Here is a 221882-nt window from a genome sequence, read left to right as displayed (position 1 = left end):
CAATAACCTTGTTAGCAGGAGCTGGTGGCTGTCAGCCGCTGTTAGTCACTGACACCCTGGGGTGTTTCTTTGTGCCACAGGAAATCTGGCTCCCAGAGCAACTGGGGCTGCTTTCAGGAGAGGGACGTCCCGGCCCTACGGGTGGGCACACATCCCTGAGCTGGGACCGGAGGGGACAAAGGACTCAGCCAGAGCAGCAGCAGGAGTCCTGCGAGCCAGGCACCAGGGATTCATAAAGGCCTGTTGCAAGCATCTGCCAGGACTTTGGTGGGGGCAGGTCTGGAGACATGGGTGGTAATGGGGACCTGGATCTGATCAGCCACCAGCTTCCCTGCCTGCGTCCAGCTCCAACAGCTGCATGGGGAGGAAGAAGAGCCAGATGCCAAGGTGTTGACTCCCAGCTTCCTTGGCTTATTGGCCAAGCTTCGGTTCAGGGTGAGACCTGCCATGGCCTCTCCCAGGACAGGGTCTCCTGCCCCAGCAGTGCATGGGGCTGGCTCACGTGTCTCCCCAGTTTGGAGTGCCCTGCTGTTAAGGAAAGACTCCCTCCTCCTGTGCGAGGAGTCTGGCTGGCTCTGCAGGGGGCATGCAGGGCTCTCTGCCCCCCCTCCTGGAAAATCCTTTTAGGCCCCGCAAAGTCTGGGCTTGCACGTGGATCCCGGCCTCCCCCTGGGGAGAGTGCAGGGACACGGAGCGGAGAAGCTCTCCCAGCACAAGCCTGCACTGGCCCTTCGCTGCAGAGAGACGCCTAGTGCCCCAACTCCTCAGCAAGCAGCAGGTTCCTCCCCAGGGGAAACAAGTTCCCACGAGACGCTTCTCCCCACTCAGCAGGTACTCGGCAGTAGGGCGCACCAGGCACAGCGCAGCCCAGAAACAGGCCTCTCTGCTGCTGGTGCCTTCCTAGAGCACAGCTCCCCATGACTGAGTGAACGGGCCAAGTGCGTCCTGGGCACGTATACTGTGATGGGAGCTGTGCTCTGCCGCAGCGCCCGTGTTCCCAGGGTCGGTTGTGGGCAGTGGGTTGTGGGCAGCCCAATGGGCAGATTCAGTCTCAGCCAGGGAGCTCACCCGGCCAGCCAGCCTGAGACCCGGGGGAACACAGCACACCGCCGGGCCTGGGAGGAAACGTACTGTGCCATGGGGTGTGCCCAGGGGATGGCTCTAGACCTGTCACTACATGCTGATGAATGGCCAACTTGGGACACCCCTTCCTTTTTATTTCAAATTTAAATTAGTGGTGAATTGACAGAGCTCATGAAAGTGATGGACGGTTAGCGAGAGGGAAAGCAGGGCAGGGAGAATGCAGAGACATCATGGGGACGGGTGCCATACAAGCTTCCTCGAGCCAGCTCTGCCAGCGCACCTAAACCCTGCCTACAGCCCCTGCAGCTCTGCCAGTGCACCTGCCTGCAGCCCCCTTCTCTTGATGTTCTGGCTCACATCATCCTCACCTCACTCCCAAGGCACTTCCCTCCTGCTCTGGCGCACGCTCAGCTCCCCTAGCCCTGAGGCCAGGGCGGGATGTGTCCAATTCCATCCAGCCCATGTTCACTCGACCCCAGTCTCCAGAAATCAAAGGCTACTGCCTTAGCCTGACTTCTCCTTGTACAGCGGGTTAAATCCTTGATGCTGGGAGCTGAATTTCTTCTTGGACATTGCAGGGATCTGGGTGCTGAGGTGAGAGCACCCTAGGAGACCACAGGCCTGGGGGAGATCAGCTCCCAGCTACCTGACTATGGGCCAGATCCCAAGCTGGGGTAACACCCCCACAGTAGTCTTTAACTTCAAAAAGGGGAATCACACACAAACGAGGAGGCTAGTTACACGGAAATTAAAAGGAAAGGTCACAAAGGTGAAATGCCGACCAGCTGCTTAGAAACTGTTGAAAAGTCACCATAACAGAGGCTCAAACTATATATATTATCTGACAACCCCCCCCCCGCCCAAATGTCACCAGAGCTAAACAACCGAGTAAAAGAGGTGGCTAAGGGGAAAAGGCATCTTCTGAAAACAGGAAGTCAAATCCTAGTGAGGAAAATGGAAGGAGGGTAAATGCAGGTGTAAAAGTCTAATAAGGGAGGTCAAGAAAGAATTTGAAGAGCAACTAGCTAAAGATGCAAATATGAAAAGAAGTTTAAGTGCATGAGAAGCAGGAAGCCTGCCAGACAATCCATGGGGGTACTGGACAGTCAAGGTGCAAAAGGAGCACTCCAGGTCACTGGCGAGGAGCAAAATGAATTCTTTGCACTAGTGTTCACGGCAGAGGCTGTGAGGGAGATCCCCACAACTGAGCCATTCTTTTTAGGTGACACATCTGAAGAACTGTCCCAGACTGAGGTATCAGGCGAGTGGGTTTTAGAACAAGTTGATCATTTTAACAGTAACAAGTCACCAGGACCAGACGGTATTCACCCCTGGGTTCTCAAGGAACTCAGATGTGAAATTGCACAGCTACTAACTGTGGTATGTAACATAAGACTTAAATCAGCTTCTGCACCAGATGACTGGAGGGTTGCTAATGTAACACCAATTTTTTTTAAAAAGCTCCAGAGATGATCCAGGCCAGGGCCATCCCTACCCATATGCAAAGTATGCAGCTGCGTAGGGCACCAGGAAACGTGAGGCACCAAATTTCCTGGTGCCCTGCGCAGCTGTGTGCTGCTCCCTGCCCCGCCTCTTCCCCATGGCCCTTGCCCCTGCTCCGCCCCAGTCCCGCCTCTTCCCACCCCTGCTCCACTCCCACCTCACACCCGTCCACTCTTTCTCCAAAGCCCCTGCCCTGCTCTGCCCCTGCCCCAGCCCCACCTCTTCCCACCCCCTGCTCTGCCCCAGCCCAGCCCCCACTCCCCTGAGGACTGCAGCAAGGCTGGGCCTGCACTCACCGGCAGCGGGAAGTGCAGCAACCCAGCCCCAGAGGCGCCGCCGGTGCCTGCTGGGGAGGTGGTTTCCCCCTGTCCCCCAAACGAGCCCTGCGCCCCCCCCACGGAGGCCTGGGAACCCACACACTCCCCCCACAGCGGGGCTGCATAGGGCCCCGGAATAGCTAGGGATGGGCCTGATCCTGCCAATTACAACTCAGTAAGCCTAACTTCAGCACCAGGCAAATTGGTTGAAACTATAGTAAAGAACAGAATTATCAGACACATAGATGAACACGATACATTGGGGAAGAGTCAACATGGCTTTTGGAACGGGAAACCATCCCACACCAATCTATTAGAATTCTCTGAGGGGGTCAACAAGCATGTGGACAAGGGGTTCCAGTGGATACAGTGTATTTGGATTTTCAGAAAGCCTTTGACAAGGTCCCTCACCAAAGGCTCTTAAGCAAACTAAGTAGTCATGGGATAAGAGGGAAGGTCCTGTCGCATCAGTGACTGGTTAAAAGATAGGAAACAAAGGGTAGGAATAAATAGTCAGTTTTCACAGCAGAAGGAGGTAAATAGTGGGATCTACCAAGGATTTGTACTGAGATCAATGCTGTTCAATAAATGATCTGGAAAAGAAGGTGTATGGTGAGATGGCAAAATTTGCCGATACAATATTACTCAAGATAGATAAGTCCAAAGCTGACTGTGAAGAGTTACAAAGGGATCGCACAAAACTGGGTGACGGGGCAAGAAAATGGCAGATAAAATTCAATCTTGATAAGTGAGGAGCAATGCACATTGGAAAACAATCCCAACTACCCATACAATATAATGAGGTATAAATTAGCTGTTACCACTCAAGAAAGATCTTGGAGTCACAATGAATAGTCTCTGAAAACATCCACTCAATGTGCAGCGGCAGTCAAAGAAGCTAACAGTGTTAGGAACCATTAGGGAAGGGATTGATAAAACAGAAATATCATAATGCCACTATATAAATGGTTCAACACCTTGCACACTGTGTGCAGTTCCGGTCACCCTATTTCAAAAAAGATATATTAGAATTGGAAAAAGTACAGAGAAGGCCAACAATAATGATTAGGAGCATGGAACAGCTTCCATATGAGAAGACTGGGACTGTTTATTTTAGAAAAGAGATGCCCAAGGGGCATGTGCTAGAGGTCTATAAAATCATGAATGGTGGGGAGAAAGTGAATAGGGAAGTGTTATTTACCCCTTCACATAACACAAGAACCGGGGTCACCCCATGAAATTAATAGACAGCAGGTTTAAAACAAAGATAAGGAAGTATTTCTTCACACAATGCAGAGTGAACCTGTGGAACTCATTGCCAGAGGATGTTGTGAAGGTCAAAAGTATAACTATAACTATAGGTTTGAAAAAGAACTAGATATGTTCATAGAGGACAGGTCTGTCAGTGGCTATTAGCCATGATGGTTAGGGATGCAACACCTTGCTCTGGGTGTCCCTAAGTCTGACTGCCAGATGGTAGGAGTGGGCGACAGGGGATGGATCACTTGATAAATTACCTGTTCTGTTCATTCCCTCTGGGGCACCTGGCATTGGCCGCTGCTGGAAGACAGGATAGTGACTAGATGGACCTAGAATAGCCATTCTTATAACTCCAGTGAGGCCAAGGAGCTGACCCCATTTGTGCTGTGGGGACAATACATGAGAGCTACCAGGCCTGCTGAGGAGCCTGCAGCTGCTGGGGAGCGGGATGAGCTCTGTTTAGTGAACAGCTGAGTTAAACTCACACCATCACCCACCACCAGGAGGCATACACATCTTCCTTACAAACCATGGCTCCAGGACACCCCACGCCCTCTGCCCCAGCCAGGAGAGCTGTCTGGCCACACCTCTGCCCAGACCCTTCCCCATTTATCCCCCCCTCTGCTCCACTCATTTGTCCACACTCCATCCCTTCTCATGCTGCCAGCAAAGGCATCCTGCAGCATCGCCTTTGCCATACCCTTGGTGCTCCCCATCCCCTGCCCATCTTTGTCATGGCAGCCACACGGCTCTGAACCCTGGCCAGGGAACACTCCTGCTATGCCCTTTCCTTAATGTTTTTTAAGAGCAGGCGGGAGGCATTGCCTGCACCCTTCACTGGCTTCTAGCAGCCAGGACTTCAAAAAGGTTCACGCAACTCCCACTATGAAATCCCGCACACTGCACCTTCACTCTCTCCCGACTCCCCTTTCTGTTCACCCAGTAGTGACAACACAGCTAGAGCTCAACACCTGTTGTGCTTAGTACCCTTATTGCTATTGCACACATAAGGAAACTGAGGCAAGGAGCAGTGACGTGACTGGCCCAGGGACACCCAGCTGTCTGGTGGCAGAGCCAGGACCAGAAACCAGCTTTCGTGACTCCCAGCGGAGAGGTCTGTCCCCTCAGCTACACAAGCTGGGCTAATCTCTTTGGGTGACACCACTGATGAGCAGCCATCCACCCGAGTAGCATCGTTGGAGTCACGGGTGATTCACCTCAGTAGCTGCTCGCAGAGAGGAGCTACTGGGCCCTTTAAAATCAGCTGCAATGCCTTGAAAGAGCTGGAAAATTAATGGGTAGTAGGCCTTGGGCTGGGTCTCTTTCGACTTGCCTGGACCAGCTCTGTCAAAAGCCATGCGCCTGCACACAAATATCCCAGGATACAGGCACGGGAGGTGGCAATAGCCCTTGCCTTAGGGAGTCAGCTGCTTTGACACCCTCCCTCACCCCCATCACCTCTGCTCCAGTCACCCATCACCTGCAGGACCGCTCTGGTGCCTGCGCCAAAGCCCATGGCCTGTTCTACTTCTGCCTGGGCTGGGGCTCATCAGTGCCAGCCCACGGCCACTGCAAGGGGGTCGGGAGGCCAACATACCTTGCAGGTTCCACCCCAGGAGATGCACTCAGACCCTGCCCACCCCTGTGGACATTACTACACTGGCTGCAGGTGCCCCTGACAGCACCCCCGACCCACATGGGCTCAGAGCAGCCCAGCATCCCCCTGACTGAGTCGGAAAATCCTGCAGCCTTATTAACCAAGGGAGCTGAGAGAGAAAGAATAGACGTGGAGACATACGGTGCCCGCCGCCCTGGAGTGCATGGTGCTCTGCAGCATTCTCCTGACGACGGATGGAGGCAAACTGCCACACGCCATGGCCCAGCGCCACCGAGGTCCCAGGGAGATCTCCCCTTCCACAGCCAGATGGGCCAACGAAACTAACTGTGCAGTAACTGTGTCTGCGGTCTGGGTGTGGGTGACACCCACTGAGGTGATCCAACCGGTTGCTGTGCCTTTGTTGTGTGTGTGTGGTTTAAATGTAATTGCCTCAGAGACAAGTTTGTACTTTCTGGGATTGTGGTGGAGCCTGGCTTATACAGCTGCGAGAGGAGCTGCTCAGCGAGCACCTTGGCAAGGGCTGGAGACCAAGCTGGCAAGCCAGGCCCTGGGGAGGTGCCAGGCCTCTCTCAGAGCTTCGCTTGCTCTGAACTGCCCTGACGTGCTATCCCAACCCTCCGTGGCTACACCCACATGTGTGCTGGGCCTGTGGGCTGGGCCAGCTACAGAGAAACCTGTGAGCAGGCTGGGCCATTGCTTCAGGCGATGGCCATGGGGGCTTTAAAAGAGACAATACCGCGCCATCAGAACTGACTCCTCTCCTGCTCAGCTCCCTTCTGGCCTATGCATCTCCGTGTCAGCCCTCAGGCCTTCCCTGTCTCTTCCTCCTTTTTCCTTTCTCTCCCCTACTTCCATCTTCGGAGGTTGGGCTGGCTTTGGCCCACTATTAATACAGGAGGCTGGCAGGGAGCGCAGTTCTGTATAACGGGGAACTGGGCCAAACAAGACCATGTCCCTGCCTTGGAGGGCCAGCAGCCTGCAGCCACAGGCTGACACGATACGATAAGCAGACGCACACAGGGTAGGCTTTGCATGGGACCCAGAGTGGGTCAGAGTCCCAAGAAGGAGAGGCCGGGGGCTCAGCCTGGATTGCTTGGGTGGCCATTCTGGCTGGAAGGGGTGGTGGAGGTGGAGTCACCTGTCAGGAGTGGGTGAAGGAGACGGGTGCCAGGAGGGAAGCTTGCGGGGAACCCAAGGAGTGTAGAGGGCACAGGAGAGGAAGGCCCAGATACAGGCAAGGCAGCCCAGGAAGGGATCCAGGAAGTGGCAAGACAGTGCGATGATCTCGGTAGCAGAGCCATGGGAGCACCAAAAAGCTCAGGAGCTCTTGGGTCTGAACCTCTTAGGCTGGAAATCTCTCCGAGAGCAGCTTGCAGTGGAAATCCCCCCAGAACAGACTGCCTGTCATGGGGCAGCCCCTGGGCTCAGCCGGCCCCTGGGAGTGCAGAGAGAGGTGTGGAGACAGAGGATGCTAGAGGGAGGGGAAGGGGATTGAGCATGTGTGAACCTCCCAAGAGCTTGGATCAGAGTTTGGGGCAAAGCACTGGGGAGGCACCACTCTTCTCCAGACGGGTTGGCTGGGAATAAAGCCACTGAGACAGCTGGGCTTTGCGGAGGAAGGAGTGTAGACAGGAGAACGTCAGCTCCTGCTGGATCCTTCGGGTTAGCTTTGATGCCCCGAAGCCAGGCTGTACCGGTCATGGGGACAAATGCATCCTGGGTCTGGAGAATCTTGTAAGCCGCAGCCTTGAGTGAAAAGCCACATCAGTTTAGAGAGACAGAGACAAAGACCAGGGCAAAGCTGGAAGCAAGGGCCTGATCCTGGCACACCCACAACACTCCATGACTCTAGCAAGCAATGCAGGATCAGGCCCCAGGTGCCCCTTTAGCAGCTGAGAGATCAAGCCCCATGGGGCATTTCGGGGTGCTATTCTGCACTGACCCTTGAGAGTTTAGTGGCTCAAACTCTCTTGCAGCCAGCAGAATCACACCTGTCCCGAACCCAGGAAGGGAGCTGCAATTGGAAGTGTCTTGCTTTGGCGGGGCGGAAGAAGGTGGGAGGAAGAATCTCCTATGCAATGGTCCCCTTGATGCATAGACTAATTATTCATAGAAGCATATTTGCATGTATGGGATTAATTGGGAGCTGTTTGAAGATACCTAAGCATGTTTAAACATGCCAAACCAGTTTGGGGCATTCACCTAGCCAGCCCTCTGAATTGTTCATACCTGCTCTTTTGGAGCTGGCGTTAGCTTCTGGAGGAACCAAACCATCCCCAAGATGAATGAGCATGGTTATTGCTACCAATGTCTTTGGATAGCAGCCCCTGACCCCACCCAGGTGCTTGGGGTGCACAACGCTACAGAATAATAACCCCTTGAGCATTTCCACCCTCCTAATGCTCAAACGGAGGGGGCTGATGCCGGGCCATGGGAATGGAGGGGAAAGGTAAATACACACTGCACAATGTGCTGGAGGGAACCACCAGGCAACGGAGCCAGCCAGACGGGCTTGCTGATCCCCCAGGGACCAGAGCCAATTTACTGGGTGTAACCCATTGTTCGCTGCGTTGTGAATCCCTCTCTGTGCCCCCAGCCACAGCAGACTGCAGTCTCGTTGCTCCCAGCTAGAAAGGTTAGTCCCTTAGCTCAAGCTGTAGCCGTCCATGTCCTTGGCTCAGTTCAGTCCCTGCTGGTGACCAAGAGGACAGCTGTTTCCCTGGGAAGTGCTTGGAGGCTGCAGTGATGGCCCAGCCCAACAACAGAGAAGCTCCTGCCAGCGGGAGGGGTGATGCTGGAACCCCAAGGGGATGGTAGGTGAGTGCAGCGCCCTGTTATGCCACCGCTTACGGAGGAGGCATCAGGTATTGCCAGGGCCTGTGGTGCTGAGGGCTTTCCAAGAGAAGCCACCTTTGAAACTCAAGAGAAGCCACCTTTGAAACGAGTCCAAGTTGTGGCATGCCCCCAAAAGGGCCTGCTTGAAAGAGACACTCAGCTTCGTAACCCTGACTGGGCCCCCTCTGTCGGCAGAGACACGAAGGAGGAACCAGCCTTCTCATATCAATGCCCTCTGCCAGGCAGCAGGGCTCCTCTTGGCTGGGGTTCAGAAGGAGGTAGTTTAGACGCAACTGTGACCCACACACCTCCTGGGTGTGGTGTTTTGTCCCATCTAGTGGCACTGAGACCACTTAAAAAAGAGATAAAATGAATCTGCTCTACAGCCTTAGCTAACAGTTGGCTTTTAGCTCATGCAGTAGGGGCTCATGCACTAAGGTCCCAGGTTTGATCCCGCCCACCGCCGACTGGGATCTGTCAGCGTTATACATGCAGCTTGTGAGATTGTCCCAATATTCTTGCAGAGGAGGGACTGGAGAGATCCCAAGGGAGGAGTATTCCCATGTGCCCATGACCGGGGCTTGGCTTACACTAGAAACATTACCTCATGCTAAGAGCAGGGGTCAGGAATGGTGCAGCGCATGTGCAGACTGGGCCTGGCCGCACCTTGCTCAGTGACTTAGCCAAAGAGTTTAGACTACAATCCACACCTGCCAAACCTGACACTGAGGCCAAGCCAGGCCACCCCAGCAGGCAGCCAGGTTAGCCAACTCCACTGGGCGATGTGCACCCATTGGGATTCTGGTGTGTTTGGCAGCCGCAAGAATTCACCGAAATGACCTCCCGCCAGGTTTGGTTTTAGCTCATCCCCACTCCTCCACCTGCCTGCCCTTTTCAGATCCTAACCCCCCTTGGGCAGGGGATTGTCTGTCAGGGTTTGTGCAGCACCCAGCGCAAGGCCTGGGGGCTACCAGAGTATCAGTGATTACTATTGACAGTAGCTGTGCTCCTGCCCAAGGGCCGTACGGCGTCACTGACTGCTGCCTGGGGGCCCGGCGAGAAGGTTCTGAGTATGAAGTGGCGATTGGAACTGTCAGACTATGACGGACACTAAAATAAGCCTTCCCTGCCCTCTCCCCTTGCACTGCCCTCTTCCCTTCTCACTCCCTGTCCCTCTGCCCCTCCGGGGGGAGCTCTGCTAAGCAGAGGGACCAAAGGGCAGGGCGCTGTGCTGAGGAAGGCCATGCTTAGGGCAAGGGCTCCAGATTCACATTGCACAGGGGAGTGCTGGGCTATGGGGCCTTTCGCCACTAGGTCCATGGTCCAAGTTCAGCTCAGCCTGGGCATGAGGAATGATTTTACCATCCGTCGGCTGGTTCTTTGCTGGTCTGTGTGATGGGACCGCAGTCCAGTGCCTGGCGTCCTGGTGGCCTCGTCACAGAACACACCCCATCTTGTCAGAACAAGCCTAAGCTCCTTCCCATGCTGCCCCTGCAGGTCTGGGTGGAGGCCAGGCAGCGTGGGGGAAGCCAGCACTCCCTGGCTGGACCTGGCCTACAGAAAAATAGGGAGGCTCAGTCTCAGGGCTGTCAGTCTGGCACCCGTCGCTCATGTTAAAGTCTAAGGAGAGGAAACACGGCACCTCCGAGTCTACACACATTCGGGTAAGGTGATCTATACAAATATCCTGTCACTGGGGCTGGAACAGCCTGGCAAAGCACCAGCAGTGAGTCAATAGCAAGAGGGTTTCATAAGCTGCGGGTAAACGACTCTGGAGTAGTCTCCCATGCAGAACCCCATCATCTCTTGCAAATCCAAGGCAGACTTTTCACCGCTAATGAGCCGGGAACAAACAACCCTACTGAGCGGCAGGCTTTGCGGCCCCTTTGAACTGCTGTGTTCTGTTTGGGATCCCAAACACTAGGCTGAGCCCTGGAACCTTTTCTTCCTGCAACTTAAACTCCACTGGAGACTTGTTTGAGAAACAAACTCCTGACTGGGGTCAGATCCTCAGCTGGGGCAAAGCGGTGCAGCCTCACGGAAGTCCAGGCTGGTTATTTAAGCCCATGGAGTGCCCAGTTTGCACTCCAGGGGCTAGTCATGGGGATAGTGATACTCACCCACTTGGGTGAGATGCTTGAAGACCCTCACATCTACACTCTCATTTTTACATGGTCTATACCCCAGACCTTTCTCTCTCTCCCCCTTTTCCCTGCAGGGCCTCCTAGGTGGAAGCAATAACGCTCACATTCCAGCTCACCTTCCCAATCCAGTGACTTCTGAGTGGCCTTGAAATTAGGCAAAATGGGTTTCCCCTCCCTGGCCAATTACAGCTTCTCTTCTGACATTTCCCACTCTGACACCTTTGTTACACCGACTACTTCCTCATGGGATCATTACCAGCCTTCCTGGCACCATTTATTCCCCAGTGCTAGGAGTGGGCTGGGTCCCAAATGACACCCCATCATTAGCCTTTGTTATACAAGGGAGCCTCCTTCCCTCTCAGTTCCCTGGTGATCACTTGGTCCTGTGATGTGCTGCTCTGTGGAAGAGCAGGCTGTGATGAAACCATCTGGTCCCTAATAGGTGAGTGTCTAGCCTATGCTTAATTAACTTTTTGATGGCAACTATGCAACCTCCCTTATAATACAGCTGTCGTCATTTTTCTAATAGCATTTTAAAGATAATATACAAAATGGAATTTAAAGATAAGTTTTTACAAAAATGTTTAGATTTTCTTGGAATTTTCCATTTTTCAAGAATTTAGTTTCGTTTCATCATTTGCCGTTTTGACTGGTCACCTTAGTCACATGGTGCTTTTTAAAAAAATATTATTTTTGGATGAGGCCATTTTGATTATGAAGAGTTGAAAATGTGTTTTAGAAAATTCTAATTTTAAAAGTGAAAAAATGTCAATGAGAAAAGTCTGAGGAAATTTAGAAAAAGCCAATTTCAAAAACCACAGGAACAAAACCATCTTCAACATTTTCCCCAACTTTTACAAACAATTTTTATTTTGCCCAGGTCTGTCCCTTTGTAGCTTGTCTAGTTATTACTTTCCTCTGAGAAGAAGAAAGCTCTTCCTGAGTTTGAATCCAAAAGATCTCAGCCAAGATTTTCAAAAATGGGGGCTAACATCCAGCTCCTAAATCCTTCGGCACCTAAATAAGTGACAGGGTTGCAAATTGGGCCAAACCCCCATGGCTTCCAGTGTAGACAATCTCAGAAACGTATGCCTGGAAGGGACCTTGAGAGAGGTCATCAAGACCAGCTCCCTGTGGTGAGGCAGGACAGAGCAAACCTAGACAAGGGGAGCTGTTGACTGCTCGGAAGTTTTGAAAATCAGGTCACTTATGTTGGTGGCTATGGCTGGATTTTGGCGCACCCATGTTTGAAAGCTTTGGCCTCAGAAACATGGGTTCTGGTCACAGCTCTGTAAAATGTGGCTCACAACATTTGCCTGCCTTTGTGAAGCCTCTGGATGCAGTGTGTCTAAAAAATCAAAGGCTGGCAGTTCAGTGGGGCACTTACACATTTATGGAACTTCAAGCACACGAGTAGCACCACTGAAGTCAGAGAGTCACGGGCTTACATTTAGACAGGCTTAAATATCTTGAATGAGATGAAAGCTTTGTGGCTCATCAAAAGATGGCACTTTCACCAGCCCAGTGCCCCCTGGCACCATGCTAGGGCATAGAGTCCGGAGTAACTTGTACAGAAGACAGTGGCCCACCAAACCACTTCCAGCCATGCTCTAAGGTTTCCCCAGAGCTCTGCCAGTCACCTACTAACCAGGTGACCATCACCCAGGCAGGCTACGGAGAGGCTGTGTAGTGTCAGCACCAACATCAGGGCAGAGCTGACCTTCTGAGCACTTGCAGTGGGCAGCCATGGGGTGACGGGAGGGCTGTGGCAGAAGGGAGACTAAAGGATGCCATAAGCCCTGGGAGCCTCCGTGTCCCCTGGGTGTCCCTTTGAAGGGGGTGCTGGCCAAGGGCCAGTTTGTTTAAAGCACCCCCAGAGGATAGTAGGAGGAAGGGGGGAATCCTCCTCGCCTCTTTCCCTGGGACAAAGCTAGTGACCTGTCACCCAGCCCCAGCTAGCAGAACACCCATGGGGCAGTTCTTAGAGGCTGTGACAGACATAAAGGAAATGGACTGGTGTCTCTTTGTCCTTGTTACATGATCCCCAGACATGCTCAGGACATAAGGGCTGGGACAAATTGCCCCATCCCTCCTCGTCCATGCAGCACTGCAGGCCCCTAGCCTCTCCGTGAGGCGGCTCCCGAACACAAGCTCTACAGTGCAGGGAGCCTGGCGTGTGGCTGCTGAGGGAACAGAACCGTCCCCAGGTGCAGTGGACAGCCATGCCAGGGCAGAGCTGGGGGAGGGGCTGGGGGTAAGATGCAAAGGGGGAACGCTTGGAAAGGGAGTTTGCTGAGCAGGGTGGAAGGGGCTCATCACACCTGGTGGATGGCAGTTTGCCAAGGGGAGCTAAGCCTGGCTATGAACTGTAGCTAGTAGGAGAAAGTGAGGAATGTGCTGGAATGAGGTGACTAGCAGACCCCTTGCAATATAAGTGCAGAGGCAGCCTGCTCCGGTGGACTTCTAATCCTGGCTCTGACACTGAGGTCTTGGGCGAGTGACTCAGTTCCCCCAGCCCATGTATTCTTTGCCTACCTTTATGATGATACCCCCAGCCCGTTAAGAGCCCAGGCACCTGCTCCTTGACCCTATAGAAGAGTCTCTCCAAGACCTGACAGTGCGAGCACCCAGAAGGCTGGCTTTGTCCCCCACACCGCATAGGGTGGGAGGGAAAGAAATGTCCCCTTTGTCTGTGCCCTGCAGTTCTACCTTCACTCCCCAGGACAAGCCTCTGGTCCTTGGCCAAGCACCTGCTGACTCCTGTCCATAGCTGCTAGCAGCCACTTACTCGCTGCCTGAGCCCTGGCCTTTTAGCCCAGCTGTTGCCAGACCGCCACTGGGGAAATAACTGGTCCATCCATTAACCCCTTTGTGGCTGCTACATTGTGAGGTAAAACATCACAAAGGGCCATTGTCACCCTTCCAGAAAAAGGCCAGAACACACACACACCCCCCTCCCACCACTGGAGAGATTCCCTCCCTGCTGCAGGGGGCGGGGGGGAGCAGGAATTCCCATTGGGCTGAACTGGGGCTGCGAGTGGGGGGTGTAGGGTCTAACAGCCTGGGAGGTGCAGTGGGGAGAGTCCCTGTCTCCTACAGTGGGCAGTACACTGGGGGACTCCGGTCATGCTGGGCCGGGAAGCCACAGGAACAAATACCTGCTTTGTGAGGCCATGTGGTACAGTGCGTGTTGTGTCACGTGGTGAGCCCACATTACTCTGTGATGTGACTCCCTCTTTGATGAGGCCACGTCTGCCCTCCCCATGCAGCCCATGGAGGACTGTCCCCATTATTGAGGGCACGGACAAAGCATCTCTCTCTGAACCAGTCCATCCTCCCACTTCCACCCCCACCCTCACCTGGAACGTGGTGCATTCAGGTTCCTAGCCATGGCAAGTGATATGCTTCACCATGGACAGGTATCTACCAAGGTCCCCCAGCGGTCTGTCCTGAGTGTGGTACTAGTCAATCTTTTCATTAATGACTTGAATACTGGAGTGGAGAGGATGCTTATAAAATTTGCGGATGACACCAAGCTGGCAGGGATTGCTACCACTTTGGAGGAGTGGTTTCAAATTCAAAAGGACTAAGGACAAATTGGAGAAATTTTGTGAAAACAGCAAGATGAGATTCACCAAGGACAAATGTAAAGTACTGGACGTAGGACAGCAAAAACAAGTGCACAACTACAAGGTAGGGAATAACTGGCTAGGTAGTAGTACTGCAGAAACAGATCTGGGGGTTACAATGGATGACAAGTTAAATATGAATCAACAACACGATGCAGTTGTGAATCTGAGGTGTGTTTACAGGGGTGTGTTTACAGGGGTGTCATATGGAAGACGTGGGAGGTAATTGCCCTGCTGTACTTGGCATTGGTGGGGCCTCAGCTGGAGTACTGTATCCAGTGCTGTGCACCACACTTAAGGAAAGGTTTGGATAAACTGGAGAGAGTCCTGAGGAGAGCAACAAAAATGATAAAAGGTTTAGAAAACCTGAGCTATGAGGAAAGTTAAAAAACCTGGGAGTATTTTGCCTTGAGAAAGAAGACTGAGTAAGGCCCGGCTAACAGCCTGCAGTTGTGTTAAAGGCGGTTATAAAGAGGGTGAGGATCAATTGATCTCCCTGTCCACTGAAGGTAGGATGACAAGTAATAGGCTCAATCTTCAGTAAGGGAGACTTGGGTTAGATATTAGGAAAAGCTTTGTAACGATCAGGGTAGTTGAGTTCTGGAATAGGCTTCCAAGGGAGGCTGTGGACTCCCCATCACTGGGGTTTTAAACAAGAAGTTAGACAAACACCTGTCCAGGATGGGCTAGGTTTATTTGGTCCTGCCTCAGTGTGGGGGGCTGGATCTGATATCCTCTCGAGGGCCCTTCCAACCCTGCATTTCTGTGATTAACCCCCAAGCTGTTCCAACTTCGCTGGCAAGTGAGAGACAGATGTGGTGGGTGTGGCTGGTTGGCTGGGTGGAGTCCCTGGCCTCAGGGGGAGGCTCCAATTCCACTCATCAAGTCTGGACCTGTGTCTAGGTGTCACAGGCAGAGAGGTATCCTCACTTCCCTTCTCCCACATCAGGCAGAAACAGAGGAGCAATGGGTGTGGATGGGCCCTGCAAACCACTTCACCTGCTACACCCAGCAATGCTACATTCCCCCTTCTCCTGACACCCATCAATTCAATTCCATATTCTCTCCGCTCAGACACCAGTCTGCCCCCTTCCCCCAACTCTCATCAATTCATTCGTCTCCTCTCTACCCCTGCCCATCAATCCACTACTCTCTCCACCCCCATCTGCATTCTCCATCCCCACCCAAGCCCCAGGTGGGGGCTTGTCAAGTCCTCATCAGCTGGCTCAGCTCTGCCCTGGGTCTGGGCTTTCCAGGCCGGCCTCTTCATTTCCAGCTGGGGAACTACAGTGTGGCAGTCCCCCAAGGACTGCGGGGATGGGATCCATGCCCTTGAAAGGTCATTCGATATTTATAATGCAGCAGAGCCCCCTCGGCCTTAGGCCCCGTACAAAGGTGCAGTAAGATACTCCAGGAGCTGGCACCCTACGGCGCGCTGGAGCCTCTCTCTGTGGGTTAGTTTCCCTGCACCACAGGCAATGGTGGGATCCACACAGGGAGTCAGATGTGGCAACACGGAGCCCTTTGCTCCACATGACAAACTGACGTGGGCATAGCTACACCACTGGGGGCGGGAGGGATCCATCCCCGTGAGCAACGCCAGGAGCAACGGACACTCTCTAAGATTGGGGGGGCCGTGGGTGCCCGAACTGTGGCCCCACCCCCGCACTGCCCCTTCTCCCCAAGCCACTGCCCTCATGCCACCCATTCCCCCTGAGGCCCCATCCTCACAGGGCCCCTTTTCTCTGAGCCCCCCCCCCCCCCGGCACCGCTTCTTCTCCCGCAGAAGGAAACCCATTGGCGAAGCATCTTTCCCTGCGCCAGGAAGGGGAATTTGCTGGCGCTGCTTCTCCTTTGCTTTGCTAAACACAGCAGCTCAAAGCAGCTGGAGAGGGCCCCCGTCAAGCTGTGTTTGTACCCTTTTGGCCTTCTTGCTGATGAATAAAAAAGGCGGAAGAGTGAATCATTTCTGCCTGGTTGGGTTCGTACATTAGAAGCATCAAGGTTTGTATCTTCTGGTGTTGGGGAAGGACCTCTGGGAGGTCTCAGGGCTGTCGAGAAGAGGGCATTGAAACTTTACCACAGAGGCTTTGTCCCAAGAGGCTGACAGAGCGTTGGAATGACGCGGGTGGTAACACAAACAAGGTAAACACAGAAAAGTTTTAAACAGTTCGATAATTCCTCTCGGTTGCTCAACTTGCCCTCTCCCAGCTCTTGTAATGTCACCAGAGAGACGGGGCTTGACTTTTCCCATGTATTTCCCTCCCCCGCCTTTTTAGGCCTTCTCCATATAACAAAGCAGCCAAAGAGGGACACGAGCCCAGTTTTTTGTTTCCCTTTGCAGGTCACTTTTACCAGCGGACACAGACATGCCTTGTTAAATGGTGATCTTGGTAGTTAACACTTAGGGTTCCGGCTACAGGATTAGAGCTCGGTTCCCCAGCACATTGGGCTGAGCTGCAGCAAGGCCTCCCCTCCCTTGGCTCGCCCTGGCAGCTCAGAGGGGCTGGGAGAAGAGCACAGAGGCTTCCCAGACTCGTTCTGCAATGAATAAGGAGGGAAGAAGATGCGGGTCAGTGGGAGTCCCTCCTGCTTGACTCCCCAAAGTCAGGGTCTCTTGCCTACTCTCAGCAGCAGCTACACATTGTTGTCACTGGTACTGGTTTGGGTTAGCCCCTAATTTACAGCCTGGGAGGAGCACCAGGATCTGGGGAAATGCCATGGATGTAACACCACATTAAACGCTTGTCTAATAGCACAGTTCCACAAAAGCACTTTGTGCGATTGCCTGTGGGACAGCGAATGGGAGGTGGCCTATGTGCAACTGAGAAGGAGAGAGGAGGTGTCCCTGAGACAACTTCTCAGGTAAAAACCACAGCTAGTGCTTAATGTGTGCCAGGACTTGCCAGGGCTGAGCCCTGGCATCTCTAGGCTTGGCAGTTCAAAGCCCTGGCACCTCTGGGCTTGCCACATCAGTTATAAAAGTAAAAAAATTGCTTAAGCCCCAGCACCTTTTTCATTACAGAATAAGTAGTGACCCCAGCCCACTCTGGAAAAACTCTGAGCAGCCCCTGTTCTGCTGCACTGGGTGGGGTGCGGGTGAAGTAGCTAAGCTCTCTGAGGGAGGGACTGTCTTTCTGTGCAGCACCAAGCACCACGGAGCCTTGATCCATGACTAAGGCCCCTAGGCACTACCACAATACAAACACACAACATTTGTGCAGTGCTTTGAACACGTGAAACTGTGTAACCACCAACCAGAGCTGCTTGACACGTTTAGTTCCAAAACTTTTTTCCATCCGTTAATGGCCTTTCCCCCCCAAACTAGAAAAGATTCTACTTGTTAGAAATATTTCATTTTTGATTATAATCAAATTTTGAAACATCTGTTTTCTCCCCCTGTCCCTTGTTGCCAATAAATGCAACAGAATGAATAACGGCCATTGCAGAGGGGGGGGGGATAGGGAAGTACTGCCTCTCTTCCCCAATTTTCCCTTTTCCCATCCTCTAAAACTTTTCCAAAGAGGAGAGATTTCAGAGTAGCAGCTGTGTTAGTCTGTATTCACAAAAAGAAAAGGAGTACTTGTGGCACCTTAGAGACTAACAAATTTATTTGAGCATAAGCTTTCGTGAGCTACAGCTCACTTCATCGGATGCATCCTTTTCTTTTTAAAGAGGAGAGAGTTTGCCAAAGCAACAGAGGGGCAAAAGGGGAAAATGAAAAAGCAAAGGAAAATGCAATGGGCGTGATTCCTTCTACTGCAGTCAGTGGCAAAATGGGTGTGGGTGTATGAAATCAATATAGAAATTTCAAAAAAATTCCATTCAAAAAAGCCAAACGATATTTCTGTTGGTGGTGGAACCAAGCTTTCGAGCTTCCTGGGGCTCTTCTTCAGGTCTGGGAAAGGAACTCAGAGTGCGTCAGCTTTTTCCAGACCCGAAGAAGAACTCTCAAAAGCTTGTCTCACCAACAGTCTGATAACAGATATGAGCCCACCAATCTTATCTGTCTCATCTCCTGTGACCAACACGGCTACAGCAACACTTCAAAACAGCAATTGTTTAGTAAAAGATGTCCAAAAAAAAATTGGCTCAATTTTGGAAGAAAAAAACGTGGACATTTCAAAGTTTGTCCCAAAGTGGCTTCCCCATTGTCCGACCTGCCCTGGTGCTCAGTGTTACGTGGTGGTACCACTGGCCCCTGCAGGAAACTCAGCAGCTGGAGGGAAGGAGGAGGAGCCCACCAGTACTGCGGGGAGCACAGCTGGTGGCCCCCAGTGACAGAAAGCGATAGCAGCAGGACACGTTCGGATCACTTGAACTGCTAGGTTGAATCAGACCATCAGCCCAATATCCTGTCTCTGACACTGACCAGCTTCTTCAGAGCAACGTGCAAGGAACTGCAACAGATGGTTCTGGATTCACCTGCCTGTAGGCGAACTTTCTTCCTCATCCTCGCCAGTCTGAGGCCAAGCCCTGCAGCCTGCAGGTTCTACCCTCGCCCTCAGTAAGTGAGGGAGCTCTCACCCCAGCCCCGGGCCACAGGATGGAACCTCTCGCCAGCAGCAGCTGGAGCTAACAGATAAGGAAACTCACAAGGAAGTAAAGGAGGACTTTGTGGCACCTTAGAGACTAACACATTTATTTGAGCATAAGCTTTCGTGAGCTACAGCTCACTTCATCAGATGCATTCGAAAGCTTATGCTCAAATAAATTTGTTAGTCTCTAAGGTGCCACAAGTCCTCCTTTTCTTTTTGCGAATACAGACTAACACGGCTGCTACTCTGGAACCTCACAAGGAAGTGGTTGCCTTTGAACCTGCTGCCCAATGGAGTCTGGAGCCTGTGCACCGTGCCTCCTGCTCCACCCAGCAGCCTGTGCAGAGCTGTTGGGGTGCTAAGGGCAGTCAGCATGGTTAGTAGAACAAGCCTGTCTTCTCTGAAGCGCTGGAGTCACTCTCATCATACCCCTGGGAATCAGGGTACCACCCACCTTGGTCCTGGAGCAGGGGGTTGGGAGTCAGGGCCCGTGGTGCTGTTCTCAGAGCTATCAGTGACTTGCTGGGGGGCCTTGACAGTGGCTCTTGCCTTCTCTGTGCATCTGGTTATGGGGACAGTAATCCTGAGCTGGCTTCCGGGGAGGCTCAGGCTGCTGCTTATAAATCACTGCGGGGCCATGGCTCAGAGATGCTGTGTGAGCAATTTCCAGGGCTGAAACAATATATGACCCAGTTTAAGCCAGGATCTGCCCCGGCAGGCAGTCATGTTCCAGGGGCATGTCGGACCCTACCGAAATCAAAAGCTGGAGGCACAAGGTACTGGCTGCCCTTTGGGGGGCCTGGGATTTATCCACTGGAGCACGGCTTTGCCTTATGCCCATGGGCCCCCCGCATTCAGAGAAGTCTCAGGGCAATGCGTGGGCGTGGAAGATGCTCACCCACCGCTCTGCACAGCGGGGGGTCAGAGGAGATGAAGCAGGACTCACACCCACTGTGAGCAAAGGCAGCCCTGGTACAGCACACGGTCTGGTGTGGTCCGGTGTGGCCCGGCAGGGATGTGCGCTCTGATCCACATGCCCACATTGGACCTGCTCCTCCACTCACACCAGGCTAACCCCAGCACTGCTGCTCTGCCAGCCCTGGAGCCCAGCCCGTCTCCGCTCGGCCTCAGGGGCCTGCCCAGGGTTGCAGGGTGTTGCAGACGTTGCGGCCTGGGACAGGTTTAGTCAGCGCTCCCATTCCCCGCTGCCCCCAGGGTGAGGTGGAGCACGAGCAGGCGAGGCTGTGCAAGGGGTGGCTCCCCTGCCAGCCCACATGGGCTGACTCAGCATGGGGAACCCGTTGCCCCGCCCGCTGCAGGATTCATGTTTAAAGGGCCATTGGGGCCACTCTGAAGCATGGCAGGATTTTAACGGCCACCTCCCAAGCTGCTCAGGCTCCCATGGGTAGGGGGAAAAGGGGATGGGGAGACACTGTCGCTTGCAGTCCCAGCACCTCTCCCCCCAAATGCACATTGACCTCTAGGCTCCTCTCTCTAGCTAGGCAGACCTGAGCAGAGCGGGAGAGGCAGGGCAGGAGCTAGGAACTGCAGGGTTCTGCTCCTGGCTCTGTTCCTGGCTCCTGTCCTTTGTTGCCAATAAATGCAACAGAATGAGCAGCCACCATTGCGGAGGGGGATAACCTTAGTCAAGTCAATGCATCCATCAGTTACATGGAGATGATCAGAGTAACTTCCTTACCTCCCGGGAGTTGCTAAAGCTTCCTTAAGCCCTGTGAAGCTGAAAAGCCCCGAGTGAAACTGTCACTGATGGGGGTGGGGTTATAATTAATCTACAAACAGAAAAGGAGTACTTGTGGCACCTTAGAGACTAACAAATCTATTTGAGCATAAGCTTTCGTGAGCTACAGCTCACTTCATCGGATGCATTCAGTGGAAAGTACAGTGGGGAGATTTACATACACAGAGAACATGAAGCAATCGATGTTACCATACACATTGTAAAGAGAGTGATCACTTAAGGTGAGCTATTATCAGCAGGAGAGTGGGGTGGGTGGTGGTGGGGAGCTTTTTGTAGTGATAATCAAGGTGGGCCATTTCCAGCAGTCATGCACACTCCCCCCCCTCAAGAACAGCTGCGCATTCCCCACCTTTTGCCTCCTCCAAACCCCTCCTTTAGGCTCCCTGGGGCCGTGCTGCCTGCAGAACGGTGCCAGCAGAGCCACATTCTGGGCTAGTCCATGGGGAGGCAGGTCCGTGTTAGTAACCTTGGCATCTCTCCCCCCCCACAGCCACTGGTTGTTTGTTTCAGCCACTCGTCGGGTCTGGGCATTAACTAGGCCTGCAAACACTTCTGGGCGAGCGCTGCCTTTGTCCTGTGTGCACGCTGCGCCCGGCCCACAGGGGCCCCAGATCTTGATGGGGCTTCTCACGCTACTCCAGTGGTTTTCAACCTGTGGTCTGTGGATCCCGGGACGGAGCTTCAGATTATGTGCAAGGTTTCCAAAGGGGTCTGCACCTCCATTCAAAAGTTTTGAGGGGTCCACACATGAAAAAAGATTGAAAACGATTGGGCTACTCTAATACAAATGAGAACACCACATTCTGTCTAGCCCTACAAATAGCAACACTACATTCTAGCCAGCCAGTCCAATGGAGCAGTGTTTGCAATGCGCCCAGCCCCCTGGTGTCGGAGTGCAAACTATCTGCTGCACCATAGCTCAGCACCATGTTCTCAATGGCTGCCCAGCGCCTGAGAAATCACACAGAGATCCCTGGACCTGCGGGCCATGGCTGCCTCTGGTTTCTGGCTTGCGGTCACACGGCTGTAAATTGTGTACCGTCTTGTGACATGGCTGAGGACAACTGCCTGCTACTGCTGCCGGTGCCAGGGCTTCTCCTGTTAGATCAGCACACAGAGTCCTGCTGCTGGGCGTTTAAGGTCCAGGCTTCAAGCCCTGCTAACTGCCCACGCCGCAGGTTACGCATGCTGGTATTTGCACTATGGCTGGCTGCGACAAGCTGGGGAGAGTGGCTGCCGCCCCCTGGTCCGTTTGCAAAGGAAGGAAGCAGAGACGGAGGGGAAATCCCAACCAAGACATTCCTTTTATTTTTTAATAATAAAAAACAAAACAGACATAACCTCCTGAAAACAGCTTCCTACCTCATAATTTCACAGAAATTAGCTTGGAAACATTGCTCGCCCTCCCTGCTCCGATTCCTGCCTTGGGCCCTCCCCAAGGGGGACGTCTCAGCCCCCGGGGCAGCGAGACCAGCCCTCCCCAGGGGCTGCACCAGGAATGTCAACAACACGTGAGCCTCCTGCAGGCGTCACCCGGCCAGCCCCACCCTGCCACAACCGGGAGCCTGTGCTGGGCAGCTGGCTGCTCCCCACAGCCCCACACCGGGGCTGGGATTGGGACATTAGCCTTTGTTCAGGTTCACCAAGCAGCAGAGTGTTCAGCCTCTCGGGGGCTGCACTTCATCCCTGTGTCCTTCCCCCGCCCCCCACCTCCTTCGCCCATAGCAGGGCTCCCCGCCACCCGTCCCCTCCTCCCTTCCCCCCGCGGAGGGGCCAGCAGCAACGGGGTTCACGCTGCACCAGCAGGGACCTGGAGCAGGAGGGAGGGAGGTTGAAGGCAGTGGATGGCTTGGCAAAGAATCTCTCCGGGGCACCCGCATTTACCAGCCCATTCCCTCCCCCCCGCAAGCGCTGCCAGGCCCAGGAAGCAGTGCCCCGAGCCTGAGCTGCTGTCTGGTTCACCTCCAGGCACCGCAGCATCTCACTGTGCTCGAGAAGGGCTGAGCTGTGGGACATGAGCCCTTTGGACGTGGATGAACAAGAAGGGGACAGAGGGGGGTTTGTAGCTCATCCCCCACACTGCCCCTGGGGGTGTGCTGAGGACACCCCTCCCAGCCGGATTCATGAGGAGATGCCTGTTGAGCGATGGGATGGGACAGCTCCCAACTGCTGGGCAGCTGGGCACAGTGAGCCTGGATCAGCCGCTCCGCCTGGCTCTGCCTCGGGCCCGCCTCACCAACGGCTTCAGGAGCCGCCTGGGTTGTCACATCCCACCTGTGTGCTGACTGCAGATCTGAGGCCGGGGGATTTACTGACCGGAGAGCTTGGGGCCCATAGGGCACAGCACCCGCCTCTGAAGGTTACGGGGCAGCAAGCCATGAGGCACCGGCATCATACTAACCCCATCGCTCACTCCTCCCCTTCCAAGTGCGACAGGGCATGGGGCTGGCGAGCTGCAAGGCCCAGCTCACTGATCCGCCCCTCGCCTGCCAAAGCAGTATGTTCGTCCAACGAGCCACTGCGGAGGCACGTCCTCCAGTACCCAGCGAGGTTCCCGTCTCCCTAGGGAGCCCTGCATGGACAGTACGTGCCGTGTATTTGCGACCCGGCCCTGCTACGGAACAGGGAGCTCTGCCTCTCCCGGCCACACCAAAGAGGGGTGCATGGAAGCTCGCTGCGATTCATGCTGCCCACAAGGGGTGCAGCAGTGGTACAGGCACAGCAAAGTGTGGCCCTGTGAACCTGGGCACCTCCCCAGTGTTGCTTACCAGGGCTGGCCCCAGGAAGCCTGGCCCAGGAGGGAAACCTGGCTGCCAGGCTGATAAGCACCGTCTCCATCTCCTCTCCAGGGGCTGGATCCTGGGTCAGTTCCCAGGGCAGCCGGACTGGGGCTGCTGCCTCCTCCCCTCCCGCCCCAGCACTGCAGCTGAACGGTATGGTTTGCTCCAGGCCTTGTTTTACTGTCCCGCTCCCTGAGGGGCTGGTTGGCTCCCTCCCTCTGACAGGATCCCTGACCCTCAGTCCTAATGAGTTAATAAACTGGTTTCTCACTAAGAAATTAGAAGCCTTAAGAAAAATCACAATCTCCCCCCGCCCCCCTCCTCCCAAAGTAACCGTGGTTTGTTTAGAGAGCTCTGGAGAAATCCCCAGCTCCGAGGGCCTCTCGCTCCAGCGCGGTGTCTAGAGGCACCACCAGCGGCTTGGAGACGACTCCCACGACTGTGCGGGCTCCAGGTGGCAGAGCCAAGGCAGCTGGCTTTGCTGAATAGCCTCCTCCCGCCCCGGCATGCAGAGGAGCCTTGGGCGTGGCTGGCAGCAGGCCGAGGTCCTAGTCCTTGGGTGCCTTCTTGCTGCGGGAGTTCCACATGCCACGTTTGGAGTGGTAGTAATGGTAAAAGTTCCTGAGGCGCAAGCGTTCCACCTCCAGCCCGCTCTGCAGCACCCTGCGCAAGGAGAGGGAGACAAAGCTTAGGAGAGAGGTGAAGAGGGCATAGCCACAGCAAAGCCTCTGGGTTTTTTCCCCCCTTCCTCAAAGGCACATGAAACCTGATTCCGAGAGAGGAAGAGGCTTTCATTCAGCCTCACAAGCGCACGGCCTTGGGGCTGTTTGCTAACACCCATTGAGCTCAAACCTCAGGAACACGTCGGAGGAAAGTTCTCTTTGATACACTCAGCGCTCCCCCCTCAGCCCAATGTCCATCTCTGAGACCTCTAAGGAGTCCTCTGACAAAGCCAGGGACGCCCCAACTTGGCCTTTCCAAAGTCTCCAGCCGCAGTGCCCTCCCCACCACTGTCGGAGTAATTTATATGTCAGCATGGAGGGAAAAAAGGGGAGAGCACAAATCCATTTCCCCCCCCTTTAAAGGAAAAATGTACTGGAGATGTTTCAAGCAGATTTGTTCCACACAAGTCCCGTCTCTCCTGCTAGTGCGCCTGCTGCTCCTGGCTGCCCATGCCAAGCTCTATACCGAGGCACAAGAAACACCCTGCAGCCCCTCTCCATTGTGTGGTATCACCAAAAAGCCCCTCAGAGTCATAGGGCCTCGGAGGGGTCAATCCCCCCGCCCCCTCAGCATCTTCTCTCCCAAGTCCCCGAATCAGCCAAGTGTCTGGAGGGCATTAGGCCAGTCTCCATGCCCAGCCAGCATGCAGCTCCCCCTGGCAGGGAAGAGGCACTGGGCGGGAGGCCCCACCAGCCGTACCTGTCCAGCAGCTCCCAGTCCTCCCCGCCCCAGCGGTCTCGGAACTCCTCCGTGTTCATGCCCCCGACGCGGTCAAAGTCCGACTTGTAGATCCCAAAGAGGCCGAACCCATTCACCTCCCAGTAGCCTGAGGAAGGAGGGAAGAGAGCTGACTCGCTAAGTCTCAGGTGGGAAGGGGGCTCCCTGCAAGAGGGGAAGGCAGGGCAAGGAGCGGGGCTGCTCCAGAGCCCAGCCAGGCAGTTGCACTGAGATTCCTCTGGGCTCTGCCATCCTTTGAAGCCACGCTGCCCTCTGCTGGAAACCAACAGCAGCACGCAAGCACAAAGAGGCCTCCAATCCCGGCCCCATAGAGGGAACCGGTCTCCTCAAAAGTTGGGCGGCAGCCCCATCCTTGCACACGAGCTCCTGAGTCCGCGGGTACTGGCATTCGGCTAACTGCTCACTCCAGGGCTGCTGCACCTTCCTCTGAAGCAGCAGGTGCTGAGCCCTGTCAGAGGCAGGACGCTGACATGGATGGGCCGCGGATCGGATCCAGCCTGGCACTGCTACATGCATGCAACCCCCGTGGAAGGAGAAAGGCTAAGCTGGCCATGCACTAAACACCCAGCCGGCCCTCTCCCAGTGCGGGCAACTCGCCTGAGAGTGCAGCCGCCGAAAGCCAGAGGGATCCAGTTTAAAGGAGCCGTCTCACACTCAGCCAAACGTATGGCATGGGACCAAACTAGCCCACCAGTTCCCAGCCAGCGTGCAGGGGCAGGCGTGCTGCGGGGACAGAGGAGGGAGAGCGCTGCTCCAGCTAGCTTCCCAGGGGAGGCTCCGGAGGAAACCACCGCCAGTCAGACCCTGAGCAGCTGGGGTGGTCAGCACCGCGCGGGAAGGAGACAGGTAGACCTCAAGGAGCTGGGATTTTTACTGGTGACGAGCCCTGCCCCCTAGGCAGCTCCCTGGGAACGTATCGGCAAAATAGGCTGACAAAACTTGTGCGCGGGCAGGGCTGCTGTGTGGCTCCAGCCTGCTTGTCAGCTGACCCGCTGCTCCCTACGTTGGGATCCAGTGCCAGGCTCCCTGCACACACAGGCTGCCTTCCATCCTGCAGGCTTCTCAATCCCCCACCCCGCAGTCCGGTCAAGGCAGCTTCTTATCTGCCCAGCGTTGCTTCCATTCCTCTCCCCGCTCATCCCCCCCCTGCGCTCAGCCCCAACCCCTCTCCAGACTGTCCCTGTTGTCTCCTCTGCTCACTCCACGGCTCCCACCAAGGTGCCCCCTTTGCTCAGGAACAGCTCCCCTCCAACAACATACTCCCAGCCCCGCTGTCTCCCCCAGATCGCCGCTAAGAACACCTCCGATCGGAGAGTCTCTGTGCACGAGTGACCATGCCCAGTGCCCGGGCTGGGCCTGCTTGTGCATTTAGGCCAGGAATTTCAGAAGGGGCTAGTAACTTGGGGTGCCCAATGGGAGACACTTTAAAGGGGCCTGATTTGCAGACAGTCTGAAGTCAAACAGAGGCTCTTGACTCTGAGCTCTTTGGGACCGGGATTCATTTTTCTGTTCCGTGAGAGGCTTCAACCTCCATTTAAAAGCACAACACTGTGGCCCCCAGTCAGCACGGGGCTGATGCACGGGCCTAACTAAACACATGAATAGTGCAACTGATATCCGTAAGCACTCGGGTCCTTAAAGCTCCTGCACTGGGGTCTTGCTGAAGCGGAGCCTAAATAAATAATTCCAGCATCGGAACGTGCTAGCACGCTAGAACTATGCCCTGAAAGCCAGCAAGTGGCACGGCTATGATCCCCAAAGCAAATCACCACACCCTGGTGTGCCTCAGTTTCCCCATCTGTCAAAGGAGAGCTGATCCCTTCCTCTGGAGAGGATGGTGAGATCTAAGGGGATCCAGTGCTGATAAAAGACAAAGATCCAGATAAGACAAAGATTATTAGTCCTTGTGGCAGAGTTCTGGCAGAGCACTCTGGTCACTGTTTAACCAGTTAGACTCCTGGGGACAGCCTGAGTGAGAAGAGGAGTTGCTGATTACCAGATCAGATTGGGACCCAGCAGGTAACGAGCTAATTTGCCCATTAACAAGGAGAGTGGATAAAAGAGCCCAGGAAGGCAGGGCAGGGCAAGGCAAGGCAGAGCAAGGCAAGCTGGGTCTGACAAAGGGAACTCTCTGAGTGGGTAAACCTTTTCCCACCCCCACCCCTGGGAAGACTGGCTCTGTACACAGTACGGCTGCATGAGGATGTAGAAGGTGGTGAGGGGAGGCTCTGTAAATAAATGACATGATGGTCTCTCCGAAGGGAAGGTCTTGAACTGACTGTGTGAGAGCAAAGACGATGGGGGTGGAGGGTGCCCCGTCACAGTGCTGCCCAGCCTCTATGTGCCTCTCACAACACAACATGCTGGATTAAGCTACACAGTGGACAAGGGGAAAAGCAACAGCAAATCCTACTGGTGAAAGCTGCATCTGAACAAACCAGCAGCCTCCCCCCTCCACATTCATTGGGCGACTGCACAATCCAGTGCTGGGGAGGTCGGAGTCAGTTAAAGAGGCAGGGCTGGGTGGATTTACAGCAGGAGTCAGGACTCCTGGGTTCAATTCCTGCCTCGTTGAAAGGCCTTGAGCAGATCACTCCCCGTAACTGGAAGGGGAGACACTACAGTCTCCCTGCAGGGGCTGTGTGAGGCTTAGTTAATGCTCCAGGAGTAGTCCGCCATCCTCCCTTAAGAAGCACCCAGCATTATTATTCCTGCTCATGCCCCCGCCCCCAGCCTTGGGATGCAGCAGTAATCACAGAGGGGAAGGACGTGCAGGTTTAAGGAGGAGCAGGGAAGATGCTGAGTTCCTAACACCAGCGTAGCCCGGCTCCTTAAAGCAACCGGCCTGGACCTGGAACAGACTTTAGGTAGCAGCAGGCTGCTCAGATAATAGGTTTCAGGAGCACAGGACAGAGTGGCTGCGTCAGGAGCCCTGCCACGCTGCCTGCACCGCTAGCTGCCTCAGTCCATCAGCGGCTCCCTTCCTGGGGCGCTGGCTCCCTACATTCAAAAGCCCAGTGTGTTTCCCGCTGCGAGAGCACCCGTGCGCGGGGCGCGTTACCGTTGGGGTCCCGCGGAGAGCTCCCGCAGCCCAGCCTCATGACGATGGGTGCATAGGCCAGCTTGCCCTCCACACAGTGCTTGCGGATGCTGTCCAGGATGTTGAGGGGGAAGTGGATGTGCAGGTCGCACAGGAACACGATGCTGCGCCCATCCTGAGGGAACCAAGCGCGGAGAGGCCGTGACCAGGTGGCACAGCCCACGGCAAGCCCCTGGGGGCAGGACAGGACAAGGACAGCGGCTCTGGAGAGCCAGAGCCCTCCCGCCGTCTCTCACCTCGATGAAGTCCACCCCAGCCTGCAGCCCCGCCGAGCGCTCGAAGTTCCCCGCGCGCTTCAAGTACTGGTACCTGAGAACAACGCGGACAGTCAGCGGCAGCAGGGAGAGGAGAGCCGAGCTGGGGGCTGTGTCGGGACAGAGCTCAGTGGGCACTGCCGGGCCAAGCGACCGCGGGGAGTCTCCATGTGGGGAATTATCTGGAGGGTACCAGGGGCCACTGAGCCAAGGGAACCCAGCTGAGCTCCAGGAAGCCTTTCGCAGGCTGACATAGTGTGACTCTCTGTCCCCCTCTAGTGGGTAGCCCATGGTTGAGTGTCCATTACAGCCTTGTGGTTCTTTAGCTCAGGGAGCAAAGGCTCTTGCTTTTAGATCAAAAGGTCCCGGGTTAACCCCCTCCCCGTGTCATCCCCCACCTTGGGGCGCTGTGTTACACTCTAGTCAGGTGGGCTCACAACCCCGACCACTGCTGGGGACACTCGTGTAGCAGGGGCTTTCCAAAGAGGGAAAGCACAGGGAGCACTGCTGCCCAGAGATGGGCTGGGGGATGTGGGGAGCCAGGCAGGGCAGCCAGGGGGTTCTGTGCACAGACTATTAGCAGCTACACGGCTCTCTTCCTCCACCCAGCACGAAGGCCCCACTTGCCCGCTGAGCAAGCTGGTTTTGGGGACAGCAGCTAGCCCCTTTGCAGCCTGCCTGGCTCCGAGATCACCTGCAGCATCTGCTGCGCACTGACGCAGTATCAGTCAGCGGGGCAGATCCCCCCGGATCAACCAGACCCTCAACACCCAGAGAGGTTCAGGGGTGTTCCCTCCCACGTCCTTTGGGTAATCACGGTCATGGCTCATCTCAGTGCCAGTCAGCAGGGGACACACTCCACCTATGGGATGCTGTCTCCAGAAAAAAAGCCAGATTGCTGTGCCAGGTCTGCGGATGGCAATATGCTGGGGGCTAAAGGCATAGGAGAAGGGAGGGCAGTGGGGTTGGAGTCAGGTGTGACATTATAGATGAGTACAGCCGCAAGCAGCCAGCCTGCAGACTCACTGGGGCAGGGACGGTGTCTATCTGCCTGTTTGGATGGCACCTAGAATCACAGAATATCAGGGTTGGAAGGGACCTCAGGCAATCATCTAGTCCAACCCCCTGCTCAAAGCAGGACCAATCCCCAATTTTTGCCCCAGATCCCTATACGGCCCCCTCAAGGATTGAACTCACAACCCTGGGTTCAGCAGACCAATGGTCAAATCACTGAGCTATCCCTGCCCCCCGACAGAATGTGACCCTGATCTTCAGGGGGGCCTCTGGTCACCCCTGCGACACAAATAACAGCAGCAGTGAGAGAGAGTGAGTGAGAGAGAGAGAGTGAGAGTGTGTGTGTGAGTGAGAGAGCGTGAGCAGCAGCCTCACAGCCAAGGCCAGGGATGCTAGAGACCAGACCCAGTTGGCTGGGTGGAACAAGAAGGCTCATTGCGAGGAGGGCACTCGGCGATAGCCCCCCAGAGCAGGCGTGCTGCTGGAACAGCTTTGCCGCACCATGGGGTGCGGTTCCACACACAGAGTCTGGGCCTCAGGCTTCCACAAGTGCCAGGGAAACCAGGAACAAAGCTGCTGCTCTGTGCTCAGCTCCTCGGGCCGTCCAAGGACTCTGGGAGGGAGGAGAGACGTCACCTCCGTGCTGCCTGGGACTCTCTTGCCCAGCTGCTGGAGGACTTTGCTGTGTGTGTCTGCCACAGATGAGGCCAGGAGTGGTGGGGGGCACTTTGGGCCCAGGCTCCCATTCCTGTCGGGCTGGGGGTGCGGCAAGGAGAAGGTGCTGGGCTTGGCACTGGTGGGGAGGGACAGCGGCAAGGATGGGCTCTGGGGCTCCCTGCTCCGTTACCGAGGCAGCCGGGCTTCCTGCAGCGCCTTCTCCACATCCATGTCCTCACTCTCAAAGTCCACCAGGATGACATTGAAGTTGGCATCCTTGGTGTCCCAGTAGAGGCCGGCCATGTCCGCGATGAACTGCTGAACCCAGCGCGCCTGGTTCTTCACTGCCACACAAGCAGACACCCCCCGGGTCAGCCCTTCCTCAGGGATCCACGCCCCACCTCGGGACTGAGAGCTAGACCCCCCACCCCTTCCTCAGGGATCCATGCCCCGCCCCAGGGCTGAGAGCCAGACCCACCCTCCCAGGGATCTACTCCCCATCCCCTGGGCTGAGAGCCAGACCCCCAGCCACTCCCCAGGGATCCACTCTCCATCCCCATGGTAAAGAGCTAGACCCCCAGTCACCCTCCAGGGATCGACTCCCTGCCCCCAGGGCCAAGAACCAGACTCCCCAGCCGGACCCCAGGGATCCACTCCCCATTCCCAGGGCCAAGAGCCAGACCACCGCCTCCCCCCCACACCAAGTACCAGGTGGATTTAATTGGGTTGCTTGGGGGCTGGGTTTTTGTCCCCCCGAGTGGTGTCATTATATTGACCTAATTTCCTAGCATAGACGAGGCCTGAGTCTCTGCTGCTGGGCAGCCCTGGAGGAGCAGATGTGGCCTGTGTGCACAAGGAGACCAGGCCTCCCAGATGACCCCATGAGCCACCACAGCCTGTGTGCTCCACGCAGCCAACCGCCACCCACTGGGGCCTGGGCTTTGGGCCCATCTAATGCTCTGAATGACCCCAGAGGTCCTGGTGCAGATGGAAGCTTGGGGGGGACCTTTGGTCCCTGGGAGGAGGGTGCAGATAACACCCCTTTCCCTCACCTGGTACCACGAAGTGCACCATGACGTCCTGCCTCCAGCTGAGCCGCAGGGGTTGGCACAGGATGGGCTTCCCGTAGAGCAGGCTCCAGGGGCTGGGCTGGGGCTCTGTGGCCAGGGGCACGGGCCCCTCGGGGTTGGCCTTGGTGCTGTCGTCCAGCCTGCCCTGGTGCAGCAGGACGTAGATGTACTCCGAGAGCCGCACGGTCCTCTGGCCCCGCTCCAGCAGCTCCAGCTCCAGCAGGTAGCGGTTCCCCCGTGCTGTGTCTCGCCGCTTCTCCACGTTGACTATGCGCAGCAGGGTGTAGATCCTGGGGGAAGGGCAACGCCCATGCTGTCACCTTCCCAGGCGAGGCCCAGGCCCCCACCCCACACCAGAGACCCCTCCATAGCCTGGCTAGCTGAAGGACAACAGGCAGTCCCGCTCCCACCCTTCCAGTAGGGGGTGTCATCCAGGCCAGGAGATCACCCCCACCTCCCAGAGGGGAGGCTCTGTGGTGTGGGAGAGCAGGGTGGGGAAGCTCGTGGCTGCGTGCCCCCTCTCCCCAGGAGGTGCAGGGCTGAGGACCTATTGAGGGAGTAGAGTGTGTGTAGTCAGGGCTGGATGACCAGGGAGACCATCCTGCTCTCTTGCCTGCCCAGGCTGGGGCAAGACTGGGCAGAGCTTAGCCCCACTGGTCGTCTTGGCCCTGGTGGCAGCCCTGGGTCTAGCTCCATGTGGCATGCCCTGCAGAAGTGCAGGACCCCCCCCCCGACCCTGATTTCTCTCCCTACCCCCGATTCTTCTCGTTGAGTTTCTCCATGTACTGGGCCACCACGTCCACCACCTCGCTCTCGCTCAGCTGCAGGTTGCCCGAGACGTTACAGTGCAGGTCATTCCAGTCGGAGCGCAGGAGCTCAAAGTCCACCGAGCTGACACTGAACGTCCTCTGCCAGTTGATGGAGTCCTCCAGCCAGCTCGGCTGCAGCTCCGAGTTCTCGTAGCTGTAGTCCGACAGCTCCTCCTCCACCTCCTCCTCCATGGCCTTGCCCGGGCCCTCCTGCTGCGACGCCGTCACCTCCGACATCCTCAGGAAGGGTGTCACCCGCACCCCGGCTGACAGGGCTGCCTCCGAGGAGTTGTAATCCAGGGCAGCCGCTGCCGCAGTCCTGACTGGGGTGGCGGTGGGGACCTCCAGGGCCTCCTTGCCGAACAGCCCCTCGGCTGGTGGCGGCTGTATGCTGGGCCATGTCCTCCACTCGCCCACAGCCTCGGGGTCCTCGTGCCTGTACAGCTGCTCCCACTTCCTGCTGCTGGCCCTGGGGCTCTTCCTCTTGGAGGGGGAATACGTCTCCCTGGAGCCGTTGCCTGGGAGCCAGGGCACCCTGTGGCCGGGGACGGTGCGGAGCTTGGTGGAGGGGGCGGAGTGCCTCTGGGGGGCCCTCGAGTTCAGGTGCACCCTCCTGAGTGGCTTAGGGTAGAGGAAGACACTGGGGAAGGTGGCCTCCTGCACTGGGGTCTTGCGCTTGCCAGGCTGCAGCCGGGTCACATACACCTTCTCATGGGGCTTCTTGGCCTCCTTCTTAGCCTTCTTCTCCTCCATGGGCACCAGGAGCCTGCTTGGGCCCTGTGGCTTCGCTTTGCCCCCAAAGATGGGCATGGAGAGGTGGGGTTGGTGGTTTAGGACACTGCCCCTCTTTGACAGTGCCAGCAGCCCCAGCTCATCTTCCTCCCCGGCGTTCGCTTGTTCCAGCTCCTTGAGCGCCCAGCTGAGGGAGCGCCCCCGTACCAGGGCCTGCTCTCGTAAAGGGGGAGTGTTCTCATAGCCCTGGGAATCCCTGGCTGTGGCCACAGAGCTGTGGCTGGCCCAGTTGTGTACGTCCTGGGTTTGTGGCTGCCCTGGCGCAGCACCCTCATCACGAACTGGCTGTTCCTGGTGGTGGAAAGTGTAGTAGTCTATGTCGCCCCCGTAATGTCTTGCAGCGAGAGGGATCTCTTTGCCTTTGGTCCCAGTGCCTTGGGGTGGGCTCGGCCCCCTGGGGCTCTTCTCCTTGGCGTCAGGAGGCGGGTCTGTGGGCTCAGGACTATCTGCTCCTTCCTCCTCCTCTTCCAGGAAATCTGCAAAGCAAACACACCTTGGGTAGGCCAGCAAAACACACGAGATCCCTGCAGTGTAATAACCCCCAGCAGTGGGTCACAGCCAGAGCATTTCAGGACAAAAGGGACCACCAGGCCCTCTAGTCTGAGCCAATGCGCATCGCAGGCCATCAAACCCCACCCAGCTACCGAAGCAGACAAATTATTACTGCATCTTAAAAGGTGGAGCCCGTGCAGGGAGGCACTTATCCTGGCAGCCAGTGTCCAACAATCAGGTTGCTGTGGGGGCTCTGCAAGAACATGATCAGGGGGAAGGGGGTGACTGCCTAGCTACCCGCACAGGCGGGACTGTGATCTCACGTTCCACCAAGCCCTGCAGTCCCTGGGCTTCAGACGGCTGACAAAGGAGCTCAGGATCCGGCCCCTTCTTGGGACAGCAAGGAAGGACATTCCAGTGGCTGCAGCGCTATCCTCGAGCTTGGGAGGCCCGCGTGCAATTCCCTGCTCCAGCACAGACTCCTGGCGTGACCGTGGGCACGTTACTTAGCCTCCGTTCCTCAACAATAGCACTGCCCCGTTGCACAGAGATGAAAACATTACAGAACGGGAAGCACTTTGAGATCTCCTGCTGAACAGGGCTAGAGAAGAGCAAGGTGTTATTCATTTGTTGGCATTACTCAGGTATGTTTTATTGGCCACAGAAGTGAACCTCGGATGTCCAAATCGGCCAGGAATATGGGATTGGACTCTTGATTGGTCTGCTTACAGTAAGTTCACTGGGGCAGGGACTGTCTCGCTAGGTGTACTGACGGCACCCAGCACACCCTGAACGTAGGTGGGGCCTCCCCTAAGACAAGTAATAAATCATAACAACAACTAATACTGTGTCCATTTGTCAGCGGTATCAATCTCTGGTTCTTGGATTGACTGGCAGCAACTCTGATCTGTTGGCTCCGTTCCCTTGTTTCAACCCCATCACCAAGGGAGAGAGTCTTGATTTTTCGCTACTGCACTAAATAACTGCAATGGTGTTTCAGTCTTTCCAGCAGACGATCTGAAAGACGTTTCCACATGCTAATGAACTAGCCTTCGCGCCCCCCATGGGCACACGTGATAGGTTAGATGGGGAGGGCTCTGAGTTACCACAGGGAATTCTTTCCCAGGTGTCTGGCTGGTGGGTCTCACATGCTCTGGGTCTAACTGATCGCCATATTTGGGGTCAGGAAGGAATTTTCCCTCAGGTCAGATTGGCAGAAACACGGGGAGCAGGGTTTAACCTTCCTCTGCAGCCTGAGGCACGGGTCACTTGCTGGTTTGAACTAGAGTAAATGGTGGATTGTCAGTAACTTGAAAGCTTTAAATCAAGATTTGAGGACTTCTGGATCTCAGCTAGGGGCTATCGCAGGAGTGGGTGGGTGAGGTTCCGTGGCCTGCGCTCTGCAGGAGATCAGACTAGACGATCAGGATGGTCCCTTCTGACATTAAAGTCGACGAGTCTATTAGCGACGTGCTATAAATGGGGAGCGCGAGGTGCACAGGTGCCTCGGGGGTTCATTTTCTCCAAGTTGGACAGACAAACAAAGGCATCAAACAGCAACAGGGGGACAATACACTCAAAGCAGAACAAAGCAAAGGATAAAACTATGCAATTCACAGGTATTGATTTACACCAGCGATTACATGGTTAAGACAAGCATGCGGGACCGAATTCATCCCTGGCGGAAGACCCACTATGATCTACACAGCATGTGCTTGCATGACGGCTGGATTTGCCTTTCCATCCCCAGCTTCGATAACACAATGCTACTACCACCACCCAAGGTTTTTATGATGCTCATTTATGATTTGCATGATGGTAGCAGCTAGACACTGCAGTTGAGATCAGGGACCCACTGTGTTGGGCACTGTTCAGCCCTACAATAGAGACACCCCCTTTGAGGCCAGGACTGTCTACACAGCAAAAAACCCCAGCAGCGAGTCTCAGAGCCTGGGTCTACAACCTTGGGCTTGCAAGGCCCCCGTGTGGTGCTACAAACTGCTGTGTAGATATCCCGGCTCGGGCTCTGAAACCCATCCCTCTCTCCGGGCATCAGAGCCTGGGCTCCAGTCCAAGCCTGAACATCTACCCTGCTATTTTTAGTGTTGCAGTGGTAAAGTCTGTAGAGTCGGGCTTGGAGACTCGCTGTCATGTGAACACACCCAAAGAGTTCTACAGACATGAACAAATTAGCCCTTACAACAGCCCCGGGGATACGGATTATTATCTCCATTTTACAGTAGGCAAACTGAGCCTGAAAGGTGCAATGACTGGCCCAAAAGCAGACAGCAAATGGGCGGCAGAAGTTGGATGACATCCTCCCTCCCATCCAACCCTGTGCCCATTTCTCAGACCGTCCTGCCTTCATTCAGAACAGGAGCAGTTCCTCCTTGGGGAGAGCTCATGGTCGATTGCTGCTCATGAGGCAGGTGAGTGGGAGGGCCCTGGCACCCCTGGCTATAAATCCTACCTCGGCACAGCCCACTGAAAGTTGGACAGGAGAATTCATGCTGCTCCCAGCCACGGAATTCTTCAGTGAACTCACTTGGAGAAGCCAGTGCTCCAGGTCAAAGGGGCAGCGAAGCTCTGAGCTACTCTGATTAACACCCTGCACTCACAAAGGGACTTGGAGGGGAAAGAAATGACTGATGCTGTTTTAAAGCAATTAAGTCTCAGCAGAAATTAGCTTTGGCCTGGTGCTGATTTTCCCTTCTGGATGCCGAGGACGCATGTGTGGGTGAGACGAGGGAGAGCTCTATGGAACACACAGCACAGCTCAGGAGGGATTGTGCGCATTCATGGGTGGAGATCGGCGTGGCGCTGCCAGCGCAACTTCCCCCACAATGAGATGGGAACCCAATACCAGCCCAGCCAGGCCGCTGAGACCGAGCGAAAGGCCCTTGGTGCAGCCAAGGGGAGGAGACCCAGAGGCATGTGCAGGAAACCCTTTTTTCCAGCTGCACTGATTGATTCCAGTGGACTGATGGAAACAGCTCTACATAGGGGTTCACCGCCAGCTCAAGGAGCATGATGGGAAAGTCAGCCGCAACGTGATCATGCTCAGAGGTGCAAGTCTGAGCGCCCCGAGGGGGCAGGGAGGGGGAATGCTGCTAGGGGTGTGTTGAGGGCACAGGTCTGAGAGCCCCGAGGGGGGAGGAATCCTGCCAGGCGTGTGTTGGGGGCGCAGGTCCGAATGCCCCGAGGCAGCAGGGAGGGGGAATCCTGCCACTGGTGCGTTGGGGGAGCAAGTCCAAGCGCCTGGAGAGAGCAGGGTGAGGGAATCCTGCAAGGGGCGTAGGTCCGAGCGCCACGAGGCGGCAGGGGGCCGGAATCCTTGCCCTAGCGTACAGGGTAAGCTGCACTTGGAGGCTGGCAAGCCGAAGCCGTGAATCCGAGGGGATTCAGTGGCGTGGCAATCAGTAAATGGGAACACAGATTCAGTCACCAGTGTCCAGAATTGCTGGGAGAGAGGCAGGAAGTCTCCATTCCCACACGGACTTGCCCCAGGGACACTGACTGTCTAAGTGGGCTCACTCCTTCCTTTCAGTGTTGTGATCCTCCCGCGTCCTGCCTGACTTAGCAACTTCCTCCCCACCACCCATCTAGTGCCAAATTCAGCAACCAGGGCTCCAGCGCTGAAGCACCAGAGCCTGGGCGCACCAGGCCGTGAAGCACCATCCCTGCTAGCGGGTGGCAGGACAGACTAGCATGGCGGAACCCCTGCACCGGAGCAAGCGGCGTTGGCTGGGCGTGCGAGGGCTGCTTACTGTCCGAGTTCAGGAAGAGAAAGGCTCTCCGGCGAGGATCCTCCTCTTCCTCATCCATCTTCATGTACTTGTAGAAGCCAAACCTGGGGGGCGGGGAAAGAAGCAAAGGACAACGTCGCTGAGACATGCGCACACAGCTGCACTGACACCGGCCCAGCCTCTGGCAAACCAAACCAAACCAGGTCACCTCTTTAGCTCCATATCGTCTCACCTGGCAGGACCAGAGCTGAGATCCCCAGACTCGTTTTACTCTGGGGCTCGGGGGTGAGGCCTGATCTGCCCACCCACCGCTGCGAGCCCAGAGCGATGGGCTGCTCAGACACTGGGTGGCCCCCACATTTCTCCTCTCAGTCTCTCGCTGTGACTAGGTAGGTAGAGGAAACATGCTTCCCTGCTCCTGGCGAGGCACCCAGTGGGGATGCGGGGGAGGGAGGGGCAGAGCTGATGAAAAGTGGGCATCTGCCCCTGGTCTGGCATTTCCCGAGCTGGCTCACGGGGCGGGAAGGCTTCTGGCTGGAAAGGGGCCTGGCACGGGATGCAGAGCCTGAGGAATGGGCTTGGTGGGTACAGTCTGGTTCCCTAAGAAACGGGGTCCGTGTCTCAACCACCCTGTGGGAAGGCCCAGGCCCCCGCAGCACCCTGACCGGGCCCCTGGCAGAGCAGGGCCAAGGCTCAGTGTGTGGTTCCTCCCTGCCAGCACCTGGGCTGGGGACAGAGATTCTATGGGGCTGTCCCTGCCCTGGCACTAAGAAGCCCTATGCCCAGGAGCTCTCTCTGTCCTTAGCAGCAGTGCCAGCAGAGGGCCCCCGCTGAACCTCCCTGCCCACCCCCCCACTCACTTCTCCAGGTAGAGGGGGGACTCTCTGTAGAAGCACTTGTTCTCCGTCTCCATGTGGGTGAGGCGGGTGAAGTCGTTGGGGTACACGAACGAGAGGTAGACCTGGGGAACCGAGCAGAGGAATCACCGAGAGAGTGTGCACTCCAGGGGCCTGGCGAGGTACGTGCATGACCAGCGTCCCCCGGGGGTGGCAGGAGAGAGGGAGGGGTCCAGGCGTGGGCGCGCCTGGTGAGGGCTCTGAGGACGCAAGGCCGTTGGCGCAAGCTCCTTGGACTGTGGCGTCTCCTGGCAGAGAAGCCTGATGCTCATCAGCCCATGGCCTGAGCCGCCTCCATGGCGTCTGACAGGCCAGCACTCAGCCGGCTCCACTGAGGGGTCCTAGAGCCAGCTTGGGGCAGGGGAGGGGACTGGAAGGAAAGGGCCCATTTCAGGGTTGGTGTCATGGCTCCCCGGCACTGCAGCCACCTGTGCCAGACAGGAACAGGGCCTGGATTGGCTCTGCCTCAGAGGAGTGGCAGGCACCTGGAGCCAGCTGGTGCGTGCATTGGGAGGACTGGCAGGGGCCTGGCACCTCTGGAACAGGTGAGAGATGGGGGACTTAATGGGCAGGGCTGGAGGGCCGTAAAGAGGTCTTTATAAAGGGACCCTATTGGACGGTGCCCTCCCCTGTGTATCAGCCTATCTCCTTTCAGTCCCCAGAAGCACCGACAGATTCAACAGAGAGAGAGCAAAGACCCCTTTTCTACCAGCCGCCTTGGCAGCAGAGCAAGCCCATCAGATGCTGCGTGGGTGAGGAGACGGCGACCAGACGGCAAGGGGCGCCAGGGGTCGAGTCACAGCCGGTCAGTGGGCGAGCTGAGGGAGGGGTGCTCCCCATGGAGCGCTCTGCTGGCGCAGAGAGCCTCCCACACCACAGCAGAGCACTGGGAGCCTATAGTGACTGCAGAGCCGGCACGATACAGAACAGGGCCGCAGGGGCCCTCGTGACATGGCTGCACCATGCACCCCCGACCCCCTGTTCTGCAACTCTGCCAACCTGTGCCTGGCCACGGCTGCCTTAGTCAGGGCTGAGTGGCGAAGGCCGGAGGAGTTGTGTCCATGGGCCTGGTCCAGAGCCCCAGAACCAATGGGAGGTTTTCCACTGCCTCGGGCAGGCCCTGCAGCCCGTCCTGGGGGCACAGACACATGGGTCTCCCGGTGACCCCCACAGGGCGAGGGGCAGGAAGGGGAGCGGAGACATGGCTGAGCTGTACACTTACGAACTGCAGGCCCTGATAGCGGGCGATAGGGAAGTCCTTCACCACGTAGGTGGGGCTATAGGCACAGGGCACCAGCACATTCTCCACGCGGGACGCCTCGATCTGGGGAGCTGGGTGAGAGGAAGTCAGGGCTTCGTCTGTGTCACGTGGGGGGCCCTCAGCCACCCCCATATGCAGAGAAAACCCACATGGCCCTCTAGAGCCCAGCCCAACCTGGACAACTGACCCCACCCACACTGTCCCCTATAGACCAGCCCAACTCCTATAGGCCAGCCCAGCCCAGACTATCCCCTATAGCCCATTGCAGCCTGGGCAACCACCCATCCCATCCCCTATAGTCCAACCCAACCTGGGCAACCGCCCAGCCCGGCCTAACCTTTATAGCCCAGCCCAGACTATCCCCTATAGCCCATCACAGTCTGGGCAACTGCCCATCCTATCCCCTATAGCCCAACACAACCTGGGAGACCACCCAGTCAAGCCCCTACAGGCCAGCCCAGACTAACCCCTATAGCCCACACCAGCCCCTATAGCCCATCCCATCCTGTATAGCCCATCCCAGGTCTTTGAGTGGCTCCTCACCAGGGCATGGAGCTGGAGGGGCACAGGGGGTCCCTGGGTACCTGATCCTATCCAGCCTCATTTCCTCGCCTTCTCTGCATAGACCAACAGTCCCTCTCCCAGCTTAAATCCCTGCCCCCTCCTGTCCCGATCTCCTCACACTCCCCTGCCCCACTTACTGAGGAAGAATGTGTCTCTGGGGTCAGGTTTGAGCATGTCGGCCCCACGCTCGTCCCTCTGTGCCTCCCACAGGTAGCTCCCGGCGTGGCTGGCAAGGGACTGGGGGATGTGAGCCACGTGGTTCATCTTCAGAGGGGACTCGTCTGAAGGGGAGAACAAGGAAAAAGACCACAGTGACCCCGGACCTTGACTCAGCTCCCAACGAGCCAGGCCCAGGGGTTCCAGGCCAGCTGGTCATGCTCTGGGGGTGAGAGCACCTAATGATCCCAAGTCCACTCCTGGGTGACGGGGCCAGACAGAGATGTTCCATATGAACCCACCCTAACCACAGCTTTAGCACCAACCCCAAACCTCCTCACCCCACCCTAATCCCTCAACCCCAAACTAGATAGGCCTCATGCCAATCCCCCATGATCTGCAGCTTTATCGCTGCCCTCAAACCGCATCCCCCGCACCCTAAACCCTGCCACACACCCCTGCCCTGACCCCACCCCAATCCCCCGCCCCATCCTGATCCCCTCCGACCTGCAGCTTTAGCACTGATCCTCTCACCCCACCCCATCCCGATCCCTTCACCTCGAACTCACCCCATCCCGATATCCCCGCCCCGAACCTCACCGCATCCCGATCCCCCTGCCCGGAACCCCACCCCATCCCCTCCGACCTGCAGCTTTAGCACCGATCCTCAAACCCCAACCCATCCCGATCCCTTCACCTTGAAGCCATCCCAATCCCCCCACCCTGCCCCACCCCATCCCGGTCCCCCCCTGATCTGCAGCTTTAGCATTGATCCTCAAACTCCATCCCATCCCATCCTGATCCCACCGGCCCCAAACTATGCCCCATGCTAATCCCACCTGACCTGCAGTTTTAGCACTGTCCCTCAAACCCCACTCCATCCCCCCGCCCCAACCCTGCCCCTTGGTCCAGAGGCTTCCACTGGCGGCGTCACCCGGGCCTCTGCCGTCTCGCACTCTTTCCTGCAGGCGGTCGAGATGTCTGGAGCAATGCAATTCCACAGGGTAGGCCCCAGGCATAACACTCCTGCTGGCCACCTTACAAATGTCCAGCATAGGCGCTTCTTGAGGAGATGCTACTGATCTCTAGTGGACCGGGCCCTCGCCTTGTCTGCGGGGGAGGGAGATGTGCCACCTGATAGCAAAGGAGGATACAGGCAGAAATCCACATAGAGAGTCTCTTAGCAGGCATCATTTGTCCCCAGGCTCACTCTGCTAGAGCGACAGATAGTCTAGCTGATTTTCTAACAGGAGTCATTCTTTGCGGGTAGTATGCCCGTGCTCGCCTGACATGGAGGGGGCGGAGTCTCCTCTCCTTGGAGGTTCAGGAAGAATACTGGTAAGTGAATCAATTGGCTTATGTGGAACTCGGAAATTATCTCCAGGATGAATTTCAGATGGAGGTGAAGGGATACCTTCTCTTGACGAATATTAGCATATGGAGGGTCAGCCATGAGGGGCCCCAGCTCACCCACTCTCCTGGCCAATGTCATGGCGACCTTCAGAGACAGGTGGGTCATTGAGCACGTGGCCAACAGTTCCAAAGGTGGCTTCGTAAGCATTGAAAGTAAGAGACTGAGGTCCCACTGAAGCGTTGGCTCCCCTACCAGTGGGAAGGTCCCAGGCCGACCCTTTAGGGACCTGGTTGTTACTGGGTGAGTAAGAACAGAGTAGCCATCTACTGGAGGATGGAATGCACTGATTGCTGCTAGGTGGATCTGCAGCGAGGTTACAGAAAAACTCAATGTCTTGAGAGGACATAGCAGGACTACCTGCTGCCTCTGATAGCTGATTCCGTTGCACCCAGGTACAGAAACATCTCCATTTGGCTAGGTAACATTTTCTGGTACACTCTTCCCTGCTGTGATTAAGAATAGTTTAAATGGCCTGTGAACATGAATATTGTAGGTCTGATAACCATCCAAATGGTGAGGAGAAGAGAGTTCGGGCTGGCATGTCTGATCCTGCCGTTCTCCTGAGTTAGCAGCCAGGAAGGGCTGAATACTGATGGGTTGACTTTTGTAGGAAGTCCAGAAAGCAAAACTGTCTGGGCCAATTGGTTGCAAAGAGGATGACTCATGCTTTGTCATGACAAATCTTCCCTAGACCCTGGGGGAGTAGTGGGATGGAAGGGAAGGCTCATCCAGGTCAGTAGGAGGGCACTGCCCCAGGAGTCCTGGTTTTGTGTGGCTCTGGAATAATACATGTTGAACTTCTTGTTCATCTGAGAGGCAAACAGATCCCACAGTGACGTCCCCCACTGAGTGCAGATGCTGTTCACTTGCGACCGGTGTTGAAATACCCGCTGAGGCTGTCTGCCAGTGAGTGCTAGGCACCACTGGGGTATGTCACAGAAACTGTACCATAGGATGATGCCTCGATGCACGCTAGCAGGGATTTTGCCCCTCCTTGTCAGTGGGAGGAATCTGGTATAGGCCTGACTGGCTGCTCTTAGTTCCAAGAGACTGATAGGCATCTCAGCTCCCCCAGGAGTGGCTGCGGCAGGTGACCCTGCTTTCTCCGGTGGAGCGTGTCTGTTACTGACTGGACTGGCCTGAGGCGTCCATATTTTATCGGCACAAATGGCCCCGCAGCTCCTGCGGTCAGTGGATCTGGACCCCAGCCACATGACAGAGGTGTAAACTTCTGCTGTGCCGTATGGCCGGGGGCGAGTACACCTGCCTGCCACGCATTTAACTACAGGAGCCAGAAAGAGCCAGGGTGCCCTAGGTAATGCGAGGTCAGAGCTGCAGTGAAAACGCTGCAGACAAGCTGAGCCCTGTGTGCTGGAGTGGGGATTTTTCAGAATATTTTGGATGACTAGTGCGTGGGCCCCAGTTTTCCCTATGTAGGGCTTGGCTAACTAGGTGGTGGGAAAGGGTTGTTTACTTCTTGCAGAGACCCAGAGATACAGGCGTGACTGACGCCTAGCTGCCTGGGTCACCATGCCCATGGAGAGTCCCAGAAGACAATGGCCACTCCAATCATCCAGACATTTGGCACTTAGCTACAAGAGACTATGAATGGCCCACCCTCCTTAGGAACCCAGCTGGGTGTGACCAGCTGGAGAACAAAGGACTGAGGAGGGGCCAGGTGAGGTTGTTAAGTGTGGGTTGTTAAGTGTGGCAGGGGACACTTCTGGACTGGGACTAAGGAGGGGTCAGAGGGCTCTGGTCTGACCCAGATGGGCTAGGCTGTAACTTTCTGTTCTCCAGGTTAACAAAGGACTTTCTATGCTGTGTTCCAGACATCTAAGAAACCCTGCTGCTTTTACAGCGCTGGCTGAGAGTCACTCCAGAGTAAGGAAGCTGGGGGTGCATTGCTACCTTTGGGGGTGCAAGTCTCCGGCAGGTGTCCCAGATCGCTGCAGATCGGTCCCAGGTGGCGTTGAAGCCAAGTGGCTTGCCCCAGTGAAAGAATGTGACCCTAAGAAGGGGTCTTACAAGGGACTGTTCCAGGGCTGTACAACAGCACCGGACCTGTAGATCCGTGGCACCCTGTTTGTTGCACTAGGAGACTGTCCTAGCCTTCATACCCAGGGAGGAAGGGCTGGTTTGCTACTCTGCAATCAGTCATTTCCCTTCGATAACTCCCCCGCTTTCGCAACTCTGCCCCCTTCTCCCACCTTGCATTCTGAGCCCTGGTTGGCTGCAGTCCCAAACTGTGGGGGAGGGAGGGAGCACGGGGGCAGGAGACACCCACATGGTGACTGATAGTGTGCAGGAGGAAATACATGCGTGCACCATCTGTCTCGCCGGCACCTGTGTCGATATCCCAATTGCTCCACCATCCCTCTTCTCCACATGAATCCTAGGTGTATCTGTGCCTCCTGCCTTACCAACCCCTTCCAGGGGACACTTAATTACCAGCCCCTTATGTAAGGAGAGCTGGGCCAGGAGCTATTCATCAAGAGGCTCCTGCTGCCGGGCTGGGTTGTGGGGGGAGCAGAATATTTATAGATTTAAGTAAACTCCACACCGTCCATCCCTGCTTACAAGACAGGTCATCAGTGTTGTTGTAGCCATGTCGGTCCCAGAATATTAGAGACAAGGCGGAGGAGGTAATAGCTTTTACTGGACCAGCATCTGTGGGTGAGAGAGAGACGCTTCCGAGCTACACCGAGCTCTTCTTTAGGTCTGGCCAGGGCCTGGGCCAGGAGCTGCTTGGCTCCCCTTTGTCTCCCTAGGAAGCCAGGAGAAGTGAGGGCAGGAGCCCTAGGGAAGGCACCTTTCCCCAGGCAAGGAGCTCTGGGATGGGCTTTCCTGTCCAGGGACAGGGCCCTCTTGCTGAGAACCAGCAGTGGGAAAGAGAGCACAGATCCTGACTGGCTGAGAAGCAATGGCTGCCTGGCAATAGAAACTTTCCTCGTCCCCAGGGTGGGGGTGAGTCTGGAGGGGAGACTAAACTGCTCCCAGTAGGGGTCCCACCATGGCTGCCAATGGAATCCACCTGGCGGCTGGTGTCAGAGGGTGGGGCAGGCACTGCATCTCCTCCCTTCCTGAGCTCAGCTCTTCAGCTGGCCCACGGAGGTGGCTCCTGGCTCAGCTCTCTGTAGTGGAGGGTGGGGTGCGCTGGAGCCAGCACTGCAGGACACTGTCGCTGTGCTGGCATCTGTCCTGTGACAGAGCCAGCCAGCCGGGCGCCACTAACTCCGGGTTGCCTGCAGAGTTTGCTGCACTGCAGCATTGGGGGAAGATGAGGGGAAAAGTCCCGACAGCTGGAATTCCTTCCAATTCAGCCCTCTGTGGGAAGCACATACGGACACATGCTCCCATCTCACCATGGCCACACGCCACTCCCCAGACACGTGCCACTCTGCCCTAGCACATCCCGCTGCATCAGCCTGATCCGCCCCATAGCCCCATGCCTGCCTTGCCACACCCCACTCCCCCTGCCCTGATCTGTCCCATAGCTCTGTGCCTGCCCCATTACACCCTCGTGTACCTGCCCTGATCTGCCCCACAGCACCATGCCTGCCCTGCCACACCCCACTGCCCCAGCCCTGATCGACCCCATAGCGCCACGCCTGCCTGCCACACCCCACTGCCCCAGCCCTGATCCACCCCATAGCACCACGCCTGCCCTGAACCACCCCACAACTCTACACCTACAATGATTTAGACAAAATGCCAGCGTTGCAGAAAGCATCATGGAAAACAGAACATTTTTGGGGCAATTTTTTGAGGGAAGTTTTGGGAAAAAGGCCATTTGTTGACGAGAAAACCATTTTGTGTAGAAAATTCCCACCGGCTCCCAAGCTCTGGCGTGCATGCAGCCGTACCCAGCCATGCGGGCACAGACACACTAACACCTGTACACGTGTGCTCCCACTGCCAGGCCTATGCCGGCACACCCACATGCACACGCCCAATCTCACGTGCTCCCACGGCCATCCCTATCCCATTGCTCCCACTCCTACGTGCTCTCCCCCACATGCACACATGCATGAGTACATGGTTCGATGAGGGATCACGCCTGTTACACGCACAGCCTGTCGTTCCCATGGCACACGCACTTCTGGGCACATGCTACCCCCAAATGCCCAGCAGAGGAAGGATAAGCAGATCTGGGGGAGGGCAGCATGCTGGGGAATGGCTTCACCTGTGTAGAGAGAGATGAAGGGGGAGTCGATCACCTCAAACTTCAGGCTGGGAAGGAACACTCGCCACTGAAAGAGAGAGAAGGAGAATCAGAGCTGGGGCTGTGGGATGTCATGCTGGCCCCCCTGCCGAAGAGGGGTCTGGTGTACAAGCAGGAAGCAAGAGGCTGCCCCGGTGCCCGCTCAATGCTTCTTCCCTCTGTGTCTCCTCTCCTGGCTGCCAGGGATTGTCAGGGAGAAGAGGCTGTCCAAGGGGAGCCGAGTCTGCAACGTGCTGCCCGTGCCTATCTGATCCTTCCCATCTCTGGATAGCAGGAAGTCGCCACTCTCAGGTAGCATGCCTCTAGGCCCCAGACCTGTCCATGTGGGGAGCAGGGAGGTGCCGTTCCAAGGCGGCTGCGCCAGATTGTGCAGCACTGATGCCCTGGAACTCAGATTGTGTCCTGGGACATACCAGTGTAAATCCAGAGTGACTCCAGACTGGCGCGCTGGCCTTGTCTGTACAGGGGCAGGTGGGGTGCTTGCACTGCTGTAGCCATACATGCATTGCCCCAAGATTGGGCTTGTACAGGTAGGACTTACGGTAATTCACCAACGCATCTGTGCACACACCCCTGCTTTGCACAAGCACAGTGCATCTGCACTAGCGCTTTGCACCAATGCAGCCAAACCAATGCAGTTGCATTAGTGCTAGCCTCTGTAGTCTAGAGAAGCCCTTATACACCACAATGGCAGGAGCCTCCGACTGAAGCCAACAGGAACATCTCCGGATTGACTCTGGTGAAAATGAGGGCAGTTTTTAGTGACTAGGAAATTGCGGTCTCCCGTTGTGGGATTGTGACTCAGAACCAGGATTTCAGATGTGCAGAACCCAGCAAGCCAGAGACACCTCTGTGATCACAGTTCCGACTGAACAGGCTTGCCAATCAGTCGCTTATTGTGTTGCCTGACAAAGGCAGTTTTAATCCATATACTGTACTGTGTGCGTGTGCATCTCTAGAACATACATACTCTTCCCCGTGCTGCTAATCGAGCCAGGCTAAGTGGCAGCTGAGCAGAGAGACCCACCTTGCGTGGGCCTCTCTGCCCCTCAGGGGAGCTGGGCTGGTCCATCTCACACCCAAAGAGGAGGCAGCGCCCCATGTGAAGTGAACTTATTTTCACATTCCGTGTAAGTGTCTTCAGGAGTGCAAGCCTGCAGATTTTGCCAGGGACTTCACAGCAGCTCCAGCTAGCTGAGCAAGGAGGGGAGGGGGCAAGGGAGTGTTTGCCATGAATGGCTCACCTCCTTTCCAGTTCAGAAAGGGATGAATTGGGCCTCTTTAAAAAGGCTAATAATATTTCACCTCCAGCGGCCCACAGAGCTGGAACGGCCTCCATGAAAGGAGCAAGGCTCTGCAGAGAGGGATCAAAACGAGATTGTTCAGAGTCTCTAGGAGACAAGGAACATTTTATCTCGAGGAGAAAGAGTTTTAGACGCCCTCCTGAAATAAGCACCCAACCCTATTTGAGGGGATGGTTTTCTCAAGCACAGAGAGTTAGCTCTTCATTATTGCCTTTTCCCTCTTGGTATTTTTTGCAATACTACCCAAGAAAATAGAAAACAACTTTTCTCAGGGCCCCCTGCCAACCTCTACTGTTTGCCAAGCATGGATAACCCAAACTGGGTTGATACCAGGACTTTTTAATTAACAGACCTTGAGCTACAGATGTCAGCGTAACTGTGCGACGATGGTGAACTGTGCCGCAGCACCAGCAGGGGGAGCACAAGACATTAGTGCAGGGGTGGGCAAACTTTTTGGCCTGAGGGCCACTCTGGGTATGGAAATTGTATGGCGGGCCATGAATGCTCACAAAATTGGGGTTGGGGTGCAGGAGGAGGTGAGGGTTCTGGCAGGGATGCAGGCTCTGGGGTGGAGCTGGGGATGAGGAGTTTGGGGTGCAGAAGGGTGCTCCGGGCTGGGATTGAGGGGTTCGGAAGGCAGAAGGGGGATCAGGGCTGGAACAGGGGGTTGGGAGGGGCTCAGGGGTACAGCCTCTGGGTGGTGCTTACCTCAAGCAGCTCCTGGAAGCAGCGGCATGTCCCATCTCCGGCTCCTATACGGAGGCATGGCCAGGTGGATCTGCACCTGCAGATAGAGCAATGCATGGAGCCCCCTGGCTGTCCCTAAACATAGGAGCTGGAGGGAGACATGTCTCTGCTTCCAGGAGCTGTGGCATGTGCACACTGAGCGGTCCCCGACCCCACTCCCCAGTGGGAGCTCGAGGGCCGGATGAAATCAGCTGGTGGGCCGGATGTGGCCTGCCAGCCATAGTTTGCATGGAGGTGCTACCTGAATGGAGCTAGTTTCTTGTGTCATTGCTCAGCTTTTTAAGGAGCGCGGTGGATCTGAGACCAACAGCACTGAGTCATTGCTGGGGCACCCCTCACAACATTAAACGTCAGTTTTGAAGTCAGCCGCACAGTATTTTGTGCTTAAACTACTGAAATCAAAACGAGACAGAAACCCCACTGAGCAGCTGGGCACGTTTCCTTTACTGAAGACAGCGGTGCATAGACAATCCAGGAAGTTTTTGGAAAGCGTAGGGGACAATTTCCTGGTGCAAGTGCTAGGGGAGCCAACTAGGGGGAGCGCTTTTCTTGACCTGCTGCTCACAAACCGGGTAGAATTAGTGGGGGAAGCAAAAGTGGATGGGAATCTGGGAGGCAGTGACCATGAGTTGGTTGAGTTCAGGATCCTGACGCAGGGAAGAAAGGTAAGCAGCAGGATACGGACCCTGGACTTCAGGAAAGCAGACTTTGACTCCCTCAGGGAATAGATGGCCAGGATCCCCTGGGGGACTAACATGAAAGGGAAGGGAGTCCAGGAGAGCTGGCTGTATTTCAAGGAATCCCTGTTGAGGTTACAGGGACAAACCATCCCGATGAGTCGAAAGAATAGTAAATATGGCAGGCGACCAGCTTGGCTTAATGGTGAAATCCTAGCGGATCTTAAACATAAAAAAGAAGCTTACAAGAAGTGGAAGGTTGGACATATGACCAGGGAAGAGTATAAAAATATTGCTCGGGCATGTAGGAAAGATATCAGGAGGGCCAAATCGCACCTGGAGCTGCAGCTAGCAAGAGATGTCAAGAGTAACAAGAAGGGTTTCTTCAGGTATGTTGGCAACAAGAAGAAAGCCAAGGAAAGTGTGGGCCCCTTACTGAATGAGGGAGGCAAGCTAGTGACAGAGGATGTGGAAAAAGCTAATGTACTCAATGCTTTTTTTGCCTCTGTTTTCACTAACAAGGTCAGCTCCCAGACTGCTGTGCTGGGCATCACAAAATGGGGAAGAGATGGCCAGCCCTCTGTAGAGATAGAGGTGGTTAGGGACTATTTAGAAAAGCTGGACGTGCACAAGTCCATGGGGCCGGACGAATTGCATCCGAGAGTGCTGAGGGAATTGGCGGCTGTGATTGCAGAGCCCTTGGCCATTATCTTTGAAAACTCGTGGCGAACGGGGGAAGTCCCGGATGACTGGAAAAAGGCTAATGTAGTGCCCATCTTTAAAAAAGGGAAGAAGGAGGATCCTGGGAACTACAGGCCGGTCAGCCTCACCTCAGTCCCTGGAAAAATCATGGAGCAGGTCCTCAAAGAATCAATCCTGAAGCACTTAGAGGAGAGGAAAGTGATCAGGAACAGTCAGCATGGATTCACCAAGGGAAGGTCATGCCTGACTAATCTAATCGCCTTTTATGATGAGATTACTGGTTCTGTGGATGAAGGGAAAGCAGTGGATGTATTGTTTCTTGACTTTAGCAAAGCTTTTGACACGGTCTCCCACAGCATTCTTGTCAGCAAGTTAAGGAAGTATGGGCTGGATGAATGCACTATAAGGTGGGTAGAAAGCTGGCTAGATTGTCGGGCTCAACGGGTAGTGATCAATGGCTCCATGTCTAGTTGGCAGCCGGTGTCAAGTGGAGTGCCCCAGGGGTCGGTCCTGGGGCCCGTTTTGTTCAATATCTTCATAAATGATCTGGAGGATGGTGTGGATTGGATACTCTCAGCAAATTTGCGGATGATACTAAACTGGGAGGAGTGGTAGATACGCTGGAGAGGAGGGATAGGATACAGAAGGACCTAGACAAATTGGAAGATTGGGCCAAAAGAAATCTAATGAGGTTCAATAAGGATAAGTGCAGGGTCCTGCACTTAGGATGGAAGAATCCAATGCACCGCTACAGACTAGGGACCGAATGGATCGGCAGCAGTTCTGCGGAAAAGGACCTAGGGGTGACAGTGGACGAGAAGCTGGATATGAGTCAGCAGTGTGCCCTTGTTGCCAAGAAGGCCAATGGCATTTTGGGATGTATAAGTAGGGGCATAGCGAGCAGATCGAGGGACGTGATCGTTCCCCTCTATTCGACACTGGTGAGGCCTCATCTGGAGTACTGTGTCCAGTTTTGGGCCCCACACTACAAGAAGGATGTGGATAAATTGGAAAGAGTACAGCGAAGGGCAACAAAAATGATTAGGGGTCTAGAGCACATGACTTATGAGGAGAGGCTGAGGGAGCTGGGATTGTTTAGTCTGCAGAAGAGAAGAATGAGGGGGGATTTGATAGCTGCTTTCAACTACCTGAAAGGGGGTTTCAAAGAGGATGGCTCTAGACTGTTCTCAATGGTAGCAGATGACAGAACAAGGAGTAATGGTCTCAAGTTGCAATGGGGGAGGTTTAGATTGGATATTAGGAAAAACTTTTTCACTAAGAGGGTGGTGAAACACTGGAATGCGTTACCTAGGGAGGTGGTAGAATCTCCTTCCTTAGAGGTTTTTAAGGTCAGGCTTGACAAAGCCCTGGCTAGGATGATTTAACTGGGACTTGGTCCTGCTTTGAGCAGGGGGTTGGACTAGATGACCTTCTGGGGTCCCTTCCAACCCTGATATTCTATGATTCTATGATTCTTACTGAAGTTGCCATCTCGGGACCTGATCCAAAGCCAACGGAAGTCAGCAAGCTTTGGCTCAGGCCCTAAAACAGCACTCTCTTCCCCAGCCTCTCTTCAAGCCTGGTCTATGCACAGAAACAGCACTGCGTCAACTTACATGGGTGATTATACCAAGGCTGTTATGTTGACTCAAAGCCCTGGGTCAATGCTTCTATTGCTGTCTGAGAGTGGCTCGTTTCAGTTGAATTTAAACTCCTTTCTAATCGACTTAAGTTTTATATCAGTTTGCATGCAGGCAGCCTTGGGCATTGGTTTAACTAAAGCCACTTTAAATGATCACACCTGTAGCTAAATGGGTGCAACTTTGTGTATGGACCAGCGCCTAAATTCACAGTGGTACAGTGGGGAACTGCCAAGGGGAAGATACCCCGGGGTTCCTCCCTTCTTTACGATCCCTTTTAAAGGGATCTCCCTCCCCAAAAGGCTTTCTCCTGCCCACCCAGCTTGCTTTTTCCCCTTTGAAATTCAAAGTCTTGCCTGTGCTGAAGGCAATGGGAGACTTAGGGAGATGGTGCCCTCAAAAGTGTCAAAGCTGAGCCGCTAGGAGGGGGAAGGGAGGGGGGATTATCAGACTGTCTAGAACTTTGTGGTGTTTCGTCTGCACGTATTTAACTTCAGTGCTAATAATGGGGGGAGGGATAGCTCAGTGGTTTGAGCATTGGCCTGCTAAACCCAGGGTTGTGAGTTCAATCCTTTAGGGGGCCATTTAGGGATCTGGGGGAAAAACTGGGGATTGGTCCTGCTTTGAGCAGGGGGTTGGACTAGATGACCTCCTGAGGTCCCTTCCAACCTTGATATTCTGTGATTAAGCACTGTGGAGAAAAGAAGTCTTTGCTGAAGACCCAACATCCAACCGCGCCCGTTAAGGCGCCCGTGCTCCCAATGCACACACTCCGAGTTGCCCAAGAGGTCATCCAGCAAAGACAGGAGATCGGATTTGACACTCCTGACATTCCTCAGTGCACAACAAGCAGGGAAAAGTGCCCTTCTCAGACATCCGACGAAGGTTTTTAAACCATCAGAGGAGTGAAGTTTTGGAATAGTCTTCCAAGGGAAGCAGTGGGGGCAAAAGATTCAGGGTAAATAGGACTAATCCCCTGAGATGGGTATTAGATGGATGGGATCTGAGTTACCCAGGAAAGAATTTTCTGTAGTATCTGGCTGGTGAATCTTGCCCATATGCTCAGGGTTTAGCTGATCACCATATTTGGGGTCAGGAAGGAATTTTCCTCCAGGGCAGATTGGAAGAGGCCCTGGAGGTTTTTCGCCTTTCTCTGTAGCATGGGGCATGGTTGACTTGAGGGAGGCTTCTCTGCTCCTTGAAGTCTTTAAACCATGATTTAAGGACTTCAATAGCTCAGACATAGGTGAGGTTTTTCATAGGAGTGGGTGGGTGAGATTCTGTGGCCTGTGCTGTGCAGGAGGTCGGACTAGATGATCAGAATGGTCCCTTCTGACCTTAGTATCTATGAATCTATGAATCTTCACATGCCTCAGAGATGTGGAAAAGGGCACCCACCCTGTTTTAAAAATCCCTTGGCAGGTCGCCTTTAATGCTCCTCCTCTGCTAGGCAGCCACCTGTTCTCTCCTGCCCCTGCAGAGCAGCCTTGTGTGAGCTGGGCAAAGGCCATGCTCCAGGGGAAATGGATGGGCCCACATGTCCAGGCGGCAGGTGCTAGGGGAGACTGTCAGTAGCTGTCAGTGCTGCCATCAGGCCCTGTATCCCCTCACAAATACCAGGTGCTGAGGGTGGCAGAAGGGAGCCCTGAGGCTGAGGGAGGCAGGTTCGAGGCACAGTCCCAGAGCTGAATGAGGGCGGGGAAGGAGAATCCAGGCTCCACAGGAGGGTCACTAGGTTCCTGTACGCCCAGCTGAGAGGGTTATTCAGCTTCCCAGAGACGCACCCAAAGCTTCCGTCTGTCCCTGCTTGCTGGGACCCTGCTCAGGCCAGACCTTGCGAAGCGATGGGGCAGGAGAGGCTTTCGGGAGACTGCACTGTGGGTAACGCTCTGCAGGTCACTCGAAGGCACAGGCACCACTCGGTGGTTCTGCAGGCAGCGCTGCTTCGTGCCGCGCTGGCTTCCCATGGCAGGACAGGGGGGAAGGGATGCTGGCTGGCTGGGCGCCTGTCTGTCCGGGCACCTGTCTGTCCGTCCGTCCGTCCCCACCTTTCTGGGCAACTCATAGCAGACCAAGATCTCAACTGTATCAGCCGCTTTCCACAGTCTCCCACTGACAGGTACGGCCCCTAGCCCCCGGCATGGCTCCGGCTCCTGCACACCGCCGTCTCCCACAAGCAGCCCAAGCACCATGATGGCCTGGAGAACGCCCAACGGAATGTGGGGAAGCGCCCCCTGCAGAGGCTCACGGGTAAGGCAAGGACAGGAAGCCCAAAGCAGCACCCAGGGCTGGATGCACCAAGACCAGCAGGTGTGTGTGCACCAGAGCCTGGCAACCTGAGGGGCACAGGCTGAGCACAGAGCAGCCCTCACACCTAGGGAAGTGCCTGCCTGCCTTGATCCCAGCCCCAGCGCATGTCACTGCCTAGCTAACGCCCGGCCTTCCCCAAAAGCTCTGAGGGCCTCAGGAGAGCACGTGGCTCTACAGAGCCAGCACAAAAGATGGCTGTGCCTAGAGGTGGGTTCGCCCCTCCTCCACCGGCCGCAGGGAGGTGCCCAGCTGGCAGGGAATGCCTGCTCTAGGGATGACGGATGGTCTCCAGGAGAGGAGAGAGGCGGTCCGGGCCAGGGATGGCTGGCAGATTCATTGCCGAGTCCTGGAGCCAGGACTCCTCTCAACGCTCAATTAGCATTCGCTATGAGAGAAGCATTGAGGCCAGAGCAAGGCCGTTAGCACTGACAAGCCATTGGACGCCCAGCGCGTGAAGAAACCGCCCAGCGCCAGGCTGGGAAGACGCACTACGCTGACCCGCGCTCTGCCAGCTCATAGCATGGGCAGAGGGAGCAGACACCCCTTTGGGGCTGGCCCTTCAACGCACCCAGGGAGGCTAGAATCACAGGCTCAACTGGTGCCACTCCACTGGGGTGTCTCTGAATGACACCCGCTGAGGTCTGGCTCTAGGAGGCTAGAGATGGGCGAGACCTATTAGAGCACATCCTCCCATCCCCTCCAGCCAAGGGAAGATTATCCCCCTCCAGCAGTGCTTCGTTCACGCTCAGCTGGATGGTCTCAAGAGGAGGAGTCCCACCCTGTCCCACAGGGACCACGCCACAGGCAAACAGGGTGCCTGCACTAGCCATCCCTTGGGCCCTTTTGCCTTTTGCTGAGGGGCTGGCAAGAGACAGCTTTACTCACTTCCCTGCCGAAGGCCTGAGATGCCCCCCTCTGACTGACCCGGGCAGCAGGCAGCACACACAGCTCATGGTGGCACCCTCCTGTCGAGGCAGCAAAGCTGGCTAGGCAGCTTCTTTATCGAAAGAGGAGGATGGGCTCTGTAGACTAAGTGACTCCCCCTCGGGCAGGGCCAGGCCAGCCTCCCATGTGTTCCAGCAAAGCCCCTCTGCAGCCATCGGGATTTGAACTGGATGAGGTGGGAGTTGGAAATTTGGAGGAGAGATTGGGGCAGGGACGGGAGGGCCCCGAAGATACACTGGGCTCCAGAAGTCCCCTCCCTGCTCCACCCCGAGCCTGCAGAGACTTCGGGCTAACTCGAGATACAGAGAACCTGATCATCAGCGGTGCTGAGCAGCTGCCGATCCCACTGGCGTCAGCTGGAGACATGGGTGCTCAGTGCTTCTGAGAACCAGGCTCTGGGCCTCTGAATCGGGGGCCACCGCTGGAAGATTTGACCCTGATGCCCTGTAGTGTCTCATCCCAGGAGAAGGCTGGGGCATTACAGTGCAATGCTATGAAGAGACTACCAGCCACGCACGATGTCCAAGGAGGATGCCCTGCCCAGAACACACTAAGTGCGCAAACAACAGGGAAGGATCATCTCTAGGGAAAGCTCCAGGGAGAGATGGGAGCCACAGGGTGCCCGGGAGGGTAGATGAGGGGGGAGGTCAGGGATCTGCCCGGGGGAATCTACAGGGTTCAGATACAAGTAAGCGGGCAGGGGATGTACTCCAGGGCTGCAGGGAAGAGATGGTGGGAGCTGGGGCTCAGGCCTCCCACAGGTTTTCTCTGGGCTGAAGTTGGGGTGCGGGGTGTGGTGGGGAATGGGGAATTCAACTGCAGGTTTCCCACTGTCCTCTGACAAACCTTCACCCTTGGAACAGATCCAAGTTGAGGCTTTGGCAAAGGAAGTAGCAGAGCCCAGCGAGGGGATGGAGGCCACCCAGGGACACGCTCTTGACTCTCAGAGCGTTTCTCCGAAGGTAAGCGGTCGTGCGAGCCGGGGCCTGGCTAAGCCAGCACCACAGAGCAAGCCTGGGAGGCCCAACCAGAGGTTACTCACGCCTACTTCCACGTGGTCCGACCCGCGGTCATCCTGCTTGTGGAGGAGCTCGAAGTAATAGCGTCTGGAGGACATGAGGCTGTATGAGAGGGAGAGAGGCTGGTTAGGAACCAGTGACCCTGACAAGGGTCTTCTAGCCCTCCTTCCGGGGGAGAGCCTGCAGCCCTCTAGCCCCAGAAGGTCGGCTCCGGAAGCAGGGGAGCACTTGGAGGCGGTGGCAGCAGCCGTGTGTCGAGGGGTTTTATGGCCGGCTGGGAGATCAGCGTGTAGGGCAGTTCCCTCACCCTCACAGCAAGAGCCCACTGCACTGGTGTGGGAGCAGCTCTCCCATCACCCAGGCAGAGGAGACCTCTCCTGCACGGGACATGCCGACAGGTCCTGAGGGGATTTCACAGAGGGCATGAAGGAGCTGTGCCCCCTTCCCAGCTCTCCTTCCCACCTCCCAGGATGGCCCCCACAGAGCCCGTCCCAGACATGCACTGTCCCTCCCAAGCAAGCCGTTGGCCGAGGGATCTTCCCAGCTCGCTCTCCGCCTGAGGCTGGGCCGTGTGGAGCAGCTGACAGAGCTCCACGGCTGTGAGAGATGCCTAGGTTCCTCCGGCTGCCGCTGGGCATGGAGCAGGACACTCGCTCTGATAGGTGCTCACAAACCCCCTCTGCTATTTTGCCCTTCTGCTCTCCCCGACACCTCCTGGCTCACCATGGGGCAGCGTAGAGAAGGCTTCCCCGACACATGATACCCCCCCCAGCAGGGAGACCCTCACTAGCCTGTGTGGTGGGGATCCAGCTGCTGCTATGGGTTACAGTGACTGATTCTGCTGCCTCTCTCGCATATGCCCAGGGCCTGTGCCTGGTTTCTGCCTCTGCTGCTCCTGGAGCGGGAGCGCGAGATTGACATGGTGTTTCCTCTCCGGGCTCGGAGATACGGTGAATGGAAACATGAAGTGATGCTGTCAAGCTGCAGCCATTCTGCAAACAACCTTTCTGGGGGAGCGGGCGTTGTGGGAAGGAAGGGTACGAGGACACAGGAGGGGGATGGGGAAGAGAGTGCTGCTGACAGCTCCACTCAGGAAACAGCAAACCCTGCGCCGAGCCTGCTGCTCTCTCTGTGCTGCCTGTCAGTCCCCGGTATTGAGCTGAACCCTCCCTCCCCACTTCCTGGGGGGCTGCGTGACACACTGCCATGGGAACCCCGCCCAGCACCCGGAGCGCTGTCTGCCCGGATGGCATGAGTCAGGGCCAGGGCCCGGCTCGCATTGCAAATGCCCTGCCTCAGGAGAGACACGGTGCTTCTGGGACACTCAGCTTTGAGATGTGCTGGGAGGGAAGCCAGGTTGTTAACCCCTTCGGCTGGCATCTCCTAGCCCACCCACAGCCCCGGAGACACCCCAGGACAGGAGAGGGGGCTGTTGGCCCCAACCCCTCAGCATTCATTGTGATGACACTGGGAGCACTGACCCCGGCTACTAGTGTTCAAATGCAAGGGTGGGAAGAGACCACCCGGAGACCTGCCCCCACCCTCAGCAGCATCCGACTGAGCGGGAAACAGACGGACAGACAGCCCCACCACAGCAGCCTCCAATGTGCATTCGGTGACCCCGTCATGTAACACCTCTGAGGGCCTGAGCTTCAGCAGCTCCAAGGCCAGGCTGGGGAGGGGGATTAGAGGGCACTGGGCAGGGCCGTGGCCCCCAGAAGGTCCCTCTGAGGAACTAAGGGACCCCAATGCTGGTGCTTTCTGGCTAGGATGATACAGGGGCAGTTCCCTGCAGCTGCTTGTGCAGGGCAGGGACCCTGCACACTGCCTGGGAGAGACTGCAGTGGCGGACAAGGATTGCAGGACAGGGCGAGGCACATGGAGGTGCAGTGGCTGTTGGCCAGTTCTCTCGGTTCTAGGGATACACAGTTCCTCTGGATGATGCCAAGCACGCACTGGGGCCCAGGCATTTCAGAAAGTGAGGCTGCCAAGCTAGCAACCTCCGCGAAGGGGGGTTCCTGGACTGGAGTAACAGGGGACGCTGCAGCTAGGAGATGGAGTACATTGGCAGAGCTGCGTGGGGCCCAGAGTGGAGATAGCAGGGGGGCTGAGATGTCCTGAATAGGGGTAGCTAGCAGAAGCCAGCGTTACCTAACTCTGCCCCTGGGTGACTGCGATACCCAGGAAGAGTCAGCACTGGGCCTGGTGCGGTCCCTGTGAGAACAGCACATTACCGTGCATCGCCAGCTAACTCAGCACAGGAGTATCTGACCCACCCCCCAGCTTTGTCTGAGTGCAACATGCTGCTCTGGTTCCCCCTGAAGCTCCGGGAGATCTTGCTCTCATGGCTCCAGGCTGGCCGGCCGCCCATCGGCTGGGTGTAACCGAGTGTGGCTTGTGCGCCCGAATGCCCCTGCCACCAATGCTCCCCTCCCCCCTTCTTTCACTGCCACCCTAATTAGAATAAGAGGATCATGTTGCCCCCTCCTCATCATCTGCAAGGGCAGCTGCAGGCACGCGAAGCCTTCGGGGTGAAGGGACGCGGGCTGGGACTCCAGGCTAGCCCCAGGGCGGATGGGGGTGGCGAGCGGCAGGGTGCAACTGTTCCTGGGGAGGGGCACACGTGAGTCCCCTCCCACTGCACAGTCACTGGGAAAGCCCAGGGTTGGGAACGGCCCCCCACAGGAGTGAGGTCAATAACATCTGGTGTAAAGAAACCTGGCAGATCTCCTGTCTGGGGGAAGCGGGGTATACACTCCTAAGCCCTTAGGTTTATTACCTCAGCAGTGATACAGTTTCTGTGGCCACAGACCATGCTCTATAAACTACTACAAAGGGGCAGGCCTGTCACCACTCAGTTAAACCAGAGGAGCTCTTCCCTTTCTCCCCTCCTTCAGGAAAAATGAGACTGACAATGTGCCTTTGGACTGTGGAACTCATTGCCACCAGCTGTCACTGAGCCTAAACACTTAGCAAGACAGAGACTGGACCTTTATGTGGATCACAGGATATCCAGAGCTTTAATACTAAGAGAGGAATCGGGAAAGGAGGTGAAGCATCATGCTTCAGGGCTTACACCAACCTCTAGTTATTAGGGGTTAGGATTAGACATTCATAGGGGGCAGATTAGCCCACATCTGCCTACTGTGGGGTTTCCTGCACCTTCTTCTGCAGCATCTAGTGCTGGTCACAGGACGGTGAACTAGAATGGCCTGGGTCCGCCCCTGTCTGGCAATCCCTGCATTGCTGTCAGTACTGTCAGAGAGCAGAGTTAACAGCAGGGAGATCTATTCAGGTGAAATTAAAAGAGCGGAGAAGAGCCAAATACCTGATGCTACAAATCAAGCATTCCCAGGCTAGGAAGGACGGTCTTGTGGTTAGAGAACAGACTGGGAGCCGGGACTCCTGGGTTCTATTTCTGGCTCATCTTCCCTTCCCTGTGGCTCAGGTCTCCCATTTGCAGAGATAATACCTCCAGGGGCACTGAGAGGCTCAGTTCCTTAGCATCCCCACTGTGCTGGCAGATTCCCCAGCCGGAGGGAGTGCAGATGCAGTACTGTTATTGCTCACACAGGGGCCATGAGAAACAGAAGGGCTGGAAGGAACTCACAGCTGGCTGCTAGCAACGTGTCAGCAGAGAGGCTTGTCATGCCAGTGAAGGGGACAGTCAGAGCAAGGGGTGTGGTTGGATCTGTTGCCTCTAGTGCAGGGGTACCAGTCTGTGAAGCCCATTTATCTACACACAATCTCTTGAACATGGAGACATGCTGAAATTAAAAGAGGCCACTGGCCCTTCTGAGCACTTGCTGAACTCAGCAGGGCCTGCGGGGGCCCAGCACCTCCACAAACAGGGCTACCTGTGCCCTAGCACATGCTGCTACGTTGGATCCTGGAAACCTTCCCTACTGGCTCCACCAACAGCTAATGAGGGAGGCTGCTTAGGCTGCACCCCCCCACAAGCAGAGGAGCAGTGCTGGCCAGCTGCCTGCCTGGCTCATGGCCAGCCCTGGTTTGGGGGGCTCTGCCCTGCACGCAGGGTCCCTGCAATTCAGATTCCTTCCTGCATTTGGACGGATTCCCTCTTGCTTTTGCTTGGCTCTCTTCTCCTGCCTCCTTGCCCGAGGGGGATGCTATAAGCAAGCCGAATGCACCTCTGAGCATCCTGCACTGGCCATTAGTGCTATTGGCGGAGCAAGCTCAGAGACCAGAGTCCTGCAGGAGAACTCCGCGCGCTCAGAGCCGCTGTCCGTACCTGTCTCTCCCAGCACCCCCCAGAGAGCCAGGACAAGGGCGAGGGTTAGGGACAGTGCTGGGACAGGGACAGGCCTCTAACCCAGGACAGACCCTCCTAACTAGCACAGCTCCCCAGTCGCTGAGTTCTAGCTGTGCAGCACCAGCACCCCCTGATGCTGCTGGAGAGGGGTTGGGGCTGACCCATGAAAGCCGGCAGCTCTGGGAGCCCTGGTGAGGAACAGAGCGAGCGAGGCTGTGACACGGAGCTGGAGGAAAGGACCCCCCCAGCCCAGGCATTAACATGCTGCCTGACAGCGAGCTGATGGAGCAGGCAGAGACGAGCCAGAATAGAGCTGTCAGCTCCAGCTCAAGCCATGTCGACAAGCAACGCGCTTGGGTGGTGGGAGGGGAACCCCTCACTGACACAGCAGGATGTGGGTTGGTGGGCGGGTGTGGGGATACGGACACAAGGGGAGGGGAAGCAGGGCCAGATGGGAGGGGGAGGAAGGGAGCGAAGGGGAAAAGCTGATGGGGAAAACAAAGGAGTGGGGCTGGAGGTGGGGTTTGCTTGCAGTACACTGCCCCGTTCCCCCATTCCCCCGTGACCCTGCTGGGGCTGAAGCTGGGCAAGGAAAGGACCGAGCGGGCGCAGGGAGGGTCCCGCCTACCGGATAGGTTTGGAGACTTGAGAGCTGAACTTGGTGAATTCCCCTGGAGCCGTCCACTCGGAGCCCAGCTGGTGAGGGAGAGAGAGTGCATGAGAGTTAGTTCTAACCAGCTGATGGGCAAGCACCAAGGTGGGGCCAGGGGGCTGAGAGACCCCTCTAGCCCCAAAGGCAGCACCCAGGGGACTTCGTGTTCCGCGTGCCCCTTCCCCAGCTGCTTTATCATCACCACCATCTAGCTGTGTTCAGGCAGGGCCTGGAAACCCAGCCAGGGATCAAGGCCCCTCCATGCTCAGTGCTGCATCAGACAGGATGTTACCCACCAGCTCTCCCTTGCCACGGCTCCGTGCGGAACAAGCGCCACGGACAGGGGCTCCACACAGGCTCCGGCAGCTTTCGCTCCCTTGAGAGCTAGCAGAGACCATTCCAGGCTCCCAACGTCACAGCGGGCAGCACCACACCTGTCCTGCTGAGAGGGACAGCAGAATGCCCCTGCTTCGCCGAGGCATAGGGCTGAGCATTGGCTACGCACACGCACAAGGGCTTCAGGCCATACACTAATGACCCACTGGGAGAAATTAGGACAACAGCTATGGCTGGGGAGGGAGATGGTCCCACATCTCCCATGGAAGGTGCAAGAATCCCACAGTAGGAAGCAGCTGGCGCTGGCCACTGCTGGAGAGCGGACATGGGACTGGATGGACCCTTGATCTAAAACAGGGGTTCTCAAACTTTTGTACTGGTGACCCCTTTCACATAGGAAGCCTCTGAGTGCGACCCGCCTTATAAATTAAAAGCACTTTTTTATCTATTTAACATCATTATAAATGCTGGAGGCAAAGCGGGGTTTGGGGTGGAGGCTGACAGCTCGTGACCTCCCCCCCTAATAACCTCGCGACCCCCTGAGGGGTCCCGACCCCCAGTTTGAGAACCCCTGGTCTAAAACAATCCGGCTGTTCCTGTGTTCCTAAGACACCAGCGAAGCCCTCACAGCTAGTATAATCGGCAGGGGTCCTTGCACACCCATTGTTGGCTGCTGTGGAGCCATTACGGCTCAGGTGCGTTTTAAAGAGATTTGAAAAACAAAGTTGCCTGTGCATCTGACAGCCATTTCCACGAGTGCCGAACAGCGCTCCTTACCCTGTGCATCTTCCCAGGGCAGCAACGCAAAGCCTGAGCCGAGCGAGAGCATGGTTTCCAATCCACGCCCATCGGACAGTTATTAAAGGGCAGACCCCCCAAAGCTTTCCAGGAAGGGGAAGAAAAGCCCCCTATTCCCAGAGTTTCCCTATTCGCCTAAACAGCTGGCCAGACTCTCTCGCCAGGCTTGGTGCCCAAGAACAGATTCACTCTCCAGGATCAGAGCAAGGCAGAGACATTTCAATCCCAGAGTTTGCGGGACATTTCTAAGGTGAAGAGCACAAGCATTTGGTGTGAGAGTGCTGCTCAGGCCCTATTGCAGCGCTGTGGCCATGACGCAGAGCCTGAACACCCATGCATGATGGCGTTTGGTATCCCAGGTTCCAGTCGTGACAGCGTGGTCTCCAGATGTGATGGTCACAGCTGGATTCGCTCAAGTTTTCTATGGATCCCACTAGCAATTGTCCCGGCTCCATTTGCACTTTAGCATCCCAGCACGGGCTCCTCCTCTCCCAGCAGATGGCATTAGTTGCGGGGAAATAATAAAGAGCGTTGCTACTCAGAGGGACGAGCCCAGGGGCGGTCACTGCATAGGCTGAGGGCTGCCAGGGGGTAGAGGAGTAGTTTAGAGGAGATCGGTACCTTGCCCACAAATGCCACCAGCCGGGTATTGGCTGGGATCTCATCAGAACTGAGCCAGAACTCTGAGTTGTCGTCCGACGCTACGGAAAATTGGAAGTCCCCTGTGGAGCAAGGAAGAACGTAGTCGTTAATATAAGCCCATAAGAATGGCCATACTGGGTCAGGCCAACGGTTCCTCTAGCCCAGTACCCTGTCTACCAGCTGTGGCCAATGCCAGGTGCTTCAGTGGGAATTAACAGAACAGGGCAATTATTGAGTAATCCATCCCTTGTTATCCAGGCCCAGCTTCTGGCAGTCAGAGGCTTAGGAACACCCGAATGTGGGGTTGCGTCCCTGACCATCTTGGCTAATATTCATTGATGGACCTATCCTCCAGGAACTTCAGTGATTTTTTCTGAACGCAGTTATACTTTCATAAGGCCTTCACAAAATCTCCTGGCAGTGAGTTGCCCAGTTAGACTGTGGGTCGTGTGAAGAACTACTTCCTCTATGTTTGTTTTCAGGCTATTAATTTCATTGGGTGACACTTCAATCTCGTGTTATGGGAAGGAGTAAATAATTCCTTATTCACTTTTCACACACCAGTCACGATTTTATAGACCACTAGCATATCCCTCTCTTAATTATCTTTTTTCCAAGATGAACAGTCCCTGCCTTTTTAATCTCTCCTCATACAGAAGCTGTTCCAAAAGCTAACCACTTTTGTTGCCCTTCTCTGTATTTTTTCCAATCCTAATATATCTTTTTTGAGATGGGGCAACCAGAACAGCAATGGAGCAAAGTAGCAGCAGCTGCCCCTGACGAGAATCCCCAAGACCCACAGTGTGGAACGGTGGTAGGCGAGCAGGGGTGACGGACGTTCGCTGCACTGCGGGACAACGGGGAGGTGGGGTGGTGATGGTGGCTGGGTCAGCAACATCTGTGTAACTTGCTAAATTAGGGGTCCCTGCCGGGTTCACTCTGAAGCTATGCTGCTGTCCTGGGAGGGATCTGAGGTTGCTCTCTGTACCTCAGAGCCATCTGGGCTGGTGTGGGAGAGTGGTATGGGATCCCTGAAGCTACATAGCTGCTCCTGCCTTGTGCCTGCGAGTGAGAAGGGGGCGTAGCTTTACGGAGCTCCCTGAAGCTGCATGAATCATCTCAGGCTCTCTTCTGGCCTTCAAGTCTAGGAGTCTCTGAACACCCCTGCCTGAGAGGTGGGCAAGGGCGAAAGGTAAGAGGCAGCCCCCAAGCCCAGCCCAGTCCTGATAGGTGGGGGGCAGGGGAGATGCTCACCATCCTTGAAGGGGTGGATGTACCCAAAGATCCGCAGCCCGTAGTTCTTCCACTTGGGCGACACAGCCAGCTTCTTCACTGTGGTGCGGGTCTGCATATGCCGGGATGAGGGAGAAAGAGAGGGACACATCACACCCAGGCCTCGCTATGGGCCGTGTCACACTAGCACCCACACTTCCTGGGGGAGGCAGGGGAGTGTGCCCCACAGCCCCGCTGGGTCCCTAGAGAGGGTAAAATTCCACAACCAGGGCAGGGGCCTCAGGCCCACTTCAGTCCCACACCTTTGACACCCCACATGGGGCTTGAGCAGGCCTCCTAATGGATGGAAATTCCCCCCAGAGGTCCCACGGATCCCACAGGAGTTATCTGTCCAGGATCAGTCCCTAGGGGATCCCCGACTCACAGGCTCCCCGCACGGCAATGGGCTTTGGGTCAGGCACTCAGGAAGCCAAACACTCTGGCAAATAAAGGTACCGGCCAGAGCAGATCAGCCAGCGACCCCCAGTCAAGCTGAGCCGAGGGGAGGGACGGTGTGGCTGTGACCCAGCGAGGGGCCTGTACTCACATGGGGAAAGAGCGGGAAGTGCAGGTTCTTCCTCAGGTGCCTCACGGCCCCTCCGCACCAGTCCTCAAAGACGTGAAGGTTCGCCTTCCCCTTGTACTGCAGAATGAACAGCCCCCACGGGGGTGTGAGAGCGTGTCCTGGGCCGGGCCCCCACCGGCTCACGTGCACCTCCCCATCGCTGACCAAAGGCCACGCCCAAATCCCATCGGAGGCCGTGGAGAGATCCCCACGAGCGCTGGATCAGACCCCACTACACCAGGGCTCAGAGAGCCGCACAACACCAGACCAAGGCTGGGACCAGCACACTGGGAGGGGAACAGCTCAGGGGGCCGTGGAAGGGAAGGGGGCACGCAGCCTAGCAGCACATGCCCCCGCCTGCGCTGGGTGGCGCTCCAGGGGAAATGTGGGTGCAGGTTGCTGTTTTTCTGGGGCGCTGCGTTTTTAACACGCGTTACCTGCCCACCCAGCCAGGCTGCACCAGGGGTCAGAGCAGCCCCAGGTTCCTCAGCCAGCCCTTGTTACTGCCAGCTCAAAGGAAGATCAGTTTCAGTTCAAGCCACGCCAGCTCCCCAGCCCTGGCGCTGTCTTCAGCCACTCCTGAGCTCTCCCCAAGGTGCTACACAGCCACAGCAGGGCACAAATGCACTGGTGGCTCATCCCCAGTTTACAACAGGTCTTAGAAGCCTGCTCCCCGCGGATACAGCCAATCCCTGGCTGACGGGAAAGCCAGCTGCCAGCAACGGGCCTAGCACCATGTCCTAAATGCCCTAGACACAGCTCAAGTTCCAGAGATCAGACCCTGACCAGCCGCCCCACTCCTACTGCTCCTTCCTGGGCCGGCTGGGCCCCATGGGTAGGGACCCAGAGATTATTCCACCATTGACCCTCATTTATTTCCCCTCTGGCTTTGTATTTTTGGCCACCCCCCTCCTGTGAAATGGGATGGCTGACGTCTTGGCCAACCCATCAAGGACTCAACTGGGGACCCCCAGAGCTAAAAGTACGAGCCTGAGCGGCAGCTCCCCCCCCTCCCCCAGGGCCGTAACAGACTCATCACCCAAGGAATAGGCACCTGTAAAGCAGACACCGGAGAGTTCCTGTTTACACCTCCAGGCCCAGGCCGAGCAGAGTAGAGGAGCGAGCAAAGCAGAGTTCTCAGCTCCTGGTGGGCCTCCCATCAGAGGCCATCACTAGCATGTGCCAGGCTGGCTGAAATCAGGCACGTGCGGGGGGATCCTAGGCAGGGGTTCGAAAGGCCAGGATCCCTGCGTGGTGGCCATGCTCAGGAGGGCAGGATACACAGGGAAGTGGCTGGGAAGCCGGGTGCTGTTATTCCCTTTCCAAAGGCTCTGAGGAGAACCCAGTCGTTCCCTAGGGTGGATGCTGGCAGGGAGCAGAGGAGAGATCTGGGGCTGGTGCTGCCCACGCACCAAGAGACCACCCTGCCCATCTCCCCCATGCCGTGGCCTGGAAAGGCCTGTGGGTGGCAGAGCTCTAGAGCTGTGACTGATGGACATGGCTGATGGCGGGATGGCTCATGTCACTGGGGTGACTCTGAGGCAGAAGAGGGATCTCAGTGTCTGCTGTGGGTTTACTGAGATGGTTGGTCAAATCCCCCAGCATCCCTTCATCCCCAACGTGCTGCTATGGGGCCCCCTCCTAGCCGGTGCCCCGGCCCCAACGTGCCAGCTGCCTGCAGTGACCGCGCTCCACACCTGCTCGTGGACACCGGCCAGGCCCCGCAGCTGGGGAGGAAGGAGAGAGGGTGGGGACAAGGGCAGCTGTAGAGGCAGGAAGGCAGCGATAGGCTTGGAGCGGGCCTGTGGGCGACAGGGCTAAGACGCTTCCCGGGGTGGCGGGGCACAGGGGAGGGGCAGGGGGCAGTGTCTCTGGGGAACAGTCCCAGCAGCCTCCAGTCACTCCGCACGGGCACACAGTGCCCTGGCCATGCACATCCCCCAGCCCTGGGCGCCTGGGGAGGTCTCGGCACTTGGCAGCACAATGAGACTGGGAATGGTGGGTGGGGAGACAGGGACCCCTGATCCCTGCCCTGGAGATCAAAGGGAGCCAGCTAACCACGAGAACCGGCACAGCCAAGGGTTCCCTCCCCGCTCTGGTCGGCTGTGCAGTGCCCCCCTCCCCAAGGGCTCGCAGCTCTCCTCCCTGCTGCTGGCTTTCACGTCAGGGCTGCGGTCGGGGTCAAAGCAGCTAAGAATTGAGTGCCGGGTCCCCGGCTCCTAGAGCTGCCCCCACTTGCAATCACTAGAGAAGCTGAATCTCCAGGCTGTCTGTGCGGCAGGGACGCAGCGGCATGATGGACTCCAAGGTCCCAGCTCCCATTAACACAAGCAGGGTTATTAATGCCTCCCCTCCAGCTCAGGCGTAGCCAGGGGTTCGCTCGCTGCACAGCCCCCCCACCGGGGAAGCGTGACCGCTATCTGCTCCACCATCATCTGCCGTATCGATCACTGCCATGGCTCGCTGCCACCACCAGCTCCCCCGCCTGTCTGCTCAGCGGCCTCAGAAGAGCACCAGCAGGGAAAAATTCCCTGTCAAGAGCCACGTCTGCTCTGCCAACCCCACCACGCCGTCCCACCAGCCGCGCCAACCCCGCCATGCCCTGCTTCCTCTGCCAACTGCCATGCCCTGCCACCAGCTGTGCCCACCCTGCCATGCCCTGCCACCAGCTGTGCCCACCACCACAGCCTCCCAGCAGCTGTGCCAACCGCCCTGACCTGCCAATAGCCACACCCCGCCAATTCTAACAACCACATCTTGTGCCTTGTCCCTAGAACTCCACCAACAGCCATGCCACACCTACTCTACCATGGCCACCCCCCGCCAGCTGTGCCAACTCCCACACCCTGCCAGCAGCCACCCCCCGCCAGCTGTAACAACCACTTCACGTGCCACGCCCCCACATCTTCACCAACCACACCCCACCAGCAGCCACCCCCCACCAGCTGTAACAACCACACCATGTGCCATGCCCCTACAGCTTCACCAACTATGCCCTGCCAAGAGCCACGCCAGGTCCACTCTGCCCACCACCACATCGCACCAGCTCCGCCAACAACCATGACGCCCCAACAGCCACCCCACTGCAGCGGTGCCGATCACGCTGGGCCTTCGACACCCACTGAACCGAAGCTGCGGTACAGAAGGGGGCTTTTCACCACGTGTCAACAAACAATAACCCCCAAAACGGGGAGCTCTCGCCGTCTGGGAACCGTCAGGGGAGGTGCCCATTTGGTTTGCTTGGGGAAGCAGGAGTTAGACTGCAGCGTCGGGCGTGGGGACGCTCCCACCCCCCAGGCAATGGCTGCCCTCGCCTGCAGGGCTGCCGTCCCAGAGGGTTTACTGCCCCTTACAGCCCTCTGGACCGGATGGAACTAGAGCCTAGTCCACTTTGGCCTGTCCGCCTTTGGGGTTATTGCCACGCTTGCAATCCAGGGCCAGTCCTCGATCGGGGTAGCCCGGCTGGATGGGAATCTGACCCACGATATCGGGGAGCAGCAGAGACCGGCAAGGTGAGACCCACTCCCCTCTCAGTGGGGTGTCTGCGCGGATGCCAGCCACCGCACCCCACCAGGTCACAGCGTGCTGATCTGCAGCCCCAGTCGCTCTCTCCAAGTTCTAGGAGCAACCAGCAGAGGCCTTGCCTCCCCCTCCCCCCGCCGCAGGGTGTCGTTACATCCACCAAACACATTGCAGGACGGGGGACTAACCTCCCGGGGCGTCTAATAAGTCATTGGATCTGGTCCTGGAGCAGAGCCCATCATGTGGCACAGCAGCCTGGGCTCCCTGCATTGCCGGTGCTCACTCCCCTGAGAGGTGCAGTCATTTGGGAGGCAGCTTCCCGGCCTCGGAGCAGCTCTCAGCATCCCCACCTCCTGAGCACACTGGGCTAATGAGCCCCTACCACAGCCCCGGGTCTCACAGAGATTCCCCCGCCCCGGGGGGGGCAGAGGCAGAGGAGACACCGCTGGCATACGGCATGAGCTCGTTAGGCAGAGAGATGCCCGGCACAGGTTTCAGATGATCCGGCCCCGCTGTGGAGCTCTGACCCGAGCCCTGCTCTTAGTCCTGCTCTGCTGGAGGGCAGCGCACAGGGGGCCTGGGCCAAGCTTTCTGCTGGCCGCGTTCCTACCCTGAGCCATGATGGATGAAGAACTCCAGGGCTTCTGCTCTCCCCCAGCTGGGTGGCTGACGCTGTCACAATGCCAGCCTGCCAGGCCGGGAGCTCGCACGGAGGGAGACCTTGACCCCATGGAAAACGAGAGCTGCCACCAGCTGTGCCCGCCGTTCCATTAACCCAGCACTGCTCCGGCAGAATCAGTCAGAGAGGAAAAGCTGTTGATGATCCCGCAAGTTCTCCCGTGCCTGTCCCCCTGCCCCAGCGCAGTCTCCACGGCTCCTGCACAATCAGTGAGGATGGCTCCCCGCACCCAGTGACTTGCCCTAAAGACGTGCCCTGCCCAGCTCACCTGCTCGTTCCACGGCAGAACATGCTTGGTCACGTTCAGCCTGGGGGGCCTCCCGGCTCCATACGCCCCTGGGCCTCTGGAGAGCCAGCCATCAAAGCCCTGACCTTCGCCCTGCTGGGGAAACCGAGGAGAAGGTGAGAGAGCAGCATCCCGGGAAGGGGTCAGGGCAAGAGGAGGGAAAATGGGTGACACGGACACCTAACACACCAACAGGCTTTTAGATTCATAGATACTACGGTCAGAAGGGACCATTCTGATCATCTGGTCTGACCTCCTGCACAACGCAGGCCACAGAATCTCACCCACCCACTCCTATGAAAAACCTCACCTATGTCTGAGCTGTTGAAGTCCTAAAATTGTGGTTTAAAGACTTCAAGGAGCAGAGAATCCTCCCTCAAGTGACCCGTGCCCCATGCTACAGAGGAAGGCAAAAAACCCCCAGGGCCTCTTCCAATCTGCCCTGGAGGAAAAATTCCTTCCCAACCCCAAATATGGCGATCAGCTGAACCCTGAGCATATGGGCAAGATTCACCAGCCAGATACTACAGAAAATTCTTTCCTGGGTAACTCAGATCCCACCCATCTAATATCCCATCTCAGGGGATTAGTCCTATTTACCCTGAATATTTAAAGATCAATTAATTACCAACATCACCCGGCCCAATTCTCCACGGGTGTCCAGGAGCAGCGGTGCCGCGATGAGTGGAGTGGGACCACTTTCCCCCAGCAGAGCTTTTGGGCCAATGGAGCACTTCCCCGCCCAGAAACGCAGCCTTCTCCTGAGGCTGAAGGCCGCTCGGCTCAGTGCCCCACCGCGATGCCGCAGGACGGCTCAGGGCAGGCAGTGAAGACGAATCCTATCTCCAGGGGGGAATTTCAGTCTGGTTAATTGGAACGACCCCAACAGGGAGGCTGGCAGGGCTGACTCATTTGCAAGAAGGGCCGGGGGATCTAAACATCTCTTGTGAGTGGCCAACACCCAGGTTACGGGTCCGGGGGCCCTGTGTGTGTGGGAGAGCACAGAACTTTCCTGTCTAACCTAAAGATGGCTTCGGGCACCTCCCCAGCACCCCGAAACACAAACAACGGCATAGGACTGTTCTTGGGGATCATTTGTATTGCAGTAGCACAGAGGGGCCCGACTAAGGGATCCGGGCCCCACTGAGCAAGGTGCAATGTATCCCCAACAGAGACAGCCCCCACCCCACAGAGCTTACAGCCCAAGCATGAGACAGGAGACAATAATGTAACTCGACAGGGTGATAACAGCAATGGTGATCGCCATCACTTCCTGCTCAGCCAAGGGGTGGGGAAGGGAAGGGGTTACATGCATCCATTAAAGGAAAGGAAGCCAGAGGAGGGAGTTGTGCACGCTCTGTACTAGCCAGAGCCATCTCCCGGCATGCGGCTTTGCTCCTAGCGGCAGGGAAGTTGAGGGAGCAAGGGTAGCTACCCATAAAGAGGGAGGAGCCGCCCAGGGATGGGAAACTGGCTAAGAGCAAATGGTGTGTGCTCAGCGAAATAGGGGATGGGCCAATGGGACCAGGCGCCATGAGGCCTGCCAATTCAAAGTCTGGTGCCAATGACCGTCCCAAGGCTGTGCCAGCAGAGGTGGATTTCAAAGTAGGGGCAGATCAAAGCAGGTGGACGGAGAAGAGGGTGCATGGGGAAGATGAATGCAGATGGGGATGCCCTCTGCTGCCCACTTTCCTGGCATACACAGGGATGAGGCAGAGGGAGGTAGGCAATAAACCAAGCCTGCCCCAATCCGCTTGTGCCATCCGCTCCTCATTACATGGAGACAAATTACCATGGCGACCAGGGTACTCGAGAAGGAAACAAAGCGCCTCAGCCCATGATAAACGACTCCTTGTCAAACTCCCCGTCTGGTGGAATTAATTCCCAGCCAGCTGCGCCCAGCGCGGGGAAGGAAGCAGGGACGGAGCCTGGAGCTGCAGACACTGCAGCGCGGCTGCCCAGCCAGCCCCAGAGCAGCGTTGCTTGGGTCCATGGCAGCTGGGGAAGGAATCTGGCTGGTGGCGTGCATGGCACAAGCTCGGGCTGCTGCAGGGGACACACGGTGCTTGAACAGGAGGTCTGTGGGGGGAGCTGCAAGCCTGGGAGCACAGCGAACACTGTACCAATGTGCAGATGAAACGTGCATGCAGGAGGGCGGGGAGATGGGGCCCTATGGCCCAGGAAGATCTTTACAGGCTCTGAAAAAAAGAGGCTCCATTTGTGGTGTGTTGCAGAGGCGAGACTAGCACAGGGCGTCATGACAGGGGGTCCCAGCCCTGATTCACAGTAACCCACTGTGCAAACTCGGAAAACTCACTTAACCACTCGGTGCCTCGGTTTCCCCAAGACACAATCCCGACCCCTGCTATCCAGCACTGGGTGAGAGCCCCTCTGATGAGAGGTGCTCTCTTTGTGTCGCTATATCCACTGGCGCAGCCTGACACTGGCGGATAGCTGCTATTTGATAGGTCTCAGGATGGGCTCACAGTCTTTGCTGTCCGTGACCTTTCCCCAGACACTGCTCTGGATTCCATCCCCCTCTCCAGAGGTGATCTGTCTGCCAGCAGCAGCACCGGTGAGCTTAATCCAGATACTGGGTGTGGAGGAAGAATAAAAGCGGAGGTCAACCCCAGCTAATCGCAGTTACTCTGAGCTGATCCCCATCCAATCCCAGCGTCTCCCAGCAGCGAGTGAAATAAGGGGTGGTCTTGTGTCTTGGAGGCCACAGGAAACCCACGCAGGATGTGGGATAAGATGAATGGGCTCAGTGAGTGTGAGGGGGAAAAGCTCAGAAAAGTGGGGGGACAGAATACTGGTTTATGAGAGCTACTCTCAAGGCATTAAATGTGAAGGGGGAAAGCAGGCTGTGAGTGGCTGCTCTGGTGCATTCCCTGGAAGCAGAGCCCGGGAGACACCAGCCTGGTCACTATCCACGTTCTGTAGTTCACTAGTGTAACACCTGTGCAAGGGCATGAGTATGGGGCCATCAGGGCTCCCATGTTCCTAGTCGAGCTGTGTGTACAAACTCTAACTGGCTTTGGTGAGTGGCACGGGTCCTGCCCTGCAGCACCAGGTGCGGGGGAGGAGAAAGCGTTTCCATCTGCTCCACATCTCTCTTTTCTCCGGATACGTCATGTCAGTTTCACAGCACGGCAAGAAATGGACATGGGCCAGCAGAGCACGGGATCCCAGGGCAGCAGGGAACAGAGCGCTGCGGCCTTCGGAAACGGACGTCCCCTGCGGGACCGCTGGCGTTTGGGGCTGTAACAGGTAATGTACACCTGGGTCACAGAGACACAGATGCAGTCATTGATGGAGCACACAAGCTGCTATTCACGGACTTTTCCTTGAGCAGCTTGGCAGACACGGAGCTCAAACCCCGGGGCTGTCACTGGACTCCACTGAACATCTTTCCCAAGGCCAAAGGAGCACAAGGAGCCACCTGGACAAAAATACACAACCCAGCTGAGGATTTTTGTGCACAGAGCTATTGATCTCCAGCTCGGAGGGTTGGCTACAGTCACTCCCTGTTCACAGAGGGTGACAACAATCCCTCGTATACAGCTGCAGAGCTGGAGAATTGGGAGTTGGTTCGTATATCCCAGACACCTCCAGTCTGTCTCTCAGGGCAGTACGCTGTTTCACTAGGGTGGGTCTAACAGCTACTTGTGATGCCATCCCCACACCTGCGCCATAGCCAAGGCTAGCATCACATCACTACAAAGGCACTACTCCTCTGGGAGGGTGACCTCCAGGGCCAGGCTCAGCTGCTTCCAACCTCAGCTGTTTTCCCTGCTGCCTTGTTCAAAACAATGGCTGGTTAGATTTTTGTTTTACTTTAAACAAACATGCAGATGCACCCCCCGCCCCCAATCTTCCCTTTCTCATCACTAGAAGGGATTCCACTCAATAATTCCCTGTCAGACAGAGAACCGGCTCTTCCACCATCAAGGTGAATGCTTGGAAAAGCTGAAAAACAGGCTGGTCTATTGGAAACTGAGAAGGGGCAGGTGATCAGAAAAAGAATAAGAACGAGAACGAGGAGCAATGATCTTAAGTTGCAGTGGGGGAGGTCTAGGTTGGCTATTAGGAAACATTATTTCACTGGGGGGGTGTGAAGCACTGGAATGGGTTACCTAGGGAGGTGGTGGTATCTCCATCCTTAGTGGTCTTTAAGGCCTGGCTTGACAAAGCCCTGGCTGGGATGATTTAGTTGGTGTTGGTCCTGCTTTGAGCAAGAGGTTGGACTAGATGACCTCCTGAGGTCCCTTCCAACCCTGAGATTCTAGGATTCTATGATCAGCATACTCTGGCTGACGCTAATTCCAGCCAAAGAGATAGACAGGGGCTCTGATGTAACATCCTGGGCTAACTGGGGGGCTGGAAATCCCAGATGGGAATGTCTCTTTGCCAATCACCAAGTTAGATGGAAAGAAAAGGAGTACTTGTGGCACCTTAGAGACTAATAAATTTATTTGAGCATAAGCTTTCATGAGGTACAGCTCACTGCATCGGATGCAAGTTAGGTGGGGGTCTTTGCTGGCTGGTGACAGCAGCTGCCTGTGGGCGAAGGGTTAACAAGGAGCTGGTTTGTGCAGCCAGGAGAAGCAGCGGGAAACTATTCCCTGTGTAAAGGTTAAGGCAGCTGGAGAAGGGGATGTGATTATTATTGATAGTTTCTCTGGCACCGGGAGTGTGAGGTGCTTGCTGGAGCTGGGCAGAGACACAGATTTGTTTTATTCCCCTAGGGCAGCTGACGTGGATTTGCCGGCCAGCGTTACCCATAGGGCAGCCACTGCCCTGCAATGGGGAGCTCAGCCCCCTCTGCCACAGCTACCCCCATTAAAGAGCCTCAGTGGCAATGAGAGGGTTTGAGTCATCATTACCGCAGCGGAGGGTTTGCGCTGCACCAGCCCAGGGCGCATCACCGACTCTCCCTGGCTGTGGGCCCAGCTTTAAGAACCCAGCATGGAGCTGGTTTGGGGGCATTCCGCATTCCCACCCCGGCTCTCCCTTTCTGCTCCGTCTAAGCACTGATTCGCTCGATGAGCGTCTGGCTCTGAGGTGGGACTTATCGATCAGGATCTGGCTAATTGATAGTGGGCAGTAAGTGGTATTGGTAATCCATCCATCCACTATTTCCTCTCGCTGGCTGCTCAGCTGCGATCCCATCACAACCAATGTTCACCTTGGTGCATCATTGCTGTCCCAGGCCCTGGGGCTGCTCCCCGCACCAGCCATTCCCAGCATCACGGCTTGGCTTGTATCTACTTCTTGGCCTCCCTACGCTCCCTCGGAGGCTGGGCTCTCATTAGCCTCATTCTCCATATGAGGCAACTAGGGCCCAAAGAGGTCAAGTGACTTGCCCAAGGTCACACAGGAAGCAGGTGGCAGTCAGAAATTGAACCCTGATCTCCTGACTCCCACTCCAGTGCCTTAATAACAAGCCCACCCTTCTTCCCCCCTTCCCCCCGGGCTGGCATTGCCAGTGAATGCCCCACTGGGCTCAGCAAAGGCAGAGATACAGTCTGCCTAGCAGAACTTGGGGCGGGAGAAAGTTGCCAGCTCCTGGTGCTGTATGAGGAGCTGCTTGTAGAGAGAAGGGGCAGAAAGTCTGAACGGCTGCTCCTGCTTGACGAGCCATGGGCTCTCTCAAGGAGACTACCCTTTCCTTGGCACGTAAGGTCTCTGGGCCCTGCCTGTGGTGCTGTTAGCTCTGCAGTGAACACAGCTGGCGGAGGAGTCTACCGGGACTGGAGATCTCGCCTGATACGGCTCACGCTGCCCCCATACCGGGGGTGACGCAGCAGTGCTTCTGGAGGGCTCTGTCATCCCCAAGGGACTGATGCCCAGTGCTGGGAACAAGAGAAGCCCAGCCCACCCTCCATTGCCATGGAGACCTTGGCAGAGCAGAGCCAGGGCGCCCAGCGGCTGGAGCAGAAGGGAGGCACCTGGGTGACATTTGCCCACTGGCTGAAACAGGGCACGCCCCCTGCCCAGTCACCCCCGCCCCGGTGAGTCGCTGGGCTATGGAACAGGCCACCCGGAGGTGGGATTCCTTTCGGGTTCTCCTCTTCCTTTTAAAGGGATCAGGCTAATTCAATTGCAGGTGTGTGTCTCCCAATTCAGAGGGATTAGGCTGGCGCTCGCCTTCATGGCACAACTCGGGATTGATTCAATTGTGCTGATTGGCATGGACAGTGCAGTAATTCCTATGCCTCTCTCTGGGCCCATCACACTGCGCCAGAAGTCTGTTATTAACCAGGACAGCTTGTACTGGGGATGTCACCCCACTTCTCTTCCAAGAGGGGCCCTCTGCAGCATCTCGCTCAGCCCTTTAAGCACTGGGCCATGCACGGCTTTTACTGCAGGCTGATCTCTCAAGAGGTATTCATTTCAGCAGAGCTGGGAGCTCCCCCCTCAGCAGCGCTAGCTCCCAACCTCATCCTTTCACCGCAGCTTCTTCCAGCTCCTAGCCTCCAGTGGTTGGACCTCGTCAAGGTACATCCACCCAAGCAGGGCCCACAGAGCCATGCTGGCCAAGCGGAGCAGCATTTGGTAGAGCTTTATGAACGGGTGCTTGTCATTAACCATGCCCTGTTGGTACACAGCACTGCCTGCTAGTGCACAGAAGCAGTCCCACTCCTGTGGGGGCAATTCTCTTGCTCTCTCATGGCTGACGGGAGCGCTAGTGCCGCTAATTAGAGTGTGCAGGAAAGTGGACAAAACATCCCACACATTTCTTTGTTTCCATTTGCTCCTTGATGTTTTCCATCTGCTGCCAGCAGAGGGAGATTCATCGGGTCTCTCTGAGCAGGGAACCAGAGTTCAACTCATGGGCCTGGAGCTTGGGTTGGAGTTCAGCTTGCAGCTGGGACATCTGCAGACGAGACCCCTTGTGGCTCAGTCATGCTCCCATTCTCCCCGGCTGGAGACAGAGGTGGCAGGTGCATACAGACACCTGCATGCCTGGCCATTCCCCATGCACCATCTCCAAAGACACCTTGCAAAAATTAAAGCCCCATCCATGGTAACACCCCCAGGAGAGACAGCGCCACTGAAGGGACATCGCCCACCAGAAACCTCTCTGGCACCAAACCCTCTGCCTGGTGCACGTTCAGCGAGCTGCACTACGAAAAGATACCAGAAGGTTTGCTATGGACTGGGGACTCTCTTCTGCACAGATGGACGCCAGGGATGGGTGAATCCAGCAGCCAGACTGCTTCCCACACAGGAGATTGCTGAAGTGAAGGCGGAGAGCGGGGCAGGTTTTTGAAGCCAGTTTCGTTCATATTACCCACTCCCGTCTGGCTCTGCAGTGATTTAGAAGCAAGCAGTGGAGCAGGGGATCCAAAGGCAGCACGGCTCAGGGCATCAGAGACACTGGGTTTTGGAGGGAACTAATGATGGGAGAAGGGGAAGTCTAAAATTCTCTGAGCCCTTCCCCTTGGATACCAGTGGTTTCTTTTTTCATCCTCTCTAAGGCCTATTAATCGCCTCTCACTTGGCATTCTCGGGGCTTTTGGGAGACCTCAGCAGATTAATAGATTCTAAGGCCAGAAAGGCCCACTACGATCATCTGGGCTGAGCTCCTGCAGGTCACAGACCAATGCACTGCCCTAGAATAATTCCTAGAGCAGAGCTTTCAGGATAACCTCCAACCTAGATTTTAAATGGCCAGTGCTGGAGAATCCACCACAAGCCTCTGTACATTGTTCCAGGGGCTAATTACCCTTGCTGGTAAAAACAGATGCCTTATTGCCAGTCTGAATTGTCTAGCTTTGGCTCCCAGTCAAGCCACAGCCCCTCGTAACGATGGCCCGGGAGGAAGTCTGTCTAGACTTGCCCCCACAGTGGCCCTTCTGTTGCTGATACTGGCCCCTAGCAGGCTCCATGCTGTGGGTCTGAATTAATTACCTGGGCACCTGCGGTTCTAAGATGGCAAAGAAAAATGGACAGGAGAGAAAAAACAGCATCCCACTCTTGAGTGCGACAGGGAAGAGGAAAGCTCCAATGAGTCCCTCTCCAGAGCTCGCCCTGCTCCTGACACAACCCACCTTGGGGGAGACTAGGAACACTCGGGCCATCCACGGGCAGCACAAAGATGGGCATGGAGGGGGAGAAGCGACTTGCCCAAGGTCACTGAGCGAGTCCCTGGCTGCATCCAACTGAAAGCCTGCATCTCCCAGCTCCTAGCCCTGCGTGCCAGGTCCTAGCCCATGCTAGGCGCCCTGCCCTGTTTACAGAGATACACCCAAGCAGGTGCTGGGCATTTCACAGCTGGGGATGTGAGGTGCGGTGGTGGTGACCTGGCACGGGGACTCAGACGCAGGAAGTTAGCGAGAGCAGGGACATGAGGGAAGTAGGGAGGAGGAGAAAAGATGGAGAGAGGAGAGGAAAAGGAAGTAGTGTGTGTGGGGTCCTAGTATTTTAATCTGTGTCTGTGCAGTGCCTGGCACAGCTGGACCCTGATCTTGATCGGGGCCTCTGTGTGCTACTGGAATTAACAATGCTGAGCTATTCATTATTTGTAGGCAAGCCAAGAGTCCAGGCTGCCCTGGGAGCCCCATCAGGGCAGACCCCGTACACAGCACAGTAAGGGCCAGACAGACACTACAAACCATCCCCGTTTTACAGATGGGGACCCGAGGCACAGGGACACTCAGGGAGTCTGTGGCAGAGGTGAGTCAAACCCAGACCTCCCAAGGCCAGCCTTCCTCTCCAGCTCCGGCTTCTCCAGAGACCCCTGCTGCTGGGGGACAGTGAGCAAAGATTCCCTGAGTGCACTGGGCTGCAAAGGCTGAAGGGACCAAGCAAGAGGGTAGCCCCTGGAGACTCCAGGGAGGGCCACTGCTGTGGCCAGCTGGGAAGGTAACAAGTACATCACACGCCGAAGCGGAGACAGATAAATGCTGTAAACAAAGAGAAGCCCATTAGGATGCATGGCACTACGGAAGTAATTAGCAAACTTTGTCTAAACGAACTAATTAAATCCCCAGATGAGGGGAACAATGCCCTCTGAAAATGCGATTAGACAGGCGGCATAATTAGGCTTTGATTGTTTGAAAGGAAGAATTCCTTCCGCTCCCTTGGAAAATTTAGCCCGAATTCCGGAGTGGCCTTTGGAAGATGTGCTGCTGCGGGTGGGGGACGGGGGTGGGGTGGGGGGGAGGCCTGAAGGTGTCAGCGCAGGGCAGCGGAGGGGGCAGCTGGTATGAGCGCCATCCAAGTCCCTCCCACACACTGGTTCCAAAACTCGGTGGCACTTCAGTGCCGATTTCTGGAGGATTTGCTGGGGTCCCTGGGGACAGTGAGAGGTTCGCGGTGCCACAGGCTCTGTACCCCCCGCCCCCGTGGCGTGGGCCGTGGGGGAGGGAGGGAGGGAGATGATGAGTGGTATCCATCCAGGTGGCACCGGTGCTGGATTGATACACACCAAAGGGGGGAAGCTGCATCAACTGCGGCCCACGTCGAATGAGCCTATTTCTCGCCATCTCATCGCTGCCTAGCATTCAGCTGGCTCTCATTAGCAGCACACGCTCGGGAAACCCAAATAAATGGCTCTCTCTCCACTCCGGGGCGGCTGAGCTGTAGCAGATAAAAGCTTCTCTGTTCCCTGGCACAGCGGGGCTGCGGTGGCGCTGTGCCACGGCTAGGGAGAGTGAGGGGCTCTGCTGGAGGAGGGGCTGGGCACTGCCTTGCCCTAGCTATAAGGAGCTGCCTGTGGACGGCAGCCTCTGTAATTAACACACTGCCAAGTTTCAACCGCTCTGGGCTCCAGTTTTCCATCTCTGGGTGTTTTTAGCCCGATTGGTTTGCTTTGGGTCCAGGGAGCTATTCCAGCCATGGCTATTTGTCTTTCCAACCAGTGAACTTTCCCCCTCCCTGCAGCGATAGAGGCAGCAATTCACAGCCTGGCTCCCCTGAGTTGGCAGCCTCCGGGGGGAAAACTCTCCTGTTTGCTTACAGTGCTGGCGGGAAGACGGGGCGTGTTATGTTCAGATGGGGCCAAGGCTACGGTAATCTGTGAAATGCCCCTCCCGGCCTCGCTCAGGGGGCCAGCACTACTGAACTGATGGGACGACGGAGAACAGGCAATGGGGCTTTGCTTTGAGGCAGCCTCCCCCACCCCCCGGCACAGGCAGGATCCACCATTACAGCGAATCTCCACTTCAAGCAAGCCTTAGCTCCACCAGCATGAACAGCCACTCGGCCTGGCTGCGCGAGCGGGGGCATCAGTGCAGGTAGCCAATGGCTGGAACGGGGCAAATCCCTACGGTCAGCCTGGCTTTGCTTTTCAAAGGGGCGTGTCAGGTTCAGATCAAAGCAGGGAGAACCTCTGGCTGTCTGGAAGAGCTGCACCCCCCACATTCCCACCTGCCTCCCACAGGTCAGCAGGGCCTGCAAAGCGGTTTGAGACTGTCAGGTGACAGGGCAGGAGACGCTCAGGGTTTCTGCTCAGGAACGCCCTGCGGGAGCACCCTATGACTGCACCACTTCCACTCTGGAGCCCGGCTAGCACTGTCGGATGGGCCGCAGCTCTCGGGAAAGCACTGGCAACCTTGCTGCCAAAACGGGGGCTGCGCTCTCCCTGGCGGCCCTGTCTCCGCACCCAGCTCAGGAACTATTTCAGTTCCCTCGGTAACCCCTGCGGGAGCCAGGCACCGGATTTTCAGCCAAACCTCCTTGTTCTCACACAGCCAGGTAGGACGTGCACCAAGAGATCACCCTGGCTGCCTCTGCTCAGCAGAGAGAGCTGGGGCAGGAAGGGGTCCATGCACAGCACCCACTCTATGCTCTGTAGTTCAATGCGTGTGGCTGGGGAAGGGCAGCACCACCCAGACCCCCATGCCAGAGGCTGCGGCATGGCGTGTAGAGCCCGGGCCGCACTGGAGGAGGCACGCAGACAGGGACGAGAAGCAGCCGCCCAGGGCCACTGGCTGGGTCCCGCTTAACAGCCACCTGTGCTCCAGTGATGTCCCCGAGATGAGATAGGGGCCAAAGCCACAGAGAAGCTAAGGTTTCAGAGTAGCAGACGTGTTAGTCTGTATTCGCAAAAAGAAAAGGAGTACTTGTGGCACCTTAGAGACTAACAAATTTATTAGAGCATAAGCTTTCGTGAGCTACAGCTCACTTCATCGGATGCATTTGGTGGAAAAAACAGAGGAGAGATTTATATACACACACACAGAGAACATGAAACAATGGGTTTATCATACACACTGTAAGGAGAGTGATCACTTAAGATAAGCCATCACCAACAACGGGGGGGGGGGGGGGGGGGGGGGGGGGGAAGGAGGAAAACCTTTCATGGTGACAAGCAGGTAGGCTAATTCCAGCAGTTAACAAGAATATCAGAGGAACAGTGGGGGGTGGGGTGGGAGGGAGAAATACCATGGGGAAATAGTTTTACTTTGTGTAATGACTCATCCATTCCCAGTCTCTATTCAAGCCTAAGTTAATTGTATCCAGTTTGCAAATTAATTCCAATTCAGCAGTCTCTCGTTGGAGTCTGTTTTTGAAGCTTTTTTGTTGAAGTATAGCCACTCTTAGGTCTGTGATCGAGTGACCAGAGAGATTGAAGTGTTCTCCAACTGGTTTTTGAATGTTATAATTCTTGACGTCTGATTTTACGTAGAGACTGTCCAGTTTGGCCAATGTACATGGCAGAGGGGCATTGCTGGCACATGATGGCATATATCACATTGGTAGATGCGCAGGTGAACGAGCCTCTGATAGTGTGGCTGATGTGATTAGGCCCTATGATGGTATCCCCTGAATAGATATGTGGACAGAGTTGGCAACGGGCTTTGTTGCAAGGATAGGTTCCTGGGTTAGTGGTTCTGTTGTGTGGTGTGTGGTTGCTGGTGAGTATTTGCTTCAGATTGGGGGGCTGTCTGTAAGCAAGGACTGGTCTGTCTCCCAAGATCTGAGAGAGCGATGGCTCGTCCTTCAGGATAGGTTGTAGATCCTTGATGATGCGTTGGAGAGGTTTTAGTTGGGGGCTGAAGGTGATGGCTAGTGGCGTTCTGTTGTTTTCTTTGTTGGGCCTGTCCTGTAGTAGGTGACTTCTGGGTACTCTTCTGGCTCTGTCAATCTGTTTCTTCACTTCAGCAGGTGGGTATTGTAGTTGTAGGAATGCATGATAGAGATCTTGTAGGTGTTTGTCTCTGTCTGAGGGGTTGGAGCAAATGCGGTTATATCGTAGCGCTTGGCTGTAGACAATGGATCGAGTGGTATGATCTGGATGAAAGCTAGAGGCATGTAGGTAGGAATAGCGGTCAGTAGGTTTCCGATATAGGGTGGTGTTTATGTGACCATCGCTTATTAGCACCGTAGTGTCCAGGAAGTGGATCTCTTGTGTGGACTGGTCTAGGCTGAGGTTGATGGTGGGATGGAAATTGTTGAAATCATGGTGGAATTCCTCAAGAGCTTCTTTTCCATGGGTCCAGATGATGAAGATGTCATCAATGTAGCGCAAGTAGAGTAGGGGCATTAGGGGACGAGAGCTGAGGAAGCGTTGTTCTAAGTCAGCCATAAAAATTTTGGCATACTGTGGGGCCATGCGGGTACCCATCGCAGTGCCGCTGATTTGAAGGTATACATTGTCACCAAATGTGAAATAGTTATGGGTCAGGACAAAGTCACAAAGTTCTGCCACCAGGTTAGCCGTGACAGTATCGGGGATACTAAGGGTTCAGCTTTGGCCTCTCTCCATCCCCCCAGGGAAGAACAACCATTAGTGCCCCAGGGGTGCGCCCCTCGCCAGCAAGCACAGGACAGAGAAGGGCACCGAAGCTGCTTCCATGGCCTGAGGCAACGTGATGTCCGCACCTTGCCCAGTGCCGTCAGGGCTGGTCCTTCCGCCCCAACCGGGAAAACCGATAAGTCTGCTGCTTGCCAGCAGCTAGGATTCATGATGTGACGGAGAGACTGCCGAGACTCATCCAGCTCTTGGATCGCTACCCCTTCCTGCTTCTCCATGTGGGCACCAATGATACTGCCAAGAATGACCTTGAGCGGATCGCTGCGGACTACGTGGCTGTGGGAGGAAGGATAAAGGAGTTGGAGGCGCAAGTGGTGTTCTCGTCCATCCTCCCCGTGGAAGGAAAAGGCCTGGGTAGAGACCGTCAAATCGTGGAAGTCAGCGAATGGCTATGCAGGTGGTGTTGGAGAGAAGGTTTTGGCTTCTTTGACCATGGGATGGTGTTCCAAGAAGGAGGGCTCCTGCCTCATACTGAGAAAGAGGTACGAACAGTGAGTTATCTCAAGTGCCTATACTCAAATGCAAGAAGCCTGGGAAACAAGCAGGGAGAACTGGAAGTCCTGGCACAGTCAAGGAATTATGATGCAATTGGAACAACAGACTTGGTGGGATAACTCACATGACTGGAGTACTGTCATGGATGGATATAAACTGTTCAGGAAGCACAGGCAGGGCAGAAAAGGTGGGGGAGTTGCATTGTACGTAAAAGAGCAGGATGATTGCTCAGAGCTCCGGTATAAAACTGCAGAAAAACCTGAGTGTCTCTGGAATAAGTTTAGAAGCGCGAGCAACAAGGTTGATGTCGTGGTCGGAGTCTGCTATAGACCACCGGATCAGGGGGATGAGGTGGACAAGGCTTTCTTCCGGCAACTAACGGAAGTTACTAGATCGCAGGCCCTGGTTCTCATGGGAGACTTCAATCACCCTGATATCTGCTGGGAGAGCAATACAGCAGTGCACAGACAATCCAGGAAGTTTTTGGAAAGTGTAGGGGACAATTTCCTGGTGCAAGTTCTGGAGGAACCAACTAGGGGCAGAGCTCTTCTTGACCTGCTGCTCACAAACTGGGAAGAATTAGTAGGGGAAGCAAAAGTGGATGGGAACCTGGGAGGCAGTGATCATGAGATGGTTGAGTTCAGGATCCTGACACAGGGAAGAAAGGAGAGCAGCAGAATACGGACCCTGGACTTCAGAAAAGCAGACTTTGACTCCCTCAGGGATCTGACGGGCAGGATCCCCTGGGAGAACAACATGAGGGGGAAAGGAGTCCAGGAGAGCTGGCTGTATTTTAAAGAATCCTTATTGAGGTTACAGGGACAAACCATCCTGATGTGTAGAAAGAATAGTAAATATGGCAGGTGACAAGCTTGGCTTCACAGTGAAATCCTTGCTGATCTTAAACACAAAAAAGAAGCTTACAAGAAGTGGAAGATTGGACAAATGACCAGGAAAGAGTATAAAAATATTGCTCGGGCATGCAGGAGTGAAATCAGGAAGGCCAAATCACACCTGGAGTTGCAGCTAGCAAGAGATGTTAAGAGTAACAAGAAGGGTTTCTTCAGGTATGTTAGCAACAAGAAGAAAGTCAAGGAAAGTGTGGGCACCTTACTGAATGAGGAAATGGTGGAAAGTTTTTTTTCCACCAAATGCATCCGATGAAGTGAGCTGTAGCTCACGAAAGCTTATGCTCTAATAAATTTGTTAGTCTCTAAGGTGCCACAAGTACTCCTTTTCTTTTTACTGAATGAGGGAGGCAACTTAGTGACAGAGGATGTGGAAAAAGCTAATGTACTCAATGCTTTTTTTGCCTCTGTCTTCACGAACAAGATCAGCTCCCAGACTGCTGCACTGGGCAGTACAGCATGGGGAGGAGGTGACCAGCCGTCTGTGGAGAAAGAAGTGGTTCGGGACTATTTAGAAAAGCTGAATGAGCACAAGTCCATGGGGCTGGATGCGCTGCATCCGAGAGTGCTAAAGGAGTTGGCGGATGTGATTGCAGAGCCATTGGCCATTATCTTTGAAAACTCATGGCGATCGGGGGAAGTCCCGGACGACTGGAAAAAGGCTAATGTAGTGCCCACCTTTAAAAAAGGGAAGAAGGAGGATTCTGGGAACTACAGACCAGTCAGCCTCACCTCAGTCCCTAGAAAAATCATGGAGCAGGTCCTCAAGGAATCAATTCTGAAGCATTTAGAGAAGAGGAAAGTGATCAGGAACAGTCAGCATGGATTCACCAAGGGCAAGTCATGCCTGACTAATCTAACTGCCTTCTATGATGAGATAACTAGCTCTGTGGATGAGGGGAAAGCAATAGACGTGTTGTTCCTTGACTTTAGCAAAGCTTTTGACACAGTCTCCCACAGTATTCTTGCCAGCAACTTAAAGTAGTATGGGCTGGATGAATGACTATAAGGTGGATAGAAAGCTGGCTAGAATGTCTGGCTCAACGGGTAGCGATCAATGGCTCCATGTCTAGTTGGCAGCCGGTATCAAGCGGAGTGCCCCAAGGACCGGTCCTCGGGCCCGTTTTGTTCAATATCTTCATAAAAGATCTGGAGGATGGCATGGATTGCACCCTCAGCAAGTTTGCAGATGACACTAAACTGGGAGGAGAGGTAGATATGCTGGAGGGTAGGGATAGGATACAGAGGGACCTAGACAAATTAGAGGATTGGGCCAAAAGAAATCTGATGAGGTTCAACAAGGACAAGTGCAGAGTCCTGCTCTTAGGACGGAAGAATCCCATGCACCGCTACGGACTAGGGACCGAATGGCTCGGCAGCAGTTCTGCAGAAAAGGACCTAGGGGTTACAGTGGAGGAGAAGCTGGATATGAGTCAACAGTGTGCCATTGTTACCAAGAAGGCAATGGCATTTTGGGATGTATAAGTAGGGGCATTGCCAGCAGATCGAGGGACGTGATCATTCCCCTCTATTCGACATTGGTGAGGCCTCATCTGGAGTACTGTGTCCAGTTTTGGGCCCCACACTATAAGAAGGATGTGGAAAAATTGGAAAACATCCAGCGGAGGGCAACAAAAATGATTAGGGGACTGGAATACATGACTTATGAGAAGAGGCTGAGGGAACTGAGCTCTAAACAGGGGAGTTTGAGTGGGAGTTTGCAAGGGGAGTTTGGATTGTGGTGCTTGTTTGGGGTTTGCTTTTGCTGGGGGGTTGTGGTCTTTTTGGTGTGGCTTGTGTTTCCCAGATTAACAGGATTTAGGTGGGAAGGAGATGACAGATACAGAGGCAGCTGTGGGAGTGACTCCTGCAGTGAAAGACACATTGAGGATGACTGGATGTGGAAGCTGTGGTATGTACATGATCCTGGAGGGGGGAACCGGTAAGAGTTTTTTCTGCATGAAATGCCGTCTGATAGAGCTGATGGAGGAAAAGATCCGAGGTTTGGAGATGCAGGTGGAAAGTCTGGTTGAGTTTAGGAAGGGGTTTGAGCAGATGATGGAGCAAAGATATGAGGTATCTGAAGGGAAAAGCTCAGACTCACAGATGGAACCAGGGCTGGGGAATTTTGAGGAGAGACTGGATGAGGAAAGTGGTCAGTGGAAACATGTGACTCAAAGAACCAGGCAGAGAAAAAGACGGGCTAGTGAAGGAGAAATAGAGCTTAGGAACAGGTTTGCAGAGTTGGAAAATGAAGAAGGGGCTCAGCAGGTACTTGTTGAAGGTGGAAGGGTAAGGAAGAGAAGAGAGGCTAGCCCTATAGAAAAAGGGGAAGAGTCAAGGGAGACTACACCAAATATGAGCCCCAGGAGGATACAGGATGGGTTGAAGAAGATTGTAAGGGAAAATAGGAATGGAAAGAACTTGCAGCCAGAGAGAACAGGGGAGACACTGGAGAATAGCACTGTCACCAGGAAAAGGCAGGTCTATGTGATCAGGGACTCTTTATTGAGAAGAATAGACAGGCCTGTAACTAGAGCTGATCCTGAGAATAGAAGGGTGTGCTGTCTTCCGGGTGCTAAGATACGGGATGTAGACCTGAGGTTGAAAAGGATCCTAAAGGGAGCGGGAAAGAATCCCCTAATTATCCTTCATGTGGGAACAAATGATACGGCTAGATTCTCGCTGGAAAGTATTAAGGGAGACTATGCTAGGCTGGGGAAGACGCTTAAGGAAATTGAGGCTCAGGTGATCTTTAGCGGGATCCTTCCTGTTCCTAGAGAAGGGCAACAAAGGTCTGACAAGATTATGACTGTCAACAAATGGCTTAGGCAGTGGTGCTATAAGGAGGGCTTTGGGATGTATGGCCACTGGGAGGCATTCACGGACAGAGGTCAGTTCTCTCGGGATAGACTTCATCTCAGTAGGGAAGGAAATAGACTTCTAGGATCGAGGCTGGCACAACTGATAAAGAGAGCTTTAAACTAGGAATTGGGGGGAGATGGATGGGAGATGTCCAGAAAATCTCCACGCCAGATTTTAGCATTGAGAGGGAAGAAGATGAAGTAAGAATAGATACAGCCGTGGGTAGGAGAATGTATATAAGGAGTGAGGGTGGTGTGGATACTAGTCTAATAGGTTATACTGGATGTAGAATGACTGTGCCTAATAGGGTACAAAATGTGAGCGAGGCCAAACAGCAAAAATTAAGATGTTTGTACACCAATGCGAGGAGTCTAGGTAACAAAATGGAGGAACTAGAGCTACTGGTGCAGGAAGTGAAACCAGATATCATAGGGATAACAGAAACATGGTGGAATAGTAGTCATGACTGGACTACAGGTATTGAAGGGTATGTGCTCTTTAGGAAAGACAGAAACAAAGGTAAAGGGCGTGGAGTAGCATTGTATATCAATGATGAGGTAGAATGTAAAGAAATAAGAAGCGATGCAATGGATAAGACAGAGTCTGTCTGGGCAAAAATTACATTGGGGAAGAAAACTAGTAAAGCCTCTCCTACGACAGTGCTTGGGGTGTGCTATAGACCTCCAGGATCTAATTTGGATATGGATAGAGCCCTTTTTAATGTCTTTATTAAAGTAAATACTAATGGAAACTGCGTGATCATGGGAGACTTTAACTTCCCAGATATAGACTGGAGGACCAGTGCTAGTAATAATAATAGGGCTCAGATTTTCCTAGATGCGATAGCTGATGGATTCCTTCATCAAGTAGTTGCTGAACCGACTAGAGGGGATGCCATTTTAGATTTAATTTTGGTGAGTAGCGAGGACCTCATAGAAGAAATGGTTGTAGGGGACAATCTTGGCTCAAGTGATCATGAGCTAATTCAGTTCAAACTAAATGGAAGGATTAACAAAAATAAATCTGCAACTAGGGTTTTTGATTTCAAAAGGGCTGACTTTCAAAAATTAAGGAAATTAGTTAGGGAAGTGGATTGGACTGAAGAACTTATGGATCTAAAGGTAGAGGAGGCCTGGGATTACTTTAAATCAAAACCGCAGAAGCTATCGGAAGCCTGTATCCCAAGAAAGGGGAAAAAATTCATAGGAAGGAGTTGTAGACCAAGCTGGACGAGCAAGCATCTTAGAGAGGTGATTAAGAAGAAGCAGAAAGCATACAGGGAGTGGAAGATGGGAGGGATCAGCAAGGAAAGCTACCTAATTGAGGTCAGAACATGTAGGGATCAAGTGAGACAGGCTAAAAGTCGAGTAGAGTTGGACCTTGCAAAGGGAATTAAAACCAATAGTAAAAGGTTCTATAGCCATATAAATAAGAAGAAAACTAAGAAGGAAGAAGTGGGGCCGCTTAACACTGAGGATGGAGTGGAGGTTAAAGATAATCTAGGCATGGCCCAATATCTAAACAAATACTTTGCCTCAGTCTTTAATAAGGCTAAAGAGGATCTTGGGGATAATGGTAGCATGACAAATGGGAAGGAGGATATAGAGGTAGATATTACCATATCAGAGGTAGAAGCGAAACTGAAACAGCTTAATGGGACTAAATCGGGGGGCCCAGATAATCTTCATCCAAGAATATTAAAGGAATTGGCACCTGAAATTGCAAGCCCATTAGCAAGAATTTTTAATGAATCTGTAAACTCAGGAATAGTACCGAATGATTGGAGAATTGCTAATATAGTTCCTATTTTTAAGAAAGGAAAAAAAAGTGATCCGGGTAACTACAGGCCAGTTAGTTTGACATCTGTATTATGCAAGGTCCTGGAAAAAATTTTGAAGGAGAAATTAGTTAAGGATATTGAAGTCAATGGTAAATGGGACAAAATACAACATGGTTTTACAAAAGGTAGATCGTGCCAAACCAACCTAATCTCCTTTTTTGAAAAAGTAACAGATTTTTTAGATAAAGGAAATGCAGTGGATCTAATTTACCTAGATTTCAGTAAGGCATTTGATACCGTGCCACATGGGGAATTATTAGTTAAATTGGAGAAGATGGGGATCAATATGAACATCAAAAGGTGGATAAGGAATTGGCTAAAGGGGAGACTGCAACGGGTCCTACTGAAAGGCGAACTGTCAGGTTGGAGGGAGGTTACCAGTGGAGTTCCTCAGGGATCGGTTTTGGGACCAATCTTATTTAATCTTTTTATTACTGACCTTGGCAGAAAAAGTGGGAGTGTGCTAATAAAGTTTGCAGATGATACAAAGCTGGGAGGTATTGCCAATTCGGAGAAGGATCGGGATATTATACAGGAGGATCTGGATGACCTTGTAAACTGGAGTAATAGTAATAGGATGAAATTTAATAGTGAGAAGTGTAAGGTTATGCATTTAGGGATTAATAACAAGAATTTTAGCTATAAGTTGGGGACGCATCAATTAGAAGTAACGGAAGAGGAGAAGGACCTTGGAGTATTGGTTGATCATAGGATGACTATGAGCTGCCAATGTGATATGGCTGTGAAAAAAGCTAATGCGGTTTTGGGATGCATCAGGAGAGGCATTTCCAGTAGGGATAAGGAGGTTTTAGTACCGTTATACAAGGCACTGGTGAGACCTCACCTAGAATACTGTGTGCAGTTCTGGTCTCCCATGTTTAAAAAGGATGAATTCAAACTGGAGCAGGTACAGAGAAGGGCTACTAGGATGATCCGAGGAATGGAAAACTTGTCTTATGAAAGGAGACTTAAGGAGCTTGGCTTGTTTAGCCTAACTAAAAGAAGGTTGAGGGGAGATATGATTGCTCTCTATAAATATATCAGAGGGATAAATACAGGAGAGGGAGAGGAATTATTTCAGCTCAGCACCAATGTGGACACAAGAACAAATGGGTATAAACTGGCCACCAGGAAGTTTAGACTTGAAATCAGATGAAGGTTTTTAACCATCAGAGGAATGAAGTTTTGGAATAGCCTTCCAAGGGAAGCAGTGGGGGCAAAAGATCTATCTGGCTTTAAGATTCTACTCGATAAGTTTATGGAGGAGATGGTATGATGGGATAATGGGATTTTGGTAAGTAATTGATCTTTAAATATTCAGGGTAAATAGGCCAAATCCCCTGAGATGGGATATTAGATGGATGGGATCTGAGTTACTATAGAAAATTCTTTCCTGGGTATCTGGCTGGTGAATCTTGCCCATATGCTCAGGGTTTAGCTGATTGCCATATTTGGGGTCGGGAAGGAATTTTCCTCCAGGGCAGATTGGAGAGGCCCTGGAAGTTTTTCGCCTTCCTCTGTAGCATGGGGCATGGTTGACTTGAGGGAGGCTTCTCTGCTCCTTGAAGTCTTTGAACCATGATTTAAGGACTTCAATAGCTCAGACATGGGTGAGGTTTTTCATAGGATTGGGTGGGTGAGATTATGTGGCCTGCGCTGTGCAGGAGGTCGGACTAGATGATCAGAATGGTCCCTTCTGACCTTAGTATCTATGAATCTATAACTGGGATTGTTTAGACTGTGGAAGAGAAGAATGAGGGGGGATTTGATAGCTGCTTTCAACTACCTGAAAGGGGGTTCCAAAGAGGATGGATCTAGACTGTTCTCAGTGGTAGCAGATGACAGAACAAGGAGTAATGGACTCAAGTGGCAGTGGGGGAGGTTTAGGTTGGATATTAGGAAAAACTTTTTCACTAGGAGGGTGCTGAAACACTGGAATGCGTTACCTAGGGAGGTGGTGGAATCTCTTTCCTTAGAAGTTTTTAAGGTCAGGCTTGAAAAAACCCTGGCTGGGATGATTTAGCTGGGGATTGGTCCTGCTTTGAGCAGGGGGTTGGACTAGATGACCTCCTGAGGTCCCTTCCAACCCTGATATTCTATTCTATGATTCCATAATTCTTGATTCTTCTCCGAACAGCACAGAAGGGGAACAGATGCAGGCAGAGTCTCAGAGGTAAGGGGAGGGGTCAGGCAGGAGGCGAGGGAGACAGCAGGGCTGGTCAGGGTGCAAAGGATGAGGGGAAATAGCTGGGATAGACCACGCCAAGCAGGCTTTCCTGCAGCCCTGACTCTAGAACACAAAGGGGGCTCTGATTCAGCAGAGGCAATACGTGAAATGTGGCTAAAAGAAAATATCTCTGTTGTGCCATTATAAGAAACCTGTGGGATTCCCTGCAGCAGGGCAAGGCTGATGGCTTGAAAACCACGTAGGAACATCTGACAGAGGTTTACTCTGTCTAGTGGATACAGCAGGGAACTGGGTGTCTGGACACCTGGGTTCTACTCCTGTTCCCTGGTTGACCTGTAAGTCGTGCTGATCTCTCACTGTCTCCACTTCTCTGGGTGTGTCAGAGAGGATGCTACAGACCCACTTTAATCCGATGCTTTGGCAGCCTCATGTCAAGGGTGTGCAAAGGGCAGAAGAGCAGGCTGGATTTTTGCACCAGGATCAGCATTTCAAGAGCTCTCAGTTCTCATGCTTCAGGGCAGCAGCTTGCCCAGGAAGAAATGGCCCCGGCCTGATTTGTCCAGATTAGCTGCATTCTGGAGGGAGGTGGGGTTGGCCCTGATATCTAAACCACCTGGAAGTGGCCTTGGCTATAGACAATCCATTGCTCTGTCCTGTACAGAGTCTGCAGTTATCTGGGGCCAGCACAGGGCTCCATTAACGCAGGTCTCTGCGCATAGCATGCCAGTCTTTCCACACCCTGAGCTAATTGCGGGCATATGATAGCCATGCCAGTGCTGTTGCTGTTTCCCTTGCATCCTGTGGCTGCCAACGCCTCAGGAAAGGGGCAGTGATCGGTCAACGTCACAGTTATCGCAGTGAGGGGAAATGAAGTATCACTGTCAGGTGGTGAAATATGAGCTTTCCCTCCGCCGGGCTTGCGTGCTGCCAGGCCTGGCTCGGAGCCTGCCCGAGCCCTGATGGCACAGTCCTGGAGGAGCAAGCCAGCCCCAACGTGCTTCTCGCACTGCCCTTGGCGAGGGGTGCTGCATGGCGCAAGGCAGGCCCCGGGAAGGGCTGGTGCAGCAGCAGTGCCCAGGTACCCGCCAGCCCCAGAGGCGCTATAATGTCAGGAGCAGCTCACTGTGCTCAGACGACAGCCGGACTCTTGGCCCCGGAGATTCCAGCGGGAGCAGGGCCACATCCAGTTCAACCACCCCCAGCCCCGGGCTCCATCCAATGGGCCGGCCCCCACGGCCTTCCAACGGGGCAAGGCCACCTGGAGACCCAACCCCACTGCCACAGCATCCTCCTTACTCCCCACCTTGTGTTATCTCCCAGGGTAGGCTGAGCGGAGCCCTACCCCTACTCTGTGCTTCCCAACAGGGCAATGCCAAGTGGGGGCTGCCCCACACCTCCTTCCATGTGCTTGCCAAGAGGGCTCCTCATGGGGACACCCAGACAGCGTGGTGGGCGTTCCGACCCAGGGATCCCGTCAGAGATCCCCACACACATCACCAGGGGGATGGATCCATACAAACCAACACACACATGCCTACATGGCTTCCAAGAGCACAGTCCCCTAAGGACTCCTGTTTTTACTTCCCATCAGGGCCATCCTATACCCCCCTGCCCGCACAGGTTTCCCACCAGGGCAATCCCCCCTCCCTTCACAGGGCCCCTGCCTCCCTCAGGGCACCCTCTGGGTCTGGACAGCATCAATGGGGAGACCCCTTTGCCACCTCAGCTCCAGGGGCAGCAGGAAGCCATGCAGGGCGATCCCAAGGTGCATCAGCCCCCTCCCCTGGCATGCACACGACTCCAGCCTCTAGGTGCCTCCAGCCCAGAACCGGAGCTGCTAGGAACTCATTTCCCATTTAACAGAGAGAGAGAGAGAGAGAGAGAGAGAGAGAGAGAGAAGACAGGCCAGCCTGTGATTACCATCTGCTCATCCTCCTGGCTCTCGTTGGAGTCCTCGGCCTTTCTCTGCTGAGCCACCGCCTGGGCCCCGGCCACACGCCTGCCAGCATCTGTCACCTCACCCAGCCTCTCGCCATCTGCAAACAACAAACAGACGCAGCGGGGGCACATGAGACTGCAGCACCCACCCACCGCAGCCCTGGGGAGACGGGAAGGGGACTCTGCCCCACAGCGCAGTGCCAAGAAGTGCCCAGGTCTGAGCTACCAGCACCACCACCTGTGTCTGTCGTGGGCTCAGTCCACAGCCCCGTCCATAGCCAGGGCCAGTCTGTTCCTCCTGCAGCTGCCACCTTCCTCCCAGCACCACAGAAAAGCCCTGGCTGACATTTTCAGACTTGGGTGCCACATGGGGGATGCCCAAATCAATGACCTAATTATCAGAGGCACTAGCACCTGGGGGTCCCACTGGCCGCAGGGGCCCATGGAAGGGGCCCCTCGCTGTGTATCCGGCAGGCACCAGGATGCCGGATGGGACACTCTCCCAAACCAGAGTCTAACAGGGCAGGGACCATCCTTCCATTGTGGGTCTGTACAGCGCCTTGCACAACAGGGTTCTGGCCCAGGACTGGGTTCCCGCAATACAAACAGCTGGATCCCATTTCACCCCCCGTGGTGCTCCGCTCCTTGCACCCCCAGGGGGTAGGGCCTGGCATAGGCAGTTGTCAAACGGCTAAGAGAATCCAAGGCTGCCAGTTAGGAGTGGGGGTCTGAAGGAACTGGAGTCTCCTTAGGATAAGAGGGAAGGTCCTCTCATGGATCGGTAACTGGTTAAAAGATAGGAAACAAAGGGTAGGAATCGATGGTCAGTTTTCAGAATGGAGAGAGATAAATAGTGGTGTCCCCCAGAAGTCTGTCCTGGGACCAGGACACCATATTCATAAATGATCTGGAAAAGGGGGTAAACAACGAGGTGGCAAAATTTGCAGATGATACAGATTACTCAAGATAGTGAAGTCCAAAGCAGACTGCAGAGTGTTACAAAGGGATCTCACTAAACTGGGTGACTGGGCAACAACATGGCAGATGAAATTCAGTGTTGAGCAATGTAAAGTAACGGAAAACATACTCCCAGCTCTACACCAACTGATGGGATCTATCTTAGTTGTGGATCTCTCCTCACAGGGAAGCTGTTCCAGACCCCTCAGCATTTCGGTTGCCCTTCTCTGTACCTTTAACAATTCCGCTCTTTGGAGCTGGAGCGACCAGAACTGCACACAGGAGAGTTACGCAGCTCACGCCCTCTCTGAGCACCCAGGGGCACCAGTGGAAACGCTGCACAGTGGGACCCGCACCAGAATCTATTGCCACAGCCTTCACCATCCACCAGCAGCCTCCCGAAACACTCTCCCCCACCCGCTCGGCAAGATGCACCGGCACCAGAGATGCCCCCCAGCACCCATCCACCCCAGCTCCCTTGTGTGACTGGCAGATAAAATCAAATCACACTTACCTGGGTGACCAGAAGGACCCCATGAGGGGGCACTAGCTAGAACCAGAAGCAGCTGAGGGAAGTGCTGTGACACCCTCAGGGCTGCTTCATCCATGACCTGCTGCATCACCTGGGTGCTCAACTCAGCTCTGCTCATGAACCCCAGTGCTAACCTGCAGCCCCCCCGTATCCCAGCCCTAGGCCCCACCCAGCTCTGCCCATGTACCCCAGTGCTGACTTGCAGTGCCCCCACCCTCAGCTATCCCAGCCCCGAGCCCCACCCAGCTCTGCCCATGAACCCCAGCTGTAGCCTGCTACCTCCCAACCCCACAGCTTTGCCAGTGGCCCCAAAGTGCTCCCAGGCTCCCCTGCTATTTCAGTGGTGGCCCCTCCTGAACGCAAGCTGCCAATTAACTTAAATGGGACCAGGACACACGTCAGGCTGGGCCGGGCCAGGATGTGGTCTTGGGGCCCTGGGAACTTTTGCCAAGTTCTGAGATTATTTTTGGTGCAGAGCTGCTGTGTCCCGGCTGCTCTCTGCAGACGAGGTCTGAGCTCAGCAGCCACCACAAATGCCTCCTCAGACCACCAGCCGTGCTTGGGCCACCAACTTAACCCAGCTGCCCTGGGCTCTCTCAGCCTTTGGGCTGGACACACAGGGGGCACCAAGAGAAGCAGAATCTGGGACAGGTGGCAATACCCAGGCCCCACTGAATAACTTTCAATGCCCCGCCCGGAGCAGCTGCTGTCACCTGCTGGCCCTGCCACCGCCTTGAAGGGGGAGCCCCCTGCACCTGAGACGTCCTGCCTCACAGCAGACACTGCTGGGGTAGTATCAGGACCAGGTGAGGGCACGGAGCATGCAGCCAGGGTAGGGCTAGAGCAGCTGATGGAGAGAGGGGGCCTCCCCAGGACCCAGACAGTGTGGGGCAGATGGCATGTGTCTCTGGGGGCTGAGCACTCGCCTGGAGAGGGGCTGCAGGGGAAGGGGTTGCCCTGGTCCCGGGAGGCATGTGCCTTGCAGACAGTGGGGCTGGCCCTGGTGCTCGGGGGAGGAGGCAGGGAAGCAAAGGGCACTGCTCTTGGCCAGGGCTCCTTCACCACATCTGCGCAGAGCGGCTTGCAGCGGCTCATCAGTGTCAGGTTTAATTACACCTACGGCAGCCCAGCCTGCAGCCCTGATGTAAGAGCAGGGATGAGCTGCAGGCTCCTGGCTCCATGGCTGAGCATCCAGCCCCAGAGATGGGCAGCGGGGCCCCCGTGCACCCAGCTGGCCAACCCCTGCCTGTCCCACAGCACTGCAGCACTGAGGAGGCAGCACTTCTTCTAACACTCCTGTTTCTCCCCCAGCTATCCCCAGCAAGGCACACAGTGGATTCCCCGGGCCCGACGGCCCCTGGGTTCGCAGCATCCATCACCCCCCACGCCCACAACCAGATCCCCCAGCCCTGACAGCCCTGGGGGCGGCAGGAGCGCAGGGCTCGGGCTGCGTTGCTTACACAGCCCTCAACCGACACTCCTGTCCCCTGGGGGCAGGAAACATCCTGCATGGGCGACTGCCGCGGCTGACCCCGCACCCAGGCTCTGATCGCTGAGGCCGAGTGGGACAATCCCAGCCCTGCCCCTAACCCCCTTCTCAGTGCCCTGGGCTGGGAAGTTCGCCCCACCCTGGGGACGGTGAGAGGGGAAGGCCACAGCAGGTTTCTCTCTCTGTCCCTTACGTCGCATCCTGAACCTGAGAGGGGTGCGGAACAGGGGCTCCTTCCCAGTGCAGGCTTCTCTGGCCTTTGGGGCGGCAGGCGGCCAATCCAACTGCAGCAAGAGCATCCATTTTGGGTTTCGGATGACCCCGCCTGCCTGCGGCAGGCTTCCAGGGAGAAGGGACAGCAGGAGTGGCACATCAAACCCGCCATGGCAGCCACCGCACTAAGCACACTGGAATCTAGAGAGGCAGGTACAGCCCAGGGCTTGAAATTCCCCCTCCCCCTTTAGTAACGAGCCAAACAAAGAGGAAACCGGCTTGGGGCTAGAGGGGCCTGGACCTATGGGATCCTACAGGGCTCCAGTCCTTTCTGATCCGCTTCCTTCCCATCCAGAGGGGGCCTCCTAAAATGGCTCCCATGCCCAGTGTCAAGACAGGGCCCCAAACTCCATCCAGGGCCACACCTTGGGCACCCGCCCTGACCCTTAAACCCCAACAGGCGCAGCCCACGGAAGCAACGCTTGCTTTCCCAGCATGCCACACTCCACTGGGACACCAAGCAATCTGCTGCAGGAGGCTGAGCATGGCCGGGCGGGGCCTGTGGTCTCCCTGGGTCCCAATCTGCAGTAGAGATGGGACTGAACCAGAACCCTGGATCCTATGGGGACGTTTGGATCCGATGCAGACGGGGCTCAGGCCCTTCCCAGTTCCGTGGGGCTCTCTAGGCAGCACTCACTAGGCAACATGAGTAGCACTGAGGAGGGGGGGCAGTCACCCCAGCCAGGGTCTGGAGAGCATTTCTCAGCCTGCCGGGGGAGGCTTGGCCTCAGCAGCCGGCCCGGCTCTGCAATTACATATTGGCAGGAGAGAGCTCTCCTGCAGGAGCCGAGTCTCTTTGCCGGAGAGCCCCCATCGTTCAAGCTCACATTTACCACACCTTAGGGAAGGAAGGACTCAATCAATTGCTCCTGGGAGGATGACTCTGCAAACACAGCTCTCACTCAGGCTAAGTGGCCTGGAAAGGGCTGCCCTCTCTGGGCATCAATCCTGGTCTCAACCCCGGCCTTGGAGGTGCTGGGGGAACAGCAGAGACTCTCTCTGAGCTGGGGATCCATGGGGGGCTGCCACCCCCGCCCCATTCACACCCAAAAACCAGACAAGCCCCCAAACTCTCTCTGAAGCGTCAAGGCTCAGGCTTCACACAGGAAAGCACAAGCTGCCCCCCGTGTCTCCTCTCACCAGCCCAGGTGGGCCTTGAGCTCCATCCCACTAGATGGGGAGAACCCCTGTCCGGATGTGTGTCTAGCGGTCAGACCAGGGGCAGGATTCTGGGGTTCCAGGCCCACCTCTGCCAGTGCTTCCGCTTGAGTGGCAAAACAACCCTTGACGCTGGTTGGAGTGGAGAGCTTCGAAGCAGGCTCTCAAAGGAGCCCAGAGCCAAGTGTCCAGTTCCCAGGGCATCCTTGACAGCAGAGCTCTCAAACCGCTCCGTGACAGCGTGGCACAATAATTATTTCCAAGCTAAAAATTTCCCTCCAGAGTTTTTCTTATACTGATCCTTCTGCTCTGCTGAGCAAAGGGAGGTTTATACAAAAGTCTCTACTTACAGCATTAAAATAATCTGCTTCCCAAGAACAACATAGCAGGGATTTTGAAAATGGATTAGCTGTTCACTAATGCACCCTCCACCCCTCCGACCTGAGTAACTGACACCTCAGAGCCTTTCCAATGAACAGGAAGATTTGGAACCCAACCAGGGTTGCTAGGAGGGGGAAGTGAGGATCACAGTGGGCAGAAGGCAGGAGAGTGAGGAGTTTGTTTTCATATAGCAGAGTGGGCAGAGCCAATTGCGGAGCTGCCTGGGTGTTTTTGCGTAGAGGAACCATATGAGGCGGGTGCTTAGAACCCGTGATCGCCAGCATAAAGCTGAGTTTGATGCTCTGCTCCACGAATGCGCCTGATGTAGAGAGAGCTAAATGGCCATAAACTAGAGAGAAAGAGGCAGGTCATTGGAAACCAGCGGGAGGCACCACGTTCCCACACGTCACTTTCTCGCTCAGAGGTTCAGCTCCCCCGCCACCCTCAGAGTCACATTGGCCGGCTCTACCGGCTGCAGCTAGACCTCACTGCTTTCCACACCCCTTGCCCTTGCGGAAAGCGCTGGACCCTCTAACCTTCTTTTAAAGTCAATTTAATACAAGTGCCAACCCAGCACCCATCAGGGCTCCCCGCTCTCCTGCACCTCTCACAGCCCGTCAGCTGCCCCAGTGAGCAAAATGCCGCCACTTGCCCTGGAACAAAGGGCAACACCGGGCGCCCAGGAATGAGGGATCAAGCCCAACGGGTGTCACGGACGCCGTAGCTAGGCCTTGCAGAGCCTTTAGCACTGGGGAGGATGCCCTTGAGGATCCTGCCTGGCAAAAGTATGGCGATAGAGAAGTGCAGCTGAACGGGGCTGACCCTCGCTGGGGGTCCAGTTCAAGGGCCAGGCAGAGGTTCAGGCAGGCCCGTATCCTGGCAGCACTGGTCCTGGCAGGCCTGCTCTGCTCCAGGAGAGGAGTGACGGGGGGATGGATGGGCAGGGACTCCTTGGCTGCTGTAGGTTCCTAGCCCCCACCCCGCACTCCTGAGAGAGAGACACACGCACGTGCAGCCTTGCTGAAACACAAGTTGAGTTGCCCAGGGCAGGATGTGTGCACTGCTCCAGCATCCCACCTCCAGGGTTAGCTGAGCATCAGTTTTTTGGGTGAGAGAGAGTCTGGGTGGTAGGATCTCCTCCTGGATTGTACAGCATGCAGCAGAACAAGCCTGCCTTCCCCACATCTATGCCAGGCCCCCTATGGGCACACCTACACTGCAAAAAAAGAAAAAAAAAAAGACTTGTGGTGCCGAGTCTCAGAGCCTGGGTCAACTGACTCGTGCTACAGGGCTAAAAACAGCAGTGTAGATATGGGGCTCGGGCTGGAGCCTGGGCTCTGAAATCCCATCGGGGGAAGTGTCTCCGAGTCTGAGCAGGGACGCCCACATTGCTATTTTTAGCTCCATAGCACCAGCCCCGCAAGCCCGAATCAGCTGACCCAGCCTTCCGAGACTTGCTGCAACGTGATGATGGAGTCTCCTGTCGAGTTTGACAGATGAGCTACAGTCAGTTATTGCGGGTCCTGAGATGAGACACCGAAGACCAATTTCAGACCTGCAGCCCCCATCTGCAAGTGCCACAGGCAAAAACAATTGTCAATGAATATGCACCTCGCACATCTTTCCTTGATTGCAGCAATGCACTAGCTCTCGAAGCTTTCAGTCCAAGGTGGCAGAGTGGCTGCCATTGGGTCTTGGCGTGGGCTGAGGGCTCCCAGGTGTTGAGGCCAATGCTGCAAGGCTGGAGGTTGTCCTTGAAAGCGTCTTTGTAACAGTTTCTTGTTCTATTCTGCAATTCTCCATAAAAGATGGCCTTCGGCATTCTGCCATCACTCATACAACCCACAGGAGCGCACGTCTCAGCTGGGCGCTCGCCATAAAAGCTTCTATGCCAGCGATGCGACAGCACTCAGGAACCTCAGTGTTTGGAACCAAAACTTGCCATTCAATTCCCATTATCCGCCACATACATCATAGGTGGAATTGGGCCAAGCATTCCATGTGGCGTTGATAAGCAGTCCACGTATCACAGCCGGAGAGGAGTGCGGTGACAACAATGGTGTGGTAAACATCTATTTTTTTGCATTCTGACACCACGTTCGTTCCAGAGACAACCCAGACGTATTCCAAAGGCTCCAATGGCTGCCCCAGTGAGCTTCATAATGTTGCCAGCAATCCCTGCATTTTATGAAACGACACTGCCTCAGCAGCACAACTGGTCAATTAGCTCGAGTGGTACCTCGTCGATGGATACAACTGGAGGAGTTGCAATACTTCCAGGTCAAGGCTAGACCATGGCTTCTGTCTTCTGCAGGCTGAACAGTTTGCTGCATGCACAAAGCAGTCAGGAAGGAAAAAACGTCCCTGAGGTTATTGGCCAGTACAGCACAATCAGCAGCAAGCAGTAATTCCTGAATAATTATCTTCATAACCTTTGTCTTCACACACAGGCAATGCAGATTCTAGTCACCTCCATTCATACAGTACTGCATATAAATGCCACAATCAATGTCTCTGAATGCATGTATTAGAACAGCTGCAAACACGATACTAAATAATGTCCGCGCAAGAACACAGTCTTGTTTTCCTCCATTGGTAACAACAAAGGGAGCTGAGAAGCAGAGTGGGTGAAGGACAAGAACCTGCACTCCTGCATGAACAGATTTAACAATGCTGACAAACTCATTGTTGGAACCGAACTTGGAGGACAGTCCACAGGCCATCTCGAGTTACACAATCAAAGGGCTTAGTAAGAGCGACAAAAAAGGTATATAGCTCTTGATTCTGCTCATGACATTTCCCCTGAATTTGGAGGAGTGCGAAAATCATGCCTGAAGTACCGCACCCGGTGCAGAAGTCACACTGGCTTTAGGCAGCATCTTCTCCACGAGTTGATCAATTAACATGACTCCGGCGAGTATCTTTCCTGCATTGGCAAGGAGCGAGAGGCCTTGATGGCTACTGCAAGAAGTCTGATTGCCTTTCCTTTTGTCCAAGTGAACAGTGTTTGTTCCTGGGGCACAGCCTCCAGTCCCCAAAACTTAAGTAGAGGCCAGTGAAGTCCCTGATTAGCTTGTGGCCCCCACATTTGAAGATCTCCCCAGGAACACCCCCTGAACCTGCTGCGTTGCCGTTTGGCATTTGCTTGACAGCTGTCCATATTTCAGAGACGTTTGACAGGATTGAGAATTGGCCTGGAATTAGAAGTTGTTCAAGACCACCAGGTGCTGATGCTAAGGTGGTGGCCAGTGACCACTTCTAAACCTTGTTGAAGTGCTCAGCCCACCTTTTCAGAATTTGCCCGCGACTGGTCAGTTGCAGTGATGCATCTGCACTCCAGACAGGGCTGATACCACTAGATGGTGGGCCACACGTGGTCTTCAGCTCAGCAAAAACCTGATTGGAGTCTTTTTGGTCTGCTGCTTATGGAAGTATTTTCCACCAGCTCCCCTTCCCATGGCGAAGCTTAGCTCGCACACTGCACTCTGTATGGGAATAAGCCATCTTTTTAAGAGATGAGTTTTTATTGTTTATCTAACAATGAGTGAAGAGCAGGCAGGGAGGTCAGCAGTTGCTTTATCTCATCAGATCAGTTCCGATTAGATCCTCTTCACAAAGCCGAGGACATCTTTAGACACACTGAACACCATTTCCTTAAAAGACGACCAGGCAGAGTCAGTGTTTATTGTATCAGATTGAGAAAGTGCGTTGAGAACTTCAAGTTTTTTAACAAGCCCTGCACGCTCAAACTTGGCTACTGGAGATTGAGGATACCGTCACTGTTTTAATTGGAAGCTCAGTGTCATTTTACATCTCACAAGTTGACGATCAGACCACACGGACGCTCCCGGCATTGCATGGGTGGTCCTGATGGGGGTGTTGGTGTGCAAAGACAGTCAGTTAAACGCCAATGACCAGAGCAGGGATGCATCCATGTTGCATGGTGCTCTGTTGTTGTTTTGTGCTTTGTTGCAGTGTAGATGTACCCCGTATGACAAACACCACACCCTGGCCACTCCTCATTTCCCAGCCTGCTCTGCAGTCACAGGAAGGAGCTAGTAGGCAGCCTATCCTGGGCGAGACCCCCTGCTGTCTGATGTGTGCACTGCACCCAACTCACATAGCGGGATTAGAAGACTCCTAGACAGTAATACTGAGCACCAGTGTGGTGGCACTTGGCAGGTTCAAAGCATTGTACAAACGCCAGTGGATCCTTGGGAGGAAGGCAGCCTCCCCCCACCTCACAGATGGAGAAGCAGACCCAGGAAGGGTGAAGTGATGGGTCCCAGCCACACAGCAAGGCAGGCTCAATGTTGGGATTAGACTTCGCCACTTGCTGGCTCCCAGCTTGAGTTCAGACTGCCAGGGCCCACACAGCCTCCCAGGGGTGATGCCAACACCTTGGTGCAATTCGCTTCCTTCTTCCCATATGGCTGCTGTATGCTCGTCTTTTGCAAGCCTGATGCAACACACATTCCCCCTCGTAGAAAGCCCCCCCTCACCTCTCTCCCCCCTGCCACTGCCTGCCCCAGTAGGAGACTCCCGGGTCTGTCTGAAGAGAGATTCTCTTTCTTCTCCCCTAGCAAATACAGCTGCAGCCTGTGCTGTGATTCTGTTGCAGTGGGGGAGATGTGCTGGTGTCCTTGGCCATTGTTCCTTGGCAGGGAAGGAGGGTGGGAGAGAGATCTCCCATGCCAGCTTCTCTTCCCACCAAGATACCACGCCGAGGAGATGCTGAGGGAGCCCGGGCCTGCTCTGGATCTCTGCATCAGAGTGTGCTAGCCCCATTGGATCATCTCCCCACACAGAACTCCATGCCCCAACCCGACCCCCCCAGCCTCAAGGGAGACGGTTTCATTTGAACATAACTGAAAACCCCAGGCCCTTCCCAATGGTAGGGGAGGAGGCACGTAGCCTCTCCCCCTGAGATCATGAATGGCTCAACCAGAGCCTCGGTGAGCACCCAGGTACCACATGCAGCCATAGCAATCTAGGATACGGTGTTTTCATGGCACGTCAACAGCACTTGAAATGTGACCCCTCCCCAAACATTAGATCCTGGTTGCTCCCAGCTGCCACCAGCTACCAAGGAGGAAATCAAGAGAGGACAGACCATGCTTGGCAGCCATACTGAGATCGCTGGGCTTTGCTGCTGGTACAGCCAAAGTCAGGAGGCAGGCGCTCGGAGGGGCTGGTTGGGGTGAAGGGACAGATGCTGTCCCATGCTGGTGTTCACTGGCCCCTCAGAGGCACCAAGCCCCCCAGCTCATTCCAAAGCTTCCCTGCTGTTCTCGGCAGCCCCTGCCTCCCCCGCCCAGCTTCCTAGTGCACGGCCCTGCTCCCATTAGTATTCCAGAGGCAGCGCAGCCCTTGTGTCTCCTAGGAGATGGAAGCAGAAATACCATCCACACCACATCTCAGGAACAGGAAATTAACTTCTAAAGTCCCCTTATCCTGCTCGCTGTCATTAGCCAGCCCTGACAATCCCATTTCTTTTCTTGCTTGGCAGCTCACCCCACCTCCCCCCCTCCCGCTCGCCGCCCAGCCGCTCCCCCTTCCTTTTACATGGACGCCGTGCGTCCTTTCACTTGGCAGGGGTGGGCGAGGGACGATCAATGGACCCACAGAGCCAGGGAGGAGGCGCGAGGGGCACAGCGCACAGGCAGTCATTCAGAGCTGTCTGGCATTAGCTGCCCTTCAGAGGGAAGCCCAGAGAGCACAATGAGCCTTCTCAACTGGAGCCGCTAGCCAGTCAGTCCCAGAGTCCCCTCCCCTCCTTCCTTTCACTGGCTCCGTAATGCCCACCCTCTGCTCCCCATGCGGCACTGACGTTCCTCCGCACCCCCCGACTTCCATCCAGAGAGTAATTAGCCACGGGGCAGGGGTTGCTGCTGGCTCAGAGCTCAGCTAAAGGGCCCCCGGAGCAGAGGATGCTCTTGCAATCCCTGGGGATGGGGATAGCTCATGGAAGGCCAGTTTGCACTAAGCCCAGTTCCAGAGGCAGTGAGAACAATCACGGTGGGTTAGTGCCAAAGCCACAGGCTCTCCGCTGCCCAGACTGCCTGCGAGCCATTAGGTCGTTGCTCAGCTCCCAGCCCTGGGGCAGTCTGGTTTCTCTCAGTGTCAGTTTTATTAATTAATAATGGCGCCTAAAGCCCGTGAGTCCTGTTCAGGAAGTTTAAAAGAGCATGTGACATTCCTAAGAGTAATGCCCTTAGCTGAACACAACCAATTGGTCTTGCGAGGGACAAGGGCTCATCCGCCCAGGACACACCTGGGACGCCCTCTGTGAATGCAGATACCTCACTAGAGAGAGATCAAGTGCTCTCTGAAGGCACAGGTCCAGGGTCCCACTCATGCAACGGCATGCCAGCGCCTCTCGGCACATGCAGCGCTAGCCTGCAATTACTTCCAAGGCAGCTAGCCGCTCTCCTCCAAGCAAACCCAGGGTGGGGCGAAGAGGCCAAGTTAGACTAGCTCCTGAGCTTTCTCCTGGATCTCACACACACAGAGCTGTTTTCCTGTCCTGTTAACATCCCTCATCCCTGGTTTCAGGCAGGGGAAATGAGGCACAGAGGCTGAGTGACTTGCCCAAGGTCCGGAGGAGAATCAGTACCAGAGGGGGAATTAGAACTCCCGGGTCCTGGTGACACCACCCTACCTCCGACATGGAGAGCATTGGAGCTGTGCTTTCCTGGGTGGGCTTTTTCTGCGCCAGGCTACCGTTTAGCCAGGGGTGAAAGTAACATTGAAAACTTACTGGTACAGGGGCTGGCTACACATGCCCTCCTCCAGCCCCCTCGCCAGAAGGGGCGGGGCCTCAAATGAAGGGGGGAGGGCGGGGGGAGGAAGGGGGTCAGCGTCCCAGCCAGCCCTTTCACACTGCCTGGCCCATGCTGCCTGGGGCAGCAATGGCAATTTAAAGGGCCCGGGGCTCCGGCCGCTGCTGCTACTACCGCAGCAGTGGCTGGAGCCCCAGGCCCTTTTAAATCGCTGGCCCTGGGGCAGCTGCTCCTTTTGCCCCCAACCCCCGTTGTCAGCTAGGGGGGCGGGGGCAAAAAGAGCAACGACAAAGTGCTGCCGGGGAAGTGCTTTACGCAGGGTCCTTTGCCACGGCAGCGCTTTAACATCACTGCCCCTTTCGTGCTCCCCCGGTGGCAGCCCTGCCGCCAGGGACCCGGCAGAGCCGCCAACGGCGGTGTGTGTGCAAAAGCAGCAGCGACGTTAAAGTAAGGCGGTAGGGGCTGGTACTGGCCCGTAAGGCCTCACTTTCTCCCCTGCGTTTAGCCCAGCAGAGGAGAGTGCATTCGCTCTCTCTCTCAGCAGGGCTGCTTGAGTCGCAAAGACAGAGCCAGTTCCCCTGAGGCCGGGCGGGCCTGTTGCTCCGTGGCAGTAACTGTCTCGCCCGTGCAGCTCCCCGGGACTCCCACGCACGCGGCAGCCCTGCCACCGCGTCCCAGTGACTGGCGGCTTCAGCAGCTCCTTTCCCCAGGTTAGGCACCGCCACTAATGTAATGAAGCAGGCAGGGAGCACCTGCGGGAGAAACAAACCTGTCTCTGACCCAGGGCCCCAGCTGGATTTTCCAGCTCAGCCACCATTAGAAACGTTAACTACAGCTCATAGAGCTGTGTAGCCCACCTGCCTGCTTCCCAGGCAGGGCAGTGCTGGGGGTAAACCAGACCTCACCCTGACCGATAGCCCCTGATCTCCCCACAGCAGAGTGCATGGCAGCACCCTGTGCTCCTCAAAGGCTTCTGAAACATGGGCATACAGTGGGGGATAACTCACGTAAGGAAACAATGCAGCTGTGCTAAAGTGTCCGGGTGCCACGCAGCAGGGTGTGAGATCAAACCCCAAACAGAACAGGACACCCCCATGGCTGCTGCTGACCAACTGCCCCCTCTGCTCCTCACCTCTGCCAACCCCACTGGGGGCCTGGTTCCCCACCACGAGCCAGGCACACTGGCCTCCTTCATGTGGCCATGCACCCTGCCCTGTCTGGGCCTCACCAATGGCTAAACTCTGCCGCCATAGTTGCAGGCCCCTTGGCCTTTCCCTCGGCCACCCTTGTGGGACCCCACTGGCCGTGTCATGTGGCTGGCTGACTGGACCCCCCCACCCACCCACGGCTCACTCTCCTTGGGGGCTCTCGCTACATTGCATAAGTGCTTTTCAGGCAGCCGAGGGGGGAGGGACCGAGTTCTGGAACTCCCGGTATTGTTTTCTCGTCCATCCCTTTCTCTCCCCCGACATCCCTCTGCAAGAGCAGCATCTTCCCGCCTCCCTCTCCCTTAGGACCCTTCCGCAGAGGCAGGACCTTCTTATGAACAGCAGCCCCTCTCCCTCTCCCCCACAGGAGCTTCCACCTCCCCATGAGTCACACCCCCGCCCAGCCAGAGCAGGCCCCAGAGCAGGAACAATCTCTTGGGGAATTATTCAAAACTTCTGTGCCCTGGAGCTTTCAGAAAGGAGCCACATTCTGTGTGCTCAGAATTCCTTCATTAATGGAACTGTTCCTTTCCCTCCCCTCCCCTCGTCCCCCCCTTTCCCATTTTGCTACTTGAAAACAAAAGGAGGTGGGAGGGGAGGGGGCCAAAGTAGAAACCAAAATCACGCCTGCTGCTTTCCCTCCAGCCAACTAAATAAGCGCCAAGACAAAGCGCTCCCCAGGAGCCTGGTGGGACTTCATCCTCATCAGCACCGGGCGCTGGACATTGGCCATGGTTACACAGACATGTCCCCTTCCACACCACGCCTGGGGCTGCTGCACGCTCCACCGATTCACAGATCCCAAGGCCGGAAGGGTCCGTTGTGATCATTTAGTCTGACCTCCTGTCCAGCTCAGGACAGAGAACTTGCCCAGATTCCCCAGGATTGTGAGGGACACAGAACTCGTAAGTTACCTGGGAAAAATCTCATTTCACCAGTTGGAGGCACACAGAAAAAAAATTCAGAGACAGAGGAAAAAAACCCGCCTTTGATGGGAGTGTAAAATCCTTTTGAATGTGGGTCTTGGTCTGCAGGGTTATTCCAGCTGCCTTCTCATGCCTGTAAAGTGTGGGGACTTGGGAGTTGAGAACCTCAAAGGTATTTAGGCCCCTAACTCCCACTGACTTCAATGGGAGCATCTGAGCTGGAGTGCCCTGAATTTCACAGCAGGGAGAAACAGGGCTTATGTGGAAGGATCACTTCTCCACCCCACACAGGAGAGGATACCATCTGTCCAGGGTCAAGCTTAGGGAAGTGGAGAGGCACCACCAGACTGACCCCCGTGTCTTGTTGGAGCCCTACAAACTTCCCTCTCCAGCGTGAGCCAGGGTCTCTGTTTCTGGCCCATGCAGGGAGGATGCGGGCAGCACAGAGCGAAGAGCCTTGGGGAGATGGAGTTCGATATCTTAATCCCCGGGCTACCCTACACAGAATGAGCCCTTCCTGGCTCATTCCCTCTCCTGGAACCCGCTTCCTGCAGGGCAACGCGCCCCTCCCACCCACGCTGCCCCTATCCGTCAGCGGAGAAGAGAGTTGGCTCCTCGCTCACTGGAACAGAAGGTGCCTTCAGACCCCTTTGGATGCCTGCATCCCCACCTGTGAAGCACTCAGCCGGCTGGTGGCTACCCGGGAGGGAGACGGAGGCTGCTGGAGGGGACAGCCACTCTGCAGGCTAGCAGGACACTGATGAAGCCATCGTTAGCAGAGCAGGACAGCTGCTATGCTATTGGAGGCCGAGAGTAGGGAGTGCACCCTTAAGCCACGCCCATGGGAACAGGGTCCCAGGTTGTGGGGTGAATGATGGACAGTCTGGGGATGCTCATCCACTGGCCAAAGAGCTTCACTAAAAGAGCTGGCGTTGGCTCCATGCTGCCTTGCCCCACATCCTCTGCAGCTCAGAGTGTGGCTGCTACAAAGCTAGTCAGGCAGGGTTAATGGCGCAGCTCAGCACTTCAATTTACACCTGCCGTGGCATTTCAGTCACACTGAGGCCATGACACCGATCAAATTAAAGCCCCGTCCCTCCAGAATCAGGGAGCCCCCAGAGAGGGGTGCTCAGAGGTGACCTTGTTCTGGGAGAGGACAGAGTGCCACCACCGGAAGGAAAAGCCGTTTACTCTGTGCCACTGCCATGATATTTGTTCTTAATCAGTACAATATTAGCCAAAAATCAAACATTAATAGACACAGCTGCGACGTTTTAGAACTGAAAATTAACACCCCCTTCTGAGCGCAGGACAGATACCATTGAATAGCCACTGAAAACATGCAGCAGTCTGGGGGAGAAACAACCAGAACCAGAAGGTATCTGCGAAATCCTGACACCCTCCCCCACTCGCCCCAAGTCTGAGCCTCACATGCTCCGGAGAGAAGCCTCCACTCAGCCCACCAGCTCCAGGAGGAGCAGAGAACCGACATCCTGCACATTGCAGCAGGGACAGAACAGTTGCACCATTCTGTCCGTCTGCAGCCCTGTCACAGTGCAGGAGACAGACCCCCCCAAAGATCGGGAGACTGGCATAATAAAAATCAGATTTTTTAAATATAATATATTGGGAGGTGGGGCGGATCTGTTTTCTAGGGTTCTAATCTTGAGCATTCACCTTGTGAAGCTTTTCTCCACAATCAGGAGGGCTAGAAACTTCATTTAAAGTAAAAAGGTGCGAATCTCACATAATTCCCGGACTCCAGGAGCTGGATCTTTAAACACCAAATATCACCAGACTCATGATAATATCACGAGAGTGGGCAACACTGCAGCTTGCTGAAGGACTGTGTGCTTTTGGAAACACCCTCCATTTCCACAGTGGGACGATCCCATGCTCTCACAGATCTCACTGTTAAGACAAACTGGTGTTAAGCCTTCATTTTCTTTTGCTTGTTTCCACCTTACGGCTCCTAATCACACCCGCATGGATCATCCTGGACAGTTCCTCTCTACACAATTTATAAAGGGACAGGATCCACAACACAAAGCAGCATGGGGAGTCCCAGGGCTGGGATAACTGGGGATGCAGGGCATGATCACGGTGCCTTGGCAGAGCTGGGTGGGAGCTGGGCCCTGGGATAGCAGAGGGGAGCTAGAGGCAGGATCACGGTGCATTGGCAAAGCTGGGTGGAGAATCAGAAGCATGTGCGTGTGCATACACGTGTGAGACAGCCTGCTCCCGATTCCCTCATCTGTCCTGCCAATCTCGGGCAGTAGGGGCCAGGATGTCCTTGAAGCCAGCAGGATGCTGAAGGAGAAACCACTGAGCTAGAGGTGAGTCAGCGGGTGAGTGGCTCACGCTGCCTAGGAAGATAATAAATCCACACCACCAATCCGACCCAATTCCATTTAATACAGGGCCTCGCTCTAGCACTTGGATGGAGCTGCGCCACTTCCCCCACGAGCTGTAGGCAAGCTGGAGGACAGGGCCAGGGGTTAATGGAGAGAAGGGAGAATTCATGATGACAAAGTTAACTTGCCGGGTAATTATCTGCGAAGCCAAGGAGACAGCAGGGAGATGGTTCTCTTTAACTCCACAGCTGCTGACACACACACACACACACGCCCCTGCACACAGCCCCCCCAACAGGGCCCCCGCGGCATCTCACATGCCAGCGCTGCCCTGACACCACATGCCATCTCACGCCGCAGCTCTGCCTGGCTTCCCCTCCCAGGCCTCCACGATTCAAGGTCTGTCCCCCCCGCCCCCCGTGCACCTTAGCTGCAGCCCTTCCCCTCTGGCCGGCCGAGCGTGCGTGGGGGGGGGGGGGGAAGAAGAGAAGATCTAGTGAGAAGGCCCACATTGCGAACGCCTCTGAAAGCCGACAGCACAGGGCAGAGGCACCGATATACCAAGGGATGAGTGCAGAACAGAGACGGCAGGTTGGAGCAGGTGGTTGGGAAGAGCTCAAAGAGACCGGGGAGGGATAGTTTCATTCATCCGCTCCTCCCCTTCCCCAGGTTTCTATCTGACAAGCAGCAAGGGTCCCATCACTACAATGCTCTGCCCCAGCAAGGGCGCCGTGAATGACTACCCCGTCCACATGCCTGAGGGTCAACTCTGAAACTAATCTCCGCTGTCCCAGCAACCCCAATTCATAGCCATCAGGGACAGGCTAAGCAGGGGGCTGAGAAGCAGTTCAGGGGGACATGAGCTGGAGGTGTTGCACAGTCCTGCCCTTGCACTGATTCCCTGCCACTCTCCACCCCTAGCGTCCCATCAGACATTAGCGCATGGCTCTGGAAGATCCCTACCCAGCACAGACTGCCCTCGAGAGCTGGCAATTATCCAAACACAACCAAGGCAGTGCCCCAGGAAATCAGCATCTCAGCTCATGGATCCATGCAGCAAAGGGAAGGCCAGGGACTGCCATGATGGCAGGCCAGCAGGGTCAAAATTCCTAACCAATTTTATTAATCACCTGCCCCTTTGCTGGAGACGGAAGGAGATTTTGAACGCAGTGACCACTCCTGGCTTTAAATCTTTCACTGTGAAATGCACCCAGGCCAATGGCTAGCACCCTGCTGTAGAGTGGGACAGGCCGGCTGCAGCTCCTGTCTGCCACCCTTTATGCTCCAGCACTAGGCAAACGCCTAACCCATCCCGTAATCCTCCCACAGAGGTACCATCAGCTTCACTGAGCACTGTCAGCACTTCCTACCCACCTCAGAGGAATGGAGTTACCATTGTGATGCTGGCAGACCAGGTGCCAGCTCACGCCAAGGTCCCCATGTCTCAGCTGAACACTTCAGAGACAAGGTGGGGGAGGTAATATCTTTTACTGGACCAACCTCTGCTGGTGAAAGAGACAAGCTTTCTAGCTACAAAGAGCTCTTCTTCAGGTCTGGGAAAAATACTCCAAGTGACACTGCTAACTACAAGATGGAACAGATAGTTTAGCATAAGTAATTAGTGTGACGGGTTTCCCCCCGGGGTGCCAGCTGGAACTGGGATACCACTGAGCCCTCTGACCCACCAGCCTGGGCTCCCTCTCACACTGTGCTGCTGTGACAAGCTGCAAAGACCTCCAAGCTTGCACTTTCACCAGCATTTACACAGGTAGGGACTCACCCAGCTGCAATTACACGCAGGCTCTCTAACCACCAGCCTCCCAACCTAGGACCCCAGAGCTGTACTGTCCTGCCCTGGCCAAATCTGGCCAGTATATGGGTTTAATACCCAGTCCACCTCTCCCTCAATGTGAGGAGGACCATGCACAATTGTAGTAACCAAGCTGAGATTTTGCCCAGACACCGTAGTCAAATGCATACTGGTTTGCATTTGAAACATAAAATAAGTTTATTAGCTACAAAAAGATAGATAGATTTTAAGTGATAGCAAACAGATCAAAATAGATTACCTAGTAAATGAACAAAGCTGAGCTCAACATACTAGATAATTTGCTAATTCATATCCAACCTCTCACCTTGAGTGATAAACAGGCTGGCAGATTCTTAAAGCACAAGCTGCTTTTGATTTGCAAGCTTGGGTTTCCCAGGCTAGAAATCCCTTAACCTGGGATCTTCACTTCCCCCAGTTCAGTCTTTGTTCCTCAGGTATTTACTGATTTGTAATTGTAGGGAGAATGAGGTACCATCATGATGTCATTTCCCCCTTTTATATCTTCTTCCCACTTGCTGGAAAGCTTTTTTGCTGTGACCTGGGTCAAACAGTTCCCATTGCGTAGGGCTATCTCTGAGAGGTTTCTATTGTACACAGTTCCTGGAGTAATCCTTATGCTTGTGTGCATTTCCTCAATAAGCCATTAACATTGTTTGGCCTTTTTACTGTTGTACCTGAAAGGCTGCTTGTGGGTGTTTTCAACCTTACAACATGGTTCAGTAACACATACATGGACAAACGTTATAACGTCACATACAACGATAGCACATATAATCCAACAAGATGTTAATGTATAGCAAATCAAGACTTTTAAAATGATACCTCACAAGACATATAAAACATATCCTAATTATATGACAGGTGAATAAAGGGGTACCCGGGTGTCACAGTTAGCACATATTCTAAGGGACCATTTAAGGTGAAGTGACCCTTTAACACCCCTGTAGTCATAGGAAGAAAAGGGGGGTTAGTGGGTTGCAGATTGTTGCAATAGGCCACAAATCCAGTGTCTCTATTCAGTCCATGATTTTTAGTGTCTAGCAACGTTAGGAATTTAAGCTCCCAGGCTCATCTTTTGAAAAAGTGTTGTTCACATTTCCTTTAGGATGAGGACTGAGATGTCAGCTATGGAGTGATCACTTTGTGAAAAAAGTGTTCACCCAGTGGTGATAGGGTGCTTTTGTCTTTGATAATTTTTCTGTGCGAGTTCATTCCAGACTGTAATGATTAGTACCTTTCCCAGACATGAAGAGCTCTGTGTAGCTTGAAAGCTGGTCTCTTGCACCAACAGAAGCTGCTCCAATAAAAGATATCACCTCACCCACCTTGTCTTGCTAATATCCTGGGACCGACACAGTTACAACAACACTGCAATCAATCAACTGAACACTGACAAATACATAGCTGGATCAGTCTGGCTCACTTGTATGGCGGTACTGTCAAAACAGGTATTAGAATTCTAAGAGTCTTTAGTGTTTTTTTAATGCATGGAGCAACTCAGAGGCATTCAATAATCTCACTTAGAGCATCTGTATCCTATATTGTAAGGTAATATTTAAGCATTTTTATCAAAAGCTTCTGTGACTTTGTAAATCACCAGATTGGAGAGAGACTACTGCGAAGTGCTGGTGTCCAACAGAACGTGTTATGGCCTGATCAAAAAGGAAGGCCCATCAACACCAAACCAACTATTGTGAGAAATTAAAGAGGGCAAAAGATTTTGTTACTTTGCTCTTCCCCCACATAAAGAGGAGTTATGCAAGTGGATTCCTCTCATCAGCTGAGGTCACAGCTCAGAGCACATGGGAGGAAGGGAATAAAAACATGTAACAAGAAGGAATTGGATCTCTATAATGTTTGGACCCTGGGGGGCAAGGTTTTCTAGGCATAAGAAAGAGAACCCCATTGCTTAGCCTGGGTGAGCCCTAAAGGACACATAGAGCTTGCTTATTATAGCAACTTTTATTACTTTTTGAAACTTAAGATTGGAACTCATTTATGTACGTTTACCTGCTTTAACCTTGTAAATAACTCTCGTTTCCTTTTCCTATTTAATATATCTTCAGATAGCACTGTCTCTGGGATGAGATCTAAGGTGCAATTGACCTGGGGTAAGTGACTGGTTTTTTGGCACTGTGAGTAACCTGAATATTGCTGTGATCCTTGGTGTAAGAGACCATCTATCACAAAGACAGGCTCTCCTGAGATAGACTGGAGAAGCCAACTGGACTGTCTGTCACTCCATGTTAAGGCTGTTACAGTGCCTGAGGCGTTTACACTTGACAATTGGTTGGTGAAATCTACCTCACACCCCATTTGGGGTTTGTGCCCTACTTCCTGACAGCCTGCCCTGACACTGGTACTCCCACTCTCGAGCCACGGATGGCTTGACTACTGTATTTCCCGGCTCCGCTCACCCACTGTATTGCGCTGCTCACGCCTACCTCCCACTCCCACATTGGCCACCAGAGAGTCCTGTTGGCTCTGAGCACAGAGCTGTGAACAAGAAGCCTCTGGGTTGTAATCCCAACTATGCCTATAACTTGGTGAGCTTGGGCAAGTCACATCACCTCTCTGAGCACTGCCCCCCTTTCCCCCCCCATAGAACAGGTGTAAAAACCCTGCCCTGCAACTCTGTTACAGCACATCTGCAAAGCGCTGGGGCAGCACTAAACCCTACCGAAGAGCGCAGGACTATTACAATGCAACACCACAATCCCGAGGAACTCCTGGCTGGAGGACATCCAGCCAGACCAGTGGGAGCATCCAGGAGAGCCTGCTCTGACTCGTATGCCTTTGCCACCAGCAGGCCGTGGTGGGAAGTCAGAGGCTCCTGCCTGTTTACTGCAGGTCAGGACTCCAGGGTGAAGCAATGCTGCTTGGGAGCCAAGGCACTGGATGCCCTTTAACCCTGCTGGAGGGGGAGTGGGTATCTGAATGGCCCACGGCACCTGCTCTAGCCCATGGGCTTCCTGCAACATCTCGCCAGGCACAGCAAGTGCAGGGCACCCAGTCCAAAGCCCAGTGCTGAGCTAAGTAGCTTTTGTGGCGAGCTTCCTTTCCCACCCCAGGCTGGCCGTCTCTCTGCTGGTTTCATTGTCTAGCCGGCTGCTAGCTCATAGCTGGGGCTACGCAGGCTCTTAGTGGTTTGTGTGATGCGTACACCACCTTTGTGGCTTTTGCTTCTGCTGCCTGAAAAGACTAGAACAGACACACCAGACACACAAACAGAGAATCACTTGTGGTCAGGCCAAAGCACAGCAGGCCAAGTGGGAGGCACTGGGGGAGGGACTCGCCTATCCCAGCTGTTCAGCCTCCCTTGGGAGTTTACTAGCTGGGGATTCCAGCAAAGCTGCTCTATGCAGAGAGTGTAACAGTGAAGCTAACTCATCCACGGAGCAGTAGCTGGGGTTTGCTCCTTGTCTATGCACAAGCTCTGCAAAGCGTGGCATGCACTGTGGCACAAGGGAATGGGCCCAGCCAGCCTTAAAAACATAACCTGGCTGAGAAATAGAGAACCCAGTTCCCAGCAAGAAACAGAACTCAGGGAACATCAAACAGGCTGGAAAAGTTTCAGGGGGGCATGAGTACAATGGGGTTGGAAATGGCCAGTGGATGGTCTCTGGATGGTTAAAGCACAGAGCTAAGAGAAAGGAGATCTAGATTCTGTACCAGCTCTGCCACACACTGCTGGGGCCCTGACCGTGGTTCTCCTTGAGCGGGAGTGCCAGGGGCAGTCATGGCAGGTCACTTAATTGCCTTCTGTCTCAGTTTCCCCATCTGTCCACTAGGGACAATGCATCCCTATCCCACAGAAGTGCTGTAATTTATCGAGGTATGTAAAATATTTTGAGATCCTGGAACAGAAGTCACTACAGAAGCATCATTAGTAAGACACAGTATTTTAGGGTCTTTATTTGGATCTGTTCTTAGACACAAAATGTGAACCTGAAGGGTTGAAAAGGCTCATCATACCTCTCATAAAAATGGTCATATTCTCTGCCTAATGGGGATCTTCTGCTGGAAAAAAAAATCCAGAAGAAATCCAGTTCCCTTCGCTATCTTAGGGTGGAGGGGGAAAAGAGATCAAGATCTGAACCAAGTGATAATTTAAAAATCCTCCAACCATGTTCCTTTTGATGAAAGGATCTACATGATCCAGAATCTCTCAGGGCAAATGTGAGGGAGAACGGGAGATATTGAAACTGGATGTTCTGTGAGCTGGCACCAAGGCTGGGGCATCTCCAGCCAAATGAGGAACTAGCAGGAGAGCAATACATTAGATAATTTTGTATTACTACTACGATGCAGACCTGAAGTCAGAAATCACACATATGCATGCACACACTGAACAGCGATCAGAGTTTCCTTCAAGAAGTGAAATCATATCTACACTCCCTCCTTTATCTTTTCTTTCTGCTTTGCTAGATCAGGCTGCATACATTTGTCTTTAATACAGTCTCTCTTTGACCGGATTTTTGAGGGTGAAATTTCCCCTGCAGTTGCTGGATTCTTTCCACACTTGTCGATTTGTTTATTGACACTACTTGATTACGTTTTCTTCTTTGTTTTCTAATTGTTCTTAATGCAATTAAGTGGTAGCTTGTTACATCTTCTCCCCCTCCCACAAGGTATAAATTGCATGTATCACACCTCCTAGGAATAGAGATAGAGAAGTGCAAATCCTATTACATTAAAAAAAAAAAACCCAAGGCCCCGATCCTGCCCACACGGACACATGCTTAATTGTCCCCATGCGAGTAATTCCACTGAAGCCACACACACAAAGTTAAGCATGTGGTAAAGCATCTACAGCAGGATCTAGGCCTTGACTGGCATATCAGCTAACACAGCCCAGTGGGCAACTAGACTCCCCGTGCACATCTAATGCCGAACACCCATTACTGAGAGCTGGATCCAATGTCCAGACTCGCACTGACTTCAGTAAGCAGTGGCTCAGCCCCTAAATCAGACTGTTCCTCCAGGTTATTAAGGATGCATGGACACTGGTGCTCAGCCTCTGTTGAGATGGTTCAGATGCCCAATAGCCAAATGCTGGGATTTTCAAAGGGCCTAGGACAAGCACCCAACTCCCAGCAGAATTCAAATGGAGTTGGGTGCTTACCTGCTTCTGGTGCCTTTGACACTCTTGCCACTGAAGAAGCGGATGGCTCAGGTGATGAGCAGCAGGCTACAGAGCCTTCGGCCTCCAGCTAAGGTCTGGCACAGGCCAAGGGTGCTCCAGAGTCATCACCAGCGGATGGCTGTTCAGTGGCCTACAAGCGTGGAGTGAGTGGGATTTCCCAACCCACCTCCCAGTCAGCGAACGTCCCCATCACTAGAAGCCACCCTCACACATGGCGTTAGCCAGCCCCCTGCTGCCAGCCTCTGCTTCAATGAAGGAGGCTAAGCCCACCTATGGCCACTCCTGGCCAAGCCTCGCAGGGGGGACTGTGTCCCACCTCTCCCATGGCTGTCAGGAACTCAGGCCACCATGACCAGTCCCCTCCTTAGGCTCCCCCCACAGGTCCCACTGATGGAATGACCCATGGATCTACCCTTGCTGGGATGGGCCAGAAGCCAGGGAGGTCACTGCATTCCCACCCCAGCTGGGAGCGGGGGGCCTGGGGCAGGATCTCATTGGGATTCGGTCCCACGTCTGAGCACAGTGAGCAAATGCAGCATCCCCCCGCCCCTCCCCACAAGCGCCCCGAGCTCTCCGGCTCCACCACAGCTGCAGTGGCTGCTCCTGCTCAAAGCTTCGAGCCCTTCCCCACTAGGTGGCAGTGGGTCCACGCCCCACACTCCTGGAGCTCCGACAGCCCCTCTCCCGCAGGTACGCAGGATCCCTGGGGAGGGGGCCCACCTATGACTCTGTATGGCTGCTGCTGGAGGACCGGCTGTGGCTATGAGCCTCCCTCATTCTGGGCTAACCCTGCTCCCCCCCAGCAGAGCCCGCTGGGGCAGGAAGCTGTCACACAGTCAGGTAGGAGCACTCAGCCTCTCTCCTTCTCAGAGGTCACAGCTGGGTCACTCTAATCTTTCCTACTGCTTCAGGCAGCACAGACCTTGGCAGCCCTGGTGCCAGGGGGATTGAAAACTAACGCAAGGCAGGTAAAGGACATTCACGCTCCCTTCTGCTAGCGAGGAGAGGGCTGAGGTCACAGGCTGGATGCATTCAGGCAAGGCCCATTGGGGGTCTCCAAGACCCACTCTCTCCTCCAGCTCATCTGGGTCTCTGCGGCAAGTGACAGGCTCCCTGCGGCGTTCTCATCGAGCCTGCATCTTCCCTCTCCTCCTCCCGACAGGGAATCCGCTGCACTGCGAAAGTGGTGCCCCCCTGCAGCCTACTTGGCACTCATCCACAGCATCCTCCTGCCCCTAGCTCACCAGCGGCCTCTAGTCTTTCGTCCCCTCGGGCCCAGAGCTTTGTTCGGCTCACAGCTGCTCTCGGCACAGAATCCCCAGGTCGGCAGGCTCCCAGAACCACCTCTCCAAGTGCGATGCACTGGGTGGCAGAGTCCAGGCCTCTGCCCACAAGCCTGCTGGCACGAGGACAGCCAGAGCAGAGGTAGTTATAAAGGGAGGAAGCAGGGAGCTGATCCAGGTGAATGGGGTGGAATGAGGGTGACTTGTGTTGGTTATAGAGAGAGGCAGAAGGGATGAAAGAACTCAGTGTGACACTCTATAACCCAGGGGAGTGCCCCAGACCACCATACTCCTCGTTTATATATAATCGTGATATTGCATATAAAGCAGGCCATGGGATCATGGTAACAGGGGAAAGGTCATGATCTGCTGAAAGTCATTTTTCTATCTAAAAATGTGTATGATTAATGCATATGAAGTTATGAGAACGTATTGTATGGTTGTCACTAAAATATGCTGTGGGTTTGGGAGGCGCTCAGATATTTGGTCTCCAGAGACAATGACAAGGAAGGTAACCAACATGCGGGTGGGTGCTGAACAGACATCACCAGCCATCATCCAGCAGAGGAGTTAGACACACCGGGTTATCCCTTCACCTTGGGACTCAGCAGTGCCCACCAGACATGCTTGGACTTGTGTTCTCCACGCATGTGGACTAAGAGTATAAAGCAGAACACAAGGGGCCCCCGGCTTGGCCATTTCTCCTCCCTTCACCTATGCTGCAAGCAACAAGGACACTCAGAAGACTGCAAAAAGAAAAGGAGTACTTGTGGCACCTTCTGAAGACTCCAGCAGAGGGGACTGGCTCAGGTTTCAATGGTGAAACCTGTGAACTATGAACTGCAATATCCAATGCGGTGAGAAAAACTGCTTAATCTAGATGTTGCCCAGTCTAATAGGGTTGAGAATTTAGACTGCGTGATTTTATTTTATTTTGGTAACTCTGACTTTTTGACTGTCATAGAATCATACAACTGGAAAGAACCTCGAGAGGCCGTCTAGTCCAGTCCCCTGCACTCATGGCAGGACTAATTATCTAGGCCATCTCTGACAGGTGTTTGTCTAACCTGCTCTTAAAAATCTCTAATGATGGAGATTCCACAACCTCCCTAGTGCTTAACCACCCTGACAGTTTGGAAGTTTTTCCTAATGTCCAACCTAAACCTCCCTTGCTGCAATTTAAGCCCATTGCTTCTTGTCCGATCCTCAGAGGTTAAGAAAAAACATTTTTCTTTCTTTCTCCTTCTTGTAACAACGTTTTACATACTTGAAAATTGTTATGTTCCCACTCAGTCTTCTCTTTTCCAGATTAAACAAACCCATTTTTTTTTCCAGTCTTCCCCTATAGGTCATGTTTTCTAGACCTTTAATTATTTTTTATTGTTCTTCTCTGGACTTTCTCCAATTTGTCCACATCTTTCCTGAAATGTGGTGCCCAGAACTGGACACAATACTCCAGTTAAGGCCTAACCAGAGCAGAGCAGAGCAGAAGAATTACTTCTCATGTCTTGCTTACAACACTCCTGTTAACACATCCCAGAATGATGTTCGCTTTTTTTGCAACAGCGTTACACTGTTGATTCATATTTAGCTTGTGGTCCACTATCACTTAATCTATCTTTTGTAGTCAATAAATTTTGTAGTCAATAAATTACCAGTGAGTTTGCCTGAAGTGTGTAAATCTGCTCAGGTTTTGCAAAGGCTGGTGTATATCCACTTTCCATTGATGAAGTGCTGAACTAATTAATAAATTTTCACTGCTCGTCTTGAGCAGTGCAAGAGGGTATATTCCTGAGGATCAAGGCTGGGAGCTGGGGGGATTTGGCTGGTGCCATTCTCTGTGTGATTCGTGAGTGGCTCTGGGAGCATTCACGCAATCTAGCTGGGTGTGGGGCTCCACATGCGGTTGTGCTGAGTGATCACAGTGCCTGGAGGGTTTGCTGCTGGTCACTAACAAAGCGCTGTGAGAGGCAGACCAGGCTGGAGAGAGCTAAGGGGGCACAGCAGCCCCACAGTCCCAGATTGCAACCCGGGGATCCCGTCACACTCAGGACTTCAGATACCTGGTCACTCCTGGAGCACATTGCCCCCGCTTCCTTCCTGAGGACACTGGCCTCTGCCAGTTGGACAACTGCATAGGAGATGTAGCCAGCCACCGAAGAGTTAAATCCCACTTAGTAGACTCTGGGCAGCTCCTACCACCAGCATCCACCCTTCTAACCAGTTCTGCAGGGCCTCCATCTAGAGGTTTGCAACACCTGGCTCTGGAAGCAAGCAGCGCTGCATGGCAGTCATAGAAGGTTCTTCAACATGTCAGGGAGGACTTGTTTTCATGCTTTGTCCAGGAAGGGCAGCTCTGAGGGCTACCATCCCATGCTCCCTTCCCTCCCCAACCAGCCTGCCATGTGCCTTCTCAACAGGGCAGGATCAACCCATTCAGAGAGCTTTGCACACAGCCCTGAAAACAGCGCCCCGGACAGCGCTCACCCCAGAAGAGCAGGGCTTTGCAAGCAGGGTGTTATTTTAAGCAGTGAATTGTTTGGGAAGCAAACCTGCTGCCAGGAGCCAGCTGGCGCACTGTATAGAGGGACGAGCGACACGCCGGAATCCAGGGTCTGCAGTGACCTTGTCATGCATGTGGGCATCGCTGCTCTCCCCCTCTGGAGGGAAACTTTCTGCTGCCCTGGGCCACACCAGGGCACAGCTCTGGACTAAGAGGGGGAGTCCTGCTCCTCTGAAGCACACTCAGCCCACAGCAATCCACATGGGGACACGGGATAAAACCCTGTGGATATGCGCGAGGCCAGCAGGTCATTTCTCTCTGGGCTCAGAAGAGGAGGGCAGCGCAGGTTCGGGGCGCTGGCACATGGCTCGGACCCCCGAGGGGGTCATCGATTACAAACGCACCAACCCACCGGAACGCAGCCACCTCTGAGGTGGAGGGCAGCAGCTGTCACGTAGCCGGGCATGACCCGCTGCTGCGGGTGTTGTGTACCTGCCTTAGCTCCCTACCTCGCATGATGGGCATGATAGGGTTCAGTCCCCGCCTGCCTCTTGCGCATCACAGAACAAGGCAAAGGTCATCAGGAAAGGCCAGTCGGGGATTCCCCCAGCAGCCTGGCCCACAGAGCAGGGGGCCTCCATCTTGTGTACTGGCCTGGCAAATGGTTAGAATCCAGCACAGCACTTTTGTGGCTGCAGGGAGATGAAGTGAAGCACTGCAGGCCCATCAGGGTACCCAGCCTTCCCTGCCCTCTCACCTAGCTTTGACCCAGAGAGCAGAGGGAACACATACCACGGGCCCTGCTAAAAGACGCCGAGATCGACAGCCTGGTGGGCCCTATCCTCGGTAGGGTACCAATCTGCCAGCAAACTGCACACCTGCTGATGCTGCCTTTGCTAGTCAATACTTCTTGAGGAGGCACATGGCAGAGCATGTGTGTGTCTGTACGAAAGTAAGTGTTCCTGTACAATCTCAGTTTTCATTAAAAGGAAAAAAAACCCAAAAATTTCTAGACCTCCTGGCTGGGGGAAAAAATCCTTCCCAACGGGAATCCTGCATAACCGATGCCGTATTCACTGCCTGAGTCTGCAGAGCCTGGAACAGCACCTCAGACAACTCCTCTGCATCCCCCATCACCCCCGTTCATCTAGCTGAGATGCTGACACTCAAAAATGATGACTGCATCAATGGCCAACATAACACTCTTCCAGTGTTCATCGCTTGGGAAGTGGATAAGCTGGAGAACGGGCAGGGAGTTAAGCCAGCCCAGGTGGACTGGTGCTGCTGCAGGGAAGGGAGGAGGAGACGACAGGGAACAGGGAGAGAAACAGAGGAAGGCGGATGGGGAAGGAAGAGTAAGAAGCGTCAGAAATAGCCGTGGTCTAACGGTGCAGTATATTTCCCCATTGAGTGATGCTGAATGTGATTATAACAATGATTATAACCAAGGCTGGAACTTTCCTAAGTGCTGGAGGGAGCCAGGCAAATTCCAATGGGGTCTGGTGCCTAACTCTCTTGGGCTCCTTTTATGAACCCAACCTAGGAACAGTGTTTATCCACAAAGCCCGTGTTTTAGCCTCAATCTTTGCACAGATTCTCCTCCCCCATTGCTTGCAGGGGGAAGCTCTGCTATGGATCGGGACAGAGCATGAGCACAGAGCCCATGATGCATCCCGCAGATCACTGTGAGGAATGAGGGCCAGCCAACTGCGCAGAGTGCGCCTCACACCTCCAGCCTAGATGGGCCTCAAAGGGCAAGGGAGAGGCTGGCTTTGTTTGGGGACAGAGCAGCAGGGAAGCAAGCTACCTACTCCAGATCCCAGGCAGGACATCAATCTACATTTACAAAATGAGAAAGAAACAAGTAAACTCCATTAACAATATAATTAGAGTAATAAAACTGTGCAATCAAACAGTGAGCAATGGGCCGATGAAGGGCCATAAAATTAAACTCATTAGTGAGCTGTGGGTGGCTCCATTCCGCAGAAAGCCGAGCCCCAGTGGCACAGACCTGTGTGGGGAAGGGAGTCCCTGCCCAGAGGGAGACCCTCTGAGTCCCAGCAAGCAAGGCGGGCACCAGCACTCACTATGGAACATGCCGTGGCAAAGAACCCAGAGGCCAGCAGCAAGGAGCAGACACAGCAGGCCTGACAAGTGAGATGGAGATGAGCCATGGACAGCTGGATTTACAGTCTATTCCACAGGGCTGGATGCATTCGCATGGTTTAAATCAAGACCAGAGCGGTCCTAGGGCTCCACGCTAAAGCTGCAGTTGCACACCCCACCCCAGGAGATACTGGCTTGAGAGGCTCTCAGAGGGACCCTACTTTGACTTGCCGCTTCTGCTGAGGTGCTGGGGCCCAGTCCAGCTAATCCAACCCTGCTTATGATCTGTCCCGGTCTAGTTACATCCTCACAGCTGCTCCCTTCCCTGCCCCACATGGGGCACAGACCCCTCAGTGCTGGACCACGCAGCACCCAGGCTGGTGTGGGCAAAGACGTTGCACGTTGCAGAGAAGGAATGGAGGATATGGCACGTGAGCCAAGCCCTCCTCTGCCTCCGTTTCCTTTTACAAACCCCTTGAGCGTATGTAGCATTCCACGTTGTGTGCCAGCTGTGATTTCCACCCTGCCCTCTTGTACGAGCGAGATCAGCCAGGGGACCTGAGGGCAGCCACTCATGCCAATAAGTCAGGATTTAGTAACCCAGACAGGTACCATATTGTTCCCATAGCTCGTGCCGCATCTCAGGGGCATAATAACCCAGCCTACAGGGCAGGGGGAAATCCACACACCCAGAATGCCTGTGTCATAACCATAAGGGTAGCCTAAAATTCCTCCTTACCTGCTGTATGGGGTTAAGAAGCTCAAACCACCTGGTTGGCACCTGACCAAAGGAACCAATGGGGACAAAAGATACTTTCAAATGGGGGTGGGGGAGAGAGAAGAGGAGAGAGAGGCTTTGTTTTGGGTTCTTTGTTTCTGTGTTTGTTCACTCTTGGGGCTAAGAGGGACTGGACATTAATCCATGTCCTCCAAACCATTCTGAACCAGTCTCTCATATTATAGAAATTGTAAGTACAGCCAGGCAAGGCGTGTTAGTTTATCTTTGTTTTCTCAACTTGTGAATTTTCCCTTTGCTGAAGGAAGGTTTATCCCTGTTTTGTTGTAACTTTGAAACTAAGGTTAGAGGGGGTTCCTGTGTTTTGTGCATCTTTTGTTACCCTGTAAAGTTATGTTCCAACCTGATTTTACAGAGGGAATTTTTACTTTTTTTTTTTTAAATAAATTTCTTTTTAAGAACTGATTGATTTTTTTTTTCCAGTGTCCAGAGATCCAGGGATTTGGGTCTGTGTTCACTTTGTAACCAATTGGTTAGGATATTATTCTCAAGCCTCCCCAGGAAAAGGGGTATAAGGGCTAGGAGTTCCTGTTCCCCCAAAATATCCCCCAAGTGGCCCTTCCCCTGATTCTTTGTCTAAATCACTTGGTGGTGGCAGCATATTGTTCAAGGACAAGTGGAATTTGTGCTTTAGGAAAGTTTTTAACCTAAGCTGGTAAAAATTAGGGAGTCTTGCATCTGTACCCCAGAGTTCAGAGTGGGGAAGGAACCCTGACACCCTGTGACCAAGAAATGCAGCCACCGAACCATCTCAACCCCATGAAGCGCTCTGAAGTGGAGAGCTCAGGTGTGGGCTTCGGCTTTCACCTCCCATCGCTGGGAGGAACAATCTGGCCACCAGGCCATGATCCCTAAAAGCACCCTCTGACTGGAGCCGCCATTTCAGAGCCCCCCGTGTCAGCGCACGGCCCGTGTTGGATTGCTGCTCCAAGCTCCCTTGGAACGGTCCAGTGCCTAATCCCCACCACCCCCATTCCCGCCCAAGCAAAGGCCAAGATGCGAAGCCTATTTATAGAACGGCCGGCGGGCCTCACCTCAGAATTTCAGGCTGTTAAAAGCAGAATCCCGCCTGAAACAGGCTTGAGCCTGAACAGGGAGACAAAAGCAGCCTGTGGGGGTATTGTTCAGTCCAGGCCTGGAGCTCCAGCTCCACAATGGCGAAGCAGGCAGGGCTATTGAAAGGCCAGGTCCAAAGGACTTCAACCGAGAGAGAGACACAAAGCAGATAATGCAGTAGAGTGCAGAGAGAGATGAAAGGGGGATGCGGAGAACTCAGCAAGGCCCAAGGGAGCAGCCAGATAAAGAGCAGGAGAAAATAAATGACTCAAAGGGCTGGTCGCCCTAACATCCCAGAATGCTAGGCCTCTGGATTTGGGATTGAAGGGGAGAAGGGGAATAACTCCTCTTTCTCCCAGAGCCGACATCTCCCACAGCCCGGCACAACGTCCTGATATGCATAAAGTTCTCCCAGCTTTGGGCGCATGGAGGTGAGGATGGATCCATCTCTCATCGGGCCACTGTGTCCTTCTCAAGGCCAGATTCAACTGCACAACTCTCCAATTCGATTAGACCCGCTGGTGCGTTACAGCTTCACTGCACCTTCCCTGACCAGCAGCATCACCCACCTCCCCGCATGCTCTGGTGGGGAAGAGGAGCCAACCACCTGCCCCTCTCCCCCGCACCACGGCGCAAATGCTAATAAATCTACTTACCACCAGCAAACAGCAAAGCAGAGTTAAATGGCACCCAGAGGGTTAAGCAAGTGACCGCACAACTTACAAGTCACACACCCACTCCTGGAAGAAACTCGTAGCCAAGGCTAAAATACCAAAAACCATAAGAGAGACTCTGCTCTCAGTGAAAAACCAAACCAGCCTGTAACTCCTAACCCAGACAGACAGAATTGTTTCATCCCAGCCCCTTGTTAACCAATTTCTCAATCTAAAGCTCAGCAGTTCCTGGAGAAACTGGGGGTGTGTATCAAGGAGCAAATACAACAAGCGTTTCAAAACACAACGAAGTCAGGCTACTCTCCTGATGCGTTTACTAGCCCATTGTTCAGCTACCACAGCAGCTTCGCTTTGCTGTTCTGTACCTTGTACAAAGCAGGAATGCCTTCCCCATCAGGAAGGCCACCTGTTCTCTAAAGGGCACGGAGTCTCCGGGTAAGCCCTCTGCTGGTGGTGGTTTGTAGACACGTATCCATGCATCTATATATATATGGCCATCCTGAGCTAGCGTAAGGCTGCTTAGTACCCACGGGGTCAATGACGCAGTGCAGATTTACACAAGCCAAGGGTACGGCCCAGGACACACATGGCTGAGTCTGGACTAGAGCGGACCAGAAAATGGTTTTTATTTTCCATGGAAAATGTTGAGTTTTCAACAAAAAACAAAAAACCTGAAGCTTTCTGGCTGAAAATGGAAGTGTCAATTAGGAATAACACCATAGAACCTCCTGGGAGTTGTAGTTCTGATACCTCGGGCCCCTATTTTTCCCTATGGGCTGGACTCCCTGGCTAGACTACATCTCCCATGATGCACTGTAGTTGCTCACCAAGAGGTGAGACATTATTGCATCATGGGAGATATCGTCTGGCCAGAAGCTCAGTCCATAGGGGAAAATGGGGGGCATGACGCATCCAAACTACAACTCCCAGGAGGAACCATGCTAGCATTTCCAAGTTGGAATTTTGGATTATTGGTGGAAATTTTTCAGGGTTTGATTGAAAACTTGTTGGTTTTCAGGTGTTTTGAGGTTTTTTAAATGAATAAATGGGAAACATTTTTGATAGGAAACAGACTCTATGCAGTGCCTCAGAACACTTTGAACTGACCCTGCTCTGGACAGGCCATTTCTTCCCATGAACCACTGCAACTTCGTAACCCACACTCTAAAGCCAGTAGCAGCAGGTGTGATAGGAGTTCCAGGTACAGCCTATTTGCACAGACCAGGATTTCATTCTGCGTGCGCCAGCCTGGTGAAGAGGAGGTGTCAGCGAGCTCAGCAGATTGGCACTGGGCACTGCAGAGATCTCCACAGCTAGATCTCCAGTTCCAATCCAGCACAGGCCAGCAGTGACCAGAGGGCTGACACCTGTTATGTAGCTTGCAATATGTGGGGGAGGGAGGGAGAGAAGAGAGAGCAGCTGTGTGTGTTCACTGAAGCCAAGCCCCCTTGAAGCAGGGAACGCATTTCCGACAAGGAAACAACGAACCCCAAAGAAGTGAGAGAGTCCTCAAGGAAACAGTAGCACTAGGCCTGAAGCCCTGCAAGTCATGCCTGAGCCCTGGTTTAGGGTCAGAAGGGTGAGGCCCCCCCCGGGGGGCAGACTCCGGTGCACTGGCAGGGGAGCTGACCCCTAGACATGTGGGTCGGGACAGCTAGGAGGGAGCCCATGCCTGGGTGCCATCACATGAGTGGCTCCTGAACAAGGAGGCAGCTGTAGTGAAGCGAGCAGTGACCTTTCCCTGCAGTAAATAACAGCAGAACTGGGCATATGGCGGCCAGCGTGCACAGACAGTGATTATTTCCCAACAGAGGTTCCTTGTGAATGCAGCACCATCACACCAATGGGAGGCAGTGTCAGCCCATCCCGAACTTCTCTGCCAGGACAAGAGAGCCCAGCACAGCCTGCCCAGCCCACTGGGCAAGACCGGAGGGGGGATGGGGGGAAAAACGACAACACAGCCCCAGGGATTACTGCTCTTTCTTGTGCTAGGAGAGGCCTCCTCGGAAGATGCTCTGAAGATGCTGTAATTACGGGGCCTGAGCTCTCCCAAGCTTGGATATAGGCCTTGGCCGACACAGGAGGGCCACTCTCTGCAGCAAAGGCAGTGGAAGTTGGCGATCACCTGCCACCTCCACTAATCCCAGTCGGGCTCTGGTCCTATCTACCTGGGGAGTGGGGGACCCTACCAGCTCATCCCTAACAAGAGGTTAGTTGCTATCGATCCCGCTGCCATGAACCCAGTACCTTTGGGCAGGCAAACAGCTCAGGCTTCAGAATCAATCGAGAACCAGGAGGAGGAAAACAGTCCCCATGCAACTCCTCCTCCATGCATACATCAGGCCAATTACCTCTGGCTGGCGCACAGGGCCTCCAATGCGCTGGGGGAAGCGCGACCAAACAAAAGTTAATACCCTTGGCAAACTCACTTGATACCATGCAGGGGGAGCGGCTTTAATACAGCATTTGCACGCCACATCAATTTCATTTGCTGCACGCTCACCTCCTCACGCCATTGACACCAGCTCTCCAGGGCTTTCATCAAAACGTCTCCGTCAGGAAGAGGTGGGGGAGGCAGAGAAAAGGAGAGATCCGAAGCTGGTGTTTCATGTTTCCCCACTGTCAGGATCTCAAATGCTCTCAGACACATACAGAACTGCTGAATATTCATCGGATCTGCTGACAAAGCACTTCCCACAGACTCAGGCTGGGCCAGGCGCAGGAGTGCAACATCTCATGGTCCCGCTGCTTTTTGCTGAGGCCTCCCCACCAGCCCTCCCTCCCCAAAACAAAGCAGGCGCCTTTGCTCCTTTCCAGGAGACAGGATTGTTCGGTGGAGATGGCAAAACTCCCACTGGCTTCAATGGAGCCAGGGTGTGACCCACTACCCCGAGACAAACACCACCACCCCAGTAATGCTCTGGCCTTGTGCTTGCTCAGAGAACTCAGCCTCTCTCAGGTGGGAGAGTGGTGGCAAAGAGAGGGTACGTGACTTGCCCAAGGTCACTGGCAGAGTTAGTAGCGGAGCAGGGAGTAGCATCCAGGATCTCCCAGCTGCTACACCTGGGCATTGCAAAGAGCAGAGACAGGGTTCCCAAGGGGTCAGGGAGCACAATCCCAGCGGCCAGGTGTCATTCCAAAGTGCAAGATTCAAACACGTGTGCTACAGCTTCACACCACAAAGGAAGGGCTGAGCTACCCACAGGAATAAGGCCAATGAAGAACCTGGGTACAGGCTTTTCCCAGTACTCTCCCACTAGTGAGTGCACCACTGTAAACAGGCAGTAAGAGGGTCACCCAGGCCTTCTCTAAGCAGAATCGATGACATGGGGGCAAAGAGGCCGGCGGGTGGCCTGCACCACTGCGAGCATCAGGGCTAGCCAGAGTGGGGAACATTTACAGAACTATCTCACATAGACCCAGGCAAAGAGAGTGGTTCCAGGGTACCTGCTTTCTCGCAGCTAGGTATCAGAAGGCATGCCCCCCCTCCCCGGCACATCCCTGTTTTACCATGCCCACCTCAGCTCAGGCATTGAATTGCCCAGAGAAAGCTGCTTCTCACGCGTGACCGCAGCAGCGCTAGGTTTGCTGTTCCTCCAGACTGCACCATTTGTCATAGCGCGGTGCTACAGGTCACCGGCCACTCTCAGCTAGGGTGGGACAGTTTACAATCCCCACACTTGCTCCATTGTCTGGTTGAGGTTTGCCGGTCACCCTACCCATAACACTTCCAGGTGTGCCACCACAGCGAGCAGAGGGCAAGGAGGGTCAGTGCTCCTCCCTGCTGCACACAGGAGCTTTTATTGCAACACCCAACACCCAAGCAAACAAGCCGAAGTCACAGCGATGCAAACAAGGTGGCTCTGGACAGATTTAGATCCATCCTCCTGCCACAAAGAACCCGAAGGGCTTCGCCATCTGCTCCTCAATACAGCCTCCGACCTAAGCCCTGTGCGGCAAGGCATGTTCCAATCCCTCCAGCGAAGCCCCTAACGAATTGGTAAGGCCAAAGAAAAATAAGCTACACTCACAGCTGGCCGCTAATAGCCCATCTACATCCCCCTACGTGCCAGGGGATCAGATCAGAGCCAGGACCAAACCTTGTTATCCCATTATAGAACGGCATAATGGCCCTGCTTTGTACAGCAAGGCCCGTTCCACCGAGGAACGCTGGCTAGGTGCCGCTGTGTTACAATACAGCAACGCATGGGGCAGCCAGCCCCACACACGCAGCACCTGCCTCAGACCCAGTTCTAGATCTGAAGGCTGCCACCAGCCAGAGGCCCAAGGTCCAAAGAGGTCAGAGACTGGCACATTCAGGGGACCTGGGGACTTTGTGAATTTTCTGCTTGCAGAAATAGAAGCCTTTGCCTTGCCTTGCTCTCTACTGTGTGCAAATCAACCCTTGGTGTGGTACATGTCAGCCAGTGACATCTGATTAGCACAGGCCATCAGGGCTGGGGAAGGAATTACACCATCAGTCTCGCCTGCCGGCAGATGACATACACTACTACAACGCGCAGGCACCAATTAATCCCAGACTTTATTGGCCTCCAATGCTTGATAGCCGTGTCAAAGCCAGTGCCGCAGCCTGGCAATGGAGCAAGCCCGTCACTCCCAGAGCTGGGTGCGAGTACCCAACACAAGTTCTGCCTCTCCTCACCAGGCAGGGACCCACCACTCTCACACATTGTCAGAGCGCCTGTCTGTCTGCCATAAGCACCCTCTGTTAGTCCAGTCACCCTGACCACCAGCACAGTGGGTCTGCCCCCCTCCAGTCCTGGTCCCGGTGTGAGGTACAGAAGCTGTCACAGCTGCCTAGTAGGGGAGAAGAGTTGAGTCTCAACTGGAAGTGGGAGTTGCCAAATTCAATCGCTGCTGAAGTCCCCTGATGGCCCTTCATCACGCTTCCTCCCCCTGCACTTCACTGGCCCTCTTCTGGCCGCGACCCGGTCCCCCCACCCACCCCAGTTCCCGTAAGGGAAGGTGTCCATTCTAGTTGCACCATAGGCCTTCTTCATCTCTGCTCCGAGAGAGGGGGCCGGTCAGGAAGGCTCTAGGCTTGGAAATGGGGCTGGGTACTTTCATTACATTGCTGGGGATTGAGGGGGGTGGCTAGATTATTGCTACGGCTCTCGCTCAAATTCCTCCTCCTACATTTCACTGCAACACAAGAGGCATTCCAGAGCCCGGGTGTGTGGGCCAGGGGCGATCCAGAGCAGAGGGACCCAGATAAACCTGAGGCCCAGGTAAACAAACGGGCTTGTGCTTGGGTCCCTCCACTGCCTCGGATTCCAGTTTACGGTCTTGGTCCTAATTTTCTAAGCAATCAATGGATCAAGCCCCGCCTACATCAAAGACCAACTTTCCATCTCTGAACCACCATGACGGCTGCATTCCTCCGGCACAAGGCAGATCACTAGGCGTGTGGGAGCTGGAGCCGACAGGACCTGGCTATGGAAAAATCCTCCAGAGGCGACCAGGCAAATTTGGAGTCTGGTTATTTATTGGAAATGCTGCAAAAACCTGCTGTGCAAAAACCCTTCCCACAGGCAAATGACATGGACAACATTGACACCCCTTCCACCAACCAACCAACAATATGGGGGGGAGGCGAAGAATTAATCATACCTAAAAACTCAACACCAAAATACCCATCTCAAGCAGAGTTTTCCCTGTGCCCTCCGTGCACCAGCTCCTTCACACCCATTCTGCAGGCCATAGGTCATCCAGGAGGGCCACCCGAGCCATTGCCCAACCACTTTGAACAGGTACATGGGAAACTGTTTACACTGGGGCAGGGGCATAGGCACCAGCTTCTGCTGGTGCCAGTGGGTGCTCGATCCGCCCCGACTCCACCCACATTCCAACCCCTTCCCCCAAATCCTCACCCCAACCCCACGCCCTCCCTGCCCCTATTGGACTCCTACCCCAAATCCCCGCCCCGCCTCTTCCCCGAGTACGCTGTGTTCCCGCTCCCGCCCCCCGGACCTTGTTACTCTGCAAAACAGCTGTTTCATGGCAGCAAGCGCTGGGAGGGAGGCGGAGGAGCTGGGATGCAGCACACTCAGGGGAGGAGGCGGAGGTGAGATGAGGTGGGGAGGGGAGCTTGGCTGCCAGTGGGTGCAGAGCACCCACTAATTTTTCCTCGTGAGTGCTCCAGCCCTGGAGCACCCACGGAGTCGGCGCCTATGAGAAGGGGTGCTGAGAGACATTGAACCAAACTGTAAACCCCATATATGATGGGAAGCACTTCAAGCCAGGGGGTGCGGCAGTCCCCTTAGTTCCAGCACCCATGCACTGGAGGGCATCCATTGGGGTGTCGGGGTTTGGGCTGAGCTATGCATGCCTGGCCAGTGCTGGTGTCAGCCCGGCTGCCCCTGCCCACACCAAGTCCAGCCCATAAGCTGCCAGGGAGTTGCAGGGTAGGAGGACGTGGCACCACAGCCAGGGGCTCACACTGCACAGCCCATAGCCAGCAGCTGCTGCCAGCAGGAGCAGCACCCACAGAGGGGGCAAGTTGAGGCAGGAGGCAGAGTGAGTGTCCCCAACGGACCCCATCCACCCTACATGTGTCCCCTCCCCACCTACAACCATCTGTGTGTGGGGCCCCCACCTTTACTCCCTCCCCTAGATCCTACGCCTGCTCCCCCCTTTCCTTCCTCCTTGGTCCCTGCCCCCTTTTCTCTCCCCCCCCAGAGTGTACAGTATGGAGCATACCTAGGTGTCCCCCACCCCGCTTTAAATGGCTCACGGCAGCCCCTGCTGCACATAAGAGCAGGAAAAAGGCAACCAGGGCGATGCACTTCATGAATGTGTAAAATAAGCCAGCTCCTTAACCAATGTAAGTTTCACTGAGGTCAATGGAGCCACATCGATTTAGACTAGCTGAGGAGCTGACCTCATCTTTCTACTGCCTCTGGGTTACCTTGTTTGGGTAGTTTTGCAGGCCTGCCAGCTAGTTTGCACATAATACAGTAGCTCTTTGTGTAACTCTGCACATCAAGCACCCTGTTCTTTAACAGCTACAGATCAATTCACTCCCACACCCAGCATCACAGCCCAAACCATTAATGGAGCTTGGGAATAGCAAATGGACAAAACCCTGAAATGTCTCCTCTCACTCCACCTCAAAACTCAGACAGGCACCTCTCAGCAGTGACCACCCATAACTCCTGCCCCCTTGATAAAACACAAATCAAACCCGCCCTCATCAAGTGAGGCAGGAGATCTGGGTAATTAATAGTGGTTACAAAGCAATACGGTAGGAGAATGCCTCCTCATAAAGAATGCAGGGTCATACTGAGTTCACATATCCATCCCCAGCTCCCACCCATCTGTGGGCACGTGTGCACAGAGCACTTTAATTTAGGTAGCATGTTGAACTAACAGGCAGCAGCCCCAGTTGCAACAGAGCTCTTTGCTATGTATCTGTACAGCTCCTAGCACAATGGGTCACTGGTACACGACTGGGACTCCTGTTTGCTACCAAAAAACAACAACAGTGTCCCTCTGGCTATGCACCAGCTGCTCCACGTCCTGGCACCTTCCCCCTGGACTGTTCATTAAGAATCATCTTTGCATTAAACAAAAACCAAACACCAGCAGGGCAGACACTATGATCTATCTGTTACTGAACTGTTACTGCAGGTCAACAGACAGCTGCGTCTTGTGTTCTGTCGCCCTAAAGCATGCTGCAGCGCTACCTTCTACCTGCATGGGGACAAGCAGAGTCAGGGTAGGTCTACCCTGCCCATGTTACAGCGAGGCCGCAGCAGTGCTGTGATGTGGGCAGTGTAGCCACGCTTTATCGCCACGGGAGAGCTTTCCCAGCAATGAAAAATAGCCACTCCGTGCGGTAGCTCACTCCCGGCGATAAAGCACTGTCTATATTGGTGTTTTTCAGCACTAGAACTTTTGTCTCTCAGGGGATTGTTTTATCACACCCCTGCATGACTAGTTTTATCACACTCCTGAACGACTAAAGTTTTAGCGCTAAAAGTGGCCATGTCAACCCAGTCTCAGCCTCTCTGTGCTTGTCTCATCTGGAGGATGGTTTCGTCTGGGAGGGTCCCTCCAAAGTGACAGCGGGGACAGAGGCACCGTTTCATGGCAGGTTTTCCCTGTGGGAAGAGTCCCCCTCTGACCAGTCATGAAAAGTCTCGAGTTTTTGAATGTCCTTTTGTCATACACTTTGCCTGGCCTTGAACCTGCCAGCTTCCCCCACTCACACCTGCAGCAACATTAAGCAGGTCCCCTCTTGGTTAATAACGCCCTCCGGGGCTTGCTGGGGAGCACAACATGGACACACAGCTTCCATCCACGATTGCTGATCTCCTGCGTGGAGCATAGACGCATCCATAGGCGCCGACTCCGTGGGTGCTCTAGGGCTGGCGCATCCACAGGGAAACATTGGTGGGTGCTCTGCACCCACCGGCAGCTCCCTGCCCCGCCCCAGCTTACCTCCGCCTCCTCCCCTGAGCGTGCCATGTGCCCACTTTTTCCCCTAGCTCCCAGCACTTGCCACCCCGAAACAGCGGTTTTGCATGGCAAGCCTGGGAGGGAGGGGGGAGGAGGGGGAACACAGCACGCTCAGGGAAGGAGACGGAGGCGAGCTGGGGCGGGGGGGAGGGGGGGCGGGGCAGGGCAGGGCAGGGCAGGGCAGGGAGCTGCCGGTGCGTGCAGAGCACCCACCAATGTTTCCCTGTGGATGCTCCAGCCCTGGGAGGAGGCAGGGACGGGGTGGAGATTTGGGGAGGGGTCCAATAGGGGTGGGGAGGGGGCAGAGACTTTAGGGAAGGGGTTGGAATGGGGGCGGGGGTGGCACGAGCCCCCACTGGCACCATGAGAAATTGGCGTCTATGGATGCATCAGCCACTTTGGTCACAAACCCAGATACACCTGGCCCACCTCTGCAACAACAAAACCCACCATGGCCTTCCCAACCCCAAACTGGTGCCTGAGCCATTCTGGGTAGTCAGCTTCCACAGGGTGATCACTGCTCTCAGCCTGCACTCCCCCCCAACAGGGTGCCACAATGGCTCCTTCCTGCTACTGAAGTTCTGCAGCCACTGCTGTTCACCCTAGGTCTGAAGGAAGACCCAGCTCCACAGGCCTGGGGTCATGGAGCAGACACCGGAACCAGCACTTCCACCAGGGAACTTCCAGCTCAATTTGTGCATGGGATCTGGCTAGCCCAGGGGTATGGGGGGCATTGCACCCACTGCTGGGCTCCGACTCTGGCTCCCGGCAAGTCCTGCTCAAATGCCCTGCTGCTCAAAAGCCCCAGTGTAAACCTCTCGTGCTAAGCAAGGAGCCATGGCGGAGCATAGCCTCCATTTAGAGAAAAGGCCAAGGAGGTGGCCCCTGGACTTGGGGTGTATGGGAGGTTCCCAGGGGAATCTGGGAGTGTGACTTCTACAGTTCCTGTGGCATCCCCGAGGCCTTTCAAAATCTCCCAGAAGCCTTTGCTTCAGGGAACGGTCTCAGGCCCCATGGCATAAGCTTGACTGTGTCTCCCTCTAGCTCAAAAGTTTGCTTCTACTTTAAACTTTCCATATAGTAAAATCTCCTTGAAAGATTGTGTGCTGGCTGTACTTGAAGAAAATGGCTTGTAACTAAGCAAAGTTACTGATATTTGAATAATTTTAGGAGCCCAATCCCGCTCCCTTGGATTTCACTAGGAGTCTTGCCGCTGGCTTCATTAAGAAGAGGATTAGGCCCTGTTTCTGTGAGCACGTTGCCCTCTATGGTTGGTTAAAGCAAAGAAAGTACATAAATGTTCTTGTGTCGTTAGAAGCTAACATTGTGGGATTGGAGCCTAACTCTTATGCACATGCTTGACTTTAAGCTTGTGAGTAGTCTCGTTGACTTCAGTGGAACTACTTACATGATTAAAGTTAAGCATATGTGATTAAGGCTTGGTGCCTGAGAGTTTCCTTTACTTCAAGGAAAACAAAGCTTGTGATTCTTGGATCTGCAGAACAAGGGTTCGAGTCCTAATTCTTCAGGAAAAGAGACATAGTAGCGTCTCCTTCGTCAAAACTGTAACAACTTTATAAAGCTAGTTTTACTCTCCCTTGAAATGACCAATAGTAAGACAACCCTAAAAACTTGAAGACCTATTTTTTTGGTTGTTCTAACTTTGAATAAATGTAGCTACTACCTTTATAGAGATAAGATTTAGAAATGGTTTTTTGAAGCATTTCCTGTTTGATGCCCTCCTCCTCCAAATCAGCCCAATGAAATCTTTTTACATCACAAACGTTATTTTTTAGTGTTCCCAGGCAATCTCACTTTTTAAAAAAATTCACGAACAGCACTTGTATACCACAGTAGTAAGTGATCTGTAAATACAGATGGTTAGGTACATTTTTTTATTGGCTCATCAAAGTTTTCAGGGGCAGAAATATTAATATTAAACATAGTCCAGCAGAAGCGAGATGAGGGATGAAATTTATACCCAGACACGAGAGCTAACGAGTTGGTATTTACATCCCTGCTATCCCACTGGTTTAATTACCAAAACAGCTAGGCTCTGCAGCGCCAACATACAGCTTGAGTCAGCAGCCAGACAAGACCAAGACAACAGCACTCAGAGAAGTGCGAACGTCCTCCATTCATCTTAATGGGCTGTTAAGTGATTATAATTAGGCTTTAAGATTAAGTGTCAATATTATAAAAGCTTTTCACTGCTGACGGTTGCGCTAGAAACAACCTGCTGAATTCGAGTATAGCTGGGAAATCTCCATCACGCCTCAGGAATCTTCATCATCCTCCTCATTTAATAAGTGCATTATGGGGGAACCAAGAGGCTCTGTCTGAGAGCAGGGCCCCATTGTGCAAGATGCTGTTTATATACATGCACGGCAATGGACGGTCCCTGCCCCAGAGAGCTTACAATGGTCACAGACAAGACAGCGGGGGGGAGGGAAAACAAGCACAGGGACTTGCCCAGGGCAGTCGGGAAGGTCAGCGGCAGAGCCCAGGACTCCTGAGTCCCAGTCGATTAGGAGTCAGTGCCCACTAGACCACACTGCCTCTGGTATTAAAACGAGAGTGGGGCCAATCAGAATGGACGGACGACTCCCCAGTGATTCCTGGGGGCAGGTGGGGGGTTGGGATTCTCTCTGTGGGCCGACAGCCAGAGAGCTCTACGATGCCAAGAAGGCAACCGCGCACTCAGCCCTGCCACGTCTCTCTCGCTCCCCAGCCTGGGAGACATTCAAAGACCGTGGCCGAGGTCTGAGGAGAGGCTTGTCTGGGTCTGGCAAGGAAACGGTTCCAGTCTGCCTCATTCCCACTGCCTCAGCAGGACAGCCTGGGCAGCCCAGACCGGCATCCCGTTAGTGCCTCCGGGGACCAGTTAAACAGGGGACGGGGCTGACGTGAATGGGGTCCCTGCACGTGCTGGAGGGAGGGGGACACATCATCATTTGCCAGGCTGATCTTGCAGCAGGCACCCTAAGTGGCAAATATCCGCGCAGATCCAGAGAGCTGGGCGGAGTCCCCGGCAGGGCTAGGTAGGGTCTGCAGGTCAGTCACTGCTGTCTGTCTGGATGGCACATCAACCGGCACAGGATGTTTAGCTCCCAAGCAGCCCCCCAGCTGGGAGGGAACCCCCTCCAGAGGGAGGAGACGGCACAACTGAAAGTCCAAACTGGGACTCTCCAGGGGAGGAATGGAGAGAGCAGGTTCAGTTCAGATGCTCCCCCCGGGCAAGGCAGTGTCTATGCGGCCTTTACTGCCTATTCCCTGCAAGCCTCTGCTCCAAGCACAGACAGCTAGTGCAGGGGAGGTTGGCCCCTAGCCAACAGCATGAGAGAAGTCACCAAGGCCGGAAGCAACACCTTGAAACATGCATGCCGTCTGACTCACATCCTCCCATGCTGCTAGCACAACAGGTACAAGCAGTGAGCCCTACTCCTCTGACGTGAGCCCCGTGAGCACACTGCCAGTCCCAGCCTATACCCATCCCAGACTTGTACCCATCCCAGGGGAGAGGCAGAGTCCCGGTGCGCTTTATAACCCAGCAGCCAGAGTTAAGTCACCACTCCTAGCTATGGTTTCAGAGTAGCAGCCGTGTTAGTCTGTATTCGCAAAAAGAAAAGGAGTACTTGTGGCACCTTAGAGACTAACAAATTTATTAGAGCATAAGCTTTCGTGAGCTACAGCTCAAGTGAGCTGTAGCTCACGAAAGCTTATGCTCTAATAAATTTGTTAGTCTCTAAGGTGCCACAAGTACTCCTTTTCTTTTTACTCCTAGCTATGTTCATTTACGCTCTCCCCACCGATTTCTCTTTACCTACTAACTCCTGTATAATAAGCCAAGTACAGAGAATGTGTTCTCTTTTCAAGAAAGAAAGGTCAGCCAGCCATGCTCCTGGGCTGATCGCAGCCCTGGGAACCAGGAACACCGCCCCGTTTCAATCCCAGTGCTGACACCAACTCCCTCTGGTCTCATCTACCCGTGGAGCCCGATGCTCAGGGGGGCTAAGCCACCATAATCCCAACTGAAGGCAGTGGGAGCTACAGGCCCTCAACTCCTCTGAAAGCCTTGGCCTTTCTATACCCTTTGGCCAGCTTCACCTACACTAGCGACGGTGCAACGCTGATGGGCCTTTTCACTAGTGCATTGTCTAGACCTGCTCAGATCAGATTCTCTGCCTCACTGGACCTTTGAATGTCCCGTCAGAGTGGGGTTGGACACCAGCGTGGCGAAGATGTCCAAGCCTTGTCTGCATTGCAGGTTCTACCACAGCTCCCATGGGCGGAGCTGCAGCAGTGGGTCCCAGGGATGCAGTGGGCCCCAGGGAATTTTTGCCAGTGCCGACGCAGCCCTGGCACAGTCACGCTGAGTGGGCTTGGGCAAGTTACATTGGGCCTACTTTTCAGAGATCCCACACGGCGTCCCCAGCCAATGGGAGTGCTGCATGCTCAGCACCTTCGAAGACCAGGCCCTTATTGCCCTGTGCCTAGTTCACCAGCCAAAAGGTGCTCCCTCCTTGCACGGTCCTCATAGTGCATTATCAAAACCATCGCTGACACAAGAACTGGAGGAGGTGGTAAAATCCAATTCCCTTTTCACGATTTCTGCTGTTAACTCACTTCTGCCGTTTCTCTCAGCTGGAATGATGCCAATCAACCAAGTCCATGTCAGGGTTGGCTCTGGAGCTGCCATGTGAAAATCTTAGAGTTTAGAACATACATACATACAGGAAAAGCCACAAAAAGCTGAGCTAAGGTTGCGCTTCTCAAACAAGGCACCCAAAGCCCTCTTCATTCTGCTCTGTGAAGATGCCTGCCTGCCATTCTCCCTCCTAGGCACTGAAAATGCACCCCACGCAAACTCACTCCATACTTCTGCATCTGTTACCTCAGTATCCATTTCTCTGGTCAGGTCTGTGCTCTCGGTTCATAATCAGGGCGTAAAACTTGCATGGGGACCCCATCCTAACTGCTGCTGGTAGCAGCATCCTTGATTGGACCAGAGCTATGCTGATTTACCCCAGCTGAGGATTTGGCCCTTCACATTAGAGACTTAGTTCTGGGGTTTATGATTCCCACGTGGTAGCTTGTAAAGGACCACGTGCTACCTGTAAGGGACAGTGAGCCTTCAGTGCTTTGCAAAATGAGGAGTGGTTTGGCAAGTCTGGAATTTGTGAGATATTTTCTGTGTATAAAGCAGCCCAGTTGTTACAGGCCTACTGAGGTCATCGGAGATCTTTCTTTCCATTGCCTCAGGTCCTAACAGATTATGGCAGCGGCATTCTGATTTGTGGGTCACTGATGAGGTAGGTCTCCTATTTTCTCAGGGCTTAGCAGCAGGGGCAGAGTTAAGGCGATTAAATGCTTTGTTTGAGAAGTGCCACCTTAACTCTGCCTTTCATGGATTTTTGATTTTTTTTTTTAAAGCCTCAAAGGTTCTTGAAAGAGAACGTGCACTCAAGCCCCTGATCGGCACCTACAACCTCCACTGCCCTCTGAAGCATCTTGTGTCGGAGTTCACAATTTTACGTCCCAGTTTTCAGCACTGCAACGTTCAGGTTTCAAATGCTGCAGGAAACTGGCTGAAAAAATATAACTGTTTCTACTTGCTTTTATTTTTAAGTTCCTAGAACCACTTCTGTTGGCCTTGGGTTTGTAAAAGCTTCTTTAAAAAAAAAAAAATTTGAATTTTGGGGTAAATTCCAGTTGACGTTTTCTCTTTAAGAAGAATGCCAAAGACACAAAACATCCGCTTCCATTCCTCTCACTGTAAAACCCTTAACATTCCCCAGCACTGACTTTTCTTGTGCATCCCATGCACACATGTCCATCCGTCAGCACCTGGCCCCCATCATGGTCAATCTCATCACACATCCAGTCAAATATCCTTCTGCATCGCCATCGCGTAGGTAACCAGCACACAAACAGGGACGGCATATCGCAGAGGCAATCCACTGAAATCTCACAGGCAGCAGCTAATTTCCCTTCAACCCTTGCAAGGAGCAGTCAGAGAGAGCCTGGCCTGGACAGACATGGGGGAAGCGTAGCTGTTTGCACAGAATTATGGTAGTTTAAGGCTGGAAGGTTGGGTGTATCATCTCTCTAGAATGTATGGGTGCCACAGATTCCTTTCCCCTCCCTTCCACCACCATGCTCAACTTCAATGCAAAGGCTGTCAGTACGCTGGAATGCACTGTACGGTATGTTCTGGAAAAACGTCCCCCCGCCCCCCAAGCACTTCCAGATGTATGGAGACTATGCCTTATAAGTAGATTCTTCACTAATGAAAAACAACATTCCTTCCTCTCTCCTCACATCTGCCATCACCTACCCTAACAACTGCATCACACCAGCAAGAGACATGGGCTGCACACACAAGTTCCCTGGTTCTCATCCCAGCTCGGGCATTGCCTCGTGTCAACTTTCTGTGCTTGAGTTTCCCTAGCTCTAAAATGGAGATAAGCACGTCTCAACCTCGCAGGCATGCAGAGAGGAGGGTCGGGGAGTGTAAAGAGCTCTGACAGGACAGGTGCTGCTGAATGCCAAGCATTAATAGGACTGCAGAAGATAAGCAGCAATTATCACAATTAAATATATTTGTGCACACACACTATACATACCCATCTGCAATTATCACAATTAAACATATACATACATATGCATGACATATATACACAGACGTGAATGTATACTGTATATTTATTCATATAGATGATATGATAGAGTATGCATATACGTTTAATTGTGATAACTGCAGCTTATCCTGATGTTATACACACACACACACACACGCCTTCAAACATCACACCCAGCGTTTGCCCAAAGCCACCATCCCCTCCCAGAAAACCTCAGGAATGTTCCTGCTTTTGAGTCACATTCCCTGGATTCCTCATTCTTTTAGAAGCAAGGAGCCTCCATAATAATAGAGTCCACCTGACATCTGAACCAGTTGTTTGTGACATCAAAGCTATCTGCTGTGGAAATGGTCTGCATGGCACAGAGAAGACTGACTACACAGACCCTGCTTTCACGCTGAGAGAGAGAGAGAGTGTACACACAATCCTCTCTGTGGACACACGCAGGGAAGAGATAGGGATCTGTGTGAAAGAAACAGAATGTACACTGGGGAAGCAGGATCGAGTCTGGTTCTAAAGTTTGCTGACAAGTGGCAGCTGCTCTGATTTTAAACTATGATTAAGCCCCTTCGTTTTCAGTTTAAAGTGATTTTTACTGAAAAAAATCCCAGGTTTTACAAAAAGCATTAATCTTTCCCCCCCCCGATTTTCACCCTAATTTTGTAATCATTCAAATACATAAAAAATAATTTGTTTTATTAGGAAAATACATACATCTCATGCCATGTATTGCATTATGATAATACATTTAATCTGTGTGTATATGCAAAGCTGCCTGTTGAAGTAAGGCTATGCATGAGTCTAGAAGATACACACTACAAACAATCAGGCACGCACACAAGCTCTGAAGTACGTGCGCATCTGAATGTACTGATGAATCTCACGCCCACCACGTACACATTTCAAGCTGTTAGCAGATAACGGTTTAAAGATTTGACACACTAAAATGGGAAGAAAACAAAAATCTGTATCAGAATAAGTTTCAGAACATAAGGAAATATTTGAAAGTTTAAAAAAACAGGAGAAAAGTATGAAGTTGAATGTATGTGCTGCAAATGCTGTGGCATCGAAGTTCTAGGCTAATAGTTCTAAGTCTACATCAGTAAACTGTTTATTCAAATGAAAAGCTTTATTTGGGGATTAGAGATCTATTGTTTTCTTAAACTCAGAGGTCACATTTTGTTTTGAGTTCTGTTTTAGTTCTGCAGCAAGCCACACTGAATTCCGTTCTTCAAAGCATTAATCTACTGAATACTTTTTCCCCGTCCTTCCATCCACCAAAATAACCCCCGATATTTACCCAGACAAATTATGAACAATTTTTGCACCAATTTTCATCTGTTTTTGTTGCTGTGGTAACACACACTGATACATTCCTGGGAAAAATTAAAATAAAACCCCAAAAAGAAAGGCCCTAACTATGATGGAAGTTGTGAAGAAACAGAGCCGCTGGCAGAAACTGTCGGATGTACAAAGTGAAGGGTGAGGCTTTCATCCTGGCCCTTTCATGCCTATGGGGCGCGGCTATAAAGCTCACTCCAGACCAAGGGCCTTATCCACGCTCAACTGGTTTCCTCCTCCGTTTCCCCTGTGTTACTATAGCGGGTGAGGCTGTTCAGGTGTGAAATTTGAGGACGACGTGTGTGGGGAGTGGCCACCTCTTCTGACACCTTGCCTAGACTGGGGTTCCCCCCTGATTCTAGCCGTCAGGGAAGCCCCAACACAGACAAGCAAACCTACCATTTGCAATAGTGCCACCGCCCCCTGCTTATACCCAGGGCACGTTCCGTCAATGCAGACGGCAGCTTTGCCGGCCTACAATAGGGGTTTGCACTGGGGCAGCGAGGCTGGCCTCTAAGGGCTGCCAATCCCCAAAGGCCTGAGTCCTGGGCTGTCCTATCGCCGGTGCTGATCTCTGCTGCTTCCCCCTCTCCGGCCAGGTGTGACGGCCACAGCAAATCAGGGGCTGACAACAAATGGGCTGCTCAGCAGATCACCTAACAGAGGTGCAGCCAATTTGGCCCAGGCCCCTTTGCGTGGCCCCGGGAGGCTGAAGGTTGTCTGACAAGGGCGAGGTCATGTTCTTCTTACACAAGCAGGAGCAATCCGAACAACTAACAAGGGCGTGTCTCTGGTTAATCTTCCCTCCACACTGGCACTTGCCAAGGCTGCATCCCGGGAACCGTCCTTCCGCCAAACAAGGACTTCAGCTGGTGCCCATCACCACCTTGACTTCTCTAGCAGCTCAGCACGTGTCAGGGACACACAGGCCTCGCCTCTGTTGTTCACTTGTATGGAAATGGGTCCCGGCTCTGCTTGTTTCTTCTCTTCGCTGTTCATTACCGATTCAATAAAGAGCAGATTTTAAGGAGGCTCATAGGAGCCGTTTGTAACATGAATCCAGGTGATTGGACAGTTGCTCTGGCTTCAGCATCTCTGTTGCAGCCTTGCAGAGCTCAGGAGTAACATCTGGGCGGGAGAGGCTTTGGGAAATGACTGAGTGAGGAGACGTAGGGGATCAGATTCCAGAGGAGGCTCTGCCTGCTTTTCCCAGCAATGGGAACTAAAGCCAAGTCACTGGGCTGGATTCTGATCTCAGCTGTGGCCAGGTAAACCTGGGGAGTTCCAATGAACTTGCTGGAATTACACCACATTTACATGCATAGAACAGAGATCAAAATCCAGCCTTATTAACGGGACATCTACAAGCGGCTTTTGACTTCTTGGGCCTGATTTTTCCATCACTTTCAGAAGTTCAGAACTATGGCTTTGGTTACAGGGTGCCTGTGTCAAACCTCCAGGCCCAGCTCTGGGCTCCGGCAGGACCCATGGCAGGGCAAAGCGGCGACTCACCACTTTCTCACCCAAGCTCTGGGGCTGGCTTCACTGTAGAGCAGCTTCCAGGTTGCTCTAAATAATACCTGGCTGCCCAAGGGGCCATACCTGCAACCAGGAACAGACAGAGCATAGACACTCTAACCACTCCCCTTTCCCCAGAAGTGGCAGGGATCTACAGCTGCTCCTCAGGCTCAATGCCACCTGGGGATTCCCCCCCCGCAAGGAGAGTTGCCTGCTGCAGCACTGTGGGAAACATCCAGTGGAACCCATGCAAGAAGCTGATGCCGCAGTGGGACCAGCCAATGAATCTGTCTCCTACCATCAATCCCAGATGGGGCTATCAACAACCTATGGCGATGCTTCACCCCCACAATGCCAGGGCTGAGATGGTGACTAAAACACTTCTGCTGCTAAGCACCAGGGTTTGCTCTGGGCAAGACACAGAAGGAGATGCACACCGCCCCTGCCCTGGAGATCATCTGAAATGCTCCTGCCAGGGGTGCAGGGAAATGTTTTCAGATAACCAGATAACCTCAAGGTGAAACGGCTTGAGCCCCACACAGCCCCATCAGCCCAGAGCAATGACACCACAGAACGTGACGTGGGGACACTGCCCAGCTGGCGCCCGGCTGCACCCCCAAACACACAAGCGATTAGAAAGCAATTCGCAAAAGCCCTGAATTTATTGCCATGCTGAAAATGCTCCCGACCCCAATACAGGCATCGCCACCCCCTGCATCGGCGAGTGGGAAACACACAGGCAAACACCCCCTCTTCCCCCCCCACTGGTGGATGGTGCTCCCCGTCTGTAGGCTGCAAAATGCTGCTTCAGACTCAGCCCCCAACCTTCACCAGACTGTCCCTCTCCCCCAGCCCCAGCCCAGCACGCTCACTGTTCTGGCCATGTCTGCAGCCCTGGCCGAGCCTGTCCCAGCAATGCCTTGCCCACATAAACAGCTTCTCTGCCATCTGACTGAGAACACGCTGGGAACCTGCTGGCAACAAATGAGGGCGATTTCAGCTCCCCGCTGCTGCAGATCTGAGCACGAGGGAGAAGAAATAAACCATACCAGAGAAAACAACTTCGAGGGGAGACAAGGGCCATAAATTACTGGAACCGGAGCACTGCAAATAAGGGTCTGCAGATGCCTTCCAGGTTGCAGGGGAGCTCTCGGTGGACGAATGCGGGGCCCTTAGTCCCCAGCAGACACAGGGCGGGGAGCTCAGGACCAGCGCGCACACACATGGGGCAGACAAAGTGAGACATGAGGTGGGGAGGGGGGGAGGGCCAAGAGAGGGAAAGGCGGGGAGAGGAGCCCCGTCGACGCTAGCTCTGCTTGTCAGATTTCCCAGTCACAACTCCACCGGCAGTGGCAGGGGTGAGAGTCCACCAGCCTTTCAGCCAATTATTACCATAGCGCCCAGACACCCCCGATCAGAGTTCCATCGTGCTAGGTGCTGTACAAATGCACAGTGAGCCCCTGCCCCAAAGAGTTCACAATGCAAGTAGATAAGAGACAGGGCGGGAGGGGAAACTAAGGCACAGAGTGGGGAAGTGACTTGCCCAAAGAAACTCAGCAGGTCAGTGGAAGGGACGGGAACAGGCCCCGGGTCTCCTGATTCCCAATGCAGTACCCTATCCATTAGACAACGCTGCCGCCATGCGCAGAACAGGTCTACACATGGGGGCTGATATGGACAGTGTAGTTATGGAAATGTCTCGCCCCAACAGAGATGGGAGCCCAGTGACAGTGAATACTGCAGATCATCACATAATAAGAGACAGCCCCTGCCCCAGAAAGCTTACAGGCAACAGACAAGAAAGGCAAAGGGTGGGAGAAAGGACCACCACACACAAGTGGAGTGAATGCTGGGCGACAGGCTCCATGCCCCGTCAGTCCCACTAGTGCTGCCCACTGGCAGAGCTGCGCTGGAGCTACTGCAGCAGTGGGAGATCGCTAGAAAAATGCTAAGCCATGCGTCGGCCTCAGGTACAGAGCTCAGCTCATCAGGGTTTCCAGCTCCAGCCGAAAGCGCCTCTGCTTCCTTCTCCCAGCCCAGGACAGAGTACCGGGGGTGAACATGGGCCGCAGCAGACAACCTATGGCTCTCCAGTGGAGAGAGCTTCCAAATTAAACCCGATAAGGGAAGGGCGGCAGGAAATTAACTGACACAAAACCCACATTTTACAGCTGTCAGGACTCTGAGGAGCTTATGGGGCCACGGAGCAATGACCTGCTCTCCAGCCCCCTGGGCAGCATGCACAGACCTCTGTGCAGTGGGAGTTGGTGGTCTAGAGAGATTCACTGCCCATCCTGCCCCTGGGAGTCCTAGTCCTGAGCCCTCTCCTGCAATTTCCTAGGTCCCTGGGACTGACTGAGCTGTTGCATTGTCTCTTTTGGAGAGATGGTGAGACCCAGCCAGTTCCCTCATCCCCAAAAAGATACCGAGTCCCAGCCAGCTCCGCCCATCCTTTCCAGCTCCAGCTTGCTTACCCAGACAGGCCTTAGAGGAATGACACTGATGCTCACTTAGCAGCGTACAGAGAGCACCGGCCCAATGCATTCTCTGTGCCAGAGGGGTGCCAACTAGAGAACAGGGGCCAACAGGCCTCCTTTCCACCAGCTCCGGATTCCTCAGCCAATCCTTCATCTAAGGGTTTTCTAGAGCACACATCAGCACAATATCTCGGCACCAGAGCTGGAATGGGGTATGCATACACACAGCCTGCAGCATGACAGAGCTGTGTCCCATTTTCATGCCACACAATCCCTGAATCTGATACCCCCCCACCAGTTCACTGCATTCCCGACCCTACTCTGCAATACACCCCCATACTGGAGTGACCCCCTCAGCCCCGGCTAGCATGCCCTCAAATCCCTGACTTGTCCAAGGAAATGAGCAGCCATGTTCTGCAAGATCCACAGGCTCTAGGGACACAAGGCAGGATCCTCCTAGTGCAGACGTAGGCAAACCAAGGCCCACTGGCCACATCCGGCCCGCGGGACCATCCTGCCTAGCCCTTGAGCTCCGGGCAGGGGAGGCGAGCCCCCAGCCCCTCCCCTGCTGTTCCTCCTCCCATGGCAGCGTGACTGCGAGCTCCTGCCAATCTGAGCAGCATGGTAAGGGGGCGGCGGCATGTGCAGGAAGCGGCAGTGGACAGAGTTGGGTAGGGAGTCCCAGGGGGCAGTCAGAGGACAGGGAGCTGTCAAGGTTCCTTCCCCACTCTGAACTCTAGGGTACAGATGTGAGGACCTGCATGAAAAACCCCTAAGCTTATTTTTACCAGCTTAGATTAAAACTTCCCCAAGGTACAAACTATTTTACCTTTTGCCCTTGGACTTTATTGCTGCCATCACCAAGCGTCTAACAAATATATATAACAGGGAAAGAGCCCGCTTGGAAACGTCCTTCCTCCCAAAATCCTCACCAAACCCTACACCCCCTTTCCTGGGGAAGGTTTGATAAAAATCCTCAACAATTTGCATAGGTGAACATCAACCCAAACCCTTGGATCTCAAGAACAATGAAAAAGCAATCAGGTTCTTAAAAAGAATTTTAATTGAAGAAAAAAAGTAAAAGAATTTGTAAAGTCAGGAGGGTAAATACCTTACGGGGTAATTATATTCGAAACATAGAGAATCCCCCTAGGCAAAACCTTAAGTTACAAAAAGACACAAAAACAGGAATATCCATTCCATTCAGCACAGCTTATTTTCTCAGCCATTTAAAGAAATCAGAATCTAACACATATCTAGCTAGATTACTTACTAAGTTCTAAGGCTCCATTCCCGTTCTGTCCCCAGCAAAAGCATCACCCAGACAGAGAGAACCTTTGTTTCTTCCCCCCTCCAGCTTTGAAAGTATCTTGTCTCCTCATTGGTCATTGTGGTCAGGCGCCAGCGAGGTTATCCTAGCTTCTTAACCCTTTACAGGTGAAAGGATTTCTCCTCTGGCCAGGTGGGATTTAAAGGTGTTTACCCTTCCCTTTATATTTACGACAGGAGCAGTTGGATGGGTCGGAAGTTCAGGGGCGGGGCAGTCAGGGGGGGTTTGGATAGGGTGTTGGAGTCCTGGGGGGCCTGTCAGGGGGCGGGGGTCTGGATAGAAGCCGGGGGGCAGTCAGGGGACTGGCGGGGGGGGGGGGTTGGAGGTTCTGAGGGGGATAGTCAGGGGGAGGGGGAGGAGAAGGGGTGGGGGCCAGGCTCTTTGGGGAGGCACAGCCTTCCCTACCCAGCCCTCCACACATTTCGCAGCCCGATGTGGCCCTCGGGCCAAAAAGTTTGCCCACCCCGTCCTAGTGGAACTCTCTCTGGCTGGTCAGCAAGCACAGAGCCTGCTTCAGCTGTATCCAGGCAGATACCTTGGTTTGTCATGCGCATCTCTCATGTTTGTTAAGGTTTGGGAGCGGATTTGCTGCTCTCTAACACGGATCTTGGTTTACTGCAGCCCATGTCCCTCACCCAGCTCTGTCAATACACCCCAGTCCTGCCCTCAGCGCCCCCTCCCACTATTCCAGTCCTGTCCTCCCAGCTCTGCCAAATGCACCCCAGTCCTGCCCTCAGCCCTCACTCACAACTTTTCCAGCCCCACTGCTGGCACTGATTTGAAGCCAGAGCTCAGGAGAAGCCAGAATTACGTGTCTATGGAGTGGACACGGGGCTTTTGCTAGAGAGGCAGATTGGGGTGGGGGGTTAAGTACAAGTACAAATTGGAAGGTCACCTGCATGGCAGAGGATACTGCAGCACCCCCTTATGCTCAGCAACGGGGCTCCCAGAAATCTGCTCCCACCCAGGCATGCCCCTTTCTGCAGCCCTGTAGCGAGGATGGCCCGGACACTCTGGACTAGCAGCGGCTGGCCTAGTGCACTCAGCATTAGAAACAGCTGGACCAGAGGGTCAAATCCCAGCAGGCTCGATACCGCTCTTCGTCACCTGTGCAAGGCCAAGGAAGGGAGCCAGAACTACACTCCCCTTCCAGTATCGTATTGCATGGCGGCTGGTTACTGTGGTCCAGCCCAGAGCTGACTGCCTGTCAGGAGGTCTGTGCCTACATGCAGGGGAGCACTTCCAGTGGAGCTCTGCAGGTGAGTTAGGGCTGCACGGCTGCTCTCCGAATGCCACCCGGGCCGTCCCCAAGCATGGCTGGTTGCTGGAGCACCCCAGAGGAGCCTGCCATCTGCCCTGGCCCAGGCCTCTCTAATCAGATCAGGGTCTTTCTACGGGGCCTGGAGCGAGCAATCCCATCACTTCCCAGGCTGCTGCAGAGCGGATTAGGGCAGGGCTCCTGTGTGGCACAGACACTGCAGGGGGGCTGAAGCTATCCAGGGTGTGTGCAAGGGGAGAGGGGTGGGGGAGAGCTAGTTCTGAGGAGTTAGACAGGGCAGCCCCTCCCTTCGCTATCAGGGAAGGCCACTGATGCTGGCGCTTCCATGTCAAGCTTTGCTCAGGTCCCCCAAGGGCTGCCATGGGGCTCGGCTGAGCCCCAGCTGGGAGGGCAGCTGCTTGCCTGCTGCCAGCTTCTACGTGCTTTAATGCATTTAGGAGAGAGACAGGAGTGGGGCGAGATCCCCATGCCGCTAGCACCACATGTGCCTACCTTCCAGCGAGCTCGAGGCAGCACTAGCCCTGCCCGGGGACTCTCAGACAGTCACACACGGCTCAAAGCTCCTATTCCCTGAGTGGGGATGCGGATAATGCCAGGGAGCAAGGGCAAGAGCCAGGAAGCATGGCGTGGCTGGATCAGCCCATCTAGGAACTGACCAGGGATGCAGCAGAGCCCAATGCAGCATGCTTCTCCCATTGGCCCAGAGCACAGGATTGCCCAGGATGGTCTCTTCCCAAACAAAAATGCTCTCAGAGTCCATGCCCAGTGTACACCCGCCTTGGCACCATCGCTGGGAGCGCTCTGTCCCGAGGACAGCCGGGAACGTACAGCCAGCATGTGTATAACCGGTACTACAGTCCCCGCTTGATGAGCAGGGGGCGCTGCTTCAGGCTTGGCTGTACCAAGACCCATTCCTGGGCAACTGACCTGCCGCAAAGCAGAATGGGGCTCTCCCCTTTATCCCGTTGCATCTGCAGAGGCCTTTGCCAGTCCCATCCCCCCTTCCTGAGAGAAGAGATCAACCACCCAGAATTGGGAGCCTTAAAATCCCTTACTCCTTTCAGTGGTGGGGCTGGGCTCCCCTGCTGTTAAGCCAAGCACACTCCACTGCTTAAACCATGGTTTGAGACATCTGCAGCCTCAGCTAAGTGCTAAAATGTACAGGATTTGAGCCAGCGCCAGCCCCAGGGCTCTGATCCAACAAGGTAGCTAGAATTTAACAGGACAGTGGGCTCCGGTACTGCCAGGGATACAGAAAGGGTGTGACGGAATGCATCCCGGTATTCACACTCTACACCCCCCTTTGTACAAAATATGCCTGGTAAGGTATCCTCTGAACACTAAGAACTCGCTGGTTGAGAATATCCTGGTGGAATACAGGGAGCAACTTTACATATAAAGTGATGAATTCTCCCTGAATGATGCTAGTGGCCCATGTTCAAACCCACCGAGACCCGATTAGGCAGAACTGGTCAAGCAGGTCTTAAACAAAGGGATGTGTGTTTACCTCCATTTGCCTATATGCTGTAAACAGAGCCCTCAGACACCAAGAGAGAAAAGAAAGAAAAATCTGCATTTCAGGATACACAGATGAAAAACAGCATGACCCTCCTTCCTCCATGTCTCCTTGCTCTGGGCTGGAAAGAACTTTAATGAGGGATCACTCTCAGGAAGATGCTTTTCAAAGGGTGACAGAGCTATAAAAATATGGGGCAACCCGCCAAGTCCTCTCTCCCTGTCCGCCACTCTGTCTTTCACTTAAGACGACAAAAGAAACAGCCGCTGGACCTTGGGAGCAGAACCTGGCCTGAGAGTTTGGTCAGCAATGTACTAAAAACCTGTGGTAAGAACTTCACTTTGAACCAAGTCTAGTCTGTTAAAACATTTCCTGGTACTAAATTTATCTTTATTTTAATCCAGTCTTGTGGTTAAACTGGGCTGTGTGGTAACTCCATTTAAAAGGAGCAAACTATTGTATATTGTTCCCTGACAGGGACAATGAACCTAAAATATCGGAACTGTCTGAGGGGTGGGGGGGACACAATACAGAACATACATTTTTTGAGGCAGGGGATTCAGGACTGGAAGTGTGTTGGGTCACCCTGGAAGTAGTAACCCAGGCTGTTTGCTGGCAGGCTACTGGGCCAGGACTGTGACTACACAGAGACACTCAGGGTGGGGCATGCAGGCTGATTGCGAGGAACTTAGGTTTGGAGCTACAGCATTAAGGCGTTGTGAGGCACCCCAGAAGTGACAGAGCCTCTCTCTGGTCTGGATTGCACCCCGGAATATCATAAGGGTTAAAGGGTATAAATGGCGCTCCTAGAGGCGGTACAGTCCCCCTTGCTCCAGGGCCGAGACCCTTTTATCTCTCCACCCCGGTGCTATCCTGCAGTGTCACACACAGCATTGCTTCTGGGAAAGGACCTCATGGAATTAAAGCAACAACAGAACATACAGGTGGTGCTGGGAACCAAACCGAACCCACTAAGGTTGAATCCAGGATAGGAAGATTCTCCCTGAACAGTGAAGGGGGGAGAAAACGTATGGTTCGGGGGTTTTGGCTCCTGGCACTCCTGGCCAAATCCATCTTCGCAGGAGTCAAGGGAAGAAATGGACAGTTACTGGCGTATTAGCACAGGGTAAGATGGTCAACTCCAGGGATCCCCACTTCTACCTGGGATTAGCCTTTGCGGAGTTGGGGAGGCATTTCCTGCTATAACCTAGGTGGATAAGCACATCGGATTTGGGGGACGGGACGGGACCAAGTGCCCCTTGCTCCGGCACACTGCCTGAAAAATGATCCATCTTGGTCATAGGCTCCATTACCCAGGGCAGGGGAGAAGGATGTCAGGATTGGGGGAGGAGGGTGTCTCTGTGACATGCCGTCAGTCACAGCCGTTACACGCCCACCTGTGGAGAGAGAGCCTTGCATTCTGGGGGGACTAATCCCACTGATAAACAGAGACACAGAGCTGGGGGCATGGGCAGCGCTGCTGAGATGCCTGCTTTGGGCAGGGGAAACAGTGCAGCCACATACGCTGGCAGATTATAAACCAGGACTGCTGCTGTCTTTAAACCGGTTTTGATTTAAACTGATTCAATGGCTCCTGAACGCACCTGTGCAATCAGGAGCAGCATCAGCAAAGCTCAGAGCACACTGCAGCCAGAGAGCCCAGGCGAGAAGGTGGGTAGAAGGCAGCCTTCAATAAGGACCCCTTTCCACACTGCTCTGGCCCCGAATCTCCCACTGCTGCCACTTGGGCTGCTTCAGCGATAAGCAGAGGGCTCCAGCACTTGGAGCTGTCAATCCAGCAACTTTCTCCAGCCCTCCATTCACTTTACAAGAGTGCAACTAAAGCCGCACAGAGGCACGGCCACTGCTCAGGTTCACCTGCCGGAAGCAGAGACTGGCAGCCTTCCCCAGCATGGACGCTACGCTGTCAGGGATACCTTACACAGGCCTCGCTAGCTCCCATGCAACCCGTGCCATGGCTTGAGAAAGAGAAGCTGCCATGTGATTACCTTGTAACCCTGGCACTTCCCATGTAGTTAACCTGCCACTATGCAGCAGTTCCCACATATTTACATGGCCAAAGCGCTTCCCATGTAAGCGGAGGGGATCTGCGCCCCCCCAAGTAAAAGCAAGAAGGCATGTTCCAGGGGTGACGCTCCTTAGACAGACAGGGCTGCAGGTGTAACATACAAGCCCCACCCACTCCTTGCTGGCTGGCTGGATCCTTCCCCTAGCATGCCACACACACAGTCAGATTGTCCCGAGTTTCCTTTCCTCCTATTTACTATCACAAATGAGACTGGTCTTAAAATTGACAGGGTCCTGAGCAAACATAGGGCCAGTTAAGGCAACAAGGTGCCTTCTCTTATGGGGATTGAGGATGGGGTGGGCAATGGGGAAAGGAGTTTCTCCCTCCTCCATTCCTAGTGCCCAAAAAGGGGACCACGGGCCGGTCTATGAATGATCAAACGAGCACAGGACAGTCTCGTACATCCTGTTGTGCACTGATCACTATTCCCACCCCTGCCTCCTAGACATACACCCCTCTTGCACTGGTGGCGATGGGATCTTTAAAATAGGGATAAAAAAATCCCCTTAACTACCTGCCCCCACTGCATGCGAATCTCACTGATTTGGGGAGGGGACAAACGACCAACTTCTGCAGAACTTCAGGCTTTCATTAAAAAAAAAAAAGTGACACTGTCCTTCTGGTTGTGAAGAAACCCTCCCAAATGTGACCCAATGCAGAGCAGGCAGCTCCAATACCTCCCAGGCTGCTAATAGCTTGGGCAGGCAGCAGCGGGAGCAGCAAGGAAAGAGTCAAGAATCACATCACTTCAGCTGCTGGAGAAGGCTGCAAGCAGCAGTCGAGGCAGAACATGGAGCTATTTCTGGAAGAGGCGGCCACGCTCCAGAATGAAGGTTCAGCGAGGGGCAGAGTAGCAGGCAGTCCCATCCCTGGTAGCAGCCAAGGGGCTGGGTGAGAAACTGGGCAGAGTACCACTTACCCTCCCATCAGGAGGCTTGGGGGCAGGACAGAGAAGCCCCTCTCTCCATTCCAGCAGCCAGATGTGGGGGTGGGGGTGTCGCATTTACTAGACACCCGTAAGCGAGAGCCCAATATGTAAAAACGACTCCCAAGCAAGGTCCAGAGACAGCAGCCTGACAGATCCCAGCACCCTCCTCTTTCCCAGCAGCTGTTAGGAGAGTGGGCTTCTCACTGGCACGCTGCCCCACTACCATCCCAGCAGAGCCACCTCCTCCTCGTCCACTTCCGCACACTTCCTTGGGTCAGCAAGGGCCGAGGGGATTTTCCAAGTCTTGCTCCCAGCCACCTCTCCCACCATGCACCAACGTCCTTATGTGAGAGGGCCAATCCCCAAGAGCAAACTCTTTCCTTCCCCTCCATCTGCCCGCCCTGCATCCCACGGTCAATGGATTTCGTGAAGTTCAAAGGGACCCCAAAGTTCCCCCCCTCCACGGACCCCATTTAGACTTCACCACCTGCCCTCAAACACACGTGCCTGCCCCCTTGCCGCCACTCTGCTGCCCGTGGCTGGAATATCGCTACTGCAACAGCAAGTTCATTCAACCTGCTCTTTAAATCTCCTGACAAATAAACCTGTCATGTGCTTGGCTCCTACAGTGCCATCTCACCTCCCTCAGCACGATGCCTGCCAGGGAAGTCTCTGGTGGGCCCAGAGCTCCCATCTCCCATTATGAATCATTTCATTTTTTTTTAAATTGTATTTTTTACCTGGCGCGCAAACGTTTCTGCCCCATTGACTCGGAGAGGTTTCCAGCCGGCAGAACACCGTAATGGCCTCATTATTTCAGCTGAGGAATCTGTGTGTTAAATTAGGCAGAGAAGGGTAATTATCTACTTGTAGATGATAAGAAAGGGATTTATTTTATCAGGAACATAATGTCTTTCTGGTTCGGAGCCAGTTCCCCAACCCAAGCAGCCCCTGAACGCGCCAGTCCAGGCTGCACCGTATTGCTGCTGGAGGGGGTGGGCGCCACGCAGAGGCAGAGCGCACAGGTACACATGTACCCCCCCAGCCACCAGGCATGACGACTTTGGCCTAGGACACAGGGCTGCTACCCAGAGGTGCCAGATCCCCAGTTGGAACCACCTGCCATGGGCCCATTTGCGGCATGCCGAAGGCCACCCTTTTGCCACCATTAGCACAGCCTTTCGCGTGGAGCGTCTGGGAAGGGATTAGGCTGCCAGCAGGAGATACACATGCCCAAATCCTCAGCCTGCAGAAAGGGCATCTGCTTAGAGCCAGTTAATTTAACAAGTAATCAACCTTTGCATGCATCCGCTGCCAGCCGACCTGGGATGGGGAGAGCGGCAGGCGCAGTCTGGAGTCTGAAGCCCAGCAGATTTGTCCCCCGCTGCCCAGAGACCTACTTTTGCCTTTGCGTTTATAGGGAGGGGGGTGCAGGCTTCAGCGGGAGGCTCCCTGCTGTTCCTGCCCAAGACCGCTCATGGCCCAAGCAGGGGAAGGGGCAGAGTAACTGACTCTCTCCCCTCACTGCTTCCATGACTTGAGCTTTCTCCTCCGTGCACTTCCCACAGCAGGGTGCCCACCTGCAATCCCGCACCCTTCCTCCAGCCACCCAGGAGGCCCTCACGCCACCGTACCTCGTTTCTTCCTCACAACAGCACTCGCCAATCCTTCCCCCACTCCCTGCCACAGCAAGTCCACCCCGGCAACTCACCCCCAGCCCCCTGCGACGGCATGCCCACCCTGGCAACCCTTCCCACAGCCCCCCGCGACAGCACGCCCACCCCGGCAACCCACCTTCAGCCCCCCCCTCGCGATGGCACACCCACCCCGGCAACCTTTCCCACAGCCCGTCCCCCTCGGGACGGCATGCCCACCCCAGCAGCCCCCCACGATGGCACACCCACCCCTGCAATGGTACACCCACCCCAGCAACCCGTCCCTTGCCCCCACGATAGCACACCCACCCTGGCAACCCTTCTCACAGCCTCCGGCGACGGCACACCCACCCCAGCAACCCTTCCCACAGCCCCACACGATGGCACGCCCACCTCCAGACCCATCTGGGCTGAAAGCAGAAGAACTCTGGAGTCAGTCAATTCCTGCCCCTACTGATAAGCATCCTCTGTCTAGCTGGCATTAGCCTCAGCTTGCCTGCTGCCCCCCACAGCTCTCTCTCCAAGGGCTTTCTGCAGCACCTGTCACTGCAAGATCTAAGTGCTGGGAAGCGGCGTTTTCACATTGTGGAAGATGACGTGCCACACCCAACCGCAGACACCTGTAGTCAATGAGACATTCTGGGGGAGCATCAAGAGCAACTCACTGGAGTCTCACCTTACAGAGCTTTCCCCACCTCAACAAGCCAGACGCAGCCTCTGGGGTCATCAATCCCATGAAGTTGGAGCCTGAAATGCTGGGCACTGGGACAGAGGCGCCTCTACACCAGGGGTAGTCAAGAGATAAACCACTGGCCAAATCCAGATAGCTAAACACTTTTGAACGGATCCTGAAATCTTTTTATTTACTAATATTATTGTTGTTTTTTTAATTACTTTCTTCTCTGGAGTCTGGACCTTGACTATGCCTGGACCAAGAAATTTGGACCGTGACACAAAAGAATTGACTACCCCTGCTCTACACAAAGAGCTGTGCAAGACCAGACAAGACCCATGTAGCAGCCAACTAACTCTCCCTCCCGCCCCCTCTGCTTCCAGACTATTAACACTAAATTAAGTGGATGTCAGATCTGGAGATCTTCCCCTTCGCTGCTCTAGTCAGCTGACCACCGATCTGTCTGCTAGGCAGAGCATAGGAGTCAGCTATGTGGTTGGTGCACCAAATGGTCTTCAGCATCTTCCCCCAGAGCTAGAGGTCAGGGGAAGGTTACTTCTTCCTCCTCTGTGCAGATTCTCTGGGCCCTGCACAAGATCTGCGACAGATGTAGGTACAGGGGAGCCCAGCAGCCCAGGATGTGCACTGAGGAGCAGGCTGCATTCCACCTGATCGCTACCTTCTCCTGCTTCCTCACTGCAGGACAGAGGCATCTGCTGAACTCCATGACAGAGCACACACCAGAGCCGTATGCAAGCAGCCATACGTTAGTGGTGAGGCACCCAAAGCTGTCTTTCAGCAACCTCAGCCTGCTGCAGCATTTAAGCCTCCGGCTGCTCCACAAAGCCTAGGAGGCAGAAGGGAAGTAGAATCTCAATCACTGGCAATACCACAAGGCTACATGGCTGCCTTTCTATGCAGAGTATTTACAGGGCACTTAACACTGTAGCACAGACGTGCACAAGCCCAACCCCTAAAGAACCCTGAGCTTCGAGGTATACTGCCTCGAATGCAGCCACTTGGAGTAGATTTTTAATCAGACTGTTTGATTTGACCCTTCTCTCTCTTCCTCCTTCAGCGTCTGCTCTGGCACGGCAGCTCACCCAACAGGCCTGAAGTCACTGCAGCACAGGCTTATTCAGATGTCACACAGCAGGGAGTTCCACAGGTAGGCAACTCCCAGCCCCAATGCCCATGCTGCCAGCTCCCAGAAACCTCACCTTGGGTCTGCACAGCTCCAGCCGCCCTGCTAGGAGCTGCTGTCTGTGGGTCACACAGTCAGGGGGGTGGTCTCTCACAGCTCAGCCACAGCCCACAGTCAGGTGCGGGACCCAAAAGCAAACAGGCAGCCAGTGCAGAGCATGGGGGAAGATGTGCTCTAGCCGTCTGTCATTCAACGGGTGGGCTGCCATGGTTTGCGCTGTTTGGCACTCCTGTGTAGCCTTGCTCATCAGTCACACAGAGGGAGTTACAGTGATGAACATGCGCATGGTGGTAACTAGATCTCTGACTGTTCCCACGTACCAGCTCACCTTCCCTACCATGATATGCCGCCGGCTCCTAGGCAGTGGCTGAAACAAACTGCCTGACAGGAGTACCACCCATTGCTTCCACCACAGCCCGGTCTTGGGTTGCAATGACGTCTGTGCTATTAACGGCTGTGTCTGTGCTGTAAGAGAGTCACCCGGCACACAGCGCAACAGCGCCTTAGACACATGGATGTATGCTCCGGAACCTCCCCCTGCCCCAGCTCTTCCATGCGCTACCTACAACAGACTCTGTCCCCTGTGGAGAGGCACCATCTCCAAACAAGGGTCAGATGTTGCTCCTTCCCAAGCCAGTTTGAACAAGAGCTGGTTGGGCCCAAATCAAGATAAAAAAATCATTCTCTTTTCAAAACAAAACAAAACAAAAAAAAACACTCCCCGCCACCCCCACCCCCATCTATACATTGAAGCTTGGAAGAACGTAGTTTCCAATGTGTGCTTAGAAAACAGTTTTGGATACAGTTTATCCCAGCAGCCAGAGCAGGTTAGAAAACAGCTTGGAGAAAGCCACGTTTTGAAATCATTTTCAAATCTCTCTCTCTCTCCCTGGAGCGAACAAAACTCCTGTATTTAAACAGCAAGGCCTTGGGGGCAGTCTCTTACTGTGTTTGTGTACAGCACCTGGCTCACCAGAGGCCTGAACTTGACTGGGGCCTCTAGTCACCACTGCACTGCAAGTTTCAGAGTGGCAGCCGTGTTAGTCTGTATTCGCAAAAAGAAAAGGAGTACTTGTGGCACCTCAGAGACTAAAATTTATTTGAGCAAAAGGACAACAGAAGCAAAAGAAAAAGGACACTAAGTTATCTAAACTACTACATGCCACAAGGGCCACAACAGTGGTTCCCGTAACCCACCCAGCAATATTGTTAATCTATCCAACTATACTCTTAACCCAGCAGAAGAATCTGTCCTATCTCGGGGCCTCTCCTTTTGCCCCTCCACCCCCACAAACATGATACAGTTCTGTGATGACCGAGAATCCTATTTTCGACGTCTCCGACTCAAGGAATATTTCCAACACACCTCTGACCAACATATTAACCCACAGAGACCTTCTTACCAACACTACAAAAAGAAGGATTCTGGGTAGACTCCTCCTGAAGGTCGACGCTAATACGTGACGGTCACATAAACACCGCCCTATATCGGAAACCTACTGACCGCTATTCCTACCTACATGCCTCTAGCTTTCATCCAGATCATACCACACGATCCATTGTCTACAGCCAAGCTCTACGATATAACCGCATTTGCTCCAACTCCTCAGACAGAGACAAACACCTACAAGATCTCTATCATGCATTCTTACAACTACAATACCCACCTGCTGAAGTGAAGAAACAGATTGACAGAGCCAGAAGAGTACCAGAAGTCACCTACTACAGGACAGGCCCAACAAAGAAAACAACAATGCCACTAGCCATCACCTTCAGCCCCCAACTAAAACCTCTCCAACGCATCATCAAGGATCTACAACCCATCCTGAAGGACGACCCATCACACTCACAGATCTTGGGAGACAGGCCAGTCCTTGCTTATAGACAGCCCCCCCAAAATGAAGCAAATACTCACCAGCAACCACACACCACACAACAGAACCACTAACCCAGGAACCTATCCTTGCAACAAAGCCCGTTGCCAACTCTGTCCACATATCTATTCAGGGGACACCATCATAGGGCCTAATCACATCAGCCACACTATCAGAGGCTCGTTCACCTGCACATCTACCAATGTGATATATGCCATCATGTGCCAGCAATGCCCCTCTGCCATGTACATTGGTCAAACTGGACAGTCTCTACGTAAAAGAATAAATGGACACAAATCAGATGTCAAGAATTATAACATTCAAAAACCAGTCGGAGAACACTTCAATCTCTCTGGTCACTCGATCACAGACCTAAGAGTGGCTATACTTCAACAAAAAAGCTTCAAAAACAGACTCCAACAAGAGACCGCTGAATTGGAATTAATTTGCAAACTGGATACAATTAATTTAGGCTTGAATAGAGACTGGGAATGGATGAGTCATTACACAAAGTAAAACTATTTCCCCATGTTATTTCTCCCCCCCACCCCACCCTCCACTGTTCCTCAGATGTTCTTGTTAACTGCTGGAAATAGCCTACCTTGCTTGTCACCATGAAAGGTTTTCCTCCTTTCCCCCCCCTGCTGCTGGTGATGGCTCATCTTAAGTGATCACTCTCCTTACCGTGTGTATGATAAAACCCATTGTTTCATGTTCTCTGTGTGTGTGTGTATATAAATCTCTCCTCTGTTTTTTCCACCAAATGCATCCGATGCAGTGAGCTGTAGCTCACGAAAGCTTATGCTCAAATAAATTTGTTAGTCTCTAAGGTGCCACAAGTACTCCTTTTCTTACTGCACTGCAACAGGATGGAGCCATAGAACAGAACAAGGCGATAGCACGAATGGGAGAGAGAAGAGAGACTAGGACAAGCGCCATGCCAGATTCTGCTCTCACATCCACCTTCCCAGCCACTCCACAGGCCTTTCCTTACCTGCTGCATCAAACATGAATGCCTTCCCCTCCCCGACACGCATTCAGATCCTTCTCTTCCCACATATCCCCACACCCTCCCGTTTGCTCAGTCAACTCCACCAGCCTCACCCCCCTTTCATTTCCTTCCCCCAATGCCCCCCAGCCCTCCGCTCCTCCAAACCCATATCACTCCATTCTTCTACAAGGCCTCCACCGATTAAAAAAATAGAAGTCAAGAATATTTGAAGAATCCTAAAATTACTCCTTCTAGGTCCCTCCCCCCAGTCTGTTTTCTACATCTCAAGCTACATAGGGCACAGATGCCTTGACAGCTGTTCACCGTACAGTGCAGGGCAGCAATACACAATATCTGGGGCAGGGCTGTGATCTCCAGGTAAGCAGCAGGTGTTCTGTCAAGCCACCTTACAGCCTCCTTCAAACTCTCCTTTGCCATGATGCCCGCTAAAAACTTGACAGTGCTTAGACAGCTGGTGTGCTGATCGACAGCATCTCATTATGGTTTTGTGCTGTCTGTGCCCACCTGCTCTCGTCTTATAGTTCAATTATAAGCTCTGTGGGGCAGGGACTGTCTAAGTTCTGTGTTTTTACAGAATCTAACACAGTGGGGTCCTGGCCCATGACTGGAGCACTCCTAGGCGCTCCTGCAATACAAATAGCTAATAAGCGTGGATGACAGACTGACACCATGATAGAGATGGGGCCAGATTCACTGCTCTGCCCCGTGGACTGTCACTTACACTAGGACCGGCTAGGTGTAAAAGTCTTATACTCAGATCAGAGGCTAACAGAGAATTCCTAATCTGGCCGAGGCCTCTCAATGCTACCATAATATAAATGTTAAATAATACTCTTGTTCTGATCTGGTGGCATTTTACACTCCCTTCACACTAGTCTCGATGACAACACAAAGTGCTGGGTAAGTGTGAATCAGCATGGGTTCAACTTAAACTCACTGATCCTGGCTTTGCTTCATGCAGTTACAAGCAGCTCATTAGTTAAGGCTCAGCTCCTCAGGCTGGTCCTGGTACCATCACCTCTGAGCTCTGATTTCTCAGAGTTCGTTCAGCTGCATTTTAACTGCAGGGTTTTCTGCTGGGAGCCAGAGCGTGGCAATGCATTTCCTCACTGCTCCGGGTAACACTTGAAATAAATAGCCACATTCTGTAGATTTGGGGGAGTGTGTCCCAGATGGCATGTCAAAGGTTGCATGCGCGAGGGAGGGGCAGCCATAGAAAACCCCAGACCCACATCTTCTTCGGCAGACATCGGAAATAGCCTGATCAGTCTGATCAATTATTTCTAGAACACACCACTTCGGCAGCATAGGCAGGGCATTCTGAGGCTGCGGGAAAACCGATGCTATAGCACTATCTCTGAACTTCCTCCGGTCACACTGATGGGTGGGCACTTGGCTAAGTTTAGGCTTCAAATGCTGCTATTGCACTGTTAATATTTTCCACTGCTGATCACCAAACCCCACCCCTGCAGCTAGTCAGCATGCTTACCCAGGACAGCAGGACAAACCTGCCACAACCAGACAGCCTGCGCACTGTACAGGCTGAGGCTGCAAGGTCTGAGCAGACAACTAGTCAAACCTTCTTTGAACTGGATAGTTTAGGCAGTGGCTAGACTCTTGAGGTTAGGCTTACATGGCAGTTTGTTTTTTTAGTGGGACAGCAGCTGAGAAGGCAGCTCACTTAAAAGAAAACTAACAAGTGTTTAGTACACAAACAAAGGAGTTTCATTTCCTGCTTTCACAAAAAAGAAAAGGAGTACTTGTGGCACCTTAGAGACTAACAGATTTATTTGAGCACAAGCTTTCGTGAGCTACAGCTCACTTCATCCTGCTTTGTCACATTAGCTGTGTCTTGACTTTCCTGTTTTTGAAGCATGGATTAAACACTGTCTTCCCTCATTCGAGAGAGAAGGAAATGTTTAGACCCACTCTTTACAGCTATTGATGGTTTTAGTGGTTAAAAATCATTTAACTCAAACATGTAACAAACAGCACGGAGAAAAGTTCTTTGTGAAAGAGTGAGTCATCTCCCACTCAGACTTCAGCCTACATCTCCAACCCTGCAAACACTTGATATGTAGCTTTACTCTCATAAGTAGTCCCAGTGAAGACAACAGGACTATTCCATTGAGTAGCTTTACATACATACTCTGTTGGATTGGGGGCCTACATTATCCCACTCTAGCTCTCCAAAAACCATAGGTTCTGGAACTAGGGCTATAGGGGTGCTGCAGCACTCCCTGGCTTCAAGTAGTGTCCATTCTATACAGGATTTACAGTTTGGGTAAATGGCTCTCAGCACCCCCGCTATACAATTTGTCCCAGCGCCCCTGCCAGAAACCACAGATAAGTCAAGTCTCAGTGGCCTTTACTTACTTCTCACTCACGATGGCACTAATCTGGAGTAACTCCCCTGACACCAATGAAGTTATACTCAGTTTACATTGGTGTAAGTGAGAATAGAATCAAACCTGATTTTGCAATTCGGAAAAGTCTTTGAAGCCATAAGCATGAAGCAGAAAGGGCACAAGCAAGAACTGGTTTACCCCTTTGCAGTTCTCTTTTTAAAGAAGGGAATAATTATTTTTAAATGGCCCGCTTTCTCATAATAAGGGCACAGGATACAAATGAAAGTTAAGTGGAGATAGAAACATGAAAATCCCTGCTGATGTTCCTCCTCCCAAAGATTCCCAGAAGCCATGAGAATGAGTTTCCAGTACTAGGCCCATCACAACACAGCGAATGAGAACAGTCATTGGAACAACAACATATCCTTCTACAGCACGGCTTCTCCACGTGGGTGTCACAAACAGATATCCAGGGAGCATAATCCCACTGCCCTATTTCTGAGAGGCAGGGGATCCCAGCTAGATGGAAGAGGGTCCTGGTATGGAAGAAGTGTTTGTGGCATGGAAGAGTTTGAGAGCCCCGCTGTTCCGAGGCCTGGAAAGTGGACTCCTCAAACAACTGGTTTTATCTAAGCAGCCCCAGGTGTTGGGATGTGCCTATTAAATCAGGGTTACCTTTCCACCCTGTTTTTCCTGCCCTTGTCCCTTCCTGCCTGATGGGCTGCATCACAGGACTTTACAGCTTAGCCAAACAAGCTAAACAAAGAGCACCAGCCCATCGACTTGCCAAAAAACCCCTCCTTCACAGGAGCCAAGCCACCTCCAGCACCCCTCAGATTGCTGGCATGAAGGACTCACAGTCTCCAGACACTGCCAACAGGGCTCTGGACAGTTCAGCCACTGGCCCGGTTAGTTTGGTTTGTAAGCGATCTCTAGCATCTCAGAATTTTCTCTGATCCACACACTGGCGCTCTGTGCCCCGGACTCAGGAGCCATTATCTAGCTCTACTCTAAAGAGGAATTGAATTACTGCTAAAAACACTTCACTGCCAAGATTAAAGACATGGAGGGTTTGGACAGCTTATTGGCAATACAGCCAAGTGTCTGACCTAAGCTTCACAACCCAGCCAGCCTGGGGGAAGAGTGTTCTGTACATGCATCTCTAATGTAACAGACAGTGCCCAATTCTTCCCGGATCTTACCAAAGGGAGCTATTCCAGTGATGGGGCACACATCAGCTTCAGAGGCTCAGAGCTGCCTCTCTCCCACAGCCCTTCATGGAGCACTCCTTGGATGTAATAAAGACTCATTATTTCAGAAGATCTCCATCAGGATAGATAGTAAAACAAAAAATATCACAATACCATGATATAAATCCATACTACACCCACACCTTGAATAGTGTGTGCAGTTCTGGTTGTCCATCTCAGAAAAGATATATTAGAATTTGACAAAGTAAAGAGAAGAGCAACAAAAATTATCAGGGTCTGGAACAGCTTCCATATGAGGAGAGATTAAAAAGACAGACTGTTCAGTTTAGAAAAGAGATGATTAAGGGGGACATAGTCTATAAAACCATTAACTGTATGGAGAAAGCAAATAAGGAAGCATTATTTACCCCTTCACATAACACAAGAACCAGGGGCCACACAATGAAATTAATAGGCAGCATATTTAAAATTAACCAAAGGAAGTATTTCTTCACACAATGCAGTGTCAACCTGTGGAACTTTTTGCCAGGGGATGTTGTGAAGACCAAAACTACAAAAACAGGATTCAAACAGAATTAGATAAGTTTGTGGAGGAAGGTCCAGCAATGGCTATTAGCTAGTATGTGCAGGGATGCAACACTATGGTCTGAGCATCCCTAAGCCTCTGACTGCCAGAAGCTGGGAATGATCGATCACTTGATGATGACCTGCTCTGTTCATTCCCTTTGGGGCACCTGGCATTGGCCACTGTGGAAAAACAGGATACTGGGCTAGATGGACCATTGGTCTGACCCAGTATGGCCAGGAGTCCTAACTAGACCAAACTCCACCCTAAGAGAAATCACACGAAGGCGGAAGGGGGGGCGCTTCCTTTTGGCCTTACAAGGAGGTTGCCTCCACAAAGTACGGGGGGGAGGGGGCCCGCAGGCGACACCGGCAGCCCCGGAGGGCCTGGAGCAGAACCTTGGCTGCGCTCACCAGCCCCTGCCCGGCTGTGGAAGGGGGCAGGGATCCCCCCACCCCCGAGGGCGCAGGAGAGGCTCAGGCCCCCCTTACCTCGGCCGTAGGCGAAGTGCAGGCGCAGCGCCTTGCCCTGGCGCACCAGGCTGATGTGCAGGTAGGTGAACCACGCGGCCACGGTGAGCAGCACCAGCAGCAGCAGCAGCTTGAACTGCTTGCGGATCTTCTTCACCGGGAACCACAGCATCCTGGAGGCCGCATTACCGGCCCGGGCCGGCCGCACGGCACCTCCGCCGGGCTCTGCACGGGACCATCCGCGCCGGGAGGGGCTAGACGCCAGGCGGGAGCAGCGCCCCGGGGCAGGGGCACGTGTCGGGCAGCGCCGGCGAGCGCAGGGCGGGCAGCGGCCCCGGGACCAGGCGGCGGCGGCAGCAGCAGCAGCGGCGGAGGACCCCGGAGCGGGGGTCCCGGCCGCCCGGCCCCGTCGCCCCCTTCCCCGGCCGAGCCCCCCGCCGGAGGGACAAAGGCATCCAGGCAGCCCCGCGCTCCCTCCCCGCCCGGATCCACTTGGCGGCGGGAAGAGGGGAGGAGGCCGCTCAGCCGGTGCCGCGCTGCCCCAGCCCGCACGGCAGCGCCATGGAGCGGGGAGCTCACGCGGCGCCCAGGCGGCGGCGGCTCCCTCCTCCTCCTCCTCCTCCTCCTCCTCCTCCCGCCCGGTGCATCGCCCGCCGCCCGGCTCCGCGATGAATGGAGGCAGCCCGCAGCTCCTGCCCCACAGCTCCCGCGCCGCGCCCGTGGAGCCGCCGGGCCGGAGACCAGCCCCCGCCGCGCTGGATGCTTCAGCCGCGGCTCCGTCACCCCAGCCCGCCGAGCAGCAGCAGCAGCCGCCACTGCGCTGCCACCGCTACCTAGCCTGAACTGGGGCAAGCGGATCGACAGCCGCCCCTGACCCAATCGGAGCCCGGCGCTTCCTCAGACAGCCAATCGCCCGCCTCCGGAGGCGGGGCCCAAGCCAGCTTAGGCTGCGCGCGGCTTTTCATCTCCACGCCAACGTGCAAACATCCACCTGGTGAGTGGGACTGGGGGGCGCGGCCACTGCCCCGGCGGAGGGGGTGGCCCGGGCGGAGTGTGCCCTTCCCGCCTCGGCGCGGCGCCCAGGCCGGGGCCGGGCGAGAGGGAAAGGGCCGTGAGCGGCTGCCCTGGTAGGGGAGCTCGCTGGGTTCGCTGGCGTGGCTGCGCTTTTGCAAACCAGGCACCAGTGGCAGCAGAGCGTCCCCCGCGGCAGGGATGGTGCCTTCCCGACAGCTGCAAGCTGATACTCCGCTGGGCTTTGCCAAGGCAGCAAGGATGCTCAAGAGGAGGAAGGAGGGCCCCTGTTACACTGGGGCCACAGGTACAATTGCACAGCTCGGCTCCTGCAGCTCACGTGTGACAGCAAAGCTGCCTGGGGCTAGCTGCGTCCTCCCAGGGACAAACACAAATCCAAGCCTTCGGCCCACTCATCACAACAAGCAGCATCTTATTCATCTCCAGCTGTTGTGCCCTGTGGTTCAGGCAGCCCTCTTCGGGAAGGCAGCAGGAGCTTAGCTGAGTGAGACTCAGTAAGTGGGACAAGTGGTTTCTATTCTAACCACACTTGCTGGGTGACCTGGAGTAAGTCATGTAACCACTATGGGCCTCACTTTCCCCATCCATACAATGGGGATATAACGCCTTCCTTACTAGGGTGAGATGAGGCTTAATTCATTAATGACTGCAAAGTGTTTTCCTCTGCTTAGAAAGTGCAGCATGGTATGGTTATTACCTCGCACTGCACTGTGGGGATTTAACAACTGCGCTATGCACAGAGTACATCCAGTGTTATAGCCCTAGACATTCCAGTGGGAATGGAAACATGGCTTGGGTCCAGAATAAGCTAGGCTGCTTGAGGTAACCAGCCACATGCTTCCGTGGCGTGGGCAGAGAGCAGCTTACCTTCAATGGGAGAAGGTCACAGTGACAGTCCTTCTCTTTGTGGAAGGTACAGGCCTTCTGCCTCAAGGAAGCAGATCTCACTCCAGGTTCTTGTCTCCACACTAGACGCTTTTCCCCTAAGATTTCCCATCCTAGTCTCTACCAGCAACCCTGCTCCAGTAGTAGCAACAGTGTGAAGTGTTAGGAGAAAAAAATCTAGCACTAGAAACAGCCTTCAAATACACCAGGTACCCCCATAATCAGCATACTGGCCTGTGAGCAGTTTCGTAACCCTTTAGTAGTCACACTAAACAAACCTCTTCCATTTACCCCTTTCCAAGCTGCCAAAACCCTGCCATGTCTACTCTGACTTTCTTCAACTCCCTGCTGCCAGTTCCCCCACCCCCATCTCATCTTTGCCAAACTGGCAGTCCTAGTGACAAGCCACCCACCCAGAATCCTCATGGGGTTACTCCAATAAATGCAGGCTGAAAAGATTTCACAGACAGATGGGTACGTTATAAACAACTGGCAGTGGAGTTTAGAAGGAGAGCACTGACTGGGTCAAACCAATATCATTGGTGCCGTGAGTCTGTAATACACTGATGCAAAGATGAAAGGGAAAATGGCTTTTATTAATAACAAGTCTGGATTTGGAACTGTAGCAAAGCAGGCTCCACCTGGGTTTTTCAGGTGACTGACTAGTGATTGATGGGTGTATATTAAGCCCTGTGCCAAGGTACAGCTTAGCCTGTTCAGGTTACATTGTTCAAATACTTTGAAGTACGAGTTCTGTCTTCCTTCAGAGCATCATGACATTACCCACCAGCCTGGGTAATGGTTTCCCACAACCCGCTGGACAGCCTGTTATGTCTCCAGGTGTGGTTAACCCATGCAGCAGAGGAGTCTGGGGAGATTTATATACATAGAGAACGTGAAACAATATGTATGGTAACACCCATTGTTTCATGTTCTCTATGTATATAAATCTCCCCACTGTATTTTCCACTGAATGCATCCGATGAAGTGAGCTGTAGCTCACGAAAGCTTATGCTCAAATAAATTTGTTAGTCTCTAAGGTGCCACAAGTTCTCCTTCTCTAGGAGCCGAGAGCCAGTGGAGAGGACAGTCCCCCAAATCTCTCTGGACTGATCTGCCTAAGAGTGCTGGTTTTAATGTGTCTCTGAGATTGGGTAGCCTACAGCATAGAGCCCCCAGTGGATTGTGGAACACTCAGTTCCAAGTCTCGCTGGGACCTGGAGAACCACTGGGCTTGGTTTTGCCTGATTGAGATCCTAGACCACATCCTTATCTGGAGTAGGTAGGCACAGTTCACTGATGTCAGTGGATTGCCACCTATGTACACCAGCTGAGGATCTGGCTCATTATCTCTCCCCAATCAACTTAATCTTTCTGCTAAAGGAAACTTGGCAACCTCAGGCCTGTGTGCATGTTTCCAACCAGGGTAGAGTGTGCTCTGCTCCGTGGCAGGCATCACTGGGCTGGCATCACTTCTTCAGCAAACTTGGATGCTAACTCAGATTGGAAGGGGTTTAGCACTTCTCAGCAAAGCAGGGCTGGCTTCCACCATTGGAAGCAGAACGCCTTGTCCTGGGTTGGGGAGCAGGGAATTCCTGACAGGCCTTGGTTATCTTCAGCATGAACCCAAGCTTTAGTTAAAACCTTCTCTGAGGAGTGATGGGAATTCAATAAGCCTCCTCGTTATTTTAGACGGAGACAAACTGGGCCATGCTGGGGGCCACATGGCTGGGCTGGAACCTGCTCAAGGTCTCCTTTGTTGCTGCGCCAGTGACTTCAGGGGCCAGGCCCAGTTCTCTTCTTTCTCCTATTCCAGGGTTTTGTTTCCCCTTTCAAATGAATTGAGCGCTGGTGAGAGGTGCCAGCCTGAGGGCCTTGGAGAAGGTCATCCTCTCTAATTATTCTCAGCTGTGATATCTTCCTACACATAGCCCTGCACCCCAACCCCACTCTGGAGCCCTGCACCCCAGAAAGGAGAGAGGTGTCCAACCTCCCAGGCCTTCCATCTCTGGCATCTCTCCTCAGGATGCCAGCAAGCGTGTAGCCTTTGTGACGGGAACACCTGTCCACTAGAAGCTGGACTGAGAACACCAGGGCTATTTCAACAGGCTCTTAGTAATGGATACAAAGGTAGTTGGCTAGAGGTGTGGGGCTCTCTCTCCTACTCCAGGCCTTGGAGCCAGCCGGTCTCCCTTCTGTTTGCAACTTTCAGGTACTCTAACCACCAGGCTATGCACTCGTTTGTGCATTCTCACTGACCCATTGACTGTTTGATACAGAGGGGAACAGCTTCCACGGGGAGACCAAGGGAGGCCCACATCAGAATATCTCATAACTCAGTGGTTAGCGCATGCTCCTGAGAGACAGGGGACCCTGTACAAATCCTTTCTCTGGCAGGAGCGGGGGATAAGAGTTTAGGAATCTACAGGGTTTGATGGGAGTTTTGTGGAATTTAGTGGAGCCTAAAATTGGGACTTGGTCACCTAAATACGTTTGCAAAGCCCACCCGTGTTCCTTTGACAGTCATTGGATGGTGTTAACTGGCTCCCCAAGAACTCCCACAGCACAAGCCAGCTCCAGCCTCTTGCACAGAAAGGGCATAGTGAAGACTCGGCTGGACACCTCTGCCCATCTTGGAGCTGCTCAGCCTATTGTGCAATGGTGGCATCTCTGCTGCAAGAAGAAAATAGATGCTGATCACAAGTGAACAAACCAGGTGCCTGCTAAAGGCAAGCTGCACAGAACAGAGGGTTAGGAGGGCATGAGTTCACATCTACACAGCATCCCCATCTGAGCTGGATCCCAGGTGCTCCACTGTCTGTACGGACCGCAGTGATCTCTTTGCCCACCCACCATTGAAAGGAAGCCATCCTTGGGCTGGAAATAGCAATGCTACACAACAGTTTAGGTCGGGGAGTGAAGCAGACCACTTCAGCTGGTTGAAATGACGGGGGGATTAGCTGGAACCAGAGTGGAAGGACCCAGAGGCAGAACCTGACCAAGACACAGGGACCCAGCTTTTGTAACAAGTTTCATGGAATTTTCAGTGGCCTCTGAATGACAGCCCCTGTAACACTGCAATGGGAAGAGCACCACCTACTGACTCACCAACACATCCAAGTGCTGATCTGGACCAGCTCTTCTTCGCTTGCGAGATTACATAGGGCGAGGGTGGCAGAGTTTCAGGGTAAAATCAAAGCGTGCCTCAAAAATAGGTGAGGATTTGTGAAGTTTGGCATTTAAGTGGCAAACCAATCAGAGGGTATTTTCTGGGCCCTCCATATACCATGATTTGCATCAGTTGTTTCACACTCTGTTCCCAATTGTCAGCTGTACGCTGCTCCCTAGTGGGGAATTGATTCCGAGAGCTGCAGCGTGGCAGGGAATGGGTGCTGGGGCATGCAGAGCTGAGGTGACGATACGAATCGTGATTAATAACTGCACTTGGAAAGCACCATGCACACGGCACAGGCACCGCACAGGTAAACCACAACAACAGGCAATCAACAGCAACAATTAAAATGGCATAAAAAGGGCCCTATAAAAATCAAATCACTGAGAAAAGGAAACAGTGTAAGGCACACTATTGATCTGGGTGCATTTAAAGATCTATGTGTCGGTGCTTGTGGGGACAGAGCTAGGAGACAGCGATGGTTTGCCACGTGTTAACCCCAAGTTACTCACTTCCTGTGAACATTTCATTGGCCGGTGGGCATGGCCAGGACAGGGCAGGGGTACTTGAAGCAGGCAGGAGAGCAAAAGGCGCCCTGAGATGACGTGCGGGTGATTGCAGAGGAAGCGTCTGTGAACCTGCTCCAGGGGCCTTTGCGACCGCTGATGTCAAGGGTAGTCAAGGGCACTCAGCACTGTCCCATCTCACAGGATCAGCCCCCAAAGCAGGCTCAGGAGTCCTTGATGTCAGGGCTGGATTTTCTGATTCAGCTACAGCTTCCCTTTTTTAACTGCTTCACATTCAGAAAGCTCCTTGGATCCGGCTGGGATCCTGCATCTTATCATTACCCAGCCCCCATCCGTCCCTTTGATACTCTGGGCTTCCCTGCCCAGAGTTCTTAGTCACACCCAGGGCAGCATCTGCTGGACCCTGTCCAGGATGACTAACAACGGTGGAGCACTGCTCTCCCTGGTCAGGTACAATGGATCTAAACGAGCACTTACCAGGGTCTAGAGAGCGTCCCATTGGAGGGAGGCAGAGCTATGTTGTGCTGGTCCCTGGGTGCTTTCTTCTCCGCAATGAATTGCTAGACAATTTGAGCTAGAAAACGCAGACAGTTCTCTCCTTCCAGAGCATCTCCACAGCATTTCAACTTCTCGGCCTCTCCCGAGGTGCAGGCCATCCCTGGCTGCATGTCCCCTTTGCTCCTCGAGGATGCTGGGCCAGCTGGAGACTGGTTTGACTCTGAGTGGAAGCTGATGCAGCCCCAGAGGTGGTTCTAATTTATGTCCAGTCAGCAACCCCACGCAATCCCTCTCTCAACATGCCCCCTCCTGCCCCTTCACCAGCAGCTCCGAGGGGCTGGTACAGGCTGCCCTCGGGAGTGAGGAGATCCAGTCCTTTTACACTACAGGACTGACATAAAGGGCCACAGTGCAGCCCAGTATTGAGGCTCTTGGGTTTGGTCTCTTCCTCTTACGTCTCTTTCGCCCCAAGCTTGAACTCTCTTGCTCTCTGGTCCTCGTCCCCTCACTCTGTGCCTCCCACCTGTCTCTGATTCTGAGCTGTTGTTTGCCCACTGGCTGTGGGAGGAGCACAAAGACAGGTAGGGTACGTCTACACTGCAATTATATACCCACTGACTCGGGCTCAGGGGCTGTTTAACTGCAGTGTAGACGTTCAAGCTGGGGCTGGAGCCTGGGCTCTGGGACCCTGCAAGGTGGCTTCAGATCTTTTCCTAACAGCCTCTCTATTGATTTTGGGGGTGGAATATCAGGAGCTGGCCAAAGTCAAGAGCCTGAGTGGATTCTTAGCTTTTTCTGTAACAAAAGCCTGGCCTAGTTTACTAATATTTGCCCCAGATGCACTGCTCGTCCATCTGCGTTGGGAGCTAGAGTGGGGCTGAGGCCCCACTGGCATGGCGAAAGCTATGCTCGCAAGGAGGAAAGATACCCCTGCAGTGAGAGCAAAGGCTGGGAAGCGGAAGCATGGGTTCTAGTCCCGGCCTGGCCAGAACCTACCAGGCTGATGCTGGCTTAAGCCAACGTGTCAGGCTCAGTCCATGTGGGCCCTGGCTTTTCAGAGGTGCTTAGGCCCAGAATCGCAAAAGTATTTAGGTTCCTATCTGCATTTGCAATCCAAAGGACTTAGGTGCCTCAATCCCTGAGAGATCCATGCCTGAGCACCCACAGCTCCTATTGAAGTCCGTGGTGATGAGCAACCATAGAAATGCCTATCAGTAAAGTGTCACCTGGCTACAGCATTCTCCTCCACTCCCGGCCCTGGAAGATGGCTGCTGCCTGCCGCCCCCGGGAAGGCTGCATTTCAGGGCGGATGAACTAATCCCGGAGGACCTCGTCTGTCATTATGCTGTCATGTGCTGCGGGCTTTGCCTGAAGGATGTGGGACAAGTGTCAGTCGTCGTTATTACTGTTATTACTAATTTGGATGAAGTGGCTCTGTGCAGTCTCAGGCTCTTGGCATCCTGTAATCAACAGCATCTGCCTGGAGCTCACAGCCAGAGCTTCAGCCTGTTGGCTGCTTTCCTTCCTTGGTTCCAGCTCCAGCTCCAGACAGGCACCTGCGAGGTAAGCAGCAGACAAACCCAGCATCACAATGGAGCCAGCCCCATTCCTTCATCCCTGATCCCGCCATCAATGCAGAGAAAGGAACAAAAACCAAAGAGGCAGCACAGAAAGAAACAGAAAAAAAGGGGGGAAATTGAGAGGCCAAATCCAGCTCTGATCTACACCCAGTAAAATCCCACTGAGAATAATAGTGTATCACTATTGGGAGCCACCAGCTGGCACTATTGCACATAGCATTACACATTCAGTGTGAGAAGTTAGTTCAAGGGGAAATGCTTATTGTCAGCTGTGGTGCAGTTCTCTTTAGATACTGATCACGTTGCCAGTAAAGTTAGTTCTGCCATAGTCTCTCTTAGCCTGTGCCCTAAGAAGTGATTCAATCAAAGAGCTACATCCAGGCAAGCAAAACAAAATAGGACAAACATCTGCTCAATGTGCAGGGGCAGTCAAAAAAGCTAACAGAGTGTTAAGGACCATTAGGAAAGGGATAGATAAGAAGACAGAAAATATCACAATGCTGCTATATAAATCCATGCCATGCCCACAGCTTGAATACTGCATGAAGCTCAGGTTGCTCTAGCTCAAAAAAGATCTATTAGAATTGGAAAAGGTACAGAGAAGGGCAATCAAAACGATTAGGAATATGAAACAGCTTTCATTCGAGGAGAGATTAAAATGACCATGGACAGGTCTACACTTAAAATGCTGCAGTGCCACAGCTGCACCACTGCTTCGGTGACGTCACTAGTGCACTAATGGGAGAGCTGCTCCCCTCGGCGTAGTTAATCCACCTCCATGGGAGGTGGTAGCACCCTCCCATAGACACAGCGGTATCTACGCTGGGGGGTTAGGTCAGTATAACAAAAAGAAAAGGAGTACCCGTGGCACCTTAGAGACTAACAAATTTATTAGAGCATAAGCTTTCGTGAGCTACAGCTCACTTCACTTCCTGGACACTACGGTGCTAATAAGCGATGGTCACATAAACACCACCCTATATTGGAAACCTACTGACCGCTATTCCTATCTACATGCCTCTAGCTTTCATCCAGATCATACCACTCGATCCATTGTCTACAGCCAAGCGCTACGATATAACCGCATTTGCTCCAACCCCTCAGACAGAGACAAACACCTACAAGATCTCTATCATGCTTTCCTACAACTACAATACCCACCTGCTGAAGTGAAGAAACAGATTGACAGAGCCAGAAGAGTACCCAGAAGTCACCTACTACAGGACAGGCCCAACAAAGAAAACAACAGAACACCACTAGCCATCACCTTCAGCCCCCAACTAAAACCTCTCCAACGCATCATCAAGGATCTACAACCTATCCTGAAGGACGAGCCATCACTCTCACAGATCTTGGGAGACAGACCAGTCCTTGCTTACAGACAGCCCCCCAATCTGAAGCAAATACTCACCAGCAACCACACACCACACAACAGAACCACTAACCCAGGAACCTATCCTTGCAACAAAGCCCGTTGCCAACTCTGTCCACGTATCTATTCAGGGGATACCATCATAGGGCCTAATCACATCAGCCACACTATCAGAGGCTCCTTCACCTGCGCATCTACCAATGTGATATATGCCATCATGTGCCAGCAATGCCCCTCTGCCATGTACATTGGCCAAACTGGACAGTCTCTACGTAAAAGAATGAATGGACACAAATCAGACGTCAAGAATTATAACATTCAAAAACCAGTTGGAGAACACTTCAATCTCTCTGGTCACTCGATCACAGACCTAAGAGTGGCTATATTTCAACAAAAAAGCTTCAAAAACAGACTCCAACGAGAGACTGCTGAATTGGAATTAATTTGCAAACTGGATACAATTAACTTAGGCTTGAATAGAGACTGGGAATGGATGAGTCATTACACAAAGTAAAACTATTTCCCCATGGTATTTCTCCCTCCCACCCCACCCCCCACTGTTCCTCTGATATTCTTGTTAACTGCTGGAATTAGCCTACCTGCTTGTCACCATGAAAGGTTTTCCTCCTTTCCCCCCCCCCCCCCCCCGCTGCTGGTGATGGCTTATCTTAAGTGATCACTCTCCTTACAGTGTGTATGATAAACCCATTGTTTCATGTTCTGTGTGTGTGTGTGTGTGTGTGTGTGTGTATAAATCTCTCCTCTGCTTTTTCCACCAAATGCATCCGATGAAGTGAGCTGTAGCTCACGAAAGCTTATGCTCTAATAAATTTGTTAGTCTCTAAGGTGCCACGGGTACTCCTTTTCTTTTTGCGAATACAGACTAACACGGCTGCTACTCTGAAACCTGTCAGTATAACAGTGTCAGTCGGGTGTGGATTTTTCACACCTCTGAACTACGTAGTTGTACCGATGTAAGTTTATAGTGTAGGCCTGGCCCAAGATTGTTCAGTTTAGAAAAAAAAAAAAAAAACAGTGAAGGGGGGGATATGCTAGAGGTCTATAAAATCATGACTGGTGTCATAAACATATAGCTAAGGGTAGCATAAAATCCCTCCTTTACCTGTAAAGGGTTAAGAAGCTCAGATAACCTGGTTGGCACCTGACCAAAAGGACCAATAAGGGGAGAAGATGCTTTCAAATCTGTGGGGGGTGAAGGTTTTTGCTTTGTCTCTTTGTGTGTATTCTCTTGGAGACAAGAAGAGAGACCAAGCAAGTAATCTAGCTCCCACTGAATGATGCATCTAACTTACAGAAATAGGTTTCAGAGTAGCAGCCGTGTTAGTCTGTATTCGCAAAAAGAAAAGGAGTACTTGTGGCACCTTAGAGACTAACAAATTTATTAGAGCATAAGCTTTCGTGAGCTACAGCTCACTTCATCGGATGCATCTAATAAATTTGTTAGTCTCTAAGGTGCCACAAGTACTCCTTTTCTTTTTACAGAAATAGTAAGTAATAGCAAGGAAATGCGTTAGAGTATCTTTTGTTTTAGCTTGTGAATTTTCCCTGTGCTAAGAGGGAGGTTTATCCCTGTTTTTTGTAACTTTAAAGTTTTGCCTAGAGGGGAATCCTCTGTGTTTTGAATCTTATTACCCTGTAAAATTACTTTCCATCCTGATTTTACAGAGGTATTTCTTCTGCTTTTTTTTCCTTTATAATAAAGTTCTGTTTTTTTAAGAATCTGATTGGTTTTTAGTGTCCTAAAAAACAAGGGTCTGGTCTGTGCTCACCTGGTTTACCTAGTTGGTTGGTAGATTATTCTCAAGCCCTCGCACAAAAGGGAGTGAAGAGGCTTAGGGGGATATTTTAGGAAAACAGGAATTCCAAGTGGTTCTTTTCCTGAATCTTTGTCTAACTCACTTGGTGGTGGCAGCAGTACCCATCCAAGGACAAGGAAGGATTTGTACCTTGGGGAAGTTTTAACCTAAGCTGGTAGAAATAAGGTTAGGGGGTCTTTCATGCAGGTCCCCACATCTGTACCCTAGAGTTCAGAGCGGGGAGGGAACCTTGACAACTGGTGTGGAGAAAGTGAATAAGTGTGGTGTTTAGATGTTGCTTGTAATTATTAGAATTGGAAGCACTGGCTTTTGGGAGTCTGAAAGGACAGGAAACAAGAAGGAGGCGGAGAAGATGAGAGGGTGGGAGAAAGCTACAGAGGGAGCAGCAGCATCTTGGTAAAGAGGTTTCCACTTTGAAAATAAAGTCCTGTTGAAGCTTGTTAATACCTTGTCTGGTTGATGCAACATTTTGGCGATGAGAATGGATCTTTTGCCTCTGAACCCATCTGCACCCTTTCTGCAAAGCCCAGGTGAGCCTCCAATTGCTTTTACTACCTGGATCCATATGTTTGAGACTTATCTGCTTGCAATCAGTGCTACAGAGATTTCTGAAGTAAGAAAGCATGCTCTGCTAATCCACTGCCTTGGAGCAGAAGGGCAGCGTATATTTTACACTTTTCCCCTTGCAGATGATAAATATGAGACTGCACTCACTGCATTAAAGAATTTTTTTGTGCTGTGACGGGGCAAGGCCAGATGGCTATAGAAAAGTAGTCTTATTGGGATCCGAGAAGTGGGCGGGCGAAGCCCGTCCACTGCTAAAGGATCCCCCCAGCCTAAAAGAGGGATCCACAGGACCTAGATACCCTAAAAATTCCGGGGGACAACTAATGAAATAACAGGGACAGGAGTGTGGTCAAAGGGTCGAACGAAGGGAACCAGACAGGGACACCGAGCAGAGAACCCCGGACAGCGCCCACAGCTCCTCAAAGGCATCAAAGGAGTCAGAGGACGCCGCCCAGAGAAACTCTGCCCGGATACGTGAACGGACCGAGGATCGGAAATAGGCCCCACAGTCACAGGAGACTCCGTCGGCCAACCTCCTCACTCTGGTTTTATAGATGGCCATTTTAGCTAGGGCCAGGAGGAGGTTGACCAGGAGATCCCATGACTTCGTGGGGTCACGGATAGGGAGTGCATAGATAAGAAGGTGAGGGGGAAAAGTGCAACCAAAAGCAAAATAAAATATTGGTGAGGAGCCGGAATAGGGGCTGCAGCCTGGCACACTCCAGGTATATATGTGCCAGGGTTTCCCTCACGCTGCAAAAGGGGCAGGTGTCTGGGATTGAGGTGAACCACGCCAAGTACACGCCCATGCTCACGGCTCCGTGAAGGAGCCGCCAACTGACATCCCCAGCAGGCCTCGGGACTAAGGTGGAATATAGGCTGGCCCACCGGGGCTCCTCACCCTCCAAAGGTGGCAGGAGGTCCCGCCATTTTGTATCGGGGTGGGACACGAGGGTGAGGGTGTGGAGCACGAGCGTGTATAGATGTTTTCTTGGCGCGGTTTGAAAGCAGAGCAGCTGCAACTCGTGCAGCCGGCTTACAGTGAAGGGGTGAGGGGATCAGTTGGGTCCACGGGGCAGGGGTCCAATTAAAAGGTCCGGCGGGCCTGGAGTAGGGGGTGAGCGGGGCATGCCCTAGTGCAGGACCTGGTCGAGATAAACCCGAGCAGTGGGTGGCAAAGCAGCCTTCACCTCCTGAAGTATGCGCCGGGGAGTACAAGGTCTGGAGAGCCCCATGTGCTAAGCGAGCATCGGGATCCAGCCAGTCTCCCTGGTCATAGTCTAGGAGGTCTCCGACTCTTGTGACCTCTGCCAGGACCAACCTCTGGCGCACCGAGCGGGACTCCGCCACCTGCACACGGAGCTGGGGGTTGTGTAGCAGGGGCTCCGCGAGGAGATCTGCCCCCTCGGTGGCCGCCATGGACCTGGTCGTTGAAAAGAGTTTCCAGGTCCGGAGGAGGTCTTGGTAGAAGACTGGCAGCCTGGAGAGGTCTGGTGGAAGACCTCTTGGATGGAGATAAAAGAGCTGCAGGTTGTATCGGAGCCCTCGGAAGTTGCGCAGGAAGGCGTGCAGCAGTATGCTCCACACCGGACTACCTGCACCATAAAGGAGCCTCTGCAGGGCCTGAAGGCGGAAGACATGGATCTGAGTAAGCGGACATTTCAGGCCCTGCCCTCCCTCCTCCAGGGGTAGATGGAGAACCCCTGCAGGGACCCATTGCAGTCCTGACCAAAAGAACTCCAGAATTGATGTCTGGAGGTTGGCCAGGAAACCTAGGGCCGGGACCAGGGTGTTGAGCCAGAACCAGAGCATGGACAGGACTAGTTGATTAAGCACCAGTGCTCTCCCTCGAAGGGAGAGGCACAGGAGTAGTCCTGTCCATTTCTGGAGCCGCTCTGTCATGCCGCCCTCTAAATTCTGCCAGTTCTCCGGCGGAGAGGGATGCATGGCAGAAAGGTAAACGCCGAGATAGAGCAGCGAACCCGTGCTCCACAGGATGGCCTGAAGCGCGGGGGGGAGGGAGCTCGCCTGTCGCCAGTCCCCTTCTACCAAGCCAGAGCTCTTGACCCAGTTGACCCGCACGGAGGAGGCTGCCAAATAGATGGCCTGGCAAGCCTCCACCCCCGCCAAGTCGCCCGGGTCCTGGACCACGAGGAGCACGTCATAAGCGTACGCTGACAGGACCAGCCGCAGCTCTGGCTCCCACAGCATCAACCCTGTCAGCCTCCTTCGGAGGAGACAGAGAAAGGGCTCGATCGCCAGAGTGCACAGAGGGGGCACCCCGGCCGTACTCCTCGCCCGAAGCTGATCGGTTCGGTCAGGGTCCAGTTGAGCCTGACCAGACACTCTGCGGAGGTGTACAGCGCCCGGAGAAAACCCACAAACTGGGATCTGAAGCCAAACGTTTGCAGAGTGCTCAGGAGATACCCGTGATCCACCCTGTCGAACGCCTTCTCCTGATCTAAGGACAGGAGGGCGAACGACAGACCATCCCTACACCCGAGTTCCAAAAGGTCCCAGACCAGATATAGGTTGTCGAAGATGCTGCGGCCTGGGACGGTGTAGTCTGGTCTGGGTGGACCACATCTGCCAGCACAGACCCTAGCCACAGCGAGATTGCTTTTGCCACGACTTTGTAGTCTGTGCTGAGGAGCGAGACGGGATGCCAATTTCATAAATCACGGAGGTCCCCCTTCTTCGGCAATAAGGCAAGCATGGCTCGCCTGCACGAAAGAGGGAGGACCCCGCTCCGCAAAGACTCGGCCCAGACAGTGACTAGGTCTGGGCCGAGGACGTCCGAGAACACGCGGTAGAACTCCACGGTCAGCCCGTCCATGCCTGGAGATTTATTGGTGGGCATGTGGCCACGGTGCCCTGCCTCCCGGTCCTTTTACCCTCCCCCATGAGGGCCCTTGCAGCCCGGAGGATTTGATGAAAATCCCCCCATCACTGGAGAGCAAGCTGTACTTTGTTGCGGGAGCCACGGACTCTTCTAAAAACTCCCACAACTCCTCTCGCAGCGCATGGGGGGGTGGGATTACGGTCTCCTGGTTACTCCCTGACGGGGCCCTTGGTACAGCCCCGTGGCCCACCGAGACGGGCAGACAGGGTGCGGACCCCCGACGGGGCTCCTGATGGGTTGGCCTGAACGCTGGGGCGATAGGGGGCGGCGCAGGGAGGATAGCAGCCCTGGTGGGTCGGGACGGGTAAACACAAAGGTCGCTCCCTGGGGGTCATCAATTGGAAAAGGGAAGGAGACAGCCCCAGGGGCAGCAATAATATCTCGGGAGGTGGACGGGATAAGGACAGGGGCAGGGGCAAGGTTAGAGGCAAGATTCTGGGTGGGGAGAGGGCTCTCAGTGATGCCGGGCGCAGGCTCTATGCTGGATTTAGCAGCCACAGCATCAGGAGATGGACTTTCTCCTGTAGGGCCCTCTCCCAGGAAGGAGGTTGAATGCTCCTCACCAACGAAGGGTGCCCCTGGTGGCTCAGGTCCCAGCCGTGTGGCACTGGCCGTCGCCTCAACAGGCTCGTCGGCCCTCAGCGGGGTGCCATCTGCAGCCGGGTTGATGGAGGAGTCCAGGGGCTCCTCGGAGGTGGGAGAGGAAGCAATGGTTAGGGGGAGGGAGCATGGGGAAACGGGGGCCGAAGTGAAGTCGCCTAGATCGAGGCCCGCTGGCATAGGGTCGTCCTCCCCCTGGGTGACCGGGGTCAGACCTAGGGCCTCGATCTCCTCATATATGGACGGGAGATCAGTTTCCGCCACCCCAGGATCCTCCCCGCTGGCACCTGACGTGACGGTCGCCTCAGGGCAAGCTGAGGTTTCAGATGGCATCAGGGTAGGGGGGGCTCCCTCAGGGGCCTTGGAGGGGAGGGACTCCCATGGAGGGGAGATACTGCCTTCCAGTGCTGCCACGTTTTCCTCAGCTGGCACCGGTGGATGGAATGCACCCGTGGGTAGAGCGGAAGGCTCGGCTTCGGCCTCCGCATCAGATGGAAGGAGCAGAGCTCGAGCCTTCCACTTGCCCCGCTTCCCCTGGACTTAGGGCCCAGCCCTCCATGGCATCATCCGGGGGCTGGCTAGCAGGGTTCACGTCAGGGGGCAGAGGCGATGGCTCAGGGACTCGAGGGGATAACAGTGGGGCAGCACAAGGGAGGGCATAGTTGGGGAGGTGTCCCTTGGGCCCGAGCGGGAGCAATGGTGGACTAGGGAGGAGGAGGGGTGGTTTCGGGTGCCGGGCAGCCAGGGGCGCCAGCGAGGACTGGGCCGGTGCCCTGCCGGGGCTCGGGGGTCCCGGATGCCCCTCCTTGCCGGGCCAAAGGACAGTCCCTCCGGATGTGCCCCATCGCCCGGCAGAGGTATCACCGAGCCTCCCCCGAGGAGTAATGCACCCGGTAATGGGCCCCCTGGTAGGGGACTAGGAAGGACCCCTCCAGCGCCTCTCTGTCACGCGCCGCCGGCGGCAGTTGAAGCTGCATTTGCCAGCAGAACGAGAGGACGTGACGGAGGGCGGGGTCTTTGCAGCCCAACGGGAGAGGGCTGATGACAGAGATGGGCTTCCCCAGGTAGAGAGGGCGGGTAACAGGGCAGCATTGGGAAGAAAGGGGAGACGGAGGTCAGGACCAGGCGGACGCCCAGGTCCTCTAGCGGCTCCCAGGGGACAAACATGCCCCCTACTGCCAGGCCCTTTTCCACTGCCTCCTGGGTGGCGGCCTCCGATGTTAAGAAGAAGACGACCTTCCCATACATTTTGGAGGCCGCCACAATGGCCGTGGGCCCCACCACCCTCGCCGACGCCTGCACATAGGTCTCCACGTGGGGCGAGGCGGGCACCAGGAGGCAACGGACGCCATGCTTCCTGGCCATGGTGGGAAAGGGGCCCCGGCCGCTATAGATGGTAGTGGAGGCGGTGGGCAGGAGAGATGACGTAGCGGCAGGCGGGCGGGCTGCCGCCACCTGGGCGTTCGGCCTGGGGGCTGGGGGAGGGACACCCGCAGAGCTGGTGGAGGGAACAGCAGGGAGGGATGCCCCATCCGGTGGTGGGGCCGAGGCATTGGGGGAAGCCCCTGCCATCAGGGGCCTGGTCTTTTTAGCGGGGCCCTTCCCCTTCTTCTTCCCCTGGCCCTTTTTTGGAAGATAAAAAAAAAGAGAGGAAGGCCGCGAAGGCCTTGGGAACCTGGATCCTGACCCAGGGCCAGAAGACCTCCCTAGTAGGCAGATGGACACGAGCAGCCAACAGAGAAACTTCCATCACAGAAGGTGAGCCAGAAGCTGCCCCCAGCCCTGACAGCGGTGAGCCATTGGAAGAAGCAGAAGCCGGCCCCTGGGAGCTTGGGCAGGTTAGTCCTGGGAGAAAGACTTTTGGGCAGGACCAGGTGGAGGACTCCAGATATGATAATGCCAGGAAAGAGGTGGCCGAGATCGATGGGATACCCGTGGATGGGAAGGTCCGGGGTCCTGGACCTTACTTTATAGTTAAGAAAGATCTCCTGTACTGTGTGGTGCAAATGAAGGAGCAAGAGATACAACAACTCCTGGTGCCACGAAAACATCAAAAAGCCATATTGAGTCTCGCCCACAGTCATCTGTTTGGAGGACACCTAGGAGTGGAGAAAACCCAGGCACGGATCCTGCGGAGGTTCTTCTGGCCAGGAGTACATGAGGATGTCCGGCAATACTGCATCTCTTGTCTGGTGTGTCAGTTACATAGCCCTCGCCCGCACTTGCGGGCTCCTTTGATACCTCTTCCAATAATAGAGGTTCCTTTCAAACTGATAGCCATGGATCTGGTAGGGCCCCTAGAGAAGACAGCTCGGGGCCACCAACATGTGCTTGTTGTACTGCACTATGCGACCCGGTACCCAGAAGCTGTTCCCCTGCGCAACACAGCTTCCAAGACAATAGTTAAGGAGCTAGTACAGATCTTTGGCTGGGTTGGGCTACCCAAGGAGATACTGACTGATCAAGGGACACCTTTCATGTCCAAGTTGAAGAAAGATCTCTGTTCATTGCTCCATGTACAAGCCCTCCGGACCTCTGTATACCACCCGCAAACAGATGACCTTGTGGAAATGTTCAATAGGATCCTCAAGGCCATGATCAGGAAAGTGGTGAGCCAGGATGGGAAAGATTGGGATACCCTATTGCCTTGGAAAGCGTTGTGGTTCCAGCGGCGTCCGGTGAGCTCTCACTGGCCCTTGAAAATCCGGGGGAGATGGTGTAAATCTCATGAAGTGAGCTGTAGCTCACGAAAGCTTATGCTCAAATAAATTTGTTAGTCTTTAAGGTACCACAAGTACTCCTTCCCTATTGCCTTCCCTCATGTTCGCCATTCGGGAGGTTCCGCAAGCCTCCACGGGTTTCGCTCCATTCGAACTACTATATGGGCGCCACCCTCGGAGCATACTGGATATAGCCAGAGAAGCCTGGGAAGAGGAGCCAAATCCCGGAAGGAACATAGTTGAGCATGTACTGCAGATGAGAGATCGGATAGCCCGAGTTACACCCATTGTACGGGAACACTTGGAGAGAGCACAGGAGACCCAACGAACCCATTATAACCACCAAGCGAAGCTTCGACGGTTCCAACCAGGGGATCGGATGATGGTACTGGTGCCCACAGCAGAAAGTAAACTGTTGGCCCAGTGGCAGGGACCCTATGAAGTAATCGAAGCTGTGGGAGAGGTGAACTATAAGGTGCGGCAGCCAGGCTGCCGGAAATCGGAGCAAATTTACCACATCAATCTTCTAAAACCTTGGCACGATCGAGAGGCATGCTTAGTCATGCAGGAGACCCTTTCCCAGGAGGATATCTTACACGAGCAAGTGAAGATATCATCCGACTTGTCGCCGATCCAAAAGATCAAGGCAGCCGACGTGATTAATCGCAACCGAGATGTGTTCTCTACAAAACCAAGGTGGACGACTGAGACCTATCACCATATCCGCACAATCCCCAGAGCCAAAGTAATATTGAGACCCTACCGAATCCCAGCAGCCAAAAGAGAAGAAATCAAGGCCGAAGTAAAGAAAATGTTAGAATTAGGGGTTATTGAAGAATCTTACAGTCAGTGGTCCAGTCCAATTGTTCTAGTGCCTAAACCTGATGGTACCATGAGATTCTGTAATGACTTCCGCCGACTGAATGAAATATCCCAGTTTGATGCATACCCCATACCACGCATCGACGAACTGGTTGACCGACTGGGTAGTGCCCGATTCTTGACTACACTGGATCTGACAAAAGGGTACTGGCAGATTCCTCTGACCAAAGAAGCTAAAGAAAAGACAGCGTTCTTCACCCCGGATGGGCTATTCCAGTACACCGTCCTCCCTTTGGGCTACATGGGGCCCCAGCCCCAGCCACATTCCAGCGCCTTATGGTTAAGCTGCTGCGCCCCCATACTATTATGCAGCTGCATACCTAGATGTCATCATCCATATGCCAGACTGGGGAACCCACTTGGAGAAAGTTGAGGCAGTACTGCGCACCTTAAGGCGGGCTGGCCTCCCTGCTAATCCCGCTAAATGCGCCATAGGGCTAGCAGAGGCTAGGTACCTGGGATATACTGTGGGAAGAGGCATAGTGAAGCCCCAAAAGAATAAGCTAGAGGCAATTCAAAACTGGCCCTGGCCGACCCGAAAGAAGCAAGTCCGTGCGTTCCTAGGCGTGGTAGGCTACTACTGACGGTTTATTCCCCACTTCACCACTAGGGCAAGTCCCCTAACTGACCTGGTGAAGGCCCGAGGTCCAGACATGATAAAGTGGACCAATGCAACAGAGGGGGAATTTACTGATCTTCGGACGGCCCTCTGTAATGACCCCGTACTCATAGCCCGGACTTTAACAGGGCAGTTCTGTCGCAAATAGTGGGAGAAGAGGATCCTATACCTAAGCAGAAACCTTTTCCCAAGAGAACAGAAATATGCAGTAGTCGAGAGAGAATGCCTTGCTGTCAAATGGGCTATGGAGACACTGCGTTACTACCTCTTAGGCCTTACTCTTGTGACAGACCATGCACCCCTCCAGTGGATGCAGCGGAATAAGGAAAAGAATGCAAGGGTCACCAGGTGGTTCTTATCCCTCCAACCATTCCAGTTCCGCATACGGCACAGGGTTGGATGCCACCATGGCAATGCTGATGGTCTGTCATGAGCATACTGCCTGGCGTCCCAAGTTGCCTAACTCTATGGTGTTGAGCAGAGGGGGGGGGATATGTGATGGGGCAAGGCCAGATGGCTACAGAAAAGTAGTGGGAGATAGATATATTAGCTCCAGGCTAAACAAATCTCTGGTACCAGGATAAGTGAAATGGCAGCTGCTCCAGGTCAATTAAGACACCTGGGGCCAATTAAGAACTTTCCAGAAGGCAGGGAAAACGCTAGGTTGATTGGGACACCTGAAGCCAATCAGGGGCTGGCTGAAGCTAGTTAAAAGCCTCCCAGTCAATCAGGTAGGTGTGCATGTCAGGAGCTGTGGGAAGAAGTTGCGCGGTTGGAGAGGCTGAGTAGTACACACCATATCAGGCACAAGGAAGGAGGCCCTGAGGTAAGGGTGAAGTGGAGCTTGAGGAAGTGAGGGCTGCTATGGGGGAAGTAATCCAGGGAATTGTACATGTCATATTTCTAAAAGGTCAGCTACCATAGCTGATACTATTAGGGTCCCTGGGCTGGAGCCCGGAGTAGAGGGTGGGCCTGGGCTCCCCCCCCCACCTTTGCCCCTGATTAATCACCGAGACTGGGATACAACAGAGACTGTGCAAGGAAGGATAATTTCTCCTCACCTCCCTCACTGGCTTATGATGAAAATGGCTCAGTAGACTGTGACCCTTCTCTCTCTAGAGAGAGAGAAGGGTCACGTGCAGGGTCACAGTGAGCCTCTGAGGCTGGTGAAATCCGCCAGGAAATGCGGGACCCACGACGGCAAGGACAGAGCTTTGTCACAGTGCCAAAAGTGAATGTAGTAGCTAATCGCTACAGATTTCGCCAGCGTGAGCAGAAACCAGGGGAAACTATAGTGCAGTATATTGCTTCCCTGAGGAGTCTGATTGTAATTTGTGACTTTGGGAATATGGCAGATGAGATGATTAGAGACCAGCTCATTGAGAAAACAACCATGCTTCGTGTAAGAGAACGCTTACTTCTAGAACCACAACTTACACTAGAAAAAGCAATAACCATTGCTACTCAGATTGAGTCAGCTACAGCTGAAGCCAAAATAATGAGCATGGATACAGGAGGCACAGTCCAGGCTGTGACTCCTTTCCAGAAAAGTTCACTACCACTGCAGACACACAATTGCAAGAGGAAAACTAATGAAAAACCACTGAATCAGCAAATTCAAAATATAGTAAAAGCATGCTTTCGCTGTGGATCCCCACAACACCTTACAAGCTACACAAGATATCCAGCAAAAGTAGCTCAGTGCAATCATTGCAAAAAGATTGGACATTTTGCTAAAGTATGTCGCAGTAGCCAGTTCAATCAACAGGTGCATGCAGTTATAATACCAGATGTTACTATGCTGAGCATGGACAAAATCACTACTGCACATATTCCAGAACAGATAAAGTGCACTGTAAACATTTCTGCCATACCCTCAGACAAACCACACTCTATTCAGCTAATGTTGGGCACTGGCTCAGCGGTATCTATACTACTTAATTGCATCTATCTGCATTCATTAAAGATGTGCCTCTTACTGAACCCAAACTTCACTTGGTGTGCTATTTGAAAAACCATATTCCAGTACATGGCTGCTTGCCAGCAATAGTTACTTTTGGTGATTGATGTGTAACTGCAAAGTTCTACATTGTCCACAAAGGCACTCCTATCCTTGGCAGAGATTTATTGGCTGCTTTAAATCTCAGGGTAGTTAATGGACGAATTGATCTTCCTCAGCAAAGCACTCTTGCGGTACACACACCAGTTTCAGCTGGGACCCAACACCAGGTTGAGGAGAAACTCGGCTGTGCTTATGGGTTTCTGCATAAAGTTAAAATGCGGAATAACATGATGCCTGTACGACAGAAGTTACGGCACCTACCATTTTCAGTCAGGGAAGCTGTTTCAGAGGAATTTAGAAAACTTGTTCAAAGGAACATTTATTGAAGAGATCGACTGCTCGGAATGGGTTTCACCTATAGTAGTGACGCAGAAGAAGGGTGGAGGCATTCGTAGAAGTCACCTACTACAGGACAGGCGCAACAAAGAAAATAACAGAATGCCACTAGCCATCACCTTCAGCCCCCAACTAAAACCTCTCCAACACATCATCAAGGATCTACAACCTATCCTGAAGGACGACCCATCACACTCACAGATCCTGGGAGACAGGCCAGTCCTTGCTTACAGACAGCCCCCCAACCTGAAGCAAATACTCACCGGCAACCACACACCACACAACAGAACCACTAACCCAGGAACCTATCCTTGCAACAAAGCCCGTTGCCAACTCTGTCCACATATCTATTCAGGGGACACCATCATAGGGCCTAATCACATCAGCCACACTATCAGAGGCTCGATCAGCTGCGATCTACCAATGTGATATGTGCCAGCAATGCCCCTCTGCCATGTACATTGGTCAAACTGGACAGTCTCTAAGTAAAAGAATAAATGGACACAAATCCGATGTTGAGAATTATAACATTCAAAAACCAGTCAGAGAACACTTCAATCTCTCCAGTCACTCGATTACAGACCTGAGGGTGGCTATCCTTCAACAAAAAAGCTTCAAAAACAGACTCCAACGAGAGACTGCTGAATTGGAATTAATTTGCAAACTGGATACAATTAATTTAGGCTTGAATAGAGACTGGGAATGGATGAGTCATTACACAAAGTAAAACTATTTCCCCATGTTATTTCTCCCCCCACCCCACCCCCCACTGTTCCTCAGATGTTGTTGTTAACTGCCTGTCACCATGAAAGGTTTTCCTCCTCCCCCCGCCCCCGCTGCTGGTGATGGCTCATCTTAAGTGATCACTCTCCTTACAATGTGTATGATAAAACCCATTGTTTCATGTTCTCTGTGTGTGTATATAAATCTCCCCACTGTATTTTTCCACCAAATGCATCCGATGAAGTGAGCTGTAGCTCACGAAAGCTTATGCTCAAATAAATTTGTTAGTCTCTACGGTGCCACAAGTACTCCTTTTCTTTGTGTATAGAACATTGTTGTAATCAAGGTCCTGTAGTGGCACCAAATCTTATATAAAGGGGGTCAAATGAGGTGTCTAAGAAAAGCTTATGGTTTGCTGGTTATGGTTATGCTATCTGTATATGTGTATCATTTTTATAGTTGAAGTTTTGAATATTAGCTTTATACTGTCTGTATTTCAAACTTATGCTATGCTTCTGGGTGACACCCCAGACAAGTTGATGTCAGCTCTGCCTAGCCTGCTTGATGGCTCATTAAGGACCCTCAGCTATACAAATGACCCATTGAGAGCAGGCAGACATGCCTTGGGACTCAGCAAGGTATGCAAGGACATGCCTATGACAGAACTCTGAGGTTTTTCCATACCATGTGATGGATAGTGTTAGGATATAGATAGTCAGGCCTGTCTGTAAAGACCTGTACTCTAAGAATTGTAGCTGTATTCCTATCACTTGACTAGTTATAGAGATATAAAAGAATCAAAATCATTGTCTGCCGGCATAAGCTCCTTCTCTTACTGTGACAGTCTGAGGCCCTGTGCTTAGACTAAGGCCTTTGGCTAAGCAACAGAGGCAGCCATAAGCTGGGAAGCGACCGGTCACCTCCTCACATTCCAACCTAGTCATATTGAAATAAGGGGCTATTGGGCTGTTAGGAATATGATCCTGTCCTGATAATGCCTATCGCCTCCAGAGAAAGGGAAGTGCCTAGAAGATGTAAAAGGAAACTTAGTTTGATAGCATCCTGTCTGGCAAGAACTCACTGGGATGTGAAATCCGCACTTCTGTATTGTTTTGTCATTATAGTTCCCACTTTGCCATTGTTTGTCTGTATAATCTCTGTCTGGTTCTGTGATTGTTCCTGTCTGCTGTAGAATTAATTTTGCTGGGTGTAAACTAAGTAAGGTGGTGGGATATAATTGGTTACATAATCATGTTACAATATGTTAGGATTGGTTAGTTAAATTTCAGGAAAATGATTGGTTAAGGTATAGCTAAGCAGAACTCTAGTTTTACTATATAGTCTGCAGTCAATCAGGGAGTGAGTGGGTGTGTGGGTGGGGGAAATGAGAACAGGGAATGGGGGTGGGGAAATTGGAATCCTGTTTGGCTAAGGGCAGGAATGGGAACAGTGACACAGGTGTAAAGCTCTGTTGTGTAGGAGCTGGGAAGGGGGACACTAAGGAAGGAAACTGGAATCATGCTTGCTGGAAGTTCACCCCAATAAACATTGAATTGTTTGCATCTTTGGACTTCGGGTATTGTTGCTCTCTGTTCATGCGAGAAGGACCAGGGAAGTAAGTGGGTGAAGGAATAAGCCCCCTAACACTTGTTAGTACCTTGCCTGGTTGATACAACAGTAAGGAAGTGTTATTTACTCCTTCCCATAACACAAGAACCAGGAGTCCCCCAATGAAATGAAGAGGCAGCAGGTTTAAAACAAACAAAAGGAAGTATTTCTTCACACAACACACAGGCAACCCATGGAACTCGTTGCCGGGGATGTTGTGAAGGCCAAAACTACAACTGGGTTCAAAAGAGAGTTAGATAAGTTCATGGAGGATAGGTCTGTCAGTAGCTATTCTCCAAGATGGTCAGGGATGCAACCTCAGGCGCCGACTCCATGGGTGCTCCGCTCAGGGGAGGAGGTGGGGTGGAGTGAGGAGGGGAGCTTGGCTGCCAGTGGGTACGGAGCATGCCCTAATTTTTCCCTGCGGGTGCTCCAGCCCCAGAGCACCCATGGAGTCTGCGTCTATGTTCCCGCCCACCGCAGATCAGTTGTTCAGCGGCATGCAGGAGGTGCCGGGAGGGAGGGGGAGGAGCGGGGACAGGGCACGCTTGGGGGAGAGAGCAGGAGGAGGCAGGGCGGAGGGTGTCCTTGGGAGAAGGAGTGGATCGAGGGCGGGAAGAGGCGGGGTGGGGGCTTAAGGGAAGGGGTAGAGTGGGGACAGGGTGTGGGGCGGAAGGAGGATCAAGCTCCCCTTCCCCCCCCGCCCGGGGTAGAGAGGAAGTTGGCGCCTATGGACGTAACCCCATGCTGCAGGTGTCTCTAAACCTCTGACTGCCGGACGCTGGGCCTGGTCGACAGGGGATGGATCACTCAGAGATTGCCCTATTCTGTTCACTCCCGCTGAAGCATCTGAGAGCCGGCATTGCTGGCAGACAGGATACTGGGCCCTGGAACTGTGTTCTTTGGGCTGCGTTACACCCAGTGGGGAGAAGTCAACAGGAGGGTTCTGGGAGCAGCTTGTCTTTGATCTCTTGTGTCTGTGGCTGCTGCTGCTGCAGTGGGTTGGAGTCGGCTCCTGTCCATGGTCTAAGGCTGGCTCCAGGGAGAGGAACTGGCTCTTCCGCTCCACCCCCTCTGTAGTCAAGGGGGATTCTCTGGGGAGCTGCTTTCAAAAGGACATAGGGAACCGCCCCTCCCTTCTAGCCTCTTCCCAGCTGGATTACAGGATCCTTCACTCAGCTGCTGAGTGTTGGCGCCACCTGCTGGGGAGTTCGGGTCATAATCCATGTTTGCAAATTTCCCCCTTCATCATCTGTTTCATGGTACAGGCGAGGATAAATCCTAACATTGCTGGTGCCATATCTGAGGAGCTGGGTAGGGGTCACTGTGGCTCTCTTCACTGCTGGAAGACCGATGCAGGTATCTATCCCATCTACAAATGGGGAGCCCTCTCACATATGGATGAGCCTGCAGAGATTCAGAAGCTGAAGAGAGGAAGGACTGATGTCCATCATTACCAGTACTCAGGAGCAGCAAAAACTTGATCAAGTAGATTGTGCCCGTCTGATCCTTAAAGACTGGGCACATGGATTAGTTTTTCAGGTCAGTGGCTACATCTTCTGCAGGCTGCAAAGTAAAGGAAAGTCTAAAATCAAATGTTCTTTTCGTTGTCGTTTCTCTTAATTCCTTTTTTGTGCATCACTCCGCCTGAGCAGGGAACACAGACTAGTCAGTTTCACTTTTGCTTAGTCAGTTTCCAGTCTGTTTCATGGTGGGGTTCTGGCACAAAGCTGCAGTGTTGGGGCTGCAAACACCCAAGGCAAATGTTTAAAAATTGAAATGAAAGAAATGAAGTGCTGTGCATTTAGACCACATTTCTGTTGCTGGTAGATCCATGCAACCTGTCCAGCCACCGTGTCTCAGTTCTGTACAGAAATTAAAGCCCATTGAAAGCAGCATTAGGGAGCAGCTGATTTTCCATCTCACTGTGGGTGTATTTAGGTTCTGAGCACAGGTTTCAGAGTAGCAGCCGTGTTAGTCTGTATCTGCAAAAAAGAAAAGGAGGACTTGTGGCACCTTAGAGACTAACAAATTTATTTGAGCATAAGCTCAGTATTAGTCCCCTGCTCTGTGCTCAGTTTAGTCATGGCTGTTACCTCGAGCAAGCCGCCCCATTCTCCTTGGCTCTGGAGCTTTGAGGGTGGCGATGGTGAAGGGATACAAGGTTTTAAACCAATTGTACGTTTGGGGCCTGAACTCCTAGGCTGCATCTGGTAAATGACAAACTGAAAGCACTTATGTTCACACTGGGTAAAATTCTCCCCTGTGCAGAGACTCAGCACATGGCCCATGTACCACTCAAGTCCCACTTGAGCCCCTTCTGCACAGGGGAGAGTTTCACCAATTGCCAGTGTGTAAAATCCTTCTCTGTAAAATCTAAATGCTGGCCTTAAAACAAGGCCCTGGAATGTGCCATTTGTGCAATAGCCCTACAAAGCTCTGAGCAGGGCCGCTTTTAGGGCGGAAGCAAGGGATCGAATTTCTATCGTTATTAAAACACATTGGACTGGCAGAGCTGTATGGAGAGACCGAGGGGGAAATGATCTGTATTTTGCTGAAAGGTGGGGATGCTCACTTTGAATTAGGGCCCACTGGCATGTCTGCTCTCTGGGGTGCACAGGGGGGTGGTATACTTCTCCTGCTGCACATGAATAACTCTGCAATGCTCCGCAAGCGTCCTGGTGTTGTGGGGCATCTCGCTATTACCTTGTCTGTGCCTGCCAGGGATCAGTTCCCTGACTCCAGCATCCTGAGCAACACAAGCCCTCCCCTTCCAGCCTTCCAGTTCCACTGTCCCTTTGCAGATTAAAGATATGCACACCCCAACCCTCGAGCCCTCTGAGCATCCCCTGGAGGGTCCAGCCCCAGGTCCACTGGACATTCTCAGGAGTCACAGATCCGCTGTTCCCAAAGGACCAGTGCTTCCCAGCGACACCTGAGAACACACAGCACTTGGGTATGCTTAGAGTGAAAAGACATACACGTTTCGTTAACAAACACAGAGATTTGAGCCAGAGCAAGTCGGTCATGCTGGGTTTACAATGGCGCCAGTGGCGCCTGGCCCATGCTCAGAAGGGGCCCCAACCTGTTCTGCTTGCTGGCTCCCCCTGCCCACCACTTGCTCCTCTCGGCCTGCAGGGTCGTGCAGAGCGCTCTGCATTTGTGGGGAGGTCTTGGGGAGACTCTGACTATAGGGAGTCGGCGGGGTGTTGCAGAGGTGCTGAATTTCTGATCTCCCCATGGGTGCTTGACCCCAGCTCTGTCTGAAGCCCTGCCCCCACTCCACCCTTTCCCCCAAGGCCCTGCCACCCACCTCTTCCTGCCCCTGCTCCTCCTCCTCCCCCCCCAGCGCCTCCTGCCCACTGCTGAACAGCTGACCAGCGGCGGGTGGGAGGCGCTGGGGACGAGGAGGGGCATCTGATCCGCGGGGCTGTCGGTGGGTGCTGAGCACATGCTTTATTTTTTTTTCTGTGGGTGCTCCAGCCCCAGGAGCACCCACAGAGTCGGCACCTGGGGGTGTTGGGTGGGGGGGGGATTTGTGGAGTGGCATGGGCCCACTCCTGAGGGGAAGGGGCATGCTGGCAGCACAGGTCTGGTGGGCCACTGTGTGTCTGGCAACTGCCAGTTTATAAATAGTGTCCTCGCACTGGTCTGGGTGGAGCGGGGACACTCCTGCCATGCCATGCCCCATTGCCTCTGGCTGGCCCCTCGCTCTGGGGACTGACCTCCCCGTGCCATGCTCCACTGCCCCTTGGGGGGCCCACAAATATGTTTGGCGCCGGGCCCACAAAATGTTAATCTGGCCTTGAAGTCGGTAGAAGTATTGGCAACAATTGGTTACATTGTAAAACCATAATACGTTTTCTAGAGCCTAGACTTGCCTAACAAGGCACTCTCCTGTCTCATAAAGTTGAGCTCACCTACATCTTTCTCCCAGCACTTCACAACCTTGCTGGCTGTGACCTTCCATTCATAAGACAAGCCAGCTGGCAGCGTGTCTTCTAGGTGAAGGATACCGTGTGACTCCATGCAGTCTCCTGATATACCGACTACTTCTTTGCTCTTAGTCACAAACAGGAGACTCTCCTGCTGTGGGCTCCTTCCTGGAGATTTTATGATCTTTGTCGACTTCACAGTCTCGATGGGTTCCGCATGCAAATAGACTTAAATTGTAAGACACATGCTACGCAATGACCAGCCAGGGAGCTAACTCTCTCCTACCCCCTGCCTGGTTAGAACCTGGGGATCACCTTCTGGTGACCCGTCTTCACTTACAAACTTTAAGAACACAGAAAGAAAAGGAGTACTTGTGGCACCTTAGAGACTAACAAATTTATTTGATCACAAAATTACAACAGAAACTTAATGCAACCAACCGTTCATGATAAATAAACCAAAAGATTGAATACTTGAGAATAAAACTGTTATAAAGACTGGTTTAAAAGAAAGAGTTCAACTGATTCTGTTTTTCAACCACAATAGTCTCCGCAAGGGGAGGTGCACCATTTCTGGAGGTACTGCAATACCTGGTCGATGTGCGGAGTGGATGGAGCAAGCTCCTATTCCATCTCCCTGTTCCAAAAATCCATTGGAAAGCATCGTGGTTCCGGCGGTGTCCTGTGAGCTCTCGCTAGCCCTTGAAAATCTGGGGGAGATGGTGTAAATCTCGTGCCGGGCCGTACCCATATCTGCAGCAGGTCTCCAAGGTGAACAGCCTCTGGCATGTTAGAACAATGTAGGTAAGGGAAGTCGTCAAGCCAGATCCATAACTTCGGGATAAGGATTGGCTCTAAGGGCTGGGTTGGTCGGGCTGGGGCGTGAAGCGTGGCTGGGCGTGCATCCGATGAAGTGAACTGGAGTTCATGAAAGCTTATGCTCAAATAAATTTGTTAGTCCCTACGGTGCCACAAGTCCTCCTTTTCTTTTTGCGAATACAGACTAACACGGCTGCTACTCTGATACCTGTCCTTAAGAACACAGGTTTCCATATAGTTCTACAACCTTTTAACTATTATCCTTACAACGTTTTGCAATGATTGTGATGGCTACTGGCTTTCAGTAGAGACCTCACATGCCACCTTTGAGTGAAATACTATGCAAATCCCTGACACTAGGGGATACTGTAACCAATTTTCTCCCCCCCACACCCCGCATGCATGCACATGCACACTGTGCCCTCTGCCAGTTGGTATCAAAGGATCCCTGGGTCACAAACTCCCATCATTTTCAATGGGAGTAATGCCTCCCATCTGGCCAGGTGACAGGCGGTCAGGAATGAGCCTCGTCCGCTTGCAGCTCATGCACGGCTCCCTCGGGTCCTCTCTGAAGGTGCTCAGTTGTTGTTTTAGAGGCAAAGGAAAATGAACGACAGCTCAGTTTGTGGAGAGACCTGGCGCCTGCATGGAGACGTCCCAGGTTGTTTCAGGGCCTGATTGCGGCTCCGTCGAAAGACCGCTGTGGCCTTCAATGGGCTTTGGAGCAGGCCCTACAACTAGGGTGACCAGATAGCAACTGTGAAAAACCAGGACGGGCTGGAGGGTAATAGGCGCTTATATAAGAAAAAGTCCCCTAAAACAGGACTGTCCCTATAAAAACGGGACATCCGGTCACCCCACCTACAACAATAACATATACAAGAGTAAGAAGGGGACTGTGGGGGGAAAACAAGCTCATAAAAGTGCTAATACCTTAAATGGGCAGAGGGTGGCACTATAGAATAAGAAAGCAGATTGGCATGCAGGGCTTTGTAATGGTCAGGCCTGAGAACGACCACAACTCATTTCATTGCTGCCACAAGCTATTTCTTTCTTCACCACCGCAGCAGTGAAGGGGTGGAAGAAGCCTTTTAAAGCTGCAGCAGCTGCTCCTACAATTAAATATGTTCTTTGGAAGGTGGGCAGGGGGGTTCCTGGCTACTGTGTTAGATCCACCATTGAAACAGACCAGAGAAATAGGACAGAGGGTCAAAAAATGTTCATGATTTAGAACACTAAGAGGACCAGAGATCTGCTTTGTGTTTATTTTCTCATGCTCTCTCTCTAAAATTCCCTTCTGGATCTAAAGGTCAAACAGCTAATTAGCTAAAAAGTAAGCCTGATTGATACAGATACACAGAAAACACACAGCAGCAAATCCTGGAAGTTAAATAGTCGTTAAAAACTCCTTGTGAGTGAACTGAATAGGAAAATACTGAACACATCAGATGCTTGTTTTAGGCTTTCCATAGCCCATGGGGGCTAATTTGATTTGCTGGCAAAAACGGAAAAAGTCTCTGTAATTTCCGTTACCAACCCCTCCACAAAGGTCAAGCACAGGATGGAAGCTGATGTTTGATGATGGTACTGGGGATGGAATGTGCTACAGCCTTCCTGCCCGCCTATGTTGGAATTAAACTGTTGCTACTTTTATGCATATTGAACGATGGTTGAGGCAAACTCCTGTTCCCAGTTTTACACCTGTGTAGCCTGTTTGTTGTGACCAGCTCCTGTCTGGGAACCTGCCAGACGGTGCCTGTGGTTTGGTGAGCTGACTGTGGGTTTGGATCTCACATCTCTTGGGGAGCCTGGCCTTGTCTGGGACTCAGGAGACCCAGTTCCCAGCTCTGCCACAAACTCCCCGTGTGACCCTGGGCAAGTCACTTGATCTCGCCGTGCTTCAGTTCTCAATTGTCCACTTGCATTCTGAGTCCCTTTCTCCCCCCTTGCCTGGTAGCTCTCTGGGACAGGGCCTGTCTCTTCCTGTCTGTGCAGTGCCCAGCAATGAGGCCCTGCTGCTGAGCGGGGCCTCTGAGAGCTGCTGCAATACAAACAAATAACACCAGAAGAAAGCCATCTGATTCCAGCAGCCAAGTGCTTCAGCCGACTGGAGGAGAGGGTGGGGTATCTGAGGGAAACGGAAGACAGAGATTCTGACCCTGGCTTAGGAGAGCCTGCATGTCTCCATGAACAGTCTGGCCGGGTTGTGGGTGAAATAGCCCAGTGTTCATTAACATTAACACTCGCCCAATATACGTCCCTGTTTAGTTGCCTCTGTAAGAGCCCCCTTGGGCCCCTGGCCTGAGCGTAGCAGTGGAGAGGAGGGTCGAATGGAAACAAGACATCACAAGAGAGAGGCAGGAGGCAGAGGGGAGAGAAGAGGGAAAGGGAAAGAGGGGAGGAGACGGAGGAAGGAAGAAAGAATGGACTAAAGCAATGAGAAGAGGGAGGCGAGCCAGAGGAGGAATCTGCTGGCTCCCTGCATGGTTGTAGGGGGGAGTGAATGGTTCTCAGAACCAAGCTGTCACTTTGTCTAACCTGCCCCTTGGCGTGTCTGCCTCAGCCAGTGTCTGCACTGAGGACAGGCAGTAACTGGCCCACTGCTGCCAGCCCAACGGTGCAGCGCTAGTGGTGATGGCAGAGGGGGAAGCAGTTGTGGGAAAGTGTTATGCAGACAAAACAACACAGGATTGTTTCAAGGGACAAGACAAGATGTCACATTTATTATAACACAATTTGATTTATGACCAATAACAAATATCTAATGCCTATGTGTACACATATCCCCCCCCCAAAAATGTTCTGCAGCTGCTGTATAGTTACCAGTCCTGAATGTAGCTTGAGTTCGTGGCTTGGGTTCGTAGCTTGTGGTGGCTAACTGGCCAGGAAAGCCGGGCACAAGGAAGAGCTGGGTCTCTGATGGGCATGCACTGATGCCCTTCCATGTTGGCAGCAGAATTAATAATTTTATTAAGATAATGTTGAAGTAAAAAGAAAACGGTACAGAGTTTAGGCATAGAAGTTTCTGGTTATCAGGGAATAAGGTACAGATTATCAAGGGATGTGAAGTTCAGTTTAGGAGCGGGTAGCGTAAGGAATACATAATCTGCAATCTCCCCGATTGGGGGTAAAAGTTTAACGGGTCAAAGTACAGACATTGAGATATGGGGGTATTGTTACACTCCAAAATCTTCCATCTAATCCATCCTTTTTGTAGGCTTTAGTTTGAATCCAGAGTCTATAGGTCCTGCTGTGTCACGCTGCCTCTGGGTTCGGTGTGATTGATCACCCGTCAATTGCGAACATGATTTTCAACCTAGGACCTGGCTTTGATGTTTCTTCAGTTGTACTTTAGTTCTTTTCTTTTGAGGGTGGACGCTTCTTGCTTTGTCAGGGCTGTTGTCTGCATCTTCAGCCGTTGGCGTTTACACTTTATTTCATCAGGACGGGCTGGGGCTGGAGATTGATTCCATCATCCTCATTCACACATCTAAACTAAACGAATAAGATTACAGCAGGGTTTTGCAAAATGGAGTGAGCATTTTAAAATGGAGTTTGAGTTACAATATGGACAAGTGTAAGGAATGGCAAACAGTGAGCAGAATTACAGTGTTGAAACAGTGCAAGTTTCAGTGATCTAAGCAGCGATTGGATTGAAAGTGAAACTCAATTAGCCAGTTATTGGGGTAACCAGTTTTATGAATGAATGTTGTTTCATTCATAAAAGTTTGCTTATGAAGTTATGTTAATAAAGTGAACAATTAAAAACAATTCAATTGATCAGTTCTACATTGTATTTATAGCCTTAAAACAATTACATAAAGTGCAACCCATTCAATACCCCTGGATTGAAGGGTCAAAAGGGGGACAATGTAGAACTGATCAATGACATTGTTTTTAATTGTTCACTTTATTAACATAACTTCATAAGCCAGCCAGCTGCCAGAAGCGCAAACTGCGGAGTGCGGATGAATTTCCCCTCTGGGGCTGCTTGTAGATGGCAGGAAGGAAGAGCCTGGGGGTAGAGTAAATAGACAGTCCCTCTGACGCTGCTGTGATTGGCGCTAGGCCTGGTGAGTCATGTCTGTTTGCACCGGGCTCTGCTGTGGTGCAATTACCGAAGAAATGGCAGCTTAAGGAGGCCACATGTTGTGCGCCAGACTCTTGCAAGAGGGTACAGCTCCCTTCACACAGTAGCAGCAGCAAGACCGTCCATCGTTCTAGTGCTTTTGCCTTTTGAGGAGGGATGAAGTCCAGGGGTGGGGGAGGAGAACACAGAGACGGGTAGAGTCTCCACTTGATCTCAGCCCCACGATCCAAGTTAGCCTTGTGTAAATCAAGGGAGTTGGCTGGAATCAAGTGATCTTATAGCCTGCTTTTACCAGGCTTTTACTCACTTTCACATAGGATGGCTCTGTTTCCCAGAAATTTCTTCCAGGACATCTGCCAGGTCCTGGGTTTTCATTTCACGAGTTCAAGAGTCGGGGCAGTGGGGGTGGGGATTGAACTGTACCAAACAGAATTTGCTATGTGTTTACCAGGAACAAACAGGCCAGCGGGTGCGCCCAGAAAGAGAAGTAGGTTGTTGCCTGTGTTGGGGAAGGGAGGGCGAGAGTGTGTGTGAATGGATTTTGTGGGGGATCATGTCCCATGTGGATTACGGTTGGGGGCAGCCTGCATGTGGGAGAGGATTCTGGGGGACCTGCTTGTGTGTGTGAAGGGAAGGCTGTGGCGTGTGTGACAGAGCCGTCGGGATGTGAGACAGAGCAGCGTGGGTGTGATTTTGTGAGTGGGAGGAAAAGCACCAGATAGTGTTTGGTGGCAGAGAGAGGAGAGCGTGTGTGAGACAAGGGGCGGGGGAGAGATTGAAGTCACCGTCTGTATTAAGGTTCCATTTATTCAGAGATTCCAAAGCCTGAAGGGATTATTCTGATCAACTAGTCTGTCCTTCCTTAGAAGCCAGGCCACAGAATGTCCCCAGGCTAGTTCTGAGAGCAGAGCTTTTAGAAAAACATCCAATCATGATTTAAAAAATCATCAGAGATGCAGAATCCGCCAGGACCTATGGTAAATTGTTCTGATGGTTAATTAGCCTCACTGTTAAAAATAAAAGGAGGACTTGTGGCACCTTAGAGACTAACAAATTTATTTGAGCATAAGCTTTCGTGAGCTACAGCTAAGGTGCCACAAGTACTACTTTTCTTTTTGCGAATACAGACTAACACGGCTGCTACTCTGAAAACTGTTAAAAATGTATACCTTCTTTCCAGTCTAAATATGTGTCTAACTTCCACTTCCAGCTATTGGTGTGTGTTACACCTTTCTCTGATAGATTGAAGAGTCCATTATTGAGTATTTGTTTCCCTTGTAGGTACTTATAGACTGCAATCAAATCACCCCTTAACCTTTCCTTTGTAAAGCTAAATAGTTTGAGCTCCTTGAGTCTGTCACTGTTAGGCATGTTTTTCCAATCTGAAGCCTGTCCAATTTATCAACATCCTTCTTGAATTGTGGGTATCAGAATCGGACATAGTACCTTTGCAGCAGTTGCACCAGTGCCAAATACAGAGGTAAAATAACCTCTCTGCTGCTACTCAAGATTCCTCTATTTATGCAATCCAAGATTGCATTACCTTTTTATCCACCACGACTGCCAAATCTTTTTCAGAGTCATTGCTTCCCAAGATAGAGTCTCCCATTCCATAAGTATGGCCCACATTCTTTGTTCCCAGATGTATACATTTCCATTTAGCCATATTAAAATGCATATTCATAGAATCATAGAATATCAGGGTTGGAAGGGACCTCAGGAGGTCATCTAGTCCAACCCCCTGCTCAAAGCAAGACCAATCCCCAACTAAATCATCCCAGCCAGGGCTTTGTCAAGCCTAGCCTTAAAAACCTCTAAGAAAGGAAAAACAAAGAGGAATCCTTGTGGCACCTTAGAGACTAACAAACTTATTCAGGCACAAGCTTTTGTGGACTAGAACTCACTTCATCAGATGCATGGAGTGGAAAATACAGGAGTAGGTATAAATACATGAAAAGATGTGAGTTGCCTTACCAAGTGTGAGGTTAGTCTAATGAGACAATTCAATTGTGCCCAAATAAATTTGTTAGTCTCTAAGGTGCCACAAGGACTCCTCGTTGTTTTTGCTGATACAGACTAACATGGCTACCACTCTGAAACCTGTCACAATCTAAGGAAGGAGATTCCACCACCTCCCTAGGTAACCCATTCCAGTACTTCACCACCCTCCTAGTGAAATAGTGTTTCCTAATATCCAACCTAGACCTCCCCCACTGCAACTTGAGACCATTGCTTCTTGTTCTGTCATCTGATAGCACTGAGAACAGTCTAGCTCCATCCTCTTTGGAACCCCCTTTCAGGTAGTTGAAAGCAGCTATCAAATCCCCCCTCATTCTTCTCTTCTGCAGATTAAATAATCCCAGTTCCCTCAGCCTCTCCTCATAAGTCATGTGCTCCAGCCCCCTAATCATTTTTGTGGCCCTCCGCTGGACTCTTTCCAATTTTTTCACATCCTTCTTGTAGTGTAGGGCCCAAAATTGAACACTACTCCAGATTAGGCCTCACCAATGTCGAATAGAAGGGAATGATCACATCTCTCGATTTGCTGGCAATGCCCCTACTTATAGATACTAAGGTCAAAAGGGACCATTCTGATCATCTAGTCTGACCTCCTGCACAACGCAGGCCACAGAATCTCACCCATCCACTCCTATGAAAAACCTCACCTATGTCTGAGCTATTGAAGTCCTCAAATCGTGGTTTAAAGACTTCAAGGAGCAGAGAAGCCTCCCTCAAGTGACCCGTGCCCCATGCTACAGAGGAAGGCGAAAAACCTCCAGGGCCAATTCCAATCTGCCCTGGAGGAAAATTCTTTCCCAACCCCAAATGTGGCGATCAGCTGAACCCTGAGCATATGGGCAAGATTCACCAGCCAGATACTACAGAAAATTCTTTCCTGGATAACTCAGATCCCACCCATCTAACATCCCATCTCAGGGGATTAGGCCTATTTACCCTGAATATTTAAAGATCAATTAACTACCAAAATCACATTATCCCATCATACCATCTCCTCCATAAACTTATCGAGTAGAATCTTAAAGCCAGATAGATCTTTTGCCCCGACTGCTTCCATTGGAAGGCTATTCCAAAACTTCACTCCTCTGATGGTTAGAAACCTTCGTCTAATTTCAAGTCTAACTTTCCTGGTGGCCAGTTTATACCCATTTGTTCTTGTGTCCACATTGGTGCTGAGCTTAAATAAATCCTCTCCCTCTCCACTCATCGCAGCACCGCTGCTCCTGGACACCCGTGGAGAATTGGGCCGGGTGATGTTGGTAATTAATTGATCTTTAAATATTCAGGGTAAATAGGACTAATCCCCTGAGATGGGATATTAGATGGGTGGGATCTGAGTTACCCAGAAAAGAATTTTCTGTAGTATCTGGCTGGTGAATCTTGCCCATATGCTCAGGGTTCAGCTGATCGCCATATTTGGGGTTGGGAAGGAATTTTCCTCCAGGGCAGATTGGAAGAGGCCCTGGGGGTTTTTTGCCTTCCTCTGTAGCATGGGGCACGGGTCACTTGAGGGAGGATTCTCTGCTCCTTGAAGTCTTTAAACCACAATTTTAGGACTTCAATAGCTCAGACATAGGTGAGGTTTTTCATAGGAGTGGGTGGGTGAGATTCTGTGGCCTGCGTTGTGCAGGAGGTCAGACCAGATGATCAGAATGGTCCCTTCTGACCGTAGTATCTATGAATCTATAAATCTATTTATCCCTCTGATATATTTATAGAGAGCAATCATATCTCCCCTCAACCTTCTTTTGGTTAGGCTAAGCAAGCCAAGCTCCTTGAGTCTCCTTTCATAAGACAAGTTTTCCATTCCTCGGATCATCCTGGTAGCCCTTCTCTGTACCTGTTCCAGTTTGAATTCATCCTTTTTAAACATGGGAGACCAGAACTGCACACAGTATTCCAGGTGAGGTCTCACTAGTGCCTTGTATAACGGTACTAAAACCTCCTTATCCCTACTGGAAATACCTCTCCTGATGCATCCCAAAACTGCATTAGTTTTACTTATATAGCCCAAAATATCGTTAGCCTTCTTGGCAACAATGGCACACTGTTGACTCATATTGTTTGTTTGTGTCCTGTTTACCAAGTGATCCAAATCACTCTGAATCAGTGACCTGTCCTCTTCACTATTTACCAGTCCCCTGATTTTTGTGTCATCTGTAAATAACGATCATATGTTTTCTTCCAGGTCACTGATAAAAATGTTAAGTAGTGTAGGGGCAAGTACCAATCCCTGTGGGACCCCCCCTGAAAACACACCCACTCAATGAAGATTCCTTATTTACAATTAAATTTTGAGACCCATCAGTTAGCCAGTTTTTATCCATTTAATGTGTGCCACGTTAATTTTGTATTGTTCTAGTCTTTTGAAAATAAATGTTGTGTGGTACCATGTCAAATGCCTTAGAGAAGTCCAAGTATATTACATTAACATTATTACCTTTATCAACCAAACTTGTAACCTCATCTAAAAAGATATGAAGTTAGTTTAAGAGGATCTATTTTCCATAAACCCATGTTGATTTGCATTAATTACATTACCCTCCTTTATTTCTTCATTAAATGAGTCTCATATCCGCTGTTCTATTATCTTGGCCAGAATCAATGTCAGGCTGACAGGTCTATAATTACCTGGGTCATTCTGTTTGCCCTTTTTAAAAATTAACTTTCTTCCAGTCTTCTGCAACTTCCTCAGTGATCCAAGAATTATTGAAAATCAACATTAATCATCCAGAAAGCTTCTCAGATAGCTCTTTTAAAACTCTTGAATGCAAGTTATCTGGACCTGCTGGTTTAAAAATGTCTAAATTTAGTAGCTTCTGTTTAGCATCATCCAGAGATACTAGTGGAATGGAAAGAATGTTATCACCACCATATGATGTGAATATATCATTTGTTTTTCCCCAGATACCTAAAAGAAATATTTATTGAACACCTCTGTCTTTTCTGCATTATTATTGATAATTTTACCATTTCCATTTAGTAATGGACCAATATCATTGTCAGGATTCTTTTTGTTTCTAATATACTTTAAAAACTCCATCTTATTGTCTTTAACTCTGCTAGTCATAGATTTCTCCTTGAGTCCCTTTGCTTCCCTTATCAATTTTCTACAATTCCTAACTTCTGATTTATGTTCATTTCTATCAACTTCACCTTTCTTCCTTTTGTTAGATCCCAATTATCATTCACGTTTTTCCAGTTACTTCTTCCTCCCCCCTGATCTGGCTCATAATTGTTTTTAGCTTTATGAAATTGGCCCTATTAAAGCACCAACTATATATAACATTGGTCTGGATGTTATCTGTTTGAACTTTATAAATGTGATCGAGTCATGCTCAAAGGATTAATGATTAAAAGCTGTTTAAATAAATGGCTAAGCCATTGTTATAGTCTGTTAAAGAGTGCCACTGGTTGCTTATAGCCATCTACAGCACCTTCTACCAACGTGCTTATAAACATTGATAACGCACAAGCTATTCAGGTTTGTTACATGCTTATAAACATCTACTGATCATTTATCAACCCTTCTGCAACAACAGGAACACCAAAGGAAAAAATTGCACTGGCAAAGTTAAAACAACGGGGAGTCCTTGTGGCATTTTAGAGACTAACAAATTTATTTGGGCATAAGCTTTCATGGGCTAGAACCTACTTCATCGGATGCATGGAGTGAAAATACAGGAGCAGGTATAAATACATAAAAGGATGGTGGGTTGCTTTACCAAGTGTGAGGTCAGGCTAACGAGATAAATCAATTAACAGCAGGATACCAAGGGAGGAAATCTGCCCCTCTGTCATGTACATTGGCCAAACCAGACAGTCTCTACGCAAAAGAATAAATGGACACAAATCTGACATCAGGAATCATAACATTCAAAAACCAGTAGGAGAATACTGCAATCTCTCTGGTCACTCATAACAGACCTAAAAGTGGCAATTGTTCAACAAAAAAACTTCAAAAACAGACTCCAATATGAAGCTGTGGAACTGGAATTAATTTGCAAACTGGATACCATCAGATTAGGCCTGAATAGAGACTGGGAGTGGTTGAGTCATTACAAAACCTAAACTTAATTTCCCCAATACTAATTTCTCCCTACTGTTACTCACACCTTCTTGTCAACTATCTGTAATGGGCAACTCTCTTACCACTTCAAAAGTTATTTTTCCTCCCTTGCTATCCTGCTGTTAATTGATTTATCTCGTTAGCCTGACCTCACACTTGGTAAATCAACCCCCCCATTCTTTCATTTATTTATACCTGCTCCTGTATTTTCACTCCATGCATCCGATGAAGTGGGTTCTAGCCCACGAAAGCTTATGCCCAAATAAATTTGTTAGTCTCTAAGGTGCCACAAGAACTCCTCGTTGTTTTTGCTGATACAGACCCTACTCTAAAAACTGGCAAAGTTGGGTCCCAGATAACGGTGTTTACTAAATATACACAACACACAAGCCTAGCTATATACTTACGGCTGCTCTGGCAGCTTCTAAAACATACAACATAGTGAGCACCACTAGAGAGTTCACAAACTATTTAAAGGGATAGTCCCCTATTCCTGTACACTACATCTTTATACATGGAATCTTAATATAAAATGTGGGAATGAGGAATACAAGCAAGAAGAAAGGCGTGACAGAGGGAGAGGAGAATGAGAACTTGGAGGAAGAGAACACAGCATAGGAACAGGAAGTGGGAGCAAGACAGACCATTAATGTAGAAACACAGACAACAGGACAGAGACAGAAAGCGGACAAGAGAGGAGATATGGGAGGAAAAAGAAAGAGAGCTGAGCAGGGCAGTGGACCAAAGGGAGTTAAGCTAAAGTGTGGGGTGGGAAAGGAAGAGGAACTGGGGAGCAGGAGACAAATGATTCAAGAAAGCTGTGGGAAGGGTCATCATCACAGGCAAACCCAAAGGGTCTATGTCAGGAAGTGGGTGTCAGGAGAGAGGGGCAGGTTCTTGCTCACAGATGCACACAAGCTACTGGGTTCTGTACTGCTTTGTCTTGCATTCAGAGTGCTGCCAGGCTAACTCCGGAGACCACACATTCATACGACAAGTCTGGGCTCTGAAGTCCTGGATATTGACAGATGGTTTTCTTCAAAACTGGTTTGCATTCCTTTTTCCAGTGCACTGGGAAGAAGTGAGCGGATAGATAAACCTTCTGTGACACCTGATCCCCCAAAAGGACTTCACTGGCTCCTTGGAGCTGGACTCTCTAGAATAATTTGCACCTTTTCTGGCTGAGTTTTCACAAGCCCTCCCCCAGTACTGGGCTCAGCAATCTGACTTCTCTTTTTAGGCCCAGACATATTCTCCTGGCTTTGCTGTTAATCCTGTTTCTTGAGCCACTTCTAGATGCTCCCTGCAGGGGGCACTGTAGATAGCTGCTGCATCCCAGCACACTGAGCCCTCACATGCCTTTAGATTAAGAGCATCTATTAACATCTGATAAGGGGCTGGAGCTCTGGGTAGTCTGAATGGAAGGACTATGACTTGATACAGCCTACCAGAGGTTTTAAATGCAATGTACTCCTTTGATTCTCAAGGCAAAGGGAACCGCCATTAACTCCAACTTAGATCAAGGTGGAGATAAATCCACCTCTTTCAATGCACTCAGTTAACTCCCACTTAATGCTATTTCCCATAGCATTCAGTTAGAGTCTGTTTTTCAGTGGGCCCCAGATTCCTCCCACTCCAAACATGCTTTCATAACATACGAATCGCCCCATTCTCAGCAGCTGAAGTCAGCTGGACCACATCCTAGTTCTAATCCTGAAGCAGACACAAACGTTCCATCGCCTGCTTCCTGGTTGAGTTCAGTTTCGGATGAAATGTGGGTTTTCACTTTCTTTTTCCCTTGTGGAATTTTACTCTGGCACAGAGGGAGACGCATTGAAATAGACAGAGGGGAAGATAATCTTATAGAGCGTACAGGAATGCGGGAGACATGCAGGAGAGAGACAGTGGTTCTTAACCCCCCCAAAAACTTTTACTCAACAGAGGAGTTGCAAAATGAGGCACTAGATAAAAAGGATGGGGCAAGATGTACCATAGGGTCAGAAAATCAGCTGTGTTGCCCTTCTCCCAGGTCTGTCCTTATGCTGAAAAACTTCCCCTTCCTGCTCTCCCCAGCTTTTCCTGTGCAGCGCCCGTGTCCCGGCTTATGAAAATCATTTCAGACTGGAATGAAGCTGGTGGGGCTATTGCTGCTTTATGGCGCCATAACAGAACTGGCTGTGACCCAGGACTTAAAACATGTCCCCGCTTCCCAGGGATGGAGAGTTTTAATACTCCCCCTGTCTCGCTCTGTATGCACACACCTCCTCCGGCCGGGCTTTAATCTCTAAGGCTTATCTCTCTGTGGGGAGAAGAACAGCATTCACACCTCTTTGAGACAAGTGTGATTGGGAACCAGAGATTCCACACCTGTGCCACTGCTGTGGTTAGGCTGCAGAATGGTTTTTTGCATGGCTGGGCTAAGGGCCTGTCTGTGGGGGAAAGTGGCCAGTTAAACCACTCTGGTTATACTGTATAACTCCAAGTGTGGACACTCCTCTTCGGGGATCAGGGTGTTGTTTGTCAGTTTAGCTTTAACCCCTTTCCAAGAGACACAAGGTAAACTGGTGCCAAAATAAGCCACTCATGGCAGTGCCCACAAAGGGAGTTATACAGCTATGACTACAGTGGTTTAAATTCACACCTTAGATGATACCAAAACAGGTTTCCTCTGTAGAGAAGACCTAGCCTGGCCAGCCACGTGTTTCTTTCCTCCCGCTCTGCAAACGAAAGAGCTAGAACATTGGGCCAGAACCTCATGTAATGTGAATCAGTAAAACGCTGAAGCCACCTGCTATATATCAGCTACGTATCTGGACCTTCCTTTTTTTTAAATGTGAGCTCAGCAGCTGCACTCTTTGCCTGGAAGGGAAGCCCCACGAAAGTTCCTGTAGCAGGGCTACATCAAATCCCTTTGGGGCAGGGAATGTCACAATATGTTTGTACATCGCCAAACTAAAATCTCAGATCCAGAGTTGCAAAATTCGGTGATTTTTATTGTGAGTCATGGAAAAATGTGTGTGTGCGTCTGTGTTTCCCAAAGCTAAGCTCCAAGCACTCTTGGTGGTGGAGGAAAACCTTGAAAATGTGACTCAAGGGAACCCTGATGGATCAGAAACCAGTAGAGTCCCAAACATTTTTTTAAATAAACTGACATTTGATCCTGATTCTTCTGGGGTCTGACTCATGATATTTGAATGCCTGGGGCTGACAGTGCTGCAGCTCCACTAACCCTATGACTGGGGTGGGTTCTGAAAGCTGGCTCTGAGTTTAGCAAGGAGCCCCCAGTTTTATAATGAGCTAAACCAAAACCGATCGATGCTAAATGCTGGGCTGTTAAAAGCCCAGATCCAGCCTTGCTCCTAGATCCTCTCCCTCATGAACACACACACACAGGCTCCGTGCCAGGGAGAGGGTGTGAGAGAAGAGGTCTGTGGTCTGTGCCAGGGAGAGGGTGTGCAGGGGCTTTACTGGAAAGAGTAAGAAGGAGGATGCGGGGGCCGTCCCAGGGAAGGAACAGAGGTGACGCAGCTGGGGCAGCCGTAGCTCGGAAGAGTCCCAGTGCACTGCTAGGTCTATAGCACTGCATGTCTCCAGGTTCTTCCCCTCCAGCCCGCCCCTGCATTAGCTCTGTCGCTTGCTCTTTCCTTGACGCCAGAAACCTAACCAGCTGGAAAGGAGGGTCCTGATGTCCAAGTCAGGAAAGCGAGAGCTAACGGGCCATGTGATTTCTCGGAAACACGGCTTCAGGGGCCTGCTGAAGCCAAACACCACGCTGCCCCTTCCCCCGGCACGAACGTGCTCGCTGGCCTGTTTCCAGTGCCTGGCTGAGCCCTGTTCGGCTCCAGGTGCAGCCAGTTGCATCCCGGCCCCTTTGACCGTTACAGGGAAGCTCTGTGCTGCTGCTCTGGGAGAGGTTGTTTGGGGAGAGGCACAGATGAGAGATTCCTGAGCAGAGAGGCCTTCCCAGCCCCAGGGCCAGCGGAGAAGCTTGGATGAAGGGAGTGAAAGGTGCAGAATCACATCTTCATGGGAAACCACATAACTTTGCACCACTTCTGCAGCCTTTTGACCAGTCACACAGGAGGGGGAAACAGTTGCCACTGCTTTGTCTCCACCGCGTCGGCAGGACAGCGGGGATCGGTCACTGTCACTGCGCCCACACCTGCGCCAGACCACTGGGCAAACGTCAATCCAGTCCCAGGTCGCCTCCGCCGTAGGGCGGGCTCAAGGAGATGGGGAGCCCCTCAGAGCTCCTAACCGAGCCTTTGGCCCTAGGACAGGAGGGCCGGGAGTGTACGTGCAGGGTCCCCTGTGGGGGGGTATCTCCACTAGCTAACTCTAGCTTTAGTTCGCCCCCCCCAGCCAGCTCCACCCAGGGTAATCATGGCAGGAGCAGTAGCGTAGACAGGCACAGGCACCTTTACCGTCCCATTCTCTAACCCTGCTGGGGCTGGTGAGAACCACCCCATGGCCTGTCTACCCTAGTGCTCCCGCCATCCCCGGCACTGGTGGGGCCAAATTGGGGGAGAACTACAGCGCCCCTGTTTGCTAGCGAAGACGGCACTGGCCTAGGGCCTGAGCAAACAGCAGGGCTTGCGAAGACAGCTCCCCTCAGCAGAGCTACCCCTAATCCCCACCCAGCAGGGAAAGTGTGCAAACCAGCTAATCCCCCAGCAAACAGACAGCTCCAGACTTTCCCCAGACCTCCTCACAAATCACTGATGCCCAGCCTCCAGTGAGCTGAAGGAGGAGCAGCTTCCCTGGCTGAGCCTCACAGCCCTGGCCTGGCTCCTAGAGAGGCCTTCTCCTTCTGCCAGAGTGCTGCTCCCCAACCCACCTCCTGGCCACAGGAGTCACTTGGACAGACCATCTCCCCCCTCCTTCCCCCCCCCGATTTAAGTGGGTTGCCACCTTTGCTCTATTTTGCGCAGGACCAATAAGTGTAATGCATGAGAGTGCATCGCAACATGGTTCTGCTATCTTGTGATAGGACACTGCCACTTCCAATCCTGACAGACATATATGTCATGGGATGGGAACTTAGCACAGGCCCCGGGAAGGGGGCAGATCCATGGAAACAAGGACAAGCCTTGGAAGACCAAGATGGTGGCAATGCTCCTCCAAGTCTGCCCACTACCAGGATTCCCATTAGCCCAGCAGCATTTGCCATCACTGCCGTTTGTGCGCTATATGTCAGTGTTATAGTTGCACTCCTGCCTGCAGTTAGAAGCAAGTTTGATTTAGCAGCATGAGCTGGGAATCTGAAACCCTGAGTTCTATTCTGAGCTTTGCTACGGACTCAGTCGGTGACCCTCAGCAAGTCACTTCACTGGCCCATGCCTCAGTTTCCCCATCTGTAAAAGGAAAGCAATGATAACGGATCCCTTTTTTGTAAAGAACTTTGAGATCTATGCTTTCTACTCAATGGTGCAAAGGGAAATCTATGGTATATAGGGTCAAACTATTGTTACGCACTGGTCTATTTACTTCCTGCTGTTCATGGTTGTATCACATCTGCGCTAATCTGTTCCATACATGTGTCATGGAGTGTGAGATGCCTGATCCTGTTTTTGGACTGCTTGGTGGGAAGCTGGGTGCCTATGTCCCTTGGGCTCTCAAAAATCCCAGCCTATATTTCTAGAGCTCCATGTGCTAGGAGCAGGAGCCTGGGTAAAACACCTTGAGCGGGGCCTTGCACGTTTACTCCAGCTATTGGGGTGTAGTGCCCTCAACCCACTGGGCCTGTCTTTCTGTGGCCCCATCCCACCCAGCGATAGCAAACAGGGGTGGGGATAAAAGTGATGGTAAACAGTGCAGCAAGAGCTGTACTCTCAGCTGTTGCCCACTTAGTCGGGGTGGACACTCCAGGGTGTTGGCTGAGCAGCTGGGAAAGCAAATACCAGGGAAGAGGGCTGAGGCCCATACCGGTGACCAAAGAGCAAGTGTGAAAAATCAGGATAATACCAGGGTAATAAGGTCCTATACAAGACAAAGCCCCTAATATCGGGATTCGAGTGACCCTACCCACAGGCCTTTTGTGGTTGCAGGGCTTTGGGTCCCCAGCTGGCAGAGGAAACCTTTCTGTTCTCCAGATTGCTCTCAAATGGCTGAGAAATTGAAACTTACAGTGGGGAGGTAGGGAAATACAAAGAGGACCGCACACAGAACAGGAAACCAAGGGCCAGCCCTCTCCTGCAGCTCCACCTCCTCCCTCCTTGCTCTGAGCTCCAGGCTGCCCCAGTCCTGAGATCTGCCTGGGAGATTAGAGCAGATTCCTCTTTACCCAGGCTCTGCCAGCAGCTGTCGGTCACCTGGAGGGAAGATGGACAACATCCCGTACGCCTTCCCGGCCCGCAGCAACCAGCCCTTCCCAAACCACAACTATGAGCACCTGAAGGAAGAGTGTGAGATCGGAGTGGTCCCCCAAGGGGCCACCATCAGCTCCACAGTTATCAGCATGCACCCGTACCAGCCCCCTCCCCGCGACCACATCATCTGGTCCATCTTCAGCACCCTCTACGTGAACTTCTGCTGCCTCGGCTTCATGGCTCTGGTTTTCTCCGTCAAGGTGAGAGGGGCCTGCCCTGCGTGTGCATGCCATGTGTCCACGGGACCTACCCTGTGTGTGCATGCCATGTGTCCACGGGACCTACCCTGCGTGTGCATGCCGTGTGTCCACGGGACCTACCCTGCGTGTGCATGCCGTGTGTCCACGGGACCTACCCTGCGTGTGCATGCCATGTGTCCACGGGACCTACCCTGTGTGTGCATGCCGTGTGTCCACGGGACCTACCCTGCGTGTGCATGCCGTGTGTCCACGGGACCTACCCTGCGTGTGCATGCCGTGTGTCCACGGGACCTACCCTGCGTGTGCATGCCGTGTGTCCACGGGTGAGCCTGTGGCGGGCGGGGAAATCGCCTGCGGCCGTGGGCTGCGGTGGCATGAGTGTGTGCGCGTACACTTGGCTGCAGCTGAGGTGAGGCTCTTCCCTTGACGTGATTAGCCCTTGGTCTCAGGCTGACCTAGACGTGGCCACTGTAGCCTGTCTCTCTGCCCCCGAACAGGCGTCTTCTCATTCCCCACCTGCTGTTTACTCTCCCCAAAGGGGGTGACCCGAGAGCACCTGGGCATGAGTGTCTGAGGCTACACAGGCTGGGCTGAGGGGTCCCCCCACTGGTGCCAGGAGTCTGTGCTGCCCCATTAAGTCACCCTCTGGCCCTGGGAACGGACAAAATTTAGTAGCAACTTTCCAGCTCTGTCAGCTTCACAACCCGCCGCCCCACCCCCTTTCCCCAGCCTTGAGAGAGCGTGCGGCACTCCCATGCTGGGCCTCTTCCTGCCAGAGCCCGGCTCTGGCGCCAGAGCAAGGAGATAATAAACAGTTGCTGGCCAAGTATAAGAGACAACTGGAACAGCAAAGGAGGCCCTGAGTGTGGGGACCCCGTTGCTGGGGGCTGAGCACTAATGGTGAGCACCTCGGGGGTGGGAGGGGGAGAGCGGACATGCTACAGCCATGTGGCTGGGGCAAGGGGGTGCTGTCGCTCACAGAGCTGCCCTAAAAGGGAAGAGAACCAGAATCAAGGGGCTGAGCCCCAGATGTAGGAAACCTCACAGCTGGAAGAGAGAAGGGGGCTGAGTCTAAACGCGCAGGGACCTCAGGGCTGATGGGGACTGCGCCTCTCCCGTTACAGACTTGGGGGTCACACATAAGCCCCCATGCAACTTTGTAAGGCTCTAACTAAGGCCTTGGGGATCCAACAGGTCTCCCACCTCCAGCCGCTCGCACTCAGCCCGTCTGTAACAGAGGGCATAGCAATGCTGCAGGAACTCGCTGCCCCCATCCCAGCCCTGGCCTTCTGGGGAGTTTCCTGGTTGTTTCTCTCTACCCATGAACAACACCTGTTTCCTGCAGGCTGCTGATAAACACACAGCTTGGTCCTAAACCCAGCCCCCAGGGCTCCTGCGTTCAGACACACCCATCCCCCTGTGGGCTCAGCTGCTCACCCCACAGCCAAGCTCTGAGCACCCCTGACATCACATCCGCCCATCGCCCCAGGGCAGGGGTTCTCAAACCAGGGGTCGGGAACCCTCAGGGGGTCGCAAGATTATTACATGAGAGGTCACAAGCTGTCAACCTCCACCCCAAACCCTGCTTTGCCTCCGGCATTTATAATGGTGTTAAATTAAAAACACTTTTAAATGTATTTATGGGGGGGGGTCGCACTCAGAAGCTTGCTATGTGAAAGGGGCCACCAGTACAAAAGTTTGAGAGCCACTGCCCCAAGGCCTTGAGATTCTCCCACATGAGCCCCCCAAGATTCCCACAGGCCCATTTCCTGAAATTCATACACCCCTGCCCACGCCTGCAAGGGGGAGCCCTCTGAGACTGGCACACCCCAGCCTGAGTGCAGGGAAATTTGAGGCCCTGGGACTGCAAGCCCAGAGGTTCACACACCCTGCCCCCAAGCACGAGGATCACACGCTGTATTTGCCTGCCTCCCTCCCTCCAGGCCAGGGATCGTAAAGTCGTCGGCGACCACAGCGGCGCAAGCAGCTACGGCTCCACCGCCAAGTGCCTGAACATCATGGCCCTGGTCCTGTCCCTCCTTTTGCTCATCCTCGTCATCATCCTCGTGGCAACAGGGGTCATCGTTGTCACACACGCAATGCATCCTGGAGACTAGACCGGCCGCTGCCGGCCGGGGAGGGGGTGTCCTGGCTGTTACATCGCCCCACAGGCAGGGCTCCCCCTGCCACACTTCCTACGCTTCTGACCTCCCTCTCCAGCTCTGCTTGCTCCCTCACTACTGGCGCCTGGCCGCCTCCTGCTGTTTGGGGAGCTGGGGAAAGAGCAATGCTCTCCTCCTGGCTGCAGGGTGGCACTCCAGCTGTTGTCCTACACACAGCGGGCAGCACTCTCATCCTCAGAGATGCTCTCTCCCCTGTCCTCCTTTCCACCAACACGCTTAGGCACAGGGGTTCATGCCAGGGCACTGCTGTGTCACCTCCATGGGACACTCCCCATACCACTCTGCTTCACCCGCCACCACCTTTCCTCTGAGGGTGACTGGCCTACTCTCCATCCACAGTCCAGCAGCTGGGCTGCTCACTGGCTGCCCGGCAGGGCACTGCGCAGTGGAGTGATGTGAGCCAGCCCTTCTTGGCACAAGAGACCGGATGGGCTCCAGGGGAAGGGTGGCAGCTCTCCTGCGGGTGACATACCACCTGGTGTCTCTGCGGAGACGGGCACTCATAGAGTGATTTGAAGTAGAACCGCGAGCCAGGGGAATGGCTCTAATAAACTTTTCTTTCTCTCTTGTAAACCGGCTTATTTTTTGCGGCCAAAATTCTCAAACGCCTACATGGCTCCGAGTGGTGGGTTGAGGAGGAGTGTGGGGCCTCTGGCTTCCCCCAGCATTTCTACCATGGCTCTGCTAGTTGGGCCAGTGGGCTCAGCCTGCCCCCAGGCATGTGAGCAGGCCAGGAGGGGCATGAGTTAGGCACGGGGTGCTCACCAAGAGGGACTGGAAGGCCACACAGAGGCCCTTCTGCAGCTAGCTGGAGGCTGCCCGCCAGTCCCAGAGGAGGCACAGCGAGTGGGGCAGGTACAATGGAGACACTGGAGCCAGAAGCCATTGGCGAATCCAGCACCCCAGAGCCTGCTACATACCGATGAGAGGCGCGTACCCCAAGAGTGGGGCTATGCCTAGGAGACCGAGTGAGCGCGTGCTGCCACCGAAGTGTGCTGGGAGGGAGGACAGTGATGGGGAGGGCTCACCCCAGGGAGCAGAGGGAGAGGACTCACAGTGGGGGGGCCAAGCAGCAGAAAGCCATATCCTCTGTAGGCCCGCAGCAGGAGTTGGCAAGAGCATGGCACCCAGCCATTGCTGTAAACTAGGCTGGGAGGGAGAGGAAACGGGAGGAGACTGATTCTCGGAGGCCAGTCAGGGTCCCTAGAAAGGCAGCCTCCCCTCCCAGCTGGCAGTGGCCCCATGGCCCGGACAGGCTGCTGGGGGAGAGGTGGGAGAAGGGTCCCGGGGAAGTGAGGAGATAACTCACTTAGCTACAGCGAGGAAAGGCGCTGAAAGAAGCCAGAACATCCAGCCTGTTAGTGACAGGCAATATCCACATTAGCTTCATTCACTGGCCAGCAGGCTGATCACAGGCTCTGCTGCACCAGCGAGGTGCTAGCCCGGGGTGGGCAAATGTTTTGGCCCTGAGGGCCACAACGGGGCTGCGAAACTATATGGAGGGCGGGTAGGGAAGGCTGTGCCTCCCCAAACAGCCTGGCCCCTGCCCCCTATCTGCCCCTCCCACTTCCTGCCCCGCTCAGAATCCCTGACCCATCCAACCCCCTCTGCTCCTTGTCCCCTGACTGCCCCCTGCCGGGACCGCCCCAATACCCCATCCCCTATCCAACCCCTCCTGCTCCCTGTCCCCTGACAGCCCTGACCCCTATCCACATACCCCCAAGACAGGTCCCCTGGGACTCCCATGCCTATCCAACCCCCCGCTGTTCCCTGTCCCCTGACACTGCACCCAGAACCTCCACCCCATCCAACTTCCCCTTGCTCTCTGTCCCCTGACTGCCCCGACCCCTATCCACACCCCCGCCCCAACCGCTCCCTGGGACCACACCCCCTATCAGCCTCTCGCCCTGTTCGCTGTCCCCTGACTGCCCCAATCCCTATCCACACCCCCACCCCCTGACAGCCCCCTGGGACTCCCACGCCTATCCAACTGCCCCCTGCTCCCTGTCCCCTGACCGCCCCGGGGACAGCCTGCCCCTTATCCAACCCCCCCGCTCCCCGCCCCCTTACCATGCTGCTCAGAGCAGCAGGAGCTTGCAGCCCCGCCGCCTGGCAAGAGCCAGCCATGCTGCCTGACAGGGCCAGAGCAGGACGGGGCCATAGTTTGCCCACCTCTGCACTAGCCCCTCTATGATGTCCCACGCAGAAGAATGGCCATGCTGGGTCAGATGAGTGAGCCATACGACAGTGGCCCGTGCCAGATGCTTCAGTGGGAATAAAAAGAACAGGGCAATTATGGAGTGATCCCTCTATTGTCCAGTCCCAGCCTCTGGCATTCAGAAGTTTAGTGACACCCAGAGCATGGGGTTGCGTCCCTGGCCATCTTGACTAATACCTCTTTATGGACCTATCTTCCATAAACTCATCTAGTTCTTTTCTGAACCCAGTTATATTGGCCTTCACAACATCCCCTGGCAATGAGTTCCACAGGTTGACAGTGCGTTGTGTGAAAATTCTTTTTCCTTATGTTTGTTTTAAACCTGCGGCCTATCAATTTCATTGGGTGAGGGGTGACCCCTGGTTCTTGTATTAGGTGAAGGGGTCTGATGCAGCTCCCATGGACTGCAATGGGAGCAGCAACAGGCCCTAGAGCACCTCCTCCTGCTCATTGCTTGGCTCACTAGTCCAGACCCCTGCTGAAACCCTGCTCTTGCCCCACTGGGCAACTGACTAAGGCTGGTGGGGGGTGTTTGTGGGGTTTTTTTTAAAAAAAGTTTTGCTAGTTGTCTCTTTGCTTTCTGATGGAAACAGCTTAGCCCATCCAGCCTCTGCCCTGTTACCAGCTAGCCCTGCTTAACTACAGCCAGTCTTACAGAGTCAGTACCTTACATTCAAGCTTTTTGCAGGTGTGTGTGTGTGTGTGTGTGAGATTAAGGCTCTCCTTCTGTCTTCTTCCCTGTGACAAGTCCCATAAGAGATGGGAGTGATGCATTGCCCACACCCCTGCAGGTGAGAGTAACCCATGGTCATTCTGGGAAAGTTTAAATCCAGAGCTGAACTCTCTTGCTTGAGGCCCTTCCATTCCGAAGTGCTTCTCTAGAACCATGTTTATTCCTCTACTGCAACTGGAGCAACCACGCCCCGGGGTACATCATTGGCCTCTGGCCCATTAAAGAGATATCTTCCTATTAGGCACATGGGTTATACATGTGCATCTGAATGTACTGATGAATCTCAGGCCCACCATTTCACGCTGTTAGCAGATAACCGTTTAAAGATCTGACACACTAAAATGGGAAGAAAATGAATATCAGTATCAGAATATGTTTCAGACCACAAGGAAGTATTCAAAAGTTAAAAACCAAAACACGAGAAAAGGATGCAGTTGAGTGTATTAACTGCAAATGGTGTGGCCCAATTATTAAATATAAATATTTATAGGCTAATATGTAAGTCTACTAACAGTAAACTGTTTATTCAAATGAAAAGCTTTATTTGAGGATTAGAGATCTATTGTTTTCTTACACTCAGAGGGGGTATTGGGTTTTGAGTTCTGTTTTAGTTCTGCAGCAAACCACAATTAATTCCATTCATCAAAGCATTAATCTACTGAATACTTCCCTCCTCCTTCCATCCACCAAAATAAACCCAAATATTTACCCAGAAAAATTATTAATAGCTTTTTGCACCAATTTTCACCTGTTTTTGTCATTGGGGTAATAAACACCAGTGCATTCCTGGGAAAAATAAAATAAAATAAAAACCAAAAAGGATAAGCCCTAAAAATGGAGCAGATCTCTTTTAAAAAAAGTGGATTAAAATATTTTGTCCTTAAAACATAACTATTGTGGAGTCATTTTCCTCACACAGGCTCTAATCCCGTGTTCAATGAGTCCCTTCACCTTCAAAATACTTCCCTGGACGGCAGGGTTTTCCTTAAGAGTTCATATTACCCTTGGGAATAAGGCCCCGCCAGGTGTATGTTTTGGCCTCATACTGATATGCCTTGGAGTTACTGGAACTCCACTTCTTGCCTAACCCTCACCAAGTAAGGGTGCCTGCCAACCTTCCAGCATTGTCCTAGTCCCCAGAAATTAATTTTTAATTAAAGATTATGTCATGTAATGAAACCTCCAGGGATACGTCCAAACAAACCTGGCAAACCTCTCACCCCCGCATGTCCTATCAGGGCATCACACATTCTGCTGCATCTGATTGCTTTAATTCATGCTAATTCCAAGCCTGCACTTACTGGCAGATCTGGCCACTGGGGTTTCCCAGAAGGGCTTGTATTGGATTCAATTACCTTTGTCCTGTTTACAGCTGCTGGGTGGGTTGACTCTCCCCAAGCAGTTCAGCAGTTGGGACTCAGTGAATGAGGAAGGGATCTCGTCTATTTTTAATATGATCGTCCCCAGGTCTAATGCTTCATTGCCCTGCCCCTTGGGCAGTCATGTCCACCCAGGCCAAGTGGGGATAAAATGCTACCAGACAGGATTAGGAGCCAGGATTTTGATTCAGCCCAGTAGAGAGAAATAGGGGTCAGAGCTGTAATGGGGGAGCCCAACCAAACTTTGGGATCCCAGGCTTCAGTCCAGACCCTTGAAGATATAGGAAACAGCCATGAAGTTTGGACCCAGATCCAAACTTCCCCAAAGTTCAGGGAGCGTTTTGAACCACGGCTCAGGTTCTGGCCCAGCTGAAAGCCAAAGCCAGGCTGCTAGCAGGGGGAGGAGGTAACTGATCCCTTGTCCAGATGGTAACAGTTGACTGCTTGGCTTCAAAGCTGAGGAAACTGTGAGAGGAGGTGGCTGGCTGGGCCCCCGCATTCCTGCGGGGAGGAAGCTAGCGCTGTGCTAGCAAGAGACAAAGGCTCAGAGCAGCTCGCTGTCTCACACTAGTCCGCCTGCATTTCCCAGAGTGGCTGGTTTGGGAAGCTCAGAAATACTGAGCATCTGGAGCTCCCACTGACTCCACTTGGTGTTGCCAGGTGCCTCACGTGGGGTATACAATCCTGGCGGCCTTATTTTCAGGCACACCAACACCTGCTCAGTGAAACTATGAACAGCTGGTAACCCCCCCCCCCTTTGAGCTAGATTCCATTTGTGGTCTAACCCGCACTAAGGGGCACATCACCACTCTGCCCCTGGAGCACCACAGCCCTTGGGGATTCACAATCCCCCACCCAGACTCCCTGCTGCCCCAAGGAGGGAGTAAGCGGTGCTGAGTCTTTACCTGTCACAGCACATGCCAGCCTAGCTATTCCACTGGGCACAGTGTGGGGGCGGAGCCAGACTTTGCCCACTTCCTGCCCCCTCTTCCATCCACCTGCATGAGACGAGCAGGGAACCGAGTGGAGCTGCAGAGCCTAGATTCTCCCAGTGCTCACAAAACAGCAGTGAGCATCAAGGGGTGCATTACACCTCCCCTGCTCCCTTGTGCTGGAATACAGGGGAGGCCAGGATCTGGCCCTTTGTGTGCAAACAGGACAAAAGCTGCTGGCTGCTTGAGACTGGAGGGTGGTGGTGTTGGGGGGATGTTGAGAAAACAATCAGCTTTAAAGAAAGAAATTGTTTTCCTCATGGGATTAAAGTTTAAAGAGTCTTGATCCCAACCAGAAAAATATTCCCATTGTAGAACAGGCAGGGTGGCAGCTGTAAGACGAGTAGCACTGTGCTCTGCCACTTCTAGACCTGTTTTGGGATCTTGTCTGATCTAGGATAAATCATGGTTTCTATTCATTTGTTGGTAAGGCGCCCAGAGCCCCTTGGATATGTGTGAATTGATGAAGAGTTAGTAACCTCCCCAGTTTGTTACAGAACACTGACATTCTGAGATTGGATCAGCCCATTGAACCATCGGTTCCAGTTGTTATTCCCCCCACCACAGGAAGAGAAAGCAAGTACACCCAGAAACACTGCTCCAGCCTAGCTAGGTGGTTGTTGCTTTCCTGAACCCTGCAGGCAGCTCTCCCGTTGGCATAACAACTCCATCTCTGTGAGAGGCGGTGGCTAAATTGGCGAGAGAAGCTCTCCTCCCAACATAGTGCTGTCCACGCCATTGCTTAGGTCCGTGTAACTTATGTCACTCAGGGAATGGCTTATTCACACCCCAGAGCGACATGAGTTATACATAAGTGGGTGTATGTACAGGGCCTTTGAGTGGAGGAGATTAAGGTAACAGTGCCAGGGACTGCAGGAAAGGGGTGGGCATAGAGTAACAGGGCTGGGGAGAACTGCAGAGGTAGGACTGGTTTCAGAGTAGCAGCCATGTTAGTCTGTATTCGCAGAAAGAAAAGGAGGACTTGTGGCACCTTAGAGACTAACAAATTTATTTGAGCATAGGCTTTCGTGACCTACAGCTCACTTCATCGGTAGGTAGGACTGCTCCTCCTCACTCATGCCCTGCTGCCCTTTCCTGTTATAGATCTTCTTTCTTCATACTGAAAAGGAAAAGGGGTGGGAGGAGAGAGAAGAGCAGCAACAGTACTCCCTGCTGCTCAGGTTTAGCCTGTCCACACCAATAGGTGACACCCCTCCCAAGGCTGGGGGTGCTGTTCCTTTAGCACTGTAGCAGGAAGCCCCTGGGGGTGAGGGAGAAGCAGAGATTAGCTGCAGGGACAGGATTGCTTTTCTTATGCTGACAAAGCTCCTTGTTCAGTGTCAGAAAAAATGTTTTTCTTCCTGCAATTCTTCACCCTTGTCAGATGATCCCTGGGCACCTTGCACATAGAATATCAGGGTTGGAAGGGACCTCAGGAGATCATCTAGTCCAACCCCCTGCTCAAAGCAGGACCAATCCCCAATTTTTGCCCCAAATCCCTAAATGGCCCCCTCAAGGATTGAACTCACAACCCTGGGTTTAGCAAGCTAATGCTCAAACCACTGAGCTATCCCTCATGACCAGTGCCAGGAGTGACACTGCCAAATTTAGCAAGAGCAGAGGGGGTGAGCAGGGGGTTGGACTAGACGACCTCCTCAGGATTTCCAACTCTAATCTTCTAGGATTCTGTTCTATGAAGATGTCTGTCGTGGGAGGTTGAGAAAAGGCTGGTTACAGTTAGAGGTAAGGACATTCCCAAGGCTCTATGAAAATCGGTCTCTGATCAGTTGTGCTGTCTGCTTTGTGAACTTAGGGCTTTTCCCCCACAACAGTTGCCATTGGGGCTGACGCAGGGGGATCTCCAGGGCTAAAAGTCTGAGCTACAGCTATATCTTGAGCCAAAGCTCACTAGCTGGGGTTGGAAAGACCTGGACCCTCTGCGGAGTGGCACAGAGCGGGGCCTGTCACACGTACTAACCAACCAGTGGGTTACAGCTTCACTAGATAGTTGTACCTAGACATAAGTGAGTGGCAATTAACTCAGGGTACAAGAGTCTAGTGTAGGCAGATGTTACTGAGAGACCACTTCACTGAGCAGGGAAGAGGAGGATGGTTTTGTCTGAGAGTCCAGGAGCTCCCCTTCCTTTTGCACCTTTCTCCAGTTCAACAAGCACAGAAGTGTCATCCGTCCCACCCCTCCAGACTTCCCAGTCCCAGCTGGGCCTGACGGCCTTCCCTGCCACACCTCTGCACTCATCTCTTCCTGCTCCTCCTGACCTAGGGGGACCAGCAGGCTGAGAAAGGGTAAAGCAGAAAGCTTCCCTCTATTCCAGCTCCAGCCTCTGTCCCTGACCAGCTTGCCACACTTCCCAAGGCACCCAGATACCATGGTGATGGTGCGGTACAAATATAGGAATTCCACACAGTGATCTTGCAGCTAGCCCAGCTACCAGGGCTCATCTTCACGTACAGCACAGCGTGCTTCTCCCGTCCGCGTAGTTAATCCACCCCCCCACCCCCCGAGAGGCAGTAGCTATGTCCAGGGGAGAAGCTCTAATTTTTAATTCATGATCAGTCACGTGTATTTTCAAAGGCCACTGTAAATGAAGAAACAAAGTAAGTTCAGGGCCATTCACTTCCTTTTACCATAAAAGTAAACACCCTTCCCCCCACATGCTTTGTGAGAAGGCAGCAAAGTTATTTCATTTGCATCAGCCAAGGGAGCAGAACTTTTAGCAGATAATCATTCCCCCAACCAAGCCTTTGTCTAACCCTGGGGCTGGGGGAATCTGACTGAATTCTTCGTCCGAGTCATTATAGCCGACTGGTAACAAAACAAAACAAAACGAGTCCCCCATTCCCTCCTCCCCAGCGTGTTTCTGGCTAAAATGCCTTGAGGGACATTTGCTATAGACTCACCCTGGTTCAGCTCCAGAGTTAGCAGTGATTGGGCTCAGCTGGCAGCCTGTTTACACTAAGGTTCTCCACCTAAAAGAAACAGCCCCTGAATACTGGCCAGCGGAACAGCCCTGCGTTGCCTGGAATCAATCCCAGACCTGTCCACGCTGCCAGCTGGGCTGGACCCCCACAGGATTTGGTGAGGTGTGGACTCTGCTCTTAGATACCACCATAGCTCTATCACTCCTGCTGGGGCAGGCTTGGATAGTCCTCTGGTGTCTCCGACGTAGGCCCCATCCAGCTAAGCAAGCTCCCCGCTCCTTTGAGATTAATAGGCCATTTGCCACCAACATCACTGACAGCAACACCAGGCTGTGTGTGCACAAGGCTAGGGCCACTGAAAGCCACTTGGAGGCACATGGGGCAGCAGCAGGAGCAGCCCTGCTTGGGGGAAGAATGTGGGGGGCCCCTTAGGGGCTCTGTGCACTCACAGGGGTGCATGGAGGGAGCAGTCCCTGCACAGTACCTGCGATTGGCCCTTGTGCAAGGGGGAAGAGGTTTCTTCCCTCTCCCACCAGCCTCCATGCCAAAGCTCAGTTTCTGTGTGGCCTTTGAAACATGTGTTTCTTTGTTCAGTGCTTGCTGTTCCACATCAGAGAACAGACAGATCTGAGTTTGCAAGAGCAGTTCTGGGAAGCCACCTCTGCAGGCTGCCAGAACACTGATCTGCCCTCAGTCAACCCACACACTGGGAAATGGATGAGTCAGGCCTCTCCATCTGGCCAGCGTGCTCCCCTTCCTCTTTCCCTTAGTAAATGCAGACTGCAGGCTGCATCTGCTTTACACCATGGCACCAGCATGGGGCGCCCCAGAGCTGCTGCCACCCGCCACAGAAGGCTCCCTGCAGCATCCAGGCTCCCCTCTGCTAGACAGGGCTATCACACTAGCTCCTATGCTCCCTTATCCCCCCATGGATGGTGTGGGGGTGCAACTCGGGAAGAGGGGAATGTGGCCAGGAAAGCTCTGCGTCCCAGTGATCCCTGCTGCATCAGCTCCTTGGGGCTGTTTGAAACCAAAGGAAGGCTGCTGTGATTCACGCTGGAGGTGCGGATGTCGACACAGCCAGGAGAAAGAACTTGGGAGCCCAACCAGGTCCGAAAGCAAAGCTAGGAATCTGCCATTGGTGTGTTCGGATTCCAACAGACCCTTCTAGGGGGACTGGACCAGGCAGGCTCCCCTGCGTGTGACAGCACTAGGCTGGGATTATCCTTCAATGTGACTGTACCTGGAAGTAGAGACTGACCCTGTGAGGAGCTCCTGGGAACAGCCATGCTCTCACAAGCACTCGAGAAAGCTGGGAGAGGACCCAGAAGGACACAGACCCATTTCTGGAATGAGGCTGAATAAGCTAACAAGAAACACAAACCAAGCCCATCTCACAGCTGCCTGAGGGAATAGTTCTAGCTGGACAGGAAACAAAAGGAGCCAGGCGCATCCAGGCATAAATCTGTTGGGACTATCAAGAGAAGTTGCTACATATGAGATTTTTGTACACAGGATGTTGTGTCATACCACCATAGACCATGCTCAGAAATACTAAGCATACATCAATGTCCTATGCACTGAAATGTGTAAGAACAGAGACCAGACAGTTTTGTTCTTTCTAGGTGTGAATGTGGTGTCCAGGTGTGAAATCTGTGATCAATCCCGGTAGCAGAGTGCAAAAGGGCTACTGAAACCATACAAGACCCCTGATAGGTGTTGGTACATGGCTGGCCGAACTAGGAATTAAACAGGGCAGATTACTGTACAGATGGTTTTGCGGTAAGCAGATACACAACACATCAACTAGCAAATGTAAGAGCACTCTGTAAAAATCAATCAGTTTCCTCACCAGGGGATTCCAGATGAGTTTAACTCTGGTCCGGTCTTTCTTAATGAGAGGCCCAGAGTTAATGAGTAAGTCATTGCAACATTTCTCTTTGATATATCAACTTAATCATGTATTGTCAAGCACTCACTAGGCACAACCAAATGAGTTAGAGGAGGCAGCACAAATTAAAAAACAACAACTTTTGATTAAGAAAATCCTGGTAGATTCAACTAACCCTGATTTAGTATCGTTGGAACATTATGACACATCTCACAGTGATCTAGGAGGATCTCCAGTTCAAATACTTATGGACATAAGCACAAAAACCATAGTGCCAACATCTAACAAACTTCTTGAGCCAAAGACACTTAGCCCCAAACTAGTCACAAAAGAGCAATAGGCCAGGAAATGAGAAAAGGAGGAACACCATGGTAAAAATGCCAAACAGTTGTCTCCATTGCAAATGGGGGGGGGGGGGGGGAGGAAAGAGTGTCAAACTGAGAAGTGGCTGGCAACCTGCCAAGTAAACAGTGATACTGTCTGTCATCTGTCATGCTGTCTGGAGTGACTCATGACCAAGTGTGTCAACCTCAGATCAGACTGTCAAAAAGCAGGGCAGACACCCTTCTTGGTAGTATGTTCTAGAATTAGATTTCACAAACCCAGTAACAAGTACTACATTATATTTATAATGGAGTCACAGACACTTCCCCGAGACACTCCAGTTTATCTTGCTGTCCAGACAAGCTGGACTATGTAGTAAGTGGTCACTTACACCAAAAGTCACAAAATTTTCAGGTTACACTCAGTCCCAAGAGACAAGTCACTCACCCAGGTTGATTTACATCCTAGATCTCACGCCAAAGATGCTGGAAGCCAATTCTATAGTAAACTAACTAAAGGTTTCATAGCTAAGAGAAAGGAATGAGAGTTAAAGCAGGGACATATTATATATGTACAGGTGAGCTACAGTCTATAATTTCAAAAGTAGCAGAGATGTAGTAATGAGCCAGTTTCCCAGGAGTCTTTCAGGGCTACCCAGAAAACTCTGAGGATCTCTGTCTTCTCTCTCGGTTATTCTGCCCTGTTAGAATCCAAACAATCCAGAGATGAAGAATTTTTTCTTGTGTCCATATTTATAGCTTCTGCTCCCAGAAACCAAGCTGACAGAACGGCCCCCATATGAGTCTTCTCTTTCACAATGTGGAACAGAGATATGCACCTAGAGACTCTGATCTCTCACACACTGATCATTTGCTTTTCATGAGCAGGAGTTAGCACTTTCCTGTTAAAGGTCTTCATTTGCATTACATACAGCTTCTCTCTCATTTGATGGGTTATTTCATTACAGAGGTAGATACAATGCAAATGTTTGCTATTGCATTATAACAGAGTACTGACAGGTTTCAGAGTAGCAGCCGTGTTAGTCTGTATTCTCAAAAAGAAAAGGAGTACTTGTGGCACCTTAGAGACTAACAAATTTATTAGAGCATAAGCTTTCGTGAGCTACAGCTCACTTCATCGGATGCATTTGGTGGAAAAAACAGAGTAGAGATTTATATACACACACACAGAGAACATGAAACAATGGGTTTATCATACACACTGTAAGGAGAGTGATCACTTAAGATAAGCCATCACCAACAGCGGGGGGGGAAGGAGGAAAACCTTTCATGGTGACAAGCAGGTAGGCTAATTCCAGCAGTTAACAAGAATATCAGAGGAACAGTGGGGGGGGGGGGTGGGAGGGAGAAATACCATGGGGAAATAGTTTTACTTTGTGTAATGACTCATCCATTCCCAGTCTCTATTCAAGCCTAAGTTAATTGTATCCAGTTTGCAAATTAATTCCAATTCAGCAGTCTCTCGTTGGAGTCTGTTTTTGAAGCTTTTTTGTTGAAGTATAGCCACTCTTAGGTCTGTGATCGAGTGACCAGAGAGATTGAAGTGTTCTCCAACTGGTTTTTGAATGTTATAATTCTTGACGTCTGATTTGTGTCCATTCATTCTTTTACGTAGAGACTGTCCAGTTTGGCCAATGTACATGGCAGAGGGGCATTGCTGGCACATGATGGCATATATCACATTGGTAGATGCGCAGGTGAAGGAGCCTCTGATAGTGTGGCTGATGTGATTAGGCCCTATGATGGTATCCCCTGAATAGATATGTGGACAGAGTTGGCAACGGGCTTTGTTGCAAGGATAGGTTCCTGGGTTAGTGGTTCTGTTGTGTGGTGTGTGGTTGCTGGTGAGTATTTGCTTCAGATTGGGGGGCTGTCTGTAAGCAAGGACTGGTCTATCTCCCAAGATCTGAGAGAGCGATGGCTCGTCCTTCAGGATAGGTTGTAGATCCTTGATGATGCGTTGGAGGGGTTTTAGTTGGGGGCTGAAGGTGATGGCTAGTGGCGTTCTGTTGTTTTCTTTGTTGGGCCTGTCCTGTAGTAGGTGACTTCTGGGTACTCTTCTGGCTCTGTCAATCTGTTTCTTCACTTCAGCAGGTGGGTATTGTAGTTGTAGGAATGCATGATAGAGATCTTGTAGGTGTTTGTCTCTGTCTGAGGGGTTGGAGCAAATGCGGTTATATCGTAGCGCTTGGCTGTAGACAATGGATCGAGTGGTATGATCTGGATGAAAGCTAGAGGCATGTAGGTAGGAATAGCGGTCAGTAGGTTTCCGATATAGGGTGGTGTTTATGTGACCATCGCTTATTAGCACCGTAGTGTCCAGGAAGTGGATCTCTTGTGTGGACTGGTCCAGGCTGAGGTTGATGGTGGGATGGAAATTGTTGAAATCATGGTGGAATTCCTCAAGAGCTTCTTTTCCATGGGTCCAGATGATGAAGATGTCATCAATGTAGCGCAAGTAGAGTAGGGCTGACTACTTTTTATGGCTGACTTAGAACAACGCTTCCTCAGCTCTCGTTCCCTAATGCCCCTACTCTACTTGCGCTACATTGATGACATCTTCATCATCTGGACCCATGGAAAAGAAGCTCTTGAGGAATTCCACCATGATTTCAACAATTTCCATCCCACCATCAACCTCAGCCTGGACCAGTCCACACAAGAGATCCACTTCCTGGACACTACGGTGCTAATAAGCGATGGTCACATAAACACCACCCTATATCGGAAACCTACTGACCGCTATTCCTACCTACATGCCTCTAGCTTTCATCCAGATCATACCACTCGATCCATTGTCTACAGCCAAGCGCTACGATATAACCGCATTTGCTCCAACCCCTCAGACAGAGACAAACACCTACAAGATCTCTATCATGCATTCCTACAACTACAGTACCCACCTGCTGAAGTGAAGAAACAGATTGACAGAGCCAGAAGAGTACCCAGAAGTCACCTACTACAGG

At 53.0% G+C, this 221882-nt stretch overlaps 2 protein-coding genes and 1 pseudogene across 4 annotated transcripts; 1 reads left to right on the top strand and 2 right to left on the bottom strand.

Annotated features, from left to right (window-relative positions):
* Positions 1 to 21971: 21971 nt before the first annotated feature.
* On the bottom strand, positions 21972 to 161285 carry B4GALNT4 (beta-1,4-N-acetyl-galactosaminyltransferase 4). Of its 2 annotated transcripts, none has more exons than XM_038406117.2 (20): positions 160835 to 161285; positions 90729 to 90844; positions 67729 to 67842; positions 63242 to 63337; positions 62677 to 62767; positions 61402 to 61502; positions 59623 to 59690; positions 54745 to 54823; positions 45339 to 45405; positions 39720 to 39863; positions 38980 to 39089; positions 37722 to 37822; positions 36883 to 36965; positions 31776 to 33099; positions 31005 to 31312; positions 30143 to 30296; positions 28264 to 28336; positions 27989 to 28142; positions 24889 to 25015; positions 21972 to 24129 (listed from the first exon to the last, which is right to left on the bottom strand). In XM_038406117.2, exons 1-20 carry the CDS (start codon positions 160983 to 160985, stop codon positions 24015 to 24017), a joined length of 3576 nt encoding a protein of 1191 aa, XP_038262045.1. In that variant the 5' UTR covers positions 160986 to 161285; the 3' UTR covers positions 21972 to 24014. The 2 variants fall into 2 exon arrangements, with proteins under 2 accessions (XP_038262045.1, XP_038262046.1); XM_038406118.2 differs by having other exon boundaries at positions 67729 to 67839.
* A 27943-nt stretch (positions 161286 to 189228) lies between these two features.
* Positions 189229 to 189392, bottom strand: LOC119858124 (annotated as a pseudogene).
* A 16440-nt stretch (positions 189393 to 205832) lies between these two features.
* LOC119857349 (interferon-induced transmembrane protein 1-like) lies at positions 205833 to 208992 on the top strand. 2 transcript variants are annotated; one of them, XR_006282457.1, is made up of 3 exons: positions 205850 to 206256; positions 206492 to 207136; positions 208180 to 208319. XR_006282457.1 is itself a non-coding variant. In XM_038406116.2 (2 exons), the coding sequence occupies exons 1-2, from the start codon at positions 205991 to 205993 to the stop codon at positions 208351 to 208353; spliced, it is 420 nt and encodes a 139-aa protein (XP_038262044.1). In that variant the 5' UTR covers positions 205833 to 205990; the 3' UTR covers positions 208354 to 208992. The 2 variants fall into 2 exon arrangements, 1 of the variants encoding a protein (XP_038262044.1); XM_038406116.2 differs by lacking the exon at positions 206492 to 207136 and having other exon boundaries at positions 205833 to 206236; positions 208180 to 208992.
* Positions 208993 to 221882: the final 12890 nt, after the last annotated feature.

The sequence above is a fragment of the Dermochelys coriacea genome, chromosome 6 (genome assembly GCF_009764565.3).
Source record: "Dermochelys coriacea isolate rDerCor1 chromosome 6, rDerCor1.pri.v4, whole genome shotgun sequence".
NCBI classification, from domain to species: Eukaryota; Metazoa; Chordata; order Testudines; family Dermochelyidae; genus Dermochelys; species Dermochelys coriacea.
The sequence above is the reverse complement of the archived record's forward strand: the minus strand, read 5'-3'. Positions and strand labels throughout refer to the sequence as shown.

Coding starts and splice junctions, on each gene's coding strand:
- B4GALNT4 (XM_038406117.2), bottom strand. CDS start 160,985: ATGCTGTGGTTCCCGGTGAAGAAGATCCGCAAGCAGTTCAAGCTGCTG. Junction 62,768..63,241: donor ACTTCCCGCTCTTTCCCCAT/GTGAGTACAGGC, acceptor CGGCATATGCAG/ACCCGCACCACAGTGAAGAA. Junction 24,130..24,888: donor GACTGGGAGCTGCTGGACAG/GTACGGCTGGTG, acceptor CTCCTTGCGCAG/GGTGCTGCAGAGCGGGCTGG.
- LOC119857349 (XM_038406116.2), top strand. CDS start 205,991: ATGGACAACATCCCGTACGCCTTCCCGGCCCGCAGCAACCAGCCCTTC. Junction 206,237..208,179: donor CTCTGGTTTTCTCCGTCAAG/GTGAGAGGGGCC, acceptor CCCTCCCTCCAG/GCCAGGGATCGTAAAGTCGT.